Source organism: Chrysemys picta, chromosome 12 (assembly GCF_011386835.1).
Source record: "Chrysemys picta bellii isolate R12L10 chromosome 12, ASM1138683v2, whole genome shotgun sequence".
Lineage (NCBI taxonomy): Eukaryota > Metazoa > Chordata > Testudines > Emydidae > Chrysemys > Chrysemys picta.
The window spans coordinates 8,979,989-9,193,330 of record NC_088802.1 but is presented as its reverse complement, the minus strand read 5'-3'; the positions used below and the strand labels follow the sequence as shown (position 1 = coordinate 9,193,330).

The 213,342-nt window shown below is 54.6% G+C and overlaps 9 protein-coding genes, 2 non-coding genes and 2 pseudogenes across 24 annotated transcripts; 9 read left to right on the top strand and 4 right to left on the bottom strand.

The window, feature by feature from the left end:
- Nucleotides 1-9,920: 9,920 nt before the first annotated feature.
- LOC101947648 (carbohydrate sulfotransferase 6-like) lies at nucleotides 9,921-12,145 on the top strand. Its single transcript, XM_065563881.1, has 2 exons — nucleotides 9,921-10,051; nucleotides 10,972-12,145. Exons 1-2 carry the CDS (start codon nucleotides 9,921-9,923, stop codon nucleotides 12,143-12,145), a joined length of 1,305 nt encoding a protein of 434 aa, XP_065419953.1.
- Nucleotides 12,146-20,885: 8,740 nt separating this feature from the next.
- Nucleotides 20,886-25,911, top strand: POLR1H (RNA polymerase I subunit H). The gene is made up of 5 exons (XM_005312331.5): nucleotides 20,886-21,041; nucleotides 22,962-23,097; nucleotides 23,366-23,466; nucleotides 23,668-23,777; nucleotides 25,310-25,911. The coding sequence occupies exons 2-5, from the start codon at nucleotides 22,968-22,970 to the stop codon at nucleotides 25,332-25,334; spliced, it is 366 nt and encodes a 121-aa protein (XP_005312388.1). The 5' UTR covers nucleotides 20,886-21,041; nucleotides 22,962-22,967; the 3' UTR covers nucleotides 25,335-25,911.
- A 1,393-nt stretch (nucleotides 25,912-27,304) lies between these two features.
- PPP1R11 (protein phosphatase 1 regulatory inhibitor subunit 11) lies at nucleotides 27,305-31,319 on the top strand. Its single transcript, XM_005312332.5, has 3 exons — nucleotides 27,305-27,600; nucleotides 29,829-29,937; nucleotides 30,929-31,319. Exons 1-3 carry the CDS (start codon nucleotides 27,514-27,516, stop codon nucleotides 31,141-31,143), a joined length of 411 nt encoding a protein of 136 aa, XP_005312389.1. The 5' UTR covers nucleotides 27,305-27,513; the 3' UTR covers nucleotides 31,144-31,319.
- A 5,344-nt stretch (nucleotides 31,320-36,663) lies between these two features.
- On the bottom strand, nucleotides 36,664-44,400 carry LOC101946286 (RING finger protein 39). 2 transcript variants are annotated; one of them, XM_005312333.4, is made up of 3 exons: nucleotides 42,482-44,400; nucleotides 38,435-38,457; nucleotides 36,664-37,546 (listed from the first exon to the last, which is right to left on the bottom strand). In XM_005312333.4, the coding sequence occupies exons 1-3, from the start codon at nucleotides 42,806-42,808 to the stop codon at nucleotides 37,543-37,545; spliced, it is 354 nt and encodes a 117-aa protein (XP_005312390.1). In that variant the 5' UTR covers nucleotides 42,809-44,400; the 3' UTR covers nucleotides 36,664-37,542. The 2 variants fall into 2 exon arrangements, with proteins under 2 accessions (XP_005312390.1, XP_005312391.1); XM_005312334.5 differs by having other exon boundaries at nucleotides 38,409-38,457; nucleotides 42,482-44,394.
- On the bottom strand, nucleotides 44,284-44,371 carry TRNAY-GUA (transfer RNA tyrosine (anticodon GUA)). Its single transcript is given in 2 exon segments — nucleotides 44,284-44,319; nucleotides 44,335-44,371. It is a non-coding gene; the product is annotated as a tRNA-Tyr (tRNA).
- Nucleotides 44,401-45,576: 1,176 nt separating the features above from the next.
- On the top strand, nucleotides 45,577-45,664 carry TRNAY-GUA (transfer RNA tyrosine (anticodon GUA)). Its single transcript is given in 2 exon segments — nucleotides 45,577-45,613; nucleotides 45,629-45,664. It is a non-coding gene; the product is annotated as a tRNA-Tyr (tRNA).
- A 7,951-nt stretch (nucleotides 45,665-53,615) lies between these two features.
- On the top strand, nucleotides 53,616-65,367 carry LOC103306841 (zinc finger protein 345-like). Of its 3 annotated transcripts, none has more exons than XM_042844177.2 (5): nucleotides 53,616-53,828; nucleotides 55,835-55,948; nucleotides 58,500-58,568; nucleotides 60,545-60,661; nucleotides 61,023-65,367. In XM_042844177.2, the coding sequence occupies exons 2-5, from the start codon at nucleotides 55,915-55,917 to the stop codon at nucleotides 63,326-63,328; spliced, it is 2,526 nt and encodes an 841-aa protein (XP_042700111.2). In that variant the 5' UTR covers nucleotides 53,616-53,828; nucleotides 55,835-55,914; the 3' UTR covers nucleotides 63,329-65,367. The 3 variants fall into 3 exon arrangements, with proteins under 3 accessions (XP_042700111.2, XP_008174438.4, XP_042700112.2); XM_008176216.4 differs by having other exon boundaries at nucleotides 53,617-53,828; nucleotides 58,497-58,568; XM_042844178.2 differs by lacking the exon at nucleotides 53,616-53,828 and adding an exon at nucleotides 56,025-56,195 and having other exon boundaries at nucleotides 55,831-55,948; nucleotides 58,497-58,568.
- A 9,134-nt stretch (nucleotides 65,368-74,501) lies between these two features.
- Nucleotides 74,502-102,607, bottom strand: LOC101947088 (zinc finger protein 850-like). The gene is made up of 5 exons (XM_065563880.1): nucleotides 102,279-102,607; nucleotides 97,599-97,802; nucleotides 97,375-97,446; nucleotides 94,794-97,191; nucleotides 74,502-76,153 (listed from the first exon to the last, which is right to left on the bottom strand). The coding sequence occupies exons 2-5, from the start codon at nucleotides 97,735-97,737 to the stop codon at nucleotides 74,701-74,703; spliced, it is 4,062 nt and encodes a 1,353-aa protein (XP_065419952.1). The 5' UTR covers nucleotides 97,738-97,802; nucleotides 102,279-102,607; the 3' UTR covers nucleotides 74,502-74,700.
- LOC122172568 (zinc finger protein 271-like) lies at nucleotides 84,416-116,382 on the top strand. 6 transcript variants are annotated; one of them, XM_065564438.1, is made up of 5 exons: nucleotides 84,416-84,656; nucleotides 85,016-85,100; nucleotides 107,157-107,275; nucleotides 109,683-109,799; nucleotides 111,469-116,382. In XM_065564438.1, exons 3-5 carry the CDS (start codon nucleotides 107,188-107,190, stop codon nucleotides 113,547-113,549), a joined length of 2,286 nt encoding a protein of 761 aa, XP_065420510.1. In that variant the 5' UTR covers nucleotides 84,416-84,656; nucleotides 85,016-85,100; nucleotides 107,157-107,187; the 3' UTR covers nucleotides 113,550-116,382. The 6 variants fall into 6 exon arrangements, with proteins under 6 accessions (XP_065420510.1, XP_065420511.1, XP_065420508.1 ...); XM_065564439.1 differs by lacking the exon at nucleotides 85,016-85,100; XM_065564436.1 differs by having other exon boundaries at nucleotides 84,416-85,100.
- Nucleotides 116,383-124,085: 7,703 nt separating this feature from the next.
- LOC122172567 (uncharacterized) lies at nucleotides 124,086-140,338 on the top strand. Of its 6 annotated transcripts, none has more exons than XM_065564680.1 (3): nucleotides 126,924-127,100; nucleotides 130,686-130,808; nucleotides 135,881-137,044. In XM_065564680.1, the coding sequence occupies exons 1-3, from the start codon at nucleotides 126,939-126,941 to the stop codon at nucleotides 136,241-136,243; spliced, it is 648 nt and encodes a 215-aa protein (XP_065420752.1). In that variant the 5' UTR covers nucleotides 126,924-126,938; the 3' UTR covers nucleotides 136,244-137,044. The 6 variants fall into 6 exon arrangements, 1 of the variants encoding a protein (XP_065420752.1); XR_010592038.1 differs by lacking the exon at nucleotides 135,881-137,044 and adding an exon at nucleotides 131,909-135,736 and having other exon boundaries at nucleotides 126,939-127,100; nucleotides 130,686-130,812; XR_010592037.1 differs by having other exon boundaries at nucleotides 126,951-127,100; nucleotides 130,686-130,812.
- A 4,274-nt stretch (nucleotides 140,339-144,612) lies between these two features.
- On the bottom strand, nucleotides 144,613-147,392 carry LOC101948740 (acetylcholinesterase-like; annotated as a pseudogene).
- A 20,678-nt stretch (nucleotides 147,393-168,070) lies between these two features.
- Nucleotides 168,071-169,576, top strand: LOC135974582 (acetylcholinesterase-like). Its single transcript, XM_065563002.1, has one exon. It carries the CDS (start codon nucleotides 168,071-168,073, stop codon nucleotides 169,574-169,576), a length of 1,506 nt encoding a protein of 501 aa, XP_065419074.1.
- A 25,701-nt stretch (nucleotides 169,577-195,277) lies between these two features.
- On the top strand, nucleotides 195,278-196,783 carry LOC135974581 (acetylcholinesterase-like; annotated as a pseudogene).
- The last annotated feature ends 16,559 nt before the right edge of the window (nucleotides 196,784-213,342 follow it).

Here is a 213,342-nt window from a genome sequence, read left to right as displayed (position 1 = left end):
TGTCTCTCCCTGTGTGTCTGTGCAGCGCCCGGCACAACGGGGCCCTGATCTCCTGTGGGGTCTCTAGGTACTCCCACAATACAGCTCCAGTTTACATCCACAGAGGTTCTGCACCAGAGAGAGAAACTGTAAGGGAAAGGGGAGACTTGGGTGAAAGGTAGGACTGAGTTGTGAACAGAACCCAGGAGCCCAGCCCTTGATTTAAGTGTCCCAAGAGATGGTCCATCACCAGCCACTCCTGCCAGGAGACAACTCCCCTGGCTCACAGACCCCTCCCCATTAGGGAATGTTCCCTGATCCTCTGGCTGAAATGACCCCTCGCTCCATCTCATCCAAGACACTTGCTCATGTGTCACCCAACATGCTCCTCTCCCTCGTTGCAGGGGGTTTACAGCTCTCAAACGCTTATTGGTGGTCCACCATATTAATAAAAACAACAAGGAGTCCGGTGGCACCTTAAAGACTAACAGATTTATTTGGGCATAAGCTTTTGTGGGTAAAAAACCTCACCTCTTCGGATGCATGGAGTGAAAATGACAGATGCAGGCATTATATACTGACACATAAAGAGAAGGGAGTTACCTCACAAGTGGAGAACCAGTGACAGGGCCGATTGGATCAGGGTGGATGTGGTCCACTCCCAATAATGGATGAGGAGGTGTCAATTCCAGGAGAGGCAAAGCTGCTTCTGTAATGAGGCAGCCACTCCCAGTCCCTATTCAAGCCCAGATTAATGGTGTTAAATTTGCAAATGAATTTTAATTCTTCTGTTTCTCTTTGAACACCACTGGCCATCACGTACAGCCTCCAACTAAAACCTCTCCAGCACATTATCAATAATCTACAACCTATCCTGGAAAACGATCCCTCACTCTCACAGACCTTGGGAGGCAGGCCAGTCCTCGCTTACAGACAGCCCCCAACCTGAAGCAAATACTCATCAGCAACTACACACCACACCACAGAAACACCAACCCAGGAACCAATCCCTGTAGCAAACCTCGTTGCCTACTCTGTCCCCATATCTACTCTGGTGACACCATCAGAGGACCCAACCACATCAGCCACACACACCATCAAGGGCTCATTCACCTGCACATCCACTAATGTTATATATGCCATCATGTGCCAGCAATGCCCCTCTGCCATGTACATTGGCCAAACCGGACAGTCCCTCCGCAAAAGAATAAATGGACACAAATCGGACATCAGGAATGGTAATATACAAAAGCCAGTAAGTGAACACTTCAATCTCCCTGGTCATTCTATTACAGATTTAAAAGTAGCCATACTTGAACAAAAGAACTTCAGAAACAGACTTCAGAGAGAAACAACAGAACTAAAATTCATTTGCAAATTTAACACCATTAATTTGGGCTTGAATAGGGACTGGGAGTGGCTGGCTCATTACAGAAGCATCTTTGCCTCTCCTGGAATTGACACCTCCTCATCTGTTATTGGGAGTGGATCACATCCACCCTGATCAAATTGGCCCTATAAATACTGGTTCTCAGCTTGTGAGGTAACTCCCTTCTCTTTATGTGTCATTATATAATGCCTGCATCTGTCATTTTCACTCCATGCATCTGCAGAAGTGAGGTTTTTTACCCACGAAAGCTTATGCCCAAATAAATCTGTTAGTCTTTAAGGTGCCACCGGACTCCTTGTTGTTTTTGTGGATACAGACTAACACAACTACCCCAATTCTTGACACCGTATTAATGCGAGTGAAATAAATTCCAGGGCCGAGTGGGCCTTGCATACACACGTGCTTTAAAAAATTGGAAGAGTATGTTTGGCCCAGCACCAGAGCTGAACCCACGGTCCTAGACTCCCAACCTCTACTGCTCTGACCCACTAGACTCCAGTCCCCTCCCAGAGCTAAGAAGAGACCCAGGGTTCTGGGCTCCCACCCCCTCCTGCTCTAACACATTAGACCCCACTTCCCTCCCAGGGCTAGGGTTAGAACCCAGGAGTCCTGGCTGCTAGCCCCCTGCCTCTTCCCTCCCAGAGCTGGGGCTAGACCCCAGGAGTCCTGACTCCCAGCCCCCACTTCTCTAACCCACTCAAGTCAACTCCCTTCCCATCCCATCCCTAGCTAACACTGTCTATCCATTGGGATTCTGCTGGGATTGGTTCATCGCAGTATCAAGGCCTGGGGCAGACTGGCTGCTCCTGCTCCACCAGCCTCCTCTGCCCACCCTGGATCCACCCACTGTTTACACATGAAGGTGCAGAGTCACTGTCACTCCGGAGAAGAGGCTGGAAGGAGCTGAAAGAGGAGTGGCGCTGACAGCACCCTGACAAAGTAAGACGCATCCCCTTCTTCCCCTGGGGCAGGGACCAGGGCTGCTTCTCTGCTGCTGAATGGCATGGAGAGCCGAGCAGGGGACAGTGGGAGAACCTCATCCCATGGTCTAGTCAGACCCTCTGCTAGGGTGACCAGATGTCCCGATTTTATAGGGACAGTCCCAATTTTTGGGTCTTTTTCTTATATAGGCTCCTATTACCCCCCACCCCCTGTCCCGATTTTTCACACTTGCTGTCTGGTCACCCTACCCTCTGCAGGGGTTGCTCCGAGCCCCCCAGGGACTACAACCTAGGTGGCTAGAGTGGGGGGGATCAGGACTCCTGGGTTCTATCCCCAGCTCTGGGAGGGGAGTGAGGTCTAGTGGGCTAAAGCGGGGTGGCTGGGAGTCAGGGCTCTTGGGTTCTATTCTCTTGTCTAGGAGGAGAGTGGGGTCTAGAGGTTAGAGCCAGGAATCAGGACACCTGGGTTCTATTCCTAGATTGGCTGTGTGACCTTGGGCCAGTGGTGTCCCAGTTTTGTAACACCCAGCCCACCTTGCTCTAACCACAAGATCCCGCTCAGACCTGGGGAGGGTACCCAGGATCCAGAGGTTCAGCCACACCTGCTCTAACCTCCTAGACCCCACTCGGCGCTACGGCTGGAACCAGGAATCCTGACTCCCTGTCTTGTGACTTAGCCCCAACTGCATCTATCCCTTCAGCCAACGCAGCCCTCCACTCTGGTGGGGAGGCCTCGTTCATTATCATCTGCCAAGGGCTTTGAGAGTTGGTGGCAGTGATGGGTGGGCTATGGTGGTGGATCACCATTTGCCCCTGCATTTCTGCTTCAGGGCCGGTAATCCCTGGGACCTGTCTTCGCTGCGGGCGGCACAATCTGGGAGACGTCATGCGGATGCTGAGAACCGTTCCAACTCACGCCACTTGTAGTTAAAGTCATGGCCCCTCCCTCACCCATTTCCCCCTTTTGAACAGCTGGTTGGGAATGAGGCATGGGCAGGAAGCGGGACAGGACTCCCTGGTTTAGCTCTCTGGGGGCGTTTGATGTGGCACTGTTTGTGGACGGTTGTAAGGAGGCAAACCTCTAAGCCCTGAGCATTATCTGTTCAAAGTCCACGTTTGCAGGGCCCTAGCGCCGGCAGCAGTAACTCCAACCCCTGCAGTTAGGGTTGCCAATTTTGGTTGGATGTATTCCTGGAGATTTTCACACAACATTTATCTTAAATTCAAGATCGATCTTTACTTCCTGGAGACTCCAGGACAATCCTGGAGGGTTGGCCACCCTCCCTGTGGTCTTTCTTGAGCACAGCTAGTGCCTGCTAGAGGGGAAAGGCCCCATCTCCCACTCCATGCCCCACTGAGCCAAGCATTCCCCCTGCCCTGGGGCTGGATCGGAGACAACGCCCCCTAGAGGGAATTCATGGATTCCAAGGCCAGATGATACCACTGTGAGCATTTCATCCGCCCTCCTGTGTCACACAACCCAGAGAACTGCCCCCAAATAATTCCTAGAGCAGATCTTTTAGAAAAACATCCCATCTTGATATAAAAATGGTCAGTGATGGAGAATCCGCCGCCACCTTTGGTAAATTGATCCAGTGGTTAATTCCGCTCACCGTTATACATTTACACCTTATTTCCACTTGGATTTTGTCTCACTTCAGCTTCCAGCCATTGGAGCATATTACACCGTCCTCTGCCAGATTGAAGAGCTCGTGATTAAATCTTTGTTCCCCATGCAGGCAGTTATGGACTGTGATGAAGTCACCCCTTCACCTTCTCTTTGGTAAAGGAGATAGATGGAGCTCTTTGAGTCTATCACTATCAGGCAGGCTTTCTAATCCTTTAATCCCTCTTATGGCTCTTCTCTGACCCCTCTCCAATTGACCAACATCCTTCTTGCCTTGTGGACACCAGAACTGGACACAGGATTCCAGCAGCGGTCGCACTAATGCCAAATCGAGAGGTAAAATAACATCTCTGCTCCTACTCGAGATTCCTGTTTATCGCACTGGGAGCTCATGTTGAACTGATTATCTGTCACAACCCCCAAATTTTTTTCACAGTCACTGCTTCCCAGGATAGAGTCCTCCCCCGGCCTGTAACTATGGCCTATGTTCTTTGTTCCTAGATGCGTATGTAACCCTTCTGCCCATCTAAGTTGGCAGCAACAAGGGCCGGGTTCTGTATCTAGGGGTTCCGTTTCAATAACGCAATGCAAAACTCGGGCTCGAGCCCCCACCCAGTGACCTGGGACAATTACATACCACCCCCTGGGCGCCTCTAAGAGGCAATACTTCCCCTCTCGCAAGCACGGAGTCTGAGGGTAACAGAAAATGTTTAATAACATGAGGTAAATGACATCAGCATTAAATTAAATTCACCACAAACAGGATTCATAACACAAACCATGAGCAAAAAACCCACCCCAGCAAATTGGGCTGTGTCCTTTCCCGTTGGTTCTTGAAACCAGCAACCCAAGAATCACCAAAGTCCCAAAAGTCCAACAACCCCCCAAAGTCTCTGTCCCTGGTCAGGGCAGCCCCAGAGTTCAAAGGGGGGGGCACACAGGGTGTTAAGGGGGCACCTTACGTGATCCGAGGCCGACCGGCTGCCTCTTCGTGGGGTTCCACCGCAGCCTTCGCCACGACCCGCTCCACTCCACAGCTGTCCCGTGAGCCGCTCCTGCCGTCCCACAAACTGCTCTGGCAGCTGCTCTGCTCTGCTCCCCTTCAGCCATCCTTTGGGCCGCTCCCACAAGGCTCCGCTCTGCTCTGCTCGCTGCTCCTCCAGCCGGTCCGCTCTGCTCTGCTCACCAACCTGTGAGCCGCTCAGCTCCACTCCAACCGTCCCCGCGAGGCTCCACTCTGCTAGCTGCTCCGCCAGCCGCTTAGCAATACAGCTTCAGGCTCCCCCACTAGTTAACACAACCTCAGTGATCTCAGCTCTTAATAACTTTAGCTCTTTTGTGATTTCAGCTCATAGTAGGGGAGTCCCAGTGCTAGTGCACAATTGGCCCAAAGTGAATTCAGCTCAGCAGCCTGTAACTAGACTCCGAATGGAATTAAAGTTAGCTCTGACATTCAACAGTGGAGAGAGAAGGTAGTACAATTGGTGTTTCAAACCTTCAGAGAAGGCCCATCCCATCAGGTACAAATATCTGTCTCCATCCTCTCTCTATTCACTGGGTTTTGTAACCCATGCCCCTTGTCAAGCAAGTGCTACTTAGGTAATGGTGAAGGACTCACTCAGTCCTTCTGTCATACAACAGCTCCACTGGCCTTGATTCACAGAATCAGGGTAACAAAACTTTATTCTTCCTGCCCCAATAACAGAGAAAACTGGGGATCCCACACCAGCCAAAGTAACCACTTTCAGTTGCTGTTGTTTCAGGCCAGGCGGGTGGGTGTGCCTATGCAAACAAGATCAGCCCCTGGAGTTCTTTTCCACACTCGCCATAATTCACCACCAGATGTCAGGGTAGAGCTCATCCTGACTCTGCTTACCCGTACATTTACATTTAGCCGTATTAAATCACAGGCTGTCTGCTTGCACCCAAGCTTACCAAATGATCCAAATCACTGACCTGTCCTTGTCCTTACTTACCACTCTCCCAGTTTTTGCGTCATCTGCAGACTTTATGGGTGATGATATAATGTTTTCTTCTTCCAAGTCATTGATAAAAATGGTAAATAGCCTAAAGTCAAGAACTGACCCCAGCGGGAGCCCACTGAAAACACTCACACACTTGATGATGAGTTCCCATTTCCAATGACATTTTGAGACCTAGCAGTGAGACAATTTTTAATCCGTTTAACATGTCCCATGTTCATTTGATATCATTCTAGTTTTTTAATCAAAATGTCATGTGGTACCAAGTCAAACGCCTTGCCGACATCTAATTATATTACATCCCCACTAATATCTTTATCAACCAAACTCATAATCACATGAAAAAAAAGATGTCCAGTGTGTTTGACAGGATTTATTTTTCATAAACCAATGTTGATTTGCATGAATTACCTTACCGTCCTTTAATTCTTTATTAGTCAAGTCCTTTATCAGCGGCTCCATTATGCTGCCCAGGATGGATGTCGGGCTGACAGACCTATAATTTGCTGGGTCAGCCTGTTTACCCTTTTTAAAAATTGGCACAACATTAGCTGTCTTCAGTCTTCTGGAACGTCCTCAGTGCTCCAAGACTTATTGAACATTAACATTAGCAGTTCAGTGAGTTCCTCAGCCAGCTCTTTTAAAACTTTTGGATGCAAGTGATCTGGACCTGCTGATTTTTAAATGTCTGACTTGAGCAGCTTCTGTTCGAGTGTTCAGTGGTTTGAGCATTGGCCTCCTAAACCCAGGGTTGTGAGTTCGGTCCTTGAGGGGGCCATTTAAGAATCTAGGGCAAAATCAGTACTTGGTCCTGCTAATGAAGGTAGGGGGCTGGACTCAATGACCTTTCAGGGTCTCTTAGAGTTCTATGAGATAGGTATATCTCCATATTTACATAAAAAGCCCTAGCAAACTCAGTACAAACTAAAATCTCATACAGACTGTAGCGGGGTGGACACCCGCTCCTGCCCTGAGGGGGTTGGAACAGCCCTGGGAGAAGGCTGTTACAGGGAGAAGCAACTACTGGGCTGATTGGGGAAACAGCCACAGCTGGGCCACGCCCCATCAGGCCCCAGCTGGCCCTATAAAGGCTGGGGAGCCAGGCGGTCAGACAGACTCTCTTTCTCCACTTAGAGAGGGAAGGGCCTGGCTGCAGGGAGCTAGACACAGGGTACCTGAATGGAGCAGGGCTGGGGAGCTCCAGCCTGGAAAGCCCCAGGCTGTGGCCTAGGAGAAGGCTAAGGGGTACTGGGGATTGCAGAGGGCAACCCAGGTGTAGGCCAAGGCAGCAGGTCCAAACCCTCCTTGCCTGTGATGAGTGGCTGATACTGCAGTCGGCCCCAGAGAGTGGGGGCTAGTTGGTGGCTGGCAGTGGCCTTATCCTGAGGCGAAGTAGAGGTTAGTGGGTGGGGGTTCCCCTGGGAGGGGAGACCCAGTGAGTGTGGGTACTGCCAGGGGGCAGCACCCAGAGCAAGGGGCACCAGAGTCCTGGGAGGGACACGGGGGCCAGTGCAAAGGACAAGGTGAATCACCAGCCTGCAGAGGGCGCTCCGGGCTGGACAGAGCTGATTCCCCAGACGACCAGACGAGGCGTCGCAGGGGTGAGTCCGACCCCTTACACAGACAATGACTTATTTATACTGCTCTATAGACTATACACTGAAATATAGTACAATGGGGGGAGGGATAGCTCAGTGGTTTGAGCATTGGCCTGCTAAACCCAGGGTTGTGAGTTCAATCCTTGAGGGGGCCATTTGGGGATCTGGGGTAAAAATCTGTCTGGGGATTGGTCCTGCTTTGAGCAGGGGGTTGGACTAGATGATCTCCTGAGGTCCCTTCCAACCCTGATATTCTATGAATGTTTATATTCCAGTTGATTTACTTAATAATTATATGGTAAAAACAGGAAAGTCAGCACTTTTTCAGTAACAGTGGCTGTGACACTTCTGTGTTTTTAACTCTGATTTTGTGAGCAAGTCATTTTTAAGTGAGGTGACACTTGGGGTACGCCAGACAAATCAGCCTCCTGAAAGGGGGACAGTAGCCTGGAAAGGCTGAGAACCGCTGTAAAGTGAGGGGCATTTGGGTAGGAATTCAGTGTCTACTCCACTCACATAACTCACACAGACCAATGCCACCTCGAGCAGGGCACGCACACACTGGAGAACAGAGATGGGTAGGAAACCGTTTTCCCATTTCATGACATTTTTTTCGATTTTGAAACTTTCTCCCATCTGGAAGCAGGACAATAAGTTGAACCCTTGAAAATTGGCACAAAACAAACCAACAAGCGGCAAGGTAACTGGCGCTTCCATGGACATTTCCAGGAGAGATGTGTATCAGTGTTGGCAGGGCCAGACTGGAGCTATCAATATCACCAAAGCTTGTTCCCTCTGTATCTTGAGAAGCACCTTGTGAATGAGAGAGATGGGTGGGAACGCGTAGAGAAGGCGGCCTCCCCATGGGAGGAGGAACGCATCTGCGATGGAGCTTGAGTTGTGATTCAGGAAGGAGCAAAACTGCTGGCACTTCTGCCTGAGCCCACCTTTGGCTTTCGTTATTAGGAAATACCAGGAATAGAACCCCTTGCTCTTCAGCTCCTGAGGTACATCTTTCACTGCCCCAAGCAATAGGAGCGAGTGCGGCAGCTGCTCGTGAGAAGGGTTCCTAAAGAGGGATGAGGAAGTGGGGTGGAAGGGCGGGAGGGCAGAGAATTGGAAGGAGTATCCCCTCTCTACCATGCAGAGCACCCAGCGGTCTGACATGATACGGGCCCATGCAGGGTAGAAAGGGGATAGTCGGGAGGAGAAGGTAAGGCAGGTTGGATCCAGTCCAAGTGCTGGTGCACTGTCCTTGTTTGCCCCTTCAAAAGGCCTGCTTCTGTCCGGATGAAAGTTTGGACAGTCCAGAGCCCTGGCCTGAGGATGGGTGCGGCCTCTTCCTGCCGCTCCTGTTTCTCCTCCGTAAGCCGTCCTGCCGGTTGTGTGGTTGGTAGAACCACGGAGGAGGTTGCGGCCTAACATGCCTCTGCTGTGTGGCGGGAGTGTGGAGGCCCAGCGATTTGAGGGTGGCTCGCAAGACTTTTAAGCTATGTAGCCTTTTATCCAATTTTTCAGAAAATCGAGTCCCACACCCTCAAAGGGGAGATGCGGAATGGTCTGCTGGACCTCGTATGGCAGACCTGATACCTGGAGCCAGGAGCTCCTTCTCATGGCAATCCCAGTAGACATCATCCGAGTGGACGCATCAGCCCCATCCAGAGCGGCCTGCAAAGAAGCTCGGGAAATGAGCTTGCCCTCCTCCACCAGGGCCAAGAATCGGCACAGGAGTCCTGCGGCACCAGCTCTGCTTTGGGGAAGGGGCCTTGGTAGCTCTGGCGCTCACGTTGGTTAGCAGCATCCATGACCAAGGAATCTGGTGGAGGATGAGTATACAAGTGCTCATAGCCCCTGGATGGCACAAAATAGCATCTTTCATTGCGTTTAGACGTAGGGGGCAACGAAGCCGGGGTCTGCCATAAGGTTTTTGTGGTGTCGGCAATGGTCTTTATGAGGGGTAGGGCAATACGTGCCGGTCAGGAGCGGGCGAGGATGTCCACCATTGGATCTGCGTCCTCCACTACCTCCTCCGCCTGAATGCCCAGGCCTTGGGAAACCCTCCTCAGCAATTGCTGTAGGACCCTGTTGTCCTCCAGGACCAGGGCTACCAAAGTGCCTGCCAGCGCTTCATCTGGAGAGGAGGAGGAAGAGACCGCCGCAAGGGGTGGCTGCTCTCTTCCCTCTATGCCCAAGGGGTCCCGCAGCGCTTGGGTATCCGGGGCTGGAGCTGACGTGGATGGTGCCATGGCCCTCGGTGCCGGAGCTGTATACATCGTTGCAGAGGCCGCCGCTGGCGAAGTTGTTCAATCCAGAACCAATGGTGTTGGAGCTGTCGGTGCCGAGGACATCAGCGCTGTTACCTCTGGGACTGGCGTAGCTGCCGCCGGTGCCACAGGGGTTGCGATGGTGGCAACAGAGAGCAATGGAGCTACCCCCGATCCTGCCAATGCCGACAATGCCGGAAGCGGTACGAAAGTGGCCGAGGCTACCGCTGCCACCCTGGAATGCGACCCGTGGCTCCGCCCTTGGCCTTGGTGAAGGCCCAGGGAGTCCAAAAGCCATTTATGCTGGGGACTGCCACTGCGCGGGCCACGGTGCCAGTCTTGTGATGATCTGGACCGTCTATTTCTGCTCCAATGCGATCGATAGGAGTCTGACTCCAAGGTCTCCAAAAAGGAGGACGAGGGAGGAGTGGTACTGCGAGGTGCCGAGGGCCCACACCGAGGGCTTGGGGACCAATGAGGCTACTGACCCTGTTCTGGCTCAGGGGAGCGGTGCACCGGGGATGGAGACCGCGAGGGCATCATTGCGGGCTTTCCCCTTGACGGTGCCGGGGAAGCGACTGGTGCCGGCGACCTCTCCCGGCTAGGTGGGGGGAACGGTGCCGTGAGCTGGAACAGACCCCGTGCGGCCTCAAACACCTCCAGGGTCGACAGGAGGTGTAGCTGTCGGCTCGGCCTGGGCGAGCGAGAAGGGTCCGGACTCGACCACAGGGGCAGGAGTCGACGCAACCATCTCTGGCAGTGGCGCTGAAGTCATAGGCACCAACTTTCCCCGGTGCCAGTGGGTGCTCGTGTCCCGCCGCCCCTGACCCCGTCCCACCCCCATTCCAACCCCTTCCCCAAAGTCCCCGCCCCAACTCTGCCCCCTCCCTGCCCCTATTGGACCTATTGGGCGGCAGGGGATGGATCACTTGATGGGCGCCCGTGCTGTTCATTCCCTCTGGGGCACCTGGCACTGGCCACTGTCAGAAGACAGGACACCAGGCTAGATGGACCTTTGGTTTGACTCAGTATGGCCGTTCTTATGTACGGAGGTTCCCCAGTCAGTCCCCTGTTCATCGGCCAAGGTGGTGTCCATTACATGACAACACAGGGCTCTGCCCAAGAGGCTTCTGGGGGAGGAGAGGGATGAGGGGATGTGCCCCTACTAAGCCTCGTTCTGTCTGCGGTAGGTTCCGCCACCAGGGCAGGATGTTCACCAGAGTCACCACCCAGCGCCTGCTGCTCCTGCTCTCGTCCACGCTCCTGCTCCTCTGGCTGGGCTGCTGGCACGGCGCCGTGCCACCTCCTCCCGGCAGGACCCACATACTCCTCCTCTCCAGCTGGCGCTCGGGCTCCACCTTTGCCGGCCAACTCTTCAGCCAGCACCCCGACGTCTTCTACCTGATGGAGCCAGCCAAGCATGTCTGGTACCACCTGCCCGGAGGCAGCCCGGAGCTGCTGCAGGGGCCCGCTCGGAACCTGCTCCACACCCTCTTCCGGTGTGAGATGGCCGCGCTGCAGGACTTTGGGCATCAGCCCCACTGGGCATCCCAGATCTTCATGTGGCCCATGAGTCGGGCCCTCTGCTCTCCGCCCGCCTGCGAGGCCTTCCAGCGCGGGGACATTGTGAGGCCGGTGGAGTGCCAGGCCTACTGCGACCCCAGCCCCTTCGGGAAGGCGGCAGAGGCCTGCATCACCTACAGCCATGTGGCGCTGAAGGTCGTCAGGTTCTTCCAGCTGGAGGCACTTTACCCGCTCTTGGCCGACCCGGCCCTCGACCTCCGCATCATCCACCTGGTGCGGGACCCCCGGGCCGTCTATGCCTCCCGCCAGCATATCTCGCTCTACCTGGAAGACCTGCTTATCAGTCGGGCCCACAATGCCACGCCCAACGCCCGCCTGGTCATGCGCAAAGTCTGCCACAGCCAAGCCGGCATGTACCTGGCCGCCTTGCGCCACCCACCTCCTGCCCTGCGTGGACGCTACCTCCTGACACGCTACAAAGACCTGGTCCGGGATCCAGTGGGTCAGGTGGCCGAGTGGTACCACTATACCGGCTTGGCCTCCTCCCCCTGGCTCGAGGCCTGGGTGCACAACATCACCCACTGGTCTGGGCCTCAGGACCCCGAGGTCCTCGCAGTGCGGAGGGATGCCAGCAAGGTCTCACAGGCCTGGGGGCACCAGCTTAGCTTCCACCAGGTGCAGAAAGTGCAGGAGATCTGCAAGCCGGCCATGGAGGTCTTTGGGTACCGGCCGGTCAGCTCGGAGGAGGAGCAGAGGGACCTCACGAAGGACCTGGTGCTTCCGAGAGAAGAGATCGAGGCTCAGACGAAGGGCTCGAGTGTCTTCTCTGATCTGCACTGAGTAGGGTTACCATATTTCAGCAAGCAAAAAAGAGGACGGGAGGAGCCCCGCCCTAGCCCCGCCCCTGCCCCTCCCACTTCCCGCCCCCCCAGAACCCCCAACCCTCCCCCCGTTCCTTGTCCCCTGACTGCCCCCTCCTGGGACCCCTGCCCCTAACTGCCCCCCAGGACTCCACTCCCTATCTAAGCCTCCCTGCCTCTTGTCCCCTGACTGCCCCAACCCTTATCCACACCCCCACCCCCAGACAGACCCCTGGGACTCCCACGCCCCATCCAACCACTCCCCACCCCCTGAAAGCCCCCCCCCAGAACTCCCAACCCATCTAAACCCTTCTGCTCCCTGTCCCCTGACTGCTCTGATCCCTCTCCGCACTCCTGCCCCCTGACAGCCCCCCCCAGAACTCCCAACCCATCTAAACCCCTCTGCTCCCTGTCCCCTGACTGCTCCGATCCCTCTCTGCACTCCTGCCCCCTGACAGCCCCCCCCCCCAGAACTCGCAACCCATCTAAACCCCTCTGCTCCCTGTCCCCTGACTGCTCCGATCCCTCTCCCCACTCCTGCCCCCTGACAGCTCCCCCCCAGAATTCCCAGCCCCCCACCCCCCCGCTCCTTGTCCCCTGACTGCCCCCTCCTGGGACCCCTGCTCCTAACTGCCCTCCAGAACCCCACCCCCTACCTAAGACTCCCTGTTCCTTGTCCCCTGACTGCCCCCTCCTAAGACCCCCCCCAACTGCCCCCCAGGACCCTACCCCCTACCTGTACCCTGACTGCCCAAAACTTTCTCCACTCCCCCCAAAAAGCCCCCCCCCCGTTTCTTGACTGCCCCCTCCAGAACCTCCCTGCCCCTTCTCCTGCCCCCTGGCCCCCTTACCCTGCTGCTCAGAACAGGGTGTTGGGCTCTGTGCGAGCCGAGCCGGACACGTGGCTGCGCTCCCCAGCACAACAAAACCCGGTCCCTGGCCCTGCACAGTGCTGCCGGAGCCGGGCTGCAGGGGAGAGCTGCCAGCTCAGAATGCAGGGCAGATCCGGCTCCTCTACAGCTGCTCCGGAGTCCAGCCCGGGACTTTCCTGCAGCCCTCCCAGCCAGTCGCTCTGCTCTGCCGGGGGAGGGGGGAAATCCCGGACATTTTGAGTGCTTTACAAATTCCCCCCGGACGCTATTTTTAGAACAAAAAGGAGGACATGTCCGGGTAAATCCGGACGAATGGTAACCCTAGCACTGAGGATTGGGCGCAATGGGTTGGACGCTTGGATAAGGAGGAGCTGCCTCCCCGAGCACAGAACCTGCCCCCAGACAGACCCCTGGGACTCCCATGCCTGATCCAGATCTTCGCGGGAAGCGGGAGGAGCAGGGGGACGGAGCGTTCAGGGGAGGGGAGATGGGGGAAGACAGCTGCGGGGCCGGGGGTGTGCTAAGGCTGCAGGGGATGGGGGGGGAGCCGAGAAGCGCCGCTTTTTGATCTATAAATAGCCGACCCGGAGGAAATCCCCCCCGGATGGCTATTTATAGATCGAAAAGCCGGACCTGTCCGGGGAAATCTGGACATATGGTAGCCCTACACAAACCAGGGGGTGGATGGCAGTGGCAAAGCCGCCCTGGGAATCCCCACTGATCAGTCAGGAACTGGAATCCCAGCTACACCCACTTCTGGGGAGCTAGGACTAGAACCCCTGTCCCGCAGCACTAAACACACAGGAACAATTGACCTATGGAAGAGCTGGCCTGCTGCTAGACCCTTTTATCCTCCCTGCAGGGGCAGCTAGTCAATGGGGAGGGGAGGGGAGTGGAGTCTAGTGGGCTGGGAGCCAGGTTCTATCCCAGCTCTGGGGGGTGGGAGTGGGGTCTGATGAGTTAGAGCAGCATATTCGTCCTGGACGCTAAACCTGGTCCTGCCACAGAGTTGCTGTTTGACCTTGGGCGAGTCACTTAACCACCCTGCACCTCAGTTTCCTCCTCTGTCCTAGGCATTGACACACTTCACGGCTTGTGCAGGCTGAGGTCCTTGCTCCCACCAGGGGCTCCCTCCGTTCCCTCCCACAAGCTCCCTGTGTGTACCCCTCTCCTCTCCCCCTGTTTCAGGGACTCCCTGCAACTCACGCCAGGGGCTCTGTGTCTCCCCCGTTACCTCCTCCCCACATTTCAGGCTCCCCCATTCTCCCTGTATCCCTGCACACCCCTGTTCTGCACTGCCTGTCATTCCCCCCTCCCCATGGCTCTGTGTGCCCAACTTCCTCCACCATTATTATTTCTGTTCTTTCTGTCTCGGAGACAATTCATTCAGGGGGTCCACATGGTCAGGCCGGGAAGCATTAGTGGGTGTCACCAACCAATTCTTTGCTCTCTAGACAACTGAAGAGATGCTTGAAGCTGTGACTGTGCTAAACACACGGCAGGGACTCCACGTATCCCCCGTTTCTCCCCTTCTGGTTTTCCGAATTTCCCCCAAACAAATCGGCTTCTGCCCAGCGATGCCCAGAACATCCCCTGACGTCTTGGAGTCGACCGGGAGCCGTGTTCAGAAAGGACAGGGACAGGGAAATGCCATCAGGTTGAGCTCAGCCAGCAAACGGAGATTATGAGCCCTACCTGACTCATAGGACATGCGGGGCGCTAACCATTGATTTCGATGGAAGTTAAGAGCCTCAATGCCTTTGAGGAGCCGCGTCCAGGTCTCGGGGTCACCAGGCTAATGGGACGCTGGATTTCCTGACTCTCCGCCCATTGTCGCCTGTGATAAATCTTCCCTTTATGCTCTAATGTCGCCGGGCTGAACTGGCACCACTGACTTTGCCCTGCCATCCTCGCCTCTCCAACTCGAACCCTGAGCTCCTAAGTTAATAAATGTGTCCCCATCTAGACTTCATTCACAGCGCTCTCTGTATTGGCTGCAATGTAGCTAGCTAGGCCAGAAGGCTAAGTAAAGAGCTCGATCAGCCCAGTGGAATAGGAGGGGACTGAGCGGATAGACAAGTCCCAGCATTAGGATCTAGACAGCTATCAGGGTATGTCTACATGCCAAGTAGACACCCACAGCAGCAAGACTCAGAACCCGAGGCCGCACGTTTCCACAGGTATTTTTAGTCCGAGCCCAAGTGCATAGACCTGAGCTCTGAGACGCAGCTGTACCCTTAGATGTTTGACACTTTGGGTCAGATCCTCAAAGACATTTAGGTGCCCAACCCCATGGGAGTCATATCTGTGTAAGACTGACCAGCCACCTGAGATGAAGAAAAGCTGGACTGCCCCGCTATGGTCTCTCTTCTCCTCTTGTATCCTTCTGCTTTGTTAAAGGCAGGAAAGGGAATCACCAGTCACGGCCGTCAACTGATCTCCAACCCTTTCTTCCACCGTACCAGGGATTGTTTGACAAAATAAAAGCGTCTAATCAATATCCTCTCTGAAAAAGGCCCTTGGAAAAGTTTGGGTTACGTTAGTTTCGCCTCACCAGCCAATGGCAGATTCAAACTGATGCATATCTTGAGTTGAAATTATTTTCCCTCCGGTGTGTCTGACTCAATACATTTCCAACCATGGCATGAATTTTCCAGTGCTGTGCCCAGGGGATTGAGGTCTCCGTCCTCAAAACCCCGAACCATGGTTGACTGCTTAGAGTTGTACAACTGGCAGGGTCATGCTAACACCTGTGAGTCTCTGGGTCCCCGTATTCCACTCAAATTAACACAAAAGCTCTCCTGCTGCACGTGGGACTCGCTCGTGTTCGGCTCCCTTTGGACTCACTTTTAGATTCCCTTCTGAATCTCGAACAGGAAACTTTTTAATGGCCCCGCCAGGGGCCTCGTCAGAGACTGCACCACAAACATAATGTGTTTTTAATAACCCCCAGAGCCCCAATGGCTGGATCCTCCAGCTGGAAGCAGGAGCGGAGACGCTAACAAGGCCCAGCGCGACGCATCCCAAAGCCTAATGAGGAGCCCTGGGATGTGATGTCTCGGGGCACTGAGTCTAAACGGGACAATTGGCACTGAGCCATGCCCAAACTTTCCTCTGTCACAGGCAGGGGCTGGATCTCTCGGCATCAGATCATAGGCCACCCAGACCGGTGCCCCAGACCCTTCTGCGCCAGGTCATTGGCTGGTGACTCCAGTGCCCCAGACCCTTCTGCGCCAGGCCATTGGCTGGTGACTCCAGTGCCCCAGACCCTTCTGCGCCAGGCCATTGGTTGGTGACTCCAGTGCCCCAAACCCTTCTGCGCCAGGCCATTGTCCAGTTACTCCAGTACCCCAAACCCTTCTGTGCCAGGTCATTCTCCAGTGACTCCAGTGCCCCAGACCCTTCTGCGCCAGGCCATTGTCCAGTTACTCCAGTACGCCAAACCCTTCTGCACCAGGTCATTCTCCAGTTACTCCAGTGCCCCAGACCCTTCTGCGCCAGGCCATTGTCCAGTTACTCCAGTACCCCAAACCCTTCTGCGCCAGGTTATTCTCCAGTTACTCCAGTACCCCAAACCCTTCTGCGCCAGGTTATTCTCCAGTTACTCCAGTGCCCCAAACCCTTCTGCACCAGGCCGTTGTCCAGTTACTTCAAACCCCAATACCCTTCTGCACCAGGTCAATGTCAGTTATTCCACTACCCCATACCCTTCTGCACCAGATCCTGCTACAGTTACTCCAGTACCCCATACTCTTCTACAGCAGGTCACTGTTCAGTTACTCCAGTGTCCCATACCCTTCTGCACCAGATTATTGTGCAGATACTCCAGTACCCCATACCCTTTTGTGCCCAGGTCATTGTCCAGTTACTTCAGAGCTCCATACCCTTCTGCATCAGATCATTCTCCAGTTACTCCAGTGTCCCACACGCTTCTGCACCAGGATATACTTCAGTACCCCATAACCTTCTGCAGCAGGTCATTCTCCAGTTACTCTAGTACCCCATCCCCTTCTGCACCAGTTCATTGTGGAGTTTCTCCAGTACTAAATACCCTTCTACACCAAGGCATTGTCCAGTTAGTCCAGTGCCTCATAGCCTTCTACACTAGGTCATTGTCCATTTATTCCATTGCCCCATACCCATCCGCCCCAGGTCATTGATGAAATGATGAAAGGTCTAGAAAACATGACCTATGAGGGAAGATTGACAAAAAATAGGTTTGTTTAGTCTGGAAAAGTGAAGACTGAGAGGGGGTATGATAACAATTTTCAAATACATAAAAGGCTGTTACAAGGTTGTTCTTCTTAACCTCTGAGGAGGATAGGACAGGAAGCAATGGGCTTAAATTGCAGCAAGGGAGGTTTAGGTTGGACATTAGGAAAAACTTCCTCTCAGGGTGGTTAAGTACTGGAATAAATTGCCTAGGGAGGTTGTGGAATCTCCATCACTGGAGATTTTTAAGAGCAGGTTGAACAAACACCTGTCAGGGATGGTCTACATAATACTTAGTCCTGCCATGAGTGCAGGGGACTGGACTAGATGACCTCTTGGGTCCCTTCCAGTCTTATGATTCTATGATGTGAGAGATGGGAAACTGAGGCACATGCCCCAGTTGGACTCCATTCTACCCAGGTCCCATCCTCCACCTAGGCACAGGGGTGGGCTGGAGGCAAGCAGTGAGATAGATGGGGCTGGGTACAGGGAGGGCATGGCCAATGCGCTGCGGCCATTCCCTGCTTCCCAGCAGGCCTATGAAAAACTCAGCGCACCTGGGAACAGCCCTCAGCCTGTCTCCCGACGCTCCAATGCGTCTCGTTCTCTTATCGCATTGGATCCTCCGCCCCGATCCTGCAACGACGTAACCACAAACGGACCATGACGCACCTCGGCCCCATGGGAGGGTCGGCTCGACGGGCCAGAACCTGGGGATTCCTAACCGAGAGGCCCTCGAGATGGGTCCCCACAACGATTGGGGCTCACAGACAAAGGGACAGCGGGGAGGCAGCTTGTGAGCCCCGGAGCCAGTCACCATGGAGCTTGGCGCAGGCTGAGATCCAGATCCAGTTGCACCTCTGCTTCCGTGGCCCCTCTGGGGCTTTGCAAGGGCGCTGAATATCACCGGCGCTGCAGCTTCACCCTGGCCACCCCCTGCGACCCGTGCTCTGCGCCCGCTCCCGCCTCCGGCCCAGGCCCTCCCCTCCATTCGTAGCCACCTGGGAAAAATCCGTGGCCCAGCAGCTGCTCTGAAGAAGAGGCACAAGAGTACTCAGGGCCCGGGAGAGGAGGGATCGCAAAGGTGGTTTAGCTCCCTTAACCTGCTCCCAAATGCAGGAATAGTCCCAGAGAATCAGGGCTGCTACAGGTATATTGCACTGACAGCGACTGAACAGAAGATCAGTTCACCGTTAGGAGTCTATTAGCTCCACTAATGAGCTATTTGGATACCAGTAGCAACAAGCGCTGGCTAATGGTGCTGGTTAATTAACCGATCATCAATCAATCTTTCAATAGGAACACACTCCCCAGAAACCCTTTGCAAGCAATAAGGGTTATTAATGATCTGGATGATGGGATGGACTGCACTCTCAGCAAGTTCACAGATGACACTAAGCTGGGGGGAGAGGTAGATACGCTGGAGGGTAGGGATAGGGTCCAGAGTGACCTAGACAAATTGGAGGATTGGGCCAAAAGAAATCTGATGCGGTTCAACAAGGACAAGTGCAGAGTCCTGCACTTAGGACGGAAGAATCCCAGGCACTGTTACAGGCTGGGGACCGACTGACTAAGCGGCAGTTCTGCAGAAAAGGACCTGGGGATTACAGTGGATGAGAAGCTGGATATGAGTCAGCAGTGTGCCCTTGCTGCCAAGAAGGCCAATGGCATATTGGGCTGCATTAGCAGGAGCATTGCCAGGCAGCAGATCCAGGGACGTGATTATTCCTCTCTATTCAGCACTGGTGAGGCCACATCTGGAGTATGGCATCCAGTTTTGGGCTCCCCACTACAGAAAGGATGTGGACAAATTGGAGAGAGTCCAGCGGAGGGCAATGAAAATGATCAGGGGGCTGGGGCACATGACTTACGATTAGAGGCTGAGGGAACTGGGCTTGTTTAGTCTGCAGAAGAAAAGAATGAGGGGGGATTTGATAGGAGCCTTCAACTACCTGAAGGGGGTTCCAAAGAGGATGGAGCTCGGCTGTTCTCAGTGATGGCAGATGACAGAACAAGGAGCAATGGTCTCAAGTTGCAGTGGGGAAGGTCTAGTTGGATATAAGGAAACACTATTTCACTAGGAGGATGGTGAAGCAGTGGAATGGGTTCCCTAGGGAGGTGGTGGAATCTCCATCCTTAGAGGTTTTTAAGGTCAGCTTGACAAAGCCCTGGTTGGGATGATTTAATTGGGGATTGGTCCTGCTTTGAGCAGGGGGTTGGACTAGATGACCTCCTGAGGTCTCTTCCAACCCTAAGTTTCTATGATTCTATGATAAGGGCTCAAGCCGGAAGCAGCCTCTCTCTATGAAATCCACCTCCCCTTCCTTCCTAGTGACCACAAACCCTCCCACTCCAGGGTCCCAAGGCTCTACCCTGGCTTAGGGCTTTAGACGAATGCCCATCACCCTAGCGTCTGGGCGAAAAGAATTCTGCCACCCAACCACCAACCCTGTTCTCACTCACTTGTTTGAGGCCCAGATCCTGCAGAGACTTAACATGGGGCTCAACTGTCCCCCATCAAAGTCAAACTTGTGTGCCTGAAGTTAAGCGCGTTTAAGTCTTTGCAGGATCGGGGCATTAGCTCTTTGGGACGAGGGATGTTGCTGATCCAAGCCCAACGAAGCACCATGTAAAGAATATTAGAGGGTGTCTCGCTCCTTTCCCTGAACCACCTGGTGCTGGCCACTGCCCAGAGACAAGCTATTGGGCTAGGTGAACCCCTGGGCTGATCCAGCCTGGGGATTCCTAATACATGGGCCCTGTAAACACGTCTTATGCTGATCATCGATCTCCGCCTGGCAGTGTAAGGGCTCAAGATTTTCAGCAGATTCTTCCACATAACAGGTAATCCAGTCCAGTTAGAGGAAGAAGGCAAGGAGTCAGGACTCCTGGGTTCTATCCCCAGCTCTGGGAGGGGAGTGGGGTTTAGTGGTTAGAGCGGGGGGGGGGGGGCTTGGAGCCAGGACTCCTGGGTTCTATTCCTGGCTCTGGGAAGCCAGAGGAGCCTAGTGGTTAGGGGAGGCGGAAGGGAGGGGCTGGGAGTCAGGACTCCTGGGTTCTACCTTTCCCCTCTAGGGCTTTAATTCTGAGCTGGCCCCAAATGAGAGGCTGGAGAACAGGACATGGAGTCTTGCATCTCTCCTAGTGCTGGATTAACTGCAGAGGCTTCAACCTGGGCTTGCAGACAGGGCTGGGAATAGCAGCTGGTGCCTGGGTCAGCACTGAGAGGCACTAGGAAACCTGGGAGCCATCCGCTTGGCTAGCAGGAGGCTGCGGATGAGGAGTGAGGCAGAGCTGTGGGGGAGGGAGACTGGGCTGGCAGGGGCTGCAGGTCCGGAATGAGGGGCACTGGCAGAGCTGGGGGGCAGGGGCTGGGCTGGCAGGGGGCTGCAGGTGGGAGTGAGGGGCACCAGGAGAGCTGGGAGGGAGGGGGCTGCAGGTCGGGAGGGAGGGGCACCAGAGAGCTGGGAGGGAAGGGGCTGCAGGTCGGGAGTGAGGGGCACCAGGAGAGCTGGGAGGGAGGGGCTGGGCTAGCAGGGGGCCGCAGATCGGGAGTGAGGGGCACCGGGAGAGCTGGGGGGGGGGGGGGGGCGGGGAAGGGGCCGGGCTGCCAGCTATTTTCCATTGGCTACTGAGCCAAAGTTCCTGGGGGTGACACTCTGCCTCCCGCCTCCCCTCTACTCCTCTGGAGGACTAGGGGACGCTCTATCCCACGCAGGGCTGCAGTTGTCTGCTCCAAACTCTCAGACACGTGTGGGGCCGGAGGCAGAGAGGAAGCAGCGCAGCTGGGGGGTGAGTGTGGGGGGGGGCACAAGGAGAATTGATTAAGGGACAGAGACCAGCCCTTTTCAAGGAGGCACCGGGGGTTGCTGGGGGCGAATAATCAGGGGTTTATTGAGGGGTCCCCCGGAGGGCTGGGGACTGGGTGGTGGAGGGTTGGGGTAAGGGGGTGGGGGTGACTGGGGGCAGGGATGGGTGGGGAAGGGTTGGGTGGCGGAGGGTTGGGGTAAGGGGGCAGGGATGGGTGGGGGTGAGAGGGGGGCGGGGGCGGGTTGGGGTGAGAGGGGGCTGGGTGGCGGAGGGTTGGGGTAAGGGGGCAGGGATGGGTGGGGGTGAGAGGGGGCGGGGGCGGGTTGGGGTGAGAGGGGACTGGGTGGTGGAGGGTTGGGGTAAGGGGGTGGGGGTAGGGATGGGTGGCGGAGGGTTGGGGTAAGGGGGCAGGGATGGGTGGGGGTGAGAGGGGGCGGGGGCGGGTTGGGGTGAGAGGGGGCTGGGTGGCGGAGGGTTGGGGTAAGGGGGCAGGGATGGGTGGGGGTGAGAGGGGGCGGGGGCGGGTTGGGGTGAGAGGGGGCTGGGTGGCGGAGGGTTGGGGTAAGGGGGCAGGGATGGGTGGGGGTGAGAGGGGGCGGGTTGGGGTGAGAGGGGGCTGGGTGGCGGAGGGTTGGGGTAAGGGGGCAGGGATGGGTGGGGGTGAGAGGGGGCGGGGGCGGGTTGGGGTGAGAGGGGGCTGGGTGGCGGAGGGTTGGGGTAAGGGGGCAGGGATGGGTGGGGGTGAGAGGGGGCGGGGGCGGGTTGGGGTGAGAGGGGGCTGGGTGGCGGAGGGTTGGGGTAAGGGGGCAGGGATGGGTGGGGGTGAGAGGGGGCGGGGGCGGGTTGGGGTGAGAGGGGGCTGGGTGGCGGAGGGTTGGGGTAAGGGGGCAGGGATGGGTGGGGGTGAGAGGGGGCGGGGGCGGGTTGGGGTGAGAGGGGGCTGGGTGGCGGAGGGTTGGGGTAAGGGGGCAGGGATGGGTGGGGGTGAGAGGGGGCGGGTTGGGGTGAGAGGGGACTGGGTGGTGGAGGGTTGGGGTAAGGGGGTGGGGGTAGGGATGGGTGGCGGAGGGTTGGGGTAAGGGGGCAGGGATGGGTGGGGGTGAGAGGGGGCGGGGGCGGGTTGGGGTGAGAGGGGGCTGGGTGGCGGAGGGTTGGGGTAAGGGGGCAGGGATGGGTGGGGGTGAGAGGGGGCGGGGGCGGGTTGGGGTGAGAGGGGGCTGGGTGGCGGAGGGTTGGGGTAAGGGGGCAGGGATGGGTGGGGGTGAGAGGGGGCGGGGGCGGGTTGGGGTGAGAGGGGGCTGGGTGGCGGAGGGTTGGGGTAAGGGGGCAGGGATGGGTGGGGGTGAGAGGGGGCGGGGGCGGGTTGGGGTGAGAGGGGGCTGGGTGGCGGAGGGTTGGGGTAAGGGGGCGGGGGCGGGTTGGGGTGAGAGGGGGCTGGGTGGCGGAGGGTTGGGGTAAGGGGGCAGGGATGGGTGGGGGTGAGAGGGGGCGGGTTGGGGTGAGAGGGGGCTGGGTGGCGGAGGGTTGGGGTAAGGGGGCAGGGATGGGTGGGGGTGAGAGGGGGCGGGGCGGGTTGGGGTGAGAGGGGGCTGGGTGGCGGAGGGTTGGGGTAAGGGGGCGGGGGCGGGTGGGGGTGAGAGGGGGATGGGTGGAGGGAGGGTTGTGGGTGTGGTTATGGGAGGCACTAGGGGCACCTGGGAGGGGTGGGAGTTTTCATGGGTGCTGGGGGGGTGTAAACTGATGCAGATAAACATCCCCTGATTTGGCCTCTCGTGCAAAGGCCCCACTCCTCCCCCCACCTGTCCCGGTGCGGGAGGGCCCGGCTGGGACCTGCAGTAGCTCAGAGCAGCGCTGGTCAGGGTGCCGCTGGCCGCCCAGCTAATCCAGTGGCTTTTCTCGCAGGCAGCCATGGAGCTGGGCAACTCCTGCTTCCAGTCGGACCTGGATTTCTGCCCAGAGTGTGGGACCATCCTGCCTCTGCCAGGCGTCCAGGACAAGGTGACGTGCGTGCGCTGCTCCTTCTCCATCGATGTACGAGGTGAGGGCGGCAGCATCACCCCCCACACACGTACTGGCATTTATCTAGGGGAACTGAATTCCCCTCTGTCCACTAGTGAAATCCCTCGGGGAGGGACAGTGTGTTAGAGTAGGGCAGGTTAGAAGTCAGGACTCCTGGGTTCTATCCCCAGCTCTGGGAAGGGAGTGAGGTCGAGTGCTGGCCCTCTGAGAGGCAAGTCTCTAAAGTGCATTAGTTCCTCTCTCTGACACACACATCGCTCAATAACTCTCTTCCTCTCCCTGCATAGATTTCGAAGGGAAGGTGGTCCAGTCCTGTGTCGAGTTCAACCGGCTGGGCTCCGTGGCTCTGATGATCATGGATGATGGGCAGGAGGTCAAGGGACCCATGGTGAGTGGGGATTTCTGTGGACAGGAGGGAAGGAAAACACACATCAATAGTCTCCTAACATCCTGCAGCAGGAAGTCCCACCAGTACATTAGCACCTGACCTTGACTTATTTCCCTTTTATTCCAGTGGAGGATTTTTTTGGGAGGGGTGGGAGGGAATCTTCATTCCATGGATTTGACTTGGCCTTGGTGATCCTTTCAGATTGACAGGAAGTGCCCCCAGTGTGGTCACGAGGGCATGGTCTACCACACCCGGCAGATGAGATCAGCGGATGAAGGACAGACTGTCTTCTACACCTGTGGCCAGTGCAAGTAAGGCGCTGTCCCTTCCCTACTGCTCTCGTGCGAGGGGAAAGACTGGAGAGTTATTGCCCGCAGGGGAGGAGACCTGTCCCCAGGTCACCTAGATCTCGCTGTATTTCCTCATCAGCTAAATCAATCCAGGTTGTTCCCTTAAAATGAGACATCACGGTTAGCCCAACCCTCTCCCTCCCCCCCCAAAAAACCCCAAAGGAAATGCCCAGAAAAAAAATCGTTAACTGTGCTTTCTTGCTGTACAAGGTGTACACAATGTGCTCCCAAGCATTTCAGCTAGTCATATTTATAGGATGATTCGATACGTTACAAAACTCTTCAGTAAAATCCAACCCACCCGTTTGTCCCAGTTCCTTTTGTTCTGTACCTTTCCTTATCTTTGTTGTGGATACTGGCATTCCAGGTACCGGCCTGTGAAGGGGCCTCCCTGGCTTGCACTAAGACACACAAGGCATGTATCTTGATTTTCCTATCTGGGTGGTATTACTGCAGGGTATTGTGGGATGTAGCTTAGATTTTTCCCAGAGTGCTGTTCACTCACGCTAAGCCAGGCCTTGGTATAATGTGGTGCACGCTAACCTAACATCTGTGCGTTGGCTAACGTCAGATTGGGTGTGTACGTGGCAACCTAAGATTTACCAATTAGAAACCAAAGTGGCCTAAGAACTTGGATGGAGGCTTCTTGTGTGGTCTGGATTTATTCACGAAGTACACAGGGAAATGCAAGAACTGCCCCACACAGCCCTGCCCAGCTAAATTCCAACTCTGTGCAGGGTTCTTCGCCCTGTCCCGGCTAAGGCTTCCCTCTGGCAGACACATCCTTCACCTTCGTCCTTCCTAGGTGGCTGCTGCTCCCTGCAGCCTTTCCGTCGTTGGGAGCTTGGGAGAGTCTTTGGACTTGTCTACACTTGAAATATGTAGTGTAGACACTGCCTACGCTGCAGGAGGGGTTCTCCCATCGGCGCAGGAAATCACCTCCCCAAGAGGCGGTAGCTAGTTGAACGGAAGAATTCATCCATCAGCCAAGCGCTGTCTACACTGGGACTTAAGTCAGCTTAACTGTTCTGCTCGGGGGAGAGGGAGGGTATTTTACACACCTCTGGGTGACATAGCTGAGTAGATCTAATTTTCCAGTGTGGGGCAGTTTGTGTAGTCCTGCTGCCCTCATTTGAGTCTCTCCTGGCTTCCTTCGTGGAGTTGCCCTTCTTAGCCACATGCCCTGCCTGTAGTGTGACGTAACTCATCAACCTAAGTGGAGAAAAGGAGTAAAGTGGGTCGGGGTGGGGCTGGCATCCTCTTTCTCCTCTTAAATGGAACCCCCGGTCACCCCCAAAGAGCAGCTTATGAGGGATCTCCATCCCCAGAGGGATTAGGGATACTGGAGGGGAGGGAAGCTTTCTCACAGCAGTGTCTCTGGTCTCCCTGTGACTTTAGCAGCATCCTGCAGCAGTGAGTTCCACAGATCAGAAAAGAAATACAAAAGGAAAAGCTTCTGCAAAGGATTGACGCTTGGCTTTTGTTGTGCGCAGGTTCCAGGAGAAGGAAGACTCGTGAATGGAGCAGCACAGGGGCAGAGGGCCATGGACAAGAGACTAGATGTAACACCTACCCCTCCTTTACCCAGAATAACTTGCCTCACCTCCTAACGAGATTGTTTTCTTGGCTCAGGCCCAGGTCGACCTATGGGCTGACAGCCACCACCACCCAGCGTTCACCGCCACTGGTGCCTGCAGCCCAGTGAAGCAAAGGAGGGGCGTGAACACAACTCTGGCCCTGCAGAGGTGACTCCAAAGGGTGTAACCATGGGGGATACCACATCCCCCTTTCCCATCTCCTAGGGGAACCTCAAGTCCTCAGCCCCAGGGGGTGTAGAGCCATTTGTGGAGAGCTCAAGACTATTTAAGGCTGCTCTGGCAGTTCCCACGCTGGACCCCAGCTGCTGCGTTCTCTGGGGAGAGCCTGTTGGTGTATTGTGCTTTGTGGGGGGCGACATGGAGGGTTTGCTCCCCTCTTTCAGGATCGTGGGCTGTGGAGGACAGACCAGCTGGGGAGTCCTGGGTGCATATTTCTGGGCAAGTCTACAACCCCATCCTCCGAGGAGAAGTAAATAAAATCTTATTTTGTACATGAACCAGGCGTCTCTCACTCTCCTCCTGGGTCTAGAATCACAGATATGGGGGCCCCCTAGTGCCAGGTGCTGCACAGACACACAGTGAGAGACAGTCCCTGCCCCAAATCACAGCCAATTGGTGGGAGGGGGAACAGGCACAGGGAAGTGAAAGGACTTGCCTAAGGTCCCACATGGAGTCAGGGGCAGAGGCATGAATTGAACCCAGGTGTCCTGAGTTCCCTGTTAAAACACGGACTGCACCTTCCTGCCAGCCCCTGACCTGCTACTGGCTCTAGTGCTGAAGCTGGCAGAGCCTGGCCCTGCCCATGGCTGCCCCACTGAGACCCCCAGGGCCTCTCAAGCCCTGCCCCCAACTGTATTTACGCTTCCCCCTATGCCCCTCAGTCATTGTCCCCTCACAACCCCTATTGAGCCCCACCCTTTTTGCTCTCCCCACTGTGCCTCTTTCCTCCCTAGCTTCCCCTATGGCCACTCCACTCAGTTCCTGCCCCCCCAGCTGTATGCCCTAGCCCCCCTCAGGCTTGATTCCCCCCACTAAGCCCCCCTTTCCCCACATGCCCCCACAGAGGCCTTGCTCCATTGAGCCCCCTCCCCTTTGTGATCCACCATGGCCTCCCCACTCTAACTGCAAACCCCTTCCTCCTGTGCCCTTCTCAGTCTTTACCCCCCACTGAGCCCCCCCTTTCCCCATATGTTCCCCCACTCAGCACTGGTTCCCCCATTGGGCCCACAGACCCACTGACCCCCCCGGTATCCCTCTTCTCCCCATGTGCACCTGATGGTCCCACTGAGCCCCCCACTTCCCCTGTGCCCTCCATCTGTGCCCCCATAGTGCCACTGACCCCAGCAGTGTTTCCCTTCCACTATACCACACAGACCCACTGAGCCCCCCACTACATCCCCCTTCCCCTGTACCCCCATAGTCCCACTGAGCCCCCACTGCACCCCCCTTCCCCTGTACCCCCATAGTCCCACTGAGCCTCCACTGCACCCCCTTCCCCTGTACCCCCATAGTCCCACTGAGCCTCCACTGTACCCCCCTTCCCCTGTACCCCCATAGTCCCACTGCACCCCCATAGTCCTACTGAGCCCCCCCCCACTGCACCCTCCTTCCCCTGTAGCCCCCACATGCCCCCCATGGTCCTACTGACTTCCCCTTAATGACCCTCAGAGTATGCCGCCCCCCGCCGTGAGACCCATCACGTGACAGCTCAGGCTGCCGCCCCGGGGGGGCATCCCACCAGCCCCTCCCTGCCTTGGACGTGACTCGGACTAGAATTCTCTCCCGCCCCCCTTTTTCTGGCCGCGCATGCGCGCCGCGCCCCCGTACGGCGGAAGTGCCGCGCCGAGAATTCCCTCCCTTCCCGAGCCAGAGGAGCGGGGGGTGGGGGACTGTGTTCCGGTACTCGCACCCGGAAGCGGGAAGTAGTGGGCTGGTGACCGGAAGTGGCGTGCGGCCGGTGGTGGGAGCCGGGCGGTCGCTCGCCGCGGGCTGCTGGGAGAGCCGGGGCAGCCGCAGGGGGAGCGAGGCAGGGGCGGTGCGCGGCGCAGACTCTTCCCCCCGGCAACCGGGGCCGCGGAGGGTCGGGGCCGGGCAGCGCCATGGCGGAAGCGACGGCGACTGCGACAGCGACGGCCGGTGGGAGGGCAGCCAGCGCCACCGTGACCGAGACCGTCACCATTGAGCCGGTGAGCGGGGCCGGGGATCGGGGCCCGGGGGGTGTCGAGATAAAATCCCCGGATGGGGGGGGGGATATTTTTGGGGGGGTTAATGTAAAATCCAAGGATTTGGGGTTGTAAATTTTGCAGAAGTTAATATAAAATCCCAGGGATTTGGGGCAGGTTATAAAAAAAATCGTGGGGGGAGGAATGCAAAATCCCAGGAATGTGGGGGTATATAGATTTGGGGGGTTAATTTAAAATCCTGGGGGCTTTGGGCGGGTTTATACCATTGTAGGAGGCTAAATATCAAATCTCAGGGATTTGGGTTTTTTGTAAATTTGGGTTTTTAAAAAACACCCCCCAAATCCAGGGATTTTATGTTTGTTTGTTTGTTTTTTGTAATTTTAGGGGTTAATATAAAATTTCAGGGATTTGGGGGTTGTACATTTTGAGGAGGATTTAATACATAATCCCAAGTATTTGGGGGGTTTATAAATATTTTTGATGCGTTTAACATAAACTCAGGGTTTGTGGGTTTTGTAAATGGGGGCGGGGGGGATAACATTCAAAACCGCAGGAATTGGGTTTTAAAACAAAAAATAAAATAAAATCCTGCAGGTTTGAAAAGCGGGGGTTGCCTGTCGGTCTGTTTTAATTTGGGGGATGGGGGTGATTGTAAAATCACAGGAATTTGAGAGATTAAAAATGTGTGGGGCTAATAGAAAATCACGGGGCTTTAGAGGTTTTATAAATTGGGAGAGGGGGGTTAAGACACAATCACTGGGATATGTAAGTTTTATTTAAATCTGGGGGTGCTTAGTATAAAATCATGGGGATTAGTGGCTTTTTTTTAGTTTTGGGGATTGAATATAAAATCACATGGATATGCTGGCTTATTTTGTGGGGTTAAAATCATGGGAAATTGGGTTTTTAATTTGAGGGGTTTTTTAAATGTAGAATCAGAGGGATGTGGGGTGGGGTTTTTTTGTATTTTGTTTGTTTGGGGGTTTAAATATAAAATCACAGGAACATGGGGAGAATTAATATAAAATCTTGGGGATTTGGGCTTGGAGACTTTGCAAGTCTGTGGGATCATGGAGGGAGGGGGATTGTGGGGGGGAAATGAGGATTTGAGGGGAAACCACTCATTTTCGGGTGGCTTGGATTTTCACCATTAAAATCAAATCCGGTTTTGATTAAACAGCCCCGGTTCTCTTTTAGATGCCGAGTATTAACTAGCAGTGGGGAGCGTTAGTTTAAGAAATTCATTCAGAGGCCCCCAAACTGGCCCCCTGGCCCCACCTGCATGTGCCCCCGTTGCGCGCTTCCGTGAGCACTGTACCCATCGTGGGCGCCACGGCATTGGTTGTCACAGCGACCGTGATGCCAGGGAAGCCACCGTAACCACAGCCTGTGGGAGTCACAGCAACCGTTGCTGTGAAATGGGGGGCGGCGGTTGCCATGGCAACCATCCCAGTGACAGGAGGGCGTGGTGCCCACGGTGACACGGCAATCGTTATGGCGACTGCAGGAAGTGGGAGTGGGGCAACTATCCCAGTAGGAATGGGGTGTGGTACCCATGGCGACGCTCATGGTGGCCGTCACGGTGACGATTGTCTGTTGTAGCTATGGCAGCGGCAGCAGGGTGTGGCTCTTGTGGTGCACATCAGTTAGCACAGGGCGAGGGACACAGGGAACCCTGGCAGCCACGGAATGTGGTAACCCTGGTGACCGCCACAGCCGGAACAGGGCACAGTAGCCATGGAAACAGCAGGGCGTGGGAGCCCCGGCAACCGCAGGGTGTGTTCCCCAGGAAGTCCGGCATGGTTCCGAAGGCGGTGGTGGAAGGGACACGCCGTGGAGCCGGGCAACAGTCGGACTCCTGGGGGCCTTGTGAGAGGGTTTGCCTCACTGTCATAGAAGAGTGCCCCCTAATGGGCCCCTGTCCTGCTCCTTGCAACTCGGCACCCCCTAGTGCTGCCCTGCCTGCCAGGGTAGAGCACCCCCTACTGAGCCCCCCGCCCCACTCCCTGCAGCACAGTGCCCCCTAGTGCTGCCCTGGGGCCTGCCCTGCCTGCCAGGGCAGAGTGCCCCCTACTGAGCCCCCTGCCCCACTCCCTGCAGCATGGCGCCCCCTGCCGTCTCAGGTCTCTCCCTACTAATCCAGCCAAGGTCTTTCTCCGTGGGTCATCTGTGACCGGCCATGGTCTGATCCCCCCGCTCTCTCTCCACCCCGCACCCTGTCCCCCTGGTAGGAGAACCGCAGCCTGACCATCAAGCTGAGGAAGCGAAAGCCGGATAAGAAGGTGGAATGGTCGAGCGACACGGTGGACAACGAGCACTTGGGCCGTAGGTCGTCCAAATGTGAGTAGCCACGGCTCCCCCCTTCCGAGACTCCCCCCATCCGGGTACAGGGCCTTTAGCCACATCACTTCGAATGGGGAAGGCAGTGGGGGCTAGTGGTTAGAGAGGGGGAGGCTGGGAGTCAGGACTCCTGGGTTCTCCATCCCTCCCCTTCCTGCTTCCACATGCTCAACACAAACCTCTTCACCTCAGCAGTGCTGCTGGATCCCACCCCCTGCGCCAGCCAGTCCCCTGCCCTGGGGCCGGATCGGAACCAGCACCCCGTGGAGGGGAAAGGCCCCGTGTCCCATGCCTCGCCCTGCCCCCGAGCCAGCCAATCCCCTGCCCTGGGGCCGGATCGGAACCAGCGCCCCCTGGAGGGGAAAGGCCCCGTGTCCCACTCCTCACCCCGCCCCCGAGCCAGCCAATCCCCTGTCCTGGGGCTGGATTGGAGCCAGCGCCCCCTGGATGGGAAAGGCCCCGTGTCCCACTCCTCACCCCGCCCCCGAGCCAGCCAGTCCCCCGCCCTGGGGCCCAATGGGAAGAGAAAGGCCCGGTGCCCCATTCTGGCTGATCCCTCCCCCCCCTCTCCCCCCCCCCCCCCCCCGGCCAGACTTACTCCGTCAGCGGACGGGGTGATGACTTCCCCTCCCTGAGGCAGGCACGGAGCCAGCGACTCGCTGGGCTCAGCTGTTTTGCAGAGGGACATGGCCACTTGGGGCTTAACGGCGGTGCGCGGGAGAGATCGGTGAAGGACCCCCAGCTCTGGGAGGTGTCTCTCCTCCCCCCCCCCCCCCCCCCCGGTCCCCCCTCGGCCAGGCCACAGGGCTGGGTGCAGGCTGACAGCTGGGGGGCTTCTGACTCCCTCTGTCTCTCTCCACCCTCCCCCTCCTGCCCCGGCATCACGCCCCTCGCTCCCCCACCCCCTTATTCCTCCACTGTGGCCCCCCCATCCCCTCTAACTTCCCCTCCCCCTATCGTCCCCCCATCTCCATGTAACCGCCCCGCCCAGGCTGCTGCATCTACGAGAAGCCGCGGGCCTTCGGCGAGAGCTCCACGGAGAGCGAGGACGAGGAGGACGAGGGCTGCGGCAACGCCCACTGCATCCGGGGCCACAGGAAGGGGGAGCACGGGGGCCGAGGGGGCGGCGGCTCCGGGGGGGGCAGGGGCAGCCCCCGCAAGGCCGAGCCGCCGGGCCAGGACCACGCTGCAGCCATGCAGCACTGAGCCCCCCCACCCCGCCGGACTGACCCGGGGACGCGGGCGTGTCCGTCTGTCCGTGAGCCTCGTGGCCTGCGAGCTGCTGTCGTCCGTCGGTCCCGCCTGGTGCCCCGGCGTGGAATGTACCAAGCGACGGGCCGGCTGCGTCTCTGTGCTTCTCCATTAAACGTCTGTGTCAGTGACCACGAGCGGCCGCGGCCTGCTGCTTTCTGCGCTGGGGTGGGGGCGCAGCTCTGCCGGTGCCCCCTCTCCTGACGCGCTGCCCCCTGCTAGCCCAGCCCTGGGCTTCTCCCCCCAGCTCTGCCAGTGTCCCTCACTCCCGAACCGCAGCCCCTTGCCAGCACAGCGCCCCCAGCCCTGCCGTGCCCCTCACTCCCGACCTGTAGCCCCGTGCCAGACCAGCTTCCCCCCACCCCCACCCCCAGCCCTGCCGGTGCCCCTCACTCCCGACCTGTAGCCCCGTGCCAGACCAGCTTCCCCCCACCCCCAGCCCTGCCGGTGCCCCTCACTCCCGACCTGTAGCCCCCTGCCAGACTAGCTTCCCCCCACCCCCAGCCCTGCCGGTGCCCCTCACTCCCGACCTGTAGCCCCCTGCCAGCCCAGCCCCTCCTCCCTCCCCCCCAGCCTCACCAGTGCCCCTCACTCCTGACCCGTAGCCCCCTGCCAGCACAGCCCCTCCCCCCCAGCTCTGCCGGTGCCCCTCACTCCTGACCCACAGCCCCCTGCCAGTCCAGCCCCTCCCCCCAGATCTCCTGGTGCCCCTCACTCCTGACCTGTAGCCCCCTGCCAGCCCAGCCCCTCCCCCCACCGGTGCCCCTCACTCCCGACCCACAGCCCCCTGCCAGCACAGCCCCTCCCTCCCCCAGCCCTGCCGGTGCCCCTCACTCCCGACCTGCAGCCCCCTGCCAGTCCAGCCCCTCCTCCCCCCGCCCCACCAGTGCCCCTCACTCCTGACCTGTAGCCCCCTGGCAGCCCATCCCCTCCCCCCGCCCCAGCCCCACCGGTGCCCCTCACTCCTGACCCATAGCCCCCTGCCAGACCAACCCCTCCCCTCTCCCCCCACCGGTGCCCCTCACTCCTGACCCACAGCCCCCTGCCAGCACAGCCCCTCCCTCCCCCAGCCCTGCCAGTGCCCCTCACTCCTGACCCATAGCCCCCTGCCAGCCCAGCCCCTCCCCCCACCGGTGCCCCTCACTCCCGACCCATAGTCCTCTGCCAGCACAGCCCCTCCCTCCCCCAGCCCTGCCGGTGCCCCTCACTCCCAACCTGCAGCACCCTGCCAGTCCAGCCCCTCCCCTTAGCTCTCCCGGTGCCCCTCACTCCCAGCCCACAGCCCCCTGCTAGCCCAGCCCTTGGCTTCTCCTCCCACCCCACAGCTCTGCCAGTGCCCCTCAGTCCTCACCTACTACTATCCCTCCGCCCCCATCACACACACAGCTCTGCCAAGGCCCTGAAATAGAAGCTTTAATCACCCTTGTTTTCCCTTTCATAGCCGCAAATGGTGTTGATCATAAAACGTTTACAGTGTCCTGGTAAGAGGACAAACAATCTCTGGCTGTGGCCTTGTTTCCTTCCACGCTTCTTCCTGATGTATAAAGGAGGCTTGTCGGATTTTACCTGGAAAAGGTGGTGTTTTTTTCCTGCTTGATTTCTTCTTAACACTAGAAATCTAGGTGTCGTCTGCCCTGGAAGTCTCTCTAGGTGACTAAAGAACTGGTGTGCTTACAGCATGGCGGATACCCCAGAAGACAAACGCGCTCCGTTGATTTGTGTTCAATTGAATGCTCTTTCTTCGCCTTTATCTCAAACACCCCCAAAACAGCTGGGAGAAAAACGGTCTTCGTGAAAGAGTCCCTGTTCCTAAATCCCCTTCCCTTGCGACCTCTCCTGATCTGCCTCCTGGTTCCTTTGAGGTAACCTCCAGCAAAACCGGGAAGACAAGATTTGGACATCCTGTTATTTTCTAAATTAATAAGAAAAATTATCACCAGTCCCCCCCTATCCCTGCCCAACTAAACCCCTCACTTCGAAAGCTTTCTGTATACCTCGTTACGGGCATGAACTTGACGCTTGATTTCTACATACCCACGCTCTGTGGTTTACCTTCAATAAATATCCGTCCCAGTGAAATAGTACTGCAGCAATGAGTTCCACAGCTCCACTGTGTCTCGTATGTGGTGGTATTTCCTTTCCTTAGAGGCTGCTGTCACGTGTGCAGTGGCTCTGAGTGTACTCTCCCAGAGCCGGGAGAGAGGTCTTGCGGTTAGAGCATGGAAGTTGGGATCTAGGACTCCTGGGTTCTTTTCCCAGTTCTGGGAGGGGAGTGAGATCTAGTGGGCAGGGGGGGTGGAGGCTGGGAGCTAGAACTCTTGGGTTCTTTAGCCAGTTCTGGGAGGGGAGTGCGTCTCGGAGTCAGAGCAGCATGTTTTCATTTAGCCCTTTTTGAACTCGTAAATGCCTCACTTAACCCTCCCATCTCTGTATCTCTTCTTTCCCTGATGAGCAGCTGTGTTCAGGGCTGCCTCTACCTGAACTTTCTGCTAGCTCTGATGGTTAGACACGGTGTCCCCGAAAGTCAGGATGTCGCTGCTAATAGTCCTCTATTCTCAATCCAAAGGCCTCCAGCAGACCATACATCTGCAGTGGAAATGCAGCCACCTCTGGCGTGGAGCAAAGCCGCTCTGTAACGGCAACTCTGTGCAGTGGTTGATGGGCAATGCGGAAATGCAGCCACCTCTGGGGTGGGGGATGGCAGCTGGGTGACAACCAGGCAGCAGTATGCCAGAGGAGTTGCTCACCCTGCCCTGAAAGGCAGCTGCCTCTGGGGTGGGGCACAGCAGCTGGCTCACACAGCCTCTCTGCAACCGCGAGGACTCGTCAGAGAGACAGATGCCGTGGGCCGAGGCCCTGACGCGTGAGCAGCAGCTGTGGGACTTTTGTCACAGGCCCTAAGGGCTGCGGTTTTTCTTCATTAAATAACTACAGCCTGAAGCAGAACAGCGCCCTCTCCAGGCAGAGTGGGGGTTAGGGGCAGTGCTGAACAGGAGTGTTTCCGTCAGCTCTTTATTCAGTGGCTGGGTGGGGGGCTGGGAGTCAGGACTCCTGGGTTCTACTGTGGAGGGGGGTGGACTCTAGTGGGTGAGAGAGGGGGGACCGGGAGGCAGGACTCCTGGGTTCTATCCTCAGCTCCAGGAGGGGAGTGGTGTCTAGTGGGTTAAAGCAGAGCGGGCTGAGTATCAGAGCCTGATGCTGAAATCTGAGCCAGCAGCCGGCGCACAGAGACGGCCAGACCTGACCCACTGGCGATCCCAGAAAGACCAGGGCAGCGCGGGTCTGGGTACCCCCACTCCACCCCCTTGGCAGTCCCCTCTGTATGGCCGGTGGGTAGCCGAGCAAGGCCTGCTGGGCCCCACTTGGGGAGACTGTGCTCCTGGGAACTGACTCCTTGTTTGGGAAGTGGTAAGGTGCAGAGGGAGATGCTGCCCCGGGACTGGCGCGGTCAGGTGCCCACTGGCCCTGAGAGCCATTGTGTCCAGCCATGGGACGGACGGGGGTAACTGAGGCAGGCTCCCACAATGCACTGGGGCAGGGGTCATTCTCCACCATGTTGACTTTGTCGCCCTCTACTGCCTGCCCTGTACGCCAGCTTCTTGGGGCTGGGTCAGCGGCTTGGGCGCTGGGGGGAGTGTGAAGGAGCGGCCGCTTTCCTCCCGGAGCAGCAGGGGCTTCTGGATCGTTGTTCCGCACCTGGGACCCGGAGAGGACGCCAACGCTAGCTGGAAGGAGCTGGAGCCCTGCTCCAGACCTGGCTTCGTCCCAGCCCCTCTCATCTCAGCTCCTGCTGGTACAGGCCCAAGGCTGGGATAATGGGAACAAGCCAGGCGGGGCTGCCCATCTTCCTGCAGCCAGGCTGAGGGGAACTCCCAGGAAAAACAGCCTGGAAGAGGAAAGCTGTCATTATCCTGGCATGAGCCGGCCCCCAGGGACAGAATTCTGTGCGTGCAGCAAAGAGTTGCCTTTTATGGAGGAATTCTTCTCCGAGAGTTTGATTTGCCAAGCGGTTGGGGAGGTCAGAGAGAGGCAGGACTCCTGGGTTCTCTTGCTCGGGGAGGGGAGTAAGGTGTAGTGGGTTAGAGCAGGGGGGGCTGGGAGCCAGGACACCTAGTTTCTATTCCTGGCTCTGGGAGGGAAGTGGGGTCTAGTGGATTAGAGCAGGGGTGGGGCTGGGAGCCAGGATGCCTGGGTTCCATTTAGTTAGTCATTTCCTCTCTCTCAGCCTCAGTTGGCTCTCTCGTGAGTGACTCACCCGTAACTGTAAATACTTAGGTCCAGAGCCTAAAGAGTTTTGGGCCCCTCTCTCCCACTGAACCCAATGAGAGTTAGGGGCCTGAACGCCGCTGAGGCGCCGGCCCTGAGGGAAAGCCGCTAGCGGGAGGGCTAAAGGCTTGTGAACCTCCAAACACGCGACAAGCTTAGCTGGCTGTCTGGTATCCCCACTGATGCGCAAAGAGGTTTAACCTCAGAGCCACATGGACAAAACCACCCTGTCCCCAGGAGCCCAGCCAGGGCAGGGAAAGGACCACAGCTGCCTCCCAGCCAGGTTCTCTCAGGCAGAAGTGGCTCCGTCCCGTTCCCCGTCGGGCTGCCAGAGAGCGCGGCCAAACATGCCGGGAGAGAGGTGCAGGGAGAGGACAGAGCCCCTCTCCCTCCTCACCCCTGGCAGGCCAATAGGGGGGTGGGCACTCAACCCCCATGCCCGTTGCAATGTTCCCCTGCAGCCCTTAACCACTTGCAGCAATCCCAGGCCTGCTGTCTTCATCTGGGGGTGGCACACACACCCGCTTGTCTGATTCAGCTCCAGCACTCAACTCCATACCGCGGCACTGAGGGATGTTGATAGTGAAAACAGCCAGTTGTGTGAGATCCAAGAGCCAGTGAATACAGCTAATGGATCTGCCCAGCTATATAGTAAAACAAAATCGTAACGTGCTGTCTAGGGACTAAACGAAACCGACCCATCACGTTTCCCTTGCCCCAAACGGCTTTTGCCCAAGTTTCAGGATGATTGTGTTTTTTCATGACTAATCTCACTGCTCAATTATTTCCCAGGTGCATAGTAAGGGGGTGGCATCCTCTAATATCCCCCAAAGTTCATTGTCGGCCCCTAGTCCATTCTCCAGTGCCACCTCTCCCTGTGGCCTTTGGATGTAAAAGGAGCGCTCATTGTGTTGGCTGACTGCAGAGAGAGGTGAGTTTGGCTGGCAGAAACTTGTTTGTGAGCTCTGCCTGGCTACCGGTTGGGACAGACTTTCAGCAGTCATCGGAAACGTCTCAGCGAGTATCTGTGCCAATACCTCACACTGCTATTAAAGACCAATGTGACCCGTGTTTTCATTTAACACCTCCCAGGATATCTTGGGTGAGCCAGATGGCACGTGCCAGGTGAGGAAATTCTCTTGCCCGCAGGCATAGAGGGGTTTTGGGGGCACACAACGGTCTTCAAAAGAAAACCGAAGAGCGAAAGACTGGCTGGCCCATGTTTCCCAGAGGAGTTTATTTTTTCCTCTTGTGCTCAAAAAAAAAAAAAAAAAAAAAAATCATCACAATAGAGGCCTGCACTGGACTAAATACAAACTCCAGGGGCAGCCACACAAGAATACAACACAGCTGCAGCGGAGAGCGGCAGGGAAAACTCTGGTGAGACGAGAGAGCGGACGGCATGAAAATACTCAGTGGGGTAGGGGAACGGGATACGGGCCGGCCTCATCTGGCCCCAAGCTGGGGGGACTGGCTGGTTCGGGGATTAGGATACAGGGCCTTTCCCTTCTATGGCTGTGATCTGGCCCAGGGTTGGGAGGCTGGCTGGCTTGGGGGGCAGGGAATGGGACATGGAACCTTTCCCCTCTATGGGGCATTGGCTCTACTCTTGTCCCAGGATCTGATCTGGTCCAGGACAGGGAGACCAGCTGGCTGGGGGGGTGGGAGAGAAATGGGACATGGGGCCTTTCCCTACTAGGGGGCGCCAGCTTTGATCATTAGCCCCAGATGGTTCTTCCCAGCTGTGCTCCGTAAGATGGGCCAGTGGGTCCCACTTTTGTTCTTAGGGGGAGACATTTCTGCATCTGTCCCCAGGGCTGGTCCATCGACATTCAGCTTGTCCCTGTCCCCCGGAGGGCACGAGGCTGAGGCCTATCCGCAGGGAGTCACTGTATGTGCCGCGCCCGAGCTCTGCTGCATGTGGCTGGAGGAGACACCCTGGCTGCCTGGCATGGCTTGGGAGCATATTGAATCTCTCAGGGTTTGTCTGGGAGCCAGGGCTGGTCTCCAAAGCCCAGGTGGACGGTCCTAATATTGTCCGAGAGGCTCAGGTCAGAGTGGACGGTTTGGGGAGGGTCCGGCATCACGTTAGCTGCAGAGAGAGAGGGAGGGTATGGATGATAATCACCCCCAAGGGATCTATAGGCTTGTTATGCTAGGGACACTAGCCCAGCGCTGAGATGCAGCCACCTCTGGGGTGGGGCAGTTGGGGAACAGCCCCACAGCAAGGGATCGTTCACCCAGGGCTGAGATGCAGCCACCCCTGGGTGGGTTGGTGGGTGAGAACAGCCGCACCGAAATGCTTCCTTGGGGTCATTCACCAGCATGGAGATGCAGCCAGCTCTGGGGTGGGAGGTAGCTGCACCATGACACTCCACAGGGATCACTCACCCAGAGCTGAGATGCAGCTACTTCTGGGGTGGGGGCGCTGCCGCTGGTTAAGAGCGGCGCAGCAATTTAGGACAGGGAGCGCAGAAGGATGTAACGGCAACAGCTGGGAGAATTTATGGTGGTGGAATTAAATGGGCTGGAATTCAGTATCAGTGGCCCGGCTTTGAGGGGAAAGTGGCTTTAATAACCCTGAGCGACTTTATGGCCGAATGGCATCAGGCGCCCCCTAGTGCCGCACTGGGGAATTGGGGTCTGCACTGAGTGGGAGAGGAAAGCGCCCCCTACTGCACTTCTGTCCCACTCCCCGCAGCACAGGCATTTCTTGTGCCACTCTTGCCACACTGACCCTGGGACCATCAGCTGTTGGTGCCACCTCCCCTATTAAGCTCCACGCCCTATTCTCAAAGGCCGGACGTCCCCCCATGGAGGTTGCACTTGGATTGTGGCCATTCCTCCCTGCCATGCTCACACCTGGGGGAAATCATAGATTGGGGCCTTGGGGGCAGGTGAATGGTGGCCGGTGATAGTGCCATCCCTGCCAGGCCCTGTGCCCGCCAACTTACACCATGCAGAAGAAAGGGGCACTCACTATCTGCAGATATTCCCGACACCCTGGTGGAGAGAAGACAGAGAGAGACATCATTAGACTCAGGGTAGAGTTGGCCATCGGCCACGGGACAGGAGCTGTTGGACAGAGCTGGGGGATATTTTTCGGTAGAAACTTTTTTGAGTAAAAAAAATGCAGATTTGGCAAACTACTGTGTCGCGGATTTGCATCTGTTTTGCCAAATTCTTCATTTTGGAAACTAAAGTCAAAATTCATGTCAATTTCGCTGAATTGTTTGTTTTGAAAGAAAAACAAGCATTTTCCCCCACAAAATTTGTGTCAGTTTAGCTGAACTATTTATTTTAGAAAAAAAAATCCCCCCACACCCCCCCAAAAAACCCAAAATGTTTCAATTTTTTTGGTAGGAAACAACTTTTCACTTCTTAAGTGTCTTTCCTTTTATTTTTAATAACATTCAAAAATAGTTTTTAAAGGGTCATAATTGAAACACAATGTTTTGCTCGCCTCAAAATGATTCCCCCCACACCCACTTTTCGCTTCACTGAACATTTCAAAAACGTTTGGTTTCCACTCAACCTGGAACAATTTTTTTTAACTTTTCAAAAGTGCTAAAATGGCTGCTCTCCCCTGAAGCTGGTGGGGTCTCAGCTCGGGTCGGACACTTGAAGCTCGGTACTTGGCTTGCCAGTGGCTCGGGCCAGCCGGCGGCCAGGGATTTGGGCCAGGGGCCAGGCCGGCCAGTGGCCTGGGACTAGAAGCGGGCAGGTCGGCCAGGGTTCGGGGCAGCTGGCCCAGGGCTCGGGGCAGGCTCCTCTGGCCGCAGTGGAGGGGGGATCCAGTAGTCAAGGGGGGCCAGAAGCGGTGGGGTAGGGGTGGGGCCTTGGGTGGAAGGGGTGAGGCCTTGGGTGGAAGGGGAGGGGCTGGAGGGCTAACCTCCCCAAAGGGGAGGTTCACGTGCCGCCCATGGGGGCTTTGTCTTCTATAGGTGCCCATTACCCCCTACCCCTGTCCTAATTTTTCACACTTGCTATCTGGACACCATAAACCCAGGCGGTAACAGTGTGTGGTGCTGGGTCCAATCAGGCTCCGTGCCCCGGAACAGGATCAGGAAGAAGACGGAGGGGAAATGAGCCCGCAGGGGAAGGGGGCGAGGAGAAAGCTTGGCTGGGCAAGAGGCGCTGGCTTTGCTGGGCCCGGCCCAAGCTGCCCACGGCACGTGGTTGAGGCTGGCGTGCCCAGGTTGGCTGGTGCCAGGAGGAGATATTGACGTGGCCGGCTCGTAAATTCCAAGAGGGTGAGTGGGGCTGGAACAGCTCGTGCGTGCGGTGAGCCAAGGTCTGTGATGAGCCGGGGAAGGATGCGGTGGGACGAGCCAGGACGGTTCCGCGGGCGGGTCGCGGTGGCTGGTGACAGGATTCCCACATGCCCGGGGGGCTGCTGACTAATTCACGAGGACAGGGCCCCAGGGAGCGGCCTGTGTTTACATTCCGCGCCTTGGCCTGGCCCGCTGCCACCACCAGGTAAACAGCACGTGGGCACCAAGCCTAGCTGCATGTGCAGTCAAGTACTTGCAGCAGGGGAGGGCTGCGAGCCAGGACTCCTGGGTTCTAGCCACAGCTCTGGGAGAGGAGCAGGGGTTAGCAGGTTGAAATGAGTGGGGGCTGGGAGCCAGGACTCCTGGGTTCTATCCCCAGTTCTGGGTAGGCAGTGGGGTCTAATGGTGGCACTGTCCCATTGTGATTGGCTGGCACTTTCCCCCATGACCTTTAAGGCTGGATGGCTTGGTGGGAGGATCCCCAGTTCCCAAATGGAAACCACAACTAGAGCCTTTTGCACTAGCCCAGTGGCTCTCAACCTTTCCAGGCTACTGTCCCCCTTTCAGGAGGCTGATTTGTCTGGTGTACCCCCAAGTCTCCCCTCACTTCAAAACAACATGCTCACAAAATCAGACCTAAAACGACAAGTGTCACAGCCCCTGTGAATGCTGATGTTCTCCTTGTTACCGTATCATTCTAAACGAAATCAAGGGGAATAGAAATCTTGTACTTCCATTTCAGTGCATAGTCTATAGAGCAGGATAAACCAGTCACGGTCTGTCTGAAACTTTAGTTTGGCCTGACGTCTCTAATGTTTTTTATGCCGCCTGTTGTAAAACTAGGCTTATGTCTAGAGGAGTTGATGTCCCCCCTGGAAGACCTCGGCGTACCCCTGGTTGAGAGCCGCTGGGTTAGAAATGAAGGGGGTCGGGCGGGGCAGTCAGGATTTTGGATGAGTCAGCCCCCGCCCCCCCCCCCCGACTATATTTCTGTTTCCCCACCAGTAAAATAGGGACCGGGGTGGCTGCTGGGTTACCGTAGGAGGCAGTTAAAGGGGTCCTGTGTGTAGGCAGCACTGAAATAACAGACCCGTAACCTTTCCAGCCTGCCGCCACATAATGGACACCCTGCATGGGAATCGGCCCATCAGTATCCCGGCTCCCCGCCATCCACATCAGACCAACGGGGCCCATTCAGCGTCTGTCAGCGGCCGTGTGGTGGGTGCCTCCGAGGGAGCTGTCGAAATCCCCCACAAACACACACACACACAGCACAAGACCAGCCCCTGGGGAACCTGGGAGCTGCTATTTGCTTTGTGCAGCGCCCGGCGCGATGCGGGGGGGGCGGGGGCGGTGAGACCTCCAGGCAGAACCACAGCACGGGTGGGGATGGGTGGAACTGGAGGAGGGTCACGAGCTGGAGCCAGGATGGCTTAAAACCCAGCCCCACTGCTCAGCATGGGAGGGTGTCTCCTTGCTGCCCAAACCAGGGGTTGGGCTGGTAACTGTTACAGCCCTCGCAGGGGACGCAGCTCCTATCTTTAGCCCCGAAGGTTCTCGGTTCAATCCCCAGCATTGGCTTGTTGCACCCGGATCAGGCCCCAGGCAGGGGCTCTTAGCTTCTCACCTCAAATTCTCTGTGTTCCCCCTCCCAGGGTCTCTGGGTGCCTCCTCCTCTTCCATACCAGTAACCCCATGGAGGGGAGCTTTAGGATCCCTCTCCCCATAGCAAGGTTTCCAGTTGTGTCCCCCGCATATCGGTGGCTCTGGGGGCATCTGTTCCCCCATTTCCCACCCCCATGGCAAGGGCTTTTTATGCCTCCAATTCTCCCCACATGATAGGAGCTCTGTGTGTCCCCATACCAGATGCTTCCCATCTCCCCCCCCAAACAGAAGTTCTTGGCACCCCTTTCTCCCTGCCCCCATGGCAAAGGTACTGCCAGCCCCCATTCCAAGGGCTTCCAATTCTCCCTCCACTTCCCTTCTCCCCCCCATGGCAAGGGTGCTGTGTGCCCCCCCCCCCCGTTCTCCCCTCCCTGCCCCCCAGACCAGGAGCCGCTCTAGGAATTATTGGGGGGCAGTTCTCCGGCCTGCACTCTACAGAAGCTCAGACCAGAAGATCACAATGGCTCCTTCTGACCTTGGAATCAATGAATCACATCTCCCCCCCACCCACACCAGGAGTTCTGCGTGTCCCCCCTTCCCCCTCCCCCAAGCCAGAGTCTCCCATTCTCCCTCCACCCTCCATAGCAGCGTCTCTGTGGACCCCTCATACCCCCCATCCCTGGGTCCCCCAGTCTCTCCATGCCTGTATTATTCAAGAAAACAACAAAGCAACCCTACCAAAACAAGACACTCCCCTGCACAAGCGTCTCCCCTGTGGTGGAGTGGCTGGGAGAATGAACACCTGGTGACAGATGTGTCAGTGCGTTGTGTCATGCACGACGGGTAGGCGCTCCGCTCCCCAGCAATGAGAGCTGCGCTGGAGCCTATATTATAATAACCCCTTGCGCGTGTGCTTTTCATCTTCAGAGTTCAAAGCGCTTCACAAAGGAGGTCAGGATCATTAGTTCCATTTTAGAGCTGGGGAAACTGAGGCTCGGGAGAGTGAAGTGCCCAAAGCCACTGGCAGAGCCAGAAAAAGAGCCCAGGGGTCCTGTGGCCCAGCCTGGTGCTTTGTCTTCCGGGCCACCCTCCCGTGCACAGATTAGAATCCTGCAGCAGGGCATCCCACGGGTTAACCAGCCACCTACCTGCCCCTCTGGCATGACCGACACTGGGATCCAACCGCCGCGCCGCCGACGGGGCTTGGCCTCCTGGGCCGTCTTGGCGTTGAGGTTCTGGGCGATCTTGACCTCCACGGCCAGTTTGACGTGGGTGCGCAGGCTGCGCCGCTCGAAGACCTGCTGGCATTGGGGGCAGGACAGCACCCCCGCCCCCTCCCGCTCCCACTGGCCCGTGATGCAGGCTCGGCAGTAGCTGTGGTCACAGTCCAGCAGCACCGGGTCCTTGAAGGGACCCCTGCAGATAGGGCAGATGATGGAGCGCTGCAACTCTGCCACCGGTCCCCGGCCTTCCATGGCTCCTTTCTCTTTGCTCGGGCAACTCCTTCCCCTTTATGCAGGGTGTGGGCGGAGAGGGAGGAGCATCCCCTAGGGGCTGGAGAGGCTCCAGGTAAACATCCCCTTGCGTAACTGTCTGGTTCTTCCACTCCGCCAGCTTCTCTCCCTGGCAGGAATGCGGCACAGGCAGCGTGTGGGTTTGACTGGTTCTGCAAAGGTGTTGTGATCTCGGGAAGGTTGGGAGCCAGGATTCTTGGGTTTACTCCCCGGCTCGGGGAGGGGAGTGGGGTCTAGTGGGTTAGAGCAGGGGAGGCTGGGAGTCAGGACTCCTGGGTTCTGTGCCTAGCCCTGAGAAGGGAGTGCGATCTAGTGGGATAGAACTGGCAGGGGGTTGGGAGTCAGGACTCCCGGGGTCTATCTTTGGCTGTGCCGCTAACTCCCTGTGTGACTTTAGGCAAGGTCCAGTGCCTCAGTTTCCCCAGTGAAAAAAGGCTTACCATGATGCTGCCCCGCACAGTGGAGAGGCGCTGCTCTGAGCTTGGGGACGGGCTAGGCCTGGCCCAAATGTACAATGGCTGTCGCGGGCACAGGCAGGACAAAGAGCCCAGAGGTCACCACTGTAACTAGTGAAAGGGCCAAGCCTCCAGGCCAGGAAATGCCATGCCGGGCAAAGAGCTGGGGAGAATCCAGCAAGCTCCAGCCAACTCTGGAGAGGAAGAGACAGATCAAAGCTTGACAGCGAGGCAGAGCTTGTGAAAGGCACCTGCTCTCGGCAGACGCTTGTTAATGACATTCCCCAAGAGGGAGGGAAGCATTTGCCCCACTGTACCGAAGGAGAAACTGAGTCACAGATGTCTAGCTGCTGGTTAAACAGTGAGGAGGGGAAGTAGAACCCAAGAGTCCTGACGCCCATTTGCCACCATGCTCTAAGCACTAGACCAGCTTGCCCCTGCTAGAACTGGGGATAGAACCCAGGAGTCCTGACACCCAACCCCCCCACCAGCTCTAGTCACGAGACCCTCACTCTCCTGCCAGAGCTGGGAATAAAACCCAGCTGCCCTGACATCCAACCCCTATCCCCTTGCTCCAACCATTGTCTGTTCTTCATAATCCAGTCTTGGGAGACAAATTTTAAAGATGCACATGCACAGAGAGATAGGTTATTACCCTAAATTTTGTCCCTATTAGGGCCAGCTGCTATTTCAGGTGAGATCAGGGCCCCGTTGTGCCGGGCGCTGCACAGACACAAAGGGAGAGACAGTCCCTGCCCCAGCTGAGATCAGGGCCCCATTGTGCCGGGCGCTGCACAGACAGCAAAGATCTTCCCATCTAACGCGAGCACCTGAAGTTGAGGGAGTGACTTGGGAGGCGTCCAGAAAGCAGGGAGATATGGGAAGAGAAACACATCCATCCTTTGACAGAGGGGCTATTGCCCTCCCCTGATCCCGACACTCAGATGATATCATATTCAAAACAGGCAGGAAAAAGTCCCGTCCTTCGAGCCGGAATCGAACCAGCGACCTAAGGATGACTCTGTTAGCATTCTACAGTCCTCCGCTCTACCAGCTGAGCTATCGAAGGAATGGGCAGGGTTGCTTATGTCGCTCTTCTTAGTGGTGTCTGCCTGTCTACCTTGGTACTAACCTCTTTTCTCTGCCTGGCTTTTTGCTCAGATCCTGCTCCTCTTCCTCCTCATCTGTCTCTCTTTCTTCCATCCATCCCTTGCGAGACATAAAGGCAGACAGAGAAGGCTGGCGAAAGAGAAACACCCACAGTTTAGGTTGGACATTAGGAAAAACTTCCTAACTGTCAGGGTGGTTAAGCACTGGAATAAATTGCCTAGGGAGGTTGCGGAATCTCCATCAATGGAGATTTTTAAGAGCACGTTAGACAAACACCTGCCAGGGATGGTCTAGATAATACTTAGTCCTGCCTTGAGTGCAGGGGACTGGACTAGATGACCTCTCGAGGTCCCTTCCCGTTGTCCTATGATTGTATAAAAAGAACATCTTTCCCAGAGCAAGATGTGGCAAACAAACACCGTCCTTCCCCATTGAATCCCGTCTAACACACCCCCAGTGGCACAATTTAGACATGATCCATTTTCAACCTGTCATCTGCGGACCCTGGTCATGTCTAAGGGGACCCCGGTAATGTCTAAGGGGTCTGCGGACGGTTGTCATGACCATAGAACTGTGGTTTTCAATCTGCCGCCTGTGGACGGTGTCTAAGATTTCCAAGGGGGTCCCCGCCCCTTTATTCGAAACGATTGAGGGGTCTGCAACGGAAAACGCTCCCACCGAAAGGATGAACTCGACAGAGAAATGCACTGGGCGCACCGCATCCAGTCCCCACAACTCCACCTCCTGACAGATGCACCCAACGCAGCCACATTACAAAGCGAGGTCGAAAAGGTGTCCGGTCCCTCAGCAGGCGGAAGCTGGTGAAAGAGAGATTGAAACAGGCAGAACTAGAGTAGGGTGCCCAGACGTCCCCATACCAGGGGCTTTGTCTTATATTTGCAACTATTACCCCCCCTCCCCCCACACACACACAGAAAAAAAGTGTCCTGATTTTTTACACTTGCTCTCTGGTCACCCCAGAGAGCGAAGGGCAGAGGAAATAGAGCGAAGGAAACAGACCGGATGAGAGAGAGAAACAGAGGGTGACACACAGGCCCAGACACCCCTTCTGACCTGCAGACCTAGGACCCAGACACATACTCTCCTGCCCAGCCCTGCCAGGCATCGCCACTAAGAGGCGTGACTCAGGGCCCCAAGCATCTCCCTTCGATAGCTCAGCTGGTAGAGCGGAGGACTGTAGAACGCTGACAGAGTCATCCTTAGGTCGCTGGTTCGATTCCGGCTCGAAGGAGAGAGCAGGTTTTTATTTTGTTGAAGTGGCTGCGGGGAGAACCGGTCTCCAGCGGGAAGGAGGAAGGGGGGGCGCGGTGAGGAAGGGGGAGTTGGATGCAAACACAGGCGGAGTAGTACGTGCGCCGCGCCAGAGCCAGAGCAGCGCATGCGCAGACGCTGGCAGAGGGATGGCAACACACCCGGTGTCGCTGCCACACACAGGCAATAAGACACACACTGAGACAGCAACGCACAGAGGTGCACACACACACAGAGCAACGCATACACTGGCACACACATACACTGACACACACACAGAGCAATGCACAAACTGACATACATACACACACAGCAATGCACACATTGACACACACACAGAGCAATGCACAAACTGACACACACACTGACACACAGAGCAACACGCACACTGACAGAGCAATACACACACAGCAATGCACACACTGACACACGCTGATCAGTGCACACACTGACACACACACAGAGCAATGCACACACTGACACCCACATAGAGCAATACACACAGCAATGCACACATTGACACCCACACTGACAGCCACACAGAGCAGTGAACACACTGACACACACACAGAGCAATGCACAAACTGACACACACAGCAATGCACAAACTGACACACACACTGACAGAGCAATACACACACAGCAATGCACACACTGACACACGCTGAGCAATGCACACACTGACACACACAGAGCAACGCACAAACTGACACACACACAACAATGCACACACTGACATATACACTGACACACAGAGCAACGCACACACTGACACAGAGCAATACACACACAGCAGTGCACACACTGACACACACACTGATACACACAGAGCAATGCACACACTGACACACACAGAGCAATGCACATACTGACTTACACTCACAAAAACTCACTCTGATACACACACTGGCACACACACAGAGCAACACACACACTGACACACACAGCAACGCATATACTGAGACACACACAATGACACACAGAGAGCAATGCGCAAACTGACACACACTAACACACACAGAGTAACGCACACACTGACACACACATACTGACACACACAGCAGTGCACACACTGACACACACACTGACACATACACAGAGCAATACACGCACAGGAATGCACCCACTGACACACACACTGACACATAGAGCAATACACACATTGACACACACTCAGCAATGCACACACTGACACACAGAGCAATACACACACAGCAATGCACACACTGACACACACACAGAGCAACGCACACACTGACAAACACACACAAATAACAACACACATTGGCACAGAGATGGCAATACGCAGCCACGCTGGTGCACACATAAACACACATTCCCACAAAGAGACAGAGCACACTAGCCACACACACTGGGCATGGATCTGGCAATACACACTCAGGCAGCAACGCACACACACAGAGTAATGCACAGACATTTGCACTCACACACACACAGATCTGGCACTACACATAGACATGCTGGCACAGACACAATGACACACACAGCAACCACAATACACAGAGACACCTGCAGTGATTGTGTCAGTGTGTGCACATGAGCGTGCGAGACAGCAACACACACACATTTGCTGATACAGATAGAGCCAGCGCTCCCTAGAGGGGAAAGACCCCCATCCCATCTCCCTCACTCCCCCTGCCAGCCAGTCGCCCTGCCCTGGGGCCAGAACAGACCCAGCGCCCCCTACAGGGGAAAGCCGCCCCCCTCGACCCAACCCTGTCATTCCTCATTAGTAGCACCCAGCGCCAGGCATCCAGCGGGGATGTTGTAACATGCTAGGCGGTGCCAGGGCCGATTTCGTAATCAGTCCCGGAGGGTGACGAAGGTCGCGGGGGCGTCTGGTTCAGGACATTCCATCCCGACAGCACCCCATGCGTTCCTTGAATTCTTCCGACCGACCGACACACACAAGCGGCTTTCAGACGTGACCGGCCCTCGCCAACCAGTTTGGAGGGGACCCCTGCCTGGGATCTTTACCCTGCTCTGGGGAGATTCCCCCCACCTCCCCGTGACCTGACATCCCGATATTATTAGGACTGCCCCGATATTAGGGGCTTTGTCTTATATACACAACTTCCCCTCCCTCCACCCCCCAAAAGTGTCCCGATTTGTCACATTTGCTATCTGGTCTGCTCCCCCTCCCTGCCCCCGCCATCTGCGGCTTTACACCCAGTTTGCATCACGGAGCTACCCGAAGACTGATCCCATCTCAGTAAAGTAGTAGAGTGACAAATCAGATCCCGCCCCAAGACCAAGGCCCTCTGGCTATCTCCCCGCTCCAGAAGGGTCATGTCTGCAGGGCCGCCCAGAGGGGGGAGGCAAGTGGGGCAATTTGCCCCAGGCCCCGGGCCCCACAGGGGCTCCCACGAGAATATAGTATTCTATGGTATTGCAACTTTTTTTTTATGGAAGGGGCCCCCAAAATTGCTTTGCCCCAGGCCCCCTGAATCCTCTAGGCGGCCCTGCATGTCTGCTGCAGAGTGGGTCGAAAATGGGAGTGGGGCAAAGGGGGGCAGTTTGCCACACAGGAGGGCAATGTCTGATTTCATCGAAACGTCTAAATTGAAAACCCAAATGCAGACCGTTGTTTAGTTTTTCAGCAACTACAAAAATTTTTTAGGGGGACTAAAAAGTTGAGGGTTTTTGTTGAAGTTGGTTTTTGGGGGGGGGTTAATTTGTTTGTTTTTGTGTGTGATGAAAACAAAAGGTTTGGGGGCCGCTGCTTTCAGCCAAGATCTGTGCAGTGCCAAGCCCAACGCGGGCCCTGATCTCGGTCAGGGTCCGTGCAGTGCCCTGAGGATAGAACCCCCAGTCCTGACTCCCAGCCCCCCAACCACTAGACCCCACTCCCCATGCGTAGCCCGGTCTAAGCGCTACTGTAACACACATAACACTAGACCAGGGGTAGTCAGTTGGCGGACTGTGGGTCAAATCCAGACGGTCAGATGCTTTAGAACGGATGGCAAAATCTTTTTATTTTATTTACCATTAGTACCATTTTTGTTGTTGTTTTTGTATTATTTTCTCTGGAGCCTGGCCCTTGCCTGTACCTTGATCAAAAAATTTGGACCTCGACAAAAAATAATGAACTATCCACGCACTGGACCCTAAACACTGAAGGTACGTAAATTACCCCAAGTCTCCTTCTAACAATAGCAGGCCTGGGGCCATCTGGCCTCGTTCCCACTTAAGCATCAGGTGGTTTTTATTCTCTTCAGCCTCCTTCCCCACCCAGCTCCATCTTCCGTAAGGGTCCAGAGGAAATCAATGGAGCCCTAGAAGAACCAGAAAGATGGGCCCAACAGACCGGGATGGCCCTGGCTGCGGTCACAGGGCCGTGTCTCCGGCTCGGGACTGCACGTCCATCCTGGCTTCGCCTCCCGGGCTGCCAGGTGTCCCACACCCGACGCTCATGCGGTTCAGGGAGCAATTATGCTGATTAATAATAATAACACCTTGCGCTGCTATGGGACCTTTTGATCTTGGGATCGCCCATAGTTTTACAAATGCTCATTAAGCCAATTAGCACGGTGCAGCCCTACCAGGGAGGAAAGGGCTCAGGATGGGGAAGTTGAGATGTTAATCGAATGACAGCTTTGGGAGTATGACCCAGGAGTCCTGCCTCCTAACCCCTCCCACCCCACCCCACCCCTGCTCTAACCCATTAGACTCCCCTCCCCTCCCAGAGCTAGATAGAGAGCTGAGGAGTTCTGGCTCCCAGTCCTGCCCCTGACCCCTGCACCAATCAGTAGATCCCACTCCCCTCTCAGCCCTGGAGATAGAACTCTACTCAAGATTTCCCTGTTTACGTATCTTAGGATCACATTACCCCTTTTCGCCATAGCGTCGCACCGGGAACTTGTGTTCAACTGGTTATCCACCACGACCCCTTCATCTTTTTCAGTCCGTGCTCCCCGGGTTAGAGTCCCCCACCCTGTAAGTACGGGCTGCATCCCTGTTTCTAGATGTTTACATTTAGCTGTATTAAAATAGATATTGTTTGCTTGGGCCCAGTCTAGCAAATCGCTCCGTGCCAGTGACCTCTCCTCTTCGTTATTTACCCCCCCCCCCAATGTTTGTGTCATCTGTAAACCTGATCCATGATGATTTTATGTTTTCTTCCAGGTCGTTGATAAAAGTCTTAAATTATAGTAGGCCCAAGAACCAATCCCAGCGGGACCTCATTGGAAACACCCCCATGCGATGATCATTCCGTTTACAGTTACGTCTGGGGATGAGGGTTCAATTCCTGCTCCGCCACGGATGACCTTGGGCAAGTCACTTAAGCCTCTCTGTTTCACTTCTGGATAATGGCACTGCCCGACCTCCCGGGGGTGCTCAGATAGCAGGAAAAGGGAGTACATCAGAGACCCGGAGAATGGGGCAGCACTGTGTTGTATAACGGGGCGAAGGCCTCGCATCTCTCAGAGCCTCGTAGAACAGCTCCACGGAGGATTTCCCTCGCTCTGAGAGTCGCACAGGATGGCCCAGAACGTCTGGGTTACTCTCCACTTCGCTGACCCTGGCCCAGACGTTATTCACTAGGTACCGGGCCTCGCCATTCCTGTCAGAGTAACAGTTCAATGCCAGGCCAATTGTTCTGACATACTTCCGAACGGTTCTGTAGGTGGAGGAGGGAGAAACGGGGGCGGTGGGGACACCAGACAGAATTTCCAGTGTAAGACATTGTCAAAAAACACACTTGTGCTGCATCGCTCTCCGCTAGTGATGGCTACACATACAGGATAATGGCATATTACTACTACCGCCTAACGGAGCCCAGCCTTTAGCTGGAGTGGCAGAGGTCAGTGCCGCATTGCTAATGATCGTAGGTTCAAACAACGTTGATAACCCATGCTGTGGGATTTCTTATAAAAGGAATCTCTCATATGCTGATCAGAGCTCATCCGAACTAACCCAAACCCAGAGCCCAACTTGGGCCGTGGTTGGTGGGGGATTTCCGTGCCAATTTCTCCCCAAATTCGTTCATCTCTGTGATACACTGGTGAATACATGTGAAAGCGACACCCCCTAGTGGCTGCAATGCATAATGCAATAGAAGGGGCTGGCTGTTGAATAAAGCTGGGTGGGAACCCAATTTTCCATTCCAGGGGAAATGCCGTGATTTTGAAATTTGTTTCTGTTCTGAAATGAAAACAAACAAAAACATTTCAACATTTCCTGCTGAATGGAAAAATTGTTTCAGGCCAATAAAAATATTCTGTTCATTTATATTATATATTAATTATAATTATATTATATTATATTAACATAAGAACGGCCAAACTGGGTCAGACCAAAGGTCCATCTAGCCCAGTGTCCTGTCTTCCGACAGTGGCCAATGCCAGGTTCCCCAGAGGGAATTAACAGAACAGGGAATCATCCAGTGATCCATCCCCTGTTGCCCATTCCTAGCTTCTGGCAAACAGAGACTAGGGATACCATCCCTGCCCATCCCGGCTAATAGCCATTGATGGACCTATCCTCCATGAACTAATCTAGTTCTTTTTTGAACCCTGTTATAGTCTTGGCCTTCACAACATCCTCTGGCAAAGAGTTCCACAGGTTGACAGTGCGTTGTGTGAAGAAATACTGCCTTTTGTTTGTTTTAAATCACAGGACCTTGACAAAGGGGAGAATTGGCCTGAAATCAGCAAGATTAAATTCAATAAAGACAAGTGCAAAATGCTATGCTTAGGAAGGAAAAATCAAATGCACAGCTACAAAGTGGGGGACTAGCTGGCTAGGCAGCCGTACTGCTGAAAAGGAGCTGGGGGTTCTAGCGGATCGCAAATTCAATATGATCCGAAAACAATGTGACGGCAGCTTTGAGGAAGGCTAATATCCTTCTGGGGTGTATTAACCGGAGTGTCGTACGTAAGACATGGGAGGTCGTTGTCCTGCTCTGCTCCGCATTGGGGAGGCCTCCGCTGGAATCCGGTGTCAAGTTCTGGGCACCGTGCTTTAAGAAAGATGTGGACAAATTGGAGAGGATCCAGAAGAGAGCAACAAACAGCATCAGAGGTTTAGAAAACCTGCCCTAGAAGGAAAGGTTAAAAAAAACCTGGGCGTGTTTACAGCCTTCTCAACCTTTTTCTTTCTGGCTTCGGCTTCAGCCCAGGTGGCGGGGCTCAGGGCTCCGAGTTTCAGCCCCGAGGCGGGGCCAGATTCACCTTTTGTGGGCCCAGCGCCAAATATATTTGTGGTCCCCCTTGGGGACAATGGAGCTGGCGCAGACAGGTCGGTCCCCAGAATGAGGGGCCGGCCGGTAGCAATGGGGCATGGCATGGTGGGGGCCTCCCCGCTCTGCCTAGCCCAGTGTGAGGACAAACTGGCAGTTGCCAGATGCACAGTGGCCTGCCTGGCCCTGTGCTACCCGCGCGCCCCTTGCCCTTGGAGCTGGGCCCATGTATGCCACACAGCCCCCACCCCTGCCCAACAGCGGCCCTGCAACTCCCTATGGCCAGAGCCTCCCAGACCCACTATGCCCAGCATCACCCTCAGACCCTCTCACAAATTCACAGCACCCTGCACTACACCACCCCTGCCCAGTGCCCCTCTGCCCACTGCCTCATCACAACTGCCCAACACCCTCCACAGAACCCCCACTCCCTAGTGCCCCCCCACACACAGATCTTCCCCACTCCCTCACCCCCCAGCACCCCCCACACACAGGCCCCACAGAGACCCCCTCCCCCACACCTTGCCTCCCGGCCGCACTCACCGGCCCTGCTGGGAGGTGACTGTGTCTGTCAGCAATGCAGCCAGGGCTGGTCCTGGGGCCGGGAATCGCTCCGGTCCCTCAAGAGTAGTGCAATCAGCCAGGCCAGGGCCTGCCCCGGTCGGGCTCCCTCTGGACCCACTTGCCTGCAGCAGCCCAGCCAAGCCCCCCACACTGCCCCCCTCCAACTGACCGAGCCTGACCAGGCTTCTGCACCAGTCCCAGGTGGCTCAGCTCCAGGGAGACAGGTGGGGCCGCACAGGTGGTGGGAAGCAGAGACTGCCCAGAGCCGGAGATGCGCTGGGGTCCGGCCAGGGAGCAGATAGGAGCCGGCGAGTGGGGCCAGGGAGCGGAAAGGAGCCCTTGGCTGGCCGGTGGAGAGGAGTAAGTGGGGGTGGGGGAGGGAGCAAGCGGGCTGGCAGGGTCTCGGGGCCCGGTGCAAGCAGAGCAGGCCTGGGACCCCTTCTGAGCATGGGCCTGGCTCCATGGCACCACTGGTGCCATTGTAAACCCGGTACTGGCCCCAGGCGGTGGGGTTTCAGCTCTCTGCCCTGGGCCCCAGCGAATCTAATGCCAGCCCTGCTTGGTGGCCCCCTGGAAACCTGCTCACAGCCTTCCAAGCAGGCCCCGGGCCCCTGGTTGAGAACTAGGGCTCCGTCTTAAGGGCTGTATTAAGCGTATTAAGGGCTGACGTCTCCCGGTCTCCCGGCCCCGCGTTTCTCTGACGCTATAAGCGCCGAGCGAGCCCTGGCGGGCATCTCCGCAGGTGGGAACCTCTGGGCGGGCAGAGAAGCCCTCGAACGAGGCCCCAAAGTGGGCCCGAAGATTTGCCGGCGTGACGCAGCGCTTGGACCGCTCTTCTCCCGGGCTGTGGCCGGGACCCCAGGGGGAGCGACTGCCCTTTCCCCCCGTTGCTCTCCGCGGCCGGGGGGCGACGGGGCCCCGGGGGAGGCTGCGGGGTGTGGGATGCCCCAACCCTTCCAGGATGGCCCTGGAGTCTCCAGGATTTAAAGATTCGTGGCTCATGAAAGATCACGTCGTGTGGTGAAAGCTCCAGGCACTGGGCTCGTGCCTGGCTGGCAGCTCTGTCCCCGGGGTTGGGGAGCCTGGGGATGGGGTCGGGGGGGTCCCCCCTTGGCTGTCCCCACTAGAGGGCCCTGCTTATTGCACGGGCTGCTGCGTTTCTTCCTTGCACTCGCTGCTACCTCCGGGGGTTGAGTTTCCTGGGCGAGACGGATGCAGCTGCAGTTCCGGGAGCCAGCCGGGGGTTGAGCCGCTGCTGACCGGGGGAGAGACCTGGATCCGAGCCCCCTCCGCGCCCAGCCCTGGCGGGGGACTTTCTCCGGGGGCTGGAACCGGCCCCGGGCTCTGCCAACACCAGCCCCTGAGCCGGAGCCTGCAGGTGATGGGGAGACCCGGGGGAAGCGCTGGGGCCGGGCAGGAAAGGGGGGGAGCAAACCCGCCCAGGAATCAGAGGCCAAGTCTCCCAGGCAGAGGGGGAAGGAGACAGAAAACGGGGGGAGGGACAGAAAAGGGGGGGCGGAGTCTGAAAGGGGGCAAGAGGCTCCCAGCCCCCACCCACCAAATCTGCCCCGATCCATTGGCATCACCCCAGGGAGACTTGACTTTCCTGGGGACAAGCTGTGGAGCTGAGGAAAAGCCAGTTCCTGCCCAATCTGGGGGAGGGGACAGTGTCAGGGAAAATCCCCCCCCAAACAGCCCCTTTCCTAGCATTTGGCTCGGAGACACTGTTGCTTGGCACGGGGTCCCGGTGGGTTTAGTCCTGCTGGGAGGGGCCAGATCTGCACTGGAAGAAAGAGACCCAGTGTTGTCAGAATCAGAGAATATCAGGGTTGGAAGGACCTCAGGAGGTCATCTAGTCCAACCCCCTGCTCAAAGCAGGACCAATCCCCAGACAGCTTTTTACCCCAGTTCCCTAAATGACCCCCTCAAGGATTGAACTCATAACCCTGAGTTTAGCAGGCCAATGCTCAAGCCACTGAAGTGTGTGTGTGTGTGTGTGTGTGTGTGTGTGTGTGTGTGTGTGTGTGTGTGTGTGTGTGTGTGTGTGTGTGTGTGTGTGTGTGTGTGTGTGTGTGTGTGTGTGTGTGTGTGTGTGTGTGTGTGTTCGTAAAAACATCCAGCAAGGAACAGACACGGAATTGCCAGGCTGAGCAGGGGCCTTTCTGGTGGCATCAGCCGCTCCAGAAAACCGCCTAGCGCAGTGGGTTCTCGACCCTTTTCTTCATTTGAGGATCTCTACAAAATTTCGAATGCAGGTGTGGATCCCTTTGGAAATCTTAGACCTGCAGAGCACAGGTTGAGAACCAGTGGCCTATGGTAACGACAACCTTTCGCGGACTCCTTAAACATAGTCTGCGAAGCCCCAGGGATCTCCGGACTACCAGTGAAAACTACTGGCCTAGCAGACAATGGTGGATTCAGATCCCTCCCTAACCCTCTTAGCCAGGGGTTAGTGTATGTCCTGAAGGATTCAGAGTTCGATCCCTTCCCAACCATCGGCTTATGTCGGTCATCCTTCCACACTGTATAAAAATGTGCATATAATATTACAAGGATTGAAGTCTGGACAGCTGGATCTGACGGCGTAAACCGAAAGACCCAGTTTCTGTAGCTCATAATCTGTGGTGGACACAGTGAAGCTAGTAAGGGGGATGGAGCAAAATCACCTGTGGTTAGCCTGCAATATATACTGTTTGAGGCATTGGCTGTTGCACAGTGCAGTCACTAGAGGGAGACAAAAACGCACACGCTGTTAGCCTGGGGTACACTGGGGCATTGGCTGTTGCACGGTGCAGCCACTAGAGGGAGACAGAAACCCCACCTCATGTTCTCCTGGGTTAGACATCCCAGAGTCGGAGGATGGGAACAAGAGAACGTTTTCCCACCAGAAAACGCCATTTCTTCAACGTCAAACCATTCTGCAGGAACGTGTCGATTTCTGCAAAAATTTCATTTCAAAGGGACTGAATTTTTCCCCAAGTTTATTTTGTTTTCTGTTCTATTATAAAGCACAATAGAACAGACCATTTTAAAAAGCCCACATCAAAATGAAACATTGAAGTTTTATGGAAATAAAACATTTGGGTTGCCCCGACAGAGGGCGATTTTTGTTGGTTTGGTTTTTAACAGGCCATTTGGACATTTTTCTCCTTGCGGAATGAAAGCCAATTTCAAAATCCCAGGATTTCTCTTGAAACGGAAATTCTGGTGGCCGCCTGGCTCGAGTGGGGACGGAGCCCTAGTCCCCCCCAAAACTGGGGAATTGCTGATTTCAGGAACCGCTGCCGGATTCCAGAACAGAGCAGCCAGCCTGCCACCCTGAGCTGGTGGGATTTTCCAGGGAGCAGCTGGTACTGAGTGAGGGATGCTTATTTTTTTCCCCAGGAGCTGGTGGCTTTCCATGAGGAGTCTGCGCCTCTCTGCAGGGTGCAGCGGGCTGGCGGAGAGCCCTCCGCAGGGACGCCATGCAGGAGAATTATGAGACGCTGATATCTCTGGGTAAGGATTCACTCTCCCTCGGTTAGTGGTTTGTCTGATAGGCCTGAAGGAACGTGAGCATCTTGGATTTTTGCAGGGAGAAGATCAGCCCCTAGAGATCTCATGAGAGACAGAGAGAGAGACCGTTTTCCACACCACACACCCGTCTTCTCCCCGAGGGACATTCAGAAACAGCCAAGTTGCTAACCTCCCTAGAGACTTCAGTGGGGGCAGAAGGGCTGTAGATACTTCTCCTTCACAGTGGCTAGTAGGTTTGCACCTTTGGCTAGCAAGTATCTGCTCAGTTTTTCCCAGCTCTGCCTCCTTACAGATTTCCCCTTGTCTCTGCACCTGGAGAATCCAAGCCAGAGATCTTTCCCCTGTGGAGTTCTTTTAGGGTGTGTCTACACTGCTCATTAAGCCTGGGCTCTGACTCTGGTTTCAGCCCAAGCCCCTCTTCTGTCTGCCCACAAATCATTCTGACTCGGCTCGGCGAGCACTCAGGACTTAGATGGGTGAGAGGCCGAGTTCCGCTGTGGCTCAGGTCCAAGCCCTGTCGTTTTGCAGTGTGGACACAGCTCAAGCTGCAAACCCGAGTGCAGTGTGGACACGTTGCCCTGGCTGTGAGACCCGGGGCTAGCAGTTATAAGCCCAGATTTACAATGCAGTGCAGACGCTCAAGCACGGACTTGGAAACACCCTGTTCACAAGCCAGGGTCCAGATTGACGGTGTAATGTAGACATGCCGTGAGCTCTTGCTGTTTGAGCAAGCCTGGTGCAGTGGTGAGGGTCTTTGCGTCGGGTGGGGGAGACCAGCCTTCGATTCCCTGCTCTGCCACGGACTGTGTGTGCGTGATCTTGGGTAAGTCACTTAGGGAACATCTACACGGCCAATAACAGCCCGCCCCCATCCCTTAGCTTCAGAGCCCGAGCTCCGACCTGAACGTCTACATGGCTATTTTCAGCGCCGGAGCAGAGTCTGTCAGCCTGGGCTCTGGGACTCAGTGCCGCAGACTGCCGCTTGCTGTGTAGACACACCCTTAGTGTTTCTGGGCCTCAGATTCTGGTCTGTAACATGGGGATAACAGCTCTGCCCTATATTTAGGGCCCTACCAAATTCACGGCCATGAAAAACGTGTCACGGACCATGACATCTGGCCTTTTGTGTGCTTTTACTCTATCCTATAGGGTAAAAGTATACAAAAGTACACAACGTTTCTCAAACTGGGGGTCCCAACCCAAAAGGGGGTCGAAAAGCTATTGTAGGGGTGTCACGGTATTGCCACCCTTACTTCTGTGCTGCTGCTGACGGCAGCGCTACCTTCAGAGCTGGGCACCCGGCCAGCAGCCACTGCTCTCCGGCCGCCCAGCTCTGAAAGCAGCATAGAAGTAAGGGTGGCAATACCGTGACCCCCCTACAATAGCTATCCGACCCCCTTTTGGGTTGGGACCCTGAGTTTGAGAAACGCTGAGTCTTAAGAGCTTTGCATGTTTATATTTTGCTGTTTTTAAATACCTATTCATGTTTTGTTACAGCACCGTGAAATTTAAGATTTAAATATCTGAAAGCGTGACATTCAAGATTTTAAAAATGCTATGGCCGTGAAATGTACGAAAGTGGACCATGAATTTGGCAGGGCTCTACCTGTATAGAGGACAATATGTTACAGACAGGATTCGACTGCTATTGGTGAATGGCGGGAAACATCAATTTCATCGCACATGCACAAAGCAAGGAAAAACTATTTCATAAGAACATAAGAACGGCCATACTGGGTCAGACCAAAGGTCCATCTAGCCCAGTATCCTGTCTTCCGACAGTGGCCAATGCCAGGTGCCCCAGAGGGAATGAACAGAACAGGGAATCATCAAGTGAGCCATCCCCTGTTGCCTATTTCCAACTTCTGGCAAACAGATTATTTCCAGTGATAATTGTCAAAATTCATGGCTGGACAAAGCAAGGAAAATGCTGCTGGAGAACTTAGTAGAGTTTGATTTAAGGCAATTTACTTTGTAAAATTCCTAGGCCAGACGGGACCATTGTATCCATTTTGTCTGACCTCCTGTCTAATACAGGCCAGAGAACTGCCCCGAAATAATTCCTAGAGCAAGATCTGATGTGAGGTTGACCAGTTATGTGTTAACCATTATAAAGCTTTAACTTTCTGAATCGCAACGTCTACCGTCATTAGAGAATTATTGTCAGGGGTCGCCCCCCATAATTTCCCACAACGGTGAGCACTGAAATTGATGATAATTTTAAAAAATGCTTAAAAATAAACATGGATGGTCTCCGTCCAAATGATACCGAAACAAAAATTGAATTCTCCCAAAGCCTAATTAGACACTGAAAGGAACTCAGATACTGTGGCAATAGGGAGCCCCGTAAGAGAGATCTGAAGTCAATGGAAAGTCAACGGTTATGGAGCAGATCTTGCACTCTTGATCTGTCTTCTTTCGCCTTGCGCTGCTTTTGCTAAGGGAAGGGGAGCTGGGCTGGTGGTTGTCACAGGCAAGACCGTCCCGGCCTGCGGTGCGTCTAATCGCCGTCTCATCCGTTTCTTGTTAGCAGAAGAGATGGCCATCAGCATGCCGCGGATCACCGCGATGGCCGAATCCCACCGCAGGGAGCTGGTGTCGGGTAAGTCCCTGCGAGTTGGAGGCGACGAGAGATTTGCAAAAGCCGTGAGTGACTCAGGAGGGGGGGCCCTATTTGAGCCACCTCTCAAGGCCTGGAAGCCCCGAGCAGAGGTGGATTCAATGTTTTGGAGGAACCTTTTTGTGGACAAAAACTACAGTTGCAGCGACCCCGAAGCATTGTGTGAAATGGTGCCTGTTGCGGTCGAATAAAACTCTAAAAAAAAAATTCTGGAAAATTGAAGCGTTTCGACCTTTTCTCAAAAGAAACAGTCCAATTTTCCGCTTCGAGAGGACATTTTGTTTCAAACGTCTCCTTTTCTTTAAGGGAACCGACGAGCCAGGAAAAACCGTTCCAGAACGGTGAAAATCCAAACACAACGGTTGGCGTTTTGTCAAAAGGAAATGTTGCGTCCGGGGTTTTTTACCTTTTTGGTTTCCCCAAAATTTCAAAAAAAAAAAAAAGGAAATCATTTTTGGTTCCACCCAAAACAATGTTCCCCTCCTCCCCCAATTTCTTTGGAACATGCCGTGAACCAAAACATCTGTTATTCACCCAGCCGCCCTGTGCCCACCCAGGTCCCTTTAAGGGATGCCAGGTTGTGGTTGTCTCAGAAATAGAATGACCAGTGGCTCTTGCTATTTGAAGCCAAGGGGATTTTGTTCTGGATCTGTTGGCTGCAGGGCTTCCATGGGGAAGGCTTTCGCCCAGCTGAATAATTCAGGCTGGAATTTCCAAAAACCCTGATGGATTCCTGTGTCCAGATCCCACAGGATTTGGGCCCACAATGATAATCCACCACGTGGGGCTTTGAAAGGGAGTTAGGGGAAAGATACTGAGTTTGTAGCATTTTCCCTTCGTGTCTTTCCGATCCGTCTACCTAGGTCAGGGTGTCAAATGCATGTCGTGGAGATGGTCCAGCCCCTTTCTTAATCACGGACCATGTGCTGGAGTCAATTCATGTCTCTCCCTGTGTGTCTGTGCAGCGCCCGGCACAACAGGGCCCTGATCTCAGCTGGGGCAGGGACTGTCTCTCGCTGTGTGTCTGTGCAGTGCCCGGCACAACGGGGCCTTGATCTCAGCTGGGGCAGGGACTGTCTCTCCCTGTGTGTCTGTGCAGCGCCCGGCGCAACGGGGCCCTGATCTCAGCTGGGGCAGGGACTGTCTCTCCCTGTGTGTCTGTGCAGCGCCCGGCACAACGGGGCCCTGATCTCAGATGGGGCAGGGACTGTCTCTCCCTGTGTGTCTGTGCAGCACCTGGCGCAACAGAGCCCTGATCTCAGCTGGGGCAGGGACTGTCTCTCCCGGTGTGTCTGTGCAGCGCCCGGCACAACGGGGCCCTGATCTCAGCTGGGGCAAGGACTGTCTCTCCCTGTGTGTCTGTGCAGCGCCCAGCACAACGGGGCCCTGATCTCAGATGGGGCAGGGACTGTCTCTCCCTGTGTGTCTGTGCAGCACCTGGCGCAACAGAGCCCTGATCTCAGCTGGGGCAGGGACTGTCTCTCCCGGTGTGACTGTGCAGCGCCCGGCACAACGGGGCCCTGATCTCAGCTGGGGCAAGGACTGTCTCTCCCTGTGTGTCTGTGCAGCGCCCAGCACAACGGGGCCCTGATCTCAGCTGGGGACAGGAACTGTCTCTCCCTGTGTGTCTGTGCAGCGCCCGGCACAACGGGGCCCTGATCTCAGCTGGGGCAGAGACTGTCTCTCCCTGTGTGTCTGTGCAGCGCCCAGCATAACCGGGCCCTGATCTCAGCTGGGGCAGGGACTGTCTCTCCCTGTGTGTCTGTGCAGCGCCCGGCACGACAGGGCCCTGATCTCAGCTGGGGCAGGGACTGTCTCTCCCTGTGTGTCTGTGCAGCGCCCGGCACAACGGGGCCCTGATCTCAGTTAGAGCCTCTATGTGCTACTGTAAAACAATCCACCCAGACTGATTAGTATCCCATCAACACTTAATCTGTCCTCTTCTCTCCTCCTGCCAGCGGGATTTCCGATTTCTAAGCCTGACCTGCTCTCCTGGATGGAACGAGGGGAAGAACCATGGGTCCCAGATCTCCAGGCCTCTGAGGACAGGGAGATCCCAAGAAGCAGCAGTCCAGGTGAGCAGGAGTAAAGCCCAGGAGAAAACCATATATAAGTGAAATATTTAGACTGTGAGCTTTTAGGGGCAGGGACTGTCTCTCGCTGTGTGTCTGTGCAGCGCCCGGCACAACGGAGCCCTGATCTCAGCGGGGGCAGGGACTGTCTCTCCCTGTGTGTCTGTGCAGCGCCCGGCACAACGGGGCCCTGATCTCTCTCAGTTTCTCTAGGTTCTACCACACTGCACCCCCCAGTACAGGGAATGACGATGATTCCTTTCACACCCTTAGGGTTAGCATCATTTCACCCCTTGGTACAACGTGCTGCAGTGGGGAGATCCTCCTCCCTCGTGACTCACATCTGGATTCTCTTTCCCTGCAGGTGAAGGGTCAGGGAGTGAAGAGGAGGAGGAGGAGGAGGAAGAAGAGGAGGAAGAGGAAGAGGAGGAGCAGCCACCAGGATCTCCTGGGAAAACAGAGTTGCAGGAGACATCATCGGACAAAGAGGAGGTGGAGAATCCCAGCCCAGGGCCGGATGGGAAACTGCAGAACTTGGAGGGGAAGAATCAGGACAAACCTGCCGGCCAGACAGGAGTCCTCAAGCAGCCGCCAGCGCCCACGGGGGTGGACAAGGCATTCCGCTGCGCTGAATGCGGGAAGACCTTCAGCCAGCGGTCCAACCTGATCCGGCACCAGCGCCTCCATGCCACCGACAAGCCCCACAAGTGCCCCGAGTGCGAGAAGAGCTTCGGCGAGCCGGCGGCGCTGGCCCGGCACCAGAAGTCCCACGCAGCTGGGAAGCCCTTCCAGTGCGGGGACTGCGGGAAGGGCTTCAACTGGAGCTCCCACCTGGAGCGGCACCGGCGCATCCACACCGGCGAGCGGCCCTACGAGTGCGGGGACTGCGGGAAAGGCTTCAGCGTCAGCTCCCACCTGGAGCGGCACCGGCGCGTCCACACTGGCGAGCGGCCCTACAAATGCGAGGAGTGCGGCAAGCGCTTCACCGTCAGCTCCACCCTGACCCAGCACCGCCGGGTCCACGCCGCCGACAAGCCCCACCGGTGCCAGGACTGCGGCAAAGCTTTCGGGCTGGGCGCTGCCCTCCTGGCCCACCAGCGGAAGCACCGGGGGGAAAAACCTTTCCAGTGCCCTGAGTGTGGCAAAGCCTTCGGCTTCACCTCCCACTTGGAGCGGCACCGGCGCGTCCACACCGGGGAGCGGCCCTTCCAGTGCGACGACTGCGGGAAGAGCTTCAGCCGCAGCTCCCACCTCTACCGGCACCGGCGCGTCCACACCGGGGAGAAGCCGCGGAAATGCGCCGACTGCGGGAAGAGCTACCATCTCAGCGCCGCCATCGTGGCCCAACTCCAGGCCGCGCCTGCCGGCAGCGGGAGGGATCCCACCAAGTGTGCCGACTGCGGGCGCCGGCGCGTGCCACCGCCGGCTGCCATACCGGAGCCTGCCCCAGCGCCTTCGGGCTGCGCGGATAAACCCCACAAGTGCCCCGAGTGCGGGAAGGGCTTCGGACAGAGCTCCTCGTTGGTGAAGCACCAGCGGATTCACACCGGCGAGCGGCCCTTCCAGTGCGGCGAGTGCGGCAAATGCTTCGGCTGGTGCTCGGCCCTCATCAAGCACCGGCGCATCCACACCGGGGAGCGGCCGTACCGCTGCGGCGACTGCGGGAAGGCCTTCAGCGTCAGCTCCCACCTGGACCGGCACCAGCGCGTCCATGCAGGCGACAAGCCGCACCGCTGCCCCGAGTGCGGGAAGGGCTACGGTGAGCCGGCGGCGCTGGCCAAGCACCAGAAATCCCATGCCGCCGGAAAGCCCTTCCAGTGCGGGGACTGCGGGAAGGGCTTCGCTTGGAGCTCCCACCTGGAGCGGCACCGGCGCATCCACACCGGCGAGCGGCCCTACGAGTGCGGGGACTGTGGGAAAGGCTTCAGCGTCAGCTCCCACCTGGAGCGGCACCGGCGCGTCCACACCGGCGAGCGGCCCTACAAATGCGACGAGTGCGGCAAGGCCTTCGCCGTCAGTTCCACCCTGGCCCAGCACCAGCGGGTCCACTCTGGCGGCCGGCCCCACCGCTGCAAAGACTGCGGGAAGCGGTTCGCGGCGGGGGCCCAGCTGCTGGCCCACCAGCGGGCCCACCGGGGCGAAAAACCCTACCCCTGTGGCGTCTGCGGCAAGAGCTTCGGCTTCATCTCCCACCTGGAGCGGCACCGGCGCGTCCACACGGGCGAGAAGCCGTACAAGTGTCCCGACTGTGGCAAGGCCTTCAGCCGCAGCTCCCACCGCAACCGCCACCAGCGCGCCCACGCTGCCGCCTCCCAACACCGGCCCTTTAAGGGAGGGGGCGGGGCTGAGGCGGAGAAAGACTCCGCCCCCTCTGGCCCGGCCAAACCACAGAGAGGCCCTGCCGCCGCCGCCGAGGCTGCCCTCTCCCTCCTGCCAACCTGGTGGGGGGAAGGGGAGAGGAGGAGCAGCCAGCCCCCGGCCTGGGCGGAGGACGCCACAGCGGCAGCCATGCCCTTCCCCCACACTGCCGGGGGGCTGCGGGGATGGGGCATGAAAGCCTTCCCTGCCCCGGACGTGGCTCCCACCCCGTGGCGGCTGGGGGACGGTAGCTCAGGCTGGGCATCCGCCCTGCCCCAGGAGGCCTGGCCCCAGCTGCCGCCCACTTCCTAACCAGCCTCCCGTCCTTCTCCGGAGCTGTTTACTGGGGCCAGTGGCCCCCCGCCCCCTTCCCAGAACAGGGGACAGGCAGCAGGCCCGCCTCTCTAGGGCAGACAGTGGGTGCTCCTGGCAGCTGTCGGGCACTAACCCAGCTGCCCACAGGGCAGGGATACGGTCTGACCAACGAGAGGTGGTCTCCCGCCACGCACGCACCCACCCGTGCCCTGTCCCGTGGCCGCCACTGGCCTGAGGATGTGTCACCCCCGAGAGCACCAGGCTCACCCCCGGATCCCACGCCTGATGGGGATAGGAACCAGAGGGGAGGAGGTCACTTGAGTATTGGGGAGGTGTGGGGGGATGAGAATTAGCAGGGGAGGGAGGTGAATTAAGCACCTGGAGCACAAAGGAGGAGGTGAGGACGAGGTGCTGGGAGGGGGCAGGATTGAGTGCTTGGGGGGTAGGGTTGCCACCCATGTGGTTTTCACCCAGACAGTCTGGGTTTTGGCTTGTGTGTCCAGGTGCCATTTGACAAGCCCTGATGTCCATTTTTTTTAATCCGGGAGGAACAGGGAAGAGGCGGAGCAGGGGTGTGGGGCCTCAACGAAAGAGGTGAAGGGGCAAGGCCTCAAGGGAAGAGGTAGAGAAGGGGGCAGGGCCTCAGGGGAAGAGGCGGAGAAGGGGCAGGGCCTCGGGGGAAGAGGCGGAGAAGGGGCGGGGCCTCGGGGGAAGAGGCGGAGAAGGGGGAAGGGCCTTGAGGAAGAAGCAGAGGGATGGGGATTCAGGACTCCGGTTACCAGCCATTAGAAATGTGACCAACCTATTTGGGGGGCTGGCAGAGGTGGGGACTTGTGTTTGGGGAACTGGGTGGGGATGGTTGATGGGTGCAGGGGGGGTGCAGGCGATCGGGGTGCTGGCAGGGCTGAGAAGAGTCGGCCTCTGACTGAGCATTGTGGGAAGGAAGACTCTCATCTCCACACTCAGTTGAGCATCACATTCATATAGCTCCTCTGGGTGTCACACTTATACCATTCCCATCAACCAGCCCCCCCACACACACCTGAGTGCCACTTTTATATGATTCCCCAACAGCCTCCCAGCCTGAATGGTACATGATACTGTTCCCCAATAGCCCCCAGTAGTGTCACATTTGCACCGTTAGGCAAGTGATTATTCACATTTCTGATTCAGGGAGGTTTCACAGGAGACTCCAGGATTTTTGCCGACACCAACACTGACAATCGAGCATGGGAGGCAGAGACCCTCACGGGGGAAGGAAGTGAGACCCCGATCCCATTAGCAACATGAGATAGGAGTGAAAGGAGGAGAGAGGGAGAGGCTGGATTTGGGACACAGCCGGGTTTGGTCTTGGGAAGCCGTGTCTGAGAACTCGCTGCATGGGTGAGAAGCCAGAAATATCTGGAGCGGCAGGTGCTGATCTCTGTGGCTACAAATGACGCTGCAGAAGGAGTAAAGGGGGGTGTCTCCATCCAGTTCCTCAAGAGGGCGAATCTGACCTGAGAAGGAAGCCGGGAGAGATAATAGTCCAGGTCGCATCAGAATCCAGGCCAATCCCCTCCACTCAAGCCACAGGCAGAAAGGCCTGACAGCCCAGCTGTTGTCCACTCACACTCACCCCCACAGGTACACTAGCACCAAGGGGACAGAACTGGAATTGGAGACAGAGGCCCTGCTGGAACCCGTCCCCTGCCTGGGAGATCGGCTGCCAGCAGAGAAGGAGTTAACATTACAATATCCTGTAACTGTAACAACTGATTCCTTACCTCCCATTAAACCCCGATCCTGGAATTTCCTGGGCCTGGGTCATTTGCTTTTAGAACTGGATTCATTGTTCTGTCTGTTTGCTTGTAATTTAAGATTCTTTATTGTTTGGCGTGACGGGACCTAGAATCAGCCATGGACTCTGATATCTTTCCCCTGTAAATGCAGCCGCCTGGATTGGGATCAGTGCATTTGGGGTGGGCAGAAAGGTTCTTTCATTTTGTTTCTTGCTTTTCACTAGCTGTAATAAAGTAGCGCTTAAGTTTCCAACATTCCCAGAGTCCGGAGTCCTCTGTTCTGAAAAAACACGAGTCACAATGGGCCTTAGATGGGGTGTAGGAGTCTCCCAAAAAGTCAAGACTTCATACTTAGATTGTAAACTCCTTGAGGCAGGCATTGTCTGGTCTGTGTTTTGTATGGTGCCTGGCACAGCTGGTCATGGTCTGTGACTGAGGTTCACAGGCACTAGAATAATATAAATAATCAATGATAGTATTCATTTGATTTCAATTAGAGAATGAGAAAAGTTTCATAAGGAAAAACAAATCCTTAACTCATTTGAGTAAAGGTTCTGTTTTTTATCTCCTCTTGGACATTCAGAGGCCAGAGTTAAGATTGTTTTTCTTTTCTCCCCTTTGAGTTACTAAGATCAGAGTCAATTTTTCTCCTGCTGAGGTCAGGGTTAAGGTGGCTTCCTAGTTTCAACGTCCAATATGCGATATTTGATTTGAGTGACTCTGAGCCATTTGGATATTTCACTGTTTAGCTGCTTTTCTTTTCATCCTTCCATACCACTGTTTTAAATCTCTAGGGTTTTAATTGGCTGCCGAGGTTTTTTTTTTAACATGGAACAACTTTAACTTGATGTTAGCTCAGATTTTTGATTCCTGATGAGAATAAGATGCCATCGTAGGGTATCAAACTATGACATCAAGTACAGATGTGAGGTGTGCAAAGCTATACCTGTGTGTATTCCCCCACAAATAAATACAGATTCATAGCTTCTCTGGCCAGAAGGGACCATTGTGACAATCTAATCTGACATCCTGTATACCACAGGCCAGAGTATTCTTCTAGAATAATTCCTAAAGCATATTTGGTAGAATAATTTAGGGGATTAATTTTGGGTAGCTCACATTCCTTTCCTACCAATACCCTCAATAAACATGAAGCCACTCCGCAAATAAGTATCAGAGGGGTAGCCCTGTTAGTCTGGATCTGTAAAAGCAGCAAAGAGTCCTGTGGCACCTTATAGACTAACAGACGTCAGACGAAGTGGGTATTCACCCACGAAAGCCCATGCTCCAATACGTCTGTTAGTCTATAAAGTGCCACAGGACTCTTTGCTGCTTCAGCAAATAAGGTTACCTGAATTTCCAGTAGGGTTGCTGGGTGGCAAGGGGAAACTGAATAGGCCCAGGTTTGTTTGTTCTGGGAGCAAAGCGAGAGAAGTTTGTGAGCGGATGACATGACTGAAAAGTGAACTACTCCGGCTGGAATAAAAACGCACTGGGGGGGAAACAGGTGGATGAGAACAGAACTGATGAAAGTGGACTAGACGCTGCTATTAACATGGGGAGGTTAGAATGTTAGTTGGAGCGGACCTGTGTGAAAACTGCTCCGCTGAGGTCTGGCGGAGAGCAGGTTGATTCGGTGGCGTCCGGCTCCGCTTTATATAAAGCCCCGGTGGGTGGGGAGTGAGCGCAGTAGTTAGGATGAGCGGGGAGCAGCGGGGTCGCTTGGCCGCGGTAGGAGAGCGGCTGGCGGCTATTGCCCGCAGCGCGGTGGCTGCGGGAGTCGAGCTCCGAGCCGCGTTGCAGGAAGAATTAACGGTGGAGCCCGAAGGCGGCCAGGCGCTGCAGCCGGAGAAGATTGGGGCGAGCTCGTCCCTATTGGTTAGGCTGGGTGAGCTCAGGCTGAAACCGCAGAGGAGTGGGGGTGCAGAGCGGTGCCCAGGTACTTAAAGGGGGTCGGGATAAATTAGGGTTCTTTTCTCCTGGGGATCAGGGTACAATGAAGTACGCAATCGAGGTAATTTAGTAGGGTAGGGCTGTCTAGATTGCTATGGGAGTCTTAAAGAAAACGTAGTTTAGTAAGTGTTACTACTTCCTGCATGTAAAAGGCGTCCTCTTTATTCTGCTCTTCAATACAACTCTAAATAGATTGTCCTCTCGGGTTTAGTTTCTTTGATCTTTCTTTGGTTCTTTCTGGCCTTTTATTATTTTTTTTTGCAGTTAGGATCTGCCCTTCACCAGACACCAATTATCTTAATTCTGTTTCTCTTTGTTTACTTTTTTTTTTAACTAGAAAAGTTTTTCTGATCTTTAACATTGTTTTGTAAAGAAAAATCCTAATCTTTCTGTTCCTAGGGATTTATGGCCTAGGTAGGATTTCATTATAGTACTTTCCAGGTACTAAATACAAATGTGTTGACGGTAGACCAGGGGTTCTTGAACTTCATTGCACCACAACCCTTTTCTGACAACAAACATTTGTGACCCCCAAGAGAGGGGACTGAAGCCTGAGCCCACCTGAGCTCTGCTGCTGTGGGGGATGGGACAAAGTCCCAGGGCTTCAGCCCCAGGGTGCCTATAAACTGAACCTTGCTGCCTAGGGCTGAAACCCTCAGGCTTCTGCTTTGGCTTGGGGCAGTGGTTAGGGTTGCCAACCCACCAGGATTGGCCTGGAGTCTCCAGGAATTAAAGATTGTCATGTGATGAAATCTCCAGGAGTATATCCAACCAAAATTGGCAACCCTAGTGGTGGGGATTGGGCTTCGCCCCTGTGCCCCAGCAAGCCTAAGTCAGCTCTGATGACCCCCTTAAAATGGGGTCATGTCCCAAAGTTTAAGAACCACTGAGGTAGACAATCGGGGACTGTAGGTTCTGAGCTGTGGGATGGAGATTGGGGACCAAGAGCTGTTCCAGCTCTGTGGCTTGGTATGGCTGGTGCTTAGGAGTTTAGTACCTTATTCCTGTCTCCCATTTGTGCTTTGCAGAGGTTTCTGTTTGTAATAGAAGCATATAGTGCTGGAAGTCGCACTTTTGATTAAAATGGTCCGTGAGGGATCCTATCTAGATAGAATATAGAATTTTTTGTGTGGGAGAAAAATCTGAGTTTATGTTGCAGCCCAGGAGAACTGGGAGGAATTAACAGATCAGCATCTTAACAGTGAGAGTCTGGGGCACTCAAAGGTACAATACTCTTCAGTATGTGATTTGCTCTGTAGTAGTTGCTCCTTAAGAAAACAGTTTTGGCTGCTGTAGGAATCTTGTTTTGACTGCTGTGGATTCTCTAACAAGTGTCTCGGCTTGGGTGTCCTTGCAGCCCACAGATCTGCTAAACAGGAAGATGATAAAAGCAAGTCCCAAGAGGAACTTACCCCAGCAACCACTCCTGCACCCCAGCAATGGGAGGAGGTGTTTGCCTTGGAGGCTCCCTCTACCATCCAGCAGGACATGAACCAAGAGATGGGCATGTTGGCACTAGGTGAGCTGCACAAAAACTGGATTTGCGCTGTTTAAAGGGGTTCAGGTTAATGGAAGGAGGGAGAGGAAGTGCAGCTACTCCTGTCTGCTGAAAGCAAAGTGAGAACTCACTCTCTATCTGTAGTCCCTAGACTAGAGGCACTGATTATGACCCTATAATTATTTGCTAGTTGCTATACAAACAACAAAAAGATGGTTCCTGTCTCTAGGTGCTTTCAAATTAAGTAGAAGATACGATTGGTGGTGGGGCAAAAAGGAATGGAAAGAAGTGACGACCAGCTGAGAGGATTATGATCAGCGTGGGCCAGGATCTCTGGCCAAACTACTTTTTCCCATGATGCACTAGTCTTCCATCATAGGAGTCCCGTGCTGTAGTGCATAATGGGAAAATTAGCTTGGCTCATAAAGGAGAATGGGGGTATGAGGAAACTGAAGTTCAACTCCCGTGAGGCACTAGCAGCATTTCTAAATCCAAATAGTTTGGTTCTTGACTGTATTTGTCAACATTTTGAAGGAGGGAGGAGCCTATTTTCCAATGAGCTCTACAAAGCGTGTGTGTTTCTTTCGCTGAACAGTAACATATTGTACTAGATTTTCTTTGGCGAAGAGGAAACTTGTGTTCTATTCGATAGGATTGTTCTTCTTTTTTGTTTAGAAACTATTGTGAAAAACCAGGAGGCAATGAGGTCGCTGATGGCTGAGCTGGTGCAAAGCATGGGCGCTGTGGAGCAGAGGATCCGTAACATAGAGCAAGAGATGGGGCTGATCACTAGATTCACCCAAGAGCTAAATGAATTGGGTGAAGACAAGTGGACTTGAAGGCGCTCATGACTTGCCCCGGGTCAGGTACAAAACTAACTGCCCTGTTCCACATTTCACTGCAGCCCCCATGGCCGTTGATCTGGGGTATAATAGTTCTTTATGGACTCTTCAATCTGTGTGTGAGGGTTGAGATTTTGTGAAACATCTGGAGAAGTTGTTAACCATCCAACTCCCATTTAGTTCTTATGGGAGTGAGGCAGCTAAGATGTAACGATTTTGCAAAAGCACTTACCTTAACAGATTAATCGGTTCCTTTTTAAGCCACGTGCAGGTCTCAGAAATGCTGAAATCTCCATTCTCTGTATTGGTAGACTTAGAAGCCTCTAAGTTGTAGTGCTTCGGAGTCAGTCGCGTCTCCTTTTCCCTGGTTGCCAAGCTATTGATGGGTTCCCTAACAAAGCTTGTTGTCCCCAAAACAAAACCATTCCCTAACTGGGTAGATTATTCTTCCCCTCACATTGGCATCAACTGATCTGCTCTCTTGGAATGCTGCGTCTGTCTAAATATCCTGATGCGCAATGAAGAAACAATGGGCTGCATTAAAGGAACAAATATATTTATCGTCTCATGAACTTCTGCAGATTGTGGTTGTATTTATAATAAAGGAAACTTTTAGTCTCCTATTAAGAACAAATAACACTAGGGATTTGTGCACATTCCAGTTCTATCCACCACTTTCATATTTGCTTAAAGATCTCTACAGATGCATAACTGAAAAGACAGCACTGGCCGTTAATCTTTATTTGATTTGGGGCTCTGTTCAGTTCTTTAGCATTCAGGCGTGGAATGTAGATGCACCTGAAATGCTTATGGAGTTGGAATATTCAACTATTCTGGATTGGAAGGATGGATTATTTCTCTTTGTTTGACAATAAATCAGTTCCAGCAGCTTTGGCATAAACCAGTGTAACATTGAATTTCACTGCTACTACATGTTTTAGTCTGTATTTCCACTAATACCTACGCTGCTCCTGGTAACCTGAACTGTTTATAGCAGGTCAAATGCTACTTAAAATTCCTTGGCCAATAACTGATTTTTTGGGGAATTTGTAAAACCTGCTCGTCCATTGATATTAGGCCAGGGATAGAAGTAGGTGATGAATTTAGAACAATAAAATGTATGAGATAAATTGATTGCTTTATTAGTAAACCATATTTAATGAGGTCTAGTGGTACAGATCAGCTGGTGTAAATTTTCATGGCTTAATGTAGCTCTGATAGCCTATACTAGCTGAAGATCTGCCCCAGTGTCTTAAGAACACCTGTCTTTATTAAAAAAAAAAAAAAAAAAAAAAAAAAAGGCTTCTTTCAGAGAAGCCCCAGGTCTCTGGTTTCTCCAAGAGAAAGTTTGGGATGGGTGGGTCTGAGGGGAGGGAGGAGGAGGGTTGCCTGGCAGGAAAGTCTGCACTTTTCTATTTATCTGAATGTATTTATTCCCTTTCTGCTGTTCTGATGCTTTTGGACAGAAAGTGGTCTTTGTTTTACATTTGCATAACTGAATTGGACCATGATCATGTTCACTGCACCTTAGTAAACGTTCAGCTGATTAGGGGGGGAATTGAGTAATTTGTGATTTCTCTTGTGCTTCATAGCAAGCAAAGTAGATTCTTGGGGTGCAACAGCCCCTGCTGTCCTGCAATTCCTATAAACAGGAGGTAACCCCACTGCCACTGACCGGGGAGAGTTTGGATAGACGTAGTCGTGGCATCAGTTGGGGTATGTGACACTCAAGATTAGTTTGCTTGGGAAGCTATGGCACTATAATAAGGGCTGGTCTACACTTAGTCCGGACTTCGGACTAAGGTACGCAAATTCAGCTACGTTAATAACGTAGCTGAATTCGAAGTACCTTAGTCCGGACTTACCGCGGTCCAGACGCGGCCGGAAGTCTCCCCCCGTCGACGCCGCGTACTCCTCTCGGCGAGCTGGAGTACCGGCGTCGATTGTGAGCACTTCCGGGATCGATCCCAGAACATCGATGGCGTGCCTCCGGACCAGCCGGTAAGTGTAGACTAGCCCTAAGGTAAGGTGTGAATTTAAACCAGTATAGTTAAATTGGTATAAATCCCTGTGTGGACACTCTTATACCAGAATAAGTGTCCACACTGGCAGTTGCACCAATTTAACGATACCAATGTAACTTCCTGTCCAGACAAACCCTAAGGCAAAAAGTCCAGCTAAACATAACTACTGAAAATTGCTTTTTTTTAAGTTCTGTAGTCTAAGCACTGAGCCCTGGTGCATAATTTTTTGTGTAGCCAGTGAAGAGTTAAGAACCTTCATGAAAACAGAATTGTCCAGTAGATATGATTCAGGACTGGCAGAGCCAGGTCTTCCAGTGACTTGCTGCATAACCATGGACAAGTCACCCCCGTTCTGTGATATGGGAATAGGGACACTGGAATGAAAGCTCCTGGCTGTAATTCACAGGCAATGTATGCTGACCCCTAACCTAAAGGATGAGATGGGACTCTTGCTAAGTTTTGGCCTGAATTACTTCCTGTGACAATGAGTTCCACAGTTTTTCACATATGATTAGAAGTATTTCCTTTGCTCAGTTTTGGATTTCCTACATTTTAATTTTACTGAGGGCATTAATATTTAGTGCACAGTAAGGGGGGGGGGTGAATCTACCCCATGCTAACCTGCCATGGACTGTGTCCATGTGGACCCTGCTGATGTGCATTAGTAGTTAATGGGCTTTGATTAGTCCTGTTTCAAAGAGGACTAGTTGAAAACACATTAACAAACTTAATGCACATCAGCAAGGTCTACATGGAGAGAGTTCCTAGCAGGTTAGTGTGGGGTGCATTCATACACACCCCTGACTGTGAATTAACTGGTTCATGTAGACCAGCCCTGACATCTAGTCTACTCTACAGACCTATATCAGTACAACGACATTGCTCAGGGGTATGAAAAATCCATGCTGAGTAACATAGTTATACTGACCTAACCCCGTGTATAGACAGTGCTATTATCGATGGAAGAGCGTCTCCCATTCACATAGCTACCACCTCTTAGGGAGGTGAGTTAACTATATCAACAGGAGCCCTCTCTCCTATTGGCGTCGGAGCAGCTTCACTGAACGCTACAGCTGCATGCGTGCAATGTTTTAAATGTAGACCTGCCCTCAGTGTCCCCTTGCTCACCTGCTCTCTCCCTTCTCCATTTTAGTCATATTTCTATAGATTCTTATCATGTTCCCTCTTATTCTTTGCCTCTAAGGCCTGGTCCACACTAACCCCCCACTTCGAACTAAGATACGCAACTTCAGCTACGTGAATAACGTAGCTGAAGTTGAAGTACCTTAGTTCGAACTTACCATGGGTCCAGACGCGGCAGGCAGGCTCCCCCGTCAACTCCGCGTACTCCTCTTGCAGAGCAGGAGTACCGGCATCGACGGCGAGCACTTCTGCGATCGATTTATCGTGTCTAGACAAGACATGATAAATCGATACCAGAAGATCGATTGCTTACCGCCAGACCCGGAGGTAAGTATAGACCTACCCGAAGATTTTGTCTACATGTGAAAGTTACTCTGGCATAAGGTCAGTGGATTTTAAAATGTAATAGCTGTTCCCGAATAGCTCTGTGTGGACACTTATTCCAGAAGACGAGTACCTTTTTTGGGTTTAGTTTAATCTACTTCCAACATGGATTAAGCTAATTCAAATCCCCCTTGAAAGTGGATTAAACTAAACCAGAACAAGGTGCTCTTATTCCAGATTCAGCATGTCCACACACGAAGTAATTCAAGCATAGCTGTTCTGGAATAACTCCAGCTGTAGAAAAGCCATACACTGAGCCATCCCAATCTTCAATCTCTGTCAAATTCTGGCTTTCAATTCTATCCTATTCAGGTTCTTGTATCATAAATGTAGGAGTAGAGTGCCTTCCACTTCATTTCACTTGTCCTTTCCCCCAGCAAAAGATTCTGGACAGGTGGAAACCCCAGTTCTGTATTTCTACTGCTGAGGCCAATCACAAATTAATCATGCTACACTCTATTAGCCAGCCCCACCCCTTCACCATTTCGCCCCCCGCCCCCCATGCAGCAAAGTGACAGGTCAAACTAGAGGGCCAGACTTCTGCGGGTACTTCTCCACAGCAGCTTAACACCCATGGCTGGCCTGTGCCAGCTGGTTTGGACTGCGGGGCTGTTTCATTGCTGTGTAGACTTCTGGGCCCAGGATGGAGCCTGGGCTCTAGGACCCTGATGAGTGGGAGGGTCCCAGAGCTCACACTCCAGCCTGAGCCCAGGAGGCTACACAGCAGTGAACCAGTCCCATGAGCCTGAGTTGGGTGTTTAGCGGCTGTGTAGACGTGCCCTGAGAAGACCTGGGATGGGGGAAGAGCTAGGGCTAGCTGGGGGTGATGGTGGGTGGGATTAGTAAAGCAGGTGAGTCCCTCACCCCAAGAAATGGCTCCTGCTAAGGGAGGGAGCCTAGGGCACCTTCAGTTTTAAGGTTGCCTGAAGGGAGAATGAGACCTGGAGCATTGATTAAGCATCCAATTTCTGCAGTGGGGAGGCAGTGCTGGGGATGGAATTGGACCTAATTTCTTACCCACCTCTCTGATACCAATGTGGGCAGCCCAGGGAATGAATCTTGCCTAGGGAGGAGAGGGATCTTGAGTCCCAGAAGAGGGAACAACCAAGGTTGCAGGTGTTTTCTCTTCCTCATCCTATGCTCAGCTTTCAGCAAGGTCTCAGCGGCCAGACCAGAGTCACGAATCAGCTAGAGGTGGTCTGCTCCCAGTGGGAGGAGCTGAATGTCACCGATATTACTCCCCTCAGTCAGGGTTATCCCCGCATGGATTCTCTGAAGTGGAATAAGCTGACCTGAGTGCAAAATTGTGTTGGAAACTTCTTTCCTGTGTGGGGAAAAATGCAGCTCCACTAACTTCAAAATGTTTTGCACATGTTTGTTTCATTGAATTGTTTCAGCTGCTCCCTTCAAAAAAAAAAAATCTGAAAGCCAGAATATTCAACCTTTTCAAATCAATTATTTTTGGGTTTGAAATGTTTCAGTTTAATTTTAAGAGATGGTAAAGCCACTCAAAATCCTAATGAAATGTTTCATGTAGCACAAGAGTTCAACTTGAAATGAGTTTTATTTTCAACTTTTCCATCCCCCCCCCCCCCTACAAATGTTGGAACACTTCTTGGGATCAACTCAACATGATTTTTTTTCTTTTTGAATTCCCACCTCCCTGAAAAAGCCCTTACCTGCCCCATTCTAGTAATAAGCGCTGAGTTCCAAGCAAAGCTCTTCCAGTAACTGCGGGGTGGCGTTAACAAGGTTTCTTTTGCAGGTGGATTCTCTGATGTTTAATGAGGGCAGAGCTGTCCCCAAAGCTTCTCCCGCAGTCAGGGCAGTGATAGGGTCGTTCTCCCGAGTGGGTTCTCCAGTGCTGAGCCAGGTGTGAGTTCTGATTGAAGCTTTTCCCACACTCGGGGCATTTATAGGGTCGCTCTCCTGTATGAGTCCGGCAATGGGTGGTCAGGGACGAACGGGCCGTGAAGCCCTTCCCGCAGTCAGCACACTTGTAGGGTCTCTCCCCAGTATGAACCCGGCAGTGCTGGGCCAGATGGGACCTCACAGCAAATCCTTTCCCACACTCGGCGCATTTGTAGGGTCGCTCACCCGTGTGAGTCCGGCTGTGCTGTGAGAGGTGGGCGCTGCGGGCAAATCCTTTCCCACACTCGGGGCATTTGTAGGGTTTCTGGCCCCTGTGGGTGCCCTGATGCTCCAGGAGGTTGGAGCTGACGTTGAAGCTCTTCCCGCAGTCAGGGCATTTGTAGGGTCGCTCCCCTTTGTGCAGCCGCTGGTGGGCAATCAGGGCTGAGCTCTCATTGAAGCTCCTCTCGCACTCGGTGCATTTGTAGGGCTTCTGCCCTGTGTGGATCCTCCGATGTTTAATGAGGTTGGAGCTGACATTAAAGCTCTTCCCGCAATCAGTGCATTTATAGGGTCTCTCGCCTGAGTGGATCCGCTGATGCACCACCAGGACTGAGCTGACCCGGAAGCTCTTCCCGCATTCGGGACATTTGTAGGGGCGCTCGCCCGTGTGGCTCCTCTGATGCGCCACCAGGCGGGAGCTGACCCCAAAGCCCTTCCCACAGTCGGCGCAGCGATAGGGTTCCTCTCCCGAGTGTGTCCCCCGATGCTGGGTCAGGTGAGCCAGTTGCGTGAAGCCTCTCCCACAGTCCGGGCATATGTAGGGACGCTCCCCGGTGTGGATCCTCAGGTGGGCACTAAGGGTCGAGCTGCGGTTGAAGCTTTTCCCACAGTCAGGGCACTGGTGGCATTTCTCTCCCTTGTGGGTGCTCCACTGGGCATCAGGTTGGGCACTCTCCGTGAATCCTTCCCTGGACCCATCACCTTCCCCTTCTCTCTGCTGCACCCAGAGTTGCCTTACGTCTCCTCCTTGGGGAAAAGATTTATCCTCTCTCCCCCCTGGAAGATTTCCTTCCTCCTCTTTCTCCCACCCACCCTGACTCTCACTGGCTTCTCTTGGGCAAATGTGCCCCTCTGCTTTCTCGGCTTCTGCGGACTCAGGGCTTCCCCACGGTAGATTTGCCTTCTCATTCGCACTTGTTGCCATCCCTGGTTTATGGAGAAAATCCACACATAAGACGTTCCCCCCCCCCCAACCAGGGGAGGAAGAGGGTGAAAAAAAAACAATTCCTATGTGGAATTCTCTGCCCTGTGCTATGCAGGTCAGGTTAGATGATCCCTTCTGGCTTTAGAATCTATTATACCAAGATAATGTACTGGGGAACCTGGACAAAACCATCCCCCAGTCCTTCACCAGAGGGGACCCATCCTGCTTTGCTTCCCTTCCTATCTCAATAGGCAGAGCGAGGGTTGGTAGCTGCTTTCAGGCAGAAAGGGTAAAAAGCCCCAGGCAACATTTGCCCTGAAACTAGGACAGGTGTTTGCAACACCTCTCAGGGATGGTCTAGATAATACTTAGTCCTGCTGTGAGTGCAGGGGATTGGACTAGATGACCTCTCGAGGTCCCTTCCAGTTCGGTGATGAGCTACCTGAGAAGGGCAGACCTGGAAAAGCTCACAAGGGCTCAATGCGAATCCCAGCGCTGGGCTTCTCTCCCAGATGGTCTCTGAGCTGGTTTAACTGGTTCTTCACCTGGGCTGGTGCCTCCCCTGGAGATCCAGTGCCCACAGCTCTTCCCCTGACGCCATGCAGGTCAGGTTTAAGGATGGGGAATCCTGCTCAGGGGAGAGAGAACAGGCGAGATCAGGGTTGGTTACAGATTCCTGGAGTCCCTGTTACACAGGTGCTGGGATTTTAAACCTTGCCCCTATGTTTGCCAGAGAGGATATGTAACATGAAGCAAATAGGAAACACCCATGGAGATGCCCTTTCGCAAAGCCCAGCATGTGGAAGCTGATGTGCAATGGTCCACGTAAGGGATTCAGCGATCTCCACACACAGTCGGGAGTTAGTGATTCAGCCCAGCACAAGGATTAAATCTCTTGGCCATTTCTAACCCCCCTGAGACTGACCAGAGAGCCCTAGAAGCCTGGCCTACTGCTCTCCCTGGGTGTGTCCTCAGAACAAAGCAGGAGATGTGTTCTTAACTCAGGTTAAAACAGCAGTGCAAACACAGCAACTCGGCTTTTGACTGTGGTTAGCAGTTCAAGTTGCACCCCAGGCTTTAGGAACAGGATGTTCTCCGTTGCTGTTACCCATAGGAATGGTAAACAAGCTATGTTTGATTAGGGTCATGCTGGAAAACTGGTTTCCCTTTTGTGTTCTCGAAGTCTAGAACAACATATAGCTACCCAGTTAACCCAAAAGTATCACAGACAGAGAGAGGTGGTTGGGTTCTAACTGAATTTTCAAGGTCATGTGAAATTAGGAGTGAATCTAAATTAAGAACACAACTCTTTTGCATTGGAGACATTGCCTCAGATTATTAAAAAGGATTTGCCCCCCACCCCCAACACTCAAATGCCACGATTTGCTTCTCCCTTTGCTCTCTCTTCACGCCAACTTCAATGGAACCACTCCAAGGCCTGGGCTACACTTAAGAGTTAGCTTGGTGTAGCTATGCCGGTCAGGGGTGGAAAAAAAAACCCATGCCAACCTAAGGCCCTGTGTAGACACAGCTGTCATTGGAAGAATGCATCGGGTGGGGGGTTCCTACACTGACAGAAAACCCCCTTCCGTTGTTACAAGCTGCGTCTACGCTACAGGGTTATGCCTGTGTAGCTACGACGACGTAGTCTAGACATGTCTCCAATTTACATCAGTGCAGTTGAGATCAGAATCAGGCCCCTACTGCTACACAGGCCCAACCTGTGTAAAGGACTTGTCTATATTAGTTAGTTAATTGATTGCTAATTAGCACAACATTATTAACATGGTTGTAATGGCTGTTCCTTATGGGCACTTCCCAGGATATAAACTTGACATGGTTTAGGCTGCTGGTGTGCTGAGAACACCACCTATCATGCTGACCGCTTTTGCCTCATTGTTTCCTTGTGTTCGTCTGTCTTATACGTAGGCTTAGTCTACACTGGAAGAAGTATACCAGCTAATTCTTCCAGGATAAGCATGTCCACACAGGAAGCTATTCTGGGGTATCTATTCTGGTCAAATTCCTCATGTAAACAAACCCTTAATCACAGCCTGCTGACCTGATACTGATCACATCTTGTCCCTGTCTGCACTGACTACAAAAGGGTTCAGAGTAGCAGCCGTGTTAGTCTGTATCCGCAAAAAGAAGAACAGGAGGACTTGTGGCACCTTAGAGACTAACAAATTTATTAGAGCATAAGCTTTCGTGGACTACAGCCCACTTCTTCGGTGGGCTGTAGTCCACGAAAGCTTATGCTCTAATAAATTTGTTAGTCTCTAAGGTGCCACAAGTCCTCCTGTTCTTTTTACTGACTACAAAGTAGTCCAAGATCATGTTCTAACCGTGCCCTAAGACAAGCTCAGGGGAGCTTGGGGCAGGTGCATTCCTAGTACAAGTCGCCACCTGGCCATGTATCAATCTCCCCTCTTTTCTGTCAGTGGCGACGCAGAATTGATCCCTGCATCTGAGGAAAAGTTTGGAGAAATCAGGTTGAAAAATCAGGGGCTGCACAAAAGTTATAGTGATTTGATTCCACTCCTCTGCAACTTCCCTTCTTCCCCCAGCATTCGGAGTGACTCTTAGCTATTAATAGTGTCCCATGAGCCTAGTATATAAGCACTTCACAACTGTTAATGCATTGTCAGGACTTAAATTCAGCTGGAGCTGACTGGAACAGAGCTCTGGTAATTATTTTCAAACCCGTGGGAGTCCCAGTACCTTCCATGGAGCCGAAGCCCTGGGGCTCTGGGAAATACTCAGGGAGAATTTAAGCCCTGTGTATTTATCATTGCTACACCCCTGGGAGGTGGGCAAGATTTGTAAAGGAATTTACCATCTAATTCCCAAGGTCACATGCAGCCTATGACGGAGCAGGGAACTGAGCCCCAAACTGGTGCTGTAACCACTGGGCCACCCTTCCTCTTGTGTCCTAATTCTCCTCCTCTCTCTGCTCCCCCTAATCTCAGGAACCGCTGGATCAAATGTCCCCAAATTCGCACCGCTAACCCTACCCTCAGCCCTCATGATGCACAGCAATTTTCAAGACAGCCTGAGTACCCATGTGGATTTTAGAGCTCTTTGAAAAATCATCTCTTTGACAAAACCATCTAGCCACATGGTTAGATGGTACAGCCACAACTCTCTGCCTGTACCTGTGACCCGGCCTGCTCCACGGCCGCCGTTCATCTGTCTCCTGCCTGCCTTCCTCTCCGATTGCAAACTCACTGGGGCAACAATTTGCGCCACACAACATCGGAGGGGCCCGTACGCCAGGCACTGTACAAACTCTGGCCCTGATCCTGGAAAGACTCGTGTAAATAAACTCAGCAGATTTCCATAGATTTCAATGCACACACCTCGCCTGAGTTAACAGATGCTGGGGCTAGAGTCTTCGCGGGAGTAGGGTTGGAGTTTGTGCAGTGCCTCCCACAACAGAACCTTATTTACCGTAGCACAAATAATTCAAACAGTGGCTTACCATCTCCCTCGCCACTGGGCATTAGGAGGAGAGAAAAAAAGGACACATTTTCTCATTGATGCTTTATGCATCTGTGCAGGTAGGGTAACCAGATGTCCCGATTTTATAGGGACAGTCCCAATTTGGGGGGTTTTCTCTTATACAGGCATCTATTACCCACACATTCCCGTCCCAATTCTTCACACTTGCTCGCTGGTCACCTGATGTGCAGTGCTTAGACACCGAGGAGATAATCACTCAAGAGCAGTGGGTCTCAACCTGTGGGCTGCTGGCAGCCAATCAGCACACAGCTTTGGCCCATGTGCCATCCTCAGGGCCATACAGGTAGTATATATATTGTGTGGATGGGGCCCACTTAACGTAACATACAGACAGCTGCATATGCAGCCCACAATGGTAAACAGGTTGAGATCCACTGCTCTAGAGGGATGGTACATTGATAAATTAGTGGACTAGAATCTATGGAAAATAATTAGAGCGATGGATCTGGCATCATGGATCAATAAGGATTTAGAGAAAGAGAAAGAACCAAGTGAGAACCTCTCTCCCCATTTATGGCTCTGCTCTGGTCTCTCCTCCCCCTTGGCCTGAGAGGCTAATTTGTAATGAAAGAGGTGTCGGGGCTCAAGCAATTTTTTTACATGCATAACTGCCGTGGCAAGCCCAGAGGTGCCGTGGCTCTGAACTGCCAGGCCCAGAAGTGCCGTGTCATGGCCGTGTCAGGGCTCTGAACTGCCAGGCCCAGAGGTGCCGGGGCTCTGAACTGCCAGGCCCAGAGGTGCCGGGGCTCTGAACTGCCAGGCCCGGAGGTGCCGTGTCAGGGCTCTGAACTGCCAGGACTGGAAGTGTCGGGGTTCTGAACTGCCAGGCCCAGAGGTGCCAGGGCTCAGCCCTGGCACAAATTAAGCACCGGCTGACCCATTCCTATGGCTCTTCGCTTGCGGGACCGGGAATGTCTGTCAGTGACGGCCGCAGCTCTGGGACTGGCAGAGACATGGAAAGCAGAGATTGGGGGTGGGGGGTGAGATGGGGAGTCACTTTCCTGCCCGGCCCTTTCCCCCAGGTCTCCCCATCACCTGCAGGCGCCGGCTCAGGAGCTGGTGTTGGCAGAGTCCAGGGAGCCCCAGGGGGCTGGTTCCAGCCACCGGAGAAAGTCCCCACCTGGGGTGGGCACAGAGGGGGCTTGGATGAAGGTCTCCCCCTGGTCCACACCCCACTGAGGGGGCAGCAGCTACTCAGCCGCAGCTGCATCCGTCTCAGCCAGGAAACTTGTGCTGAACCGAGGAGAAAGAGAGACAAGGAGCGAGGGAGCCGCCTCCCTTTAGCACAGCCAGAGCCCTCTGGTGGGGACAGCTTTGGAGCTGCAGACCAAAAAAACCTAATGCTGTGGAAGTAGGGACTGTATTGAAGCCACCTCTGAATGACACGGCCATTATGAGCCAACAGGTGATGCTTTTTCTATGAGGGGCACAGGCATCGCCAGATGGGCTCAGCCTTGAGGTCCTAGTTCAGTCTCTGCTAGTGGCCGGTCCCAGATGGGTCAGAGGAAGGGCTCAGAAACCTGCAGTAGCAGATGTGAGGTAATACCAAGAATAAACTGCTCTTTTCCATTGCCTGTCAGCTCGGTCTCTAATAGAGGCCCTGTCCCAGCCATCTTGACACTTTTGGGGGGGGCAAAACTTGGCACTTGTCATCAGTTGACAAGAACGAACGGGACAAATGCACAGTTTGGCCAAAAAAATGGGGTGCAAGCCCTAGCGGGGTGCGGAGGAACATGGCGGGGGGGCGGCCAAGCAGCAGCACCACCCCCATGTGGCAGGGAGGGTTAAGGAGACCAGCTTGGGATGGGATGGCCCCACGTGCCGGCGGGCGACAGGGGGTCTCAGGCTGGCCCTGCACGTGGGGAGAGGGGGCCTCGGGCCAGCCCCACGTGCAGGGGTTGACAGGGGTGCTCAGACCAGCCCCGCACACAGGGGGGAGAGGGTCCTCGGACAGACCCCAGGGGGTGTCCAGTTTTCCCTTTGGGAAAATATGGTCACCCTATTTCTTAGCCAGAACCATCCTAACACTGGCTACTCCTGATCTCTGTATCCGTATCCGTGACAGGCAGACCAGGGAGCCCACGGGAACGCCGCTGCTTAGCTTGACAGGCTGTGGTCTCTGCACACCTGCAGCCTCATTGCTGTCAAGCATTTCGCAGGTCCCAGGGCACATGAGAGGCTTAAGGAGGGTTTTGCAGGAGGCTGCGGCGGTGGCTCCATGGGTGTTAACAGGGTGAACGCACTAACCCAGGAGATGGTTTGCGAATGGAACAGGTGGGTGACGGCGCCTGCATCATATGGGCCTCCCCGGAGTCAGGAGTTGCAGCAATCTGAGAGTTTGCACCTGCAGGCTGGCTCCGGGGCAGGGGCTGGGACCACATCTGTGTTGAAAGGAAGCCAACTTTCAACCCGGGGGCACGGAGCTGTTAATGCTCATGGACGGATCCCTTCTGGGTCGTGGGTCTGTCCCGGGGAGGGGATGGGGTGAGCAGATAGCAAGTGTGAAAAATGGGGACGGGGTGGGGTAATAGGCACCTGTAGAAGACAAAGCCCCAAATATTGGGCCCATGGGCGTGCGCATGGGAAGTGCTGGGTGTGCACAGGCACACCCAGGGCCACCCGGGGGGGGGGCAAGTGGGGCAATTTGCCCCAGGCCGCACGGGGCCCCCACGAGAATATAGAATTCTATAGTATTGCAACATTTTTTTTATGGAAGGGGCCCCTGAAATTGCTTTGCCCCAGGCCCGCTGAATCCTCTGGGCAGCCCTGGGCACACCCTAACGCAGGGGTGGGCAAATGGCTCCACTCTCCCTGCAGCAGCAAGCCGCCGGCCCCTGGCTGCCCCCCCCCTCCCCCTGCGGGTCTCCCTCCCACACCCCTGAGTGTCCCAGCCTGAAAGAAAGCAGTGTGAGGCCTCTCCAGTGCCTGCCTGTGCTACTGGTGTAGCACATTCCTGCTCAACTGCTGTCTGCTGCCCCAGGGTCCTAGTGCCCCCCCATTCCCAATGGCAGGACAGGCTGCCCTTACCCTGCCCTTCCGCCTTAGCCCTGAGCCTCTCCAACGCCCCAAACCCCTCAACCCCAGCCCCAGCCCTCATGCACCCTAATCCTCTGTCCCAGCCCTGAGCCCCCTTCTGCATCATGAACCCCTCATCCTCAGACCCACAGCCCTCACCCTGCACCCCCCAAACTCCCTCCCAGAGCATGCACCCCCTCCCCCTTCCCACCCACCCCCTCTTGCCCCCCAAACTCCCTCCCAGAGCCTGCACCCTCTCCCTCTGCACCCCTCCCACTTTCAAACTCCCTCCCAGAGCCTGCACCCCTCACCCCCTCCTACGCCTCCACCCCTAGCCCAGAACCTGCACCCAAACTCCGTCCCAGAGCCTGCACCCCTCACCCCCTCCTGCACACCGATCCCCTGCCCCAGCCCAGAGCCTGCACCCAGCACCCAAACTCCATCCCAGAGCCTGCACCTCAGACCCCCTCCCCCACCCAAACTCCCTCCCAGAGCCTGCACCCCTCACCCCCTCCTACGCCTCCACCCCTAGCCCAGAACCTGCACCCAAACTCCGTCCCAGAGCCTGCACCCCTCACCCCCTCCTGCACACCGATCCCCTGCCCCAGCCCGGAGCCTGCACCCAGCACCCAAACTCCATCCCAGAGCCTGCACCTCAGACCCCCTCCCCCACCCAAACTCCCTCCCAGAGCCTGCACCCCTCACCCCCTCCTACGCCTCCACCCCTAGCCCAGAACCTGCACCCAAACTCCGTCCCAGAGCCTGCACCCCTCACCCCCTCCTGCACACCGATCCCCTGCCCCAGCCCGGAGCCTGCACCCAAACTCCATCCCAGAGCCTGCACCTCAGACCCCCTCCCCCACCCAAACTCCATCCCAGAGCCTTAGGCAGGTGGGGGGCGGATACTAAGGGGCGGCACTCCGGCCGCTATTGGGGTGGCATGTCTGGGTCTTCAGTGGCAATTCGGTAGCAAGTCCCTCTCGGAGCAAAGGACCTGCTGCCGAATTGCCACTGAAGAGTGGAGCGGCGCAATTGCGCCACCGTGGCTTTTTTTTTTTTTTTGCCGCTTGGGGCGGCAGAAAACCTGGAGCCGGCCCTGGTTGGATAAGGGGTGGGTGCAGTCAGGGGACAGGGAGCAGGGTGGGTTGGATAGGGGGTGGGATCCCGGGGGGGTGGTTAGGGGTGGGCGGTCTCTGGAGGGGGCAGTCAGGGAGCAGGGGGGGGTTGATGGGGCATGGGAGTCCCGGGGTCTGTCGGGGTGGGGGATGGATAGGGGTCAGGGCGGGCAGGGAGCAAGAGGGTCCTGGGGGGGGTGTCTCTGGATGAGGTGGTCAGGGGACAAGGAGCTGTGGGGGGTTGGATGAGTCAGGAGTTCTGGGGGGGGCTGTCAGGAGGCAGGGGTGTGGAGATGGGTTGGGGCAGGCAGGGAGCGCGGGGGGGTTGTATGGGTTGGGAGTTCTGGGGGTCCTGTCAGGGGGCGGGGAGTGGTTGGATAGCCGTGGAAGTCCCGGGGGCCTGTCTGGGGGCAGGGATGTGGATAAGGGTCGGGGCAGTCAGGGGACAGGTAGTGGGTAGGATCCTAGGGGGCAGTCAGGGGACAAGGAACAGGGAGGCTTAGATAGAGGGTGGGGTTCTGGGGGGCAGGGGTCCCAGGAGGTGGTTGTCAGGGGACAAGGAACAGGGGGGGTTGGGGGCTCTGAGGGGGGCAGTCAGGGGGTGGGAATAGGAGGGAATGGATGGAGGCGGGGCTAGGGCAGGACTCCCTGGGTGCACACCCTAATGAAATGTGGTGCGCACGCCTATGATTGGGACTTTCCCTATAAAACCAGGACATCTGGTCACCCCTAGGAGGAGCCAGGGAAGAGGGTTTCCAGATCTGCCCCCACTAGAGGGCTCTGGGTTACAGCTCAAAGCAAGGCTGGGCTACTTCCTCTCTCTCTCCCTTGGCCACGAGTTTCCTGCTGTGATCTGATCAAGAGATGACTGAACTTCCTGGGTTGGACAGGGCTGGTACAGCTAGGGAGAGGCTGAAGGAGCGCTACCTCTGGGCCCAGCCGAGAGTGGGGAACTGGCCTCCTAGGGCAGCCCTGGAACAACTCCTGCAGGTGAGGGGGAGACCCGGGGGGAAGGGCTGGGGCCAGGCAGGAAAGTGACTCTGCACCAACAGCCCCATCTCTGCTCCCCCCTCTGCAAGTCCCAGAGCTGCTGCCCTCCCTGACCCACTCTGGGTCTTGGCTACAGGAGAGCAAACGCCCCATGGGCATAAGCCAGGGATCATATCTCCCAGCCAGAGGGGAAAGGGAGAGAGAGCGGACCGGGCAGCAGAAGTAATAAGTGGAGAGCGTGGTTCCCAGCTGCCCGGCCCGCCCAGATCTGCTCCCTGCGTCATCCCTGGCCTGATTGGCTTTCCTGGGGACAAGGTGTCGGTGCAGAGAGAGGACAAACCACTTCTGCCTCTCATTAGTCACAGACGGGTCTCAGGGAAAGGAATTCCTCCACAGCCACTCCTTGGAATCTGCCTTAGCTGGAGTGCACAGCGGCACCGACAGGTAGGGTTGGGCTGAAATTGTGAAGCCAATTGTCCAGTTGCTTACAACAGTGGCTCTCAACCGGGGTACGTGCCTCCCCTGCCGTGGGGGTACTCAGATCTTCCAGGGGGGACATCAACTCCTCTAGAGATTTGCCTAGTTTTACAACAGGCTACATCAAAAGCACTAGCAAAGTCAGTGCAAACTAAAATTGCCGACAGACAATGTACTTGTTTATCCTGCTCTATAGACTATACACTGAAATGTAAGAACAATATTTATATTCCAATCAATTCATTTTATAATGACATGGTAGAAATGAGAAAGCATTGTTTTCAGTACTAGCATGCTGACACATTTGTATTTTTATGTCTGATTTTGTAAGCAAGTCATTTTTCAGTGAGGTGAAACTTAGGGTGCACAAGGCAAATCAGACTCCTGAAAGGGGGACAGTCGTCTGGAAAGGTTGAGAGCCACTGTTTTACGCCACACTCAGTGCTACTGCTTAGGTTCATGTTTCGGGCTGAAAGTCTCTGCCCAGGGGGTGAATTTAGTTTGGCAAAGTTTGAGGATAAAACCTCTGAGCCTTTTCCTGAGAAGCGGCCGGGGTGGCGGGTCAAGTTATAACCTGTGTCAGTTTTTCAACACTTCCGTCACCTTGGGACAAAAAATTTTACGGTTGGCAGGAAGAGAATTACCAAGTCAGACACCTTCTCTTTGTAGGCTCATAAACACCTGTTCTGCTGTAGCTTTGCTGTCAGAACTGAATAAAAGATTGTTGGGCAGACACACTGAAATTTTTTCCCCCTTTGATCAGAATTGTTTCCTTACTTAGGGGTCAGTTCCGTAAACACTCACATACAGACTGATTCTAAGCGTGTCAAGGGTCCCACATGCAGGCGAAACCTCTTGGCCTTTGTTTTGAGCAGGGGCCGTGGAGATGGAGAGAATCACGTTTTGCCATTTAAAAAGAGTTTGACCAATTCCAGCACCTTTGGGGCTGGAAATTTTACATTTGACGGAGAGAGAATTCCTAGGTCAGGCGCTTTCCTCTTCGTCGTCTGGTGAAAATCTGTTTGGACGCAGATTTGTTATGAGAGTTGAGTGAATGTCTCTTGTGCGGGAACACGGATTATTTCCCCCTTTGATAAGGTTTGTTTCCTCGCAGAGGAGCTGAGCCTGGTAATGCGCACACATTTGTTTGGGACTGTGTGAACAGTCCCATTAACGTTTAATTTAATGAGAGAGTTTGAAAATATCACAGTCCTGGTGTGGGAGCGGCATTGTGCTGGAATAAAAAGACAAAGGCCGGGATGTTTAAATTCGGAAGCCTAAATTTAGGCTCCTGAATCCATATTCAGGCACCTGGGTAAGTGGCCTATTATCAAAAGTTCTGGGCACTCAGAACTGAAATCCAGCGACGCCCGCTCGGGACTTGTAAAAACCAGGATTCTTATTCAGGATACGGCTCAAGGAGGTAAACTTTAGGATGGTATTTTAAAAAATCACGTCTCGTGCATTACGTCCGAACGACGGAGTCTTGAGGTTCCGCCTGGAGGGAGCGCGCAAAGGGGAAATCGGTGCAAAATGCACTAGAGCTGCTGCTGAAACATCCCCATTTGCACTTTTCGCCTGACAGGCTGCAGGAGAACGTCCGTGTTTTGCTCCAGGTTGTTCCGTCCTCCCAGAGGGCAGGAAAAGGGAATGGCTGCAGCAAAGGCAGTGACCTTCGAGGAGGTGGCTGTGTATTTCACCGCGGAAGAGTGGGCTCTGCTGGACCCCGCTCAGAGAGCCCTCTACAGGGACGTCATGCGGGAGAATTATGAGAATGTGACCTGGCTGGGTAAGTCACCATGGGCATTTCCCATCTACTCGGGTCGCAGGTCCTTGCTGGCGAACATAAGGCTGGGATCTTCCCAGCATCCTCTGTGTAACGAGGAAACCGGGAATCCGTAACCAGCCCTGATCTCTCCTGTTCTCTCTTCCCCGGGGCAGGATTCCCCATCCCTAAACCTGACCTGATCTCCCACATGGAGCGAGGGGAACAGCTGTGGATGCACCAAGCAGGTATTCCCTCCCTTCCCCCATCCTCTGTACTGTGGTATCGATGCTGAAGCTCACCTGTTTCCAGCTGTGGGGAGGAGTTTGGGGAAGATTCAGCTACTGACTGTTCAGATGATGCAAAAGCTTCTGCCTGTGTGACAAACCCAGCGCAGGGAGTGACTCATGCTGGGTTCTCTCCTTCCCCCAGCAGGTGATGGGATGGCCAGTGAGAACGAGGAGGAGAATCCTCAGCAGGGAGGCCCTGAGTTGGCAGAACCACACTGGACGTTCTCAGGAAGGTCCCAGGGGAGCGTTTGCCAGGGAGAGGCTAGCGAGCGTCAGGGCAGGTCGGAGGAGCAGTGGGGAAACCTGCCCGGGCAGAGAGAGGGTAAATCCTCTCCTGAAGAGGGATGTTTCAAGAAACTCAAACAGCTCCTGGACCTTAAGGGGAAGCAGAAGAGAGGGAAGGGAAAAGCAGGTGCTGAATGTGGGCAGAACTCAGGAGAGATGCTCCGTCTGGGAACCCACCTGGAAGTGGCATCCCATAGATGCGGGGAAAGCCCCCAGCAGAACTCGGTGCCTCCACAACATCAGAGCGCAGCCCTCACCATCCAGCAGAGAATCCGCTCAGAGCAGAAACCCTGCCAGTGCCTCGACTGCAGGAGAAGCTTTGTTCGGAGGTCGACCCCCATGGCACATCAGAGGCTCCACACGGGAGAGAGGCCCTACAAATGCCCTGACCTGCAGAGGAAACCTTTCCCGCGTCCAGAATCCAGGAAACGCTTTGCCGAGAGCTCGGCCCGGACGAAGCACCGGCAATTCCACCCGGGAGAGAGTCCCTATGCGTGCCCGGACTGCGGGAAAGGATTCAGCCTACGTTTCAACCTTGCTATGCACCGGAGGGTGCACACAGGCAAGCGCCCCTTTTTGTGTCCTGACTGTGGAATGGGCTTCAACCGGAGAGCCAAACTCACTGTGCATCAGAGGGCCCATGAGGGGGAGCGACCCGACTGCGGGAAAAGCTTCGGCTGGCAGGCACCCCTGGAGCAGCCCGGGAGAGCCCATTGTGGGGAAAAGCCGCGTGTCTGCGCCAGCTCTGGGAAAAGATTCATTGACGCCTTGGCCCTGATTGAGCACCAGAGGGGCCACACGGGAGAGAGGCCTGACAGACACCACAAGGGCGGGAAAAGCTCCGACCTGGCCCAGCGCTCTCCGGCCCCAGAGGAGGGGCCGCGCTGCAAAGGCACAGCCCTGCCAAAACACCGGGCGGCAGAGAGACCCTACCACTGCCTCGACTGCGGCAGGACCTTCAGACGCGCCAACCTGCTCTCCCACCGGTGTGGCCACACGGACGAGCAGCCCTACAGGTGCTCGTACTGCGGGAAGAGCTTCAGCCTACGTTTCAACCTTGCGATGCATAGGAGAGTCCATGCTGGCAAGCAACGCAATCAGGGCCGGCTCTAGGTTTTTTGCTGCCCCAAGCAAAAAAATTTTTGGCTGCCCCCCCAGCCCACCAGTGGCCCCCCCCCACCCACACCCCCTGCCGCCCCAGCACTGGGCTCTCTCTTCCCCCCCTGCCACCCCAGCACTGGGCTCCCCCCCAAACGTGGGATCTGCTACCAGCACACGGCGGCCAAGCCCTGGCCCAGCCATGACTCTGTCCCCATGCGGTTGGAGCTGTGGGCTGCACGGAGTGGGAGTACTTCCAGGTGGCAGTGCGGCTGTGGGGCGGCGCGGAGAACACGGCCCCCTCCCTGGGCTTTGCGGCGCTGCTGGTGGCCAAGGTGGATCAGTTTGTGCTCACCGCCCTCACCGCTGACATGTTGGCAGCCGAGGACCTGGAGAGCCCCCCGGACCTGCTGCTCTTCAGCCTCACCGCGCCCTGGCCCAGCCCCGGCGGGCGGGAAGGCGAGGATCTCCGGATGGGGGACTACCTGCTCAGCACCAACGAGCCCAGCCGGCCGCTCACCTCTTCACACACTCCGGGAGCCCCTCTCGCCGTCGCCGCAGCCTGGGCTTGGCTCCAGGGGACCCCACTTCCCACCCTCCCCGGCTCCTCACACACTCTTCAGGGGGCCTGGGGCAAAGCAATTTCGGGGGCCCCTTCCATAAAAAAAAGTTGCAATACTATAGTAACATGTATTTGGAAATGTAAAAAATAACTAGTGAAATAGATTCAAAAATTAATTTGTAATAATTTGAAAATACCCTAAATACATTATTTGAAAACATTAAATGCTTTAATGGGATGTAGACATTTGCAATTACATAATGGGCTGTTGCTGGGTGATGGTGATGGTTGGTGCCAATGGGCTGTCGCTGCCTGGGGGTGGTGCTGCTGTTGCCCAGGGCTGGGTGGGGAGCTGGGCTCTGGGTTGGGGGGTACCTGGCTCACAGGGGCTGGGCTCAGGGCTGTGGAGAGATGGGGTCGGGGGTGTCCGGCTCAGAGGGGCTGGGCTCGGCTCTGGGGGTCAGGGCTGTGGGGGGGATGGGGTCGGGGGGTGTCCGGCTCAGAGGGGCTGGGCTCAGAGCTGGGGGTCAGGGTTGTGGGGATGGGGTCGGGGGTGCCCCGGCCCCTTACCATGCCACTTACCCCTCACCATGCCACTTACCCCTCTCCCAAACATCGCTGCAGCCACCTGGTGTCTCCAGCGGGGCCTGAGGGCGCAGCTTGCAGCCCCGCCCCCTTACCAGTTGAGATGCTGGGGGATGGGGGAAGACGGAGGTGGGGGGAGCCTTGGACATACCCGGGGCCTGGGGCAAATTGCCCCACTTCCCCCCCCCCTCCCCCCGGGCGGCCCTGACTCTGGGAGCCCCTCTCGCCTTCACCGCAGCCTGGGCTCGGCTCCAGGGGGCGCCGCTTCTCTCCCTCCGCGCTCCTCACACACTCCGGGAGCCCCTCTAGCCACCGCCGCAGCCCGGGCTGCAGCAGCCGCGAGAGGGGCTCCCGGAGTGGGGCGGGGGGGAGAAGGGAAGCGGTGCCCGGAATGCAGGGAGGGAGATGGGGTCCTGCTGCCGCGCCGAGTCTCCCCAGGGCAGCGCTGTACAGGGCGCCGCCGGGCTGGGCAGGGGGCGCGGATCCCAGCTCCCGCTGGCAGGGCAAGTGGCTGGGCCAGGGCCGGCTCCCGGCAATGCCGCCCCAAACTAAAAAATAAAAATAAAAAAGGGAGGCCGGAATGCCGCCTCTTAGAAAGTGCCGCCCCAAGCACGTGCTTGGAGGGTTGGTGCCTAGAGCCGGCCCTGGACGCAATACATGCCCCAACTGAGGCAGCGGCTTCAACCAGAGATCCGACCTCGTGGTGCACTGGAGACTCCACGTCAATCAGTCTTCAGAAGAGCAGGTTGGAAAATGGGGTTTTCTTTTGGGGGTTTTTTCCCCCTCCATGGAAACTTTTAACTTTTCAGGGAAATTTCTAAATGCCAAAACATTTTGGCCAACAATGGAAATCTTTGCTGCGGTGCCTCATCAGAGTTGTAGTTCACGCATGCTCCCATTCTCCTCTCTAGGCCTGTCTCCCTGGTCAGCCTGCCTCGCCCATGATACACCACGGTCTCCCCTCTTGATTTCAATGGGACTTAGGCACTTCTCTGTGTTATATTCTGGGCATACACACCGAGACGTTCAATAAAAGCATAAATCCTCTCAGTGGAAGGTTGCCGTGTAACACAACTTCATTTCGAAGAATTCAGTATGGCTCACACACAACAAACCAAAACCAGAGAGAGACAAAGCAGGCTGCTCTCTGAATCAGAGAGGAACAACTCACCCTTGCACTAAGCTGGCTTTCTCCGGCCTGACTCTGACTGCAAGCTTCCCTAGAGCCCCTAGCCTGCTCGCAGGACCAGAAACCCCCACCCCACCTGAAGTGCTAGCTTGCCCTCCCAACGCAGTCCTTGATGCACCACAATCTGTATCTTGAGGTCCTTAGTGGCTGACAGTCAAAGAGCTTACAGGTCAAAGACAAGGGGTAACAGGTGGATGAGGCAAACCAGGTTGGATGGGAGGTGGGGAAATCTAATGGGATGTGTACGGTCCTCAGCAGAGCTCACAGCTGCAAGGCTGCATTCACCTGTCTCCGCCACGGCAGAGGAGAGGCGCGAGCCAGGGCGAGCCGGAGGCTTTGCAGATCAAGCCTGGGAACTTTCCCCCACTTGCGAGGGGTGGCAGGAGACCAAGCGCAATTAAGAGAATTTTCTCCCCTCCAGGGAGAAATTCAGGGGGCTGGTTGCCAACGACCCCCCCGGGGGGTTCCACTGACTGATACAGCCACCGTAAGCAGGGGCCTAGCCCAGCAGGGATGGGGACTAAACCCGGGCTTGTGTGTCGCGAGGTGGAACCTCACCCGGCTCACTCCTGGGTGGGATGGGTTGGATTGACTGCACAGTTACATTTGAATCGGCCCCCTCAGCTGACCGTACCCAGGAAGGAACCTGCATGAGAGAAGTCTCACCCAAAGGGCTGGGAATCCAGATGCCCCCCCCAGCCACCAGCACTGAAGCCAGAGTGTGAAGAGGACTCTGTCACCCCACTGGACATCCCCTTACTTGCCTTGTCCTGCATGGGGATGACAGACTGTCTGCCCCCCTCCACCATGCACCTCCCCCCAGAGGATAATTAGTCTCAGCTGGGATCAGCGCCCCGACCCTGCAGAAACCAGCCTTTTCCTGGGGGAGCGGCTGAGAATAGGGTGACCAGACAGCAAGTGTGACAAATCGGGATGGGGGTAGGGGGTAATAGGAGCCCATATAAAAAAAAGCCCCAAATATAGGGACTGTCCCTATAAAATCGGGACCTCTGCTCACCCTAGCAGAGAAGGGGTTAACACGATGACACCCTGTAACCACAACAGCTGATTTATTAACTCCCGCTAAACTCTGATCCCGGGATTTCCTTGAGTAGTGGGGTCGCAGTGTCTCCCACCTCCCCCGTGGGGCCGTGCTTTTCCATCCTCTTAGAACGGCGGGTGGCTGGGGTGGCCCCATGGGCTTGGTTCTGCCTGAAACAGGCCGGGCTCTGGGCTGCGAGTTGCGGGGGGCCATGGGTCATTGGGGTCCTCACACTCCCGGAGTCGTGTGCCCTGAAGGAAGAGGGGTCACCCCAATGGGCCCGGATTGGGCTGAAACAGGGCCTCTGGGAAAGTCTCTCCGGGATCGGAGTCTTGAATCCCGGATCCTGGCTGGGTTTGGCCCTTCCAGCCCTGCAGGGCCCTAGGACCCAAGGTCTGAGCCCCAGATATGTGTGTGTAGACGGAAGGGGGGTCGGCACTAGGGATCCATTTGGTTGCATGTTTCGTTGCTCCTCTAGGCCAAGTGAAAAGCACCCACTGCAGGCTCCTTGCATAGCTCCAAGCTCCCCAGGAGCTCCCATCCTCCTCATGCTCGGTGGTTTGTGTACCCTCATTCCCCCGTGCCAGGAAATCTGTATACACCCCCCTATCCCGGGTCTCTGTAGCTCCCCACCCCCCTGCCATTCCCATAGACAGACAAATGCCATCCAGTCAAACGTTAGACCACGCTGTGCTCAGCTAATTAATGGCCCACCTGGACATCAGCAACAGAACAGGAACAGAGCCCAGCTGTCCTGGGCCCAACCCAACGCCCTGACCGCCGGACCCTGCTGCTTAGTCCTCAGTGTGATGTCTCATCTTCCCCGCTTGGTTATCCATCCCCTCCCGGATCCCTACTGCCGCCCGCCACCTCCCAGAGAAGTTAATTAGAGCACTGAGGAGCCCCTCTGATGGAGTAGCACCCCAATGTGCTAGGTGCTGTACAGGCACAAACAGCCCCCACCCCTAAAGGGACAGCAGTCGAAGAGCCAGTTGTCACAGCTCAGGGGTAGGGATAGCTCAGTGGTTTGAGCATTGGCCTGCTAAACCCAGGGTTGTGAGCTCAATCCTTGAGGGGGCCATTTAGAGAACTGGGGTAAAAATCTGTCTGGGGATTGGTTCCGCTTTGAGCAGGGGGTTGGACTAGATGACCTCCTGAGGTCCCTTCCAACCCTGATATTCTATGAACTGCACCTCTCTTGCCCTTAGCAGTTTGGCGAGGGCACCCGCTTTCAACCTTCCGCCCCCATCCCCTCTGTGGCCAGCACCTGTGTTGGGTCCGCGTCTCTCTCCCTTCTGACTGGGATGTTCCCAAGCATAGGTGCTGACTCTGTGGGTGCTCCAAGACTCAAGCACACACCCCCCCAAATAGGGGGTGCCTCAGCACCCACAGGGCAGGATTAATCTTTTGTGGGCCCTGGCGCTCCGCCCCTGTTCTGCCCCCTTCTCCTGAGGCCCCGCCCCTGCTCTGCCCCTTCCCCCGAGGCTCCGTCCCAAGGTCCTGTCCTGCCCCATCTCTTCCCCGAGGCCCCGCCCCGCTCAGCCTCTTCCCCTGCAGGCCCCGCCCACTGCTCACATGGGGTGGGAGGGGCAGAGAGAAGCACCCACCGGCAAAACCAAAAGTCCGAGCCTGGGTTCCCAGGCCAAACGCTTCCCTGGCTTCACTGTGTAATTCCCAGAATAGACAGACGGCCTAACATGGGCAGCGGGTAGAATACGTCAGGGGAGGCTGCTGCTGCCGAACGCCAGGTACCGGTTTTGGCAGGGGAAGTTTTTGCTTATTATTATGCCCCATGCAGGTTATGGGGTGGCCAAGGAGGCGCAGGTATGTGCTATTCAGCTTCCTGGATTCATCAGTCATCTCCCTGACTCAAGAGAGATTACTGATGAACCCCAGAAGCTGAGTAACACATACCGCCTCAGCTGCCCCAGGAACCTACATGGTGCATATCAAAAGCTCAGGTTCTTCTTCCAGAAGAGAAGAGACAAGAGCTTTTCCCACAGGGCAGCTTGGGGTCTAGGGAGGTGCGGCGCAGCTGGGGGGGCTCTGGCTGGCCTGGGGCTCCTCTGAGCAGGGAGGGGACTTGGCTCCTCCAGGCGGGCGGGTGGGAACACTCGGGCCGTGGGTGGAAGGAGCAGAGGGGGGCTCCACCCGCCACCCATGTTGCCTAAACGGGCCCGCTTGCTTTCCCCCTCCGGGATTGTACCCAATGGAATTGCCCAGTTATAAAGGTACCACACAGCACTTCCTGTGTAAGCCTATTTTATTCCACTGCAGAGGAAACAGTCAAACCAATCACAGAGCCTACACGCCTGCGAATAAGCTCTCCAGATTTGACCCCGACCCTCATGTGGGCTCTGGCAGGAGAAGGCCTTCAGAGCCCCACCAAAGGGGTCTCGTGCCTTCAAGCTCATCATAGCTTCAGCTCCCTTCTGACATGTTTAGCTCACCCTTTATGCAGTCCAGGGGTTGCTGAGCGGGAGTTTCCAGGTGCAGGTAATTAGCAGACAACTGGTTTCTCTCCCCAGGGCTTACCATCCAAGGGGTGGCGTGCATTCCCCTCACCCACAGGGATTTCCTAGAAAATCCACTTTACACCCATTGCAAAAAGTTCCTTCCAAGTGCCGCGTACGTCCCAGCAGTTGTATTAATCCTGTCTCCTTGACAATGGAGTTCCAAACAATCCACTGGAGCACAGAAACATTTGCATTTTTAACTCCATCTGCATGAACCCCGGAGGTGTTAAACCGAAATTCACGAAGGTTTGTCCGGGATTTCATAGGTCGTCGCCGTAATTGTCTCGCCTGTATCCAAGGGTAACAGCCAAAGGTATTGCCCAGCCCTTAATCAGCTGGCCCAGTGTGGACTCTCTGGTGAGCTGTGAGATTGGACCTCCGGCTGAAGCCCTTCCCGCAGTCGGGACACGGGTAGGGTCGCTCGCCCGTGTGGACTCTCCGGTGCGATTTGAGGTGGGAGCTCCGGCTGAAGCGCTTCCCGCAGTCAGGACATGGGTAGGGTCGCTCGCCCGTGTGGACTCTCTGGTGCGATTTGAGGTGGGAGCTCCAGTTGAAGCACTTCCCGCAGTCGGGACACGGGTAGGGTCGCTCGCCCGTGTGGACTCTCTGGTGAGCCGTGAGGCTGGAGTTCTGGCTGAAGCCCTTCCCGCAGTCGGGGCATGTGTAGGGTCGCTCGCCCGTGTGGACTCTCCGGTGCACCATCAGGTTGAAGCGTACACAGAAGCCCTTCCCGCAGACCGGGCACTTGTAAGGCTGCTCACCCGTGTGGTTACTCTGGTGGGCCAGCAGGTCCGTGCTCCGGCTGAAAGTCCTTCCACAGTCAAGGCAGCGGTAGGGTCTCTCTGCTGCGTGGCGCTCCGGCGGGGCCATGCCGTCCATAAGGCTGCCCCCGTGGTCTAGGCTGGGTCTCTCTCCGGAGTGGACCCAGGCATGCTGGGCCAGGTTGGAGTGCTGGCGGAAGCTTTTCCCACACGCCTCGCATTTGTAGGGTCTCTCCCCGGTGTGGATCCGCCGGTGCTTGATCAAGGTGGAGCTCTCCGTGAATCGTCTCCCGCAGTCAGCACAGATGTAGGGCTTTTCCCCAGAGTGCGTCCTCTGGTGCTGAATCAGGTGCGCCCGCCGTCTGAAGCTTTTCCCGCACTCGGTGCACTGGTAGGGCCTCTCCCCCGTGTGCGTGCGCTGGTGTTGGAGCAGGGCGGAGGTGTCGCCGAAGTCCTTCCCGCAGTACATACAGACGCAGGGCCGTTCCCCGCAGTGGATCCGGCTGTGCTTGGCCAGGTAGGCATTCTGGCTGAAGTTTTTCCCACACTCAGCGCATTTGTAGGGTCTGCCTTGCAGGTGGGTCCTCTCATGCTGCACCAGATGCGCCTTCTGGCTGAAACTCTTCCCACACTCGGCGCATTTGTAGGGTCTCTCGCCCGTGTGGCTCCGGTGGTGAGTGCTCAGGGCCGTTTTGGTTGTGAAGCCCTTCCCGCAGTCGGGACACGGGTAGGGACGCTCGCCCGTGTGGACTCTCCGGTGAGCCGTGAGGCTGGAGCGCCGGCTGAAGCCCTTCCCGCAGTCAGGACACGGGTAGGGACGCTCGCCCGTGTGGACTCTCCGGTGAGCCGTGAGGCTGGAGCGCCGGCTGAAGCCCTTCCCGCAGTCGGGACACAGGTAGGGTCGCTCGTCCGTGTGGACTCTCTGGTGCACCATCAGGTTGAAGCGTACACAGAAGCCCTTCCCGCAGTCCGGACACTTGTAGGGTTGCTCACCCATGTGGTTACTCTGGTGGACCAGCAGGTCCGTGCTCTGGCTAAACATCCTGCCGCAATCGAGGCAGCGGTAGGGTCTCTCTGCTGTGACGTGCTCTAGCAGGGCCGTGCCGTCAGCTCCCTCCTGGTGAGACAGGTGTGAGCGCAGACTGACGCTTTCCCTACCCTCAACACTTTGACGGGGTCTCTGCCCCGAGTGGCAGTGCTGGTGTTTGGTCAGGTTCCAGGTCTTGACGAAGCTCTTCCCGTAGTCAGCACAGACACAGGGCTTGACCCCAGAGTGGATCCCCCGGTGCCGCGTCAGATGTGACTGCTGCATGAAGCCTTTCCCGCATTCGGGGCATTTGTAGGGTCTCTCTCCCGTGTGGAGCCTCTGATGTGCCATGAGGGTCGACCTCCGATCAAAGCGTCTCCCGCAGTTGGGGCACTGGCAGGGTTTCTGCCCCGAGAGGATTCTCTGCTGGATGGCGCGGGCTGCGCTGGGGCGGGAGCTTTTCCCACCCTTGTGCACCGTCTGATGTCTCAGAAGATGTGATCTCCAGTGGAAGCTTTTCCCACAGTGGAGACATCGATGGGCGGTCCTGCTCGGATGTTCTGGAGGCACCGAGCTCTGCTGGAGGCTTCCCCCACATCTGTGGCATGCGTCTTCTCGGGGGGTTCCCGCACAGAGCATCTCCCGTGAGCCCTGCCCACATTCAGCGCCTGCATTTCCCGTCCCTCTGTTCTGCTTCCCCTTAAGGTCCAGGAGCTGTTTGAGTTTCTTGAAACATCCCTCTTCAGGAGAGGATTTACCCTCTCTCTGCACGGGCAGGTTTCCCCACTGCTCCTCCGACCTGCCCTGACGCTCGCTAGCCTCTCCCTGGCAAACGTTCCCCTGGGACCTTCCTGAGAACATCCCGTGTGGTTCTGCCAACTTAGGGCCTCTCTGCTGGGGATTCTCCTCCTCGTTCTCACTGGCCGTCCCATCACCTGCTGGGGGAAGGAGAGAACCCAGCATGAGTCACTCCCTGCGCTGGGTTTGTCACACAGGCAGAAGCTTTTGCATCATCTGAACAGTCAGTAGTTGAATCTTCCCCAAACTCCTCCCCACAGCTGGAAACTCACGAGCTTCAGCATCGATACCACAGTACAGAGGATGGGGGAAGGGAGGAATACCTGCTTGGTGCATCCACAGCTGTTCCCCTCGCTCCATGTGGGAGATCAGGTCAGGTTTAGGGATGGGGAATCCTGCCCCGGGGAAGAGAGAACAGGAGAGATCAGGGCTGGTTACGGATTCCCGGTTTCCTCATTACACAGAGGATGCTGGGAAGATCCCAGCCCTATGTTCGCCAGCGAGGACCTGCAACCCGAGTAGATGGAAAACGCCCATGGTGACTTACCCAGCCAGGTCACATTCTCATAATTCTCCCGCATGACGTCCCTGTAGAGGGCTCTCTGAGCGGGGTCCAGCAGAGCCCACTCTTCCGCGGTGAAATACACAGCCACCTCCTCGAAGGTCACTGCCTTTGCTGCAGCCATTCCCTTTTCCTGCCCTCTGGGAGAATGGAACAACCTGGAGCAAAACACAGACGTTCTCCTGCAGCCTGTCAGGCGAGAAGCGCAAATGGGGACATTTCAGCAGCAGCTCTAGTCCATTTTGCACCGATTTCCCCTTTGTGCGCTCCCTCCAGGCGGAACCTCAAGACTCGGACGTAATGCGCAAGACGTGATTTTAAAAAATACCATCCTAAAGTTCGCCTCCTCAAGTCATATCCTGAATAAGAATCCTGGTTTTTACAGGTCCCGAGCGGGCGTTGCTGGATTTCAGTTCTGAGTGCCCAGAACTTTTGATAATAGGTCACTTACCCAGGTGCCTGAATATGGATTCAGGAGCCTAAATTTAGGCTCCTGAATTTAAACATCCCGGCCTTTGTCTTTTTATTCCAGCACAACGCCGCTCCCACACCAGGACTACGATATTTTCAAACTCTCTCATTAAATTAAACGTTAATGGGACCGTTCACACAGTCCCAAACAAATGTGTGCGCATTACCGGGCTCAGCTCCTCCGCGAGGAAACAAACCTTATCAAAGGGGGAAATAATCCGTGTTCCCGCACAAGGGACATTCACTCAACTCTCATAACAAATCTGAGTCCAAACAGATTTTCACCAGACGACGAAGAGGCAAGCGCCTGACCTAAGAATTCTCTCTGTCAAATGTAAAATTTCCAGCCCCAAATTGCTGGAATTGGTCAAACTCTGACAACACTTTTAAAATGGCAAAAGTGATTCTCCCCATCTCCACAGCCCCTGCTCAAAACAAAGGCCTGTTATTTATTATTATTATCATAGCACCTGGGAACTCCAGACATGGACCGCCCCCCCCCCCCGACCCCCGTGTTAGGTGCTGTCCAACCACAGAACCAAAAGCTACTCACTACCCCATAGATCTAAAGAGACCAGACAGACACAGTGTGCAGAAGGGGTACAACACACAAGCGGAGCGAACAACGTGGTGACGGCAAATTGGACGCTTGTGCCATGGTGGGTTGCTGGGTTTTTTTTGCAGAGGAGGGGTCAGTTAGACGGGGATCGTCTCAATGGAAAGGGAAGGGGAGGGGAGGTGGCGAGGAATAGAGAGGCGTGGAGCGATGCTGAGATGAAGAGACTGTGTGCATGGCTTGGGGATATAAAAGGTTAATCAGTAAGCATTAGGCTTACCGGTTAACCAACCTTCACCGTTAACCCCGGCGGCCCCACGCCAGGCTGGCGGGAGGGATCACAGCCCCGGCCGCGCTGGCTGGAGCAGCCCCGGCATCGGCCGCACTGGCGGGGCCCCAGCCCCAGTCGCACTGGCAGGACCCCAGCCCCGGCCAGGTCGGAGCGAGCCCCCAGCCCCCCCCGTGCTAGGCCTCCCCCCAGAGCTACCTCAGTTAACGGTTAACCGGTTAAATGATATAATTTTAATAGTTTAACTGGTTAACTTTTTAAACCAATATTTACGTCCCTAGTACGGCTACACTGCATCCAGCTATGGCATTGTAGCTAGGCTGCCGCTTCCTACATTGCTGGAACATTGTTTTTGTTTTGTTTTTTTCCCCATCACTGTCGTCCCTCCATCTCTCCGAGAGGCGGTAGCTAGGTCGGCAGATGAATCCTTCCGTCAACCTAGCCGCGTCTGCACCGGGAGTTAGGTCAACCTCACTATGGTGCGGAGGGAGTGACATTTTTTAAGTGTAGATCAGGCGGGAGGGAAGTGGGAGGATTGGAGCCAACAGCCAGCCAGCATAGGGCAGAGAAAGTCCAACTGCAGCTGTAGAAAGCTGTCGAAAGTTCCCGGAGGGCTAGTCCGGTGAAGGCACTCTGTGCCGACGGGAGAGAGAACTCTTCTGTTGGTATAGAGTTATCACCAGGCTCAATTTTGACTGGCCTGGCCAGTTTTTTTTATGGATTTGATAGTTGCCAAAAAAATAATTTAATCTGCCAGGTTTGGGGGTTTTTTTACATGGGTCTAAAGATTTTCATTTTAGTCTCACAATACACTGGGCTAGCCACTGTGAAAAGTTTCTGTGTCCCGCTAAAGGTGCTGCCATGTTCCCATCTGTATTTTCCGCAGTTTAAGCAATAACAGGGAAAGGGTAGGGACGGCAGCACCCCTATTTGTGGCCTGCAACATGCAGGGGGTCAGACCAGAGGATCATAATGGTCCCTTCTGACCTTAAAGTCTATGAGTCTATGAACAGATCCAAACTGTGGAAAATACAGCAGCTGTCTGCCCATCCATACACAAGCGCACCGCAGAGATGTGTGCGAGAGGGTATGAGTAGGGCCCTACTAAATTCACGGCCATGAAAAACGCATCACAAACTGTGAAATCTGGTCTCTTGTGTGCTTTTACCCTATACTATACAGATTTCACGGCGGAGATCGGCATTTTTCAAACTGGGGGTCCTGACCCAAAAGGGAGTTGCGGGGGGGGGGGGGGGGGGTTGCGGTATTGCCACACTTACTTTTGCACTGCTGCTTTCAGAGCTGGGTGGCCAGGAAGCGGCGGCTGCTGGCTGGGCACCTAGCTCTGAAGGCAGCACCCTGCCAGCAGCAGCGCAGAAGTAAAGTGGCAATACCATACCATGCCACCCTTACTTCTGCGCTGCTGCTGGTGGCGGCTGAGTTCCCGGCCAGCAACCGCCGGCTCCAGCTGCCCAGCTCTGAAGGCAGCACCCTGCCAGCAGCAGCCCCAAAGTAAGGGCAGCAGTACCACACACTGTTGTACTTAGAAGCACTGCACAGGATCTTTTCAGGGGGAATAAGGCAAAACGCCACATTTATTAGTAATACATGTATTCATTAACACTGTATTATATGCATATAATATATTACACTTACACTCACACACACACACACACAAACACACTCCGTCTTGTTGTTACCAATTAGTTGCTCCCCTTAACTTCACTGGCCAGGTGAGTTAGACGGGGGAGGGGTGGAGCCGGGCTTCTGCCGATCCGGATCGATGCTCCCATGTTGACAAGACGAGACCCGGGGTCCTCTGCAAGACACCTCACTTTTATAGCAGCTTTCCTCTTATGCAAATCTATACCAGATTTAAACTCTGTGTCTGTGTCCATTGGTCCTTTGTGCTGCTTTCTTTTGAGTAACAGAGGGTCCTGTGGCACCTTTGAGACTAACAGAAGTATTGGGAGCATAAGCTTTCGTGGGTAAGAACCTCACTTCTTCAGATGCAAGACTACTTGCAAGGTACTTGCATCTGAAGAAGTGAGGTTCTTACCCACGAAAGCTTATGCTCCCAATACTTCTGTTAGTCTCAAAGGTGCCACAGGACCCTCTGTTGCTTTTTACAGATTCAGACTAACACGGCTACCCCTCTGATACTTTCTTTTGAGTGTTGTCCCAATGCTGCAAAGAGGGTGTTTCCAAAAGAAGGTGCTTGCTTCTAACCCCCGAGGCCTTCGGTATGTCTGCTTGTCTTTAATGAGCCCACTTGACACGTTTTATTGTCCTTGGATCTGGCTCCCAGCCCCTCTCCAACAGTTGAGGCTGTCTGGAGGTGCTGCCTTCCATGCCTTGCTCATCCACACCTCATTCATTCAACAGGGCAATTGATTAAGAGTGGGGGGGGAGAGCTCTTGTTCTACTGCTAGCAAACAGAAATTTTTCTTCTATCTTATTCTATCCTTAGGGGCTATAATATTATACCAAGGGCAATGCAAAGTTTCTAAATGAGGCTTTGATACAAAGTCCCATGAAAACAGAGGTCACACGTGGGTAGATCCACCACAAGGTTATATGAAGAGGCACAATGTAAAGTCATATGAAAATTATCAGAGATTTATCTACAACACCCCCTACAATAACCTTGTGACACCCCCCCACACACATACAGCTCCTTTTTGGGTCAGGACCCCTACAATTCCAGCACCGTGAAATTTCAGATTGAAATAGCTGAAATCACTAAATTTACGATTTTCAAAACCCTATGACCGTGAAATTGACCAAAATGGACCATGAATTTGGTAGGGCCCAAGGCACGAGTCACATAAGTGACCGTTGAAGGGGGGGTGGGGGTTGTGGAGTTGCCTCGGTGGTTGTGGGCTGCGTGCTGGATTCTTTGGAGGGGGGGGGGAGGCATTTCAAAGGTGGTAATCCTATGTCCGCATAATAATTCCTCCTCCCCAAGAGGCTGGCAACTAGGTGGCCCCTACCTGCCGCTCATGTGGCCTGCAGCCTTGTGCCCCCGAGTAGGGGGGGCAGGGGGTGTCTCTCCTCCACATGGGGTTGCTGGGCCGAGGGCTGGCCCCAGCTGGGCCCTATTTTCCCTGGATAGCGACTTTCAGCCCTACAGGGGTGCGGGAACAATTTGTACAGTGTGTGTGTGGGGGGGGGGGGGGGGGGGCTGAAAGTCATTGAAGCAAACAACAAACCCTGCAGATGATGGGAACCCCTTCAAGTCAGGGGGTGCGGCAGCAGCACCCCTATTTCCAGCGCCTATGGGGGAAGCCCCCTGACACTGTCCCCTGCCCCCCAGACTCCCCTGGCTTCTTCTCTCTCTGCTCCTTACCTTGGGCCCAGGAGAGTCAGTCTGCCCAGGGACGCTGGGATCCGGGCAGGGCTGGGAGCTGGGAACCTCCCTCCCCACTGCTTGCTCCCGCTGCCCCTTCCAGTGTCTCTCCCGTCTCAATCCCCTGCAGGGAGACTCCCCACCCGGGCTTTGCGGAGGGGTTTCGCCGGCTCCCGCAGCTCCCTTCTAGCCCGGGAAGTTCCGCCGCTGCTCACAGGAAACCCGGGGAGAGAGAGACCGAGAGAGGCTCCCAGCCCTGAGCCATACACCAGAGCCCTCTAGTGGGGACAGCCTCGGAAACCTCGCCCCAAGATCGCCGCCAACAGGGGCAAACCCAGCGGCTCTGTCTGTCTGGAAAGCACCCCCAGGGACCTCCCCCTTGGGTGGGCCCTAGAGATGCCATGGCTGGATGGTAGCCCAGGTGGGGGAGGTGAGAGCTTTGGCTGGACCACCTTCTGTTGGGGAGAGAGCCAGGCTTCCCAGCTTCCCCAGATCCCTGCGTCCGGGCTGGGGAGCTACGCAGAGCGTCACATTGGCCTAGATCAGGGGCTCTCAAACATTAAAAGACCCTTTAAATGAGGTCGCCAAGGCTGGTGTTAGACTTGTTGGGGCCTAGGGCCAAAGCCAAAGCCTGAGCCCCATCGCCCAGGGCAGACTTCAGCTTTGCCCCCCCCACTCCCGCCAGCCGGCGCAGCGGGGCTGGGATGGGCTCGGGCTTTGATCCCCCCTCCTGGGTTCATGTAGTAATTTTTGTTGTCAGCAGGGGGGTCACGGTGCAATGAAGTTTGAGACCCGCTGGCCTACATGAGAGGGACAGCGGGAGCACAGGGAGATAGGTAATGATCAGGCAGCGTTATAATTAGCTCAGGTATATATGAGTGGCAATGGATGGCTGGGGACATGCGGGCAGGGCCGGCTCCAGGGTTTTGGCCGCCCCCATCAGCCAAACAAAAAAAACCCAAAAAAAGCCGTGATCGTGATCTGCGGCGGCAATTTGGCGGAAGGTCCTTCGCTCCGAGCAGGAGTGAGGGACCGTCCACCGAATTGCCACCGAACAGCTGGACGTGCCACCTCTCTCTTGGTAAGCTGGTGCCTGGAGCCGGGCCTGCATGCGGGGCTAGACTCGTCTAGGGGATCAGTGGACCAATAGACAGATCTGGGTGCTGTGTAATTATTCAGCACGGGAGTGCACCACACTTCTTAATCCAGGCTTGGCAGAACTGGGTTTTTATTGGTTTACAATTTCAACGGATAATTCCCCGTGTTTATTTTTAAGCACTTTTCTCTCTTTAAATTTTCACGGTTGCAGAGGATCAGACAATGGAGAGGGGGCAGGTTTTCATTGTGGAATGACACCAAGATTCAAAAAGTTCAAGTTTTAGGACCAGCCGTCACCATCCCACGTTGTAATATGCCAAATAAATGGCCCTAAATCAAACTCAACTAACCTGCCAAGCGGCATGTTTCTTACTTTGCCTTGCGGTACGTTTCGGTTGTTATCCATGGGAAGGTTGGTTCATGGGTTTGTGCTAGGGTGACCAGACAGCAAATGTGAAAAATCAGCACGGGGGTGGGGGGTAAGAGGAGCCTATATAAGAAAAAGACCCCAAAATCGGGACTGTCCCTATAAAATCGGGACATCTGGTCACCCTAGTTTGTGCATGGGCCGTGAAATCGACATTCACTGATATTTACAGATGAACCTCTAATCCTTCCAAGCCTACCTCAATCTCTTGCTCAAATGACCCCACATTCGGATCACTAACCAAGGCACTGGAACGGGGAGGGGGGGTAGGAGGCCATGGCCCTCCCACTTTTTACTGTCCATAAGGGCGAGTGACGTGGGGGCGCCTCAGGGGAAGAGGCAGTGCAGGGGCATGGTCTGGGGCAGAAGGGGTGGTGCAAAGGCAGGGGGCCTGGGAGAGGAATGGGCCATGTGAGGGTTGGGGACCAGGGAGAAGAGGCAGTGCGGGGGTGGGGCCTCAGCGGGGAACGGTGCAGTGCATGGGGCCTTGGTTCGGATGCATGTGGCCCCCCATTTTTAGGGCACTTCCGCCGCTCCTGTCACTGATCACTAAGCATGTGAATGAAGAGTGCTGTGCTGCGTCTTTCTCCTCCCCTTTCCCCCCACAACATATAGCCCCCTCTGCCTCCATTTCCAGCTCACTCTCCACTTCCTGTCCCATTAAGCCAGTAGCAGTTCAGAAGCCAGGTATGCACAGGTGTGTTGGTAGAATCTGTGACCGTGAAGAAAAGTGGATTTGTTTTGGTTGAGGGGGGCAGTATCTCAGTAATCTCATGCTCAAATGACCTGAAATTTGAGTCACCAACCCTCTCCAGGGGCCCCCAGAAGGCACAGCAAATTGCAGGACAATCTGGGTAGGCACATGGATTTTGGGGACACCTAGGGCTTGTCTACACTTGAAACCCTCTTGCAGCTGCAGTTAAAACTCTTACATCCTGTAGGCTCCTCTGTCTGCACATGCTCAGTCTCAGTGTAACCCTTTGCCGCTCATTAACTTTAGGTCTGGTCGACCCAGATTCTTTGCTCAAGGGTGTGAAAAATCCACCTCCCTTAGCAACGCAGTTCTCCTGACCTAGCCCCCGGTGTTGACAGCGGTAGGCCGGGTTACGTCTACACGGCGCATTAAGCCTGGGCTTGTGGACTTGGTGTTTGTGGACTTGCTTGTGGAGTGGTGGCACCCGGGCTTGGAGCGTCCGCACTGCATTGTAAACCTGGCCTTACAATTGCCAGACCCGGGTCTCCCTGCCCTGCTAATGGCAACACGCAGGCCTTCTGACTCAGATTTGCGGCTTGAGCCGCGTCCACACTGCAAAATGACAGAGCTTGGACCCGCGTCACAGTGGTACTTCAGCTCTCACCCACCCCCACAGCGAGGTCCTAGGACCTGGGTCCAGAGTGCTTGCTAAGCCGAGTCAGACTAATTTGTGTGTGGACAGAAAAGGGGGCTTGGACTTAACCCTGGGTCAGAGCCCGGGGTTAATGTGGAGTGTAGACACAGGGCTGGTCTACGCTAGGAAATTGGTCGATATAACTTAGGGGTGTGAAAAATCCACTCCCCTGAGCGACGTCGTTAAACCGACCTAAGCCCCAGCTGGCCGGCGCTCGGTCGAAAAGAGAATTAGCTACTCGGGATGTAGTGTTCCAAATTGCTAGCTCACATCATTTGCTACTTAGGGTGTGTACTGAGCATGCTCACACGAACTGCGCATGCTCAGTAACATCTGCTGAAGCCGCTGCCCTCACCCTGCCCTTACTTGGCATCAGATTCTTCGGACCGCTTTTTACAGGGGCTAAAAGGGGGCAAAGTGGAGGAGGCGAGTGGCCAGGGGCGGAAGTTGACTGGCCGGGGGTGGGAGTGGGGGGGTCAAGCAGCTGGAGGCAGGGTAGCAACTTGTGACAGAGCATGGGGTGCGGGGGGGGTCTCTCCTCCCCATGGGGTTGCTGGGCCGAGGGTTGGCCCCAGCCGGGCCCTATTTTCCCTGGATAGAGACTTTCAGTCCTACAGGGGAGCAGGAACAGTTTGCAGGGGGGAGGGGGGGGCTGAGAGCCATTGAACCAAACTGCAAACCCTGCAGATGCTGGGAACCGCTTCAAGCTGGGGGGGAGGCGGCAGCCGCCCCCCTAGTCCAGCACCGATGGGAGCTTGGGAAGGGGGTGCTCGGCGCTGTCCCCGCTAGAGGGCTCTGGGTATGGCTCAGGGACGGGAGGCGGCAGCGCTCTCCCCCTCCCCTGGCCGTGTGTTTCCTGTGATCAGCAGATCAGGGGGCTGAACTTCCCAGGTTAGCGGCTGCTGCTTCCGTAGCGCAGAGCCAGGCCCCCGCTGAGCCCAGCCCGGGTGGGGACCGTCTGCGGCGGCTGCAACCAGCCCCGGGCTCTGCCCGCACCAGCCCCCGAGCCGGAGCCTGCAGGTGATGGGGGGGACCCGGGAGAAAGGGCCGGGGCCGGGCAGGAAAGTGACTTTGAACCCAGGGCCCCTGCTCGCCCCAGCTCTGCTCCCGGAGGGGAGGGGGTCTGCGAGTCCCAGAGCTGCTGCCCTCCCTGAAGCCTCCCCCCGGCTCTCAGCAGCTGATCCAGCGCTTGGAGAGCGAACCCCCCCCGGGAACAGGACAGTCTCCCAGGCAGAGGGGGAAGGAGACAGAAAAGGGGTGGGGGAGAGTGGGAGGGGCAACAGGAGCAATAAGTGGGGAAGGAGGTTCCGGGCTCCCAGCCTTGGCCAAATCCATCCCTGGGCAGAGCTGACTTTCCTGGGACCCACCCAGGTGCGGAGCCAGGAGAGGAAAAGCCAGGTCCTGTCTCGCCTGAGTCCTGGGGGACAGTGTGTGTGTGGGGGGGTGTCCCCCAAAGCGGCCCCATTGACTCTGCTCTTTGCTAGCATTTGGTTCCGAGACTCTGTCACTGGGTGGGTTTAGTGCTGCTGGGAGGGGTCGGGTCTGCGCTGGGATAAAGCGACCCAGCGTTTTCCCAGCCTGGCCCAGTCCATCTGTCCGCAGGGAGAGAGCGGGGGGATGGGGGGGGGCAGGGAAGAGATCGGGATGTGACATGGACTTAAGCCAGTTCTGCTCTCCAGTCACCCCGCTCCTCCCACTCTTTTGGGTACAAACTTTCCGGGACTCGGCTCATCTGAGACCTTATTATCAGGAAGAGACAAAAACTGGAGGAGGCGGAAATTTCCCCATCTGTGGCACGGGGGAGCAGCTCCCCAAAGCACCCAGTTCCGTTCAGGAGGGGGAGTCTAACCTGGGACACAAGAGGCCTGCAATCAGCACTCCTGGGAACGGCGTAGGGGGTTTTGGGGAAGGCTGGGATCGCCCCAGGAACAGCAGGTGCTGAGCGGGGCTCTCTTGTTCTTTCAGGTGCTTTAAAGGAGCCGGCTGCGTGTTCCCGATGGAGAAGTGGCTCTTCCTAGATCCTCGGCAGAGGGCACTGTACAGAGATGTCATGCAGGAGAGCTACGAGACCCTGATGTCCCTCAGTAAGGAACTGTCTGCCTTCGGTTATGGGAAGTTGCCCATACCCTGGGGCTGTGCACAGTGCTGGTCAGCATGAGTAAGAGCAGCTCCTAGGCGGCTCTAAGTTCCTCTGGGATGCAAAGCACAGCTCTGCCCTAGTCAGGGCCGGCTTTAGCAAGAGCGGGGCCCGATTCCTGGGGGCGTGGCTTGCCGCAAGCCCCGCCCCCAGGAATCGGGCTGCACTCCGGCCGGAGTTCCGGCCGGAGTTCCAGCCGGGGTCGTGGGGCTTCGGTCTGGCCCGGAGCGTCTCAGCCGGGGCCGGGCTGGAGCTGGGCCGGGCCCGAGCCGGGCCGGGGGGCCGGACACGGGCCGGACCTGAGCCGGGCCGGGGGGCCGGACCCGAGCTGAGCCAAGCCGCGGGGGCCGGGCTGGGCCAGGCCAGGCCCAAGCTGAGTTGCAGGGGCCGGGCCCGGCCCGAGCCGAGGGAGCCGGGCCGGAGCCGAGCCGAGCTGCGGGGCCTGGGCCGGACCCGAGCCGAGCCGCGGGGGCCGGGACGGAGCCGAGCCAAGCGGGCCGGGCCGTCACGCTCGGCCAGAACCGGGGCCGGCGCCCCGGGGCCGGAGTTGCTGGGGCCGGAGGTGCTCGGCCGGGGCCGGACTGGGCCGCGCCTCCCTGGAGCGCTTCTCATGTCCCCGTCCCACACCCCTGACTCCGCTTATCAGGTGCTGCCTGCCCGCCCCTGCTTCTTTTCAGACTTCCCGCGAACCTCTGATTCGGGCGGAGGGGGCGGAGCATTCAGGGGAGGGGAGGACGGGGAAGTGAGCTGGGGGTGGGGTGGAGAGCTGTGGCGCGGGGCCCTCTTAGCGCGGGGCCCAATTCAGCCGAATCGGCTGAATCGGCCTGAAAGCCGGCCCTGGCCCTAGTGACCGGAGTCCCACAGTTCTCACAAAGCACCTTTGAAATCAGTAGGAGTTTTGTCTTGTCCCCCTGCAGCTCTGGTACTGGCCACCGTCCGAGATAGATATGGGCTAGATGGACCATTGCAGTGCCCCGGTTTGGCTGTGCTTATGTTGGGTGAATACTGCAAGGATTAATTAGTAATAATATTTGCTTTTGTGTCACCTCGGGGGTAACAGATCAGAATCCAGCTCTACCTCGTAGGACATTTTGGAAAAATTCCATTGAAATCCAATGGGGAAAATGTCAACTTTGACAGAACCCCTTTTCCAATGAAAATGTTTCGACCAGCTCAGTTCATTCAAGACTTGTAGCTTCATTCATGGGCACAAAGGGGTGGAGTTAAGGGCTGGCTTCAACCGGGCGCTCGAGCACCAGGGCCATGGAGGTTCCATAAAGCCTTGAATAGAATAAAGCAAAACCGCGGCTCTGCCCCGGCCTGGCTTGTGAGCGCGTCATGGCGCAGCTTTAGTGCTGGATTCACAAAGTTTTTTGTTTTCATGTCATTTCCGAGGTTGTGGTTTGGTTTTGTTTAAGGAGAAGCAGGTTCGATCACCAAGGCTGCCCGACTCAGCCGGCTTGCAGAGAACTTCAAATAGAGCTCACCGATTAGAGAAAGGGGGTGAATTGGTGGGTAGGGCTTTGGGCTGGGATTTAAGAGTGTTGGGTTCATTCCCAGCTCTGCCACCGCCTTCCTGTGTGACTATGGCCAAGTCACTGCATCTCTCTGGGCCTCCGTTTTCCCGTCTGTAAAACAGGTATAATGATCCTTGCTTGTCTATTTAGTTTGTAAACTCTTGTGGGAAGGAACTGACTCTGTTTGTGTCTGTGCAGCGCCTGGCTCAACGGGGCCCTGATCTCAGCTGGGGCAGGGACTGTCTCTCCCTGTGTGTCTGTGCAGTGCCCGGCACAACGGGGCCCTGTAACACACATAATAGTAACAGGTGCTATATAGCAGAACTGCTGAGCATCTTGAACTCTGCCATCTTCAAATGCGGCCGCCAGCAGGTGATTTGCCCTGTGCCTCCTGAGTACCGAGGACAATTCACCCCTTCATATTAACTGGACAACTTGTGTCCTTAAAGCCCGGCGCTCAGGATTCCCCCTTCCTTAACGCTGGCTGACCCCGGGGTGCTGCATATGGGCCATGGAGCCGTACCCAGCGTGCTTCACAGATAGGGCAGCTGCGTGTGGCAGGGGCCATAGGTGCCCTGCTCACCCGTCTAAGGAACACAGCTTGCCTCAGGAAATCCCGAGGGATCAACCCAGTAGTAGTACCGGGGCCAGCCAATAGGGGGAGACACGCTCACACACTGCCCCAGGCCCAGCTGGTGAGAAGGCAGGAGAGACAGGCCAGGGGTGGGGTGGGACTGGGAAAGCCCACGCTGGGTGAGAGGTGGCTAAGGAGGCTGCCAGGCCAATGGCTTGACAAACCCTAATCTCTCCCTTCTTTTATCCCCTACCCGTGCGCAGAATATCCCATCCCTAAACCGGACGTGATCTCCCGGCTGGAGCAAGGGGAAGAGCCGTGGGTCCCCCCGGATCTCCAGGGCTCTGGGGGAAGGGACCTCCCGAGAAGCGCCAGCCCAGGTGAGGAAACTCGTTCGACCAGTTCAGAAACCATCTGGGAGCAAAGTCAGGAGCTGGCTTTCCCGAGGAAGCCCCCCAGGAGCTCTCCCAGTTCCGGCTCAGCACCTTGGCTTGACGGCCAAGCTTTTTGGGGCCCTTCCACTCAACACGATGGCATTTGCAACAACTTTGGGACGCCACGTCCGCTCAATTCCAAAGTTTCAGGGCATGTTCTCGGCACGAGCGGTCAGAACCCGATCGACTTTGGGGAAAATCAGACAACCGAAAATGGGGGGAGCACCGGGGGGAGGGAGGCACACACACGGAGCCCCTGCCAGCTGTGGAGCCAAGCCACAGATTCCAGCACCTCTGCAGTTGTCTGTAGATCAAGCCGCTGGTTGATGGTGCCGTGGGCACTTTCTAGCCTAACTTACTGCCTGGTCTCCTCTCTGCCCATCCTCCCAGTGGCCCCCAGAATGACTTCTTTCCCAGACAGAAAGGAGAGGGTAATTCACAGCCCCTAGAAAAGGGGGCACAGTGAGATTGGGGGTGCACACACAGCCCTTGGCATAGTGCGGGGGCGGGCAAACTTTTTGACCTGAGGGCCGCATCGGGTTTCATAAATTGAATGGAGGGCTGGTTAGGGGAGGGGGTCATGGCCCGGCCTCTAACCTCCTATCTGCTCCCCACTCCGGGACTCCTGCCCCATCCAACTCCCCCGTTCACTGGCAGCCCCCCCGGGACCCCTGTCCGGATTCCCCTGCTGGGACCCTGCTCCTGACTGTCCCATCCAACACCCCCTCTCCTTCCTGAGTGCCACCCCAGGGATCCCTGCCCCCATTCGACTCCCTGTTCCCCCCCCGACCCCTATCCACACCCCCGCCCCCTGACCACCACTCCGAACTCCTCTGCCCTCTATCCAATCCCCCCTTCTCCCTGCCCCCTTACCGCGCTGCCTGGAGCATCGGTGGCTGGCGGCGCTACAGCCGTGCCGCCCGGCTGGAGCCAGCCACGCAGCACAGAGACCGCATCAGGCCGGGCTCTGCAGCTGTGCTGCCCCAGGAGCTCACAGCCGTGCCACCCAGAGCGTTGCGCCGGTGGCGGGGCGAGCAAGCCGAGGCTGCGGGGAAGGGGAACAGCAGGGGAGGGGCCGGGGGCTAGCCCTACTGCACCAGGAGCTCAGGGGCCGGGCAGGAGGGTCCCGCAGGCGGTAGTTTGCCAATCTCTGGCATAGTGGAAACGGAGTATGGGGGAAAGGGAGGAGTGAGGACAGGGGATGGGGAGTCCCTGCAATGGAGGTAGAGAGAGGCCAGGAGCCCCTTGGGCGTGCAGGGAGCCCGGCCAACAGGAGCAGCAAAGCCTGCGACCCTCCAGTCGTCTCCTCCTGGAGGACGGGGCCGCTCCTGCCTGGCCGCCTCCTCCCTCTGCCTGCCCTCTGGCGGCTCAGGCAGGAGAGAGAAGCACGAAGGGTCCCCTCTTCTCTCCTCCCTGGGGAAGGGCTCGGTGGGCAGGGCAGAGGGGAGTTCAGAAGGGACCATCCTGACCCTCTCGTCTGGCCTCCCGCGTAGCCCAGGCCAGAGACGTCCATCCCGGGCCCTCTGTGGGTTTGGTTCACCCCAGCGTCCCGCTTGCCCGCCTCTTTCCCCCGGCACACAGCATGGCTTACGTCTGGACTCTCTCCTTATCCCAGGGACTGCGAGCGAGACCGAGAGGGAGGCTCCGCGGCCAGGAGGCCCCGAGACGGCGTCATCGGGAAGCAGCCGGGGGAAGGTGGCCCGCAATCCCAAAGGGGGCAAAGCTGGCAGGTCCGGAGGTCAGCAGGGAAAGCCGCCGGGGAAGAGACGGGGCAGAGAAGCTCCGTGCAACGGAGGCTTCAAGAAAGTCCGGGATGGGGCAGCCCCGCGGAGAGGCCGATCGGGGGAGAGCCCCGAAGCCAGGCTCAGCGTGGACGGTAGCAGGCAACGTCCTGCGGGAGAGGAGCCCTCCCTGTGCCCGGAGTGTGGGGAGAGCTTTACAGAGAGCTCCGCCCTCCTTACCCACCAGAGATCCCACACGGGGCAGGGCTCCTACCCGTGCCCGGAGTGTGGGGAGAGCTTCATCGAGAGCTCCGCCCTCCTTACGCACCAGCAGTCCCATGCGGGGCAGGGGCAGGAGCCCGGCCCGCGACGTCGGCCCCAGGCCCCCGGCGGGAAGCGTTACCGCTGCTCGGAGTGCGGGGAGCGCTTCCGGGTGAGCTCCCACCTGGCCACCCACCTGCGCCTCCACACCGGGATCAAGCCCTTCCAATGCGCCGACTGTGGGAAGGGCTTTGACTGGGGCTCGCACTACGCCCGGCACCGGCGGCTGCACACCGGCGAGCGGCCCTTCCAGTGTGCCGACTGTGGTAAATGTTTCGGGCGCAGCTCCCACCTCTACCGGCACCAGCGGGCCCACGCCGGCGGGAAGCCCCTGGAGTGCCCGGACTGCGGCAAGGCCTTCAACAGCAGCGCCTTCTTCCACAAGCACCAGCGGGCCCACGCCGCCCCCCGCCAGCCCCACCGCTGCCCCGAGTGTGGGGAGAGCTTCCCCCGCAGCGCTGCTCTGGCCCGGCACCGCCGGAGCCACCGGGGCGACAAACCCTTCCGGTGCGGGGACTGCGGGAAAGGCTTTGCCTGGAGCTCCCACCTGGAGCGGCACCGGCGCGTCCACACCGGCGAGCGGCCCCACACCTGCGGGGAGTGCGGGGAGGCTTTCAGCCAGAGTGCCCACCTGGTGAAACACAAGCGGGTGCACACAGGTGAGAGGCCCTATGGGTGCCCGGACTGTGGGAAGAGCTTTGGGGACAGCTCGGCGCTGGCCAAACACCGGGGGTGCCATGCCAGCGGGGGGAGACGCCGCCTGACTGTGAAACGCCCGGCGGCAGAGAGACCCCATCGGTGCGGCGACTGCGGGAAAAGTTTTGCTCGGAGCGCAGCGCTGGTGAGGCACCGTAAAAGCCATACGGAGAGGCAACCCGGTGGTGGGGAGAGCTCAGCCCAGACGAGCCCCCTGGGGGAGAACTCCTCCCATCCCTGCCCCGACTGCGGGAAAAACTTCCCTCGAGCCTCCCAGCTGGACAGACACCGGCGCCTCCTCCACACGGCGGGTCAGCCCCACCGGTGCCCACAGAGCGCAGCGCTGGCCAAGCATCGCCGGGGCGACAGACCCTTCCGGTGCGGCGACTGCGGGAAAGCCTTCACCTGGAGCTCGCACCTGGAGCGGCACCGGCACGTGCACACCGGCGAGCGGCCCCACACCTGCGGGGAGTGCGGGGAGGCCTTCAGCCAGAGCGCCCACCTGGTGAAACACAGGCGGGTGCACGCAGGCCAGCGGAAGAGCTTTGGGGACAGCTCGGCGCTGGCCAAGCACCGGGCTGGCAAAGAGGACGCCTCCCACCGCTGCGGCGACTGCGGGAAAAGTTTCAGCTGCGTCACAGACCTCGACCGGCACCAGCCTTCCCATGCGGCGGAGAAACCCTACCGGTGCGGGGACTGTGGGAAAAGTTTCAGCCAGGCACCGGCGCTGGCCAGGCACCGGCGGCTCCACGCCGCTGCGGGGAAACCCTTCCGCTGTGCTGACTGCGGGAAGGGCTTCGCCTGGAGCTCCCACTGGGAGCGGCACCGGCGCGTCCACACCGGTGAAAAGCCTTTCCAGTGCGCCGACTGTGGGAAATGCTTTGGCCGTAGCTCCCATCTCTACCGGCATCAGAGGAACCATCCCGGAGAGAAACCCTCCTCCCAGGGGGCTGAGTAAGGGGAACATGACCACCAGGAAGGGACCCTAATGAGACAACAGGGAAACCAACCCCAGGAACCCTCCTGCCAAAGGTGCAACTAAGGGGGAAGGTGTCTGCCAGGGACGAGATAACAAGGAGTCCGCCTGGGAGAGGAACCCCTTTGAATTCAATCCGTATTAGGGCTAAGAGATCCAATCCATGCGCTAACCGGGGATAACGCTCCTCCATCACACGTGTTCGGCTGCCCCCCGCCGCTTATCAGTGACCCCCTGATGGCCGGCACGCCATGAAGCGGGATCTCCTCCTCTCACCCGAGTTGGATGGGCAGCAGCAGGGGGAGGGAGGGAGACAGGGGAGGTGCTGTCACTTTCCCTACCCCACATCGACCCCTGACATCCACCCTCACGCAGGCCCTCTCCCCTGTCTCTATCTCCCCTCTACCGGGCAGGTGTCAGGGCCGCCTCCCGCTCGTCCATGGATGAAATAAAGGCTCGAGAGAGAAACTTGTCGCACAGAACAATCCATGACCCAGTGGTTGTTTCAAAGGAGGCACTGGACGGAAGGTGGGGAAAGGCAGAGGTGCTGCTTCTCAGCAGGCAGCACCCAGCACTCAGGCTCTCCAGAGGAGAGGAGGCCAGGCTGCAAAGGTCGAAATGGAGAACCCTGGAAATGGGAGGCAGAACGGACCTGTGGGACTCACTGCTGCAGGATAAGGGCACATTTCGGGATGGTTTCCTGCAAGGGCTCACAGGCAAAGGGCTCGAAGTCCCAGGAGCATTCGGGCCTTGGTGCCACATTTACATCGTCCCCCATTAGCTGGAGGGTCACGTTTATACCATTCCCCATTAGCCGGAGTGTCGCGTTTACACCATTCCCTGTTATCCAGAACACCACATTTTATACCGTTCCTCGTTAGCTGAGCGATTCTTAGAGCTGCTGTGTCAGGGCACGTTTCAAAGCAGGATCCAGGATTTTCACCGGAGCCGACGTTGGTAGTCGAGTCTGGGAGACAAGAGGCTGAAATGGGGGGAAGGAAGCGAGACCCTGATCCCTTTAATGGTTCCTGCTGCAGTCAGGAGGAAAGGGGGCAGGAGGAGGGAGGCGGGAGCTGGTCGAAATGCTGGGATTGAACCAGAGACAGCCAGAGTTAAAAGCATGAGTAGCTGCTACCTCTTGATTTAAAGCTTTGAGTCTGGCTCTGTCACCATGGAATACTGGAATACTGCGTACAGATGGGGTCTCCTCATCTCAAAAAAGATACACTGGCACTAGAAAAGGTTCGGAGAAGGGCAACTAAAATGATTAGGGGTTTGGAACGGGTCCCATATGAGGAGAGATTAAAGAGGCTAGGACTCTTCAGCTTGGAAAAGAGGAGACTAAGGGGGGATATGCTAGAGGTATATAAAATCATGAGTGATGTGGAGAAAGTAGATAAAGAAAAGTTATTTACTTATTCCCATTATACAAGAACTAGGGGTCACCAAATGAAATTAATAGGCAGCAGGTTTAAAACAAATAAAAGGAAGTTCTTCTTCACACAGCGCACAGTCAATTTGTGGAACTCTTTGCCTGAGGAGGTTGTGAAGGCTAGGACTATAACAGCATTTAAAAGAGAACTGGATAAATTCATGGAGGTTAAGTCCATTAATGGCTATTAGCCATGATGGGTAAGGAATGGTGTCCCTAGACTCTGTTTGACAGAGGGTGGAGATGGATGGCAGAAGAGAGATCACTTGATCATTACCTGTTAGGTTCACAGGTTCACTCCCCCTGGGGCACCTGGCATTGGCCACTGTCGGTAGACAGGATACTGGGCTAGATGGACCTTTGGTCTGACCCAGTACGGCTGTTCTTATGTACAATTCATGCCTTGTGGGTTGGCACAGAGGGGGACGGGGAATGAACACTCACTGAGTGGATTACATAGGGACACCGCCAGGTTTGTTCTTGGGGGCAAGGTGACTGAGAACTGTTAACTCAGTGCACAGGTAAGAGGCAGGAAATCTCTTGGGGGCTGGCTGGAGCGTGGGAAGGGCTGGGAAGAGTAACCCCGTAATCCTTAGGGGATGATCCTGAGTGGAACTGAGAAGGAAGTGGGGGGGAGATGACGCCCCTTAGTGGGACCCGAATCCAAGCTGGGTCCCGTCACTGAACACAGCTGGTCACCTGTCCTGGGTGGGGATGTCAAGAGACTGTCTGTGTCCCATTCACTCCCACAAACCTGCCCAGCGGGGATAAAAGCTTCAGCTGGGCTGGCAGAGAAGGGGTTAACACTGCCCTATCCGGTCCCACTAGCAATTGGATCACTGAACTCCGCTTTCTCTGGGCATTTGAATTGTTGCCTATTAGAGAACGGTGCGGCCTAGCACGTCAGGGACTGGCCTGTAAATCAGGAGACCCGGACAAGACACGTACCCTGCCCTATGCCTCAGTTTCCCCTCTCTCCCTTTGTCTGTTTAGACTGTGAGCTCCTTGGGGCAGAGGCTGTGGGTTCATCCAGTACAAGTTGGTCCTACAATATTCCATCGTGTGCCCAGAACCCCAGCAGTTAGAACTGAGGTCATAGACTCCCCACCGCCTGTAATTCTGTCTACACTGGATCCCAGTCTGTCTCTCTCCACTGGTCTGTGCTTTCTCCATCCACTCTGAAGAGCTGGATTTCTGCTGAGGGGTGGGGGGGTCCCTGAGCAGCAATGGGCTCTAGTTGTAAGGGTTTTAAAACAATGGGTGTATACGGGGAGGGTGGAAATCTGTCTATTGAGATTTGTTTATGGGGGATTCTATTGATTTCTTTTAATAAGTAGCAGCTGCTGTATTGGTGTCATATGAATAAACTGTAACACAATCGGATCTAGGGTAACCAGACATCCTGATATTCGGGGCTTTGTCTTATATATGCACCTGTACCCCACCCCTTGGGGGAAAAAAAGTGTCCTGATTTTTCACACTTTGCTATCTGGTTGCACTAATCGGACCACCACTGTATGCATCCGAGTTGGAAGAACTTCCTTAACTCAGCTCCCTGGCTCAGCGGCGTGGGATGTGAGTGTCTGCATGTGGTGTGTGTACCACTAGGGGGCAGCATGCTCCAGCAGCTAGAGCTCTGGTAGCAGGACACCTGGGTTCCAGGGGCACCGGAACAGGGGGCCATGGCCCTCCCACTTTTTACCGTCCGGGGAGGGGCAGAGTGAGCAGGGGGCAGGGTTTTTGGGGGAAGAAGGGGGATGGGAGCAGGGCCTCGGAGGAAGGGGTGATGCGAGGCTGGGGGGGGGGGGTCAGGGATAAGGGGTGGTGTGGGGGGGCCTCATGGGAAGGGGTGGTGTGTGGGCGGGACCTCAGGGAGAAGGGGTGTCCCGGGGTGGGGCCTTAGGGGGAAGGGGCAGGGCCTCAAGGGGAAGGGGCGGAGGCAGGGCCATGGTTCGGGCACCACCAGTGGCCCCCTCACACCTTTAGGAAGTTTCTGCCACCCCCGTTGTGTTCTAGTCCCAGTTCTAGAAGGGAGTGTGATAAAAGTAGGGTTACCGTACGTCCGGATTTTCCCGGACATGTCCGGCTTTTTGGTCCTCAAATCCCCGTCCGTGAGGAATTTCCAAAAAGCCGGACATGTCTGGGAAAATAGGGAGGCATGGTAAGGGGACCGCCTCCTCCCCGGGCTCCAACTTTCCCGGCTCTCACCGCTCTCCACCGTGCGCCGCGGCCGAAGCAACTTCCCCAGCGCAGCGGCAGCCGGAGCCTGGGGAGGAGGTGGCTGCGCGCTTGGATGCCGCCTGCCGCCTCTGTGCCCCTGCACATCGGGGGAGTTGTTAGTTTTGCTGTAGCCACTCCACTCGCACTCAGGCAAAAGACACTCAGGGGACCCCGAGTGCAAGTGGAGTGGCTGCAGCAAAACTAACAACTCCCCCGATCTGCAGGGGCACAGAGACGGCGGGCGGCATCCGAGCGCGCAGCCGCCTCCTCCCTGGGCTCCAACATTCCCGGTTCCCGCTGCTCTCCACCGCGGTGGGGGCTGAAGCAACTTCCCCAGCGCAGTAGCAGCCGGGGGGCGGGAGGGGGAATGCGGGGTGCTCAGGGAAAAATTGGTGCGTTCTCTGCCCCCACCAGCAGCTCCCCAGCCCAGCCCCCCGCCCTAGCTCGCCTCCGCCCTCTGCCTCCTCCCCTGAGCGCACCATCCCCGCTTCTCCTCCCAGCGCTTGCCACCGCGAAACAGCTGTTCTTCTTCGAGTGCTTGCTCATATCCATTCCATTAGGTGTGTGCGCGCCGCGTGCACGATCGTCGGAAGATTTTTACCCTAGCAACACCGGCGGGTCGGCTGTGGAGCCCCCTAGAGTGGCGCCTTCATGGCGCTGAATATATACCCCAGCCGACCCGGCGCCCCCTCAGTTCCTTCTTACCGCCCCTGACGGTCGTTGGAACTGTGGAGCGCTGCTTAGCTGTTCTCCACTTTCCCTAGCTTATATTGTTGTATCATAGTTATAGTTATAGTTATAGTTCTAGTGTTTGTAGTAAATTAGTTAAGTAGTTTTAAAGTTGTTCTAAGTAGTCCAGGGGATTAAGGGGGTCGTCTCCCCCCTTTCTCCCCCGGCCGCGGGGCCGGGCTCATGCCCAACGCTCCCGGCTTCAAGCTGTGCGCCTCCTGCGCTAAGCCTATGCCCACGAGCGACCCGCACGACTCCTGTCTGAAGTGCCTGGGAGAGTCACACCAGACAGATAAGTGTAAAATCTGTAAGGCCTTCCGACCAAGGACTAAGAAGGAGCGGGACTTTCGGCTCAGGCAACTTCTGATGGAGGCGGCACTTAGCCCGGACACTCCTTCCACGGGCAAGGCCCCGGCGCCTAGCACCTCGGTGCGCAGTGCCCCGGCGGCACCGGCTACGACGACCACGCGAGTGGCGTCAGACAAGCCTCCCCGGCACCGGACGTCGTCGGCACCGCAAGCACAGCAAGTGCCTCGGCGCCGGTCCTTATCCCCGGGGCATAAAAAAGCCCATAAGACGGGGACATCCGTGCCGAAGACGCCGGCTCCCCCAGTGCCGGGGGTAGAGCCGCGTCCGCCGGTGGAGCAACGAAAACAGGTGCCTCCAGCACCGTCGACTCCGGCGCCGAAGCCGTTGAGTCCGGTGCAAATAGCGTCTCCTCCCAGGCCGGCGGTGATACAGTGCCTCCCGTCGACTCCAGAGACCTTCGCGGCGGCGAGAGACTTAATAGCTCTCACGGAGCCGGCACCGCCTCAACCACCGGCACCGACTGCACCGTTGACTCGCCCGGTCCAGTCGAGGGGGAAACCTGCCTTGATGCGCCCGCCATCACAAGGGCTGGAACCTCGGCACCGATCCAGGTCCCGTAGCAGGTCCCCACGCCGCTCGCAGTCCCGGCACCGAATATCACCTCGGCACCGGTCGTACTCGCGGCCAAGATCTTCTTCGCGGCGCCGCTCTTCGTCTCGGCACCGATATGATCGTCGGCACCGATCAACGTCGAGACGTAGTTCTCGGCACCGCTACGGTCGACGCTCGACGTCGAGGGGTCGCTCCCGGCACCGGGCATACTCGAGGTCCTCGTCGAGGTCCAGATCCGACTCCCGGCACCGACGAGGTCATCGGCACCGGTCGCGGTCCCGGCACCGATCGCCGGCACCGCGCAGAGATAGATCATCTCCGGACCGGCACCGTGCGGCACCGCAGCCCACCGGGATGGTTTCATCTCTCTCGGCACCGCCATGGCCGTCAAGATCGGTGTCTCGTTCCTCGGAGGACCTGTCGAGATCGGCATACCCCCCTCAAGGGCAGGCCGAGGAACAAAATTTCGGCCATTGGCAGGAGATGGCAGAGGACCACTCTCATGGACCATCTCACTGGTCGTTTTGGACCCCGTGGGCGTACCACCAGGAGCAAGGGGCTCCAATACCATCGACCTCTCGCTCGGGTCACTCGGTCAGAAGGGCCCCAGAATCCACCATCTCTCGGCCTCCGCCAGGAGGCATGGAGGCTTCCGTGTCCACGCCACCCGACACCAGGGACCCAAGTGCAGGTGATGCTCCGGCCCAAGAGCAGGGGGATCAGGACCCCCCCTTGGATCCGGTACCACCGGAGGCATCCTCTTCCTCCTCTCCGGATGAGGCAGTGGCGGGCACTTCATGTACGGGTCCCCCTCCGATAGATCTTCGGGCTCACCAGGATCTCCTGCGTAGGATGGCCCGTAATATGGACCTGCAGGCGGAGGAGATAGTGGAGGTGCACGACCCGATCGTGAATATCCTTGGAGCGGATGCCCCATCGAGGGTGGCGTTACCCCTGATCCGCACGATCCAAACGAATGCGGATACGATATGGCAAACTCCTGCCTCTATTCCACCCACAGCGAGAGGGGTGGAAAGGAAATACTTTGTCCCGTCTAAGGACTATGGGTACTTGTATACCCACCCCCAACCGTGTTCACTGGTGGTGGAATCAGTGAATGCACGAGAGCGCCACGGCCAGCAGGCTGCAGCGCCTAAATCAAAAGAGGCTAAGCGGCTCGATCTGTTTGGCCGTAAGGTTTACTCAGCCGGAGGGCTACAACTTAGAGCGGCAAACCAACAGGCGCTACTGAGCCGCTACAATTTCAACTCCTGGAACTCTATGGGGAAGTTTAAGGAGTTGATTCCCCAAGAGTCCAGGGAAGAATTTGGAGCCATGGTAGAGGAGGGTAAGAAGGTGGCTCGGACCTCCTTGCAGGCCTCCTTGGACATTGCAGACTCAGCTGCGAGAACCCTGGCTTCGGGTATCGCTATGCGTAGGATTTCCTGGCTTCAGGTTTCGGGTTTGCCTCCGGAGCTGCAGCAAACCCTACAAGATCTGCCTTTTGAGGGTCATGGATTGTTCTCAGATAAGACGGACTCTCGCCTGCAGAGCCTCAAGGACTCGAGAACAATCATGTGCTCCCTCGGGATGCATGTTGTGGGCCCTCAGCGCAGGCCATTTAGGCCGCAGCCCCAGCGCTTCTACCCCCCCCCGCCTCGTCAGAGACAGGACTCGGCCCGGAGGCGAGGGCGAGGTGGTAGAAGAAGGTGGACCGGCCCTCAACCTGGTCAGAACCAGGGGCCACCTAGACCACCTTCAGGCCCCAGGCAGAACTTTTGAAGGTGCGGTCGAGGACGGCGCCCCAGTCATCCCCCAGGATCCAGCCCCCTCCTTTCGGGATCGCCTCTCCCACTTCCACCGTGCTTGGTCACTTATAACTTCGGACCGTTGGGTCCTCCGCACGGTGGAGAGGGGATACGCTATCCAGTTTTCTTCTTTTCCCCCCTCCTCCCCCCCTTCCCTGTCCCTCTTCAGGGACCCTTCTCACGAGCAACTTCTTATACAGGAAGTTTCTACGCTCCTCGCTATGGGGGCCATAGAGGAGGTTCCAGTGGAATTAAGGGGCAGGGGATTCTATTCCCGTTACTTCCTCATTCCCAAGTCCAAAGGAGGTCTGCGACCCATCTTGGACTTGCGCGGACTCAACAAATTCGTAGTAAAGTTGAAGTTCCGCATGGTCTCTCTGGGGGCCATTATTCCTTCCCTCGATCCTGGAGACTGGTTCGCCGCCCTCGACATGAAAGACGCATACTTTCACATTGCTATTTACCCGCCTCACAGACGCTTCCTGCGATTCGTGGTACACAGGGTGCACTACCAATTTGCAGTCCTTCCCTTCGGCCTATCCTCGGCCCCACGGGTGTTCACGAAATGTATGGCTGTCGTGGCAGCGTACCTTCGTCGGCAAGGGATACAGGTGTTCCCGTACCTAGACGACTGGCTGGTACGCGGTCGCACCAAACAACAAGTTCGCGATCACGTCCACATAATAGTGCACACATTCAACAGGTTGGGTATCCTACTCAACAAGGACAAATCCACTCTAGAACCTACCCAGAGAATAGAATTCATCGGTGCGGTTCTAGACTCCAGACGTGCACAAGCCATCCTGCCACACAATCGCTTTTGCACCATCACGAGCCTCATTCAAGGACTCAAGGCCTTCCCAACTACCACGGTGAGGTCGTGCCTTACCCTGCTGGGTCACATGGCTTCCTGCACGTACGTAACCAGGCATGCCAGACTTCGGCTTCGCCCACTCCAGACCTGGGTGTCATCAATATACCGCCCACATCGGGACAGCCTGAATATGGTGGTGACAATCCCGAACTCGGTCCTGACCTCCCTCACATGGTGGCTAGATCACAATGTGGTTTGCGAAGGGATGCCGTTTCACGCACCACAACCCTCTCTGCACCTGGTCACAGACGCTTCTTCTCTGGGTTGGGGCGCCCATCTCAACGAGCACCATACCCAGGGCCTGTGGACTGCACCCCAGCTAGCCCTGCACATCAATGTTCGGGAACTGATGGCGGTGCGCCTGGCGTGCCAGGCATTTCTCAACCTCCTACGTGGCCGCTGTGTGTTAGTTCTCATCGACAACACCACGGCCATGTTTTACATCAACAAGCAAGGAGGAGCACGTTCGTCAATTCTATGCCAAGAGGCCATTCGCCTGTGGGACTTCTGCATCGCCCACTCAATCCATCTCACGGCATCGTTCCTCCCTGGAGTCCAGAACACTCTGGCGGACCGACTCAGCAGGTCCTTTCAAACACACGAGTAGTCTATCCGTCCGGACATCATACATTCCGTTTTCCAGAAGTGGGGGTTTCCCCAGATAGACCTGTTTGCATCTCGAGACAACAGGAAGTGCCACGTGTTCTGCTCCCTGCAAGGTCGAGCCCCGGGCTCCCTCTCGGATGCGTTTCTCCTTCCATGGAAGGACCACCTGTTTTATGCCTTCCCTCCGTTTCCTCTGGTCCACAAGGTACTGCTCAAATTGCGCAGAGACCAGGCACAGGTGATTCTGATCGCCCCAGCGTGGCCGAGACAACATTGGTACACCACGCTGTTGGAACTCTCGGTTCGGACACCGATCCCGCTTCCATTATGCCCGGATCTCATCTCTCAGGACCACGGTCGCCTGCGTCACCCCGACCTGCAATCACTCCACCTCACGGCGTGGCTGCTCCATGGTTCACCCGGGCAGAGCAACAGTGTTCCCACTCTGTCCAACAGATTCTGCTGAGCAGTAGGAAGCCCTCAACACGAACCACATACTTGGCCAAGTGGAAGCGATTCTCCTGTTGGTGCGAACAGCGAGCCACGTCCCCGTTGCACGCACCTATTCCTCTCATTTTGGAATATCTCCTCTCCCTAAAACAGCAAGGGTTGGCGATATCTTCAATTAGAGTTCACCTGGCCGCTATATCGGCCTTTCATCCAGGGGAACTCGCGTCCTCGGTATTTTCTAACCCGATGGTCGCTAGATTCCTCAAGGGCTTAGACCGGATGTACCCACAACAACGTCAGCCCGTTCCGACGTGGGACCTCAACCTGGTTCTTTCCAAGCTCACAGGTCATCCATTCGAGCCACTGGCCACCTGTTCACTTCTGTACCTATCCTGGAAGACAGCCTTCCTCGTAGCCATCACCTCAGCAAGGCGCGTTTCTGAACTCAGGGCGCTTACATCCGAGCCCCCTTACACAGTTTTCCATAAGGATAAAGTGCAGCTTCGTCCACATCCTGCCTTTCTCCCTAAGGTGGTTTCTCCATTTCATATCAACCAGGATATATTTCTCCCGGTCTTTCACCCTAAACCACATGCTACTCGCCAGGATCAACGTTTGCATTCTCTGGACGTACGCAGGGCCCTGGCCTTCTATATTGACCGCACAAGGCACTTTAGAAAGACGACGCAACTCTTCGTTGCAGTGGCCGACCGAATGAAAGGCTCACCGGTCTCATCACAACGCCTATCCTCCTGGATTACGTCTTGCATCCGGACTTGCTACGATCTGGCAGGTGTCCCAGTACCACACCTCACCGCTCACTCCACGAGGGCCCAAGCTTCCTCGACGGCTTTCCTGGCGCAAGTTCCGATCCAGGACATTTGTAGAGCTGCGGTTTGGTCGTCAGTCCACACGTTTACGGAACACTATGCACTAGTGCAACAGTCCAGGGACGATGCTGCCTTCGGATCAGCGGTTTTGCACACAGCGATGTCTCACTCCGACCCCACCGCCTAAGTTGGGCTTGGGAGTCACCTAATGGAATGGATATGAGCAAGCACTCGAAGAAGAAAAGACGGTTACTCACCGTTGTAACTGTTGTTCTTCGAGATGTGTTGCTCATATCCATTCCAAACCCGCCCCCCGTCCCCACTGTCGGAGTAGCCGGCAAGAAGGAACTGAGGGGGCGCCGGGTCGGCTGGGGTATATATTCAGCGCCATGAAGGCGCCACTCTAGGGGGCTCCACAGCCGACCCGCCGGTGTTGCTAGGGTAAAAATCTTCCGACGATCGTGCACGCGGCGCGCACACACCTAATGGAATGGATATGAGCAACACATCTCGAAGAACAACAGTTACAACGGTGAGTAACCGTCTTTTTCGTGGCGTAACAAGCTGTGGGGGGGGCGGGGAGAGGAGCGGGAATGTGGCGCGCTCAGGGGAGGAGGTGGGGAAGAAGAGGGGCTGGGGGCGGGGATTTGGGGACGGCGTCCAATGGGGCAGGGAGGGGGCGGAGTTGGGGTGGGGACTTTGGGGAAGGGGTTGGAATGCGGGCAGGGCCGGGGCGGGGAGGCACGAGCACCCACCAGCGCCAGGAGAAGTTGGCGCCTATGGTCCGGTGCAGTGCCTGCTGGGAAGTTTTCGCAATGTGTTGGGGGATAGAAATGACTCGCCAACGGATTTCTAGGAGTTTAGGGGTCAAGTTCCAGCCGTGCAATTTTCTTCATCCCATAATCAATTCCACCATCTTTGTAACTTCTCTTTTGTTTTAACCTTCCATACTGTTTTCTTTGAGGCTATGTTTTGAAAGATGTCTATATGTGACAGTGATTGTGATTCATGCTTTGGATAGAATATTTGAGAGGGGTCTCCAATTGCACATTGTAAATGTACAGCGCATGGTAGGTTGTAACTAGGGTGACCAGACAGCAAATGGGGTGGGGGGTAATAGGAGCCTATATAAGAAAAAGACCCCAAAATCAGGACTGTCCTTATAAAATTGAGACATCTGGTCACCCTAGTTGTAACTCTAGGGACCATTTGGTCACAAGGCCAACAACCAACAAGAGAATTTTCTTAAAGAAGACACCAGTTGAGTGTAGACAGGATTTTGAGGTTACCTTTATTTGGGATATTCCAAAGAAGAGTGACGCTCTAGCAGTACCGGGTTTACAGTGGCGCCAGGCCCATACTCAGAAGGGGCCCCGGCACCCAGACTGTGGCCCCGCATCCTGTTCCACCCACACTCCACCCCGAGGCCCTGCATCCATTTGGCCTCTTCCTCCTGAGGCCCCCACCTGCCACATGCTCCTTTGCACCCCCTCCCACTTGTGCGAGCGGTGGGCAGGGCCTCAGGGGGAAGAGGCCGAGTGGGGGCGTGGCCTCGGGGCAGAATGTGGGTGGAGCAGGAGGCGGAGCCACGGACAGGGCACCACGCCCACCCAAGGTTAATCCAGCCCTGAGCTCAAGATGTAGGATCAGAGCTATAAACTAATGCCCAGACCATCAAATGCTTAAAATGGTATAAACTCCTTTTGAGATGTACATTTTAAAATGTTTGGATCTCAAATCAAGCCCCTCATCTGGTAGCTGCCTGACACTCTTGTTATGTGAATAGGGAGACATTTTATGTACAACTCTAGCCAGGGCATTAGGTTGTTACTGGTTACTAATACGAGATGCCAATTGAGTACAGAAATATTTATATTAATATTTCTTAGCTCCAAAATGGAACACCAGGGACAATGAAACATTGTGCTATCAATTCGTCATTAAAATTATATTTCTGCATTTGCTACATTGGTTTTTAAAAACTCCCCCTGTAGTGATTGTCATGTCAGGGTCGACAGTACTGGGCAAACAGTATTTAAAAGCGTGGGATTTTTTTCCAAAATGAGGTGGTTGTTTTTTCCTCTTAAGTCTTCAGGAAAACGTTAACAACAAATACATGGGAAATAATGCAACAGGCAAGTGGATCATGGTATAAAATATAGGGGTGGAATGAGACATTTGTTTCATCATTTGCAGGGTTGTAGCCGTGGGGGTCCCAGGATGTTAGCGAGACCAGGTGGGGGAGGGGATATTGTTTATTGGACCAACTTCTGTTGGTGAAAGAGACACGCTTTAAAACCACACAGAGCTCTTCTACAGGAGTTGGTCCAAACCTTGTCTCTCACCTTCCTCTCATTTCAATTACTTCAGATAAGCTTAATTCGCTTCCGAAGTGGATTAAGATTCACTTTAATTCTGAATAAGAGCGTCCACACAGGGATTTAATGAGGTTCAACTAATCCATTTGAAATGTGGTTTTGGATTGGTTTTTTTTTTTTTTTGGAGTGTCCCCGGGTCGCGCAATCTGTTGAAAACGTTCCCCCGGGAGAATCGGAGAGCGGAGATCTGGACTGTTGTTTTACTGTTTGGGTTTTGTTTCATATATTTTTCATTTCTTTAATAATAAAGTAGTTGTTAGGAACGGTGAGTTGTTTGCTTGTCTAACTGTGCTGCCTGCTAAGACATGCGGAGAAGAGACCCATGGGACAGAAACAGTGTGGGGGGAGAGAGGGGGGGTCACATCCCAAATGAGATGCAGAGGCAGTTGTTAAGATTTGGCTCCCACCACATTTCGCTAGAGACTGATTCTTTTTAAGAGCCAGTTGTGGGCCCCACTCTCACAGTAAGGGGAGGTCTGCCGGTAGGCCGGGGAGTTGCTGCAGGTGCAGGGCTGAGGCGTACCAGCAGTGGGCGCTGTTTGGCCAAGAGGAACTTGCCCAGCTGCCCCCACACTGGGGGCTGACCCTAGACACACAGGCTCATACACACATGGACTTCAGCCTTGCACCTGCAGGGATCCCCTCTAGGGGTCAGAAGGGAGCTGGGGCTCTGGGGCCAGGTCTGCTCTCAACCACCAACCCAGGGGGCTGGGCAGTGCCGGAGGGAGATGCAGCTACCCAATTAACAACTGGGGCCACACACCCCACAAACCCAGTGTCAACCCAGCCACTGAGTCACACTCACCCCACCCACCCCCCACACCCATTCAGATCTGGTCCCCATCCCCAACACATCCTCCCCCAGTGTGGGATAAACAGCCTCCCAGAAATAGGAATAGAACCCAGGAGTCCTGGCTCCCCTCCGCTCTAATCACTAGACCCCACTCCTTTCCCAGCTCTGGGGATAGAACCCAGGAGTCCTGAATCCCAGCCCTCCCCTGCTTCTAAACACCAGACCCACACCACTCCCCTCCCAGAGCTGGGGAGAGAACCCAGGAGTCCCTTTAGAAGAGGAGATGAGTCTCCTAAGGGGGTCTGACTCACCCTGTCTAATTGGTTTGTCATGCTTAGAAAGTCTGGCTGCATCTCTTCCCCTCCCTTTCCCATTTGGGCGGCACGTCACAGGGAGGAAAGGAAATCGAAAGCTAAGCAGAGGGAAAAGCCAACCTCTTCTCTCCTTGCTGCTAGGCTGCATAGCAGGGACCCAGGAGCAGCGGCGGAGCTGGTAGGTCTGGGAGTTCGTACCCCCTAACCCCTTCCCCCCACCATCCTGCTTCTCTCCTATCCTCTCCTCCCACTAAGAAAAATACCTTTCCTCCTTCTCCCCCAGATGTGGGGATTTCCCCTGTCCCACCTCCTCCCCGGTCTGGATCCTGCCCCCTCTGTCCCTGTCTCCTCTTCCTGTGCCCCCTTCTGTCTCTCTTCCCCCACTGCAGGACCCTCCCTGCTCCAGCCCCAGGGTCATTCCCAGCATCCTTCCCGCTGGCCCTGAACCCAGTTGGAGGGGGACTGAGAGCAGGGCCGGCTCTAGGCACCAGGGCTCCAAGCATGTGCTTGGGGCAGCACTTTCCAAGGGGGGGGCACTCCAGCCCCCCCCCCTTTTTTTTTTCTTGGGGGACAAAAAGCCTTTCAGGCTGAGCTGGAACGGACGCTGCAGTTCTGGCTGAAGTCGCTAGATGGCGCTCATGGCAACCTGAGTCGCACAGGCTGGACTGGGGATAGCTGTGGTGAACAAGGAGGTCATGTTTGGGGGGGGAGCTCAGGGCTGGGGCAGCAGGGGGTTCGGGTGAGGGGGGGAAGAGAGAGCCCAGGGCTGGGCATCAAGGGGTGCGGGGGAGGGCACTGGTGAGGGGGGGAAGAGCCCAGGGCTGGGGTGGGGGGCAGCCAAATTTTTTTTTTGCTTGGGGCGGCAAAAAACCTTGAGCTGGCCCTGACTGAGAGAGAGAACTAGCCCCCAACTTCCCTTGTGCAGTGGTACAAGACCCCCCTTCTGCACCACAGGGGTGACAGGAGCCCCCTCTCCCCCAGTACTAAACCCAGCAGCTGGGGTGTTCCTGCTTGGGTAGGAGGTTGGCCCAGCTGTGCTCTTCCTCTCCTGCCACACACAGCACCCCTGCCCCAGCCAGTTAATGCCCTATAGAGATACAGTGGGCAATTTCCCGCTGTTGGAGCATTTGACTCAGACTCTCGGCAGACTCAGGCAGAAGCTACTGCATAAGTTACACCTGAGAAAGCACCTCTCCCTCTCAGATCAATAGACTCAGGCTCTGGACAAACTCAGGCAGACATACACAGAGGACACATTTGGGAGGTTTTCTTCGCAATCATAAGGGCTAGACACTTTCTTTTTGTTCTGAATGAAAGCTGAGATTAGAGATGTGAGGGGCTGGTAGAAAAATACCTGGAAACATCTGGGAAAAAAATAGGAGGGGATCCGTTTTTTTCCTGACATGTGGGAGAATTGGAAATTTGGGGGAAATTGAAAAGAAAATGTTATATAAAATATTTATTCTCAGAATTAACAGGGAAAGAAGGAAAAACTTGAGGTATGCTAGCATTTCCGAGAAAACATTTGCAACTGTTTAAGTTACATTCTACTGGTTCATAGGCTGTACCCTTTTCAGGAGGCTGATCCATCTTGCCTACCCCCAAGTTTCACCTCACTTAAAAACAACTTCCTTTCAAAGGAAGACAAAAATACAGACGTGTCACGGCCACTATTACTGAAAAATTGCTGCCTTTCTCATTGTTCCCATATATTTATAAAATCATGCAATTGGAAGGTAAATATTGTACTCCCCTTTCAGTGTGTAGCATATAGAGCCGTATAAACAAGTCATGGTCTGTCCGAAATTTTCATTTGTACTGACTTTGCTGGTGCTTTATATTTAGCCGCTTGTAAAACTCAGCAAATATTCAGATGAGTTGCTGTAACCCCTGGAAGAGCCCCTGGTTGAGAATCACTATCTTACATGACATGCTTTGTATGAAATAGGACAGAATTCTACGACAGGAGTGAATATGGGGGGTCCAGGGTGCTGCTTTGAGGTACAGAGTGCCACCCCCCTCCCCGGGCCAGGCCTGCGAGGAGGGGGGCAACTCAGCAGCGGGGTGGCCTCCCCCGCGTTTGGGGGAGGGGTGGTCCTGGCCACTGACACCCTGCAGGAACTTAAATTAAAATCCATCAAAATTGGGAAGAGTGGGTTAAAAAATAAAAACCTTTTTTTTTCCCTATCAAAATTCAAAAATTTTAAAATGAAACATCGAATTCTGCCACGCCCGGGTTTAACACAGCGCCAGCATCACACACCTGTGCCAGAGCAAACAGCCGACGCCCTCCATCTTAAACACACCCTTGCCCAGCCTCCCAGTGGAGATAAACATGTTGGCACCCTGAATGATTTATCATCCAGACAAATCATGGGTGTGGCAGCAAAGCAGGAGTTCACTCAGCCTCTGGCATGCAGGGGATAATGGGGTACCCTGCTATGGGACGAGGGGGAGTGCAGTACACAGCACCCCTGGTGGGGGGAAAGTGGGGGACCCTGGTATGAAGCATGCAGGGCAGACAGATCCCTGGGCATTGGGGGGAGGGGCGATGGCAGGGCACACAGACCCCGTGGCATGGAGGTGAGGGGGGATGGGGGCAGACGGAGCCTGTGGCATGGGGCGCGAGGGGGGATGGGGCACAATGAGCCCCTAGCATTGGGGTGAGCAGGGGGGATGCTGGAAAACAGGGAGGGGGGAATAAGGGTTGTCAAGGCTGTATCCCCACTTTGAACTTTAGGGTACAAATGTGGGGGCCTGCATGAAAACTTCTAAGCTTAACTACCAGCTTAGTTCTGGTCCGCTGCCACCATTCCCAAATGGATTCCCTTCCCTGGGAAGCCTTGAGAAACCTTCACCAATTCCCTGGTGAATACAGATCCAACCCCCTTGGATCTAAAAACAAGGAAAAATCAATCAGGTTCTTAAAAAGAAGGCTTTTAATTAAAGAAAAAGGTAAAAATCATCTCTGTAAAATCAGTATGGAAAATAACTTTACAGGGTAATCAAACTTAAAGAGCTCAGAGGACCCCCCGCTAGTCTCAGGTTCAAAGTACAGCAAACAAAGATAAACACTCTAGTAAAAGGTACATTTACAAGTTGAGAAAAACAAAGGAAAACTAAGACGCCTTGCCTGGCTATTTACTTACAAGTTTGAAATAGGAGAGACTTGTTTAGAAAGATGTGGAGAACCTGGATTGATGTCTGGTCCCTCTCAGTCCCAAGAGCAAACGAACTCCCAAACAAAGAGCACAAACAAAAGCCTCCCCCACAAGATTTGAAAGTATCTTGTCCCCTTATTGGTCCTTTGGGTCAGGTGTCAGCCAGGTTACCTGAGCTTCTTAACCCTTTACAGGGAAAAGGATTTTGGAGTCTCTGGCCAGGAGGGATTTTATAGTTCTGTACACAGGACAGCTGTTACCCTTCCCTCTATAGTTATGACAAGGGTGACACTGGGGGAAGATCTGGGTGAGCAGCAGGGAATTGAGTTGGGGGGCGGTGGAGGAATGGAGCTCCAGGAGCACACACCCCCTTCCCACTGATCTACATATTGCACTGTGCTATTATTAGAGAAGGCAGGTCAACGAATGCCCCTGGCACATGGAGCGGACAACAGGGGGCTGGGCTGGCCTTTCATTTCTGGGGGCCCCGAGAAAAGTTCTGGCTCCCGGCCAGATCAGTTTTACCCTTATCGTCTGGCTCCGCGCCCTGCCCAGTTACTCAATGGCGTCTGGCTAAACATCACCCCATCCACATGTTCCAGGGCCTGCCCCGGCCTGTCACAGGTGCTGCGTCACTGGGAGAAAACCACAGGCTAAGCAGACAGAGCAACAGACGCCATTTCTTCGTGGCTTCGTGCGGAGGTTTCCCGGCAGCGAAGGAGCTGTTAGGTGGGGCTTGTACCCTGTGTCCCCCCTCCCTCCCATCCCGCATCTCTCCGGCCCCCTCCCAACTTCCCTGAGAAAGTTACCTTTCCTCCTTCACCCCCAAATGTGAGAATTTCCACGCTCCCATCCCCTGTCTGCCCTCCATCCCCCAGCCTTTCTCTCTTCCTCTGCTGTACGATCTTCCCACCCCAACCGTGGGATTTCCAAGTGTCACCCTCCTTCCCCCCTGCTTCCCGCCCCAGTAACTGGGTACACCAAGCAACACTGAGCTGTGAGGCTGGGGAAAGGTTGTGTGTGTGTGTGTGTTTTCTTCCTGGCTCTGAGAGGGGAGTGAGGTCTATTGGTTAAAGCAGGGGGGACTGAGAGTCAGGACTCCTGGGTTTTATCCCCAGCTCTGGAAGGGGAGTGGTATCCATTGGTTAGAGCGTGAGGGGGTGGGGGGCTAGGAGTCAGGATTCCTGGGTTCTATCTCCAGCTCAGGGACTGGATTGGGTTCTAATAGTTAGAGATATACACTCTATGCATGTACAGTGCTTAGTCAAATAAGCCCTCCCTCTTGGGTGGGGTCTGTAGGCAGTGTTGCAGGTATAGAGAATACAAGAAATAGGAGGATAATAGGATTCCTTATCAAGGTGCTGTCCCTTCACACCCTTTCTCCCCACAAATGGGTAGTGGTATTTCCCAGGCTCCACCCACAACCAAAACCCCACCCACGCACAACACCAGCACAAACTGCTGCTTGCAGAGGGAAGTGTGGATCGTCAGACAACACTAGTTCCTCTCTGTTCTTACATGCTTTGATCACCACCGGCAAAGCTGACGTTTGAAGGGTGGTCACTAGGGTTCAGAGTCAACATTCCACCGTGGTGAAGGCGGCAGCCTCTCGGAGCGACTGACCCAGGCTGTCTGCAGACTCAGGCATCACTGCGTCAGTTACACCGACTCCACGTTTGGGATGTTTTCTTGGCTGCCGCGAAGGCTAGAAACGAACTTTTTTCTTTTGCATGAAAGCTGAGATGCTAAAGCAAAGTAGGACTCCACCCCCCCCCCCCTTAATCCATGGTGATTTCCCCACACACAATGCATCGGTTTATTTCAGTTCTTGGCAGCCTCCAACCGGGCGGTCGGGGAATATCTGTGCCGGCTGTAAAGGAACCTTTGACCTCAACATGGAATTCACCGTTGAATGCGGAGAGGAAGTGACCCCCCTAGACGTCCTCAGGAAGAAGAATGAGCTGGAGGAGAAGGGGCTGATGACAGAGGGTTTAGCTGCCTGCCTCAGCCAGGCTATAGATCTGGTGGCCCAGCAGGACCCCAAGAAGTACTGGCTCTGGAAGGACGCCAGGGTCATCGTCCAGGGAGACGGGCGCTGGCTGGAGTTCCGCACAGGAAACGCCAGCCAGCACCTGTTGGTGTGGTACAACCGGCACAAAAAGGAGGTTGAAGTCTCCTTCCCGTCCTAGGTTGGGAAGCAATCACGCTGGATGGTATCCCTCCTCGCTGGCCCTAAATAAATGCCTGTGACACCTCCCAACTGGAATCGGCTTCTGGGTGGTATTTATTGTAGGGCTCCCTGCAGCACAGCGCCCCCTAGCCCCCCTGGAGTCAGCATCAACAGTGATGGGTGTGACATACCCAGGGTACAATCCAGACTAATGAGCAGCTGTGGCACCCTTGCTCTGAACCCTGGGGTGCCGTACAATGCCTTACAGAAGGAGCTCCCACCTAGGCTGCTCACAAACAAGCCACACCCTGAATGTGTGTGTGTAACTGCAGCCTGCCAGACACACTCGGGTTACATTGTGGCTCTGACCAGCCTGGGTTGTACTGCAGGGTGACCCCAACACACCCTTAGCCTTAGATTTCCCCCCAGAAATGTATGTCCGGTACTTCCCAGCTCTCTCCTGGACAATACAAGTTTATATAAAGTCCATCAATTCCACCAAGCTGGATTAGATAAAACAATACAACAAGTTTATTAACTACAAAGAGAGAGATTTTAAGTGAGTAGAAGTCATGAGGCATAGAAGTCAGAAAGGGTTACAAGAAAAATGCAGCTAAAACTCAACTAAATGCCTCACTTAACAAACGTTGTTAAATTTGAAGCAAAGTTTTTCTCACCACCTGCTCTCAACAGTCTTATTGGCCAAACTTCTTAGGTCTATGTTCTATGGGTGCTTCCTTTGTTCCTTCCGGTGTAGTGAATCAATGGACAGAGAGAGAGAGAGAGAGAGGAAGGAGGAGGGGCGCCTTGGGGTGTTTGTCCCTCATTTTCATAGCGTCAGCCCTCTCTTAGAAAACATTTCCAGGTGAGATATAGGAGACAGAGTGTGACCAAGAAAGGATGTTTTCTGCTGTTCTTTCTCATCTGCTTGTGGTTCCTTTTCTACCCATTCTTGCTTCATAACTCTGTTTGCTGCTTAAATGCAAATTAAGCAGCGCACACGTCCCTTTGTTTAGGGCAGACCTGTTTTCCAACCTCTGTCTTGGCAGGGCCGTGGTTTGGAACATGTGTTAACAAAACCATACAGGGGCGTCTTATAATTTCATATATAAGAGACGACTAAGGGGGGATATGATTGGGGTCTATAAAATCAGGACTGGTGTAGAGGAAGTTAATTAGGAAGTGTTATTTACTCCTCATAACAAAAGAACCAGGAGTCACCAAATGAAATGAATAGGTAGCAAGTTTAAAACAAACAAAAGGAAGTATTTTTTTTTCACACAATGCAGTCAACCTGTGGAACTCTTTGCCAGAGGATGTTGTGAAGGACAAGACTATAACAGGGTTCAAAAAAGAACTAGATAAGTTCATGGAGGATGAGTCCATCAATCGCTATTAGCCAGGATGGGCAGGGATGGTGTCCCTAGCCTCTGTTTGCCAGAAGCTGGGAATGGGAGATAGTGGATGGATCACTGGATGATTCTCTGTTCTGTTCATTCCCTCTGGGGAACCTGGCATTGGCCACTGTTGGAAGACAGGATACTGGGCTAGATGGACCGTTAGTCTGACCCAGTATGCCATTCTTAGGTTCTTATATGGTGTTGCCACGTCTATTTTACCACAACAATAATGTCCAGCAAATTATGAGTTTTCAAATGATACCTCACAAAGCATACTTTGTACAAAGATTATTATAATAGTGTGCATGGGGTGAATACAGGGGTACAGTCTGTCACAAGGGGAGAGGGCCCCTTCTCCACGCAGCCCACCATCCCCTAGCACTGTTCTAGGGTTTTGTGGTCAGCACTGAGTGTGAGGGGAGAGTGCCTCCTACCACCTGCAGCTCAGTGCCCCCAGCACTGTTCTAGGGAATTGGGGTTAGCACTGACTTTGAGGGGCAAGTGCCCCTTACTGCGCAACCCACCCCACTCCCTGCAGCACAGTGCCCCCAGCAGTGCCTTGGGGCATTGGAGTCATCACTGACTAAGAGGGGCGCACACTCCCTTTAAATACACATCTTGCTATATGTGTACGGCAGAGAAGGCAGGTCAAAGAAATGCACCTGGCCCCTGGCGCAGAATGGGGTGTGGTTTGGGATGGACCTTACTTCCTGGGAGAGCTCGTTCCACAGTCTGGGACCAGCCCCACGAGGAAGCCCCATTTCCTACTCGGAGCAGATGTCCCCTTGTCGTGGACAGTTCCACAGAGCCTGAGTGAGGTCTCCATTCCCAAGCTTTAGGTGATATTTGAGATGTCATATGCGGGCCTGGGTGCTTGAGCAGCCCGAAAAGGGGGATCCCATTGGTTCCCAGTCATCCAATCAGCTTCTAGCTTTTCCATTACCGCTTGAGATGGGAGGCAGGGAGGGGCAGTAAGGAAGGGGAGAGATTGGAAGAGAGGCGCGCGTGCTGCGAAGAAAAATGGGTGTGAGGGGAAATGTGCTATAGTGAAAGAACCAATAGCAATGGAATGCAATTCTCCCTGCTCTAACCCACTACACCCCACCTCTATCTGGGGATAGAACCCAGGAGTCCTGGCTCTTAGCCCCCCGCTTTAACCCCCTAGACCCCACTTCCCTCCCAGAGCTAGGGATAGAACCCAGGAGTTCTGGCTCTTAGCCCTACCGCTTTAACCCACTAGACCCCACTTCCCTCCCAGAGCTAGGGATACAACCCAGGAGTCTGGACTCCCAGCCTCATAAGCCAACCACTAGGGCCAACCCTTAGATTAGAGGAGTGGCCTTCTGACCTCGCCCCACAGCTCCAGCCCCAACTTCTGTTTACAGAGACAGCTGCGCCTTTCCCTTCCCTTAAACAAAACGGAGTCACAGAACCTTGTAACCATCTCCCCTGCTCTGCTCAGCTGAAGGCCCCAGAGTCAGCCAGTTGGGAGTCCCACGTCAACCGCAGCTGGGGAGAGGTGTCCGAGCTGGATGAAATTGAGCCAGATACATTGGTGTCCCAGCCCCTGGGGGCTGGGGCAGGGTGACCGATGTGGGCTCTCCCCAGGCCCTGGGGAAGGAGCTGGCATCCACATGCATGAGCCAACCCCAAGTCAGCTGATTACTGCAGGTGGGTGCCCCTAGCACTGGAGTCTAGTGGGCAGAGCAGGGGAGAGGGGCTGGGAGCCAGGACACCTGGGTTCTAGCCCCAGCTCTGGGAGAGGAGTGGGGTCTAGTGCTTAAAATTGCGAGAGAGAGGTTGGAAGTCAGGACTCTTGGGGGCAATCCCCAGGTCTGGCAGGGGGGCATAGGGGACGGGGTCTCTGGTACATTCTCTGTTTCTGCATCTCTCTTTCTCTCTCTGGTTCGTGTACTGGAGAACAACACGGTGACCTGATCCCCGGGGAGAACAGCCCCAGACGCTGCCAGGAGTGGAGCCACCATTCATGGGAGCCCAGTGCAGGTGGGGCGGCTGGGGAGGGATTTGGGACCGCACAGACCCTGGAGACTAAACTCACCTCTGCCCCCGGAGGGCAAATCCATTGCAGGCGCAGAGTGAGGAGCACCAGCTGGGGGCGCTGTGTGCAATCACAGAGGCCAGGTCATGTGTGGTTGATCCCATGCTGGGTGGGGGTCAGACCCTCGGCGTGTCCTCAGCTCCTGCTCTTCACGCTCTCCCCCTGCAGGAGGCGCTGCCCCCACCACACCCACTCATGCAGCACGAGGAAGCTCTCCCAGAGGGGAGCGGCACAGTGGCCAGGGTGTGCACCGAAGGCCTGAACGGGCTGGAGCTCCTGCAACTGAAGAACAAGGCCGAGAGGCTGTGGCACATGACAGAGGGGCTGGCCGCCTGCTTCAGCCGGGCGATGGAAATGGTACAGAAGCGGCCTGTGGAGCCCTGGACCAACATCCGGCTCGTCCTGCAGAGTGACGGGAAGTGGCTGGAGCTCCGCGCTGACCAGATCGAGCAGACGATGCTGGTCTGGTATGACCCCCACACCGGCACCGTGCGGGAACACCGCATGGGAGCCTCGCGCTGGGGCTTCTGACCTGCGCCTCCTAGCACCATGGCAGAATAAACACCCTGCAACCCAGATCTCGCTCCTTTCTCCTTGTTCTGCCGAGCATTTCAGATCCGCTACCTTCCACTCCCAGGGCGAAGAATCAGGCTCCACTGCAGAGACGCACTCGGAGGGCGGCTCTGAGGCAGAAGGAAGGCCAGAAGTATGGCTCCTTCCCTTCCACCTGTGGTCACGCCCCTATTCCGTTCCTTCTGCTTGCAGCCCCGCCCACAGCCTCACCCCTTCTACCTGCAGGGCCCACCCCATTCTGCTCCTTCCACCTGTGGCCCTGCCCATGGCCACACCCCATTCTGCCTCTTCCCTCTTCCGCTCGCTCCTTTCCACCGTCCCGTCCCCCCCGCAGCTTCCACACTGGAGAAGCTCTGTGCCCCCGCCATGGCCCTGGGGCCGCAGTGCGGAATGAGCTCCTCCAGCCACGGGGCCACAGCGGCTAGGGGAGAGATTTTTCCCGTGGCCCCGAATTGGCTGCGGCCCCGTGGGCCCATGCAGTAATCCACCACTGGGGTGACCTTGCCCAAGTCGGTATGTGTCTGTAAAATGGGGAGAATGAACCTGCCTGCATCCATTTAGACTGTAGGGTTTTCAGGGCAGGGATCATCTCGTGCTGATATTGGTTGCAGCCGATAGGTGCCTCTGAAATTTGTGCCACAGCAATCCTGGAGGGAGGGGAAACCATCCCAGACATTAAAAACCAGAAATCCCAGGTGAGGAGAGAGCCGGGGAAGCAGAGGATACTGGTTAATTAAAGCACGGAATTCTATCAATGTACTGCTTGTGAGACTTGTGTGTTCATATGGAGCTCTACTTCTCCCTTCTGCAAGTCCCCTCCCAATGGAGCTATCCTGCAGGACCTACATTCCCCAGGGCTGGGTTCCTCCAGCCCCAGAATCAGATGAGACAGACACACACACACACACACACAAAACAGAGCAAGTCTGAGTGCACCGGGTCAATCAGCACTGTCAAGCCGCCCCCGCTCCCATATATGCCCCTGGACTCAGTGGGTTGGGCCAAGCAGCACTTTCAAGCTGCCACTCTCGTATGCCAATGGTTCAGCACGTCCCTATCCCCACTCTCACAGCACAATTGGACTGGTATTAACCCACTTGATGAGCAAACCCCACAGTATTTTTGAGTGCTGCAGGGATCTTTAGCTTAGGTAAAAGAAGCGTTGCTGCAGAGTAAATGGGGAAGCTAAAAACACAAAAGAGTAAAGTTCAGCAAGAGAGAGAGAGGGAAGCAACCAGATTAACCATAAAATTTATTTATTAATTAGCATCAGAAGAGCTGTGTGGGGAATCCAGGGCAGGGATAGCAGTGGGCTGTAGATCGGGATAAAACAGCATTAATAGAGCTGTGGAGAGTGGGGGGATGTTAGCACTGGGATAGCATTGAGCTGTGGTTCAGGAGTGAGGAAGAACATAAAAAGATAAGAACAGCAAGACTGGGTCAGACCAAAGGTCCATCTAGCCCAGTGTCCTGTCTTCCAACAGTGGCCAATGCCAGGTTCCCCAGAGGGAATGAACAGAACAGGGAATCATTAAGTGATCCATCCTGTCGCCCATTCCCAGCTTCTGGCAAACAGAGGCTAGGGACACCATCCCTGCCCATCCTGGCTAATAGCCATTGATGGCTCTATCCTCCATGAATTTATCTTGCTCTTTTTTGAACCCTGTTATAGTCTTGTCCTTCACAACATCCCCTGGCAAGGAGTGCCACAGGTTGACTGTGCGTTGTGTGAAGAAATACTTCCCTTTATTTGTTTTAAGCCTGCTGCCTATTAATTTCATTGGGTGACCCCATGTTCTTGTGTTAGGAGAAGGAGTAAATAATGAGAAGGAGTAAATATTCTATCTTGGGTTGGACTAGTGAGGGCTGGGAACCTGGACTCCTGGCTTCTGTGCCCTGCTCTGGGAGGGGAGTGGGGTCTAGTGGTTAGAGCGGGAGGGGACTGGAAGCCAGGACGCCTGGGTTCTGTCTCCAGCTCTGGAAGGCGAGTGGGTTAGAGCAGTGGGGGTTGAGAGCTAGGACTCCTGGGTTCTAGCCCCAGCTCTGGGAGGGGTACAGGGTTCTTCTCCCTGCTCTGTGCCTCAGTTTCCCCTTCTGGAGCATGGGAACAATCCTATTTATCCACTGTGTGTGTGTGTGTGTGTGTGAGAGAGAGAGAGAGAAAAACGCAGTTTCTCATGCTCAGTTGACAGTTTCAAGGGAAAGCGACACAGACCTGTGTAAAGCAACAGAGGGTCCTGTGGCACCTTCAAGACTAACAGATATATTGGTTAGTCTTAAAGGTGCCACAGGACCCTCTGTTGCTTTTTACAGATCCAGACTAACACGGCTACCCCTCGGATACTAAAGATATGTGTGTGTGTGTGTGTGTGTGTGTGTGTGTGTGTGTGTGTGTGTGTGTGTGTGTGTGTGTGTGTGTGTGTGTGTGTGTGTGTGTGTGTGTGTGTGTGTGTGTGTGTAGGGGGTGTTGCTCCATCCTGCTTGCGCCGGAGCCAAGGACAAAGTCCTTGGGAGCTGAAAGTTAATAGTAGCTGGGAGCTGTGTACGTGAGGCAGATAAGCTGGCGTCCCAGCCTTGGGGAGACTGGACTAGGGTATGGGGGGAGGACGGAGCTGGCATCCACGGGCAAGGAGCCCAGCTGAGCGTCACAGAGGAACCAGAGCTGTTGGGGGAATGGGACGCATCATCTGACTTTGCACCTCTTCAGCTGCCTCCCGCCTGACTCCTCTCAATTTCTCTATCACCGACCGCATAAAGGCTACGGGACAGATCCTCCATGGGAGTAAATTGCCCCGGATCCACTGACCTTGGACTCATAGACTTTAAGGTCAGAAGGCATGGGCGGCATGTGAACCCCCATTTTGGGGAGGCTAGGCCCTGTCCCTGTCCCTTCCACCTGAGGCCCCAGCCGCTCTGACCCCCGGGCTACAGGCCAGCCTGAGCACCGGCCCAACCTCCAGGACGCAGGCCCAAGCGTGGAGCAGGGGCAGGGCCACAGCCTGGGTCCTGATCATCTAGTCTGACCTCCTGCCCGTCGCAGGCCACAGAACCTCCCCCACCCACTCCTGTGATAGACCCTAATCTTTGGCTCAGTTCCTGGCATCCTCAAATCATGACTGACAGGCTTCAAGTGGCAGAGAATCCACCACTGACACGGGTTTAAACCTGCGAGTGGCCCGCCCCTGAGGCTGCAGAGGGAGGCGGCAATGTACACAAGGCAGCAAACTGGCCCTGCATGTCTAGCATCACCCTCTGGCTAGCAGGCATCGGCTCTGTTGGGAGCTTGGCTTTCCATTGGTTACTAGATGGGTCAATTGGTCTGATCTAGGGAGGCGGGATACCGGGCTAGATGGGCCTAAGGGTCTGACCCAGGATGGTGATGGGGGAGGATATCAGGGTGGTGTGAGGGGGGTGGGAGTGGATGTCCCCCTGGTTCTGATCGGGGCAAAAAGGAGGTGGGGGAATACCGGGCTAGATGGGCTAATGGGTATGATTTGGGAGGCAGGATACCGGGCTAGATGAGCCTATGGGAGCCAAAACCCATATATTTTCCACCTTGTCACCTAGGGGGAGGGGATCGAACAGCTGATCTGGCCCCAGAACCTGGGAGCAAATTGATCACCAGAGCCGAACTCAGCAGAGGACGCACGGCCCCCGCCCGAGACGCCGCAGCCCCCAGGGAGAGCGCCCCATGGAAGACGTGGTTGAATGCAGCGAAGGCCTGAGCCAGACCGATGTGCTGAGGAAGAAGAACCAGCTGGAGGAGAAGGGGCTGGTGACGGAGGGGCTGGCTGCCTGCTTCAGCCGGGCCATGGAGCTGCTGAAGAGCCGTCAGCCTGTCGGGATGTGGCGGGGCGGCAGGCTCATCTTGCAGAGCGATGGGTGCTGGGTGGAGTTCAGGATGGGAAACACCCACCCGATCCTGCTGGTGTGGTACGACCCCCACAAGAAGGAGGTTCAGGTCTCCCCACCCTAAGAGGGGAGGGGATCAGTCCACCCATCAACTCCTCGCCTCTCTGTGCTGAATAAAGGCCCTCAGGGGGCTTGAATCTGGCCATTGCTTCTTGGTGATGTTTACTGTAGCGCTCCCTGCATCCCAGCGCCCCCTGGTGGCATTGGGGTCAGTACTAACTGCAAGGGGAGAGCGCCCCCTACTGAGTCCCTGCAGCACAGCGCCCTCTGGTGCCATTGGGGTCAGTACTGACTGCAATGGGAGAGTGCCCCCTACTGAGCCTCCCACCCCACTCCCTGCAGCACAGCGCCCCCTGGTGCCATTGGGGTCAGCAGTGCCCTGGAGAGGATAATACCCCAGAACTCTCCCATCCCCTTGCCTGGGGCAAGTACATTCCAGATGCCCTCCCTCAGCCTCAGTACATCCCATTCAGCAGCACTACCCTCAGCAAAGCCAGGAACAGCTGGGAGCAGGCCAGGCCAACCAAGGGCACAGAGTGGGACTGGGGGCTCACCTGGGAGTGCGGTGGGGGAGAGAATTAGTGGCAGAGGGGAGCTGGGTGGAAAGCATGAATCAGCCACAGCGTGTGTGAGAGGGCAGGAGCATGAGCCTTAAGGGCAATATCTTGCAGCAAGGAGTACCACACGTTAACAGCACCTGCATTGCACAGGACCCTGTTAATTCCCAGGATGGGGGGATGGGAGGGGATCTCTGCCTCAGGTCCCAGGGATAGAGTCTAGTGGGTGAGTTCCCCAGCACAAAGCTTCACAACTTCCGCCCCTGCATATATATACAAAGCACTCTCACAAAGCACACACAGAGCTCTTACACACACACACACTGTCCTCCCTGCTCAGGAGCAGCTAATCAACCTCACACACCAGGTTCTGTCTCCAGATTAAACATAAAAACATAAGAACATTCATACTGGGTCAGACCAAAGGTCCATCTAGCCCAGTGTCCTGTCTTCCGACAGTGGCCAGTGCCAGGTGCCCCAGGGGGAATGAACAGAACAGGGAATCATCAAGTGATCCATCCCCTGAATATGCTTTAATGCACTGGAGGTGGAGGAGTTGCAGAGGGAGGGTCAATCCGTGGCTTCCCAGGTGGGTTATTAGCAGGATCCTCGTTAATGAATCAACAGGCGCTAACAGGAACTAGATGCTCTTGTCTGCAGGGAGGGTTCCCCCCGTCAGGGGATTGTAATTGCTCAGCTCTGAATTCACAGCCCCCCGGGCTGGGCACGTCCTGGGTCTGCTCCTGCAGGACACACAGCGAGTGGGGTTAACAGCCGCGGGGATGAGCTCAGACTATGCAGGGTTTGGTCTACTTGCAAATGGGAGGGGAGAGGTGCTGTATGGGACACTCACCCCCTACAGTCAGTGCTAATCCCCCTGCCCTAGGAGCGCTTTGCTGCAGAGAGTGGCATGGGGCGCTCAGAAGGGGGCTGTCCCCACACAGTCAGTGCTCCCCCCCCAGTGCTACATTGTAGCACTGGGGGATGCTGTGGAGTTCCCGTGTCTCCCAGCAACTGTGAACCCCGGTGTCCAATGTGCAAGGGTCTGTTCTGCCTCCCAGAAGAGGCCCCTGGCACACAGGAGTCCCAGTGGATATTGGATTCTCCTTCACTCCCTGTGCTACACAGTTACACAGCGGCCACACCCCTCCCCAGAGCCAGCTGTGTTTCTCTGCTTCATTGCTGCCTTTCTCTTCCATGCCATTACGGTCCACCTGCCCTCAGCCCCCTTTGTCATTGGATCCATCCCTCCACCCCCACTCACCCTGCTGGAATCCCCCTCTGAGCTCAAGCCTTCTCCTCTGGAACGGGGACACATGGGGTTGGGCTGATACAGGAAACACGGGTGTCATTGTCCTCCCGAAGGGGCCGAGCAAGTGAAGATGGGTCAGAACCTGTGGCTTCCCACAGCAGATGGGTTCTGGAGTTCCCAGGGGATGCGAGATCTACCCCAGGCAGGAGAATGGGGCATCTCTAGGAGGCCAGAAAATCCCATGGAGATGGGAATGTGTTCCGGGGTCCTAGTGGTACCCCCAGCTCCTATCCAGCCCCAGGGGTGGGGGGATTGCCTGGCTCAGAGGGAGGGGGACATGGGGCCTTTCCACTCTAGGGTTGCTGTCTCTCACCCCACTGATGCTCACCTGTGGGGCTCGGCTTCTCTGCCAGCAGTGATGCCAAGAAGCTGCAGCATTGCTTGAGGGGCATCTCCCCAACCTCAGATGACTCTAGTCCAATGCGGAAGAAGTTCTGTTTTATGGGGTTGTAGAGGGGCCACTACTCTCTCTTGCTCCCCACCCCAGTGGGGATCCTAGGGAGAAATTCAATGGAGCACACACAGTTGGTACCCGGGCTTGGCAGGGACGGGAATGTGCTCTGGCCAGAGTCTGTCTCCTGTAGGCAGGGGTCATTAGGAGCCAATTTGCAAAGTTTGGCCCCTTTCCAAAATGGCTGCCATCCCCTATTGTTCCCAATGAGAGTGAAGCCAAAGGCTGCCCTCAGTTAAGATGGCTGCTTCCACTTGTTCTCCTTATATGGGGTGACGCTACAGGTTGCCCTTTATAAAGATGGCGGCTACCTCCCATTGATCTTGATGACATTGAAGCCACAGGCTGCCATGAGTCATGATGGCTGCCATTGGCCTACAGGCCTTTCTAAAGAGAGACTGCCCCTAGGAAAGATGGCCACTGTTTCCCACTGTTTCCAATGGGACTGAAGCCAGGTTTCCCTCAGGGAACATGGGATGACAGACATAGGAAGGGGCAGTGTGGTGATCTGAACAATATGGGTCAGGGTGACAGAGAAGGACACTGCAGTGTTAGTAATCATCGGAGCACAGATAGGAGGGTCTAAACTGGAAAGCAGTCTGAAGCCACCATTTGCCCTCACTGAAGATGGCTCCTCTCACTTGTCCTTTTAAATAGGATGATGTCACATGCTGCCCTAACCAAAAATGGCCACCATCTCCCACTGCGCTCAATGAAATTGTTGCCACAAGCTGCCCTGAGTTGGCTGCCATTTTACTACAGCCCTATGCTTACCCAGTTCATCCCATTTACCCTTTTTATAAATGGGCCCAACATTTGCTATCATCCAATCTTGTGGAACTTTCCCGCTGCTCCAAGATGTACTGAAAATCAACGTAGACAGGCCAGCAAGCTCCTCACCAGCTCTTTTAAAACACTTGGGTGTAAGTTATCTGGCCCTGCTGATTTAGAAATGTCTAAGTTTAGTGGCCTCTGTTTAACATCCTCCCAAGACTCTAGTGGAATAGAAAGAGGGTTATCATCCCCATGCAATAAGACTATATCATCTGGTTTTTCCCCAAATACAGAACAGAATTATTTATTGAACACGTCTACCTTTTCTATATTATTATTGATAATTCTGCCGTTTCCACCTAATAATGAATGGACCAATCCCATTGTCTGGATTCTTTTTGTTCCTAATATATTCAAATAACTCCCCAACTCTGCTGGCCATAGATTTCTCCATGTGTCTCTTTGCTTCCCTTATCAGATTTCTACAATTCCTAATGTCTGATTTATATTCATTACTATCAACCTTCCCTTTTTGCCATGTATTGGATATTATTTTTTAAATGTTCCCAACTGCCTTCACTTCCCTAATCTGAGAATCAATGGTTCCAAGCGGCATAGTTAGGACTACAATGGGGAACGTTGAAGACATTTGTTTGAGGTTTGGCTTGCCTATTTTTAGTGCAAGGGAGTACGTCTTCTTATCTATCCCACGGTGTATGCTTAAAAGTTACAGTGCCGCAGTTATCTTAGTCAGAGATGTGAAAAAACCACACACCTGACTGCCATTGCTGATCTGATCTAACCCCTAGGGTAGCTGTAGTTATGTTGATGGAAAGATGCTTTTTGTCAACGTAGCTCCTGATTTTTGGGCAGGTGATGGAGCAACCCCTTTTGCTGCTGCAGGCTGTACTGATATGATGAGCTGACGTAGCCAGGCCTGTACAGTGTTTGTAGCACAGACATCCCCTGAGTTTGTGTGGCCGGGCAAGGGCAGGCAGAGCTTTGAGATCATTGGCTACTAGCTAAAAAACATGTTTCCTTGAATGAGGATGGGTGTGTTCATGGGATCACCGACATCCTGGTGAGGGAAGAAGGGAATTATCCCTAACCTAGAACCAAGGGGCTCAGATTTTACCTCCCTGAAGTAAACTCAGCTCTAGGTCAGGGGCTTCAACCAAAGAGATTATCTATTTTTCAAAGGGACCTTTCTTCGCCATGGCATTGAGCCAGGTCTTCCTGCATGTTGTGGACACCTGGCCAAAGACTTACAGCTGCTCTCATGGTCTGGCTCAGGGGCACAAGAGGATTCTGGGGGATTCCCTTACCCGCTTCTGGTGAACTCCGCCCAGTACCGCATCACCCTGCGGCTCAGCCCCGCCTCGGCCTCCGTGTGCGTGTAGTTGGCTCCTCCCACAGACGCCAGGGTCCCGAACAGGTAGGGCAGCTCAGAGCCGTGCGGCAACCCTGTCCATTCGGGCATAGACAAGCCGCTGCTGCGGTGGGCGAAGTCGTAGGCATACACAGGACTGCCGGTCTCTACCTCTCGCCCAGCCATCTCGGCTACCGGACACACAACGAAGTAGTCACCAAGGATTTGATCCATGGCCCATCGGTACCGTGCTTCACCCTGCCCCTGCCCCTCCTGGCTGTACTGCTGTGCCACGGCCAAGATGGCCTCTTCCGGTGCCTCTGGCACTATCAGCGTCACCACCTGCAGCAGCTGCTCCCAGCCGATGGAGCTGGCATTCTCCAGGTTGAGGCTAGAGGCAGCAAAGTATAATATGTAGGAGCCTTTGTTGGCATTGATGCCGGTCAGGATGGGCATAGCTGGCTCTGCTTAGCCTGCAGGAGTCTTGATGGTGAATCAGGCAGGAAATCCCCATCTGTTGTTGAAACAAAGGGCAGCCCCAGCAGCTCCCTGTGGCGCAAGATGGAGAACTCGTGTTTGAGGAACTCCCCGGGTTCCTTCCCCTGCAGGCAGCCCACCAGGGCCGTGTCATCGCTATCGGTGCAGTCCAGCAGCTGGCCCAGTCTCCGGCCTCTCTCCTGGGCCTCCTCGAGGGAACTCCAAACCCACGGTGCTGTCGGGGCTCCGCTCTGCAGCGCGGCGCAGGTGAAGAGGGGCCGGCTCCCTAGGGAGAGGAGGTGGAAGCCGACTGAGGAACCGCCGGTGCTCTGGCCGAAGAGCATCAAACGAGCTGGGTCCCCACCAAAGCGGCCACGTTGTCCCGCAGCCAGTGCAGCGCCAGGCACTGGTCCCACAGGCCGGCGTTCCCCGGGGCAGCCGGGGGCAGGGACAGGAAGCCCAGCGCCCCCAGCCGGTAGTTCATGGAGGCCACGATCACATTCTCGGTGGCAGCTAAGAAGCGCCCATCATAGACATCAAGGGAGGCTGAACCAGAGACAAAAACCATGCCATGGATCCAGACGAGACTGGCGGCCGGCTCACGGGGCCGGGGATGGGGCACCCAAACGTTGAGGAAGAGGCAGTTCTCGGACTATGGTATTTTGGATTTACACATATAGGTGGAAGCAGAGTCAGGATGAGCTCTACCCTGACATCTGGTGGTGAATGATGGCGAGTGTGGAAAAGAACTCCAGGGGCTGATCTGGTTTGCATAGGCACACCCACCCACCTGGCATGAGACAACAGCAACTCAAAGTGGTTACTTTGGCTGGTGTGGGATCCCCAGTTTCTCTGTTATTGGGGCAGGAAGAATAAAGTTTTGTTACCCTGATTCTGTGAATCAAGGCCAGTGGAACTGTTGTATGACAGAAGGACTGAGTGAGTCCTTCACCATTACCCGTTGCTTGACAAGGGGCATGGGTTACAAAACCCAGTGAATTGAGAGAGGATGGGGGTAAGTATTTGTGTTTGATGGTATGGGTGCCCTATGAGGGTGTGAAACACCAATTGCACTATCTTCTCTCTCCACTGTTGAATGTCAGAGCTAACTTTGATCCTATTAGGACTCTAGTTACAGGCTGCTGAGTTGAATTCACTGTGGGCCAATGGTGCACCAGCACTGGGGCTCCCCTACTCTGAGCTGAAATCACAAAAGAGTTAAAGTTATTAAGTGCTGTGTTAACTAGTGGGGAAGCCTGAAGCTAACCAGCTGGCGGAGCAATTTGTGGGGACAACTGGAGGAGCAGCGAGCGGCCCAAGGAATGGCGAGCAGAGCTGTTTGTGGGGACGGCTGGAGCAGGTCACAGAGCGGAGCAGCTTGTAGAGCAGAGCGGTTTGTAGTGAAGGCTACGGCGGAACCCCATGGAGAGACGGCCGGCCTCAGATCATGTAAGGTGCCCCTTGACACCCTGTGTGCCCCCACTTTTACTCTGGGGCCGGACTGACCAGGCACAGAGACTTTGGGGGTTGTTGGACTTTTGGGACTTTGGGTGGTTGCTGGTCCCAAGAGACTTTGGGGTGTGTTGGACTTTGGGGACTCTGGGTGATTTTTGGGTTGCTGGATTCAAGAACCAAAGGGAAAGGACACAGCCCAATTTGCTGGGGTGGGTTTTTTTGCTCATGGTTTGTTATGAATCCTGTTTGTGGTGTTTTTTCCAATTTAATGCTGATGTCGTTTACCTCATGTTATTAAACATTTTCTGCTACACTCAGACTCCGTGCTTGCGAGAGGGGAAGTATTGCCTCTTAGAGGTGCCCAGGGCGTGGTATGTAATTGTCCCAGGTCACTGGGTGGGGGCTCGAGCCGGATTTGCATTGCGTTATTGAAATGGAACCCCTAGATACAGAACCCGGCCCTTGTTGCTGCCAACTTAGATGGGCAGAAGGGTTACATAGGCATCAGGGTAACTAGGAAGTGGAGGCTGGTGGCAGGTGTTGCCGAAGCTGGTGGTCTCCAGGACGTGGCTCCAGGGTTGTTGGGAAAGCGGTTTCTGGAAGCGCAAGACCCCCACGGGGGGCTCGGCGTAGGGGATGCCCAGGAAGGCCGTCACTGTGCTGGAGCCGGCTGGGAGGCGCTTGCCTGAGATGGGGCCACTGGTGGTGAGCACCTCAGTACTGTCATCATCGGAGCCAGAGCTGGGGCCCAGCAGGGAAAGGAGGAGCAGGCAGGGGAGCGCGGGAAGGAGTCCCAGCATCATGGCAGCTGGAAGGGAAACCGCCCCCAGGACGGAGTTACAGGGAACGGGATACGGGGTCTTTCCCCTCTAGGGGGGGCTGGCTCCCATTCAGTCCCGGCCACCTAAATCCAGACAGCAGGTGGGAGCTCCCTACATCAGCCTTGATCCCCTTTAGAAAATACAGCATCGGGTCAGTCACCCCCTGTCCTCTCAGTCCCAGATCTGTGTCAGCCCTGACTCCCAGGCCTCCTACTCTAACCCACTAGGCCTCACTCTCCTCCCAGAGCTGGGGATAAAACCCAGGAGTCCTGCCTCCCAGCCCCTTGCTCTAACTGCTAGACGCCACTCCCCTGTAGGCCTGGCTTGTCATGAATAATTGGACATGGGTGAAGCCTCATCTCTTGGGAGACAGGATTAGGGAGGTAAATAAATCAGCAGGCTGGAAGCAGAATGTCTGTCTGTAAGATGAGGTAAAGAGTAAGTCGTCCAATGACAGTGCCTGGACAGTGCATGCTGCACAGGGATTGGTTCCTGCAAAGTGACCAAGCCAATCCCAAAACACGTGATGCAATGTGTAGTGAATGATGGGTAACATGTAAATGTCTACAAAGGAAGAGGTTTGCTGTGTAACTAGGGGTGTGGGGTACGCCCTCCACCTGCCCTCTACGCTTGAGTCTGATCAACTGAGCGTAGCTTTGCTGTGTGCCAAATACAGGGACCAGAGCGACCAGGCTGGAGTGGAACTGAGTTCTTGGGGAACGGAGTGGAAGAGGTTGTGGGGTGACCATAACATCCCTTCCCACAACTGGGGATAGAAGCCAGCTCCCACCCCGCTCTAACCTGGAAATCCTGTCTCCCAGCCCCCACTGCTCTAACCACCCACTCCCCTCCTAGAGCTAAAGGGAAGCCCAATGTCCTGACTCCCTTTGTTCTAACCCACTAGATCCCGCGCTCCTCCAAGAGCCAGGGATAGAGCCCAGGAGTCCTGACTCCCAGTACCCACCACTCTAACCACCGGACCCCACTCCCCTCCCAGAGCTGGGAATAGAACCCAGGTGTCCTAGTGCTTGAGGTTGCCTTTCACAGCATCTGCCAGAATTGTATCTCTGAGCCCAGCAGCTGTGACCCTGGGATCTCCTTGGGCAGATACTCTCTCGGGGATCCCTGTCGGTTTGGGCCTGTTGGGTGCCGGGAAGAGGCAGGCAATGAGCTCAGTAGTGAGAATCCACAGCATAGCCAGGAGGAAACAACCAAAGACAGAGAAGGCACATCAAATGCTCCTTCCCTTGCTGTCCCTGGCTCTGGGACAGGAGAGGGATCTAGTTGGTTAGAGCAGGGGGGCCGGGGACCAGGACTCTTGGGTTTGATCCCCAACTCTGGAAGGGGAGTGGGGTCTAGTGGGTTAGAGCAGGGGACAGGGAACAGGACTCCTGGATTCTATGCCCAGCTCTGAGAATGGGATCTGTGGAGAGGGTATTAAGTGGGTAATTACCAAGAGTGATTCCAATTCTAATTGTTATTCCACTTCCTTCTCTCCCTTCCCCCCTCTGTCCAAGTCTCGGAGCCAGTGGGGCCTCGGGTAGCCCAGACTCACCTGCCCTTCGCCTTGGCACACTTGCAGCTTTGTGGGTCTCGCTGTGCCTCATAACAGGGACCAGTTGTTGCGGGAGTCGAGGTGGATGCCTCAGATGCTGAGAATAACAGCCAGGGAGCAGCCACCGGGGGCTTATTTATCCTCAAATCTGTGACCTCACTGGGCTCTGCACACACAGGTGGAGGGGGATCTGGACCACCCAGGTGGGACTGTTGGGTAGGAGCCAAGGGCTTTGGAAACAGACATCCGTTAGGTAAATAGCCTGAGATGTCTGGGAACAGAAGGGCTGCAGTCGTTGAACATCTGGCGTGGGGCAGCCGATAACAACCATATACTGGCCGTTCCGATTCATTTGCCCCGCACTGAGAGGCAGCCACCTTTGGGGTGGGGCATCTGGTTACCAGGAAATGAATGGAACATCTAAAGGAGATATTCAGCCAGGAAACCAGGGTTCAAACCCCAACTAGGGGAGAAAGTGCTAAGGGATTTCAGAGCAGAGCCAGTGATTTGGCTATTTCTCATATGCAAGCCGGCACTCACTGCAGCACAGCGCCGTGCTGGGGTATTGGGGTCAGCCCTGATTGAGACGGAGATCCCCCTATTGTACTCCCACCTCCCTTCCCACATCACGGCACCCTCTAGCGCCACACTGGGGCATTGGAGCCAACACTCACAGCCAGGGAAGAGCACCCCCTACTGAACTTCCCACCCTGCTCCCTGCATCAGAGCGGCCCCTTGTTCCTCATTGGATCAGCACTGACTGTCAGGAGTGATCCCCCCTACCCTGCTCCCTGAAGCATCTGCTGACTTTCTGAGGTCTCATTTAGACATCCTGCCCTTGCCGGAACCAGCTGCGCTTGTGAGAACCGCTCCAGGGGAGATCCTGGCTCTCAGAACATGTGGTTGGGCCAAGATCATTATTGACACCTCTGGGCATGTTTGTTCCTCCTGGGGGGGTGGCCTTGAAATTGCCCTAAGTTCCCCGGGTTGCTTCTCATACTCACTTGCCAATACAGGTTTTGTTATTTCTAGTTGCCTGCGTTGGTCACAAGTTGATCACAATTGACCTACGTTGGGAGAGTTACAGCAGAACGCCGAGCGCGTATTAGTTAGGCTTGACAGAACTCACTAGTGATTTCTTCATAATTTTGGCAGATGATAGCAATGTCCCTTTTTAAGCTTTTTCTTCAATTTTTGTCACGTTCAGTGTAACCCACACACCTCCTGGGTGTGGTGCTCTGGCCCCTCTAGTGGCACCGAGACCTCTTAGAGATTAATGAGTTAGCTAAGAGCCGTGTGGCTTTTAGCTCATGCAGTAGAGGTTCATGGACTAAGTTCCAGAGTTCCCAGATTCGATCCCGCCCACCGACAACTGGGGTCCGTTAGTGTTGCGTCGGTTTTCATAGTTGTGTGAAATTAGTGGGGAGAGGTCAGACCCTTCTTTAATGGCAGGTGAGATTCAAAAAGTTAACATTTTATAATCCGTTAAAACGTAAATTGTCAACCTCACATCTCAGAAGACACAAAGTCAATAGCATTAAGCTTAACTCCAACACATCTCCAAGCAGCGTGTTCCTTCCTTTGCCCATCAGCAAATTTCAGTTATGACCGATAGAAATATTTTTTAAATGAGCTTGTGCGTGTGTGGTGAAATGGATGATTGGCGACATTTCCCGATATGTTCTAATCCTTCCAAGCCTAATATCACGGCAAGTGATTTATCATAGATATCTGGGGTAGCAACAGCGGTGGGGGAGTGATGCAGGGTGGGACACCAGAAGATCTGTGGGGAATGGGAGCCCAGGGCTAGTGTAGAAGGGGGCTGTGGGTCAGGATAGAGGGGCATCGGCAGAGCTGTGGGAAGTGGTGGGAACTGACTGCTGTGAGGGGATAGCAGGCGGCTGCGGATCTGGAATGAGTAGATATTAGGTGAGTTGTTTCCTGGGGCTAATTTAATTTATCCCCATCCTGTTTGTTCTCCTCTTGATCCAAACAAGCTGCTGGCCCTAACCCAAAATGAACCATAATGGCCAGCAACAGCCAGTTCTGGCTTTAGCATGTGCGGGGCTCCACATCGGGACGCGAATTATCTCGTGCCCCCCCCCCCCCCGCCCCAACTCTGCCCTGGCCCTGCCCCGGCCCCGCCCCCTCACTGCCCCATTGGATCCCTCCCCAAATCCCCGCCCTGGCCCCGCCCCCTCACTGCCCCATTGGATCCCTCCCCAAATCCCTGCCCTGGCCCCGCGTCTTCCCCAAGCACGCCGCATTCCTCCTCCTCCCCCTTCCCTCCCAGGTTTGCGCTGATCAGCTGTATGGCGGCGCAAGCGCTGGAGGGAGGGGGGAGAAGCAGGATGGGGCTTTTTTTTTTTTCCCGCTCCGCCGGCAGCCCTGGACGTTGCGGGGCCCTCTTAGGCGTGGGGCCCCATTCCGGGAAATCGGCCGAATCGGCTTAAAGCTGGCCCTGGCAACAGCCTTTGATCAATAAAATTGTTGCAAAACCCCATGAAGTCTGTTAGAGACGCTCAAGAACAATGACTTAGTAAGGAGAACAGACCTATAACGCGCTGTTATTAACAATAACCAGGGAAAAAGGAGTCCAGGAGAGCTGGCAGCTCCTCAAGGAGACAACATTAATGGCACAACTGCAAACTATTCTGATGAAAAGGAGAGGAAGAATACTAGGAGGCCAATTTGGCTCAATCAGGAACTCGTTAATGACCTGAAAATCAAAAGGGAAACCTACGAAAAATGAAAACATGGATGAATTGCTAAGGGGGACTACACAAGAACACCACAAGCATGTAGGGGCAAAATCAGAAAGGCTAAGGGACACAATGAGTTACACTTAGCAAGTGACATCCAAGGCAATAAGAAGAGGTTCTTTAAATATATTAGGAGCAAGAGAAAGACAAAGGAACATGTAGGTCCTCTACTTAACGGGGAAGGAGAACCAATAACCGAAGATACCAAGAAGGCTGAGGTGTTTAATGCCTATTTTGCTTCAGTCTTCACTAAAAAGGTTAATGATGACCAGATACTGGACACAATTAATATTAACAACCAGGGAAAGGAGCGCAAGCCAAAAAGAACAGGTTAAAGAATATTTTAAAAGTTAGATGTATTAAAGTTGGCAAGAGTACTTCAGAACCTAGCTGAAGCAATCTCTGAGCAGTTAGCAATTATCTTTGAGAACTCCTGGAGGAGGTCCCAGAACACTGGAGGTGGGCAAACATAGAACATATCTTTCAAAAGGGGAAGGAGGACCTGGCAAATTATAGACCCATCAGCCTAACTTCAACATCTGGAAAGATACTGGAACACATTATTAAACAATCAATTTGTAAGCACCTGGAGGATAAAAAGGTTATAAGGAATAGCCACCATGAATTTGTCAAGAACAAATCATGACAAACCAACTTAAATTTTCTTCTTTGATAGGGTTACTGACTTTGTGGATGGGGTGGGGGAAGCAGTAGAAGTGATATACCTCAATTTTAGTAAGGCTTTGACACAGTTCTGCATGACATTCTGTAAGAAAACTAGGGAAATGTGGTCTAGATGAAATTATTATAAGGTGGGAAAACAATTGGTTGAAAGATCGTATTCAAAGAGTAGTTAACAATGGCTTGCTGTCATATTAGCAGGATGTATCTAGTGGGGTCCTGCAAGAGTCAGTCCCGGATCTGGCGTTATTCAATATTTTCATTTATGGCGTAATGGAGTAGAGAGTATGCTTGTAAACTTTACAGATAACACCAATCTGGGAGGGGTTGCAAGCACTTAAGAGGACAGGTTTAAAATTCAAAATGACCTTGACAAACTGGAGAACTGGTCTGAATGCAACAAGCCGAAATTAAATAAAGACAAATGCAGAGGATTTCACTTAGAAAGGAAAAGTAAAATGCACAACTACAAAATGGGGAATAACTGGCTAGGTGATAGTATGGTCGAAAAGAATCTGGGGGTTATAGCGGACCACGAACTGAATATGAGTCGTCAATGTGATGCAGCTGCAAAAAAGAATAATACGATTCTGGGGCGTATTGACAGGAGAGCTGAATGTAAGACACAGGAGGCAATCGTACTGCTCCACTCAGCACTGGTGAGGCCCCCGCTGGAGTACGCTGTCCAGTTCTGGGTTCTGCACTTTAGGAAAGATGTGCACAAACTGGAGAGAGGCCAGAGGACAGCAACAAAGATGATAAAAGGTTTAGAAAACTTGACCTATGCGGAAAGGTTAAAAAAATGTTTAGTCTTCAGAAGTGAAGACCAAGGGGGGACCTGATAACGGTCTTCCAATATGTTCAGGGCTGTTATAACGAGGACAGTGACCAATTATTCTCCATGCCCACTGAAGGTAGGACAAGCAGTAATGGTATTAATCTTCAGCAAGAGTGATTTAGGTTAGATATTAGGAAAAACTTTCCAACTCTAGGAGTAGTTAAGCTTCCAAGTGAGGTCATGGAGTCCCCATCATTGGAAGCTTTTAAAAACAAGTTGGACAAACCCCAGTCAGGGATGGTCTAGGTTCACTTGGTCCTGCCACAGTGCAGGGGCCTGCACTTGATGACTTCTCAAGGTCCCTTCCAGCCCCACATTTCTATAAGTCTATGATTAACCCATTCTGGACCAGAACCATTATTAACATCAATAAGGACCCAGAACAATCGGTTCCAAAGACGTACTGGGGAACTCAAGGATCCACATAAGACAACCAACATAGAATAACACTATGCCATGGAAAATCACTTCCAAACCCAACTTCAACTTCCCGTTCTGGGCAATAAGCACCTTTGTTGATAAAAGGGCACAGAACGCTCGGTTCCAAACAGGCACAGGGGACCAAAATGATTCACATAATACAACAAACTGAGAATAACGGTATGTCATAGAAAACTGCTTCAAAACCTACCATCAATTGCCTGCCCCATCAATAAACAGCTTTATTTATAAAATCGCCAAGGGCACTCTGTTCTGAAGCGGTACAGAGGGCAAAAATGATACACATAACACACTAATTAAGAATGACACAATCCTACAGAAAATCACTTCCAAATCCACCTACAAGTGCCCATATTAGACCTAGAACAGCTTTATAAATAAAGCTTCAGAACCAAGCATTGAGGTGCTTTTATTAATAAAGCTATTTACTGACTGGAGCAGGCACCTGAAGGTGAATTCTGCAGAGTTTTTTGTAGTATAGAGTTCTTCTCAGATAGTTGTACCATGCCCATCATTTTAGTCACTGGAGCCTTTTCAGAACCTAGTATCCATGTCGGTATTATCAATAAAGCTATTTATAGCCTGGCGTCAGCAAGTGAAGGTGTTTAGAAGAGGTTTTCTGTAGCGTAGCGTTGTTCTTAGTTAGTTGTGCTGTGTGTGTCATTTTGATCTCCTGAGCGGCTTCAGAACCAAGTGCTCTGGGTCTTTTTGGAGTTAAAATGGTTCTGGCCCAGAACGGGTCACGGACAGCATGCTATACATCTGTTCTCATTAGTAAACTATTCTTCTTGAGTGTCTCTATCAGTAGATGCTGGGTTTTGCACCAATTTTATTGGTTAAAATGCCACTCTGGCTCACGGTCAATAGGGAAAGCGCCAGCAGCTTGTTTGGATCAACAGGTAGGGTGACCAGATGTCCCGATAAAATCAGGACTGTCAAGATATTTAGGCGTTTGTCCTGCATCCCGACTGGAACTCCTCTGTTTTTCTTTCTGCTCTGCCGGCGGAACTTCCCGCCCCATGTGTCCCGATATTTTCTTCATCCCATCTGGTCACCCTATCAACAGGAGAACAAAGAAGATGGGGATAAATGAAATTAGCCACAGGGAGAACCTCAGCTGACATCTACTTATCTTGGGTCACCCAATGAAATTAATAGGCAGCAGATTTAAAACAAAGAAAAGGATGTTTTGCTTCACACAACGCACAGTCAACCTGTGGAACTCTTTTCCAGGGGATGTTGTGAAGGCCAAGACTATAACAGGGTTCAAAAAAAGCACTAGATAAATTGAAGGAGGGTAGGTCCATCAATGGCTATTAGCCAGGATGGGCAGGGATGGAGTCCCTAGCTTCTGTTTGCCAGAAGCTGGGAATGGGCGACAGGGGATGGATCACTTGACGATTCCCTGTTCTGTTCATTCCCTCTGGGGCACCTGGTATTGGCCTCTGTTGGAAGACAGGATTCTGGGCTAGTTGGACCTTTGGTCTGACCCAGTATGGCTGTTCTTATCTTCTTATGTCCTTACTCACTCCTGAACCACAGCTCAATGCTATCCCAAGACTAAGATCTCCCCACTCTCCACAGCTCTATTAATGATGTTCTATCCCAATCTACAGCCCACTGCTATCCCTGCCCTGGATTCCCCACACAGCTCTTCTGGTGCCCCATAATGTTGACCCACAGAAGCCTGCTAGAGCAGTCCTGGGATTCCCCCCAACACATCTCCAAGTCCCATCCATCCCAATCCTTCCCTATCCCAGCCATGGGAGGTGTCCCGGCTCTGACGGTGCCTCTCAATCCCAACACATTGCGCCCTGCTATCCCATCTCTGGGCTCCCTCCACAGCTCTGACGGTTCCCCTCAGTCCCACCCAGCAAAATTCCCCTCCTCTGTTGCTACCCCCAGATACCTGTGTAAATCTCTTACAGTGATATTAGGCTTGGAAGGATTAAAATACATCAGTGATTGTTGCTAAACAGATTTCACCGCACATGGAGAGCCTGACAAAAATATTTCCATCCATAATAATTGAAATTTACAGATGGGCAAAGTACGCAAAACATTATCTTTTTCAGTCTAAACTGTCCTTAAATAATTGTCTGCCCCTGCTCCACAATTTCCTGAAAGTTGAAATTAATAAAAATTGGAAAAAGGCTTCAAACTAAACATCGATATTATCCTGTAGCGATGCGGTCTCTCTCCCAACGCCCCGGAGGGGGACGAGCCTCTCTGAACACCAAAGTGGGCAGAGCCAGCAAACCCTGCACCCACCCCTCAGAGGTAAAGGCTCAGGACAGGAAGTATAAAAGCCCTACCCCAGAGTTCACTTGAAACTCAGCCACCGGAGAGACCAGATGCCTGTGGCGTAGCTCCCAGTGGGGAGACCACGGTGATCGGAAGACGACCCGAGGACTGGCCAGGCCAGCCAACGCCTGATGCTAGCCCGAGCCCAGAGACGCTGCCAAGCCTACCGCTCGCCCATTACCCTGAGGAAATGCCAGGCCTGCCGTTTGCCAGTTACTCCGAGGAGCCCATTGTGTGTGACCCCATGGAGGACGCCGTCCAGATCCAGGTACCTCTAGAGCGGGAGGTAGGATGTAGCCCTGGGGCAGCCGATCCTAATCTGGCTGCAGCACTGCCAAAGCCAATGTCCGTGTGTTGCGGCCAGCATCCCCACTGACATAGCAGCGGGTCTTCTGCTGCTGCTAGGGCCCAAGGCTGAGACGCAGTGGAGTGGGTGGGCCGGCGTCCCCCCTACCACCCACCTCACGGGTGGCCGTCTCCCCCTCTCCTCGGCTGCTCAGAGCCAGGAGCCCGGGGTTTGCTGTTCAACCGTTTGCTAAGCCCCTGCCTGAAGGCCTGAGCTACTGACTGTTTGATGACCTGTCCTGACCCAGGGCCTGGGCCTGCTAATACTGAACCTATTTGCTCATCTCCTCCCTGAGAGCCTGAGCCACTGACTGTTTGCCGCACAGCCAAGCTGGTTCCCTGACACTTCTGCCCGTCTGAGTTGGCAGCAACAAGGGCCGGATTCAGTATCTAGGGGTTCCGTTTCAATAACACACGGCAAAACCGGATCTGCTCGAGCCCCCATCCAGTGACCTGGGACAATTACATACCACCCCCGGGTGCCTCTAAGAGTCAATACTTCCCCTCTCGCAAGCACGGAGTCTTATTGTAGCAAAATCCTTTTAATAAAGGAGGGAAACAATGCGGCATTATGTTGGGGAAACACTAGAAACAGGATTCCTAACACAAACCATGAGCAAAAGACCCACCCCCAAGTAAGTTTGGCAGCGTCCTTTTCCCCTCAGGGTCTTAAGTCCAGCAACCCAAAAATCACCCAAAAGTCCAACAACGCAAAAGTCTCTGTCCCTGGTCAGCGCAGCCCCAGATTTCAAAAGTTCATCTGCAGAGTTTTACCTCCCAGCCAGGGAGGGGGGGTACAGCAGTGTTAAGGGGAACCTTACCTGGTCCGAGGCCGACTGCCCCATCTCTCCATGGGGTTCTGCTGCAGCCTTCACCACAAGCCACTCCACCAGCCGCTCCAGCCATTCCACAAACTGCTCCACTCCACCAGCTGTCCCGCAAGCTGTTCCAGTCGTCCTGCTAACTGCTCCACTTCACCAGCCACTCAGCAACATAGCTTCAGGCCCCCCAGCACTCAGTGATTTCAGCTTGTAGTAGGGGAGCCTCAGTGCTGGTGCACCATGGGCCCAACATGAATTCAGCTCAGCAGCCTGTAACTAGACTCCTAGTGATATTCCACAGTAGAGAGAAGAGAAGGTACACTTAGAATTTCAGGTCCTCAAAAGGGAGGCCTATATCATCACATATACATCACTTGTCCTCAGACTCTTTCCATTCACTAGGTTTTGTAACCCATGTCCCTTGTCTAGTGAGTGCTACTTAGTTGATGGCGAGTTCCTCTGTCATAAAACAGTTTCATTGTCCTTGATTCACATAATCAGGGTAACAGCACTTTATTCTTCCAGCCCCAATAACAGAGAAACTGGGGATCCCACAGCAGCCGAAATGACCATTTGGGCTGCTGTGGGCTCATGCTAGGCGGGGTGGGTGTGCCCATGCAAACAAGATCAGCCCCTGAAGTTCTTTTCCACAACTCGCCACAATTCACCACCAGATGTCAGGGTAGAGCTCATCCTGACTCTGTTTATAGTAGCGAGGCGGTCTGGCTCCCCACCGCCACAGAGGGGGATGAGCCCCGGCCGAACCTCCCTACACATGGTGGAGAATGTGGGCAGCAATCCCCCGATCTTTGTGAGAAGGGATCTGCGGAGGAGCGTGTCTGAGCAACCATGGATATGGACAAGCTTATTAAGTTCTTAGCCGAAAGCCAATAGCAGCAGCAGGCCGCCCAGCTCCAGCAGCAGCAGCAGCTGGTCCAGCAGCTCGGGACCCAACAGCAAGAGCTGATTTTGGAGCTGGGACGCTATAACCAAGACCACCAGCAGCAATGCCTGCAGCAGTTGGTGAACTTGCTACCCCGTCGTGCTGAGCCCCAGCCTGTGGGTGCCACTGGACCCCCCAGCCTGGCCCCTCCCATCCGGTTTTTCATAGATTCATAGATTCTAGGACTGGAAGGGACCTTGAGAGGTCGTTGAGTCCAGTCCCCTGCCCTCATGGCAGGAGCCAATACTGTCTAGACCATCCCTGATAGACATTTATCTAACCTACTCTTAAATATCTCCAGAGATGGAGATTCCACAACCTCCCAATTTCTCCACATCTTTCTTGAAATGCGGTGTCCAGAACTAGACACAATACTCCAGTTGAGGCCTAACCAGCGGCCCCACAGTAGAGCGGAAGAATGACTTCTCGTGTCTTGCTCACAACACACCTGTTAATATATCCCAGAATTATGTTTGCTTTTTTTGCAACAGCATCACACTGTTGACTCCTATTTAGCTTGTGGTCCACTATAACACCTAGATCCCTTTCTGCCATACTCCTTCCTAGACAGTCTCTTCCCATTCTGGATGTGTGAAACTGATTTTTTCTTCCTAAGGGGAGCACTTTGCATTTGTCTTTCTTAAACTTCATCCTCTTTACCTCAGACCATTTCTCCAATTTGTCCAGATCATTTTGAATTATGACCCTATTCTCCAAAGCAGTTGCAATCCCTCCCAGTTTGGTATCATCTGCAAACTTAATAAGCGTACTTTCTATGCCAATATCTAAGTTGTTAATGAAGATATTGAACAGAGCCGGTCCCAAAACAGACCCCTGAGGAACCCCACTTGTTATGCCTTTCCAGCAGGATTGGGAACCATTAATAACAACTCTCTGAATACGATAGGGTGACCAGACGTCCTGATTTTATCGGGACTGTCCCGATAGTTGCTTGTCTGTCCCGCGTCCCGACCAATGTTAGGTCGGGACACTGGACAAACAAGCAAAGGCTCCGGAGCCCGGAAGGGCTCGCGCCCCCCCACCTCGACTCTGCCCCCTCCTTCCTCCATTGGCTCCCTCCCCAAATCCCCGCCTCTTCCCCAAGTACGCCATTCCTTCTCCCTCCACAAGCGCTGGAGGGAGGCCCCGGAGATGCAGGGGGAGCACGGGGCCAGGGTGAGTGAGACTCCGGACTGGCCCCAAGCGCAGGCAGGACTCAGTCGGGCGGTACCTGAAGGGAGAGTAGGGGGGCAGCCCGTGGGGCCAGGGGGCGGCTGTTCTCCCCACCTGGGCAGTGGGACTCAGCAGCAGCCGCTGCTGCAGCTCATACTGCCGCGGCCGGAGGAAATGGCCATGGCGCTCGGTGGCTGCGGCTCTGGCGCCCGGGCCCGATCCCGGGCCTGTTGTGGGGACCCAGCAGCATGCACGCTGCGCCCAGCCCCTGGCCAGTCGCGTCTGGGCTGGCTGCCCAGCTGGTGCAGTACCTGGCGGCCTCGGGGCAGAGGCATTGGCAGCCCAGCCCCATTCGTTCCCCTCGGGACCCGAGCGGGATGGGGGGGGCTGGAGCCTGCTGCCCCCACTCTGGAGCTGTCGCGGGATTGCACCAGCTGGGCAGCCAGCCCAGATGCGACTGGCCAGGGGCTGGGCGCGCGCAGTTTGCGTGCTGCTCGGTCCCTGCAACAAGCCTGGGCTCGGGGGATTCGCGGGCACCAGAGCCACAGCCACCGAGCTTGGCCAGGGGCTGCTTCCTCCTCCTGCAGCAGTGGGAGGTGCAGCAGCGGCTGCTCCCGAGTCCCGCTGCCCAGGTGGGGAGAACAGCCGCCGCCTGGCCCCGCTGGCCGCCCCCCGCACTCTCCCTCCAGGTACCGCCTGACTGAGTCCTGCCTGCGCTCGGGGCCAGGCCGGACTCTCACTTACCCCGGCCCCGCGCTCCCCCTGCACCTCCGGGGCCCCCCTCCGGCGCTTGCGGAGGGAGGAAGCGGGGGTGGTTGTTTTTTTGCTCTGCCCCTCCCCCCTCCCGCATCCCGATATTTGACCTGGGTGATCTGGTCACCCTAGAGTACGGTTATCCAGCCAGTTATGCACCCACCTTATAGTAGCCCCATCTAAATTGTATTTGCCTCTTTTATCGATAAGAATATCATGCGAGACAGTATCAAATGCCTTACTAAAGTCTAGGTATACCACACCCACAGCTTCTCCCTTAGCCACAAGACTCGTTATCCTATCAAAGAAAGCTATCAGATTGGTTTGACACGATTTGTTCTTTACAAATCCATGCTGGCTATTCCCTATCACCTTACCACCTTCCAAGTGTTTGCAGATGATTTCCTTAATTACTTGCTCCATTATCTTCCCTGGCACAGAAGTTAAACTAACTGGTCTGTAGTTTCCTGGGTTGTTTTTATTTCCCTTTTTGTAGATGGGCACTATACTTGCCCTTTTCCAGTCTTCTGGAATCTCTCCCGTCTCCCATGATTTTCCAAAGATAAGAGCTAGAGGCTCAGATACCTCCTCTGTTAGCTCCTTGAGTATTCTAGGATGCATTTCATCAGGCCCTGGTGACTTGCAGGCATCTAACTTTTCTAAGTGATTTTTAACTTGTTCTTTTTTTATTTTATCTGCTAAACCTACCCACTTCCCATTAGCATTCACTATGTTAGGCATTCCTTCAGACTTCTCAGTGAAGACCGAAACAAAGAAGTCATTAAGCATCTCTGCCGTTTCCAAGTTTCCTGTTACTGTTTCTCCCTCTTCACTGACTAGTGGGCCTACCCTGTCTTTGGTCTTCCTCTTGCTTCTAATGTATTGATAAAAAGTCTTCTTGTTTTCCTTTATTCCTGTAGCTAGTTTGAGCTCATTTTGTGCCTTTGCCTTTCTAATCTTACCCCTGCATTCCTCTGTTGTTTGCCTATATTCATCCTTTGTAATCTGTCCTAGTTTCCATTTTTTATATGACTCCTTTTTATTTTTTAGATCATGCAAGAGCTGGTGGTTAAGCCAAGGTGGTCTTTTGCAACATTTTCTATCTTTCCTAACCAGCGGAATAGCTTGCTTTTGGGCCCTTAATAGTGTCTCTTTGAAAAACTGCCAACTCTCCTCAGTTGTTTTTCCCCTAAGTCTTGATTTCCATGGGACCTTACCTATCAGCTCTCTGAGCTTACCAAAATCCGCCTTCCTGAAATCCATTCTCTCTATTTTGCTGTACTCCCTTCTACCCTTCCTTATTATTGCAAACTCTATGATTTCGTGATCACTTTCACCCAAGCTGCCTTCTACTTTCAAATTCTCAATGAGTTCCTCCCTATTTGTTAAAATCAAGTCTAGAACAGCTTCCCCCCAGTAGCTTTTTCAACCTGCTGAAATAAAATGTTGTCTGCAATGCAGTCCAAGAATTTGTTGGATAGTCTGTGCCCCGCTGCGTTATTTTCCCAGCATATATTTGGATAGTTGAAGTCCTTCATCACCACCAAATCTTGGGCTTTGGATGATTTTGTTAGTTGTTTAAAAAAAGCCTCATCCACCTGGTAAAATAAATTGAACTGGAAGAGACCCTGAAAGGTCATCAAGTCCAGCCCCCTCCCCTTACTAGCAGGACCAAGTACTGATTTTGCCCCAGATCCCTAAGTAGCCCCCTCAAGGATTGAGCTCACAACCCTGGGTTTAGGAGGCCACTGCTCAAACCACTGAGCTATCCCTCCCCTTGACAAAGATGGGCCCCAACAACGACCCAAAAGCTTTTCCGGTGACTTTTGAAAGGGTGGCCTTAGTCGCAGGCTGGGCCAAAGACCAATGGGCTACATTTTGGCCCCGTATCTGACCGGAACCGCCCAAACCGTATATCGGGGCATGTCTACGGACGTGGCACGGGATTACACCTGGGTAAAGGCGGCTATCTTAGATGCCCTGGACGTTAACCCGGAGGCCTTCCAACAGTGCTTCCGGAGCTTGGTCTACCCTACAGGGCCCAAACCCGGATGGCAGCCCAAGAGTTGAGGGAAGCCTGCAAGCGGTGGCTACAACCTGAAGGGCGAACCCTGGATGAGCTCATTGAACAAATTATTCTGGAGCAATTTGTCCATATACTCCCATTGTGAGGAAGGGCCTGGGTCCTCCGCCATTGGCCTACGACCTTAACTGCTGCCATCACACTGACGGAGGATTTCCTCACCACCGAAGCACCAGTGCGACCAATCACTCGAGCTGCCCCGCCAGGATCGGAGGGCCCTAACCCAGAGAAAAGGGGGGCCACCAGGAGCAAACCATGAAATCCGTCACGGGGCCCGGAGCCCCGACCCCGACCTGTCGAGGTCCAAGTTTGACAAGCCCGGCACCTCAACCAGATGCCCGAGGGACCAACCAAAGCCCCGCCCAGGGGCCAGGCGGGAACAGTGTCCCGGACTGGGCGCTCGGATATCGGACCCTGTTTTTCCTGTGGGAAATATGGCCATTTGCAGCAAGACTGCACCGAGATGGATTGTAGCTTCAGATAGTTCTGCACGGGAGAAGCCCGCGCCCAACGCTCACAATCCGCCAAGATTACTGTGCCAGTGGCTGTCGAGGATTGCCTAATCATGGCCCTAATTGACTCAGGCTGTGGCCAGACACTGGTTTGCCAAAGCCTAGGCCTCCAGGCTGACCCACGCCTGGGGGCGATCCATCTACAATGCATTCACAGCGACGTACGACCCTACCCCAGTCCCCAAGTCCGACTGACCGTGGATGGAGTCACGCGATCGATGGTCGACCTGGTTCCTCGTCTCGCCTACCCGGTGATCCTGGGGCGGGACTGGCCAATTTTCCTGGAAGTCCTCCGCTCCAATGCCAACGAGAGGCCAGCAACTACCCCAGTACTGGAAGCGAGCCTCCCTGAGACCTAGTCAGAGGGGGAGGAGGCACCAGACCCCAACAGACGGGAAGAAGAGCCAGATGGCTCCCATCCAGAAGCTGCTGCTGAACCCCTGCTTCACACTGACTTTTGTCATAACCAAAGGGCAGATCCCACCCTCAGTCACGCTTACGAGCGACTAGCCACAGTCGATGGGGCCGACATTGACCCGCACCGGGCGAAGCAGTGGTCACACTTCAAACTGTGACAGGATTGGTTCTATCGGGTAGAATGGAACCCGCGCACTGGAGAACCCCAGAGCCAACTACTCGTGTCACAGGTGGGCAGTAATAAAACTCACCCACGACATCCCGGATGCTTTGCACTTGGGCCACGAGAAGACTCTAGCACGGATATTGACACGGTTCTTCTGGCCCAGCGTGCATCAGGAAGTAGGGAACTATTGTAACTCCTGCCCAGAGTGACAGCTAGCCGCACCCCCGCGGACACCCAAGGCCCAGTTGATTCCCATGCCCATCGTCGAAACGCCCTTCGAACACGTGGCCATGGACCTGGTGGGGCCCCTCCCGAAAAGCACCGTGCGATTTCAGTATGTGTTGGTCCTAGTAGATTATGCTACCCATTTCTTGGAGGTAGTACACCTGCGGAGCATCACCGCCTGAACCATTGCGGGCGAGCTAGTGAAAGTCTTTGCTCGTGTAGGCCTGCCCTGGGAGATTCTCATGGATCAGGGCTCAAGACCCAACCTATAACCGAGACACGCAGAGCCACGACTTTAACAATGGAGACTGGGTCCTGCTTCTCCTGCCCTCGAGCGGGTCCAAGCAACTCGCCCGCTGGCAGGGCCCCTACGACGTGGTCCGGAAGGTGGGGCTCGTCACCTATGATGTCAACCAACCGGACCGACATAAGAAAACCCAGCGGTACCATGTCAACCTCCTGAAGCCCTGATGGGAGCGTGAGGGCTTATTAATTAACCCCTACCCGCCGGAGCCAGAACTGGGCCCCCATGCCACCCTGACCCAGAACACCGAGGGGCCCGTGCTTGCAGAGACCCTCACGGACGAACAACACAAGCAAACCCGGTGCCTCCTGCAGGTGTTCCCGTGAACCTTCACTGGCCAGCCAGGCTACACAACCCTGGTCTATCATTCCATTCAGACAGAACCTGGGGTAGTGATCCGAGAAAGGACCAGACCCTTGCTGGACCGCATGCAGTAGGTCGTTGAGGAAGAGGTACAAGCCATGCTAGAGCTGGGCATAATTGAACCCTCACAGAGTGAATGGCGTAGTCCGACAGTGCTAGTACCCAAGCCCGAAGGGACTTCCGACGCGTCAACGCCATTTCCGAATTTGACGCATATCCTATGCTGCGCGTAGATGAGCTGCTTGGCTGGCTAGGGGAAGCTCGTTTCCTCACCACACTTGACCTCAGCCAGGGCTACTGGCAGATTCCCCTTGACCCCGCTTCGATGGAGAAGACCGCGTTTGCCACTCCAACAGGTCTGTACCAATTCACCCGGAGGCCCTTCAGCCTCCACGGAGCCTCTTCCATGTTTCAGCAGCTGATGGACCGTGTCCTCCAACCCCATCGAGACTATGCGGCCACCTACTTGGACGATGTGAGCGTCTACAGCCGCCACTGGGAGGATCATTTGGTACGGGTAGCTGCAGTCCTGAGATCCCTGCCGGTGGACGGATTGACAGCCCACCCAAATAATGCCGCATTGGATGCAAGAGACTACTTATCTGGGCTACACTATAGGGAACGGACAAGTGAAGCCCCTCATGGGAAAGGTCCTGGCCCTGGCAGCCTGCCACCCTCCCACCACAAAGCATCAGATGTGACAGTACTTGGGGCTTGCCGGCTATTATTGGCATTTTATTCCTCATTTTGCATCTGTCGCCGCACCGTTGACCGGCCTTTTAACCAAGGACAGCCCTCGATGTGTGATTTGGACCCAGGAATGGGAAGACCCCTTTCAGGAACTCAAAACAAGTCTCTGCCGTGAACTGGTCCTCTAAAGCCCAAATTTCAACCGGGACTTCGTCCTCCGAACGGACGCCTCAGAGATAGGACTGGGCGCCGTCCTGTCCCAAGAGATAGATGGGGAAGACCATCCGGTCTTATATATTAGCCAGAAATTGTTTCCACAGGAGAAGAACTACGCGGTGGTGAAGGAGGCCCTGGCAGTGAAATGGGCTTGTGATGCCCTACATTACTACGTGCTTGGAGCCCCGTTCACCCTAGTCACTCACCACGCCCCGCTTCAGTGGATGAATAAAATGAAAGACAATAATATGAGAATACAGCAATGGTACCTGGCATTCCAGCCCTATGCCTTTACGGTTCACCATAGGGCAGGCAAGGACCACGCTAATGCTGACTTCCTGTCATGCCTGGGAGGTGTGGAAGAGTCCAGCCACGAGGAGCGGAAGCCAGACTTAAGGGGGGTCTGGCTCCCCACCACCCCAGAGGGGATGAGCCTCTCTGGACACCAAAGTGGACAGAGCCAGGAAACCCTGCGCCCACCCCTCAGAAGACAGGAAGTATAAAAGCCCGACCCCAGAGCTCACTTGAAACTCAGCCACTGGAGAGACCAGACACCTGTGGCGTAGCTCCCAGTTGGGAGACCACGGCGATCGACGGGCGACCCGAGGACTGGCCAGACCAGCCAACGCCTGATGCTAGCCTGAGCCCAGATACGCTGCCAAGCCTACCGCTCGCCCATTACCCTGAGGAACTGCCAGGCCTGCCGTTTGCCAGTTACCCCAAGGAGCTGCCAAACCAACCGCTCGCCAGCTACCCGAGGAGCCCATGGTGTGTGACCCCATGTAGGATGCCATCCGGATCCAGGTACCTCTAACGGGGGAGGTAGGAAGTAGCCCGGGGGCAGCCCACTCTAGTCTGGCTGCAACACTACCAGAGCCCATGTCAGTGTGTTGAGGTCAGGATCCCCACTGACACAGCAGCGGGCCTTCTGTCACTGCTAGGGCCCCGGGCTGGGACGCAATGGAGTGGGTGGGCCTGCGTCTCCTCTGCCACCCATCTTGCAGCTGGCAGTCTCCCCGTCTCCTCGGCTGCTCAGAGCCAGGAGCCTGGGGTTTGCTGTTCAACCGTTTGCTCAGCCCCTGCCTGAGGGCCTGAGCCACTGACGGTTTGCTGACCTGCCCTGACCAAGGACCTGGACCTGCTAATACTTAACCTGTTTGCTGAACTCCTGCCTGAGGGCCTGAGCTACTGACCGTTCGCCACAAGCCAGGCTAATTCCCCGACACCCCTGACCAAAGTAGCGAGGCGGTCTGGCTCCCCGCCACCCCGGAGGGGTACGAGCTCCAGCCGAACCGCCCTACATATCCATCAAAATTATAAAGCATAAACATTGAGTTCTGACACGCCTAAGTAATAGGCGCTCAGTGTTCTGCAGTCACTCACCCAACTTAGGTCAACAGTGACCAACCTGTGACCAATGCTGGCAACTAGAAACAACAAAAGGCCCGTTGGTAAGTGACTGTGAGAAGCAACCCAGGGACCATAGGCAATTTCAGGAGGAACAAACATGCCCAGAATGTCAATAATGTTCATGACCCAACCACATGTTGTCAGAACCAGGATCTCACCTGGAGTGGCTCTCACAAGCTAAGAGGGCTGCAGCATGGGCAGGATTTCAAAAAGCAACTACCAAAATTCTGCATATGCTACAGGGGTTAAGGAGGGATGCTTTTCCCATACAGTCAGTGCTGTCCCCAATGTCCCAGTGTGGCACTAAGGGGTGCTGTGCAGAAGGGGTGGTGCTGCTCTAGCATGATGTTGGGGAGCGCTGAGCTACAAGGAGCAAGGTGGGAGCTTACTAGAGGGCACAGTCCCCTTGCAGTCAATGCTGACCCCACAGTTCCCTTGCAGTCAATGCTGACCCAAATATCCCAGCAGAATGTATTTTCTGTGGTGAAAAAAATTCTGCGTGGCACATGAATTCTGCGTGTTACAGTGGCGCAGAATTCCCCAGGAGTACCCCTTGGAGTCGGGGCTGACCCAAATGCCCCAGCACGGTGCTGTGCTGCAATGAATCCTGGATTTCACATTAGAAACAACCAACTCATCGGCCCTGCTTCTCACTAAACATCCCCAAGCACTTTCTTTCATCACTGGGGTATGTTTCCCCAGTCACCTGGCCAAACACTCTCTTCAGTTATTCCATTCTGACCCATCATCTAAAATCCACTTATATTTTCTTTGGACACAGGATTCCTGAATCACTTCCTGGTACCCACCTGCCCCACCCCAGAGGTAGCTGCAGTTGAGCAATCATGGCCGTTCTGTCTCTAAACCGCTTATGCTGTTTACCCAACTGGGTGTCTGTTTCCAAACACCTTGGCTCCTCCCCAACAGTCCCACCCGGCCGGCCCAGATCCCCCTCCCCCTGTGTGTGCACAGCCTCATGAGGACACAGATTTGAAGATAAATAAGCCCCAGTCGTTGCTCCCTGGCTGTTATTCTCAGCATTGGAGGCTTCCCGTTTGCTCCAGCATCCCCCGTTCACCTTCGTGCTGAACCGAGAGACACGACTGTGAGTGTGCCCAGGAGAAGGGCAGGTGAGTCTGTGCTACCCAGGGCCCCACTGGACGTTGTGAATGCCAACACTATAACAAGGATCAAAAAAGAAATAGATAAGTTCATGGAAGACAGATCCACCAATGACTATTAGCCAGGATGGGCAGGGACGGTGTCCCTAGGCTCTGTTTGCCAGAATCTGGGAGTGGGCGACAGGGGATAGATCACTTGATAATCACCTGTTCTGTTCATTCCCTCTGGGGCACCTGGCATTGGCCACTGTGGGAAGACAGGATACTGAGCTAGATGGACCTTTGGTCTGACCTACTGTGGCTGTTCTTATGTTCTTATGGTTGATGCTGATCAGGGAGCTGGAGCATGAACAGAAAAGACCAGGGGACTGTATTTCTTAATGGGGGTCTAGGCTGATGTAGGGAGCTACCTCCTGCTGTCTGGATTTAGGTGGCTGGGCCTGGAAGGGAGCCAGTGCCCTCTAGAAGGGAAAAACCCCAGATCCCGTTTCCTATAACTCCCTCCTTGGGGGGGTTTCCCTTCCAGCTGCTGCAATGCTGAGACTCCTCCCTGCGCTCCCCTCCCTGCTCCTCCTCTCCCTACCGAGCTTCAACTCTGGCTCCGATGATGACGGCACCGTGGTGCTCACCACCAGTGGCCCCATCCGGGGCAAACGCCTCCAGGCAGGCTCCAGCACAGTGACGGCCTTCCTGGGCATCCCCTATGCCGAGCCCCCCGTGGGGACCTTGCGCTTCCAGAAACCGCTTCCCCACCAGCCCTGGAGCCAAATCCTGGAAACCACCAGCTTCGGCAATGTCTGCCACCAGCCTTCTCTTCCTACTTACCCTGAGGCCAAATTATTGACACCCACAACGCCGCAGTCTGAGGACTGCCTCTTCCTCAATGTCTGGGTGCCCCATCCCCAGCCCCCTGCACCAGCCCCCATCCTCATCTGGATCCACGGCGGTGGGTTCTTCACCGGGGCAGCCTCCCTCGAGATCTATGATGGGCGCTTTTTAGCTGCAACCGGGAACATGATCGTGGCCTCCATGAACTACCGGCTGGGGGCCCTGGGTTTCCTGTCTCTGCCCCCGGCCGCCCCGGGGAATGCCGGCCTGTGGGACCAGCGCCTGGCGCTGCGCTGGCTGCGGGACAATGCAGCCGCCTTTGGTGGGGATCCAGCCCACGTGATGCTTTCCGGCCATTGCTCTGGGGCTGCGTCAGTCGGCTTTCACCTCCTCTCCCCGGGGAGCCGGCCCCTCTTCACCCGCGCCGTGCTGCAGAGCGGATCCCCGACAGCACCCTTGGGTTCGAGTTCGCTTGAGGAGGCCAAGGAGAGAGGCCAGAGGCTGGGCCAGCTGCTGGGCTGCACCGATAGCGATGACACGGCCTTGGTGGGCTGCCTGCAGGGGAAGGAAGCAGGGGAGTTCCCCAAACACGAGTTCTCAGTCTTGCGCCACAGGGAGCTGCTGAGGCTGCCCTTTGTTCCAACAACAGATGGGGATTTCCTGCCTGATTCACCATCAAGACTCCTGCAGGCTAAGCAGAGCCAGCCTATACCCATCGCAGCTGGTTTCACTGCCAACGAAGGCTCCTACCTGCTACTGTTTTCTGCCCCCACCTTACAGCTGCAGAACGCCAGCAACGTCGGTATGGAGGAGCTACTGCAGGTGTTGAAGCTGATGGTGCCAGGGGCACCAGAAGAGGCCGTCCAGGCTGTGGCTCGGTGGTACAGCCAGGAGGGGGAGAAGCAGGGTGAGGCACAGTATCGATGGGCCATGGAACAAATTGTTGGTGACTACATCGTTGTGTGCCCAGTAGCTGAGGTGGCTAGGCGAGAAACAGAGGCCGGCAATCCCGTGTTTGCCTACAGCTTCGACCAGCGCCCCAGTGGATTGTCTACAGCAGAATGGACAGGGGTGCCACATGGCTCTGAGCTCCCCTATCAGTTTGGAACTCTGCGGTCCCTGGCAGGAGCCAACTCCACGCACACAGAGGCTGAGGAAGTGCTGAGCCGCACGATGATGCAATGGACTGCGGAGTTCGCCAGGACCGGGTAAGGGAATCCACCACTATCCTCTGATCCCCTGAGCCAGACCATGAGAGCAGCTGTCACTCTTTGGCCAGGGGAACACAACATCCAGGAAGACCCGGCTCAATGCCATGGCAAAGCATAGGTCTCTTTGGAAAATAGTTAATCTAACCGGTTGAAGCCCATGACCTAGAGCTGATCTTACTTCAGGGAGGTTATATCTGAGCCCCCTGAGTCCAAGTTAGTGATAATTCCCTTCTTCCCTCATCAAGATGTCGGTGATCCCACAAATACACACATCCGCATTCAAGGAAACATGGCTTTTAGCTAATAGCCAATGATCTCAAAGCTCTGCCTGCCCTTTCACAGCCCGGCCACTCAAGCTCAGGGGATGTCCATGCTACAAACACTATACAGACAGGGGTGAAAGTAACTTACAGGACTTACCGGTACTGCCGGAGTCCTGAGGTGGCTGGGAGCCCCCGGGGCCCAGGGGCAAATTGAAGGGCCCGGGGCTCCGGCCGGCGCAGAGCCTCGAGCCCTTTAAATCCCGGCCCCAGCCCAGCCGCCAGAGCCGCGGGCAGGATTCAAAGGGCTCTGGGCTCCCCACAGCGGAGGGGAGCTCTGAGCCCTTTAAATCCCGGCCCCAGCCTGGCAACTGGCTCAGGCATAGATTCAAAAGGCCGGAGCTCCCGCAGCTGCAGGGAGCCCCAAGCCTTGCCGGGCGGGGGCCGGGATTTAAAGGACCCGGAGCTCCTTCCGGTGCGGGGAGCCCCGAGCCCTTTAAATCCCGGTGCCAGCCCAGACGCCGGAGCTTCGGGCGGGATTTAAAGGGCTCTGGGCTCCCCACAGCGGAAGGGAGCTCCAATCCCTTTAAATCCCGACCCCGGCCCGGCAGCCAGCTCGGTAGGGTCGGCTCCAGCATTTCTGCTGCCCCAAGCAAAAAAAAAAGCCGCGATCACAATCGGCAGTGGCAATTGGGAAAAAAAAAGCCGCGATCGGCGGCAGCAGTTCAGCGTCAGGTCCTTCGCTCCTGGAGGGAGTCAGGGACCTACCGCCCCCTAATTGCCGCAGGTGCCGCCCCTCACCCTTGGCCGCCCCAAGCACCCGCTTGTTAAGCGGGTGCCTGGAGCTGGCCCTGCGGCTCGGGTGTGGATTCAAAAGGCCGGAGCTCCTGCGGCTGCGGGGAGCCTCGAGCCTTGCCGGGCTGGGGCCAGTATTTAAAGGGCCCGGAGCTCCCGCCGCTGCGGGGAGCCCTGAGCCCTTCAAATCCTGGCCCCAGCCCGGCCACCACAGCTGTGGGCGGGATTTAAAGGGCTCTGGGCTCCCCTTTAAATCCCCGCCGCAGAAACCGGTGCGGTCCGGCACTGCATACTGACTCTTGCCGGTATGCCGTACCAGACTGGCAATTTAATATTTAAGCCTACACCTGGCCTTAGCTACCAATCGATACTCCCTTCCACCCAAAACAAGCAAGCAAGACTCCAAAAGAAATCTTTAAAATTAAAACATTCCCCGTTTTCATCTTAACCACCCAGTTTGGATCCGTTCACTCCCAAATTAGAGAAGTGAAGGAGACAACTGTGAAAATTAAAAAGATAATATCCAACACATAGAAGAAAGGGGAAGCTGATACTAATGAATATAAATCAGACCTTAGGAATTGTAGAAAATTGAGAAGAGAAGGAAAGAGACACATAGAGAAATCTATGACCAGCAGAGTTAAGGACAATAAGGAGTTCTTTCAATATATTAGGAAACTAGAATTCTGACTATGAGATTGGTCCATTACTAGCTGGAAATGGCAGAATTATCAATCGTAAGGCAGAAAAGGCAAAACTGTTCAATAAATAATTCTGCTCTGTATTTGGGGAAAAACCAGGTACTATAGTCTCATTGCATGGGGATGATAACACTTTTTGTATTCCATATGTTACATAGAAGCTACTAAAGTTAGTACAAGTGAGAGAGGCCATCTTAAATGAGGGCAAATGGTGGCATCAGACAATCTTCCTGTTTAGAGCCTCCTATTGGTGCCCCCATAATCCCTAACACTTCAGTGGTTTTCCCTGTGTCCCCCCCCCCGACACACACACATATTGTTCAGTTCCCCACTCTGCCCCTTCCAATGTTTATGAGCACAAAGGAAGTCCATATTCCCTGAGGGAAGTGTGGCTTCAGTCCCAGTCCAAACAATGGGAAACAGTGGACATCTTTCCTAGTGGGGGTCTCTCTTTGGAAAGGGCCATAGGCCAATGGTAACCATCATGACTCATGGCAGCCTGTGGCTTCAATGTCATCAAGATCAATGGGAAAGAGCAGCCATCTTTATAAAGGGAAACCTGTAGTGTCATCCCATATGAGGAGAACAGGCGGAAGCAGACATCTTAACTTAAGGCAGCCTGTGTCTTCATCCATTTTGGAAACAATCGAGGATGGCAGTCATTTTGGAAAGGAGCCAAATGTTGCAAATTGGCTCCTAATGACCCCTGCCTCCAGGATGTCACACTTTGGCCGAAGCAAGTTCTCAGCCTTTCCAAGCCCAGGTACTAACCTCTATGTGGTGTGTTTAATTTCTCCCCAGGATGCTCACAGAGGATGAGGGCAGGGACAGAAAGTGGACCCAGTATGACCCCACAAAACAAAACTTCTTCCACATCAAACTAAAGTCATCCCAGATTGAGGAGACACCCATCACGGAACGCTGCAGCCTCCTAGCATCGCTGCTTGCAAAGAAGCCGAGCCCCACAGGTGAGCATCAGCAGGGTGAGCGGACAGCATCCCTAGAGAGGAACGGTCTGGTGTTCCCCCTCCCTCTGAGCCAGCCACTCCCCCCTCACTCATGGGGTTGGATTGGAGCTGGCGCCCTATAGAGGGGAAGGACCCCAGATCACATTCCCATTTCCATGGGATCTCCTGGCCTCCTAGAGGTTCCCCATTCTCCTCCCTGCGGGAGATCTCACATCCCCTGAGGACTCCACAACCCATCTGCTGCGGGGAGCCACAGGTTCTGACCCATCTTCACTGGGTAGGATGATGACGCCCGTGTTTCCTGTACCCGCCCAACCCCAAGTGCCCCCATTCCAGCCGAGGGGGCTTGAGCTCAGAGGGGGAGTCCCAGCAGGGTGAGTGGGGGTGGAGGGATGGATCCAATGAGAGAGGTGACTTTGGCAGGTGGCCTGTAAGGTCACTGAAGAGAAAAGAGGCAATGAAAGAAAGAAACACAACTGGGTCTGGGGAGGGGCACAGCCTCTGTGTAACTGTGTAGCACAGGGAGCGAAGGAGAATCCAGTAGTCACTAGGAATCCTGTGTGCCAGGGACCTCTTATGGGAGACAGAACAGAGCCTTTCACGTTGGACACCGGGAGTCACAGATGCTACGAAACACGGGAACTCCACCAGCACAGCATCCCCTACTGCTAGAATATAGCGCTGTGGGGGGAGGGGGGAAGCACTGACTGCGGGGATAGTCCCCTGCTGAGCCCCCCACGCCGCTCTCTGCAGCAAAGCGCCCCCTGGTGCACAGGGATTAGCACTGACCATAAGGGGAGAGTACCTCACACTGAACCTGTGCAGCGCCTGGTTTCCCCTGCAAGTCTCCCTTCCCATTTGCAACTAGACCAGTCGCTGCATAGTCTGAGCTCATCCCCACTGCTCTTAACCTCACTTGCTGTGTGTCCCGCAGAAGCAGAGTCCGGACGTGACCAGCCCGGGGGCCTGTGAATGAAGAGCTGAGCAATTACAATCCCCTGAAGAAACCCTCCCTGCAGCCAAGAGCATCCAGTGCCCGATAGCGCCTGCTCATTCAGTAACAAGGATCCTGCTAATAAACCTCCTGGGAACCCACGGATTGACCCTCCCTCTGCAACTCCTCCACCTCCAGTGCATTAAAGCATATTTAGTGTGTAGAAAATATCCTGGTCTGTGAGGTTGATTAGCTGCTCCTGAGTAGGGGGGACAGAGAGAGTGTGTGTGAGTGTCTTGGGAGGGTGGAAGTTAAGTGGTGAGATAACGGAGAACAAAGATTATACGGGGAGGTAAATGATGCTCTGGGGTTTGAAGAGGCAGATGACAAAGCCTAGAGATCACACGGTGTATCCAGAGCCCAAATGAGAACCCAGGAGTCCAGACTGCCCTCTAATGCACTAGACCCCACTCCCCTCTAAAACCCAGGAGTCCTGGCTCCAAGCCCCCTGCTCTAACCCGCTGGACCGCCTGCCCCCGGTAGCAAGGGCTCAGTGAGGAAGAGCCATACATACCAGGGAGTGTCGGGAAATTGGCAATTATAGGATACAGGCAACAGAGACAGTCCCATCCTCCCGTTCGGATTAGCAAACTGCAAGCTTGCAGTTCTTCAGCCTTGCCTCGCAAAGGCCTAAGATTTTCCTAGCTATGGGATGTTTCAGTTTCAGTTGGCAGTGGTTGAACACACAAGAGGGGCTGACTGCAGTACTATAAAATTCTGGGGTACACGGAGGAATATCAAAGTCTGGGGCAACAGGCTGAGCCTCCACAACTCACTGCGCACTGATGGGAATGACAAAATCTGGAACCAGAGCCCCCCACAGGGTAAAGGTCCCATATCTCTTTCCTCATCCCCTGAGCCAGCCAGTCCCCGACTCACTCTGGGGCTGGGTCAGGACCAGCCGCCCCTAGGGTGAAAGGGCCATATCCCACCACCTAATCATTGTCCTGCTGTTACCCGGGGTTCTTTCAACCCAAAGCACTTGGTAACTTTACTCTGTGCGAGGAGGTGTCAGGGGAGACACGGCCGTACGACTGATAGATGGCTGGCCAAACAGGACAACACAAGAGTGCTTTCACTTAAAGCTAAACTTTACTAGTCTCAAGCACTTACACACGTCCGCAACAAGATTAGTAAAACACACCCAACCCTTGATAATTACCAAAGCTGAGTGTGGCTTTCGAGTGGCACAGTGCCAGCCCGTCTGCCGCTGGGGAACACAAGATGCATCCAGAGGGAGAGACCAGGCCCGAAGAGTCCCGCCTATCTCAAGCTTTTCCCCTTATTTATACATTAGTAATACAATGACATGTGCCTTAAAGAAAACTTGTTAAGTAAGCAGTTTCAAGCAAGAGGTTCCTTCTGATTATTGATTAACTAGGTGTGGTTTTTTCCAGAGTCTGCAGCTCCGAGACCCCAATAGACATTCCTGCTCTTTTAAAATGCATTTATCAGCAACTTCAACACAATTCTTATCAGGAGGGACTCAGGGTCAAGCTGCCCCTTCTGTGGCACCCCAAAACCCCCTCCCCTCCTGCCTCGGTCAAGCTGAGTTTGCTGACTAGTCAATTTACAGCTTGCTGACTAAGTTGCATTTTAACAATAAGCCATAGTGGTTTTAAACACTTTACTGGTTTGCCAAAGTCTCCCCGTACACTGGAAGCTGGAGCTGGTGGTGCAGACCCCTAGAGCATGTGGGATTAACATAACTCTTGCAAACTAGCCACCGGCCCGACCTTCTTATTTGAAATTCGAGCTTTCCTTCTCCCAGGCGGACCACCCGATGAGCCCTGCCTGCCGCATTACCGCACAGAAAGGGGACATGATTGACCCAGCATCAGCCAGCAGAAGCATGGCCGAGGAAAGGACAGATCACAGGGCCACTGAGTCCAATTCTCCACCCTCTCCAGGGCCACTCCAGAGCTCCGCTATCCCACTGTATGAAATTAACCAGCAGCCACATCTCCACTAGGCGCAGCTCCTCAGCACGGGAGCCTGTGGAAAGTGTAGCAGGCTCAGATAGGTGTGTGCTGGCATTAGCATCTCAGTGAGATGTCCTCACCCCAGGGAGGTGAACACAGACAGCGACAAAATATGTGAGCTGCTCCATCCCTCTATGTCATCGTCGTTCCCGTCCCTCTTCCCAGCACTGGAGAGACTGGGCTATAGGGGTGTGTGACGTTATTGACATAAACTGGGACCGTATAGATCATTGTTGCAACCAAGGTCCTGTAGTGGCACCCAAATCTTGTATAAAGGGGGTCAAATGGGGTGTCTAGGACAAGGTTATGGGGTACTGGTTATGATTATGCTGTCTAGATGTGTGTATCAGTTTTGTAGTTGAAGTTATGAATATTGGCTCTATACTGTCTGTATGGCAAACTTGTGCTATGCTTCTGGGTGACATCCCAGACAAGCTGAGATTAGCTCTGCCTAGCCTGCTTGATGGCCCATTAAGGACCATCAGCTATACAATGGACCCATTGAGAGAAGGCAGATACGCCTTGTACCTCAGCGAAGTATGCAGGGACTGGCCCATGTGACTCCAGACTCCATGTTGCTGTAATCTTCCACAGTAAGAACAAAGAGGTGAATTTACACCTGGAAAAGACTATATAAGGCTGATGCCTGATCTCCATCTTGTCTTCAATCCTGCTTCTTACCTCTGGAGGAACTTTGCTACAAGCTGAAGCTTTGAACAAAGGACTGAGGACCCATCCCAGCGGGGGATGTATTCCAGAGACTTGATTTGAACCTGCAGTTTATTCCATCGCTGCTGCAAGCCTGAACCAAGAACTTTGCCATTACTGTATGTAATTGATTCCATTTAACCAATTCTAACTCTCATCTCTATCTTTTTCCTTTTATGAATAAACCTTTAGATTTTAGATTCTAAAGGATCGGCAACAGCGTGATTTGTGGGTAAGATCTGATTTGTATATTGACCTGGGTCTGGGGCTTGGTCCTTTGGGATCAGGAGAACCTTTTTCTTTTACTGGGGTATTGGTTTTCATAACCATTTGTCCCCATATCGAGTGGTACTGGTGGTAATACTGGGAAACTGGAGTATCTAAGGAGATTGCTTGTGAGACTTGCAGTTAGCCAGTGGGGTGAGACTGGAGTCCTCTTAGTCTGGCTGGTGGTTTGCCTTAGAGGTGGAAAAAACCCCAGCCTTGGGCTGTAAGTGCCCTATTTGAGCAATTTGTCCTGAGTTGGCACTCTCAGTTGGGTTCCGCCAGAACCGCATTGTCACAGTGGCGTAGTCGTGCTTGGATCCACAGAACCAGGTCAATTAAGCTTTGGGTCAGAACCCCACGCTATCCAAATTTGAATTTTGGGATTGAGAGTTTTGTTGGTTAAAGAGCTGCTGCAATGGCTGAGCAAAGAGCATATGAGGGACTTGGGAAAAAAGCCCTGGAAAATTTGTGTTCAGAAAAGAGGATAAGCTTTAGAAAGAAAGCTACAAAGGAAGAATTGAGAAATCTGCTAATAGCCAGTGATCAGGGGGCAAGAGCACAGCCCTTACCTGAGGCTGCAGAAGATGCAGAAAAAATTAGGATGCAAAGGGTGACAAGTCAACTGCAATTTGAGCATGAACAGAAGCTGGCAGATCTTCGATTGCTGGAGAAGCACAAAATAGCAGAGTTAGAAAGAGAGAGAGAGAAAGAGGCTGCTGAGAGAGAGAAAGAGGCTGCTGAGAGAGAGAAAGAGGCTGATCAAAGAAAGAAGGAGGCTGAAGAGAGAGCCCGTAAGGGGCGTCTAGAGCTGCTCGCTGCTGAGCAGGAGACTCACAGGATGGAACAGGAGACTCACAAGATGGAACAGGAGACGGCCAGACTTCAGCTCCAAGTAATGGAAGAGCGGAGAAAGTCATCCCCACCTGGTACTCCACTTCCCCCCCGCCATGAGAAAAACTGGGAAAGGATGTGTCCCATTTACAATGATACTGAGGATATAGAGGAGTTTTTGTCTACCTTTGAACGCCTCTGCAATCTGTACCAGATCCCTGAGGGTCAGCGAATGCCTGTCCTGCTAACCAGACTGACTGGAAAAGCCAGGGAGGTGTTTAATGACTTGGGGGAACAAGAAGCGTTAAATTATGAGCGGTTTAAGGATTCTGTGTTAAGGCGATTCAAGGTTACTCCTGAATCTTACAGAGTTAAGTTTAGAGAGTTTAAAATGCCTAAGGATTGTACTTTTGTAGAATGTGCTCATAAGCTGATGGGTTTTGTTAAAAAGTGGGTTATGGGAGCCAAGGTTCATGGGAGTTTTGAAAAACTGCTGGATTTAATAACTTTGGAACAGTTCTTAGACATTGTGCCTGACAATGTGAGAGCAGCTGTGTGTGACAGGGACCCTGAGTCAGTCCTACGGGCAGCAGAGATTGCCGATGCCCATACCCAAAACAGGGCTCGAGAAGGGTGTAAAACCCCGGGGAAAACTGATCATCAGTCTCCCCAGTTCAAGAGGAGGGAAGGATTTAAAAATAAACCTGACTCTTCTAAAGGAGTTCAAGGGGGCCCGGAGGGTAGGAACTCGCATCCCCAGCAGGTTACATGCTATCGCTGTGGTATGCTGGGCCACATGAGACCAGACTGCCCGACACTGAAGGGCAGCCCAAAACCAGCAACCCCAAATGCCACGGCCAATGCTAACCCTGTTGTTGTAAACTCACAGGCAAGCCACACAGAGCCCAGCATTGGTGCCCTGTGTGCAAATGCTGTTTCTGTTGTCTCTGAAGGATTTGACCTTAAAACTCACATTAAAGCTAAATATGGGGGAAATAATGCAGAGTTTATTAGCAGTGCAGAAGTGAATGGAGTGAGGTGTATGGCATGGAGGGACACCGCAGCAGATATTACTCTGGTTAAAGCAAGTCTTGTCAGGAAGGAAGATTATTTGCCAGGCGAAGATGTAACTGTTGTAGCCTTATCTAAGTATTTTGTCAGGGTGCCTTTGGCTAAAATCCACCTGAAATGGAAGGGATTGGAGGGCACCATGGTTGTGGGAGTAAAAGACATAATCCCTAAGGATATTATGATTGGAAATGATATTAAAGCTATGGTCAGTCAAGTTAATACAAACCAGGCACAAGAGAGGATTGATCCTAAGGTTGTGCCTATGGAGGGTTTCTCCAAAAGTTTGTCTTTGGAAAGTAGCTGTTTGGCTGTGAATGAAGTTTCTGAATGTCTATCTAATGTCTCAGAAGTAAATCTGGAATTAGATCAAGCGAAGGGAGAGGAGAACAAGGAGATTTTGGATGAGCCTAGGCAGTCTTGTGAGCTGATGGCTTTATCTAGTCAGCAGTTTGGGAAGGCAAGGAGAGTGGAAGATGAGTGCCCCTATACCTTATCTGTTTCCTGTGCGAAGAACAGTGACAGTGAAGGAAATGTGCCTGTGTCTGTCAGGGGTGTTGACTTGCCTATGGAGGAAGCTACCCCAGTCTCCAAGCAGTTGTCTGTGAACAGCCCGGTGTGCTGGGACAAGGGGAATGAAATCCCAAACAGTATGTCTAGTAAAGGAAAATGCGTCTCCAACTCTTTTTTGTCTGTGGAGCAGACAGAAGGTGCCTTTCGGCCTGTGATGGTTGAGAGTAATTTAGTTGTCTCAGAGTTGGTTCTGGATTCAACCAAAGCCCAGGAAGGGAATGGTCCTAAGTTTGCATCTGCTGGGGAGAATGGCCCCGTAACTAGGTTGCATCCAGTTAGTGGCTTAGCAAAATCCCAGAGACCAAACAGTTCTGGTGCTTATATTTTGCCTGTTGCTCATGTGTGGTTGGAGAAGGGTGTAACAACTCTGTCTGATCAGGGTGATACCCTAGCCAGGGCACAAGGAGAGCAGAAAGGTAATTTGGTTGTGTTACCTACGGACAGTTTAACAACTTGTAGCAAAAAGGAAAAAATTCCTAAGCTTGTGTGTGGCAAAGAGAAGGGAAGTATTTCTAACCTTTTATCTAGGAAGTCTATGGGTTCGCCTGAAAGGGGATTGTGTAGAGATCTGCCTGATGGGCCAAAGGTGATCCTGAATGTAAGTAAGACCCAGACAGAGTCTGTTGTTGCTCAGGAAAGTGTGCCTTTAGAGCAAGCCCTAGGTGAAGAGGGTAAGGGCAGAATTTCTGTGAGGGGTGAATTGCTGCTTAGAAAAGCTCCTGGAGAAAGGAATCCTCATGGTACTCGGTGCAAGCAGTTCCCTGCAATTGAAGGGTGTGAGAGTGATTTAATCAAGGAAGTTTCAGTTCCTAGCAGCCAAAAATTGTCTGTTGTGAAGGGATCCACTAACTTTCCTTGTAAAAGATCCAGTGTGGGTAGCTTTGAGAAGGTCTCAGAGGAAGTAAAAGTTGTTAAGGGATTGAGGCATCCCTATAACCAAGTGGCTGTGTGGGGCCAACTTGTTGGGGAGACAATGGTGTTGGAACAGGAATGTCTCCTTTCTGATTCTTTAAATGAGCAGTTTGTGCTTCAGGGTTTGAGGACAGATTTGGTTACTGATGTGTCAGAGCAGAGCAGTTTTATGGCTAAATGCTTGAGGATGCGGGGGAGAGGAAGCAAACTCTCACCCGCAGACTTTTTGGATTTGTGTGGTATCTCTTTAAGACAGAGTCCAGCCTTGGGGATGATAGCAGTTACGAATATGAAAACTGGTGGACTGGCTCTGGTCTGGGGTAGTGCAAATTACTTGCCTGGCTGGGAAAGGAAGGACTTGCTAATAGCTGTTAGCACAGAGGGCCCACCCCATCAGCCAGTGAATTCTGTTAAGCAAGAGAAATCAGGGTTTGATCCTGCAGGACAAGGAGGAAAGAGAAAACTGAATTTTGCAAAGGGAAGCCACAGGTTAACCCTAAAATGCCCAAACTCCAATGGTATTGAGCCAAAGGGGTGGCATGACAAACATGACTGTAGATGGACACTTGCAATGAACTTGTTGTTATTGCTAAATTTTGTAATTAATGTGTTGCTATTGCCACAAACGGTAAAAATATACAATGTGCCTAATCTTTTGGAGAATTCATTGAACATGTTAAAAGGAATACATGAAAACACACGTTATGTTAAAAGGCCTTGTTACACTGGGGTTTCACAGGCAATGCATATAAACAATATGGGAACTTTTCACAGGGGAGAGGACATTCCAGACCTAATGTGCTGTATGAAAAGGAAGACTGAGGCACACTACCATATTGCTTTCATGGCTAAATGCCAAGATTCCTGGACTATGAAGAACATTAATATCTGCATTTATTCGATGTTAATTGGGTTCCAAACATTGGCCCGAGCTTGTATGGATAAAGTAGCAGTTTTCTTTAGCTCTTGGCAAGATCACATGGCACATACAGGAACCATGCTGCCAGAGCAGATCCAATCCACTATTGTTCTAACTAAATGTTACCTTGAGTTTGTAAAGAGGTTCAATCATGTTATTGAACATGACTTTGATGAACCATTTCTGTTATACACTGGTATGGCTTCTAACCCAATACTAGCTGTAGTGAGACAGAACCCAGGATGGGGAGCTCTTGGGATGCAGTCAATGATGTTTGTGTCATCCCTTCCTGCATCAATTTTGCGTTGGGGGTGTGACGTTATTGACATAAACTGGGACCGTATAGATCATTGTTGCAACCAAGGTCCTGTAGTGGCACCCAAATCTTGTATAAAGGGGGTCAAATGGGGTGTCTAGGACAAGGTTATGGGGTACTGGTTATGATTATGCTGTCTAGATGTGTGTATCAGTTTTGTAGTTGAAGTTATGAATATTGGCTCTATACTGTCTGTATGGCAAACTTGTGCTATGCTTCTGGGTGACATCCCAGACAAGCTGAGATTAGCTCTGCCTAGCCTGCTTGATGGCCCATTAAGGACCATCAGCTATACAATGGACCCATTGAGAGAAGGCAGATACGCCTTGTACCTCAGCGAAGTATGCAGGGACTGGCCCATGTGACTCCAGACTCCATGTTGCTGTAATCTTCCACAGTAAGAACAAAGAGGTGAATTTACACCTGGAAAAGACTATATAAGGCTGATGCCTGATCTCCATCTTGTCTTCAATCCTGCTTCTTACCTCTGGAGGAACTTTGCTACAAGCTGAAGCTTTGAACAAAGGACTGAGGACCCATCCCAGCGGGGGATGTATTCCAGAGACTTGATTTGAACCTGCAGTTTATTCCATCGCTGCTGCAAGCCTGAACCAAGAACTTTGCCATTACTGTATGTAATTGATTCCATTTAACCAATTCTAACTCTCATCTCTATCTTTTTCCTTTTATGAATAAACCTTTAGATTTTAGATTCTAAAGGATCGGCAACAGCGTGATTTGTGGGTAAGATCTGATTTGTATATTGACCTGGGTCTGGGGCTTGGTCCTTTGGGATCAGGAGAACCTTTTTCTTTTACTGGGGTATTGGTTTTCATAACCATTTGTCCCCATATCGAGTGGTACTGGTGGTAATACTGGGAAACTGGAGTATCTAAGGAGATTGCTTGTGAGACTTGCAGTTAGCCAGTGGGGTGAGACTGGAGTCCTCTTAGTCTGGCTGGTGGTTTGCCTTAGAGGTGGAAAAAACCCCAGCCTTGGGCTGTAAGTGCCCTATTTGAGCAATTTGTCCTGAGTTGGCACTCTCAGTTGGGTTCCGCCAGAACCGCATTGTCACAGGGTGCTTAAGGCTAGGTTGGACAAACCCTTGGCTCGGAAGGTCTAGGTTTACCAGGCCCTGAGTCAGTGCAGGGAGCTGCTGGACTGGATGATTTTTTGGGGTTCCTTCCAGCCCCACATTTCTATAAGTCTATGATTAACCCATTCTGGACCAGAACCATTAACACCACCAGTAAGGACCCAGAACAATCGGTTCCAAAGACGTACGGGGGACCTCAAGGATCCACATAATTCAACCAACATAGAATAACACTATGCCATGGAAAATCTCTTCCAAACCCAACTTCAAGTTCCCGTTCTGGGCAATAAGCACCTTTGTTGATAGAACGGCACAGAACGCTCGGTTCCAAACAGGCAACCTGAGGAACTCTTTTCTAGAGGATGTTGTGAAGGCCAAGACTACAACAGGGTTCAAAAAAGCACTAGATAAATTCATGGAGGGTAGGGCCATTAATGCCTATTAGCCAGGATGGGCAGGGATGGAGTCCCTAGCTTCTGTTTGCCAGAAGCTGGGAACGGGCGAAAGGGGATGGATCACTTGATGATTCCCTGTTCTGTTCATTCCCTCTGGGGCACCTGGCATTGGACGCTGTTGGAAGACAGGATTCTGGGCTAGTTGGACCTTTGGTCTGACCCAGTATGGCTGTTCTTATCTTCTTACGTTCTTACTCACTCCTGAACCACAGCTCAATGCTATCCCAGTACTAAGATCCCCCCACTCTCCACAGCTCTATTAATGCTGTTCTATCCCAATCTACAGCCCACTGCTATCCCTGCCCTGGATTTCCCACACAGCTCTTCTGGTGCCCCATAATGTTGACCCACAGAAGCCTGCTAGAGCAGTCCTGGGATCCCCCCAACACATCTCCAAGTCCCATCCATCCCAATCCTTCCCTATCCCAGCCATGGGAGGCGCCCAGGCTCTGCCGGTGCCTCTCAGTCCTGACACCTTGCGCCCTGCTATCCCATCTCTGGGCTCTCTCCACAGCTCTGACTGTTCCCCTCAGCCCCACCCAGCAGAAATTCCCCTCCCCTGTTGCGACCCCCAGATATCTGTGTAAATCTCTTGCAGTGATATTAGGCTTGGAAGGATTAAAATACATCAGTGATTGTTGCTAAACATAGATTTCACCACACACGCAGAGCCCGACAAAAATATTTCCATCCATAATAATTGAAATTTACAGATGGGCAAAGTACGCAAAACATTATCTTTTTCAGTCTAAACTGTCCTTAAATAATTGTCTGACCCTGCCCCACAATTTCCTGAAAGTTGAAATTAATAAAAATTGGAAAAAGGCTTCAAACTAAACATGTATATTATCCCGTACCGAGGAGGTCTGTCTCCCCAACGCCCAGGAAGGGGACAAGCCTCTCTGGACACCAAAGTGGGCAGAACCAGCAAACCCTGCACCCGCCCCTCAGAGGTCAAGGCGCAGGACAGGAAGTATAAAAGCCCAACCCCAGAGCTCACTTGAAACTCAGCCACCGGAGAGACCAGACGTCTGTGGCATAGCTCCCAGTGGGGAGACCACGGTGATCGGCAGACGACCCGAGGACTGGCCAGGCCAGCCAATGCCTGATCCTAGCCCGAGCCCAGAGACGCTGCCAAGCCTACCGCTCGCCCATTACCCTGAGGAACTGCCAGGCCTGCCGTTGGCCAGTTACCCCGAGGAGCTGCCAAACCAACCACTCGCCAGCTACCCCGAGGAGCCCATTGTGTGTGACCCCGTGGAGGACGCCGTGCAGATCCAGGTACCTCTAGAGCGGGAGGTAGGATGTAGCCCTGGGGCAGCCGACCCTAGTCTGGCTGCAGCACTGCCAAAGCCAATGTCCGTGTGTTGCGGTCAGGATCCCCACTGACACAGCAGCGGGTCTTCTGCTGCTGCTAGGGCCCAAGGCTGAGACGCAGTGGAGTGGGTGGGCCGGCGTCCCCCCTACCACCCACCTCACGGGTGGCCGTCTCCCCCTCTCCTCGGCTGCTCAGAGCCAGGAGCCTGAGGTTTGCTGTTCAACCGTTTGCTAAGCCCCTGCCTGAAGGCCTTAGCTACTGACTGTTTGATGACCTGTCCTGACCCAGGGCCTGGGCCTGCTAACACTGAACCTATTTGCTCATCTCCTGCCTGAGGGCCTGAGCCACTGACTGTTTGCCGCACAGCCAAGCTGGTTCCCTGTCACTTCTGCCCGTCTGAGTTGGCAGCAACAAGGGCCGGATTCAGTATCTAGGGGTTCCGTTTCAATAACACACGGCAAAACCGGATCTGCTCGAGCCCCCATCCAGTGACCTGGGACAATTACATACCACCCCCCGGGTGCCTCTAAGAGTCAATACTTCCCCTCTCGCAAGCACGGAGTCTTATTGTAGCAAAATCCTTTTAATAAAGGAGGGAAACAATGCGGCATTATGTTGGGAAAACACCAGAAACAGGATTGCTAACACAAACTGTGAGCAAAAGGCCCACCCCCAAGTAAGTTTGGCTGCGTCCTTTTCCCCTCAGGGTCTTAAGTCCAGCAACCCAAAATATCACCCAAAAGTCCAACAACGCAAAAGTCTCTGTCCCTGGTCAGCGCAGATTTCAAAAGTTCATCTGCAGAGTTTTACCTCCCAGCCGGGGAGGGGGGGTACAGCAGTGTTAAGGGGAACCTTACCTGGTCCGAGGCCGACTGCCCCATCTCTCCATGGGGTTCTGCTGCAGCCTTCACCACAAGCCACTCCACCAGCCCCTCCAGCCATTCCACAAACTGCTCCGCTCCACCAGCTGTCCCGCAAGCCGTTCCAGTCGTCCTGCTAACTGCTCCACTTCGCCAGCCACTCAGCAACATAGCTTCAGGCCCCCCAGCACTCAGTGATTTCAGCTTGTAGTAGGGGAGCCTCAGTGCTGGTGCACCATGGGCCCAACATGAATTCAGCTCAGCAGCCTGTAACTAGACTCCTAGTGATATTCCACAGTAGAGAGAAGAGAAGGTACACTTAGAATTTCAGGTCTTCAAAAGGGAGGCCTATATCATCACATATACATCACTTGTCCTCAGACTCTTTCCATTCACTAGGTTTTGGAACCCATGTCCCTTGTCTAGTGAGTGCTACTTAGTTGATGGCGAGTTCCTCTGTCATAAAACAGTTTCATTGTCCTTGATTCACATAATCAGGGTAACAACACTTTATTCTTCCTGCCCCAATAACAGAGAAACTGGGGATCCCACAGCAGCCGAAATGACCATTTGGGCTGCTGTGGGCTCATGCTAGGCGGGGTGGGTGTGCCCATGCAAACAAGATCAGCCCCTGAAGTTCTTTTCCACAACTCGCCACAATTCACCACCAGATGTCAGGGTAGAGCTCATCCTGACTCTGCTTATAGTAGCGAGGCGGTCTGGCTCCCCACCGCCACAGAGGGGGATGAGCCCCGGCTGAACCTCCCTACACATGGTGGAGAATGTGGGCAGCAATCCCCCGATCCTTGTGAGAAGGGATCTGCGGAGGAGCGTGTCTGAGCAACCATGGATATGGACAAGCTTATTAAGTTCTTAGCCGAAAGCCAATAGCAGCAGCAGGCCTCCCAGCTCCAGCAGCAGCAGCAGGTCCAGCAGCTCGGGACCCAACAGCAAGAGCTGATTTTGGAGCTGGGACGCTATAACCAAGACCACCAGCAGCAATGCCTGCAGCAGTTGGTGAACTTGCTACCCCGTCGTGCTGAGCCCCAGCCTGTGGGTGCCACTGGACCCCCCAGCCTGGCCCCTCCCATCCGGTTTTTCATAGATTCATAGATTCTAGGACTGGAAGGGACCTTGAGAGGTCGTTGAGTCCAGTCCCCTGCCCTCATGGCAGGAGCCAATACTGTCTAGACCATCCCTGATAGACATTTATCTAACCTACTCTTAAATATCTCCAGAGATGGAGATTCCACAACCTCCCAATTTCTCCACATCTTTCTTGAAATGCGGTGTCCAGAACTAGACACAATACTCCAGTTGAGGCCTAACCAGCGCAGAGTAGAGGGGAAGAATGACTTCTCGTGTCTTGCTCACAACACACCTGTTAATATATCCCAGAATTATGTTTGCTTTTTTTGCAACAGCATCACACTGTTGACTCCTATTTAGCTTCTGGTCCACTATAACACCTAGATCCCTTTCTGCCGTACTCCTTCCTAGACAGTCTCTTCCCATTCTGGGTGTGTGAAACTGATTTTTTCTTCCTAAGGGGAGCACTTTGCATTTGTCTTTCTTAAACTTCATCCTCTTTACCTCAGACCATTTCTCCAATTTGTCCAGATCATTTTGAATTATGACCCTATTCTCCAAAGCAGTTGCAATCCCTCCCAGTTTGGTATCATCTGCAAACTTAATAAGCGTACTTTCTATGCCAATATCTAAGTCGTTAATGAAGATATTGAACAGAGCCGGTCCCAAAACAGACCCCTGAGGACCAGACGTCCTGATTTTATCGGGACTGTCCCTATAGTTGCTTGTCTGTCCCGCGTCCCGACCAATGTTAGGTCGGGACACTGGACAAACAAGCAAAGGCTCCGGAGCCCGGAAGGGCTCGCGCCCCCCCACCTCGACTCTGCCCCCTCCTTCCTCCATTGGCTCCCTCCCCAAATCCCCGCCTCTTCCCCAAGTACGCCATTCCTTCTCCCTCCACAAGCGCTGGAGGGAGGCCCCGGAGATGCAGGGGGAGCACAGGGCCAGGGTGAGTGAGACTCCGGACTGGCCCCAAGCGCAGGCAGAACTCAGTCGGGCGGTACCTGAAGGGAGAGTAGGGGGGCAGCCCGTGGGGCCAGCGGGCGGCTGTTCTCCCCACCTGGGCAGTGGGACTCAGCAGCAGCCGCTGCTGCAGCTCATACTGCCGCGGCCGGAGGAAATGGCCATGGCGCTCGGTGGCTGCGGCTCTGGCGCCCGGGCCTGATCCCGGGCCTGTTGTGGGGACCCAGCAGCATGCACGCTGCGCCCAGCCCCTGGCCAGTCGCGTCTGGGCTGGCTGCCCAGCTGGTGCAGTACCTGGCGGCCTCGGGGCAGAGGCATTGGCAGCCCAGCCCCATTCGTTCCCCTCGGGACCCGAGCGGGATGGGGGGGCTGGAGCCTGCTGCCCCCACTCTGGAGCTGTCGCGGGATTGCACCAGCTGGGCAGCCAGCCCAGATGCGACTGGCCAGGGGCTGGGCGCGCGCAGTTTGCGTGCTGCTGGGTCCCTGCAACAAGCCTGGGCTCGGGGGATTCGCGGGCACCAGAGCCACAGCCACCGAGCTTGGCCAGGGGCTGCTTCCTCCTCCTGCAGCAGTGGGAGGTGCAGCAGCGGCTGCTCCCGAGTCCCGCTGCCCAGGTGGGGAGAACAGCCGCCGCCTGGCCCCGCTGGCCGCCCCCCGCACTCTCCCTCCAGGTACCACCTGACTGAGTCCTGCCTGCGCTCGGGGCCAGGCCGGACTCTCACTTACCCCGGCCCCGCGCTCCCCCTGCATCTCCGGGGCCCCCCTCCGGCGCTTGCGGAGGGAGGAAGCGGGGGTGGTTGTTTTTTTGCTCTGCCCCTCCCCCCTCCCGCATCCCGATATTTGACCTGGGTGATCTGGTCACCCTAGAGTACGGTTATCCAGCCAGTTATGCACCCACCTTATAGTAGCCCCATCTAAATTGTATTTGCCTCTTTTATCGATAAGAATATCATGCGAGACAGTATCAAATGCCTTACTAAAGTCTAGGTATACCACATCCACAGCTTCTCCCTTAGCCACAAGACTCGTTATCCTATCAAAGAAAGCTATCAGATTGGTTTGACACGATTTGTTCTTTACAAATCCATGCTGGCTATTCCCTATCACCTTACCACCTTCCAAGTGTTTGCAGATGATTTCCTTAATTACTTGCTCCATTATCTTCCCTGGCACAGAAGTTAAACTAACTGGTCTGTAGTTTCCTGGGTTGTTTTTATTTCCCTTTTTGTAGATGGGCACTATACTTGCCCTTTTCCAGTCTTCTGGAATCTCTCCCGTCTCCCATGATTTTCCAAAGATAAGAGCTAGAGGCTCAGATACCTCCTCTGTTAGCTCCTTGAGTATTCTAGGATGCATTTCATCAGGCTCTGGTGACTTGCAGGCATCTAACTTTTCTAAGTGATTTTTAACTTGTTCTTTTTTTATTTTATCTGCTAAACCTACCCCCTTCCCATTAGCATTCACTATGTTAGGCATTCCTTCAGACTTCTCAGTGAAGACTGAAACAAAGAAGTCATTAAGCATCTCTGCCGTTTCCAAGTTTCCTGTTACTGTTTCTCCCTCTTCACTGACCAGTGGGCCTACCCTGTCTTTGGTCTTCCTCTTGCTTCTAATGTATTGATAAAAAGTCTTCTTGTTTTCCTTTATTCCTGTAGCTAGTTTGAGCTCATTTTGTGCCTTTGCCTTTCTAATCTTACCCCTGCATTCCTCTGTTGTTTGCCTATATTCATCCTTTGTAATCTGTCCTAGTTTCCATTTTTTATATGACTCCTTTTTATTTTTTAGATCATGCAAGAGCTGGTGGTTAAGCCAAGGTGGTCTTTTGCAACATTTTCTATCTTTCCTAACCAGCGGAATAGCTTGCTTTTGGGCCCTTAATAGTGTCTCTTTGAAAAACTGCCAACTCTCCTCAGTTGTTTTTCCCCTAAGTCTTGATTTCCATGGGACCTTACCTATCAGCTCTCTGAGCTTACCAAAATCCACCTTCCTGAAATCCATTCTCTCTATTTTGCTGTACTCCCTTCTACCCTTCCTTATTATTGCAAACTCTATGATTTCGTGATCACTTTCACCCAAGCTGCCTTCTACTTTCAAATTCTCAATGAGTTCCTCCCTATTTGTTAAAATCAAGTGTAGAACAGCTTCCCCCCAGTAGCTTTTTCAACCTGCTGAAATAAAATGTTGTCTGCAATGCAGTCCAAGAATTTGTTGGATAGTCTGTGCCCCTCTGCGTTATTTTCCCAGCATATATTTGGATAGTTGAAGTCCTTCATCACCACCAAATCTTGGGCTTTGGATGATTTTGTTAGTTGTTTAAAAAAAGCCTCATCCACCTGGTAAAATAAATTGAACTGGAAGAGACCCTGAAAGGTCATCAAGTCCAGCCCCCTTCCTTTACTAGCAGGACCAAGTACTGATTTTGCCCCAGATCCCTAAGTAGCCCCCTCAAGGATTGAGCTCACAACCCTGGGTTTAGGAGGCCACAGCTCAAACCACTGAGCTATCCCTCCCCTTGACAAAGATGGGCCCCAACAATGACCCAAAAGCTTTTCCGGTGACTTTTGAAAGGATGGCCTTAGTCGCAGGCTGGGCCAAAGACCAATGGGCTACATTTTGGACCCATATCTGACCGGAACCGCCCAAACCGTATATCGGGGCATGTCTACGGACGTGGCACGGGATTACACCTGGGTAAAGGCGGCTATCTTAGATGCCCTGGACGTTAACCCGGAGACCTTCCAACAGTGGTTCCGGAGCTTGGTCTACCCTACAGGGCCTGACCCCGGATGGCAGCCCAAGAGTTGAGGGAAGCCTGCAAGCGGTGGCTACAACCTGAAGGGCGAACCCTGGATGAGCTCATTGAACAAATTATTCTGGAACAATTTGTCCATATACTCCCATTGTGAGGAAGGGCCTGGGTCCTCCGCCATCGGCCTAGGACCTTAACTGCTGCCATCACACTGATGGAGGATTTCCTCACCACCGAAGCACCAGTGCGACCAATCACTCGAGCTGCCCCGCCAGGACCGGAGCGCCCTAACCCAGAGAAAAGGGGGGCCACCAGGAGCAAACCATGAAATCCGTCACGGGGCCCGGAGCCCCGACCCCGACCTGTCGAGGTCCAAGTTTGACAAGCCCGGCACCTCAACCAGATGCCCGAGGGACCAACCAAAGCCCCGCCCCGGGGCCAGGCGGGAACAGTGTCCCGGCCTGGGCGCTCGGATATCGGACCCTGTTTTTCCTGTGGGAAATATGGCCATTTGCAGCAAGACTGCACCGAGATGGATTGTAGCTTCAGATAGTTCTGCACGGGAGAAGCCCGCGCCCAACGCTCACAATCCGCCAAGATTACTGTGCCAGTGGCTGTCGAGGATTGCCTAATCATGGCCCTAATTGACTCAGGCTGTGGCCAGACGCTGGTTTGCCAAAGCCTAGGCCTCCAGGCTGACCCACACCTGGGGGCGATCCATCTACAATGCATTCACAGCGACGTACGACCCTACCCCAGTCCCCAAGTCCGACTGACCGTGGATGGAGTCACGCGATCCATGGTCGACCTGGTTCCTCGTCTCGCCTACCCGGTGATCCTGGGGCGGGACTGGCCAATTTTCCTGGAAGTCCTCCGCTCCAATGCTGACGAGAGGCCCGCAACTACCCCAGTACTGGAAGCGAGCCTCCCTGAGACCCAGTCAGAGGGGGAGGAGGCACCAGACCCCAACAGACGGGAAGAAGACTCAGATGGCTCCCATCCAGAAGCTGCTGCTGAACCCCTGCTTCACACTGACTTTTGTCATAACAAAAGGGCAGATCCCAGCCTCAGTCTCGCTTACGAGCGACTAGCCATGGTCGATGGGGCCGACATTGACCCGCACCGGGCGAAGCAGTGGTCACACTTCAAACTGTGACAGGATTGGTTCTATCGGGTAGAACGGGAGCTGCGCACTGGAGAACCCCAGAGCCAACTACTTGTATCACAGGTGGGCAGTAATAAAACTCATCCACGACGTATCAGATGCTTTGCACTTGGTCCACGAGAAGACTCTAGCACGGATATTGACGTGGTTCTTCTGGCCCAGCGTGCATCAGGAAGTAGGGAACTATTGTAACTCCTGCCCAGAGTACCAGCTAGCCGCACCCCCGCGGACACCCAAGGCCCAGTTAATTCCCATGCCCATCGCCGAAACGCCCTTCGAACGCGTGGCCATGGACTTGGTGGGGTCCCTCCCGAAAAGCACCGTGCGATTTCAGTATGTGTTGGTCCTAGTAGATTATGCTACCCATTTCTTGGAGGTAGTACACCTGCGGAGCATCACCGCCTGAACCATTGCGGGCGAGCTAGTGAAAGTCTTTGCTCGTGTAGGCCTGCCCTGGGAGATTCTCATGGATCAGGGCTCAAGCCCCAACCTATAACCGAGACACGCAGAGCCACGACTTTAACAATGGAGACTGGGTCCTGCTTCTCCTGCCCTCGAGCGGGTCCAAGCAACTGGCCCGCTGGCAGGGCCCCTACGACGTTGTCCGGAAGGTGGGGCTCGTCACCTATGATGTCAACCAACCAGACCGACATAAGAAAACCCAGCGGTACCATGTCAACCTCCTGAAGCCCTGATGGGAGCGTGAGGGCTTATTAATTAATCCCTACCCGCCGGAGCCAGAACTGGGCCCCCATGCCACCCTGACCCAGAACACCGAGGGGCCCGTGCTTGCAGAGACCCTCACGGACGAACAACACAAGCAAACCCGGTGCCTCCTGCAGGCGTTCCCGTGAACCTTCACTGGCCAGCCAGGCTACACAACCCTGGTCTATCATTCCATTCAGACAGAACCTGGGGTAGTGATCCGAGAAAGGACCAGACCCTTGCCGGACCGCATGCAGCAGGTCGTTGAGGAAGAGGTACAAGCCATGCTAGAGCTGGGCATAATTGAACCCTCACAGAGTGAATGGCATAGCTCGTTTCCTCACCACACTTGACCTGAGCAAGGGCTACTGGCAGATTCCCCTTGACCCCGCTTCGATGAAGAAGACCGCGTTTGCCACTCCAACAGGTCTGTACCAATTCACCCGGAGGCCCTTCAGCCTCCACGGAGCCTCTTCCATGTTTCAGCAGCTGATGGACCGTGTCCTCCAACCCCATCGGGACTATGCGGCCACCTACTTGGACGATGTGATCATCTACAGCCTCCACTGGGAGGATCATTTGGTATGGGTAGCTGCAGTCCTGAGATCCCGGCCGGTGGACGGGTTGACAGCCCACCCAAATAATGCCGCATTGGATGCAAGAGACTACTTATCTGGGCTACACTATAGGGAACGGACAAGTGAAGCTCCTCATGGGAAAGGTCCTGGCCCTGGCAGCCTGCCCCCCTCCCACCACAAAGCATCAGGTGTGACAGTACTTGGGGCTCGCCGGCTATTATTGGCATTTTATTCCTCATTTTGCATCTGTTGCCGCACCGTTGACCGGCCTTTTAACCAAGGACAGCCCTCGATGTGTGATTTGGACCCAGGAATGGGAAGACCCCTTTCAGGAACTCAAAACAAGTCTCTGCCGTGAACTGGTCCTCTAAAGCCCAAATTTCAACCGGGACTTCGTCCTCCAAACGGACGCCTCAGAGATAGGACTGGGCGCCGTCCTGTCCCAAGAGATAGATAGAGAAGACCATCCGGTCTTATATATTAGCCAGAACTACGCGGAGGTGAAGGAGGCCCTGGCGGTGAAATGGGCTTGTGATGCCCTACATTACTACGTGCTTGGAGCCCCGTTCACCCTAGTCACTTACCACACCCCGCTTCAGTGGATGAATAAAATGAAATACAATAATATGACAATAATATGAGAATACAGCAATGGTACCTGGCATTCCAGCCCTATGCCTTTACGGTTCACCATAGGGCAGGCAAAGACCACGCTAATGCTGACTTCCTGTCATGCCTGGGACGTGTGGAAGAGTCCAGCCACGAGGAGCGGAAGCCAGACTTAAGGGGGGTATGGCTCCCCACCACCCGAGAGGGGATGAGCCTCTCTGGACACCAAAGTGGACAGAGCCAGTAAACCCTGCGCCCACCCCTCAGAGGTCAAGGCGCAGGACAGGAAGTATAAAAGCCCGACCCCAAAGCTCACTTGAAACTCAGGCACTGGAGAGACAAGACGCCTGTGGCGTAGCTCCCAGTTGGGAGACCGCGGCCGACCCGAGGACTGGCCAGACCAGCCAAAGCCTGATGCTAGCCTGAGCCCAGAGACGCTGCCAAGCCTACTGCTCACCCATTACCCTGAGGAACTGCCAGGCCTGCCGTTTGCCAGTTACCCCAAGGAGCTGCCAAACCAAACGATCGCCAGCTACCCGAGGAGCCCATGGTGTGTGACCCCGTGTAGGATGCCATCCGGATCCAGGTACCTCTAACGGGGGAGGTAGGAAGTAGCCCGGGGGCAGCCGACTCTAGTCTGGCTGCAACACTACCAGAGCCCATGTCAGTGTGTTGAGGTCAGGATCCCCACTGACACAGCAGAGGGCCTTCTGCCACTGCTAGGGCCCTGGGCTGGGACGCAATGGAGTGGTGGGCCTGTGTCCCCCTGCCACCCACATTGCAGCTGGCAGTCTCCCCCTCTCCCCGGCTGCTCAGAGCCAGGAGCCTGGGGTTTGCTGTTCAACCGTTTGCTCAGCCCCTGCCTGAGGGCCTGAGCTACTGACTGTTTGCTGACCTGCCCTGACCCAGGGCCTGGGCCTGCTAATACTTAACCTGTTTGCTGAACTCCTGCCTGAGGGCCTGAGCTACTGACCGTTTGCCACAAGCCAGGCTAATTCCCCGACACCTCTGATGAAAGTAGCGAGGCGCTCTGCGTCCCTGCCACCCCGGAGGGGTACGAGCTCCAGCCGAACCGCCCTACATATCCATCAAAATTATAAAGCATAAACATTGAGTTCTGACACGTCTAAGTAATAGGCGCTCAGTGTTCTGCAGTCACTAACCCAACTTAGGTCAACAGTGACCAACCTGTGACCAATGCTGGCAACTAGAAACAACAAAAGGCCCGCTGGTAAGTGACTGTGAGAAGCAACCCAGGGACCATAGGCAATTTCAGGAGGAACAAATATGCCCAGAATGTCAATAACGTTCATGACCCAACCATATGTTGTCAGAACCAGGATCTCACCTGGAGTGGCTCTCACAAGCTAAGAGGGCTGCAGCATGAGCAGGATTTCAAAAAGTAACTACCAAAATTCTGCATATGCTACAGGGGTTAAGGAGGGATGCTTTTCCCATACAGTCAGTGCTGTCCCCAATGTCCCAGTGTGGCACTAAGGGGTGCTGTGCAGAAGGGGTGGTGCTGCTCTAGCATGGTGTTGGGGAGCGCTGAGCTACAAGGAGCAAGGTGGGAGCTTACTAGAGGGCACAGTCCCCTTGCAGTCAATGCTGACCCCACAGTTCCCTTGCAGTCAATGCTGACCCAAATACCCCAGCAGAATGTATTTTCTGTGGGGAAAAAAATTCTGTGTGGCACATGAATTCTGCGTGTTACAGTGGCGCAGAATTCCCCAGGAGTACCCCTTGGAGTCGGGGCTGACCCAAATGCCTCAGCACGGTGCTGTGCTGCAATGAATCCTGGATTTCACATTAGAAACAACCAACTCATTGGCCCTGCTTCTCACTAAACATCCCCAAGCACTTTCTCTCATCACTGGGGTATGTTTCCCCAGTCACCTGGCCAAACACTCTCTTCAGTTATTCCATTCTGACCCATCATCTAAAATCCACTTATATTTTCTTTGGACACAGGATTCCTGAATCACTTCCTGGTACCCACCTGCCCACCCCAGAGGTAGCTGCAGTTGAGCAATCATGGCCGTTCTGTCCCTAAACCGCTTATGCTGTTTACCCAACTGGGTGTCTGTTTCCAAACACCTTGGCTCCTCCCCAGCAGTCCCACCCGGCCGGCCCAGATCCCCCTCCCCCTGTGTGTGCTATATTCTAGCAGTAGGGGATGCTGTGCTGGTGGAGTTCCCGTGTTTCGTAGCATCTGTGACTCCCGGTGTCCAACGTGCAAGGCTCTGTTCTGTCTCCCATAAGAAGTCCCTGGCACACAGGATTCCTAGTGACTACTGGATTCTCCTTGCCAGAGGACGTTGTGAATGCCAACACTATAACAAGGATCAAAAATGAACTAGATAAGTTCATGGAAGACAGATCCACCTATGACTATTAGCCAGGATGGGCAGGGATGGTGTCCCTAGGCTCTGTTTGCCAGAATCTGGGAGTGGGCGACAGGGGATAGATCACTTGATAATCACCTGTTCTGTTCATTCCCTCGGGGGCACCTGGCATTGGCCACTGTGGGAAGACAGGACACTGGACCAGATGGACCTTTGGTCTGACCTAGTGTGGCCGTTCTTATGTTCTTATGGTTGATGCTGATCAGGGAGCTCAGCAGGGAGCTGGAGCATGAACAGAAAAGACCAGGGGACTGTATTTCTTAACGGGGATCTAGGCTGATGTAGGGAGCTACCTCCTGCTGACTGGATTTAGGTGGCTGGGCCTGGAAGGGAGCCAGTGCCCTCTAGAAGGGAAAAACCCCAGATCCCGTTTCCTATAACTCCCTCCTGGGGGGGGTTCCCTTCCAGCTGCTGCAATGCTGGGACTCCTCCCTGCGCTCCCCTGCCTGCTCCTCCTCTCCCTGCCGGGCTTCAACTCTGGCTCCAATGACGACGGCACCGTGGTGCTCACCACCAGTGGCCCCATCCGGGGCAAGCGCCTCCAGGCTGGCTCCAGCACAGTGACGGCCTTCCTGGGCATCCCCTACGCTGAGCCCCCCGTGGGGACCTTGCGCTTCCAGAAACCGCTTCCCCACCAGCCCTGGAGCCAAATCTTGGAAACCACCAGCTTCGGCAATGTCTGCCACCAGCCTCCGCTTCCTAGTTACCCTGAGACCAAATTATTGACACCCACAACACCGCAATCTGAGGACTGCCTCTTCCTCAATGTCTGGGTGCCCCATCCCCAGCCCCCTACACTAGCCCCCATCCTCATCTGGATCCACGGCGGTGGGTTCTTCACTGGGGCAGCCTCCGTTGAGATCTATGATGGGCGCTTTTTAGCTGCAACCGGGAACATGATCGTGGCCTCCATGAACTACTGGCTGGGGGCGCTGGGCTTCCTGTCTCTGCCCCCGGCTGCCCCGGGGAACGCCGGCCTGTGGGACCAGCGCCTGGCGCTGCGCTGGCTGCGGGACAATGCAGCCGCCTTTGGTGGGGATCCAGCCCACGTGATGCTTTCGGGCCATGGCTCTGGGGCTGCATCAGTCGGCTTCCACCTCCTCTCCCCGGGGAGCCGGCCCCTCTTCACCCGAGCCATGCTGCAGAGCGGATCCCCGAGAGCACCCTGGGCTTGGATTTCGCTTGAGCAGGCCAAGGAGAGAGGCCAGAGGCTGGGCCAGCTGCTGGGCTGCACCGATAGCGATGACATGGCCTTGGTGGGCTGCCTGCAGGGGAAGGAAGCAGGGGAGTTCCCCAAACACGAGTTCTCCATCTTGCGCCACAGGGAGCTGCTGAGGCTGCCCTTTCTTCCAACAACAGATGGGGATTTCCTGCCTGATTCACCATCAAGACTCCTGCAGGCTAAGCAGAGCCAGCCTATACCCATCGCAGCTGGTTTCACTGCCAACGAAGGCTCCTACCTGCTACTCTTTTCTGCCCCCACCTTACAGCTGCAGAACGCCAGCAACGTCGGTATGGAGGAGCTGCTGCTTGTGTTGAAGCTCATGGTGCCAGGGGCACCAGAAGGGGCCGTCCAGGCTGTGGCTCGGTGGTACAGCCAGGAGGGGGAGAAGCAGGGCAAGGCACAGTATTGATGGGCCATGGAACAAATTGTTGGTGACTACATCGTTGTGTGCCCAGTAGCCGAGCTGACTAGGCTAGAAACAGAGGCCGGCAATCCCGTGTTTGCCTACAGCTTCAACCAGCGCCCCAGTGGATTGTCTACAGCAGAATGGACAGGGGTGCCACATGGCTCTGAGCTCCTCTACCAGTTCGGAACTCTGTGGTCCCTGGCAGGAGCCAACTCTACACACACAGAGGCTGAGGAAGTGCTGAGCCGCACGATGATGCAATGGACTGCGGAGTTCGCCAGGACCGGGTAAGGGAATCCCCCACTATCCTCTGATCCCCTGAGCCAGACCATGAGAGCAGCTGTCACTCTTTGGCCAGGGGAACACAACGTCGAGGAAGAGCAGGCTCAATGCCATGGCAAAGAACAGGTCCCTTTGGAAAATAATTAATCTAACTGGTTATAGCCCATGACCTAGAGCTGATCTTACTTCAGGGAGGTTATATCTGAGCCCCCTGAGTCCAAGTTAGTGATAATTCCCTTCTTCCCTCATCAAGATGTCAGTGATCCCACAAATACACGCATCCTCATTCAAGGAAACATGGCTTTTAGCTAGTCGCCAATGATCTCAAAGCTCTGCCTGCCCTTTCACAGCCCGGCCACACAAGCTCAGGGGATGTCCATGCTACAAACACTATACAGGCAGGGGTGAAAGAAACTTACAGGACTTACCGGTACTGCCGGAGTCCTGAGGTGGCTGGGAGCTCCCAGGGCGCAGGGGCAAATTAAAGGGCCCGGGGCTCCGGCCGCCACAGAGCTTCGAGCCCTTTAAATCCCGGCCCGAGCCCAGCCGCCAGAGCCGCGGGCAGGATTCAAAGGGCTCTGGGCTCCCCACAGCGGAGGGGAGCTTTGAGCCCTTTAAATCCCGGCCCCAGCCCGGCAGCCAGCTCGGTAGGGTCGGCTCCAGCATTTCTGCTGCCCCAAGCAAAAAAAAAAAAAAAAAAAACCGCGATCACAATCGGCAGCGGCAATTGGGGAAAAAAAAGCCGCGATCGGCAGCAGCAGTTCAGCGCCAGGTCCTTCGCTCCTAGAGGGAGTCAGGGACCTGCCGCCCCCTAATTGCCGCTGGTGCCGCCCCTCTCCCTTGGCCGCCCCAAGGACCTGCTTGTTAAGCTGGTGCCTGGAGCTGGCCCTGCGGCTTGGGCGTGGATTCAAAAGGCCGGAGCTCCCGCTGCTGCGGGGAGCCCTGAGCCCTTCAAATCCTGGCCCCAGCCCAGCCGCCACAGCTGCGGGCGGAATTTAAAGGGCTCTGGGCTCCCCTTTAAATCCCCGCCGCGGAAGCTGGTGCGGTCCGGCACTGCATACTGACTCTTGCAAGAAAAACTCCAAAAGAAATCTTTAAAATTAAAACATTCCCTGTTTTCATCTTAACCACCCAGTTTGGATCCGTTCACTCCCAAATTAGAGAAGGGAAGGAGACAACTGTGAAAATTAAAAAGATAATATCCAACACGTAGAAGAAAGGGGAAGCTGATACTAATGAATATAAATCAGACATTAGGAATTGTAGAAAATTGAAAAGAGAAGCAAAGAGACACATAGAGAAATCTACGACCAGCAGAGTTAAGGACAATAAAGAGTTCTTTGAATATATTAGGAAACTAGAATTCTGACTATGAGATTGGTCCATTACTAGCTGGAAATGGCAGAATTATCAATCGTAAGGCAGAAAAGGCAAAACTGTTCAATAAATAATTCTCCTCTGTATTTGGGGAAAAACAGATACTATAGTCTCATTGCATGGGGATGATAACACTTTTTGTATTCCATATGTTACATAGAAGCTACTAAAGTTAGTACAAGTGAGAGAGGCCATCTTAAATGAGGGCCAATGGTGGCATCAGACAGTCTTCCTGGTTAGAGCCTCCTACTGGTGCCCCCATAATCCCTAACACTTCAGTGGTTTTCCCTGTCCCCGTCCCCCACCCGACACACACACATATTGTTCAGTTCCCCACTCTGCCCCTTCCAATGTCTCTGAGCACAAAGGAAGTCCATATTCCCTGAGGGAAGTGTGGCTTCAGTCCCAGTCCAAACAATGGGAAACAGTGGACATCTTTCCTAGCGGGGGTCTCTCTTTGGAAAGGGCCATAGGCCAATGGTAACCATCATGACTCATGGCAGCCTGTGGCTTCAATGTCATCAAGATCAATGGGAAAGAGCAGCCATCTTTATAAAGGGAAACCTGTAGTGTCATCCCATATGAGGAGAACAGGCGGAAGCAGGCATCTTAACTTAGGGAGCCTGTGTCTTCATGTATTTTGGAAACAATCGAGGATGGCAGTCATTTTGGAAAGGAGCCAAACTTTGCAAATTGGCTCCTAATGACCCCTGCCTCCAGGATGTCACACTTTGGCAGGAGCAAGTTGTCAGCCTTTCCAAGCCCAGGTACTAACCTCTATGTGGTGTGTTTAATTTCTCCCCAGGATGCTCACAGAGGATGAGGGCAGGGACAGAAAGTGGACCCAGTATGACCCCACAAAACAAAACTAATTCCACGTCAAAATAAAGTCATCCCAGATTGAGGAGACACCCCTCACGGAACGCTGCAGCCTCCTAGCATCGCTGCTCGCAAAGAAGCCGAGCCCCACAGGTGAGCATCAGCAGGGTGAGCGGACAGCATACCTAGAGAGGAACGGTCTGGAGTTCCCCCTCCCTCTGAGCCAGCCACTCCCCTCCACTCCTGGGGTTGGATTGGAGCTGGCGCCCCACAAAGGGGAAGGACCCCAGATCACATTCCCATTTCCATGGAATCTCCTGGCCTCCTAGAGGTTCCCCATTCTCCTGCCTGGGGGAGATCTCACATGCCCTGAGGACTTCACAACCCATCTGCTGCAGGGAACCACAGGTTCTGACCCATCTTCACTGGGTAGGATGATGACGCCCGTGTTTCCTGTACCCGCCCAACCCCAAGTGTCCCCATTCCAGCCGAGGGGCCTTGAGCTCAGAGGGGGAGTCCCAGCAGGGTGAGTGGGGGTGGAGGGATGGATCCAATGAGAGAGCGGACTGGGGCAGGTGGCCTGTAAGATCACTGGAGAGAAAAGAGGCAATGAAAGAAAGAAACAAAACTGACTCTGGGGAGGGGCGCAGCCTCTGTGTAACTGTGTAGCACAGGGAGCAAAGGAGAATCCAGTAGTCACTAGGAATCCTGTGTGCCAGGGACTTCTTATGGGAGACAGAACAGAGCCTTGCACGTTGGACACCGGGAGTCACAGATGCTACGAAACACGGGAACTCCACCAGCACAGCATCCCCTACTGCTAGAATATAGCACTGTGCGGGGAGGGGGAAAGCACTGACTGCGGGGATAGTCCCCAGCTGAGCCCCCCATGCCGCTCTCTGCAGCAAAGCGCCCCCTGGTGCACAGGGATTACCACTGACCATAAGGGGAGAGTACCTCACACTGAACCTGTGCAGCGCCTGGTTTCCCCTGCAAGTTCTCCCTTCCTATTTCCAACTAGACCAGACGCTGCATAGTCTGAGCTCATCCCCACTGCTCTTAACCTCACTTGCTGTGTGTCCTGCAGAAACAGAGTCTGGACTTGCCCAGCCCGGGGGGCTGTGAATGAAGAGCTGAGCAATTACAATCCCCTGAAGAAACCCTCCCTGCAGCCAAGAGCATCCAGTGCCCGATAGCGCCTGCTCATTCATTAACAAGGATCCTGCTAATAAACCTCCTGGGAACCCACGGATTGACCGTCCCTCTGCAACTCCTCCACCTCCAGTGCATTAAAGCATATTTAGTGTGTAGAAAATATCCTGGTCTGTGAGGTTGATTAGCTGCTCCTGAGTAGGGGGGACAGAGAGAGTGTGTGAGAGGTTCTTGGGGCTGTGTGGAAGTTAAGTGGTGAGATCACGGGGAACAAAGATTATACAGGGAGGTAAATGATGCTCTGGGGCTTGAAGAGGCAGATGACAAAGCCTAGAGATCACACGGTGTATCCAGAGCCCAAATGAGAACCCAGGAGTCCAGACTGCCCGACGGCCCCCCTCTAATGCACTAGACCCCATTCCCCTCTCCGAGCTGGGCTACAACCCAGGAGTCGTGGCTCCAAGCCCCCTGCTCTAACCCACTGGACCACCTGCCCCCGGTAGCGAGTGCTCAGTGAGGAAGAGTCATACATACCAGGGAGTGTCGGGAAATTGGCAATTATAGGATACAGGCAAAAAAGAGACAGGTTTATAACCAGCTAGCTGGCAGCGCAGATGACAATTGCCCCCCCAATTCCCGGGAAGGAGATGAGGAACAGGGAGAGCTCCCCACACTCACACAGCGCCCCGTCCCCACAACCCACATCCCTGCACAGATCCCCTCTGTGGAGCTGGGAATATGTGGTCCAATCAGCTCTCAGCCCACCTGCTCCACGACTGGTGGAGTTTGGGATAGGGGCACCTGCCCACCTGGGGGGCTGGGCCTGTTACACTGGGTTTCTCAGAACCCAAAGCCATGGTAACTTAGCTGTTTCTTTCCAGGTGGTTTCAGGAATAAATCAATGGGAGCACAGCTCATCTGTCTGATAGGTAATTGGCACAAGCAGGAGTGTGCGCGCATGCACACACACACACACACACACACACACACACACACACACACACACACACACACACACACACACACACACACACACACACACACACACACACACACACACACACACACACACAGCAGCCAGGCTTCCGGCAGGCACTCTCTTCCTTCTTACTGCTGGAGAACATAGATATCAGGTCCTTGCCCAGAGAAAACTTCCTCGGACTGCTCCAATGCAAATTCTTTTGTCTAATCTTTTATAGCTAACTTTAAACCACGCACGGAGCCAGTGACCCCTAGAAGGTCAGCATAGTAACCTCTCCTACATCACCAATTCTCATTTCAACAAACTACTCGTTATCTCAAAACATTTCTAGTATTTCTAGTCCTAACAACCATATGCCAGGGGCACTTACAACCAAGGAAGGAGTCACTCACTCTCTTCCATATTAATAATCAGTTAAATTTCTGTCCCATCCTCCCATTCGGATTAGCAAACTGCAAGCATGCAGTTCTTCAGCCTTGCCTCGCAAAGGCCTAAGATTTTCCTAGCTATGGGATGTTTCAGTTTCAGTTGGCAGTGGTTGAACACACAAGAGGGGCTGACTGCAGTACTATAAAATTCTGGGGTACACGGAGGAATATCAAAATATGGGGCAACAGGCTGAGCCTCCACAACTCACTGCGCACTGATGGGAATGACAAAATCTGGAACCAGAGCCCCCAACAGGGTAAAGGTCCCATATCTCTTTCCCCTTGCCCTGAGCCAGCCAGTCCCCGACTCATTCTGGGGCTGGGTCAGGACCAGCCGCCCCTAGGGGGAAAGGGCCATATCCCACCACCTAATCATTGTCCTGCTGTTACCTGGGGTTCTTTCAACCCAAAGCGCTTGGTAACTTTACTCTGTGCGAGGAGGTGTCAGGGGAGACACGGTAGATGGCTGGCCGAAACAGGACAACACGAGAGTGCTTTCACTTAAACCTAAACTTTTCTAGTTTTCCATACACTGGAAGCTGAAGCTGGTCGTGCAGACCCCTAGAGCATGTGGGATTGACATAACTCTTGCAAACTAGCCACCCAGCCTGACCTTCTTATTTGAAATTCGAGCTTTCCTTCTCCCAGGTGAACCACCCAATGAACCTGGCCTGCCGCATTACCGCACAGAAAGGGGACATGATTGACCCAGCATCAGCCAGCAGAAGCATGGCCAAGGAAAGGACAGATCACAGGGCCACTGAGTCCAATTCTCCACCCTCTCCAGGGCCACTACAGTGCTCCGCTATCCCACTGTATGAAATTAACCAGCAGCCACATCTCCGCTAGGCGCAGCTCCTCAGCACGGGAGCATGTGGAAAGTGTAGCAGGCTCAGACAGGAGTGCACTGGCATTAGTATCTCAGTGAGATGTCCTCACCCCAGGAAGATGAACACAGACAGTGACAAAATATGTGAGCTGCTCCCTCCCTCCATGCCACCGTCATTCCCGTCCCTCTTCCCAGAGCTGGAGAGGCTGGGCTATAGGGGTGGTAAAGGCTAGGTTGGACAAACCTTTGGCTGGGAAGGTCTAGGTTTACTAGGCCCTGACTCAGTGCTGGGAGCTGCTGGACTGGATGACTTTTGGGGGTTCATTCCAGCCCCACATTTCTATAAGTCTATGATTAACCCATTCTGGACCAGAACCATTATTAACACCAATAAGGACCCAGAACAATCGGTTCCAAAGACGTACTGGGGACAAAAAGCATCCACATAAGACAACCAACATAGAATAACACTATGCCATGGAAAATCGCTTCCAAACCCAACTTCAAGTTCCCGTTCTGGGCAATAAGCACCTTTGTTGATAGAACGGCACAGAACGCTCGGTTCCAAACAGGCACAGGGGACCAAAATGATTCACATAATACAACAAACTGAGAATAACGCTATGCCATAGAAAACTGCTTCGAAACATACCATCAATTGCCTGCCCCGTCAATAAACAGCTTTATTGATATAATAGCCATGGGCACTCTGTTCTGAAGTGGTACAGAGGGCAAAAATGATACACATAACACACTAATTAAGAATGACACTATCCTACAGAAAATCACTTCCAAATCCACCTACAAGTGCCCATATTAGACCATAAACAGCTTTATAAATAAACCTTCAGAACCAAGCATTGAGGTGCTTTTATTAATAAGGCTATTTACTGACTGGAGCAGGCACCTGAAGGTGAATTCTGCAGAGTTTTTTGTAGTATAGAGTTCTTCTCAGATAGTTGTATCATGCCCATCATTTTAGTCACTGGAGCCTTTTCGGAACTTAGTATCCATGTCGGTACTATCAATAAAGCTATTTATAGCCTGGCGTCAGCAAGTGAAGGTGTTTAGAAGAGGTTTTCTGTAGCGTAGCGTTGTTCTCAGGTAGTTGTGCTGTGTGTGTCATTTTGATCTCCTGAGCGGCTTCAGAAACAAGTGCTCTGGGTCTTTTTAGAGTTAAAATGTTTCTGGCCCAGAACGGGTCACAGACAGCATGTTATACGGCTGTTCTCATTTGTAAACTATTCTTCTTGAGTGTCTCTATCAGTAGATGCTGGGTTTTGCACCTATTTTATTGGTTAAAATGCCACTCTGGCTCACGGTCAATAAGGAAAGCGCCAGCAGCTTGTTTGGATCAACAGGTAGGGTGACCAGATGTCCCGATAAAATCGGGACTGTCACGATATTTAGGCGTTTGTCCTGCATCCCGACTGGGACTCGTCTGTTTTTCTTTTTGTTCTGCCGGCGGAACCCCCGACACATGTGTCCCGATATTTTTTTCATCCCACCTGGTCACCCTATCAACAGGAGAACAAAGAAGATGGGGATAAATGAAATTAGCCACAGGGAAAACCTCAGCTGACATCTACTTATCTTGGGTCACCCAATGAAATTAATAGGCAGCAGATTTAAAACAAAGAAAAGGATGTTTTGCTTCACACAACGCACAGTCAACCTGTGGAACTCTTTTCCAGGGCACGTTGTGAAGGCCAAGACTATAACAGGGTTCAAAAAAGCACTAGATAAATTCATGGAGGGTAGGTCCATCAATGCCTATTAGCCAGGATGGGCAGGGATGGAGTCCCTAGCTTCTGTTTGCCAGAAGCTGGGAATGGGCGACAGGGGATGGATCACTTGACGATTCCCTGTTCTGTTCATTCCCTCTGGGGCACCTGGTATTGGCCTCTGTTGGAAGACAGGATTCTGGGCTAGTTGGACCTTTGGTCTGACCCAGTATGGCTGTTCTTATCTTCTTATGTCCTTACTCACTCCTGAACCACAGCTCAATGCTATCCCAAGACTAAGATCTCCCCACTCTCCACAGCTCTATTAATGCTGTTCTATCCCAATCTACAGCCCACTGCTATCCCTGCCCTGGATTCCCCACACAGCTCTTCTGGTGGCCCATAATGTTGACCCACAGAAGCCTGCTAGAGCAGTCCTGGGATCCCCCCAACACATCTCCAAGTCACATCCATCCCTATCCTTCTCTATCCCAGCCATGGGAGGTGTCCCGGCTCTGACGGTGCCTCTCAATCCCAACACGTTGCGCCCTGCTATCCCATCTCCAGGCTCGCAACACAGCTCTGACGGTTCCCCTCAGTCCCACCCAGCAGAAATTCCCCTCCTCTGTTGCTACCCCCAGATACCTGTGTAAATCTCTTACAGTGATATTAGGCTTGGAAGGATTAAAATACATCAGTGATTGTCGCTAAACATCGATTTCCCCGCACACGCAGAGCCTGGCAAAAATATTTCCAGCCATAATAATTGAAATTTACAGATGGGCAAAGTACGCAAAACATTATCTTTTTCAGACTAAACTGTCCTTAAATAATTGTCCGACCCTGCCCCACAATTTCCTGAAAGTTGAAAGTAATAAAAATTGGGAAAAGGCTTCAAACTAAACATCGATATTATCCTGTAGCGAGGCAGTCTGTCTCCCAACGCCACGAAGGGGGACGAGCCTCTCTAAACACCAAAGTGGGCAGAGCCAGCAAACCCTGCACCCACCCCTCAGAGGTCAAGGCGCAGGACAGGAAGTATAAAAGCCCGACCCCAGAGCTCACTTGAAACTCAGCCACCGGAGAGACCAGATGCCTGTGGCGTAGCTCCCAATGGGGAGACCACGGCGATCGGCGGATGACCCGAGGACTGGCCAGACCAGCCAACGCCTGATGCTAGCCAGAGCCCAGAGACGCTGCCAAGCCTACCGCTCGCCCATTACCCTGAGGAACTGCCAGGCCTGCCGTTTGCCAGTTACCCCGAGGAGCTGCCAAACCAACCGCTCCCAGCTACCACCCTTGGTGTGTGACCCCATGGAGGACACCGTCCAGACCCAGATACCTCTAGAGCGGGAGGTAGGAAGTAGCCCGGGGGCAGCCGACCCTAGTCTGGCTGCAACACTGCCAGAGCCTATGTCAGTGTTCTGCGGTCAGGATCCCCACTGACACAGCAGCGGGTCTTCTGCTGCTGCTAGGGCCCCGAGCTGGGACACAGTAGAGTGGGTGGGCCTGCGTCCCCCATGCCAACCACCTGGCAGGTGGCCATCTCCCCATCTCCCCAGGAGCCTGGGGTTTGCTGTTCAACTGTTTGCTCAGCTCCTGCCCGAGGGCCTGAGCTACTGACTGTTTGTTGCCCCTCCCTGACCCAGGGCCTGGGCCTGTTAATATTGAACCTGTTTGCTCAGCCCCCGCCAGAGGGCCAGAGCTGCTGACTGTTTGCCGCCCAGCCAAGCTAGTTCCCTGACACAACTGACCAAAGTAGTGTAACACTTCTGCCCATCTGAGTTGGCAGCAACAAGGGCTTAGTTCAGTATCTAGGGGTTCCATTTCAATAACACAATGCAACAGCGGCTCGAGCCGCCACCCAGTGGGACAATTACATAGCACCCCCCGGGTGTGTCTAAGAGGCAATACTTCCCCTCTCGCAAGCACGGAGTCTGAGTGTAGCAAAATCCTTTTAATGAAGGAGGGAAATAATGCGGCATTATGTTGGGGAAACACCAGAAACAGGATTCCTAACACAAACCATGAGCAAAAGACCCACCCCCAAGTAAGTTTGGCAATGTCCTTTTCCCCTCAGGGTCTTAAGTCCAGCAACCCAAAACATCACCCAAAAGTCCAACAAGCCAAAAGTCTCTGTCCCTGGTCAGTGCAGCCCCAGAGTTCAAAAGTTGATCTGCAGAGTTTTACGCCTGGGGGGTGGGGGGGTGGGATATAGCAGTATTAAGGGGCACCTTACGTCATCCAAGGCCGACTGCCCCGTCTCTCCATGGGCTTCTGCTGCAGCCTTCACCACAAGCCACTCCACCAGCTGCTCCGCTCCACCAGCCATCCCGCGAGCCGCTCCAGCCGTTCCCCGAACTGATCCGCTCCACCATCTGTCCCTTGAGCCGTTCCAGTCATCCCGCAAACTGCTCCGCTCCTCCAACCGCTCAGCAATATACCTTCAGGACCCCCTACAACACTCAGTAATTTCAGCTCTTAGTGAATTCAACTTATAGTAGGGGAGCCTCAGTACTAGTACACCATTGGCCCAAGGTGAATTCAGCTCAGCAGCCTGTAACTAGACTCCTACTGATATTCAGCACTTGGTATTTCAGGTCCATCACATACACATACCTGTCCCCAGACTCTCTCTCTCTCTCTCAATTCACTAAGTTTTGGAACCCATGTCCCTTGTCTAGAGATTGCTACTTAGTTGATGGCGAGTCCCTCTGTCATAAAACAGTTTCATTGTCCTTGATTCACATAATCAGGGTAACAAAACTTTATTCTTCCTGCCCCAATAACAGAGAAACTGGGGATCCCACAGCAGCCAAAGTGACCATTTGGGCTGCTGTGGGCTCATGCTAGGCGGGGTGGGTGTGCCCATGCAAACCAGATCAGCCCCTGAAGTTCTTTTCCACAACTCGCCACAATTCACCACCAGATGTCAGGGTAGAGCTCATCCTGACTCTGCTTACAGTAGCGAGGCGGTCTGGCTCCCCACTGCCCCGGAGAGGGACAAGCCCCTGCCGAACCGCCCTGCAGGTGGTGGAGATTGTAGGCAGCAATCCCCCGATCCTTGTGAGAAGGGATCTGCGGTGGAGTGTGCTCGAGCAACCATGGATATGGACAAGCTTATTAAGTTCTTAGCCGAAAGCCAATAGCAGCAGCAGGCCGCCCAGCTCCAGCAGCAGCAGCCGCTGGTCCAGCAGCTCGGGACCCAACAGCAACAGCTGATTTTGGAGCTGGGACGCCAGAACTGAGATCACCAGCAGCAATGCCTGCAGCAGTTGGTGACTTTGCTGCCCCATCCTGCGGAGCCCCAGCCTGCAGGTGCCACTGGACCACCCAGCCTGGCCCCTCCCATCCGGTTGACGAAGATGGGCCCCAACGACGAACCACAAGATTTTCTGGTAACTTTTGAAAGGGTGCCGTTAGTCGCAGGCTGGGCCAAAGACCAATGGGCTACATTTTGGCCCCGTATCTGACCGGAACCGCCCAAACCGTATATCGGGGCATGTCTACGGACGTGGCACGGGATTACACTTGGGTAAAGGCGGCAATCTTAGATGCCCTGGACGTTAACCCGGAGACCTTCCAACAGTGGTTCCGGAGCTTGGTCTACACTACAGGGCCCAACCCCGGATGGCAGCCCAAGAGTTGAGGGAAGCCTGCAAGCGGTGGCTACAACCTGAAGGGCGAACCCTGGATGAGCTCATTGAACAAATTATTCTGGAGCAATTTGTCCATATACTCCCATTGTGAGGAAGGGCCTGGGTCCTCCGCCATCGGCCTACGACCTTAACTGCTGCCACCACACTGACGGAGGATTTCCTCGCCACCGAAGCACCAGTGGGACCACTCACTCGAGCTGCCCCGCCAGGACCGGAGCGCCCTAACCCAAAGAAAAGGGGGGCCACCAGGAGCAAATCATGAAATCCGTCACGGGGCCCGGAGCCCCAACCCTGACCTGCCGAGGTCCAGGTTTGACAAGCCCTGGCACCTCAACCAGATGCCCGAGGGACCAACTGAAGCGTCCCGGCCTGGGCGCTCGGATATCGGACCCTGTTTTTCCTGTGGGAAATATGGCCATTTGCAGCAAGACTGCACCGAGATGGATTGTAGCTTCAGACAGTTCTGCACGGGAGAAGCCCGCGCCCGATGCTCACAAGGCGCCAAGATTACTGTGCCAGTGGTTGTCGAGGATTGCCTAACTGTGGCCCTAATTGACTCAGGCTGTGGCCAGACACTGGTTTGCCAAAGCCTAGGCCTCCAGGCTGACCCACGCCTGGGCGCGATCCATCTACAATGCATTCACGGCGACCTACCACCCTACCCCAGTGCCCAAGTCCGACTGACCGTGGATGGGGTCACACGATTGATGGTCGACCTGGTTCCTCGGCTCGCCTACCCGGTGATTCTGGGGCGGGACTGGCCAATTTTCCTGGAAATCCTCCACTCCAATGCCGACGAGAGGTCCGCAACTACCCCAGTACTGGAAGGGAGCCTCCCTGAGACCCCGTCAGAGGGGGAGGAGGCACCAGACCCCAACAGACGGGAAGAAGAGCCAGAGAACTCCCCTCCAGAAGCTGCTGCTGAACCCCTGCTTCACACTGACTTTTGTCGTAACCAAAGGGCAGATCCCAGCCTCAGTCACGCTTACGAGCGACTAGCCACGGTCGATGGGGCCAACATTGACCCGCACCGGGCGAAGCAGTGGCCACACTTCGAACTGCGACAGGATCGGTTCTATCGGGTAGAACGGGACCCACGCACTGGAGAACCCCAGAGCCAACTACTCATGTCACCGGCGGGCAGTAATGAATCTTGCCCACAACATCCTGGCTGCTGGGCACTTGGGCCACGAGAAGACTCTCGCCCGGATACTGACACGCTTCTTCTGGCCCAGCGTGCATCAGGAAGTAAGGAACTATTGTAACTCCTGCTCAGAGTGCCAGCTAGCCGCACCTCCGCGGACACCCAAGGCCCTGTTGGTTCCCATGCCCATCGTCGAAACGCCCTTCGAACACGTGGCCATGGACCTGGTGGGGCTCCTCCTGAAAAGCACCGTGCGATTTCAGTATGTGTTGGTCCTAGTAGATTATGCTACCCGTTTCTTGGAGGCAGTACACCTGCGGAGCATCACCGCCCGAACCATTGTGGGCGAGCTAGTGAAGGTCTTTGCTCGTGTAGGCCTGCCCCGGGAGATTTTCATGGATCAGGGCTGAAGCCCCAAACTATAACCGAGACAGGCAGAGCCACGACTAACACTGGGGAATGGGTCCTGCTTCTCCTGCCCCCGAGCGGGTCCAAGCAACTGGCCCGCTGGCAGGGCCCCTACGACGTGGTCCGGAAGGTGGGGCTCGTCACCTATGATGTCAACCAACCGGACCGACATAAGAAAACCCAGCGGTACCATGTCAACCTCCTGAAGCCCTGATGGGAGCGTGAGGGCTTATTATTTAACCCCTACCCACCGGAGCCAGAACTGGGCCCCCATGCCACCCTGACCCAGAACACCGAGGGGCCCGTGCTTGCAGAGACCCTCAGGGACGAACAACTCAAGCAAACCTGGTGCCTACTGCAGGTGTTCCCGTGAACCTTCACCGGCCAGCCAGGCTACACAACCCTGGTCTATCATTCCATTCAGACAGAACTTGGGGTAGTGATCCGAGAAACAACCAGACCCTTGCCGGACCGCATGCAGCAGGTCGTTGAGGAAGAGGTACAAGCCATGCTAGAGCTGGGCATAATTGAACCTTCACAGAGTGAATGGCGTAGTCCGACAGTGCTAGTACCCAAGCCCGAATGGACTTCCGACGCGTCAATGCCATTTCCGAATTTGACGCATATCCTATGCCACGCATAGATGATCTGCTTGTCCGACTAGGGGAAGCTCGCTTCCTCACCACACTTGACCTCAGCAAGGGCTACTGGCAGATCCCCCTTGACCCCGCTTGGATGGAGAAGACCGCGTTTGCCACCCCAAGAGGTCTGAACCAATTCACCCGGAGGCCTTTCGGCCTCCATGGAGCCTCTTCCATGTTTCAGCGGCTGATGGACCGTGTCCTCCAACCCCATCGAGACTATGCGGCTGCCTACTTGGACAATATGATCGTCTACAGCCGCCACTGGGAGGATCATTTGGTACGGGTAACTGCAGTCCTGAGATCCCTGCCGGTGGACGGGTTGACAGCCTACCCAAATAATGCCGCATTGGATGGCAAGATGCTACTTATCTGGGCTAAACTATAGGGAACGGACAAGTGAAGCCCGTCGTGGGAAAGGTTCAGGCCCTGGCAGCCTGCCCCCTTCCCACCACAAAGCATCAGGTGCGACAATACTTAGGGCTCGCCGGGTATTATTGGCATTTTATTCCCCATTTCACGTCTGTCGCCGTGCCGTTGACCAGCCTTTTAACCAAGGACAGCCCTCGATGTGTGATTTGGACCCTGGAATGCGAAGACGCCTTTCAGGAACTCAAAACAAGTCTCTGCTGTGAACTGGTCCTCTAAAGCCCAAATTTCAACCGGGACTTCGTCCTCCGAACGGACGCCTCAGAGATAGGACTGGGCGCTCTCCTGTCCCAAGAGATAGATGGAGAAAACCATCCGGTTTTATATATTAGCCGGAAATTGTTTCAGCAGGAGAAGAACTACGCAGTGATGGAGAAGGAGGCCCTGGCAGTGAAATGGGCTTGTGATGCCCTACATTACTACGTGCTTGGAGCCCCGTTCACCCTAGTCACCGACCACGCCCCACTTCAGTGGATGAATAAAATGAAAGACAATAATATGAGAATACAGCAATGGTACCTGGTATTCCAGCTCTATGCCTTTACGATTCACCATAGGGCAGGCAAGGACCATGCTAATGCTGACTTCCTGTCATTCCTGGGAGGTGTGGAAGAGTCCAGCCACGAGGAGAGGAAGCCAGACTTAATGGGGGTATGGCTCCCCGCCACCCCCAGAGGGGATGAGCCTCTCTGGACACCAAAGTGGACAGAGCCAGCAAACCCTGCGCCCGCCCCTCAGAGGTCAAGGCGCAGGACAGGAAGTGTAAAAGCCCGAACCCAGAGATCACTTGAAACTCTGCCACTGGAGAGACCAGACGTCTGTGGCGTAGCTCCCAGTGGGGAGACCACGGCGATCGGCGGGCAACCCGAGGACTGGCCAGACCAGCCAATGCCTGATTCTAGCCTGAGACCAGAGACGCTGCCAAGCCTACTGCTCACCCATTACCCTGAGGAACTGCCAGGCCTGCCGTTTGCCAGTTACCCCGAGGAGCTGCCAAACCAACCGCTCGCCAGCTATCCCGAGGAGCCCATGGTGTGTGACCCCGTGTAGGATGCCATCCGGATCCAAGTACCTCTAAAGGGGGAGGTAGGAAGTAGCCCTGGGGCAGCTGACTCTAGTCTGGCTGCAACACTACCAGAGCCGATGTCAGTGTGTTGCGGTCAGGATCCCCACTGACACAGCAGCGGGCCTCCTGCCACTGCTAGGGCCCCGGGCTGGGACGCAATGGAGTGGGTGGGCCTGTGTCCCCCTGCCACCCACCTGGCAGGTGGCAGTCTCCCCCTCTCCCCGGCTGCTCAGAGCCAGGCGCCTGGGGTTTGCTGTTCAACCGTTTGCTCAGCCCCTGCCTGAGGGCCTGAGCTACTGACTGTTTGTTGCCCCGCCCTGACCCAGGGCCTGGGCCTGCTAATACTGAACCTGTTTGCTGAACTCCTGCCTGAGGGCCTGAGCCACTGACTGTTTGCTGACCTACCCTGACCCACGGCCTGGGCCTGCTAATACTTAACCTGTTTGCTGAACTCCTGCCTGATGGCCTAAGCTACTGACTGTTTGCCACAAGCCAGGCTAGTTCCGCGACACCCCTGACCAAAGTAGCGAGGCGGTCTGGCTCCCCGCCACCCCGGAGGGGTACGAGCCCCAGCTGAACCGCCCTACATATCCATCAAAATTATAAAGCATAAACATTGAGTTCTGACATGCCTAAGTAATATGCGCTCAGTGTTCTGCAGTCACTCACCCAACTTAGGTCAACAGTGACCAACCTGTGACCAGTGCTGGCAACTAGAAACAACAAAACGCCCATGGTAAGTGACCTGTGAGAAGCAACCCAGGGACCATAGGCAATTTCAGGAGGAACAAACATGCCCAGAGTGTCAATAATGTTCATGACCCAACCATATGTTGTCAGAACCAGGATCTCACCTGGAGTGGCTCTCACAAGCTAAGAGGGCTGCAGCATGGGCAGGATTTCAAAAAGCAACTACCTAAATTCTGCAGATGCTACAGGGGTTAAGGAGGGATGCTTTTCCCATACAGTCAGTGCTGTCCCCAATGTCCCAGTGTGGCACTAAGGGGTGCTGTGCAGAAGGGATAGGTCTGCCCTAGCATGGTGTAGAGGAGCGCTATGCTGCAGGGAGCAAGGTGGGAGCTTACTAGAGGGCACAGTCCCTTTGCAGTCAATGCTGACCCAAATGCCCCAGCACGGTGCTGTGCTGCAGTGAATGTAGGTGTGACGTTATTGACATAAACTGGGACCGTATAGATCATTGTTGCAACCAAGGTCCTGTAGTGGAACCCAAATCTTGTATAAAGGGGGTCAAATGGGGTGTCTAGGACAAGGTTATGGTTTACTGGTTATGATTATGCTGTCTATAATCAGTTTTGTAGTTGATGTTATGAATATTGGCTCTATACTGTCTGTATGGCAAACTTATGCTATGCTTCTGGGTGACATCCCAGACAAGCTGAGATTAGCTCTGCCTAGCCTGCCTGATGGTCCATTAAGGACCATCAGCTATACAATGGACCCATTGAGAGAAGGCCGATACGCCTTGTAACTCAGCAAAGTATGCAGGGACTGGCCCATGTGACTCCAGACTCCATTTTGCTGTAATTTTCCACAGTAAGAACAAAGAGGTGTTCTTACACCTGGAAAAGACTATATAAGGCTGATGCCTCATCTCCATCTTGTCTTCAATCCTGCTTCTTACCTCTGGAGGAACTTTGCTACAAACTGAAGCTCTGAACAAGGGACTGAGGACCCATCCCAGCTGGGGATGTATTCCAGAGACTTGATTTGAACCTGCAGTTTATTCCATCGCTGCTGCAAGCCTGAACCAAGAACTTTGCCATTACTGTATGTAATTGATTCCATTTAACCAATTCTAACTCTCATCTCTATCTTTTTCCTTTTATGAATAAACCTTTAGACTTTAGATTCTAAAGGATTGGCAGCAGCGTGATTTGTGGGTAAGATCT

Coding starts and splice junctions, on each gene's coding strand:
- PPP1R11 (XM_005312332.5), top strand. CDS start 27,514: ATGGCGGAAGCGACGGCGACTGCGACAGCGACGGCCGGTGGGAGGGCA. Junction 27,601..29,828: donor AGACCGTCACCATTGAGCCG/GTGAGCGGGGCC, acceptor TCCCCCTGGTAG/GAGAACCGCAGCCTGACCAT. Junction 29,938..30,928: donor GGGCCGTAGGTCGTCCAAAT/GTGAGTAGCCAC, acceptor CGCCCCGCCCAG/GCTGCTGCATCTACGAGAAG.
- LOC122172567 (XM_065564680.1), top strand. CDS start 126,939: ATGCTTAGAAAGTCTGGCTGCATCTCTTCCCCTCCCTTTCCCATTTGG. Junction 127,101..130,685: donor CAGGAGCAGCGGCGGAGCTG/GTAGGTCTGGGA, acceptor CACATGTTCCAG/GGCCTGCCCCGGCCTGTCAC. Junction 130,809..135,880: donor TCCCGGCAGCGAAGGAGCTG/TTAGGTGGGGCT, acceptor CTCCCCCTGCAG/GAGGCGCTGCCCCCACCACA.
- LOC135974582 (XM_065563002.1), top strand. CDS start 168,071: ATGCTGAGACTCCTCCCTGCGCTCCCCTCCCTGCTCCTCCTCTCCCTA.
- POLR1H (XM_005312331.5), top strand. CDS start 22,968: ATGGAGCTGGGCAACTCCTGCTTCCAGTCGGACCTGGATTTCTGCCCA. Junction 23,467..23,667: donor AGGAGGTCAAGGGACCCATG/GTGAGTGGGGAT, acceptor TGATCCTTTCAG/ATTGACAGGAAGTGCCCCCA. Junction 23,778..25,309: donor TACACCTGTGGCCAGTGCAA/GTAAGGCGCTGT, acceptor TGTTGTGCGCAG/GTTCCAGGAGAAGGAAGACT.
- LOC101946286 (XM_005312333.4), bottom strand. CDS start 42,808: ATGGAAGGCCGGGGACCGGTGGCAGAGTTGCAGCGCTCCATCATCTGC. Junction 38,458..42,481: donor CGGTCATGCCAGAGGGGCAG/GTAGGTGGCTGG, acceptor TCTCTCCACCAG/GGTGTCGGGAATATCTGCAG.
- LOC103306841 (XM_008176216.4), top strand. CDS start 55,915: ATGCAGGAGAATTATGAGACGCTGATATCTCTGG. Junction 55,949..58,496: donor TGAGACGCTGATATCTCTGG/GTAAGGATTCAC, acceptor GTTTCTTGTTAG/CAGAAGAGATGGCCATCAGC. Junction 58,569..60,544: donor CCGCAGGGAGCTGGTGTCGG/GTAAGTCCCTGC, acceptor TCCTCCTGCCAG/CGGGATTTCCGATTTCTAAG.
- LOC101947088 (XM_065563880.1), bottom strand. CDS start 97,737: ATGGCTGCAGCAAAGGCAGTGACCTTCGAGGAGGTGGCTGTGTATTTC. Junction 97,447..97,598: donor TGAGAATGTGACCTGGCTGG/GTAAGTCACCAT, acceptor TCCCCGGGGCAG/GATTCCCCATCCCTAAACCT. Junction 97,192..97,374: donor GCTGTGGATGCACCAAGCAG/GTATTCCTCCCT, acceptor TCCTTCCCCCAG/CAGGTGATGGGACGGCCAGT.
- LOC122172568 (XM_065564439.1), top strand. CDS start 107,188: ATGGAGAAGTGGCTCTTCCTAGATCCTCGGCAGAGGGCACTGTACAGA. Junction 107,276..109,682: donor CGAGACCCTGATGTCCCTCA/GTAAGGAACTGT, acceptor ACCCGTGCGCAG/AATATCCCATCCCTAAACCG. Junction 109,800..111,468: donor CCCGAGAAGCGCCAGCCCAG/GTGAGGAAACTC, acceptor TCCTTATCCCAG/GGACTGCGAGCGAGACCGAG.
- LOC101947648 (XM_065563881.1), top strand. CDS start 9,921: ATGGTGGCAACAGAGAGCAATGGAGCTACCCCCGATCCTGCCAATGCC. Junction 10,052..10,971: donor TGGCTCCGCCCTTGGCCTTG/GTGAAGGCCCAG, acceptor TGTCTGCGGTAG/GTTCCGCCACCAGGGCAGGA.